We start from the raw sequence: 256757 nt of genomic DNA, 5'->3' as shown, positions 1-256757 counted from the left end.
ATAAGAAGTTGCTATATATTTATCATTAATTATTATCATTAATCATTATTAAAAACAGTTTATAGAACTAACTCAAGATTGACTTTTCAGTTTTCAGATTATTTTTTTTATCACAAGTGTAGGAGTTTGAAGACATGTACCGAAATGAGAATTTTCCTTCATCATGCATACAGCTACTGACACGTTCTACCCAGATGATACTCTTACTCGTAAAAAGTACATTATATGTACTCGAAACTCATTTCATCAGAGTATTTGGCTCAACTCTAGTTAAAGGATTTGAAGCCAATAACAGTGTGCAGGGGAGGTTTGGCTTTTATAAAACAGTAGCAATCAGCACACATCCAAGAAGAAGCTATGAAAGTCAGTGACACAGCGCCAAAACAATGCAACACAGCCAAGCAGAATGTAAAGTGGACAAAGCTTGTTTCAAAATATGAGTGAATCTTTCTCTCACAGGTGAGCACTGAAGGAGAGGACGGGGATGAAGAGTGATGCGGAGCTGGCCTGTTGGACAGGTATGTGCCTGCTTTAGCTTAGTAATCGTGCTTAAGGATAGGCTTTTCTTTTACGACAAATGTAATGTGCATTTCCTGCGATAAATTAGTCATCATTTTGGTCTGGTGGTCTGAAACTTTAATGTTTTTATTCAGCCTGTACGCCTTCATCGACCTGGTCACCCTCTCTCAGCTCTCTAACTTTGCCAGTGCTTAAGAGATATGCCTGATTGCAGCTCGGTACTTTGTAACCTGTGAAGTGATTATGTAGCCTGGTTAGACCATCCTGATAACATGAGCTCAAAATTCTATTTCTGCTCTCTGTATCAGTCTGGACTCTTGCCGCCCCAAACATTTCCAGTGGGCGGGAGTACTCGCTTTGACAGACACACTCCTTCAGTCAGTCCTGTCATTAGCACTAGCCTCTACCACATAAATATGTTGTCAGTAACAGTATAAAGTATATATATATGTATATATATATATATATATATATATATATATATATATATATTTTTTTTTAACCATTTCCCATTTGTTATGTGACAAGATCCTCACTGACAATCAGTGGCGAAACAACAATGAACATGAATTTGTTCTGGGGAACATCTTTTTCATCACAAAGCCAGTTGATAAATCAAGCTTTTGCCAAATCCAGTCAGAAAAACGGTGAAGGATTTTCCTCAAAAAAAAAAAAAAAACCTCAGCAAGTGCATTGTCTTCTTCTTCTTTAACTGATGTTATCAGCCCTTGATGAATAAAATGAATAATTTTTATAGTGTGCTAAGCTGACTGTTGCGATAAATAGTGGCACAGAAATAGAAGTAGGCCTCTTATTCATCATTTTGACAGGTATCATCATTGAAAAAACATGATAAAACATACCCCACCCTGAGGAAGTGATAAAAATTAAACTCAACTATAAAGCAAACGCCATTTCTGGCGACAGACCTATTAAATCATGTGGGGGAAACCGGGGATGGATTCTGACATGGAATATGTATATTTTAACATTTTCAATTTGTCCAACCAGGAACAAGCTACAAATCACCTGATTCACTCTGCACATGCTCAGTTTAGTCTCTGCTCTTTGTGTGAGGAAGTAGCGACCTGTGGAAGACACAGCCAGGTTTATGAGGAAAATACTTATTTTAAGGTAAGAAAGTACTTTCAAAATTTATTTTATTTTATTTTTACTTTTTTACTTTTTAAAAAATTTTTGCAATAGCATTGCCTGCTTTGTAATTAAACTCATCAAACTTAAATCATTTTTTATTAGCTATATGTCTAAGTAGATATTTTCCATGCAAGTTGTTGGTTCTAATGTTGTAGGTACTGGCTGTATGGTAAACTAGTTTGTGGCCACATGAGTCTGAGGGAGCTGTAACAATATGAAAAAAAAGTAAAACAACAACAACAAAAAAACAATTCCAAGCAAACTTTCGATAGACTCCTTAGTGCAAACACACATAAAAACTATGTCAAAAAGTCATTTAAGTGTTAAATAAAACGTTTTTAATGTCTTAAAATTTTTGTCATATACTCTTATTTCATAATGTGATATTCACCGCAGACTACGTTACAATTAATCTGGATTATGGGGTAAATTGCAACATTTCACTCTTTGTGTTTGACACCATGTCATGCATTTTCTGCAACATTATTTAATATCAGATGTAATTAGTTTGTATCACATTTTGAATGCACTGATTTAAAGGAGCTCCAAGATACAAAAAAAGAAATGTCAAAGATGTTACAATCATCTGCAGTCCCTCTATCTAGTGGTATAAAGCATCATATACTGCACTGGGTTGGAAAACATGAACAGTCTGAATGCAATTTACTGACGTCACCTTGAAGGATTTCTGGGTTTTGAAGTTCAGATCTTTTTCAACCATTTGGAGATGCTAGTGTGCAAAGTTTGTTGGTAGAGCTTGAAAGAACGTTCCCTCCTGACAGGCCGGGGTCTGGCAGACGATGTGAGGCTTGATGAATCCTCGCTGCATGAGTCATAGCAACAGTCTGACACTGAAGGCTCGTTGTGCTCGCTGTCATTCAGAAGTAGGTGTTTGTTATCACTTTTTATAGACGAGCAGCAGGCTGGGTGGCAGGCTGCCTGAGAAGACAGCGTCCTTTTTTGTGTACCATTAATAGCAGGTTTACCAAACTCTACACTACACCTCCCAAAACTAGAACTCAGTGAGAAAATACAGGACCTACTGGAACCTTGTGATTACATGCAGGTTTCATAGCATCCATAAGTCTGTAGCCACAAACAGTTACAATGTCCACCCTGACATGCATGGTGCAACAGTTGTAGAGAACACTTCTGAACATTTTCTGTTGCAAAAATGACAATTAATCTTAAGTAATGGGGTTTCTACCGTCACAAATGACCCAGGCTTTGATTTGGCGACTTAGCGAGCATCCACAGAGGACAGACTATAAACTGTTGTGACACATGAGGAACCGCAGCCAACCATGAGTAATGTTAAGGTTCACGAAATGCCTTGGAGGCTACAAATAAAACTGTGCAGTCAAAGGCTTGTCACAACTGTACATCCACAGCTACATTCTCAAATTTTTTGGGGGGGTTTTGGGTTTGGTAATTTAAGGACTGCCTTGGGGTCCTAGAGCACATCAGCTCACTTGTGGCTGGATTATTATTGTAAGAAATTTGAACTTGTGAACATTGACACCAAGATACATTTTTTTAAGACTAAATTTTTGCTGAAAAATATTTTAAAGAAGGTGTGACAGGCTCCCAGAACGCCCCCCTCTTTACCTACCAAGAGCCCCTGTGCACCCATCGGCGGGAGACCACACACAAACACACACCATCTTAGCTTTACCACTGCGGCCTGGCACCCAGGGCAGGGGGAGGAGAGACACAGATGAAGGCTGAAAGCTTGTGGGGGGTTGTTAGCCCGACCCTCCTAGAAACACAGGAGCTAATGATTGCAGCCAGAAGTCAGCAGCTGCACGGCACAGACGACCCCACTGAAGCTGCTCTGAAGGAGCAAATAAAAGGGAAAAAAGAGGCAGGAATGGCTCACCAAGTATAACAAATGAACAGGACTTCGTCTTGGATATTACAAGGAGAACATTAGTCCACATATACAGGCAGGAAAATGTCTCCAAATAGCTACGTGTGTGTTCCTGTGTGTGAGTGATGTAACAGCCTCTCTACCGTGGGCAGGAATGACTCCGGGCTGCTCCGAGCACATTCGCATTAATTAAGTTGATGCATCGTGGCAACTCACATGTGAACAGACATGTATAATCACATAGCTGCTGCAAAGCAAGCTGTTGGCCAGCACACATGATCGCCAGACAGAAGGCGTAATACAGTAGCTTTTGTTGAGGGGTGTATGAAAGCTTGTGTTAATATGAAGGACTCTGCTGCTGCTGTGTTCTGTAGGTCTAACATGATCTGCACTCAAGGCGGTGCTTGACCCTTTTTTGTTTCACTTTGCTTCAGTGGCTTATAATAACTGATGCATTCCTATGTTGAAAACTGTGATAATGTGATCATTAAAAAGGAACTATTTAAAATCATGTTGATCATCACAGCATGCTACCACCTCTGCCTTTGTGTGAGAGGTAGATGTTGCATAATTGTATGATTATGGCTGTTTTCATTACTTTGTGAAATAATAAGCTCGTAGTTAGCATTGGTAATTATCTGTACATCATTTTGAGAATCTTCTATTCACATCCTCCCTTCAAGCAAAAAAAGACCCAAAATAACATGCTGTTACCTATATGCCCACCCTGCTTTGTTTATAGTGCAGATGCTACTCTATTACTTTCTGTTGAGCTGTTTTTACAGCCGTTTCTATTTGTCACAAACGGAAACACATTTAAAGGTAAAGAGTGTGCAAGTTTTAGAGATTTAGTGGCGTCTAGCTGTGAGGAGTGCAGACTGAAACCAGCTGAAACTCTTCACAATTAGAATTAGAATTCAGTGTTTGTTTCTTCTATGCTGTTTGGCATGTTGGAGACAGGCTGATAGGTCCAAACCTGCTAATGTGTGCTCACCTTTTTTCTCTGAAAATTTAAGATCCAGGTAAACCCTGTGATTTAAATCAGTAAAAGCACAGAATAAAGCACTTTCATTCATTCTTCATTCTTTAGAGTTAACACATGGCTTAACAAAACCTCTGATCTGAGAGTGTTCATCAACATTTCTAACTTCAGTCTCTTCTGATTATGTAGGCATGTTTTCAGGGCAGATGGCCTCCGCCCAAGCAGAACTAGAGTACTGATGGACCATTTTTGGTTCAGTCCACAACACCCAGATGACACAGATGATGCACATTGACACACTGCAGTTTCGGTGCCAAGAAGGCAAACCGTCACTACCTCAATGTCAGCATGTTGATAACCAGCTCCTGGATCAGTCTTGTAATTCCTCTCCCCTTCACTCACCCTGACCCAACCCCTTTTGGGACTGACTGATAAAACGCTGGTTAACGCTGGCATTAAATGTGCCCCTGAGACTGACTGTTCCAGCAAGGTCGCTGAAAGATGGCCTCACCAGTCTTCTCCCATGTCCCCTCATAGCGATATCTATAAAAAACGATGTTAAGGAGGTGGATGTGATGTTAATGGATGCCCCAAAACTGCAATGCAACATCTCCAATCATTCAAATCCACAACAGGCCTGGCGTTAACACCGCCCCACCCATTTGACGTCTTTGCCCGCCCAGCTAACGTGCAAGTTTTCAAACAGGTAGAAAATGGAGCAGCTGTGTAAACTAAAAACAAACTTGCAGTTGCAGTATTCAGATTTTTTAATTAAAAATGGATGTACAAAAATGGTTTAAAGCCAAGGACATTATGTCCTTGCATCAGCAAGGAGCATCACTGTCTGGGAGGGTGTGTAGATTGTTTTCATGTTAATCTCATGTCTGCTGTTCATTGCTGTAGATTATATTGTTGTTTCTCTGTATTATGTATGCATTTGTTTGCTTGTGGTCAGCTGGGTGCTGCTTTTTAATTGTGCTACTTCAATTGCACTACATTGTTACTAATCCTGCTGTTCGGTTGTTCATTTGTGGCTATTTCTGCATCTTTACGCAGCGCTGCTGATCATGCTGTTGTGTTTGTTCGTGAGAATTTTCGTGAGGCATGTGTCTTTACTTATTGTTGTTGATCATTGATCATCCTATTGGTATCTGCACCGTGCAATTGTGCACTGGCTTCTAGCAACGAATCCACCTGTTGCTACTGTTGAGTTTAAAATGTGCTTCTGACATGCCCCCACATCTAAATCGCATTCCCTCTCTGCAGATATGCCCTGGTGCCTGGGCTGATCCACACAAAGACAACCTGCCTGGCATCAGTTCAAGCAGCAGAGACCCATCTCTGTTCTTGTTTTGACAAGTAGTTGAATCAACAAGATGCACTCAACTAACTCTCCAAATTTACCGGATTTACTAATCAACCACAGTCTGTCTTCAGCCCTGTCAAAAAAAAAAAAGGCAAAGAATGCTTTTAACAAACTAGATGTAACTTTAATAAATGTCAGGGCTTTGGCAGGGAAATAATTTTTCATTAATGCATTGACCTCCTGTTTTTTACTGAAACCTGACAGATATCAGTGAAGCAGTACTGAGTAAGCCCCTCCCAACAGTTTTATGAGTGAAGCTAGAAAGCATAAGGACGGAGGTGGAGTTGCCATTTTGTTTAATAATTCTAGTTCAGAGCGAGCAGATGTCTTATGGGAAATTTGCTCCTTCTGAATATGTTGCTTCTCAGTTGAATTCCTCATGTCGAGCTGTGTTCTTAAACATCTACAGGCCACCTAAATATAGTGCAAACTTTTTAGATGACTTCATGTAACTTCTGTCTATCCTCTGCATTGACCTTGATGATGTAGTTATTGTTGGTGATTTTAACATCAGCGCTGACGACCCCCAGGACAGCAATAGAGGACTGTGTGTGGTTGACTGGACTGACTCAGCATGTGACAATGCCCACGCACAATAAGGGGCACCATTTGGATTTAATGATCTCCAAGGGTCTTCACATTTCAAAAGGGAACGTGACTAATGTTTTTGTGTGCGCTGCCTCTGTGCACAAATCAATCAGAGGTATTCCTAACACTGTGTATCACTGAAAACACCAGTGAGTTATTCATTCACGCTTTCTTTTCCACACACGCCCCCACTTGGCTCTCAGTCAGTGATCGTGTATATCATTTCAGTTCTAAAATTATGAATGCTATTGACGCCATTGCCCTTACTAAAGTCAAGAAAAAACACCATGGAGAAATGCTACGCTGGTAAAAATTAATAAAAGAGTCGAAAATCTGAACACAGGTGGCGAAAGGCAAATCTTCAGGTGCATTATGACGTCTATAAAGAGAAATGAAAGACAGTCCTTCTCTTACATCACTGAAAAAAACAACAATAATGCACCATGCAATAATAACTGATTTTCTTCTTCTTCTTCCTCTTCTTCTTCTCACGTCTGAGTAGACCCTGAACTTTTATCCACTAAGATGAGCAATTCATTTTCGTCATTCTTTACTGAAAGAATTGACCACAACATATTACAAGACAGACAGACTTTTTTGGCAGAGTGCTAAACTGGTTTAAATTCTCTTTGAAGAATAGAGACTATTTTGTGTCAGTCTGGAATTCCCCAAGGCTCCATTCTTAGTCCTCTTTAGTTCAACATCTACATGCTCCCACTAACACAGCTCATAGAACACAACAAAACACCCGACCATTATTATGCAGACAACACATATTTACCCAAAAATATCACCTGCTGGCTATAATCCCATACACTGTAAGTGCAAAACCAGGACACTGGATGACATGATTTATCAAGCACTGAATGCTATGGGGCTCAAATACATTTCTGATCTGATGCGTTGATATGAAGCAACCTTTCAGATCATTGAGGACAAGTCTGCACGCTCCCCAGAGTCCAACTCTGAATTATTTTAAATCAGAGATTATGAGTTTTATGTTGTGCTGCACTATAGCTGCCTGCAATTTTTATTCTACTATTTAATTCGTCTTATTCTAATTTATCTTATACCTATCTTATGTTTTCTTTTGTTGTGATCTTTAAAATCCTATTTACACTATTGGTTTCTAGCCTAAGTAAAGCACTTTGAATTGTCTTGTTGTTGAAAGGTGCTATACAAATAAACTGGCTTTTCCTTTCCTTGCCTGTATTTTATTACCCTAACCCCCGAAAATATTAATTTTACTTTTATTGCAAACAAAAAAATAGTCATGCCTTTCTGCTTGAAAAATAACTAAATAATTGCAGATCCCTTTTACTGTAAATTCACTTGTCAACTGATTTACTATTTTTTTCAGCTCTACAGTATTCTATTAATCATAATTGTCAAATATAAAAATGTAATAGATGATTGGTGCTTGTTGCTCCTGTTGATTGTCAGCTCCATCTCTGTATTGTTGGCCGATAGGTTAAGTGGTTTGGATTGGTGGTCATTTGACCCCTGGTTCAGCTGAGAGTGACCTCAGTCCTGTGATAGACTTTATGTAAGAATTACATGCAACCCTTGTTGTTCATACAGCCTGAGGCCAGTTTTACATCACTGCTTCCGTGTTTTTGCAGCTGCTCTGCTGCGGATTATTCCTGCCACAACGGTGACGGTCAAAAGTCAGGAGTTCCTTCTTCTTGAGCTGGTTGCATTAATGAACCACTATCCTATCACCACATTGTTTCATTGAGACATTACCACCTTGAATGGGATCAAATCTACATCATACATTTGAATTTTGACCAAGGTGACTAACTCACTCATCTCTGCTGTCACTGGCATTAGATTTGCATTAGTGGTGTGTTTAGCCTGCTCTGTTCTTCAATATTTCCCCACTCTGCCGAGACTTGGCTTCAAAGGCTCGCCTCCTGCCTCAGTCCAAGCTGGATTACTCATCAGCCCCCACACACAGACGTGGGTAGCGACGTTGTGCATGACTCACGTGGCTCCCAAGAATGTTCATATTAACTCTGCACTTGCTAGAAGAGACAGGAGCATTAGTTGTGGCCACAGTGAAAACTTGGGGGAGGATGGAAGATGCCTGGGGCATACATAGGGCTCATGAGGGGCACTTGTGTTTTTATTAAAATTTAAAGGTGATGCATTTTACAGGCACAGTAACATTTACATTGACGTTCAGCAATTTTATAGGGAAATGTTGCTTGCTGTACACATTGGGCCATATTCATCCACATCCAGTGAGAGCTGTTAAACCAGTTTATGTGTCATGGCAGTTAACAACACCACTGGAGCACTCTGGGAAGTCAAGAGACAGGGCTTCGTTATAGAACAGTTCATATGACATCCCATGAATTAGTGCCCCACGAATGACATTACATCTTTAACGTAAAGCTACGTAATTAATGTAAAGTTACAGAGGTTAGGTTTAGGATAAGTTTAAGATAAGTTGCTGTAGTTACATTTAGGAAAAGAAAAATGGCAAGAACGTACCTTGCAATAGGTCTGTGCAGTTAATTGAATTTTAATTTCAATTTCGGCTCCCAACAATTTCAAAAACAATATAATCGAGAAAAGACAATTATTTTTCAACATTCCATTTTGCAAGTGTACCCTTATTTTGTCTTGTTCCCTGAATGCCATACACATGCAAATTTTCACCCAAGTTTAACTGCTTATGGAAGGTTTTTTTTTATGTTCAATAAATGCAACATATTCACAAAGTCAATGAGCAGTCATAGTAAATAATCATGATTTCAGTATTGATATATAATAATAATATATATATATGATATATAATATATATTATATTTCAATATATTGATATTGTGATTACCTTACAATGACTCAAAGTTCACGGTTCTGAACATGCATCTCTGCCATGAAGTCCCAGGGAAAGTCCTGTGTCTTGTGACCCATCCACCTTCCCAGCCCCCTTGTGTATTGCTGTCAGAGCATTAGTCACATGATTGCAACCTTCCAAAATACAGAGGTTATACACAAATTACTGGCCCATGATTATTGAGGATATGTAAGAATTTGGGTGCATTACTTTTCGTACGAAAACATACAAACTGTTCATGAGAACAGCCTGCAAGAGAGACAGGTGAACAATTCAACCTGCGATCCTTTGCTGCATGTCATCCCCTCTCTCTCCCCCTTTCATGTTTAAGCTGTTCCACATGTAATAAAAGCAAAAGGCTAAAAACATTGTCTTTAAAAAGTTTATCATTAGCGAGTCTAGGGATTTAAACTTCAAATTTTCAGAAAATTAAAAAACTTCAAGTCTATGTTTGACTGTCTAGCCATCAAACCAACCATTATTTTTTTCTTTGTTCCAAACAAAGAGTAGCTTTTGTCTTAAAAACCATCACTTCTTCCTTGGCATCCCACAAGGCATTTCTCCGAGCGCCTTTGCTACAAATTTAAAAGCTTATATTCACTTGCTACAGGCTGTATCACTATTGTGTATCCTGAAGGATGATGACAGACGATGGGTCGAATGTTCAGATTCAGAGCCTCAGAAGATTTGAGGAAAAAAATGGCAAGAAAAAGACAGAGAGACTATGTCCATCATCTCAAGATAACACGTGACAAGATAGGCTGTGAAAGCGCTGCTGTCAATCACATTACATGCAGCTGCTCTGTTGCACACAGGCTTCTGTGTCTGTTTCCCTTGAGCACACAAAAGACATACAACATTTATATATCAAACATAACAGTATGACATAAAACAGGTACAGCATAAAATTTCATAAATTAGATTTAACTGAAGCTCACACTCTCAAGATTGTCATATTAACCCTTTGAAACCTGGATCAACATCGGTTTTACCTTTCAGATTCTATTTAAACCTTTGAAACCAGAGAAAATTACCTTGATTTCCTTGAACCCCCCCCCCCCAAAAAAAAAAACAAGTGAAAAAAGATGTGTGAAAAGAAATGTCCCACAAATTTCAAGAAATCAGGTAAAAGTAACAAGAAAATGACCTCAGAATGAATTGAAAAAAAAGGGGTTAGAAAAATATTTTTATAAATTAGGAGAAAATGTTGACAAAAGTATATTTATATGTTGGTAAGTTGCGCATTGCCTTCTCTCCATGTTTTTGAAAGAAATAAAACCAGTTTTCTCAGGTGTCAAATAGGTAACAGAAAATATATGGATACCCATTCCTTGCTAAGATGTCCTGCATCAGCCTTGTCCATTTGAACCCCCACTGATGCAGGAGCAGGCCAGAGACACCACCTTATCAAATTTCCTCATTTGTCTTGTTTATATAACTTCTGCGTTTCCTGTGATGTGTCAGCCAGGTGTCAGGTGCTGGACTGTGACAGGCTGCATCGTTAGCAGGGACAAGCCGTGACGAACACTCTCTCCTGGCTGGGAGGGAAACATCTCCATGCAACCGTCTATGTCACATGGCAAGGAGACCATCGCCTTGCCGAAGTCAAAGGCGCTCAGGAATGCTAACGTATTCAGGCAGCCTGTCACATAAATCCCACATCCTGTCCAGCCCCTGGAAGTTTGATGGCTCCTGCTTTCGGCCCTGACTTCTCAGACGTCAACGGCCTAGTTTGGAAGCTCACCTTACCTTCACCTTCAGCCGTGACGCGTGCAGAGACGCTCTGATTGAGCCAGAGTTAATTGAATCTGGTGAGCAAAGGTCTGACGCAGGGGGGAGAGGGAGGAGAGGAAGGGACGTTAGCGCTCCAGCAGGGATGAAGATGATGAGTTTGCCTTTGGGGTTGAGGGCTCGATTCAGTAGAGCATATGAGCCATTTTCAGTGGGTTTCATCAGAGCCTCATGTTGTCTGGGTAAGGTAGAGGGCACGTGAGGGTGGGCAGAGACATTTACCAATACAGGATATTATGTAACTACTCCGTGTGCTGCACTGGCCGAGTGGCCTGGCTCGAAATGTTAGAAGAGAGAGTTCACTGTTATCAGGTTTTGTTTTCTTTGGCTGACATTTTAAAGGATTACAGGAAATACATACTTTCATAACTTTTTGAAATGGTACCTATCCTGTAACAGTTCTGGTTGAATTTGTTCGGGTTTTACTATATTTTCACTGAGATTTCTCTAACCATACACAATGGAGGTGAATTAAGTTTTATTTCTGGGGCTCAGAGTATTTTTATTGTTATTTTTCTTATTAAAGTTTTTATTTAGAAATGCAAAAGCAACATCTTATAAAAGCCTTATTAACCCCAAAGACAGTATAAAAGAAATGGATGTTGCTTCCAGGCCTGAAAAGTGAAGCCAATGCAGAAACTTGCATTCTTTCTAATGGACGGCAGAGGGCGACTCCAATGATTGCAAAATCTAAAAAAAAAAAAAAAAGAAGAAAAATCTTATTTTATAGAAGTCTATGGGGAGAAGTGACCTTTCTTCTCACTTATCACAGTAAATTTTTTTCTGGGTATCTGTGGTTAGTTTCAAATCTTCTACAACACAGCATGATGTTCATTTTGTAAGTTATGGTTCCTTTTAGAGTAAAATTGACATTAAAGCAGAGTACGCTATAGGGCCTGGCTATCTTGTGATTGACGTTACCATGATGACCTGTAAATTAGGATACAGTCAGATCCATCCCTTGCTCCTCCACAGCTCCACCCACAAGTCTTAATATGGTCACTCCTGGCTTAAAAAAAAAACAAAATGGGGATAGCCAAAATTCCGAACTCAAGGCCTCAAAATGGTGGTCAACAAACCAACAGGTGATGTCTCAGTGATTATGTTCACTTGTTTTATACAGTCCATGATTAACCCCCAAATACAGTCAACTCCCCTATCCATTTTGTCCCAGAAACCAACCAGTATTTCTATGCTGGAATACAACCTGCCCCACGATTACTGTGTCATTTAGCCTGTAATCATTTGTTTAATTTGTTCAGCAACTTGAACCACAAAGAGTGATATCTCAAGTTTGATTTAGATTTTATTTACTATTAGTAACTAGATCTTGAACACAGACTGTAAAAAATAATGGACATAGCTACCCATTGGTTTGTGGACTTCTTTTTTTGTACCAGGCTGTGAACATGTTTATTTCTGCTATAAAATTGGCATGGGGATCTATGGAGATGGATTCTTTTATGGAGCCAGCCTCAAGCAGGGATTGGAAGACTTGCAGTTTTTGGCACTTCCATGTGGGACCATTTTTTCAGCCTAGGAGGGTGCTGCTTAATCTGACCCATCTTGTCCTCTACATGACAGGACCAGTGCAGAAGCCACCTTAAAACCCTTATAATTTCACTTCTTCTCATGCTTTATCTAGCTTATTCAAAGTGTCCCTATAAAAACTGTGAGGTCTGTGGCTTATCCAGAATAAACCTTGACACTTGACAGTTATGACTGGGAAAATCTTTTATTTATTCATTTAGTTTTGATGCTTTCAGCACAATGAGTAAATTCTATTCATGGTCCTTGTTATGGTGTGGCCACAAAAATCTCAAAGTCAAATCTCAGTGCAAATAAAAGCAGAATTCCCAGCTAAATATCACTTGAGATAGCTACAAGTATGTTCTAGTTAAGGTGAACCAACCCTTCAATGAAATACAATACCTGATATATCCAGCCATGCATTTTACTGCACTCTTAGTCATTTCTATTTTTAGTGCTACTGTTGTTAGGGTGGTATAGGTCTCTCCACTGCATTCTGGATGTTTATCATGGTACTAGTCAGAGAAATCAGGCCTGCTCTATTGCTCTGTTCCTTGTCTGTCTGGTGTTTTGACACATCTAATGACCATCCTCTCATGGGCAAAGCAAATACTTTTTGTGATCACCAGTGTGAGATGAAAAGGAAGCCAGTGCATTAGTCAGTTGGTGTGTAACCTGTTCTGTGTCTGTAGTCTGTTCTTTATCTGTACGGTCGTCCCGGAACCTGAGCAGACAGAGGAACAGAGGAAGTGACAGGATGAGGACGATCAGCCCCACCTCCACTCATCCCGCTGCACGTGCACGCAGACACACACTGACTCATACTCCATCCTCACATGGGGAACAACATAGCCTCTCTGTAAATCATCACTCTGTCTGTCTGTGTGTGTGTGTGTGTGTGTGTGTGTGTGTGTGTGTGTGTTAATATTTGGTGTTTACAGATATGAAGCCTCTAAGGATAACTGGGATTCAGATGCAGTGATGTGTGAGGGCCGAGATCAGATGAGGTCATCAGGCAAGGCGAGCTTAGACGAGTTTGCGGCTCTATGAGGAAGTCCGCTGTGTGTGTTTTTGAGGACAGAGGAGGGGACGTTCTTAGTTACACCATATGTCAAAGATTAGTCAAACATTTAGCATATGAAAACCACAAAATAGTTTGAGCGAAAGTATTAAAAATTATCAACTAAATTTGGTAGTTTATGGAGATGGGCATTTAATGTGCTTTTTCCCTTATGAGGTCGTATTAAAGTGCACATGCTTCAGACCATAACAAGTTAGAGTTAAAACACACAATTTGCATGCTGCTGTTAATAAGCTCATAAAGCACCATTTGCATGATTGGAAACAAATGTCGGACACCTATTTATAGCACATAAGATGCCCCCATTCTGATCGCTCCCAACTCCACAGACCTCATGTTTACGGCGGTTCAGCTGCTCTCAGATTGGTTGTGTCCACTGAGACCGTGTAAACATTAGTGCTCTAAACCTTCCAGTGAATGGACAGACAGAGAAGCTGCACGCAAAGTCGAACAAACACACACACACACATGCTTAGTGAGGACATTTTGGCGGGAGTTGGGTCAGTGTGGCAGACAGTTAGGATGGCAGAAGCTGCAGGCGGCACGTCTTTGCCATGAGGTTCTCAGAAATCCAGTAAATTGCTGTCATTCCTGAGGCAGATGCTCTCTTTTCTGCCCTCTTCTTTCTTGTTTGCTTTGAATCCTAGAATTCGCCCATGTTGGGGTGGGGTGGAGGGGGTTTAAAGACAGGCCAGAGTGCAGGTTTTCTGAGGTCAGACTGTGGGAGTTGGTGCTCATAGTGTAAACACACCAAGACTGTGTTTATTTGAATGTAAATACTAGCTGAGCTCTGCTGTGACTCAACTGCATGTGACTGAGCTTGGAAACGTCATCACTCCAGTGACAGCAAAGCCTGCATGTGTGTCTGTGTTTGTGTGTCTGCGTGTGTGTGCAGGAGAATCAGGAGTGAGGAGCGTGTTACGGACTTGGGGTCATAACTTCTGTCATAACTTCACATTGTGTTGGTGGGGGAGGGGAGTTATGTAATGAGGAGAAAGGGATGCATGTTGCTGGCATGGCTGCACATGTGGGGAGATGGGGAAATCTGCGTGTGTGCGTGTGGCAGCAGATGAAGATGTGAGTATCCTCTGAACATCAAAACCCCCATCATAGCTGTCATTCCTAACGTAGGTAGTTGCCAGAAGATGTTTTGAGACTTGTTTGTGTGCATCTGTGAGTGTCTCAGTCTGTTGGTGTTTCTGTGTGTGTGTGTGTGTGTGTGTGTGTGTGTGTGTGAGAGAGAGAGAGAGAGAGAGAGAGACGAAGCTGTAACTCTAACACACAAGAAACAGATGGAGGATGAGGCTTCAGGCAAACCTCAGGGTCACGACAAGATGACAAGATATATAGAAGATGGAGCATCCTGCATCATGGGAAATATGAAGTAGCCTTTATAGTTTGTAGTGTTCTTAATAATAGATCCATGGTAGTGTGTAATGAGTCAATTGAGAATTGCATTCAGCATATTAGTTGTAGACAACATAATTAAAAAAGAGAGAAAAAAAATTCCATTTAAAGTTAATGACACAAATATTTCAGCAAAGTTACGTTATATCGTGTTGGATACTACAGAGGTTGACCTTTTAGATTGTGATCGAAATTGCTGAAAGCCACCGAAATCCATTTAAATAAACCATAATTTTAGTGTGTAGAGAACCAGCATTTTTTCCACATCTAACAGGCTGAGTTAAGGGTTTATTTCAACCAAATCAGAGTTTGTGACTGAAACAGTGGAAAGTCGAACCAAAATGATTTGTTTCTGTAAACTTTGAATGATGATGTAAACATTTTTGTTTGTTTTTTTAAATAGAGTGCGGTCTATTGTTATTGCCGGGTTGTTCTGGTTAAACAAAAAATTATGTAAGGAGCCATTTACATGGCAATGGGTGTTGCATGAAACATTAAGCTTTTGATGTGGTTTAGCTGACGTTCACACGATATCAGTGTTTTAGGGGTCTGAAAATGCAAACTTTTGAAACTCGCTTCCAGAGTGTAATCTTTCCAAAATGCAACCCCTTCTGTCACCGTTTAAACTGGCAATGCTCGGATCCTGTGAGAAGGCTGATGTCGCAGCCACACTTCACACCATGGATCTATTATAAATCGCTTCACACCCGCATGTGGTGTTCTTCTATGGTGTGTCATTACAAAGTTACACCGCCAACTACTGGATTGCCATGCATACTACAGCATTTTCTGTTGTTTCTGCAGATCTGTGTACACTGTACTAACAATTTTGTCAGACACCTAGAAGAATAATCTTTTAGTGGAATTCACAGTACATATTACCTCAACTGGTTACATTGCAACCTGTTTCGCAGCTGCTGGTTGGAGCCTTTTGCTCAAATATGGACTAATTAATGGACAATTGTTTTTCAATGTCCCTTAATTTGCTCTAGGTTGAAGTGGATAGCTTATTTTTAACTGAAACAGGGTGCAGAGAATTTGTACCTCTGAATTTGAAATCTCAAAAGCAGTGTCATTGGGAGTATTTGCAAATTAAGGACCTTTCCACTAAAAACTCCTCATACACAAACGTGGGATTAACTACAGTATATTATCAAGCCGCAAATGTCATGAAACAATTTGTTGTATAATTTTTTTATTTAAAAAGGCTTTTGAAAAACATTCATCATTCTCTGCCACCCGCTGTTGACCTTCTTCACTGACCTTCATCCCATCTCCAGCCCTCTCAGCAGCTATATTTCCTCATCCTTTTCTCCCTCCTCTTACTTCCCAGCCTGCATTATTTCATCCTCCTCTCCTGTGTTCACCCTCACACTGCCGATTGTTTGCATCTATTCATGAAAGAGAATTTTCCGGTTTTCTCATTCCATTTAAGCTCAGCCAGCACTAACCCATTGTGCTCTGATGTTCCTCTCAGGCAAAAGGTCTAAATCAGGCAGGGAAGACACGGGAGGGATGGAAGGATGGAGGGGAGGGAGGATGGTAGGGATTTGAGGGAGGGAGGCGAAGAAGGAGGGGGAGGAAGGGAGGATAAGCAGGAAGGGTTAGAAGAGGGGAAAGGCAGAGGAAAGCAAATGTGTGAGAGCATTGAGGGAGAGGTGTAAAGGAAGTATGAGGGGAAAGAAAAGCTAAATAAGCAGAGACATTAGAGCGCCTGAATGAGCTGGGCAGCCATATGCTCATAATGTGGACTCAAATCTCACCCATGACCTTTCCATCTTCTCTCTCCTGCATCTCTTTCCTGCCTCCTGAAATTTAAATGTCTTGTGTAAAATGATAATTTTTCTTATATAACATACTAATACGGCTCCCATTAATGTAACTGCATTTTATTTTTCCTCCCTACTAGTTGCTTGTAATTCTTTTGCTGGATAACAGCTGCAGCCAAGGGTCATTTTAACCACTTAATCAAATGTGGATAAAAATCCCCTCCTTTTATCATTTGACGCTCAGCACACAGATGATATCACAGACTGTCTCACTGTGCAGCGATTTAGCCCACTTTGTAGCCTACTGGGTACAGCATGGCAATAAAGCTTCAATGCTTATAAGGTTTAAACCCACCAGAGCTACTTACACTAATGCAAGTTCATGCTTTCAGAAATGGAACATGTGAATATTAATACTAGTCTGTGCATACATGAAGATAGGAGCTGCATTTGATGTAGGCTTGTTTCTTTTAAGTGGTTTTAACAGGTTGGCAGCAGTTTTACAGAAAATAAAGAACACTTGAAGCACTGCATGTGGATTAAACAACACTTGTTAAATCATGGGGTGAGGACAGAAATATTACACAGAGACAGATGTGTGTGTAAATGAGAGCATTAGAACAGCAAAACGTCATAAAAAATTTCATTGTATAGCATCTTGAAAAAACTTTATAAAAAATGTCATAGTATATTTGTCATAAAAGCATCTAAAATTGTCACAGGATACTATGCCGAAAAACATCATAAAAATGGCATGCTATGGCATTTTGGAAAAAAGCCTAAAAACATCATGAATTTTTTTTAGTACAGTATGTTGAAAGAAACATAATAAAAAATGTCATAATATAGTCTAACGAGAAAACATGTTTAAAAAGTGTCATAGAGTAGTATGTCCAAAAAATACACATAAAGAATGTAATAGCGTAGTATGTTGTTTGAAAATAGTAAAACCATCAAAATATACTGTATCTAAAAAAATAATAAAAATTTCATATTACAGCATGTTGTTTTAAAAAAATGTTAAAAAAAACCCATTATAGTATATTATGTCATTTATTATTATTATTATTATTTTTATTATTATTATCCTAAAAAAGTATGTTTTCCCCAAAATCATAAAAATGTCATAGTATAATATGTCTTTCGAAAAAATCATAAAAAAGTCATAGTATAGTATGTCATTTATTTTATGTTATTGAAAAGGTCATTAAAACATCATAGTATAGTTGCTAAAAAAAAACACAAATTGGCAAAGTGTAATATATTGTTTAAAGCATTGTGAAAATGTCCTAGTATAGAAGGTCATTCAAAGCATCATAAAAATGTCATACTATGATAGTGAAAAAAAGGGAATATTTTTGTAGTATAGAAGTAAAAAAAAAAACATAATAAAATATGTCATCAAATAACACAATGAAAAAAAGCATTTTTTAAAAAGTGTCATAGGATAGTATGTCGAAAAAAACTCACAAAGAATGTAATGTAATCAATGAATGTAATCATAAACTCATGAAAAAGCCATAGTTAAGAATGTCTTTCCAAAAAATTATAAATCATCAAAGTGTGGTATATCATTCAAATGATAAAAATGTCTTATAGTATAGTATAGTATAGTATAGTATAGTATAGTATGCCATTTAAGATATCATAACAAAGTAATAATATTATATGTTTTTCAAAATTAGCATTAAAAAATAATAGGATGTAGTTCAAGAAAAATGTTATAAAATGGTATTCTGTCCAGTGTGTCATAGTACAGTATTATTTTCAAAAAAATACATACGGTATTAATTAAGCTACAAAGGACACAAGCTCCCCTGAAAGCCTACCTTGAGACATTCAGGGGGAGCTCTAAAAATAATTTACTTTTGTGTTATATGTATTATTTATTTTCTGCACATAAAGGTTCCTGAAATAGTGTTTTGGTTTTTTTTTTAAAAAAAAGAAGAATGTCAATTGTCAATTGTATATGTTTATTTACTCATTACATTCCATTTTCTGTCTCTGCTTTATAACTTATGTGTCTATCCGTGCTGCGGCCATCTGTGCGTGAAGCGGCGCTGCGCTCAAATTCGTACATTTACGTAGTCACCTGAACCCCTCCAACTGACAGAAGGGACAGAGGGAGAGAGGGGGAGCTGACAGCTGTTTTATTTCGCTGTGGTTATAAACACGTTTGCTAAATAATACCCAGCAGTTTTAGTGATGTGCTGTTCTTCAAGGATTGTGTATCAGAAGCAGAGAGACACAGGTAGTGTCTCTCTGCTTTATGATTTTGTTTTTCTCTGATTAGATTTTTTTAAGTTCCTATTTGATTCTAATGATGTTGTTACTTCGCCTCTTTAAAATGTTACTGGCGGTATTAACTACTTGCAGTGGTATTAGTAGAATCTTTTTCACAGTAACTCTGTGATTGACCGAACGCTGCTGCACACCATATGGATGTGCATGTGACATGTTTTTAGTAGTGATGTGCACCAGACATGGGGCTTTACTGAAAGTCACTGTGTAATTTGAACCCTGACGATGACGTTTGCTGTCATTTTTGCTATATTGTGATGTTTTTGGATGTTTTTGAAACTTTCTATGCTATGACATGTCTCGGCACACTATTTTATGTGGTTTACAGCTATTTTTGGAACATGTCATATTTTGACATTTTTCGCCATACTAGTATGGCATTTTCGGTCATTTTTTCAACATGCTATATTAACGTGTTTTTGGCCGTATTTGCAACATTCTGTGCTATGACGTGTCTTGGCATGCTATTTTAGGTGTATTCCAGCTGTCTTTTGGACATGTCAATTTTTTACATGTTTCACCTTACTATAGTATGGCACTTTCAGTTGTTTTATAAACATGCTATATTATGGTGTTTTTGGACATTGTTGCAACGTTCTATGTTTTGACGTGTCCTGGCACGTGATTTTATGTGGTTTTCAGCTGTTGTTTGGGCATGTCATATCTAGAAAATTTTTCGACATACTATAGCGTGACATTTTCTGTCATTTTTTTGACATGCTATTTTATGGTGTTTTGGCCGTATTTGCAACATTATATACTTTGGCGTTTCTCACCATGCCATTGAATGTGGTTTCCAGCTGTTTTTTGGACACATCATATGTTGACATTTTTCACCATATAATAGTACAGCATTTTCTCTTGTTTTTTCGACATCCTATGTTAACATGTTTTTGGTCGTATTTGCAACATTCTATAGAATCACATGTCTCGCCACGCTGTTTTATGTTGTTTTCAGCAGTTTTTTGGACATGTCAAATTTTGACATTTTCGCCATACTATAGCCTTGCTTTTTTTGTCTTTTTTTTCAACATGCTATTTTATGGGTTTCTGGGCTGTTTCTGGATGTTTTTTTTTCAAACACTGTATACTATAACATGCCTCTACATGCTACACTAAACAGTTTTCAGCTGATTTTTGCTTTTAAAGTCATTTTATCAACATGCTATTTTATCAGGTTTTGGGCTGTTTTTGGATGTTTTTTCAACACTGTATACTGTAAAATACCTCAACATGCTTTTATGAGTGGTTTTAAGCTGTTTTTTGGACATGTCAAATTTTGACAATTTCGCCATACTATAGCCTTGTTGTTTGGGTCATTTTTTCAACGTACTTTTTTCTGGATTTCTGGGCTGTTTTTTGAATGTTTTTTCAACAGTGTATACTATAACATACCTCTACATACTGCACTAAGGGGTTTTCAGCTGATTTTTGGACATGTCAAATTTGGACATTTTTACCATATATAGCCTTGCTTTTTTGTTCATTTTTTCAAAATTCTATTTTATGTGTTTCTGAGCTATGTTTGGATGTTGTTTCATATCTGTATACTATAACATACCTCTACATGCTATATTAAGTGGTTTTCAGCTGATTTTTGGACATGTCAAATTTGGACATTTTTGCCATACTATAGCCTTGCTTTTTTGGTCATTTTATCAACATGCTATTTTGTGAGTTTTGGGGCTGTTTTTGGATGGTTTTTCAACACTGTATAGAATCACATGCCTCTACATGCTATTCTAAGTAGTTTTCAATTGTTTTTTGGACATGTCAAATTTTTGAAATTTTTGCCTTGCTTCTTTGGTAATTTTTTCAACATGGTATTTTAAAGGGTTTTGGGCCGTTTTTGGATGTTTTTTCAACATTTTATACTATTAGAAGCATCTACATGCTAAACTAGGTGGTTTTTACCTGTTTGTTGAACATGTCAAACTTTGACATTTTTGCCATACTATAGCCTTGCTTCTTTGGTCATTTTTTCAACATGCTATTTTATGGGGTTTTGGACCTTTTCCTGATGTTTTTTCAACACTGTATACAATAACATGCCTCTACATTCTGTACTAAGTGGGTTTCAGCTGATTTTTGGACATGTGAAATTTTGACATTTTCGCCATACTATACCCTTGCTTTTTTGGTCATTTTTTCAACATGCTATTTTTGTGGTGTTTTGGACCTTTTGATGTTCTTTCAACACTGTATAGTAACAGCCTCTACATGCTAAAATAAGAGGTTTCAGCTGATTTTTGGACATGTGAAATTTTGACATTTTCGCCATACTATACCCTTGCTTTTTTGGTCATTTTTTCAACATGCTATTTTTGTGGTGTTGGGCCGTTTTTGGATGTTCTTTCAACACTGTATAGTATTGGAAGCCTCTACATGCTAAAATAAGAGGTTTTCACCTGATTTTTGGACACGTCAAATTTTGACATTTTTGCCGTACTATAGCCTTGCTTCTTTGGTCATTTTTTCAACATGCTATTTTACGGGGTTTTTGGGCCATTTTTTGATGTTCTTTCAACACTGTATACTGTAACATGCCTCTACATGCTATACTAAGTGGTTTTCAGCTGATTTTTTGACATGTCAGATTTTGGCATTTTTGCCATACAATAGCCTTGCTTCTTTGGTCATTTTTTTCAGCATTCTATTTTTTGGGCTTTGGGGCCGTTTCCTGATGTTTTTTCATCACTGTATACTATAACATGCCTCTGCATGCTGTTCTAAGTGGGTTTCAGCTGATTTTGGACATACTATTTCGCCATACTATAGCCTTGCTTTTTTGGTCATTTTTTTCGACATGGTATTTTATGGGTTTGCGGCCGTTTTTGGATGTTTTTTCAACACTGTATAGTTTTGGAAGCCTCTACATGCTAAAATAAGAGGTTTTCACCTGATTTTTGGACACGTCAAATTTTTGACATTTTCGCCATACTATAGCCTTGCTTATTTGGTCATTTTTTCAACATGCTATTTTACGGGGTTTGGGGTCATTTTTGGATGTTTTTTCAATACTGTATACTATAACATGCATCTACATGCTGTACTAAGTGGTTTTCATCTGATTTTTGGACATGCGAAATTTTGACAATTTCGCCATACTATAGCCTTGCTTCTTTGGTCAATTTTTCAACATGCTATTTTATGGGGTTTTGGGCCATTTTTTGATGTTCTTTCAACACTGTATACTGTAACATGCCTCTACATGCTATACTAAGTGGTTTTCAGCTGATTTTTTGACATATCAAATTTTGACATTTTTGCCATACTATAGCCTTGCTTTTTTGGTCATTTTTTTCGACATGGTATTTTATGGGTTTGCGGCCATTTTTGGATGTTTTTTCAACACTGTATAGTTTTGGAGGCCTCTACATGCTAAAATAAGAGGTTTTCACCTGTTTTTCAGACATGTCAAATTTTGACATTTTCGCCATACTATAGCCTTGCTTCTTTGGTCATTTTTTCAACATGCCATTTTATGGGATTTTAGGCCGTTTTTGCATGTTTTTTCAATACTGTATTTTATAACATGCCTTTACATGATATATGAAGTGGTTTTAAGCTGATTTTTGGACATGTCAAATTTTGACATTTTCGCCATACTATAGCCTTGCTTTTTTGGTCATTTTTTTCAACATGGTATTTTATGGGTTTGCGGCCGTTTTTGGATGTTTTTTCAACACTATATAGTATTAGAAGCCTCTACATGCTAAAATAAGAGGTTTTCACCTGATTTTTGGACACGTCAAATTTTTGACATTTTTGCCATACTATAGCCTTGCTTTTTTGGTCATTTTTTCAACATGCTATTTTTTGGGCTTTGGGGCCATTTTTGGCTGTTTTTTCAGAACTGCATACTATAACATGCCTCTACATGCTACACTTAGTGGATTTCAGCTGGTTTATGGACATGTCAAATTTTGACATTTTGGCCATACTATAGCCTTGCTTCTTTGGTCATTTTTTCCCAACATGCTATTTTATGGGTTTTTGGGCCATTTTTGGCTGTTTTTTCAGCACTGCATACTATAACATGGTCCTACATGCTACACTAAGTGGTTTTCATCTGATTTTTGGACATGCGAAATTTTGACATTTTTGCCATACAATAGCCTTGCTTCTTTGGTCATTTTTTTCAACATTCTATTTTTTGGGCTTTGGGGCTGTTTCCTGATGTTTTTTCATCACTGTATACTATAACATGCCTCTGCATGCTGTTCTAAGTGGGTTTCAGCTGATTTTGGACATGTCAAATTTTGACATTTTTGCCATACTATAGCCTTGCTATTTTGGTTATTTTTCCAACATGCTATTTTATGGGCTTTTGGGCCATTTTGGGCTATTTTTTTCAGCACTGCATACTATAACATGGTCCTACATGCTACACTAAGTGGTTTTCACCTGTTTTTCAGACATGTCAAATTTTGACATTTTCGCCATACTATAGCCTTGCTTCTTTGGTCATTTTTTCAACATGCCATTTTATGGGATTTTGGGCCGTTTTTGCATGTTTTTTCAATACTGTATTTTATAATATGCCTTTACATGATACAGTACATGAAGTGGTTTTAAGCTGATTTTTGGACATGTCAAATTTTGACATTTTCGCCATACTATAGCCTTGCTTTTTTGGTCATTTTTTTCGACATGGTATTTTATGGGTTTGCGGCCGTTTTTGGATGTTTTTTCAACACTGTATAGTTTTGGAAGCCTCTACATGCTAAAATAAGAGGTTTTCACCTGATTTTTGGACACGTCAAATTTTGACATTTTTGCCATACTATAGCCTTGCTTCTTTGGTCATTTTTTCAACATGCTATTTTATGGGGTTTTGGGCCATTTTTTGATGTTCTTTCAACACTGTATACTGTAACATGCCTCTACATGCTATACTAAGTGGTTTTCAGCTGATTTTTTGACATATCAAATTTTGACATTTTTGCCATACTATAGCCTTGCTTTTTTGGTCATTTTTTTCGACATGGTATTTTATGGGTTTGCGGCCATTTTTGGATGTTTTTTCAACACTGTATAGTTTTGGAAGTCTCTACATGCTAAAATAAGAGGTTTTCACCTGATTTTTGGACACGTCAAATTTTTGACATTTTAGCCATACTATAGCCTTGCTTATTTGGTCATTTTTTTCAACATGCTATTTTTGGGGTATTGGCCGTTTTTGGATGTTTTTTCAACACTGTATAGTATCAGAAGCCTCTACATGCTACAGTTAGTGGATTTCAGCTGGTTTATGGACATGTCAAATTTTGACATTTTTGCCATACTATAGCCTTGCTATTTTGGTTATTTTTCAACATGCTATTTTATGGGCTTTTGGTCCATTTTGGGCTATTTTTTTCAGCACTGCATACTATAACATGCCTCTACATGCTACACTTAGTGGATTTCAGCTGGTTTATGGACATGTCAAATTTTGACATTTTCGCAATGCTATAGCCTTGCTTCTTTGGTCATTTTTTCAACATGCCATTTTATGGGATTTTAGGCCGTTTTTGCATGTTTTTTCAATACTGTATTTTATAACATGCCTTTACATGATATATGAAGTGGTTTTAAGCTGATTTTTGGACATGTCAAATTTTGACATTTTCGCCATACTATAGCCTTGCTTTTTTGGTCATTTTTTTCAACATGGTATTTTATGGGTTTATGTCGCTTTTGGATGTTTTTTCAACACTATATAGTATTAGAAGCCTCTACATGCTAAAATAAGAGGTTTTCACCTGATTTTTGGACACGTCAAATTTTTGACATTTTTGCCATACTATAGCCTTGCTTCTTTGGTCATTTTTTCCCAACATGCTATTTTATGGGTTTTTGGGCCATTTTTGGCTGTTTTTTCAGCACTGCATACTATAACATGGTCCTACATGCTACACTAAGTGGTTTTCATCTGATTTTTGGACATGCGAAATTTTGACATTTTTGCCATACAATAGCCTTGCTTCTTTGGTCATTTTTTTCAACATTCTATTTTTTGGGCTTTGGGGCTGTTTCCTGATGTTTTTTCATCACTGTATACTATAACATGCCTCTGCATGCTGTTCTAAGTGGGTTTCAGCTGATTTTGGACATGTCAAATTTTGACATTTTTGCCATACTATAGCCTTGCTATTTTGGTTATTTTTCAACATGCTATTTTATGGGCTTTTGGGCCATTTTGGGCTATTTTTTTCAGCACTGCATACTATAACATGGTCCTACATGCTACACTAAGTGGTTTTCACCTGTTTTTCAGACATGTCAAATTTTGACATTTTCGCCATACTATAGCCTTGCTTCTTTGGTCATTTTTTCAACATGCCATTTTATGGGATTTTGGGCCGTTTTTGCATGTTTTTTCAATACTGTATTTTATAATATGCCTTTACATGATACAGTACATGAAGTGGTTTTCAGCTGATTTTTGGACATGTCAAATTTTGACATTTTCGCCATACTATAGCCTTGCTTTTTTGGTCATTTTTTTCGACATGGTATTTTATGGGTTTGCGGCCATTTTTGGATGTTTTTTCAACACTGTATAGTTTTGGAAGTCTCTACATGCTAAAATAAGAGGTTTTCACCTGATTTTTGGACACGTCAAATTTTTGACATTTTAGCCATACTATAGCCTTGCTTATTTGGTCATTTTTTTCAACATGCTATTTTTGGGGTATTGGCCGTTTTTGGATGTTTTTTCAACACTGTATAGTATCAGAAGCCTCTACATGCTACAGTTAGTGGATTTCAGCTGGTTTATGGACATGTCAAATTTTGACATTTTTGCCATACTATAGCCTTGCTATTTTGGTTATTTTTCAACATGCTATTTTATGGGCTTTTGGTCCATTTTGGGCTATTTTTTTCAGCACTGCATACTATAACATGCCTCTACATGCTACACTTAGTGGATTTCAGCTGGTTTATGGACATGTCAAATTTTGACATTTTCGCAATGCTATAGCCTTGCTTCTTTGGTCATTTTTTCAACATGCCATTTTATGGGATTTTAGGCCGTTTTTGCATGTTTTTTCAATACTGTATTTTATAACATGCCTTTACATGATATATGAAGTGGTTTTAAGCTGATTTTTGGACATGTCAAATTTTGACATTTTCGCCATACTATAGCCTTGCTTTTTTGGTCATTTTTTTCAACATGGTATTTTATGGGTTTGCGGCCGTTTTTGGATGTTTTTTCAACACTATATAGTATTAGAAGCCTCTACATGCTAAAATAAGAGGTTTTCACCTGATTTTTGGACACGTCAAATTTTTGACATTTTTGCCACACTATAGCCTTGCTTCTTTGGTCATTTTTTCCCAACATGCTATTTTATGGGTTTTTGGGCCATTTTTGGCTGTTTTTTCAGCACTGCATACTATAACATGGTCCTACATGCTACACTAAGTGGTTTTCATCTGATTTTTGGTCATGCAAAATTTTGACATTTTTGCCATACAATAGCCTTGCTTCTTTGGTCATTTTTTTCAACATTCTATTTTTTGGGCTTTGGGGCTGTTTCCTGATGTTTTTTCATCACTGTATACTATAACATGCCTCTGCATGCTGTTCTAAGTGGGTTTCAGCTGATTTTGGACATGTCAAATTTTGACATTTTTGCCATACTATAGCCTTGCTATTTTGGTTATTTTTCAACATGCTATTTTATGGGCTTTTGGGCCATTTTGGGCTATTTTTTTCAGCACTGCATACTATAACATGGTCCTACATGCTACACTAAGTGGTTTTCACCTGTTTTTCAGACATGTCAAATTTTGACATTTTCGCCATACTATAGCCTTGCTTCTTTGGTCATTTTTTCAACATGCCATTTTATGGGATTTTGGGCCGTTTTTGCATGTTTTTTCAATACTGTATTTTATAATATGCCTTTACATGATACATGAAGTGGTTTTAAGCTGATTTTTGGACATGTCAAATTTTGACATTTTCGCCATACTATAGCCTTGCTTTTTTGGTCATTTTTTTCAACATGGTATTTTATGGGTTTGCGGCCGTTTTTGGATGTTTTTTCAACACTGTATAGTTTTGGAAGTCTCTACATGCTAAAATAAGAGGTTTTCACCTGATTTTTGGACACGTCAAATTTTTGAAATTTTTGCCATACTATAGCCTTGCTTCTTTGGTCATTTTTTCAACATGCTATTTTATGGGGTTTTGGGCCATTTTTTGATGTTCTTTCAACACTGTATACTGTAACATGCCTCTACATGCTATACTAAGTGGTTTTCAGCTGATTTTTTGACATATCAAATTTTGACATTTTTGCCATACTATAGCCTTGCTTTTTTGGTCATTTTTTTCGACATGGTATTTTATGGGTTTGCGGCCATTTTTGGATGTTTTTTCAACACTGTATAGTTTTGGAAGTCTCTACATGCTAAAATAAGAGGTTTTCACCTGATTTTTGGACACGTCAAATTTTTGACATTTTAGCCATACTATAGCCTTGCTTCTTTGGTCATTTTTTTCAACATGCTATTTTTGAGGTATTGGCCGTTTTTGGATGTTTTTTCAACACTGCATACTATAACATGGTCCTACATGCTACACTAAGTGGATTTCAGCTGGTTTATGGACATGTCAAATTTTGACATTTTTGCCATACTATAGCCTTGCTATTTTGGTTATTTTTCAACATGCCATTTTATGGGCTTTTGGGCCATTTTGGGCTATTTTTTTCAGCACTGCATACTATAACATGCCTCTACATGCTACACTTAGTGGATTTCAGCTGGTTTATGGACATGTCAAATTTTGACATTTTCGCAATGCTATAGCCTTGCTTCTTTGGTCATTTTTTTCAACATGCCATTTTATGGGATTTTGGGCCGTTTTTGCATGTTTTTTCAATACTGTATTTTATAACATGCCTTTACATGATACATGAAGTGGTTTTAAGCTGATTTTTGGACATGTCAAATTTTGACATTTTCGCCATACTATAGCCTTGCTTTTTTGCTCATTTTTTTCGACATGGTATTTTATGGGTTTGCGGCCGTTTTTGGATGTTTTTTCAACACTGTATAGTTTTGGAAGCCTCTACATGCTAAAATAAGAGGTTTTCACCTGATTTTTGGACACGTCAAATTTTTGACATTTTTGCCATACTATAGCCTTGCTTATTTGGTCATTTTTTCAACATGCTATTTTACGGGGTTTTGGGTCATTTTTGGATGTTTTTTCAATACTGTATACTATAACATGCCTCTACATGCTGTACTAAGTGGGTTTCAGCTGATTTTGGACATGTCAAATTTTGACATTTTTGCCATACTATAGCCTTGCTATTTTGGTTATTTTTCAACATGCTATTTTAAAGGCTTTTGGGCCGTTTTGGGCTATTTTTTTCAGCACTGCATACTATAACATGGTCCTACATGCTACACTAAGTGTTTTTCACCTGTTTTTCAGACATGTCAAATTTTGACATTTTCGCCATACTAGAGCCTTGCTTCTTTGGTCATTTTTTCAACATGCCATTTTATGGGATTTTGGGCCATTTTTGCATGTTTTTTCAATACTGTATTTTATAACATGCCTTTACATGATACATGACGTGGTTTTAAGCTGATTTTTGGACATGTCAAATTTTGACATTTTCGCCATACTATAGCCTTGCTTTTTTGGTCATTTTTTTCGACATGGTATTTTATGGGTTTATGGGCCGTTTTGGATGTTTTTCAACACTATATAGTATTAGAAGCCTCTACATGCTAAAATAAGAGGTTTTCACCTGATTTTTGGACACGTCAAATTTTTGACATTTTTGCCATACTATAGCCTTGCTTTTTTGGTCATTTTTTCAACATGCTATTTTTTGGGCTTTGGGGCCATTTTTGGCTGTTTTTTCAGAACTGCATACTATAACATGCCTCTACATGCTACACTTAGTGGATTTCAGCTGGTTTATGGACATGTCAAATTTTGACATTTTGGCCATACTATAGCCTTGCTTCTTTGGTCATTTTTTCCCAACATGCTATTTTATGGGCTTTTGGGCCATTTTGGGCTATTTTTTTCAGCACTGCATACTATAACATGCCTCTACATGCTACACTTAGTGGATTTCAGCTGGTTTATGGACATGTCAAATTTTGAAATTTTCGCAATGCTATAGCCTTGCTTCTTTGGTCATTTTTTTCAACATGCCATTTTATGGGATTTTGGGCCGTTTTTGCATGTTTTTTCAATACTGTATTTTATAACATGCCTTTACATGATACATGACATGGTTTTAAGCTGATTTTTGGACATGTCAAATTTTGACATTTTCGCCATACTATAGCCTTGCTTTTTTGGTCATTTTTTTCGACATGGTATTTTATGGGTTTGCGGCCGTTTTTGGATGTTTTTTCAACACTATATAGTATTAGAAGCCTCTACATGCTAAAATAAGAGGTTTTCACCTGATTTTTGGACACGTCAAATTTTTGACATTTTTGCCATACTATAGCCTTGCTTCTTTTGTCATTTTTTCAACATGCTATTTTTTGGGCTTTGGGGCCATTTTTGGCTGTTTTTTCAGCACTGCATACTATAACATGGTCCTACATGCTACACTAAGTGGTTTTCATCTGATTTTTGGACATGCGAAATTTTGACATTTTTGCCATACAATAGCCTTGCTTTTTTGGTCATTTTTTTCAACATTCTATTTTTTGGGCTTTGGGGCCGTTTCCTGATGTTTTTTCATCACTGTATACTATAACATGCCTCTGCATGCTGTTCTAAGTGGGTTTCAGCTGATTTTGGACATGTCAAATTTTGACATTTATGCCTTTACATGATATATGAAGTGGTTTTAAGCTGATTTTTGGACATGTCAAATTTTGACATTTTCGCCATACTATAGCCTTGCTTTTTTGGTCATTTTTTTCAACATGGTATTTTATGGGTTTGCGGCCGTTTTTGGATGTTTTTTCAACACTGTATAGTTTTGGAAGCCTCTACATGCTAAAATAAGAGGTTTTCACCTGATTTTTGGACACGTCAAATTTTTGACATTTTCGCCATACTATAGCCTTGCTTATTTGGTCATTTTTTCAACATGCTATTTTACGGGGTTTGGGGTCATTTTTGGATGTTTTTTCAATACTGTATACTATAACATGCATCTACATGCTGTACTAAGTGGTTTTCATCTGATTTTTGGACATGCGAAATTTTGACAATTTCGCCATACTATAGCCTTGCTTCTTTGGTCAATTTTTCAACATGCTATTTTATGGGGTTTTGGGCCATTTTTTGATGTTCTTTCAACACTGTATACTGTAACATGCCTCTACATGCTATACTAAGTGGTTTTCAGCTGATTTTTTGACATATCAAATTTTGACATTTTTGCCATACTATAGCCTTGCTTTTTTGGTCATTTTTTTCGACATGGTATTTTATGGGTTTGCGGCCATTTTTGGATGTTTTTTCAACACTGTATAGTTTTGGAAGTCTCTACATGCTAAAATAAGAGGTTTTCACCTGATTTTTGGACACGTCAAATTTTTGACATTTTCGCCATACTATAGCCTTGCTTATTTGGTCATTTTTTCAACATGCTATTTTACGGGGTTTGGGGTCATTTTTGGATGTTTTTTCAATACTGTATACTATAACATGCATCTACATGCTGTAATAAGTGGTTTTCATCTGATTTTTGGACATGCGAAATTTTGACAATTTCGCCATACTATAGCCTTGCTTCTTTGGTCAATTTTTCAACATGCTATTTTATGGGGTTTTGGGCCATTTTTTGATGTTTTTTCAACACTATATAGTATTAGAAGCCTCTACATGCTAAAATAAGAGGTTTTCACCTGATTTTTGGACACGTCAAATTTTTGACATTTTTGCCATACTATAGCCTTGCTTCTTTGGTCATTTTTTCAACATGTTATTTTTTGGGCTTTGGGGCCATTTTTGGCTGTTTTTTTCAGAACTGCATACTATAACATGCCTCTACATGCTACACTTAGTGGATTTCAACTGGTTTATGGACACGTCAAATTTTTGACATTTTTGCCATACTATAGCCTTGCTTCTTTTGTCATTTTTTCAACATGCTATTTTTTGGGCTTTGGGGCCATTTTTGGCTGTTTTTTCAACCCTGTATAGTATCAGAAGCCTCTACATGCTACACTTAGTGGATTTCAGCTGGTTTATGGACATGTCAAATTTTGACATTTTGGCCATACTATAGCCTTGCTTCTTTGGTCATTTTTTCAACATGCTATTTTATGGGTTTTGGGGCCATTTTTGGCTGTTTTTTCAGCACTGCATACTATAACATGGTCCTACATGCTACACTTAGTGGATTTCAGCTGGTTTATGGACATGTCAAATTTTGACATTTTGGCCATACTATAGCCTTGCTTCTTTGGTCATTTTTTCAACATGCTATTTTATGGGTTTTTGGGCCATTTTTGGCTGTTTTTTCAGCACTGCATACTATAACATGCCTCTACATGCTACACTAAGTGGTTTTCAGCAGATTTTTGGAAAATTCCAATTTTGACACTTTTGCTATATCATAGCCTTGCTTCTTTGGTCATTTTTTCAATGTGGGATTTTATGGGTTTTGGGGCCATTTTTGGATGTTTTTTCAACACTGTATAGTATCAGAAGCCTCTACATGCTACACTAAGTGGATTTCAGCTGGTTTATGGACATGTCAAATTTTGACATTTTGGCCATACTATAGCCTTGCTTCTTTGGTCATTTTTTCAACATGCTATTTTTGGGCCATTTTTGGCTGTTTTTTCAGCACTGCATACTATAACATGGTCCTACATGCTACACTAAGTGGTTTTCACCTGTTTTTCAAACATGTCAAATTTTGACAATTTCGCCATACTGTATAGTTTTGGAAGCCTCTACATGCTAAAATAAGAGGTTTTCACCTGATTTTTGGACACGTCAAATTTTTGACATTTTAGCCATACTATAGCCTTGCTTATTTGGTCATTTTTTCACCATGCTATTTTATGGGATTTCTTGGCTGTTTGTTGATGTTTTATCAAAAGTGTATATTATAACATGCCTCTACATGCTACACTTAGTGGTTTTCAGCTGATTTTGGACATGTGAAATTTTGACATTTTTGCCATACTATACCCTTGCTTTTTTGGTCATTTTTTCAACATGCTATTTTATGGTCTTTTGGGACATTTTCAATATTTTATACTATTAGAAGCGTCTACATGCTAAACTACGTGGTTTTTAGCTGATTTTTTGGCATGTCAGATTTTGACATTTTTGCCATCCTATAGCCTTGCTTCTTTGGTCAATTTTTCAACATGCTATTTTTGTGGTGTTGGGCCGTTTTTGGATGTTTTTTCAACACTGTATACTATAACATGGTCCTACATGCTACACTAAGTGGTTTTCACCTGTTTTTCAGACATGTCAAATTTTGACATTTTCGCCATACTATAGCCTTGCTTCTTTGGTCAATTTTTCAACATGCTATTTTTGTGGTGTTGGGCCGTTTTTGGATGTTTTTTCAACACTGTATAGTATTGGAAGCCTCTACATGCTAAAATAGGAGGTTTTCACCTGATTTTTGGACACGTCAAATTTTTGACATTTTTGCCATACTATAGCCTTGCTTCTTTGGTCATTTTTTCAACATGCTATTTTTTGGGGTTTTGGGCCTTTTCCTGATGTTTTTTGAACACTGCATACTATAACATGCCTCTACATGCTGTACTAAGTGGGTTTCAGCTGATTTTTGGACATGTCAAATTTTGACATTTTCGCCATACTATAGCCTTGCTTTTTTGGTCATTTTTTTCAACATGCTATTTTTTTTATTTCTGGGCTGTTTTTTGATGTTTTTTTCCGTAGTGTATACTATGACATGCTTCTACATGCTACACTAAGTGGTTTTCACCTGTTTGTTGAACATGTCAAACTTTGACAATTTCGCCATACTATAGTCTTGCTTCTTTGGTCATTTTTTCAACATGCTACTTTTGGGATATTGGGCCGCTTTTGGATGTTTTTTTCAACACTGTATAGTATTAGAAGCCTCTTCATGCTATCCTAGGTGGTATTCAGCTGATTTTAGGACATGTGAAATTTCGACATTTTTGCCATACTATAGCCTTGCTTCTTTGGTCATTTTTTCAATGTGGGATTTCATGGGTTTGGGGCCATTTTTGGATGTTTTTTCAACGCTGTATAGTATTGGAAGCCTCTACATGCTAAAATAAGAGGTTTTCACCTGATTTGGAATGCCAAATTTCAACATTTTTGCAATACTATAGCCTTGCTTTTTTGGTCATTTTTTCAACGTTTCTGGGCTGGTTTTTGATATTTTTTCCAACACTGTATACGATAACATGCCTCTACATGCTGTACTACGTTGTTTTCAGCTGTTTTTTAGACATGTCAATTTTTGACATTTTCGCCATACTATAGCCTTGCTTTTGTCATTTTTTCAACACGCTATTTTATGGGCTTTTGGGCCATTGTGGGATGTTTCAACACTGCATACTATAACATTCCTCTACATGCTATGCTAAGTTGTTTTCAGCTGATTTGCTAAAGTAACACACACATAATAGTTGGGATTGTGAATTAAGGTGTATTTATTTAAAAAAGGACGTGGATATTAAGTGCAAGACAGATAAGGGCTGCCAGGTGATGTCAAAACAATTAAATAAATATAACAAAAGAGGATTCCTTAAAGCAAAACTGGAGCTGACTATCTAAAGTTAAAGATTACAGTGACAAATAACTCAAATATCTCTAAAACTAAACCTAACTAACTATTCTGGTGACTAAGTGAAAAACAGAAAGACAAATGACCAGCACCCCTAAACCTAGTGAAACTAAACAGTGACAAAACCTATGGTGAGTGCAGTACAAAATCAGTATTTTAGTCTTATCGTGCCCCAAATCTGGGACACGCACAGGAATTGAATTCTCTTACACTTTTCAAAATTCACAAGCAACAACTTAGCAACAAGGAGGTACGGGTGGTGTCTGCCGCCATTGGTAGAGCACAACAGACTTTTATAACCGTCGTCCCTCCTGGATTGGAGGAGCCCCACAGCAACCAGCTACACCAATCAGCACCAACCCGGAAGAACACGCCCTCTTGGGACAGCTGTAACTCAATTGGATGGTTAGACACACACACACATATACATACATCCACATGCGGCAAGACGAAGGGATTAGAGCTCACCGCTCAGGGCCGTGACACTATTTTATGGGGTTTTGGGCAGTATTGGGAAGTTTTTTCTACATTGTATACTATAATGTACCTCCAATGACGTACTAAGAGGTTTGCAGCTGATTTTTGGACATGGACATTTTGGACATTTGGAAATTTCACATTTTTGCCATACTATAGCCTTGCTTCTTTGGTCATTTTTTACACATGCTATGTTATTGGGTTCAAGGCTGTTTTTTGGTGTTTTTTCAGCACTGTTTATTACAACATACCTCTACATGCTACACTAAGTGGATTTCAGCTGGTTTATGGACATGTCAAATTTTGACATTTTGGCCATACTATAGCCTTACTTCTTTACAACATGCTATTTTATGGGGTTTTGGGCAGTTTTGGGATGTCCTTTCAACATTGTATACTATAACATGCCTCTACATGCTATACTAAGTGGTTTTCAGCTGATTTTTGGAAAATTCAAATTTTGACACTTTTGCCATACTATAGCCTTGCTTTTTGGTCATTTTTTCAGCATGGTATTTTATGGGTTTCTGGACTGTTAGTGTAGCATGTAGAGGCAGGTTATAGTTTACAGTGATGAAAGAATGTCCAATAAGTGGATTTCACCTGGTTTATGGACATGTCAAATTTTGACATTTTGGCCATACTATAGCCTTGCTTCTTTGGTCATCTTTACAAAATGCTATTTTATGTGGTTTTGGTCCATTTCTGGATGTTTTTTCAACACTGTGTAGTATTAGAAGCCTGTACATGCTATACTAGGTGTTTTTAACTGATTTTAGGACATGTGAAATCTCGACATTTTTGCCATACTATAGCCTTGCTTCTTTGGTCATTTTTTCAACACATTATGTTATTGGGTTCTAGGCTGTTTTTTGGTGTTTTTTCAGCACTGTTTATCATAACATACCTCTACACACTCCACTAAGTGGATTCCAGGTGGTTTATGGACATGTCAAATTTTGACATTTTGGCCATACTATAGCCTTGCTTCTTCGGTCATCTTTACAACATGTTATTTGATGGGTTTCTGAGCTATGTTGGGATGTTGTTTTCAACACTGTATAGTATACAATTCCTCTACATGCTATACTAAGTCGTTTTCAGCTGGTTTTTTGGACATATCAAATTTCGACATTTTCGCCATGCTATAGCCTTGCTTCTTTGGTCATTTTTTAAACATGCTGTTTTCTGGGTTTCTGGGCTGTTTTTGGATGTTTTTTCAACACTGTATACTATAACATGCCCCTACATGCTACACTAAGTGGTTTTCAGCTGATTTTTGGAAAATTCAAAGTTTGACACTTTTGTCATACTATAGCCTGGCTTCTTTGGTCAGTTTTTCAACATAATATTTTTAGCGGGGTTTTTGGCCGTTTTGGGATGTTTTTTCAACACTGTATACTATAAAAAGCCTCTACATTCTACACCAAGTGGTTTTCAGTTGATTTTTGGACATGTCAAATTTTGACATTGTCGCCATACTATTGCCTTGCTTTTTTGGTCATCTTTACAAAATGCTATTTTATGGGGTTTTGGGCAGTTTTGGGATGTCCTTTCAACATTGTATACTATAACATGCCTCTACATGCTATACTAAGTGGTTTTCAGCTGATTTTTGGACATGTCAAATTTTTACATTTTCGCCATACTATAGCCTTGCTTTTTTGGTCATTTTTTCAACATGCTGTTTTCTGGCTTTCTGGGCTGTTTTTGGATGTTTTTTCAACACTGTATACTTCAACATACCTCTACATGCTATACTAAGTTGTTTTCAGCTGTTTTTTGGACATGTCAAATTTGGACATTTTGACCATACTATAGCCTTGCTTCTTTGGTCATTTTTTCAACATGCCATTTTATGGGATTTTGGGCCATTTTTTGATGTTTTTTCAATACTGTATTTTATAACATGATATATGAAGTGGTTTTCAGCTGATTTTTGGACGTGAAATTTTTACATTTTTGCCATACTATTGCCTTGCTTTTTTGGGTTTTTTTTCAATCTGCTATTTTATTTGTTTTTGGGGCGTTTTGGGATGTTTTTTTAAGACTGTATTGAATAACATGACTCTACATGCTACACTAAGTGGTTTTCAGCTGATTTTTGGACACGTCAAATTTTTGACATTTTTGCCATACTATAGCCTTGCTTTTTTGGTCATTTTTTCAACATGCCATTTTATGGGATTTTGGGCCATTTTTTGATGTTTTTTCAATACTGTATTTTATAACATGATATATGAAGTGGTTTTCAGCTGATTTTTGGACGTGAAATTTTTACATTTTTGCCATACTATTGCCTTGCTTTTTTGGGTTTTTTTTCAATCTGCTATTTTATTTGTTTTTGGGGCGTTTTGGGATGTTTTTTTAAGACTGTATTGAATAACATGACTCTACATGCTACACTAAGTGGTTTTCAGCTGATTTTTGGACATGTCAATTTTTAACATTTTCGCCATACTATAGCCTGGCTTCTTTGGTCAGTTTGTCAACATGATATTTTATGGGGTTTTGGGCCGTTTTGGGATGTTTTCAGGACTACATACTATAACATGCCTCTAAATGCCTCACTAAGTGGTTTTCCACTGTTTTTTGGACATGTGAAATTTTGACATCTTCGCCATACTATAGCCTTGCTTCTTTAGTCATTTTTTCAACATGCTACATTATGGGGTTTTGGGCCGTTTTGGGGTGTTTTTCAGCATTGTATACTTTAACATGCCTCGTCATGCTACACTTAGTTGTTTTCAGCTGATTTTTGGACATGTCAAATTTTGACATTTTTACCATACTATAGCCTTGCTTTTTTCGTTATTTTGTCAAGATGCTATTTTATGGTCTTTTGGGCCCTTTTTTTACTATAACATGCCTCTACATGCTACACTAAGTGGTTTTCCACTGTTTTTTGGACATGTCAAATTCTGACATTTTTGACATACTAAAGCCTTGCTTGTTTTGGTCATTTTTTCAACACTGTATACTATAAGAAGCCTCTACATGCCAGTAAATGGTTTTCAGCATTTTTGGACATGTCATATGTGACACTGCATTTTTCAGTAGTTTTTTCCGACATGCTATATTATGATGTTTTTGGACGTTTGTCGACATTATATTATATGGTTTTTAGCTGTTCTTTGGACATTTTACTCATTTTACTCTATGCTATAGTATAGTGTTTTCGGTTGTTTTTTTTTGACATGCTATATCATGTTTTTTTGGCGTTTTTTCATCATTCTATACTATCCTGTGGCTCAACATGCTATACTATGTGGTTCGCTGTTTTTTCGACATGTCATATTTTGACATTTTTCGGCATACTATAATATGGCGTTTCTGTCATTTTTTCAACATTCTATATTGTGATGTTTTTGGATGTTTGTTCAACATTCTGTACTATGACTTGTGTCAGCATGCCATACTGTGTGTTTTTCAGCTGTTTTTTGGACATGTCATGTTATGACCAATTTCTCCATACTATAGTCTGGCGATTTTGGTTGTGTTTTCGACATGCTATATCATGATGCATTTGGACGTTCCTTAAACATTTTGTACTATGACGTATCTAGACATAATATTTTTATTGGTTGTTGCTGTTGTCCAAAGTCGCATGAAAACGCCATAGTACAGTATGTCATCTAAAATGGCATAAAAGCATCATAATGTAGAATGTTATCCAAAATGGCATAAAAAGTAATCGTATAGTATGTCTTCCAAAATGGCATGAAATAAAAAAAAAACCTCATACTATAGTAGGTTGTCAAAAATGGCATAAAGAAGTCATAGTATAGTATGTTGTCCAACATGACATAAAAAGGTCGTAGTATAGTATGGTGTCCAAAATGGCATAAAATCATCATACTACAGTATGTCATCGAAAATGGAATAAATCATACTAAAGTATGTTTTTATAAATGTCAGAAGAAAGTCATAGCATAGTATGGTGTCCAAAATGGCATAAAAATGTCAAAGTATAGTATGTCGTCCAAAATGGCATAAAAAAGTCACAGCACAGTATGTTGTCCAAATGAGCATGAAAACGTCATGCTATAGAATGTTGTCCAAAATGGCATAAAAACATCATACTAAATTCATAGTACACCATGTCATCCAATATGGTATAAAAATGTCATAGTATACTCTGTTGTCCAAAATGGCATAAAAACCTTGTAGTATAGTCTGGTGTCGAAAATGGCATAAAAACATACTATAGCACGTCATAAAAAAAAGTCATAAGAAAGTCATTGTATGCTGTTTTCAAAAATGTCATAAAAGAGTCATACTATAGTATGTCGTCTGAAGTGACATAAAAAAGTAATTGTATAGTATGTCATTAAAAAATGCCATAAAAACCTCATTCTAGATCATGTTGTCCAAATTGGCTTCAAAATTCAGAGAATAGTATATTTTTAAAAATAATAATAATAAATAAAATAAATGAATAAAAAAATAAATATGTTGTTCGAATAATATAAAAATGTCATAGTATAGTATGTTTTCCAAAATGGCATAAAAACACCATGCTATAGTATATTGTCCACAATGGCATAAAAAGGTCATACTGTAATATTTCATCCAAGATAGCATAAAAAAAAGTCATAGTATATAGTATGTCTTCCAAAATGGCATAAAAATGCCATAATAAAATATGTTGACAAAAAAAAGCATAAAAATGTCTTAATATAGTATGTGTTCTTAAATGGCATGAATACGTCTTACTATAGTGTGTCCTCAGACATAGCATAAAAAAGTCATACTATAGAATGTCGTCCCAAAAAGCCTCATACTGTAGTATGTCATCAAATGCAGCATCATAGTTATACTACAGTATGGCATCCAAAATGGCATAAAAAAATCATTAGTATAGTGTGTCATCCAAAATAGTATAAAAAAGTCAAAGTATATTATGTCTCAAAAATGGCATAAAGATGTCATACTATACTATGACGTCCAAAATGTCATAAAAAAATCATGGTATACTATAACATTTTCTCCAAAATAGCACAAAAAAGTCATACTATAGTGTGTCGTCCAAAATAGCATACACACATCAGACTTTGCTCCTTTGTCCAAAATGTTGTCCAAAACGGCAAAAAAAAAAAACCCAAAAAACTACATAGTATAGAATGTCATCAAAAATAGTACAAAAACAGTCATAGTATGCTAAAATGACTATATAAATAGGGATGCAGAATTTTGGTATTTATGCCGATATCCAATATGCAAATATATACCAAGTCATTTGGACAATAACTGATACAGATATCTATATATACAATATCCTCTCTACCTAATTTCAGCAATGATCAAGTCTCATCATATTATTCATACTCTTACAGTGATGGCCCAGCAGCAGATAGAGACGTGAAATACAATGCTTTTCAGTGTATGTAATATTCATTCATTGTGCAAAATAGGAAAAATACTTCAACTAAGGTTTGACGTTTTGTAAATAGTACAGTTGCCATGCTGTAAACTTTGTAAATTTGAAAAATATATATCCATTTTTTATATCGAAATCGGCACGTTGGCCAATATCTGCCAATACCGATGACGCGCCAATATTATTGTGCATCCCAAGTTTTGCTGTCTCAGCTGTCAGAAACAATACTGTATCATCTTTGTAATCAGCATTGTGGAAAAGTGAATCATTCAGTTTTGCTCTTTTCAGTTCTTTAAATAAAACACTCTGTAGCGAGTGTTCAGAGGACATACTGCAGTTTTATGTGCTTTGACTGAGTTCATAGCAACAATGTCTCCCAACAGTTCCGTTTATTTCAATTATGATTTGTCTTTCCGATTTCTGCATCACAGTCCCAGACCTGTCTACTAGTGATTTTAGAGGAAGCTGTTCTCTGACCATTTTGGGCCTTTTTTCAATTCACACTCAATTTCACAACCATTTCAGCCAATTCTCTGAACATTTGTGTTTCATCTTTCTCACTTTTGATCTGCGCACATCTCTGCTGTGAATTCTTTCACAGTGTGTTTCTTAGCAGCTTCTTTTCACACTTTCAACCATGCCAATGTGTAATCTGAATCCCAGTCTGGGTTCCTGTTTTCAGCTGCCACTTTTTTTTTCCAGTAAATGTATTTTTCTCTGTGTTGAAAGACTCGTTTAGGCACTACTGCCCCTCTGTGAAAGTATGTCTGTGAAAAGGAAAATGCTTTTATACTAAAATACACAAACATTCTTTGCTGAATTTAAAATCCAACATGAGAACAAACCTCAATTGCTCACTCAAAATATTTTCCATATTGTTTATACATTAATTCCAGATTTTTGAGGAATAAGAAAAACTGATAAATAGACTGTTACTTGATCACATGATCCAATAAAAATACATTATTAAAGGAGTGCTTCGCCCACAAAATGTTAATTTGTATTTTAATTGCTCATCTCCTGTCATTTTGAGCAATAACTCCCAAGATCGAGAAGATTCTTGATTAACTGGCATATATGATGGTGGCATTTAACAACAGCAAAACTAGATAAAAACATCTGTCTACAAAAATTCACAGAATTCGTGCAGTATAAACCGAGTCTCATTTTTTCAGTCAAATGCTCAGTAGTTCCCAAACACATGCATATTTGCTAATATCGTACAATTTAAAACAATTCCCTATACAAGTAGTGCGCCTGCGTGTCCGAACTCCACTCATGCGTTTGTCTGAGTCATATTGTTATATGTTATGTTGCTATACAAATGAATAAGTTTATGATATTGTGTATGCGAATGTGTTTTAAAAGAATACTACAGAAATACCCACAAAATGATCATTTGTGTATCAATTACTCACCCTGTGTTATGTTAAATTTGTAAATGAAACTATTGTTCTCACATGCCTCCACAGTGAATGAAAATCCAAAAATGCAGAAAATTCTTTATGAATCAGAGTAAAAGGGCTATGCATTTTAAAAAAACAGCAAAACTATATCAAAACATCCACTTAAAAACTCATCTCAGTCTCATTTTTCCAGTCATAAGCTCAGTAAAATATAAAGGCATCTATACTTACTATTTAATGTAAGCGGCTGAATGCAATAAAAAACAAAAGGTATTACATCTAGGGTGACAGTGACAAATCTCAAGAGCAAAATTTGAATGAAGCAGGTTTAAAACCAGCTTCAATGAAGCATTAAAGGGCCAGTGCACCCAAATACTAAAAACATCTTGTCATCCTGTCTCTGAGGGGAATGGAATTGTGTTCAAAGCATTAAATTAATAACATAACAGCTACTTGTTTTCAGTTACTTTCTACCAATGAAATAGTGAGAATGTCTGACAATGTCCTCTGTGGATTATCCAGACTAAGGGCTCTGATATATGAAGCCGACAGTCGGCTGTTGGTCAATGTTGGGTTGTCACTGAGTGTCTGTCACCCTAGTTTTAGCAGTGAGTCCCACACCATTGGCTCAAGTTGGCCCTTTTTGGCTTTTTGTTGGCTGATTCAGCATGTTGAATCAGTGGTGGACACGTCTGTGAGTTAAATTACTGATGGTCAGTTCAGCTCAGTGCGAGAAGAGAAACAAAAAGTGAAGAAAGAAAACAAACAACTAAAGTCAAGAGGGAGTGAGATAGAGACAAACTTTTTGTGTCAGCTAAGATTATGTTTTTAGCAGGGCTTTCAGTGTTAACGCATTCATCGCGATGCAGTCAAGCACCATAATTAATGTGCTAATATTTTTTTCTCGTGTTCATCGACGGCCCACGCTCTGGTCTTTATGAGGCTGTACTGTGCTGAGTTTTAAAGCTTGAGTGAAACTGAATCCAGTGGTACCAACCATGTCATGCTGGCTTCTCAGTAAGGGAGCAGAATAACATTCCAAAGTTAGGCTAAATTTTGGCAATGGAAAAGGGGTAAGGCCATTTAACAGGAGTCCCTTGGCCTCTGACCTCCAGATATCTGAATGAAAATGATTTCTATGGGTACCCATGAGTCTCCCCTTTACAGACATGCGCACTTTATGGTACTCCCATGTAGTTTTTTGCTGCTATTTGATTCCATATCAAGGCAGTCTGGTAAAAATTGCTTTACCTATTGTGAATATGGATTTCAGAACAATTTTGTAATGCAAAATAATTGAACTGAAAACATGTTTAAAAAAATGTGATTAATTTTGATAAATAGAGAATCTGTGAATAATCACAATATAAAAAATTAATCATTTCACAGTCGTTATATTCTCTCTCTCTTTTGCCATTAAGAACCAAAAAATATCTGCAATGTGGAGCAATTTAAGTGATTTTGACATATTATAGAGACCACAAGAGAGTGTAAAGTCAGTCCTATTTTTAAAGTATATGATATCAAAGGTCCAGTGTGTAGGATTTAGAGGGACATATCAGCAAAAACTGAATATAATACAGGAAGCACCAGCATATTCTTTTGTATAATCACCTCAAATGACAATAATTGTCTTTTCATTACCTCCGAATGAGCCGTTTACATCAGCATAGGCAGCGGGTCCTCCTGCACGGAAATTGCCATGATGCACTGGTTCTGGATAGGTCCATTCACATTTTGCGTCGGCCACCAGCCAGCTCCGTATAGATCAGAAAAAAAGACCCACATTAAGTTATCAGAGAAAATAGGTAGGCACGTATTAGCAAGTGTTGGAGAAACACTGATTTATTATGTGAAACTACTTTATTCATTGTTCTTACCATTTTTTATCACCTAATGCATTTGATTTGGAAGAGAAGAGACCTCTGCGGATAATCTGACTCCTCCTGAGAACCCTCTGAACAATTCAATCTGCAGTCTGCTTGATGACACTAAATCTCCCCTAACTCTTGGCAGAAACACAGGTGACGTAAGGTTATGGAGCAGTCGGCCTTTGTCGCCACTAGTTCTTTGATGTGGGTTTGGTGTGTAATGGAATTATTTCAGTATGGTTGGGGGTTTTGTATTACGATAAACCAAGCGTTTAAGGGCAAACATTTACAGAAACCAGGTTTCAATCCCAGTTTAATGCAACAGTAAATGTCAAGTTCAAAAGTTTAGATGGTCTTTTTTTCGCTCTGTTGCAGGGCCATAATATTCAGTTCATGAAGAGGTTGTTAATGTTAGCTAGGGGAACAGTTGCCATGCTAACATGCGGTGTAGCTCAACACCTCCCAGACAGCCTGCGGGGCATCAAACCACCGCTGCTTGGGCGACTCGCTCGCCACCATATGGTGCCTTGCGGCTGTGACCCAACCTGTCTGTTCGATCTGCGGTCAGGAGCTGACACAGGGAAAAATAAATCTCAGCAAATCACCAGACAATGCAAACAGCCTCAGATACTGTCTTGATACAAAAACTACTTTTATCAAAGAGTACACAGAGCACTTCTCACTTCTAATGGGATTAGTGTGATATTTAGTCATCTCACAGGGGGAGTGGCACTCACACACTGCTCTCCTTAAAGACAGGCATCCCGGTGACTTGCTAATGGCGTCATCGCCGCCTGTGTGAATTTAAACTCTCTCTTATTTGCTGCAGGGCACATTTATTTGATGAGTCTAATCCCTTGACTAAAGAAACAAAGGTGTAACACTCAGCTGCTGAGGATCAGCGAGTGTGTGATGGTGTACATAAACCCATCTTTCCCAATCCTGCACAGGCTCCTAATCCTAGAAGATCAAGTGTAACCAGGCTGGAAGTGTGACTGGGCGGGAGCCAGAAAGATGCTTTCGGTTATGTTGACTCACACCGTGATCCCTAGTACTGCACAACAACCACAGTGTGTCATGATTCTGTAACCCTTGATTCAAACTGCCTTCTTATTTTTATTCAAGTGCCATGTTTTTTATCTTTCAATCTGTATTATTTCTGGTCATTGTTCCTTATCTGCATTGTTTTCTACATTATTCATGGCTTTTTTTTCATGAATGAGATTTTGACAGATAAAGTGGGTGGAAAAAACACTTCTGAAGGCTAAACACAGATGTATATGCAATGAGGGAAACGAACATGTCAGGTTTGCGTGCGACCATGCAGGAAACATCTGTGTGAAGGCTTTGCGTGCAGTTATGTGTCATATATGAATAACACAGACCTTAACTGTTAGTTGTCACAGTAAAATGAACTGAGCACAAGCAGAAGTCAGGAGGCATTAACATGCGTCATTTCTAAATCAGGTACTGTGAGTAATGTTGTTTTGTTCTCCATTTCACTGTAAAGGTATCACTTAAATGTCACACTCTCTTATTTCTCTCACAGATGACTGTGTTCTCTTTTGCCAGTAAGAACAGAAAAATATCTGCAATGTGGGGCAATTTTAGTGATTTTGACATATTCTCTAGAGACCACAAGACATTGTAAAGTCAGCCCTATTTTTAGTATCAGATATCAACAGCCCAGTGTGTAGGATTTAGCGGGATATATTGGCAAAAATTGAATATAATATAATAAGTATCAGTGTGTTCTTTTCTGTTTATGAAAAAAATCAAAAAACAATCACTGTATTTTCGTTACCTCCGAATGAGCAGTTTACATCAGCATAGGTAGCAGGTCCTCCTAAACGGAGATTGCCATGTTGCACTGCCATGTTTCTAAAGGTAGGCCAGAACAGACGAGTCAAACACTGGTTCTGGATAGGTCCATTCACATTTTGAATCAGCCACCAGCCACCTCCATCTAGATCAGAAAAAAGGCATGCATTAAATTATCAGAGAATATACAGTAGGTGAGCATGTATTAGCAGGTTCAGGCAAAACATTGATTTGTAATATGTAATTATTCCAAATTAGTCTGCACTGAGTTTGAAAGAAAGACTGAAAAAGTAAGAGATACATATAAAAAAAGAAGTAATCACCATAACAATTTCACCAGCCTCCATGCTGCTTTCTACCCTTTTCCCCCTTTTTTGACTTTCAAATAAATCAAGTAAGGAAAAAATGACCCAAAGATATAATGCTAAAAGGTCGGTCTGTACACCACCTCTAGTCCATCTAGTGCATCAGTGAGTCATCTTTACAGACCATGCTGGAATATGGAATGGGGTTATTTGGAAAACATTAGGGTACAAGAAAATGAAAAGGCAAACGCCATCCAGGGTGCAGTCCAAAAAAAAGTAAATACATTTTTGTGCAAATTTTATTGTTTGTTATGTATAATTTGTTTTTTATTTATGTTGATTTCTCATTATCTCTTGTTCTTGTTTGTTATAAATACAATAAATAAACAAGATTGGCCTTAATACTGAATGTGTTTGGTGCGGCACTGCTGCCACTGTCAAACATCAGTCTCTGAGCCTCATGCAGCTGAACAGCATGTTGCCATCACAGACCAAAAAAGGCTCCCCAGAACCCCAAGCAGCAAAACTACACGTCTGTTTATACCATCATCCGCTGACAACATGCCAACCAACCACTACCAGCTAACAAGTGCCATGCTGCCAACAAGAATTCTGGGAGTCTGTTATTCAGTAAACTGGACAGTAATAAAATTATTTTCAGGCAACTCTAAAGAGACCACATTAATAAAACAATAAATGTAAAGAATGGGGAGATTTGAGTGTGAGTGAGTTTCTGTGTCACGCATACATCAGCTAATGACAAGTACTACAGTATATTATAACAGGAAGGGGGAGAATGTATTTTTCAGGTTTGGTGCCAATAAACACATCTGTTTGAATCTCTTACAGACAAAGACTCACTTTTAAGGCCAGCGTGATTGTTCTATGAGGCTTAGTTGTCTTGAACATGTCATCATGTGAAGGCTTAAGTCCTCTTTAATGAAATGTGTGAATTTCATCATTAAGCTTGCACGTGTGTGTGTAATTTACATCATCTTGGATTATAGCCTCCTGCTGTGTACCTACTGGAGCACCTGTAGTCAGGGCTCAGTGATAATCCATAGAAAAGTGAGTGAGACCTGGGCTGGGAAAAGATCCCATGGCTGTGAAAATGAAAAGATATAATTTGATGTTGAAACATGCTGGTTAGGCAAATTCTTTCTTTTTATTAAATTTCACAGAGATTACAGTTCTGATCTTATTCACTGCTTTACGTTTCCATCTATTCACCAGTGGCAGCTTTGAAGTTGGAGAGAGATTTAAAAGCAAGGCAGGTATAGGCTAACAGGGCCTCTCTAAGCCTGTGACAAAAAGACACTGAGACACTCTCTGTCTCCCCTGATCCACGGGGACTGGGAAAAGTAGGCCAGACTCTGTGTCAGACTGCTGCGAGGATCAAGTTGTTGACTTGTAATCAAAGTTCCTTTTCACACTTTGAATGTCAAGAATCTCACAGAGAGAGAGATAGATTTAAAATATTCCCTGCTCTCTCTCTCTCTCTCTCTCTCTCTCTCTCACACACACACACACACACACACACACACACACACGCACGTAGGTCATATTTTTAGAAAGTGATGCTTTCCAGCTGAACACTGCGTCACACGGTGTCATCCAGAACCGCCCAGACTTTTAATAAATCATCTTTTCTGGTGATGGAAGTTGAACTGTTCACCCGCCTACCCCATCAAACACACACAAACACAGAAACATGAGAGGAAGTAGCACATGAATCTTATAGGAGGCCTAATAAGCACGAGACACTAATATTATAAATGCACTTGAGGTACTACAGATACATGAGTCACTACAGGAGTATTATGGTGATGCAACTGGAGACAAAAGTTCTAATTTTACGATGTCAGCTCCAGTTCCTTAATGTTAGTGGCAAGGAATAATTACAAGAGCATTAAGTGCACATGGATGGAGAGTGTGCTCAGGTTAACCCTTTTAAATCTGAGCAAATTGGCTTGATGTCTTTCAAAACCCCCAGAAGAAGTTTCAAGTTATAAGTTACAAAAAAAATACTTGACTTTTTTTTTAATGGCAAAGAAAAAGGGATTAAAAAAAGGTTCAAAAAACAACAAAAACAAAAACGACTTTTTAATACAAATTTTTTTTTAAAAAGTTCTTTTTTTACAATATTACTGTTATAAAATAAATATAAAATAAAAATTACATTAATATTAAGTTCTAATACTATCTCGGAATTTGTAGGTCTTGCCAAGTAGCTGACTGCCCTTTTAGCCATGTTTTCAAAAGAAATCAAACCAATCTACATATATTTCCAAGGTTTAAATGTATGTGAAAGGTATCTGAAAGGTCTCTGAGCACAGCACTGATGTCAATCTGATGTCAAAGGGTTAAAGGATGCATTTACTTGCTGTGCGCACAGCTCCATAATTCCATAAGAAATTAGCTTGTTCGTGCAACCAAACAAACCCTGCTCGGAGAGACATCATTTCTAAGTGATTAGGCCAATAAACCGAACTCACGCCGTGGGTTAACAAACAGTCACTTGACTAATTTGCAATTAGGACGCTCTTTGTGTGTTGACAAACTGTCAGGCTCCAGCGCGCAGATGACCCTGAGAGAGACAAGAGGCAGCAAAACAGCCAGGAGAAACTGAGGCTCGTCACGTGTTGTTTGTCTCACGGGAGCAGCCCACGATGCCGGCGCGCGCCATGCAAGCGCACACCCAGTCCGGCGGTGCCTGGGATTGGGTGGAGGGAGTGGTGGCTGCGGACGGAGTCACAGGATTGGTAGAGTTCAGCGCCAAACTTGTTGACTCACAGCTGAGCAGCTCCTTTCCATCCTTCACGGCGCGGAGCTGTCCAGGATCAGTGGTGCTGAAATTGCCAGCTGCCGACGTTGGAGTCATTTATCCCGGTTTGATCGCTCCTACCGAGCCTTTCGAAAGTTACATGCGCTTTGGTTTCACTTGACGGATATTTATCCACCGCTCTATCTAAGAGCGCATCTAAGCCTTCAACTTTTCATCCGATCAAATAGAGAACTCTCGGACGCGCAGCCATGGCTTTCATGGTAAAACACATGGTTGGAGGACAGCTGAAGAACCTGACAGGCGGACTGACGGAGGAGAAAGATGAAGGGGAGAAATCAGAAGCCGCCGCGCAGGGGATGACACAAGAAGAATTTGAACAGTATCAGCAACAGTTAGAGGAGGAAAAGTAAGGCACTGATTTGAAGCTTGTGATTGTGAAGTTGTAAAGAAAAAGCCTACAGTGTGTGCCGTGGCATATTTAAACAGCGTCTATTTGTGTGTGTAAATAGCAGAGCGCTCCCAGTGCGCCGCGCGCTTTTTTACGCATCAATGCAATAACAGGAGCGCTCCACACACAGCTGCTCCTCTCGCCCAGGGAGCTCTCTGTCTCTTCGGAAAATTGTGTAGCGCCGTTTTTTAATTTGGGATTCCTGGAATTGTTCTGCCACTGAAATGTCTACAGGGATTCGTGCCTCGGGCGAAACATGTTCCTATTTCTGTGCGCGTGCGGCTGAATAATGAATCATTGTGGTAAATAAAGTGGGTAAAGTAAAGCCTCTGTTTGGATATGATCAGAGGGAAAACAAATATAATATTAATTAATTTGGACTTTAATCACTTATTTATAAGTTATCAATGAAGATGGCTACTATTTCTGTACATTATACAAATATATTGCAGCCTAAAAAAAGTGGATAGAATACATTTGGAATGGCATGCCCTCTATTTTATCTCCAATTTTGCTTTATTTGTATTTTCATATGTATTTGCATTTGTGATTTCAGCTGTGGACCTTTTAATTTTACTGCTATGTTTGCTTTTTGTGTTTCACCTTCAAAAGTGAATTCTTTACATGTTAATGTTTCCTAATTTCCATATATGTTAAGGTGTTTGTCTCCTGAGAGCACTGGGGGACAACAGAAGGTAACAACAAGGTTGTTTGCCAAACAGAGTTCATCCAGTGCACAGCAACTCACTATTGATTAGTGTGACGCTTCCTATAGAGCAGGACTCCACATCACATATCAGATGTTCACCGCACTGGTCATAGAATAAGTTACCATAAATAAATAATGTGGGATAAAGAATTAATAGAGCAGTTTTACAGAAAACAATGGTAGATTGTGATTATGTATGCTCTTTCAGCTGGTAGTGATTGCAGGCATTGTAATGATATTTAATAACACATTTGATGAACACTTAATGCAAAGTGCCTCATGCCTACCATGTGCAAGCATTTTAAGCATGAGTGGGAAGCGAATTCCTATAAGTGTGGCAGTATTAACACTCTGCTTGGCCCAATGAGACTTACAGGAGGCAGGGTGAGATGCTTAACGCTCTGCCGTCATAATGTGACCTTCAGTGGAAGTGAGTTATTAGTCAGAGGTGCTAAACATGAGCATAGATCACCGAGAGGCCCATACTGCTCAGATTGAAGCAGAATAAGGTTGGGGGGGTTGCTCACACTGGCATGTCACATGTAGACATTTTATCACCCTCAGCACCCCGGCCACAGTGACAACCCTGGTCATCCGATGCCCTTGAGAAGGGACAACACAAAGCTCTGCTCATTGGCTGTAAGTGAACGCCGTATGGGCCCATGTGCCATTCTGCGTTTGGCCCACTCATGTTTATCCAAAGTGAACCCAGGCTCACATGGATGGCACCATGAATGCCGCGTCTCCAGATAAAATGTCCTTCCCCTGACACATTGGGTACAAACACTTTGTAAACCATGCCTGTGGTCCTCCAGTGTCCCCTCGCCTTTAGATGATGCTACTGATTTGATCCTTCTGGGCATGCAGTGCAGCCTCTACCACTTCAGCTCTGAAGAATCCCATTTATAGTGTTTATCTTATTGTAAGCATCTACTGTATTTTACTGACGAATAAATTTTGGTCTTCTGTCACTGTATTCATGCCATATTTGGCTTCAGGCCATACAAGCAAGTTTGTTAAGCATAATGCCATGATTCACTCATGATCTTTCAGCAAATTTAGCAGTTTATGAGGGGCAATTATGAACTACAGTGAAGCCCTAAATATGCCAGCGATGTTGAGTGGAGAGAGCATTGCCAGCAGCCTGTTGTCTGCCCTCTGCTGGAGGCATCACACATTGTAGCCTGGGTTGTTTACGAGAGTGAGTTTTTAAAAGGCACATGACAACAAGTGAACAGATAAATATGGGCCTCCCAACATTTTGTTTCTCCAAGACAGATGTGTTGAAATTAGGAAACACCTAAATACATCCCATGGCAATTATAAAGATGGTTGGAGAGTCATCTTTCATTTCTTAGATGGTTTGGCTTAAACCTAAATTTTTCTTGAACGCTTCATAGCTAAAGCAAGGCAATAAGGAGGCATGGAAACAGTGCCGGACTTAGCACATTTGCCATCCTGGACAAGAGTGCCCCCAGAAAAGGGGGGAAAAGGATTATCTATATGTATGTATTGTGTTCACAACAAGAAAAAACGAGATCGAATGAGAACTGAACATAAATAAACAAGTAAAGCCTAATTTCCACTGCTAAAAAATTGCTAACAAATCTGGCTTTTTAATGCAACATGAAAGTGTGAAAGTGTAACATCACACACGGGTGAAATGACTTAGACTTTATATGGAGAGCAGCCCCGGTTGATCAAGAAAGTAGCATCCAGGAGAATGAGACTGGCCGGTCATTGCCTGAGACATCTCTTCCAGTCAGCAAAAGGGCTAATTTGAGGATAAAAGAATGATGATAAAATGACTGCAGAAGTCACGGGTATTTATCGCCTCCGGCTCAGATTGGCATTGACTGAAACACAACAACAGCTTGAACACACTAATTTCACCTCCTTAACCATCAAGATGCAATGACACAGCATCTCTAATTACTGTCTGTCTCCTCCTAAGAAACGCTCAAACATCGATCCAAATTAGTATTCACCGAGTTTGAAAGAGAGACTGAATAAGTAACAGATACAGTATATGTAAAGAGAAGTAACCACCATAAAGGTTTCACAGACCTCTGTCAATGCTGCTCTCTGTTGTTTACCTGTTCTCCAGCCAGTCCGTAACGTTGGACAGACACAAAAACAACCCCCACACACACATGTTCGTCTGCTGCAGAGCAGCGTACACACCTCTGCTCCTGGCACACGGAAAACAGTCTATAGCCTATTTTTAGCAGGTTTGAAAAAACCCGTGTGCACACACTAATTTTGGTGGGAAAGGGATATGAGCTAACAAATAGTAAATAAAAGTGGCAAATTTTATCTTCTTATTTTTTCCTTCTTGTCACACTGTGGTGCATTACATAATTTTCTCTTTTTTTGTCAAATATAAAGAAGCTATGTGGATCTAAAATTGTATCTGCCATTAAGCATTTTTTTTCTCCTTTCTTACAGACAAGAACGAGAAGCCAGTTTTGCCCAGAAGAAAGCTGAAAGAGCCACGGTCAGAAGTCACTTCCGTGACAAGTACAGACTACCAAAGGTAAACTCATGAAGCCATGCTTGTGAAAAATGAAGTTAAGACAATGCATTTTTGGATTGAAGGGCTGACCATGCCATGACAAACATAAAATGTCCCCGACACAATCACTGCCTCTAAATTCCACACATTTTTGCAGCCAGGCACTATGTGGAGTATAAAACCTTTTGTTCTATACATGCTGTCCCTCTGTCTCCTGACCTGTTGGGTATCCACCTCAGAACGAGATAGATGAGACCCAGATCCAGCAGGCGGGGGAGGATGTGGTGTTGCCCACAGAGCTGGCCAAGATGATCGCTGAGGACAACCAGGAGGAAACACACAAGCAGTCGGTTCTTGGCCAGCTGTCCAATATCCAGAATGTGGACATCGACCAGCTGAAAGACAAAGCCCAGGCCACGCTGGAAGACCTCAAAAAGCAGACGGAGAATTGCAGTCTCATGTGATCTGGCCAGGTTCCGGAAGATTAGAGTTTTACTTGTGCAAATATTTTTCAAAGGCAGAGCTGCTCTGGAGGTAGACATATTGCTTTAGTGGAATGTCAGTTGACAGAGCCACATAATAAAAGTTTTTCTAGCTGTGCAAAGTTAGGCAGAGGCCCTTCAGAAAAGAAAGTAGCTGATGTTATGAAATCTGTGGCTCCTCTTACTAACTGGAATAAAAGAATTCGAGTCATAGCGTCATCAACATGAGTTCGTTTTGGTAGCTCTTCAGATATCCTAAAAGTCATGAATGTCATCTAGATTTTTTATTAAAATTAGCTCATTTACACTCTGAAAAACTTATTTGGCTCCTCCCAAAGATTTAACCGGTAAGATCATTTCTGCCTTTAGAGCAACTTCTCCTCTGAGAAATATTCATCTATTATATCCTTTATTCCCCTCATTTCCTGTAACCTCCCTCTCTCTCTCTGTACCTCACATGACCAGTGGTAACACAATAAGATTAAGCAGCAGATGTTTCAGCTGTGTGTGCAAGTTTTCATTGCTTCCAAACGCATAGTGGATGACTTCACTGATGAACATGTGCACCTTCAACAAGTGAGTATCACTGAGCAGGGGCGTAGTCGAAGGGGAAAAGTGGGACTATAAACCCAGGGCTCCAATAGGAGTGGGACCCCAAGAGGCTTGATTTGTTTGCATTTTTTTTTTTTTTAAGTAATTAGTGCCAAAACTAAATTAAAATTGACTGACTGAACTTCGTATAAAAAATAGTGGAAGCTCACTGAGGCCCACCTCACCCCTTGAAAGCACAAAATGATTTAGTCCACCCCTAAACTGGGATTCGTCTCTAAATGCACTAAAAGCATCCACTGTCATGTCTTTTGCCACAATAGGAAAATCGCAGTTACAAAAAAAGGAAAGGGAAAGAAATCAAAATGACAAAGTGTGTGAGCGAGACATGAGCCCTTTTTACACAAAGCTTGCTCTATAGAGCCTTTACAAAGTCCCTTCCTTATGCCTCCTTTGCATTTTTTACACAGAACCAAACAACAGCGGCATCATCCTGTTCCAGTGTGTCATTTTAGAAAGCATGGCAGCATCACAGAAGCAAAAGATGCATGATGTTTAACACAACAGCGTCAACATCTAGTGTGACGTGACATATGCAGTGGCACCGTTTTAAAAACAATAACAATGGTACTAACATGGCGCGCACAATCATTTACGTCTCTGTTATATGGTGGCTAATATTGCTTTGAGGGTAAGGAGCCTATGAATTTCATTGTTTTCCCAATTTGCAGACATCTACAGCCACTGTTCTTATTCTTTGTGTTAGCGGCTAACTGCTTTTTGAATCTTCCGCAGAGGAAAGTACGCATACTACGTTGCCAAAGCATCACACTCATCCTGCTGGCTTTCGCTGTTGTATGAACAACATTTTGGCACTATTACTACCTCCTGTGGCAGCTCGAAGGCAAGACAACTTTGTCCTCCCATTCCACGATCATACATTTTATACTGAATGTCAAGGTGGCATAATGGTGGCATACATCTCTCCCTGGAACAGGCAGTGTAAAAGTGGCTATGGATTTAGATAGGAAGGGTGGGGGGCCTACGGAGACTGCATAGGCCCGAGAATTTGGTGCTACGCCCCTGTCACTGAGATCCGCTGCTTGGTGGAAATGAAAAAAAAACTTGCACAAGGCTGACACTGGCTTGCGTGAGGAGGCCATATGTGTGTTATACTGAATTTGAACTGGGCAATATTAATTAAAAGCAACAAATGAGGCAGATTTTTGTTATAAGTAGCTTACTAACATTGGCCCCCTGGTGCCCTGATGAAAGCTCCCAGTGAGCTGCATTAATCTTAGTTGAATCTCTGACATATCATTAGAAAGGTTTTCTTTCTTTTAGCTTTTTTCGTACTTCAGCGTGCCTTGGACGTCCGTACAAGGTTGTCTTCTCTCCAACATCTGTAAGCTACTTTTTACGAAGACGGGCCTTTGTCTTTTATTTGTTTGTTTTTTCTGCAGGAGACTACTTACTTCGAGTTTTATTAAAAGCAACAAATACTACGTGAGGAGGCAGAATTTATGTATTAGATTCGCTGCATTTTGTATGTTGTAAGAATTCAGTGTAAAAGTGTGCAAAACAACTCCCTAATTTAACCTAGCATCAACTACAAAGGGAGCAAATCTGTGTTTGTGCTGCATCAAGAGGTTAAAAATTCGCTCAGATGAGAGAAATGTAAATGCTTTAGAAGTCATATGCCAAAGCCTTTGTTGATGACCAACATAAAGGAAATGGCACAAACATGTCAAACTGTGTAACTGTGGTGTGCGTATAGATCTGCATATTTATGTTGTGTAAGACGTAAATGTATCCGCTGTTTGCCTATACTGTCAATGGCGGGTCGCTCTGTTTTCATCAACTCATTGGGTCTCGCGGTATCATCACATGACCTTTGACCTGTCCTACATTTCATTGACCCCAGTGGTGCTGTCTTGTGCTGGTGGATTCGTGTTGTTCAGCTGATGTGATACGTCAAATGGTGTCTTTGTAAAAAAAAATGGAAAAAAAAATTCGTCTTGTGGCTGAGAGTGCTGGTCGTAGACAACACACAGTCACTGTGGGCTTTGCTGCGTAACTCAGTATGTGTGTATGTGTACGTAAGTGAGGGCGTGGGTGGTTAAAGAGGGGATGTTGATGTTTTATTACATCCATATATGCTACATTTTGCCAGTGTTTGATTTTATGTAGCAGTGATTTTGAAGGTGACGTCCGCTTTGATCTCATATCCGTCCCCAATTTTATTTGATTATAAACATTTGCATTTTTAGAGTGCACATTTTATTTTGAAGAAAATATGGGCAGAAAGTTACTGAGTGTATGCTCTAAAATGAATGCTAGTTTCCTTGCTGTAGGTGCCACACTACTGCTGAATGAAAACTGAGGCCGTCGTTGTCATGTGATAGATAAGAAGTATATTTGTAAGATTTCAGTAACACAAAGCAGAGGAAAAGTTGCAATAAGTCCTTTTATAATAGAGTATAATAGAATATGCCATGTTTGGTCATGAGATAATATAAACAGGTGGAACAGAAGCCATAAAGAAAACAGTTTGCTTTGTATGAGTGTGTGTGACTTGAAATAATTATTAATTATCTCAATAATAATGATATACAAATGTATTTTTTTTTTGTGTTGTCATCCTGTGGAACAGATTTTTTTTTAAGGAAATGGCTGCCATGACACGCAGTTTCTTCTTGTTCTTTGGCTGTTACTTTGTCTGACAGTATCTCTATTATTCTGTCTCCTAAAGTAATTAAGTGCTTTTTTTGTTTTAATTGCAATAAATTGATTTTTAGGATAATTACCTTCTTTTCTGTTTTGTTTTGATTTTTGCACAGGGCTGCTGCTGTTTGTATGTCTTACATTTGCAGTAACCAGAACACCAGGTGGACAAACACATATATTCACAACTCATGGATAGATTACTGAACGTGCCTGGTGGGCAGAGGCCCAGGGGTCCAAAATGTCAGGGAGGGACCTGGCCTTCACTTTCAAAATGCCACTTAAATCCACGAGACACAAAGAGATGCAAAGGAAAAACTCAGAAAACTTAACACTTAACATCAGTAAATAAAGTTGGAAAATAAAATAAAAATACATATAGCAAAGGGCTTCAGTCTTTTAAGTCATTATGTGAAAATAATGAAGTAAATTAAAAATATATCAAGGGATTTAGTATTTAAAAATAAATACACTTATATGGAAATGGGCTGGGTTGCTTTGTATGACAGATAAATTTAAAGCAAACTAATTATTGTGTCTGTAGTGTAGTTTATGGGACCTAATGATGTCCGCCAGAGGGAGCAATTACAACAGAAACTAGGTTAAACTGGCTTGAACTATTTTGTTTTGATTTGTTTGAGCAACAAAAGCAGATTTAGTATTTCTTCACCACACTGTCATTCCTGGCAATGTTGAATTGAATCACTTCTAAACAATTAACACGTGACTATATAATATATGTGTATGTGTGTGTGTGTGTGTGTGTGTGTGTGTGTGTGTGTATGTGTGTGTGTGTGTGTGTGTGTGTGTGTGTGACAAATTGTATGTAAAACTCAATATCAATTAATATGACTCTGCGTTGCTATCGCTGTCTGTAGTTCCTAACAATGTCCATCAGATGACGCCATTATAACCATGTAGCATAAAAAAGAAGAATGATTGGGTATTTAAAATAATGCATTGAAATAATCTAATAATAAATTAAAAGACAGGAATTTTGTATAGAAAATTACAAAGGCAGAAAATTAATATAATAAACTCTTAACATGATAAAATGAATAACACAATATTTAAAATATAATATTTTTCAAACTGACTGTGTTTAGGCAACAAAAGTAAAATAAAGGGCTTTAGTATTTCTTCACTTTTATTCCTGGCTATGTGAAACTGAATTAAACAATTATAACAATTAACACATGAGATATTACATTTTTTAAAACTCAATATCAGTGAATATAGCTGGCAAACCCCCCCACAAATAAATATTGTTGAAGGTTTGAGTTTGAGTAGGAGGTTTTTCTGTGTAAGCCCCGACCCTTGCAAAGATTTGATTGATGGGGGCCGTGTTTCTTAGACTAGTCTTGCTTTTTCTATAATAGAGATGTGTATCTCAGTCCCACGAGGCTGTGTTGCAAATTTAGGGTTGATGTCCAGCTGGCATCAGACATCAGTATGATGTCAGAGAGGCGTTGGGCTGAGAGATGTTAATTTTTGGTTGGATTGAAAATTGGGTTGACAATATTTTATTTTTTATTTTTTCTAACGTTAGAATATCACATTGTGTCAACGTTAACATTCTGAAATTTTGCAGACCTAGAGTTTTGTTCTCCAAAAAACATGACTAAATGTTGTTTAGTTGTTTAGACGTTGGTATGAGATGTTTGGAAGACATTGTTTTTTAGACAGCTGATATCACAACATAGATTGAAGCAAATTTCACTTCTAACGTTGCTGGTGGCCAGCTTCGTTGAGTCAAAATCAAAAATTAAAAAAGTAAATTCATTTAACTGTTTTCAAAATAATGCATTCATTCATTGTCCGTAACCGCTTGTCCTCGCAAGGGTCGCGGGGGGGCTGGAGCCAATCCCAGCTGTCATTGGGCGGAAGGCGGGGTACACCCTATCGCAGGGCTGACACATATAGACAGACAACCTTTCACGTTCACAGTCACACCTAAGGGCAATTTAGAGTCACCAATCAACCTGAGCTGCATGTCTTTGGAATGTGGGAGGAAGCCGGAGACCCCGGAGAGAACCCACGCAGGCGAGAACAATCAAACTCAGCACAGAAGGGCCTCCATCCATGGATCAAACCCTGTTCCAACCCGGGTTTGAACCAGGGACCCTCTTGCTGTACGGTAACAGTGCTAACCACGACACCACCGTGCCGCCCCAACATAATGAAATCCACTGCAGCCATTCTAGGTGTTAAATTCTAACACCTGGTAAAATCTGGCTTTTAAATGCAATAAGAATAGAAATTGTACAATCGACATCCACACGCGGGCCAAATCACTCTGCAGTACTCTTCGGCTCTGATCTGCATTGATGTGAACACAACACCCTGGTGAACACGCTAATTTCAGCTCCTTAACCAGTGAGATGCAATGAACCACTAATTACCGTCTGTAAGAAGCGCTAAAACTATCAGTCCAAATTAGTCAGCATAGAGTCTGAAAGGGAGACTGGATAAGTCAGAGATATAAAGAGAAGTTGCACCCTAAAGTTTTTACTGTCAATGCTGCTGTCTACTATTTACCTGTTCTCCAGCCTGTCCGTTACATTGAACGGACTAACTACAACAACCCACTTACACACACACACACACACACACACACACACACACACACACAAATGATTATCTGCTGCAGAGCCATGTGCACAGCTCTGCTCTCCTGGCAATGGGAAAGCAGTCTATGGCCTATTTTAGCGGTTTGCAGTGTTTAGAACATCTGTGTGCACGGGTTAATTTTAGTGGAAAGAGGGTATTTTCTAAGCAGCTAAGTCTTTCCAAAATTGCATTTTGAAAGTTAGTTGCAGCGTCACCATGTGGCCCATTTGAGTCATATTTCTTAAGACTAATAATAATAATAATAATAACAATAATAATAATAATACCAAAACAACACAAACTCCCTTTATTGCATGAACCCTAAAAATCAAGTTAGTTACCATGTGAATGGCAGAAAAGCCTGGGCTGTTGGTAGTTCTCAAGTGTGGTGTGAAAGGGGATAGCTGTAAAATATATTGACGCTGAAACCCTCTCTATTGATAGGCCGCAGTGCGTGGACAATCTTCAGCCTGGAAAGACATTGGGCCACTGCATGGCCAATCTGACACAATTGGGGTGAAACGGTCCAGAAAATACTATTCTCTCCCATTCTCCTCTATCAATCGGGGCTTTAAAACTCTGCAGAATGAGAGGCAGGACGGGGAGTGGGGGGAAAGAGCGACAATTAGCGAGAAGCTTTGAGTGCAAAGTCTCAACAGCGAGCCAGTTATCACAGAGGTTTCCCCCTGCTCTGTTTGCGGCTAAAAAGGAACAGATTTGTTTTTCCGCGCTGAAAATTGGAGCAGTGAAGTTGCAGATGTGAGCTTCTTGCAAAGGAATGCGTTTTGCAAGCCTCCCCCCGGCTCCCCCCTTTAACTTGTGTTTTGCTACAAGGGGAGAAGGGACCACACAGAACCTGGGTTTCATGCAAGGAAAATCATAAACATTTTTATCTCGTCATGTAGTGAAAGGATTTGTGCGCAGAGCTGTGCTGCTGTAGGCCTGGAAATGGGTCCCACGGCTGACTCCTCAATGAAGACCAATCGGTGGCCAGGATTGTAAATGAGAGAGAAGGGGAGAGAGAGAGAGAGAGAGAGAGGCGGGGGGGGGGACTTTTCTTTCTTTTTTTCGACAGAAGGAGGGGTGTTGTGGGGAAATGCTCGGCGGACCGTGAAGCGTAACAGCAAGAAGAGGGACAAAGACGCGCATAGCGGGACAAAATGCGACAGACAGAAACCTCTTCCAACTAAAAAAAAACACAACAACATCGGAATGCGCGGATGGATGTTAAAAGTGGTCGAGCTGGAAAGAGAAGTCGAAACCAAGAATGGCAAGAAAGATGATTTCAAGTGTACAAACTGAGTTGTGGACAATGACTGTGGTTAGAGTGCGCGTTAACTTTGGATAGCCCCGCGGCGCGTTTCACAGAGCTGCACCGGTGGCACGGAGCAGGCACAGGCTCCACTCAGGAGTGTGATTCCCCACTTTTGAACGGACATGCTTCCCGGAATGACTGTTTCTGCGCTGTTTCTCTTTTTTGCAGCCACGCGTGGTGATTTCCCCGAGTCAGATCCTATTGGAGAACTCAGCAGGAGGAGGCAAACTTAACATGTGTACAAGTTTTCGTGGATAATTTATAAAAAGGACTATTTTCTTCGACCACGTTGGTGACAAACTTTATATGGAATACTTCTGAACTCAGATATATTGTCCTGATCCTAATGTGCTGGTTAGGAAAGTGCACGTCACCGAACTAGAACTCCATCCAAGCATGAAATGTTGGTGCAGCGCCCTGGCACTTCTCCCATGGGTGCTGGTGGCCTTAGATGCCCAGCTAATCTGCTGGCAGGCGCTCCTCCGGTGCCACGAGGAGCCCGAGTGCGACCTTGCGTACAGTCAGTACATGGCAGCTTGTGAGGGTAACATTAGGGGGACGAGGAGGCAGTGTCCGAGCCACTGCATCAACGCGCTCATCAGGCTGAATCACACCCGTAGCGGGCCGGACCTGGAGACCTGCGACTGCGCACAGGACTTGGAGTGCCTCAGCGCCAAGCGAGCCATAGAACCGTGCCTCCCCCGCAGACACCCGAGCGATGCCGGGGGGATCGGGTGCATGGAGGCCCGGCAGCGCTGCGAGGAAGACATCAACTGCCACACCTCCCTCACGGCCTACTTGTCATACTGCGGGCAGCTGTTCAATGGCAGGAAGTGCTCCTCCAAGTGTAAAGCCACCATTCAGCAGATGCTGTTCATCCCGAATGGCATGCTGCTGAACCGCTGCGTTTGTGATGGGGTGGAGAGGCCTTTCTGTGAAGTGGTGAAGGAGAACATGAGCAAACTGTGCTCTATAGGAGACCACATTGTTATATCAGACCAGCCTGATGTGGATGACATCTATGAGGATGAAGACTATGATCCTAAAAACGACAGAGAGGAGGTTTATACTGATCATTCCTCTGCTCCACAGAGGCTGTCCAGTTGCATGCTGCTCCTGTGTCTTCCTCTGGCATGGATATTGTGCTGAGACAATGTGTACTTGAAAATTTGTTGGATTAATAGATGACAGTGTGTCCAGCAGGAAATCAGCGGCTTGATCAGTGGGCCGGCTTGCTGGCGCAGGACTCAGACCAGGTCTGCTGGATAAGGGAAGCTATTTTTCACCCCCCCCTCCCTGTCATTCCATTTCAGTTGCAGGGCAACAGTAGTGATTTGTGTTTTCTTTCCACAAACCATGCATTTTGCATAGTAATTCTTCTTTGAGCACATCTCACTCAGGAAAACTGCTTTTTTAAATTTGTGATTGAAATCTTCACATAGATGCCCTATAAGTGAACTACTCACTTATTGCAAAGTTGAAACCTGTTGCCAAAAATGGCAAAAAAATACTTTGAGGTGATAGTGCGAGGAAGTGACCCACACCAGACTTTGTTGCGAAGCATTGCCAAGTTGAGTGCCTTTAAACAGCTCCTGTTTGTTTGGTTTCAATGGTACTTGGAGTGTGGCTTTATTAAGACCTTAGACAAACATTGGACCCATCCAGTCTCTGTTTGCTCTGCTCTCCATTTCAGGGGCCTCTGCATTGTTGCAGCAACCACACTTCAAATATTTGTGGGAATAGTCAAAAGGACAGGCGAGGGTGTGGGATCAAGCACTGAAATTAACTGAAGCGCCTGTCCAGCACTCTGCCTGGAGCCCCTCCCCCCATGCGAGATTGTTTTATTGAACTTTTCCTGAGACACCCCCCTACCCCCTCTTCCTCCTCTCCTCTGCCTCCCCCTTTTCACGCCTATAAAAGACCCCCTGTCTTTATTACTACTTTCACACTGAAGCAACAAGCCAGGAAAAGCTGTGTTGACGGTGTGAATAGGTCAACCTATACCTGGAGTTTATCCTCAACACTGCTTGTAATAAGAGATTTAGCTGGTCTGACATGGCGTGGCTTTGTTATATAAGAGTGAATATGATTTTAAACAAGGTCTGTTTCAAATTGAAGTTGAAATTAGCTCATCAAACAGAGAAAGTACATTTTATGCTTACTAAGGATTGCCTGAGTAACAATAGGTCATACTCGCCCTCACAACACAGTAATGAGTGAACGTCACAATGTCACAACAGTGTGTGAACACTAACAACAATGTATTCACACATGAGCAGTAGTCTGGCATGAATGTTCAAACGTGGATTGAATGTATGTTAATTATTTTGTGTCACTGAGTTTGTTAAAGAGAGTGTTGCTAACTGAACAAGAGGTGTATTAGGCTACATTTAGGGTGCTTTTAACATGTCACTACGTGCTTTCTAAAGAAATGCACAAATACAGAGAAAACTCAGACTATTAAAACAAAGAGACTGAGTTCAGTTAAAAAAATCTTTGCCTGTAAATTTTTAGTATTTCAAAACAATCCATCACATTCCTTTTTACAGTCGCTCTGTACGACTACTGGCCAGCTAACAAGTCTAATGTTAATAGAGTTGTTCCGATACTGATATCAGTGTTAGAAATGCCTCCGATGCAGCCCAAAACGCTGGGTCAGGTATCGTAGAAAATGTAAATCTATGCCCCGATCTGATACCATATTTTCTGAACATAGCAGAATGTTCTAGCCGTTTTATGTTTTTTCTTTACATACTTAGTCATTATATCCACATTACTGATGATTACTTATCACAAATCTCATTGTGTAAATATTTTGTAAAAGCACCAATACTGAACACTATAATATTGTCGCAATATCGATATCGAGGTATTTGGTCAAAAACACTGTGATATTTGATTATCTCCATATCGCCCAGCCCTACACAAAATGTCAAATTAAATAAATCTACATCCATACAAGCTTAGTATTTAGGTTTTATTTTGGGGGTTTTTAACACCATGGTATCTGATTGGTACTCCGTATTGGCCAATAGGGTCAGGTTTTGGGATCGGTATTAAGAAGGAAAAAATAGTATCGGAACTTCTCTAAATGTTACTTGTCCCAAGGTCACCTCAAGCCCATCAATTCAACCCAGCAATATTTCAGTCTCGCTTTTTTCATCCACTGTGCCACATTGAGCTGTTAAGCAAAAAGGGAAGGTAAAATCAATGTTTTTGTTAGTACTGATCACTTGTAACAAAGCTGCCAATTTGTGTCTTTGCCACTTGAAATTGTGTCAAAACTAATCCTTTTTTTGTTATGAAGTCTTGAAAAGTGTCACTAAATGTTAAATTATGAAGCAAGATATGATGAATGTGTATATATTTTACAATTATATGCAGTAAAATAAGCCAGTGTCTGCCCACAGTCACTCACACGCATTCAGTACACTATGAACACAAACGTAGCACAGACACAAAACCTGACGTGATTTAGAGTTTGCAGTTTATCATCTCATCTTGTGGGAACATAGCAGTGAACACTTCAGCATCTTCCATGTGGGAGGGTGAGTTTTATAATAAAATGATTATGAGCTAAAGTTGTGTAATGATGTGATTTGTCCACACAGTTAGAAGAGATGAGTTAAAAGATTAGTTGGTTTTTGAAAACCAGTTTTCCTCTGAGTGCTGTAATACCTACCCATATTAGATTTAATTTTAGATGATTTATACATTGCCTTTTTAAGAAACAGCAGGGTTTAAAAGCCAAAAAAACGCAGAGGTTATTGTTAAAAATGTCAATCTCAAGTCAGCCGAGTTAATCCAAAGTAAGCACTACATGTGGCCATGTTTCACTGTCTAATATTAAAGGGATTAGGTCAGTGTAACTGAAACCTGGGAAGGAATTTTAAGTGTCTAGTTGTTGCACAATCCTACCTCAATGAAGCAAAAAGACAAATCACGATTCTACTCACAATTTAGACTCAAGTTGGATTTGAACCTCAATGATTTTGGACAGAGGGACAGGGACTCAGTATCAAATCACAACCCTTGCTAATGACCAAAAGCTCTAGTCAACCAACTGTTTCGAAGCAAGCAGCCATTTGGGGCTTGTTACACACTTACTTTGGTATTTACAAGTCATAAACAAATAGTGAAGAGCCATTTAGCCTTCAGGTGTGAGGTGTACACCTGCTCTGCAAATCTAACTTCAGTCACATCCAAAAAGTACACGAGTGCAGAGGTTAAGAGTAGGAAAATTAACAAACTGAGAGCAAAATGTAAAATGTTTTCTAAGACAAGAGGGAACAGATTCATCAAAGTGTTTTCTGTTCTTCGCAAAAGAAAGAAACTGTCTCTGTGTGCAATGAATTTAATAGGCAGATAGTGATTGGGTCCAGGGCTGCCAGCTTCCCTTGATGAAAAGACATGTTTCTATGAGCCATATTTGTCAGGATGTCCCCGGGACTATGTGACACATGAGATGGGCAATTAGGCTTTTTGTTATTTGAGCTACAGGTGGCAAATTTCAACATCTACATGCCTGCAGAGAACTTCTGCACAGCTTCTCCTGATTTCGTCAACCACAGGAATCCTCCAGTGCTTCCAACCATCTATTGTGTCATAAAAACACTGAGATAGAGAAACAAAGCGGCCTACAGCTACAGAATGGAATGACTCCCTCCAGTTTAGTTAAGATTGTCTTTGGTCCAATCTGTCTTAACCATTGCCATGCATCCTAAAGGCCTACAACATATACCCCCCCTCCTTTCAAACCCCCACCACCGCCGCCACCCTGATTCTGGGAGCAAAATCAAAACAAACATGAGCAGAGCAGCCTTGGGGAGTTTAGTGTGTGGAGGGAACAGGGGGATACAGAGGCAGCACTGTGCTGGAGCCCATTTTCTAAATTATCTTTATTCAACATTTCTCTGAAACAAACCCCCCCCTCCCTCAAACCCCCGCTCTCTCGTCCCTGATCCAAAGTGGGAGTGACCCGGGGATTTAGGAGGCTCTTGTCTCTCATAGGTACAATGTTCCATTCATGATAGCCATCGAGCCATATTGAATGGCTGACCTGCTCTCTGTTTTCAGTGCAGGGGGTGCTGGAGTCAAGGGCACCCAGTTCCTTCAGGTCGGGAACATAGAGACCCCTCTTTATGGGTGACGTTGATGCCAATATGACGTGACCGCTATCCCATTAACAGTATCAACAGAGCCAGAGCCAGAGCCAGAGCCAGAGAGAGAGAGAGAGAGAGAGAGAGAGAGAGAGAGAGAGAGAGAGAGAGAGAGAGAGAGAGAGAGAGAGAGAGGGAGAGAGAGAGAGAGAGAGAGAGAGGGGGGGAGAGAGAGAGAGAGAGAGAGAGAGAGAGAGACTGGAAGGGGAAAGGGCAATAAGTCGTGTTGTTGGAGCTGCAGCAAAATGGAGGCCAATTAAAGCCACAATGTTGTAGGATGTGGTTAGAAAGAGGGGGCTTGGGGGTCGCTTTGGAGGATGAGGGTGATGGGTTAACAATTTCCATCTCTCCCTTTCTGGGTTGCATTACTGTAAGGATTCTGTGCAATTTTGGGGGGCAATATAAATTGGCAGAACTCCCAGAAAGAAGCAACAAAGCAAGCACAAGGGTCAAAATTGCATCCAAAGTTTTCCTGGCAGCAACATGCTCATGTCATGATTAAAGCAGTGAAGCTGAGCCAACACCACGGGCACCGTCAGCCAATTAGAGACCCCTCTGCAGAAAAGCCACAAATGCAGCGCCCTGTGGTTCTCCGTCCCATTGCTGCAGGACTCGGGGCCCTGCTGCTCTCTGTTCTAACAGTACAGTGTGGGAGTGATTTACACCTGGCATGCCAGGTGAATGTGATTAACCAGCTGGTAGGGCAGAAAACAAACATTACTGTGAGTCCTGGGCAGATTTGAAAACCACTTGTTAAACCTCAGGCAACAGCCACACTCTGTCTTTCACTGCTTTTAGGAGAGCTAGATGCAAAGGGGTAAGAATCAAAATCAGAATCAGCTTTTTTTGACCAGGTATGTGCACAAATAAATGGACTTTGACCCTTCTCATATGTTGCTATCTGTGTGCATACACAGAATGGACATACTGTTAAAAACATGGACAACGGGGCGTCTAGCAGCTAAGTTGGTAGAGCAGGCGCCCCATGTACAGAGTGTGGATTTGAGTCCAACCTCGCCCCTGTGCTGCATGTCATCCTTTCTCTCTCCGCCTTTCACGCTACGTCTATCTATATCTAATAAATGCAAAAATTCCCCTAAAAATTATCGATATATTTTTAATTTTTAAAAAATGAAAAAAACAAGGACAACAAAGCTGAACAAGGTAAACCCAAGCACTTCTCTGCAATAAACATTTGACTTCTACAGATATTTATGTAAAGTATGTATGTAGTACATAAAACAGTCTGAAAAAAGGTGTAAAGGTGTAGAATGCAAATGGTGCTGGAATAAATAAAAAGTGATAAACATAAAAGGCTGCTTTACATACATGAGGTAGGTGGATATGGCAGCATTTACATGGGCGGATAATGAGAGAATTGGCCCCAGGTCACAGATATGCAAAAGCCCCACCACTTCTCCTACATAGGACCAAAAATACAGACCTGGTGGTGGTTTTGTGTCTCTGTGGTAATTTTGTGTTTTTGAGGGCATTGTGCATCTCTTTGTGCTAATTTTGTGTCCTTTTGTAAGTCCTTTTGTGTCTCTTAGAGGATATGCCGTGCCTCTCTGTGGCTGTTCTCATTTTTTGTCTCTTTGTGGTTGATTTATGTCTCTGAGGTAATGTTGTTTCTCTTTGAGGTACTTTTGTTTGTTTTATGGTTCTGTGTCAGTGGTTGTTTTTGGCCATTGTTATTTTGTCTCTTTGCAGTTCGTTGTCATCTTTTTGTGGACTGTTTGTCTCTTTGTAGTTGTTTTTTGTCTCTTTGCTGTTTTTCTATAGCTTGTTGGCTGGTACATTGGGCCCCTGGGCCCTTACATGTTTATGGTGTGTATTTAAACTATAGAAATGTCTTATTTAACTGGTAAGGTGGGTGCTTGGTATTATAGGGTAATTTACTGGGATTGTTCCTGACACTGTGGACGGGTGGTAAGTGTACATTATAGTGAGGTCCTGTGGTGATAAGATAATAGTGTGTCTGATTGTTTTGGCATATACTGTTCTCTAACACCAGTTAGACTGAAGCACTTTGGCTAATTTGTGTGAAGGGTATGAAGTGATGTTACCTGTCTGCATCCCGATTCCGCAGGTGTATACGTCCTAGATGGAGGGCAGGCTGGCACCAATGATTTGTTTTCTGCGGCCCTGACTGTCCATTGTGGTCTGCTCTTGACCTGTTTGGTGGCTGATCCAATCCAGACAGTGATGGACATGCAGAAAACAGTCTTTTATTGTATCATCAGCTTCTGGGGCAGGCTGAACTCCCTGAGCTGGCGCTGGCAGAACATCCTCTGTTGGGCCTTTATGCTGTTGGTGTTTCAGAAACCTAAAGCATTCCATAGCAGACATAGAGCTGTTCAATATGGTGATGGGAAGCAGGGTTAGAGAACTCATCCTGAGGTCTACTATCATCTCCACGGTTTTCTAGCTGTTTCAAGCACACCAGAAGATCAGCTGTCCAGCCTCCCATCTGTGTGCAGACTCATCGCCGTCCCTGATGATGAACGTTGAGATGAACATGTAGTATTGCGCTTCAACAACATTAAGGGACTGAAAAGAGATTTTAAAAAAAACAAAACAAAACAGAATGGTCAAAATTGAAGCAGCAGAGACTGAAATATCCCAAATTTTAGGTCAAGCTCCCAAAACACTGGCTCCTACATTTCCCATGATGCAACTTGAGAGCACATTTAGACCCTCTACTTGGTGATCTGTCAAACTCCACACCTCCAGTGCGCAACACAGGCTTTCTGTTAATTAAATTTGCAGTCTCCAAGCCTAGATAACCCTGATGACATCACCATGACCTCATCAGGGTTATTTTTCAGATTTGAAAAAACTCAAGAGACACAGAAAAACTAATAACTGTTTCCATAGGCTGAGTAAGACTAACAATGACTGTTAAACTGATCATCGTGTCTAAAATTGATGGAGTGCGCCTTTAAATCCAATCATTTGACTTTATATACCCCACTATTCCTAATCTTAGTGGCACTTATCCAGTGTTCTTCCATCTTTCTAAAATGGTTAACTTTCTTGCTTTTCAGTTTTTTGAGAAGCTTAATATCCACTTGAGGCTAAGAGCTAGAAAGACACATAGGCTTTAAAAAGAAGATAGATAATATACTTGTTATGAATTCTTTGTGTAATTCCCATAGTTTCTGAGATCTGGAAATTTTCAAATTTAGTTTCCATAGTTTCTAGACTTCCATATGAATCATATAATTATCAAATGTCCTTACTTTGCCTGCTTTCCTTCCCTTTCTGGACATGAGCCAGCTGTTTCTGCAGAGCAGCCTTCCAGATGATGACGATGGCAAGGGACCAGCAGTGGTGCTCCCACGGTGGCACATAAATCTTTCCATAGGTTCTGAAAGACGAGCATTTGCCTCGAGCTGTTGACAAAACGTCTGAAGAAGTTACAGACTAGAGAGGCTTTAGAGAGATTGCCATTTTATTTTCCGTTGAATTTCTTATTCAATAAATACGTTAAATATAAAAATCACAGCTGTATAAACATTCAAATAAAAAAAAAAATTACACAGCAGAGTGGAGCTCTCGACAGTAGACATATTTATACTTTTCTCCTTTTTCAGGTATTTTCTCCAGTTGCCTTAAGAATTAGATTCACAAAGTAAGGCTCCCTTTTGGATATTCAAGCACTTTACCCTTCTGAAATGAAAACAGTGTGTGAAGACCTACAACAGCGACTGCCACCGACTGTTAAGCTTTTCACAGAGGCCTAGTTATGAAGGCTTTGCTTCAGCGCTACAACTCACTGTATCCCTCAAATACTCTTCCAGTGCCAAACCTAAGAAAATGCAAGTCTAGTGTAAATATGGCAGAGGCCGCACCTCTCCAGTTTTCCCCTCATAGTGGTGGAGAGTGCTCCATCAGCGGAGAGAGCATGGTGAGCCTGTGGTTGACCCACAGTAAAGGCAGTGGCGAAGGGAGGGTGAGGGAGTGTGTGCATGTTTGCAGAGCTTCGATATACTTAATACTACAGGTCAAAACTGATGCGATACTTCTTGACGACATAGTTCTCATCTGATTGTATTTTCACAGTTTTTGGGTGAGCTGCAAATACAGTTGAATGTTTTGTGCTCCTATTAATGAAACAGTCTCTGTTTAACTCACTTACCATGACAGTGCGGCATTGTCATACAAGCTGTTCAGCATTTACATATCAATAGTGTATCAGGGGGAGGGATTTCGGGCAGAGCAAAAACATTGTGTAAGGAGCAGAGAACTTTCACATTCACCAGTTCACAATTCCAAATTTCAACAGCTATCTTCAGTATTTTACCAGCCAAATTTTTTCCCTCAAAAAGTATAAACACAAGTTCTCAACATGCCAGCACATCAACTTTCCCGCAACATCCAAAACATTGACCACACTGGGCTGGCAACTGTAATAATCCACCCGGACAGTGTTCTGAGTTGATTAAGGTTAGGTGTGATGCAGGTTGGATTTGGCCTCGTAAAAAAAACCTGGTCAGGTGAAGGCTCTGTGACTGATGCTCTGTGGGGCGTAGCAGCAGTTCCCACGTGGGCCGTCATGCTCACTGCAAACAGCAAGCTAAGAAAACAAAAATGATTGATGTGTGTTAGGCTTCACTTTTTTAAGATTACAACACACTACCAATTTTAAAAGTTCCCCTCCAGACATGTTTTAAAAGCATGTAAAAATACTCAGCTGTGATTAATATTTTGTTTAACTGGTTTACTCATATGAAACTTTGAAGGAGAAAAAAAAAAACTCTGGAAATGGGCTGGAAGCACATGACACTCTTTCTCCCTTGCTGAGTAAATCTGGATCAGGCTTTGCACCCCGCTCACCACTATTTTTGTGGTAGAAGAACCAGAAGCCCCTTTTACACTTGCTGTTCAAGGCAGGAATATCGTGACATGCTGCCTCACTCTTCTGTATAAAAGGTGAGATCACGGCATGTGGGGACAGAGCGATCTCACCTTTAGGCCGCCGTGGGAGGTAGTAACAGTGCCAAAATGTCTGTAAAAACAGGACAGCCAGCAGGTTGGGATCATGGGCAGGACAGGTGTGACATTTTGACGGCGTGTAATGTGTGCAACGCACCGCGGGAGATTTTAAAAGCAGCTTTAAGCAGTTAACGTCTAACTTAAAGAAAAAAAAAACAGTGTTCCTAAATGTCCACAAATTGGGAAAATAATGAGATTTGGGAGCTCCTTACCCTCCCACCAGAGGACACAATAAGCCACCATATATCAGAGATGGTACATGATTATTATTGTTTATAAACTGCCACTGATACGCATGTTAAATGTTGCACTAGAGAATGATGCTGTAGTGTTATGCGTTACACCTGCCACGCCTCTTGATTCTAGGATGCTGGTATGCTATCTAAAAATCAAAGGATCAGCATTATGCCACAGTTTTTTTGGTTCTGTTCAAAAATGCAAGGGTGGAATAAAGAGCTCTATAGCAGCTTTATAGCTGTGTGCTCTGTGTAAAAAGGGGCTGGACCAAACACTCTTAACAAAGTTAAATACCAGTCATTTATGATAATTTACAGCTTCAGTGTATGTAACCCAATAAAATGGAATGTACTGACATTTTTTCTTTATCCTACTTTCTCTCAATCTACCCTTCAAATTTCTATTTCAATCACCAATTTCCTACATTTCCCTTTAAACAATTTGAACTCATCATCTGAAACAAATTCTATTATTTTATTTTAGGTATGAGTACTGTACTGTACTAGCCATGGAAATACCTCTGGTTGGAGTTTTAATTCCTTGTCCTGTCTGGCCCTTACACTGATCAAGCAGGTGATGTATAATTAAATTATTGAGGGTTTAGTGCTTCAGCTTTCAGTGTGGACATTGTAACTGGGCCACTGAAACAGCGTGTGGACATCTAAATTGTCCGATGGTTACACAGTGTAATGGCTGTCAGCAAAAAAAAAAAAAAACTGCTGCTTGTTTTTGGTTGTAGTCTAAGGTCACAGACAGACAGACAGACGTGGGTGTTGCTGTGAACCTCTCTAGTACAGCTGCTGTTGGATCTGTGCCAGCGAGTACGGCTGGCTGTGGTGTGGTTTTATTAAAATAACAGCAGCAGAATAAGAAGCCACGCTCTATGTGAAACTTGAGTAGCCTCTAGAGTCATTTTTGCCCTTCCCCCATCCCCCTTTTTTTAATTCATAATTCCCCAGGAATTTCTTGCTGAGAACAGGATATTGTCTGGGCTTTAGGTATTCACTCTCCGTCCAGGAACTGAGCCCAGAAAATACTGGGAATTAGGCTGTGTATATAGGTTACAGCTAGAGAAGTTCAAGTATATTAAAATGTAACTTATATAAATACTACATTGCTTTTTATATAGTTTAGAAGTTTGTTTATGTAGCATACACTTAAATACTTCCACACTTCTTTTTATATCGTTAGAGTTTTATAGTTTAGATCTGACAAGCACTGAATTTACACAGTTTTTTAAAAAAAAATATATATATATATGAAGCAACTCAAAATGTATGCGAAAGGAATGAAGTGTACATGTGTGCTGTTGTGTCTGGTGTTTGTGTGTTAGGAGGGTAACTCTTTTCACAAGGTAGGCTTTACAAGAGGGCAGAGAAAAGAGCAGCCCAGGGCTGCACTGAAATGAAATCAAAGAGCCAGACAGTCCTGCGGGGCGGCCAGCACAGAAAGAGAACGGCTCATATTTAACTAGTGGAAAAATCTTTAATGAAAGGACATTTCATTGCAACTTCAGGCAGCCATTCCTGACTTGACCCCCATCATCACCTTCCCGTAACAAACCTTATCAGCAACGTTCTCAAAAACACACTCTCACGAGTAGGAGAGAAGTTTATACAACACAGCGGGAGATACTCACAGCTTCTGACAGAGTCTGCAAGAGGTTCTCGATCCAGAGATACATCCCTCTGAGTTTCCTGCATCTAAAAAAAAAAACAGAAGCTTGTTAGCAAACAGCTATACAGCATGGACATTAAATATAGATATAGGAACTAAAAGGCTTTCTTCACTGACCATCATAATTTTTTTACTAACGATTAGGTAGTATCTAAAAAGAAGTCTCAATTGCATATTCTGCCTTATCAGTGGCGAATTCACTCATAAAGTCTGATGATGTGTGCCTAATCCTTGAGTTGAGTATTTGAAAAAAATGCGGGCTTACCTTGATATGCTTTTTGAGGTATTCAGCTCTGCTCATGAGGCTTTTAATCTGGTGTGAGACAAAAAAAATCCAACATATGTAATTACAAATCAAAGCAAGTGTTCGCTTAAGCTTACATAAGTATTTGTAATACTGATACTGTTCTACAGATGTTTTTTAGCCACGCTTGATCCTAGGAATGGCGATGTCAGTCAGTCAGTCCACCACTTTGGTCCAAGCTGACATATTAACAGCTAATGGATGGATTGTCATCACATACAGACATTCATTACTCCCTAATGACGAATCCTAATGACTTTTACGATCCCCAGACTTTTCCTCTTGCATCACCAGAAAATTCATATTTTTTAGGGATGCATCAACAGAAAGTTAATATTTTTTTAAGGATACACGATATCAGTATTTTTTTTTTGCGGAAATCCAATATGCCAATAAAAACAACCCATTTGGCTAAAAACTGATACAGATATTTATATATCCACTTTTATCCCCACCTAATTTTAGTATCATCAAGTCTCTTCTGCAGGGGAATTAACATTATATTATGCATACTCTACTATTGTGATGTTCCTCCAGCAGATGGAGACATAAAATACAATGCTACTCTCACATATTCAGTATAACAGAAGTTGATTTTCTCCAAATAAACCAAAAAAAATCACAGTTCAACTACTGGATATATTTTCAGGGTTGTGTTTCATACAATCTAAGACAGCCAGAATGTGCAACGGCTTCTTCCAACAGGCCATACAACTTCTGAACTCTCTGTAACCTGCACAATTATTAATTTTACCCTTTTTTAGTAGTTTTTAAATCGAGCTTAATTAACTTTTTAAATCTGGCACTTGATTGCACTTTAAAAGTATTGCAGTTTATTGTCTATTGCACTTGTCTCTTTTTAACTGCTGCTCAGTGTCTTATTCCTGTTTCTGTTTATAATTATTATTTTATTTTGCACACTGGTCCTGAGAAACACTATTTTGTTCCACTGTATGTGTTTCTCGTAGATATGGATGGAACGACAATCAATAAACTTGAGTTGATTTGAGTTGAGTATTTACTATATAAATTACAGTGTCATGCAACAGGAAAGCGGTAACTTTAAGATGCATGGGGACATAAATGCTTCGTCAAAATCAGCTTTAAGTGATCAGCTCTGCTGATATGCTTCCTGCTCTATTATTTAAAAAAAACATTTCGTATGCTACGCATGTGCTAGTAGTAACTGCCGTCATCATATGCTTTGAGGGTGCTATGTGCTGTGGTAATCAGTTCTCTGGTGATCATGAAGGCTCTTGGCTGCCCCTCATACCTAATTATATCACTTCTGTATTACAGTATAAAGCAGGCCCTCTTGGGTATTACTGCAGTAACATCGGAAGGTTATAATCACAGGAGACCTTCACGGATGGCTTCCATAATGTCCCTTTAAAACACCAATCTGTTGCAGCAAATAATCATTCTGACCACAGGTTTTTGGTATTCAGCCCTGACTCCAACCTTATGTAGCCACAACACTTTAATCACAACCCCTTTAATCACCAAGCACAATAAATGTAAAGGAAATCTTCATGGGCGAGGACAGTTCATGCGGCTTACTGATAACTTACAGAGTTTTAAGTACAGAACAACAGAACCACATGTATGTTTTGCTGTAATGACACTATATCAACATACAGCGAACAGATCAAAACTGAGGTTTAGATATGAGAATCTGGGATATTGAATCACAGCTTTAAAAGTCTAAAGTGTGCTCTACAGTAGATATGAACACACACTGAGGCCAGTCCTGGCAGCATGTGTTGGCACTTTTGGGTTCTCACATACACACATGCTTTCTATCGAATCCCCCATCCCCACCTCCCTAATGCTGTGTTAGATTATCACAGCCGCATCTGAATTTACTTAAGACAAGCACCCATAAAACTTCAAATAGGGAGGTCTATGAGGCCCACACAAACCCTCCATCCCCCCTCTGGGCTTTGTTGGAATACTGCTGTCTGTTGTTGGCTCAGTCGCTGGCTAAACAATATACAAAAACACAAGTGTTTTGGGCCATTAATGGCAGACATGCATAAGTCCTTTGCATGTGTTTGTCAAATTAGAATATCAATGCTACTACTCAGGGTCTTGATTTCTGAAATTTATGGCCATTGAATTAAATGGACCATCAAAACATGGGGTTTATTCAAGTATGTTCAGGTTGGTGTCCCAAAGCACGTATGTAGTCTACAGGAAAGGTCTTATAAGTGCAACAAGACAAGAGTAAGACTGTAGCCTGTAAAACCAAACCAGTGAGCTGAATGTAGAGCTGAGGGACACTGCAGATTTGGGAGATAGGTCTGTTTGTCTCTGTAGGTTACTCTCTTCACATACAAGCAGTTTTGTGATCCATAAAAAAAAAGATTATAGCCACATTAGGTATCCAATTATGGCGTGGACAGTGATCTATGTGTATGTTACAGTAGTAAAGATGATGGATTACGTTATCTGGCTTTTATCACAAAAGCATGTGACTGCTGGAAAAAGGCTCATGGGACATGTGATGAAGCATCCACTGTGCTAGGTGATCAGCCAAAGGCTTGTTGGAGGTGACAGATACTCGTTCCTACCGTGTGCACTCAACCAGAAGCTGTTCCTCACCAACTCACCTCGCTGTGGAGCAGCTCTTTCCTGCGGCCCTGGGGTTCGGCTAGCTCAACAAGAGGGAAAAAAAAGAAAAAGAGAGAGAATAATGAGAAAAGGAAAGGAGGAGAGAGTCCACTACCTAATCACCTTGTTTGTTCAAGAAGAGATCAACTACTAGATTGGATTTCGCTAGCGTGTAGACTGAGGGGCTCAAGGGTGGACTCTAATGTAGGCCAGTGTTTTCACAGTCAGTCATCCTGGAGGGGAGGGTGACAGAGAGGGAAGAGAGAGGGGAGGAGAACTCTCTGGTGGCAAAGCATGTTGGGAAGCTGAGCAACAAAGAGCTCTTAGCCAAACAAAGAACCAATGTTTTCTCCCCACAATCCCCCTGCTGGTTTCTGCTGTGCCACACAACAAGGCACTGGAGAGAGAGGGGCTGGTTATGATGGCATGGGATTAGTCGGACCAGTTTATCATATATTAATGACCAACAGACAAAATGAGGTTGTAGCATCTACAATCTGTCAAGTCAAAAAATGTCAGACTTTCAACACCTACTTGACGGCTCTCGTTCATTAGCGAGATAATAGTTTTTATTTGTTTCCAGTGTGTAATAACACAGAGAAATGAAGTGTGCTGTCTGAATGGGAAGCAGATGGCACGGCTCTCATACCACACACAGGGAGCTGGCACAGGGTCTCATCCCGGCTCAAAGCCACATCTGGATCGCTCTATCCCACCTCTTCCATTAGGCCGATCTTCCAGATGAGCTCATGAGCCCAGTCTAATGGACGCCAGGCCACAAAGAGAGTCTCTTCTGCCGTGCCTCTGTCTGTTTGTCTGTCAGTCTGTCGCTTATTAAGTGTCCCCGACTCTCTCCAAGTCTATTGCTTCACTCGGTCTCTGTCTTTCTCTCTGTCAGTCAAGTTGTTTTCCATCTCTCCGAGACTTTTCTGAGTCTGTTTTATATCCATCTGTTAAAGTCTACCTCTTCTCTTCAGAATTTTCTCTGTTTGCCTCACTTTCTCCATTTCTAATAAAGTATTTCTATATGTTTAATTTCTCCAAGTTGTTTCTGTCTCTCTTTTCCAGCCTTTCCTTGAGTATCACTTTCTTTGTTCTGCTATTTCTTGACCCGTCTCAGTTTTCTGGCTGTACCCTTTACTCTAAATGAATCTGTCTCACAGTCTGCTCATTGTGTCCACTCTCAAGATCACTTTATTTGTCCTTCTGACTATGTGCCTTTCAAAGCAACTTTTTCTCCAAGTCTCTATTGTTCTGTTTATCAAAAACAAAAGTGTGCAAACAGACACAGCCATCTGTGGTCTTTGAATAATGTCTTTGAATGCAGAAGTATCAGATTATTACAATAATTACCTGCTGTCAAAAAGTCCTTGAGCAAGGCTCCAGTAAAGTGGCTCAGTAGCCAATAGCAGTAAGGTACAAGTTATATGTGGAAAACCATCCTGTGTGGAAAGGCATGAGTTTATCTACCTGCTAGTGCCAACAATAGTTCTCCTAAGCACTGCTGGTACACATCCAGGGCTTCCTGATGATCCACTCCACTCTCCTCCTGTAATGAAAGGTTGAAAATGAGGCATTGTGGGCCCCCGTGGTTCTTACATAGTTTAGCTATTTCAGTCTTTTAGCATTGCAAAATTAGCTTATTCATTATTTTTCACTTTTCACAAATATGAAAAGGTTTGCAGGACTAACAGTGTCGGATGAGCAACACCGCGAAATAAATGTTTTATGTTCACCAATGTTCTTAAAAGTCTTCAACAGGGGATTGATGTGTACCCTGCTGGTTTGTTTTTAACTCTTGTATTACTTCTGCTTCACCTCACTTTTGTGTGTATCTCTATAGCAGTGCCATCATCCAGTGGCACTCCGCTCTAACCTTAGCAATAGCGGCGGCGGCCACCTCCAGAGCAGCCAGCAGTCGTGGTTGGTCTCGAGACATTTCTGGAGTGAAAAGAAAAAAGAAAACAGTACTTTGAGTCCTATTCTATAGCCGTGTAAACACAACATCAAGAAGAAAATATGCTATACTGTGTTATCAGCATGTCCCTACAGTGTCTTAAGACACCAGTATATTGCAAAGGGTAATGGAGCATAAGTGTTTCTGAGATAACATCCTAAGAGCCAGAACTGACAATCTGTAGCTGACCCTGACCTCTGATCTCTGGGGCAGGGAAAAGAAAATTAAAATTTCCTCACAGAATTCATTAAAAGTGCTGTATCTCTTTCCATCTACTAAACCTTTTTTTTGGGACAATGGGTGACCGGAGTGTAATGCAACTTTAAAACAGAGACCTTCGCCCACTTTCTCATTTGCCTGTAACACCCTGTGGACTGACTTCTATGTAAAGGACTTGTGCCGAATTTTTGGGAAAAATCCAAAGAATGTGATGAACCGCAACCAAGAAATCCCTTTCTGGCAGAGAGACCTAAAGGGAATTTGCGTCTCTCTTCAGCTCTGCCACAACATTAAAGTAAGCAACAGTAGCTAACATTAACTAAAAAATGATGTCCGCTAACATCAAACAAACATCACAACAAAGAGTCCACATATGCTGTGTTTCGGTTATATATGTTGTACAACAACAGCCCAAGGACAGACCCTGAAAAAATCCCAGAGGAAACGCTGACCTGTAAATATGTTGTGGTATTAACTGACTAATTAACTGACTTGCTAGCTAGCAAAATGCTGTATTGAGTGGATCACATCAGTTAATTCATGCAGACTCCTGAGGCTGGTTTGCAACTCCTGATCTATGCAGCATAGTTAAGTTACAGCTAACTGGGCTGCCAGTGAACTAACCGTAACCTTAGCTTAAGTTAGCCAGCAAGCTGTAAAGCTACGCTGCATGCATCTACCACTGGTTGCTTTGTAAGGTCAACTGATAAGTTCATTTTCAAACATCAAGTCATGGAGTCACTGGTCCAAATGAAATATAAGAGCATGCAGATAGTAACATTATTCTAAATATGTCATTTGTCTATTTTGTCAAAATGATTTCAGTCAATCATTCTCAGTCTCTTGTTAGTCAATGTTGTGGCCCGCGCAGGCGCTTGCTCGAAGCTATGGAGGATGCTGACCACAGTTCACTTAACGGCCTCAGAGAAAGGTGTCACTAAAAACAATGATTCTCCTCAAGTTAGAGTACATGGCTACAGAACCTTTAAAAAAAGTTGTAAAAAGTATCAAACATCTTTGATATACAACAATTTAATGCAATTTCCATGATATGTTCGAAGATGTGGTTATAAGAATAATATTTTTTAAAAAACTAAACCCCCATTATTTGATTAAAACCAAGAACAAAAACACACATTTACTCAGGTTGTCCTGTCATACACCCCCTTACCAGACAAAGCAAACACTGACATACAGTGTCCCTGCTTCTGTGCTGAGACGTGTTCATTACCTCGGAGGACATCCCTGGAGGTCTGGGCCTCCTCAAAGCTCAGTCTGTTGTCTGAGGCCACCAGGGCTTTCAGCTCCTCGGCTCTGGATACATACTGGCTGACCTGCGGGAAGTCCTCTTACATTGACTCAACTTAATCATGTCAACCACACCATATGCTCTCCATCCACACCATATGGTATTCATAGAGGAGAATTCATTCCAACTGAAAGCCACTGAAGTGTGAAAAAAAGACCAATTGAAAATAGACAGTAATCCAAATGTGAATGCGGGGAGTGTTTTTCAGGCCTACCTTCTGCCTGAGGGCATCTTTACGTTGTCGGTCTGTCTCGTCTAGGGAGAGCGCAGAGAAGACATGTTTTGGTTTTACATTTAGTGCGTTTACTTTGCCAGTTTATTGTGGTGGAACAAAGACGGTGCATTGTTGAAGGGCTTAAGCTACAGACAGGATATGAGAGTAGCTGTTGCTCTTACAGTGAATGGCAGGGACAAAGTGCTCAAGGGCACTGCAGTAAAGAGAGAGAGCGGCAGATCTCTCCCCCTCCTGGTCCTTCTGAACGGCCTGCAGGACCAGCTCTTTCTGCAAAGAGAAAATAATAACTGGAATCACTGAATGCAAATCGCCACAACTCTTCATTGCTTATGCATGCATGCAGAGTCATGCGTGAAGGCACATGTGGAGCAGGCATAAGTACAAACCTACTAACACATGTGTACAAGTGTTCCGCGAATTACACACACATTATTCATGGTTGTCTAGAGTAGACGCACACATGCCAGCATATACTTTCTTCTTCTTTTCTTACCGCTTTCACCAGGCTCTCTGCACTCGGCATGTGCTCCATATCCACAAAGGGGTGGGTGAAGAACTCTGCAAAGGTGATCCGGGCATCTGGATTTCTCTCCAGCAGCCGCAACAGAAGGTCTCTGCAGTCCTTGGATACCCTGGCCCCAGGAGGGAGCTGATGCACAAAGCATGACCTTATTATGCTGCACTCAATCCACAAGACAGTCCAAGGGAAAAGGACAGCAGATTGTTGCCAGAGACATTCTTGTCTCACACCGCTACTTTTTTTTAAAATCAAAAGATGACCTTAAAACTCTATGTGAATCAATGGTTAATGGGCCATAGGCTAATGCAATCCATTCAATTCAAGCCTCAAGTTTGACACAAGAATTCAAGTGTTTTGAAAGCCCTCCATCATTAAAAGTAAAGTTACCCCTCACTGTCACAATGGAAGCTAACATTTGGCGTATGTATGCAACGGACAAATCAGGATCGAGACACAACTATATTTTTTAATAGTCAGCAGTTATGTTTCATTTCAACATATCAAACTTGAGACAACATTAATCTAAATGTTGTCTAAATGTTAAGCCATATTAATTAAAGGTGTTTTTACACAAAAAAAACATTCATTCAACTTATATAAAAGACATAAGTTGTGTTTCTGAACAGGTCATGATTTTATATATCATAAAGGCCTATTAACAAACCTGGAAAAATATCTTAATTTGAACCCCAGATTGTTCTTTTATTTTTTAGCCTGGTAACTGGAGCTGAGCACCTCCACTGTCAGACTGCCTGAAGTGGGATATGAGTGTAGTGGGAAAGTATGCCATCTAGTGGTTTTAAGGTGACAATTCACTAATACAATTAGGGAAAAAAGCCCTCAATAATCAGCAAAAATGTGTTTTTTAAGAACTTAAAAGAAATACTTCACCAACAAACTGACCATTTGCATATCAGTTATGCCATTTTACCTTGTACTTAAGAAGACTGTTTTTTGTTAGTTTTTTTAACATACCTCCACAGAAAATGGCAAACATAATGATTTATTGATGGATTATTATTTGAAACTTATGTGAAACTTAAATATGCTCTCTTCAAAGCCCGAACAGGATATAGTGAGAACTGAGCATAAACGAATGAGAATAAATGAATGAAATAATAAATGAGGCTTGAATTGTACTGCACAAGTTGTGTGACAACTGATCTTTTGATATAGTTTTGCTGTTGTTAAACGTAACCCCCAGTCAATCAATAAATCAATATGCTTGCCATTTTCCATGGAGGTATGCAGGAAAAGTTTTCTCCGCAAAGTCAAATTAACACAACACAACTAACTGATTTTCAAATGGTAATTTCACTGGTTAAATATTCCTCCAGAGGTAACTTTAGACGTTAACAGACCACTTCATATTTTTAAGTTCACCGCTTCCCCACCGCATATTTGGATGATTTAATTTATTTCAGTTTTTTTGAATGGTTTTGCCCAAAAATGTAACTGTTTCTGAAACAATCACTGAATGAAATACAGAACTTCATATACTGACTTCTATCATCAAAAGAAACTAGTGTGCACGCATCCAGTCAAAATACACACAGGTGGAGGACAAAAAATGCGTAACTGCATCAAAAATAGAAAAAGGTCTACATGTTGAGCTCCCAATGGCTAGTTTTTTATTGTTTTCACAGGGCAATGTTTCAATCGACAAGGGCTTCCTCAGGCAAGTGTGACACAAGACAGACTGTCTTTTTTAGTGTGGGTGACAATCAGCCAAAATCACAATCACCTGTTGATCATTGAACAGGGACAATAAATACAAACACCACAAGAGGGCGCCGGTCAGCCATAGTAAAGGTACCTTGTGTAATCTTGTGTTTGTATTCATTGTCTCTGTTCTTTGTTGTTAAACAGCTGCTAACAATTTTAGTTGCCACCCATACTAGAATAGACTGTCTTCTGCCACATTTGCCTGAGGAAGATCTTGTACATTTGAAACATTGCCTCATCAAAACAAGAAAAATGTCCCATTAAGAGTTCAACAGTGTGCGGGCCTTTTTCAATTTTTTAAACTGTCATCAAGCCATTTTCCTAAAAAGCAGCTCATCTAAAAATAAATAATTCCGCTTTACAGATTTTCAGATATTCTACACATTGACATTTGGAGTATACTCCACATGTGCATTAATCAAATGACAAATATGTAGCACAATGTAACATGATTTTAGGTCAACAGTGCAAGCAATGAGTCATTCATATATATAAGCAGGATTGCTGACTGTCTCGGTCCAGTTATTCACTAATGGCCGAACGCATTTATTGCTCAAAACTTACCTCAATCGGTTGGTTGCTGCGGATCTTCTCCTCCAATTCAGCATATGACCTTGATGCAAACGGTGCTCTCCCAAACAGTGCCTCTGCATACACACAAATTATGTTCAGTAGACAATTCCAAAAACATAATCTGCTTCATCCATGATTCAAATGCTTATATTGTATTCAAAAATGACCTTAATTTAGCTGCCTTAAATATCTTTTGCATGAAACTGTAACTTGACATGAATGCTGATGGTCTGCAGGGATAACATCTTAGCCAACAGTTTGTAGATTACATGCTACTATATTTGACTTAAAACCTCTCTCCTCGGGTATTGAGCATTGTCACTCTATGCAATTATTGTTGTGTTCTATTGCGCCATGATTGTACAATTACTGTACCACACAAAAAGGCGGCAATCCAGGCCACCATTTTATGATAACTTGCACAATTTTGTTTGCGACCTTCTCGGCACGCTTGTTCAAACCTGCAGGGCCCGCTGACTGATTAGACTTTCACAATTAAAAAAGAAGTGATCTTGGAGAAAGTAACTAATTGTGGCCCTGAGGGTCAAAACACAGCATTTCCCAAAACACAACGGCATTGCATAAAACATTTTAAAAAAACAATACAACATTTCACAAAACACAACCAACCACATGTCCCAAAACAACATGGCATTTCACAAAACAACAACATGTCAAAAAACACAACCACATTTCACAAAACACAACAAAATTTTATGAAACAACTACATTTTACCATGTTGTTGTGTTTGGATCAAAGTCATTGCGTTTTTAAAAAATGGCTGTGTTTTCTGAAAAAATGTTGTGTTTCTAAATGTTATGTTTTGTGAAATGTTGCAGTTGTGAATGTCATTGTGTCTTGACCCTGAGGGCCACCATACCCACACTACACAGCACTAGACACATTTACAACAGATCGTGACTCAAGGGAATGCCTTTTGGTCACCTCGAAGCATAATGAAATAGCATTACAATTGACAGTATTTCACATTCAGAGGAGATGGAAAGGCAAAAACAAAGTACTCACCGTAGAGAATGACTCCTACTGACCAGAGATCCACCCTGGAGTCATACTGGCGTCGGCACACCATCTCAGGAGCCATGTAAAGAGGGGAACCTCTCAGGACACTCTGCTCATCCCATGGTGACATGTACTGGGCAAAACCAAAATCTGAGAGCAAATCAGAGTGTAAAAAAACAAGTTCACCATGACAGGTTCTAGGAGATACAATCTCCCTAAAACAGATGTGTTTAAAATGCAAAATGCACAAAGGGATGCTGTTTGAAGCCAAAAGTCTAAGTAGAGTTTAATAAGCAAATTTAGCATATGCAACAACAAAGCTTACTTTCTTGGTCTGCAGATATAACAGCAGAATAACATTAAAGTTATTTAATTCTTCTGGTGTCTGGTATGTTGCTGAAATTATCCCAATCAAATGCAAATCAATATGTGTTTACTTGATTGTTTGACTGTGTGAGCGGGGATGAGATCACCTGCTAGTTTTAGGATAGAGCCGCTGAGCAGAATGTTCTGGGGTTTCAAGTCCAGGTGTGAGATGTTTCGTTCATGAAGAAACTGGAGGGCACAGGCTGGTAGTGCAGGCGCACATATAAAAATACAATGATACAAAACCCACATCATGTGGTCTGGAAGCTTGCACTGAGCATAAACATGTATCAAATAAGAACATCTGTTATTTCTTCTGACACTTGGTACTCAAAGAAGGTGTTGACATGATAGCAATGCTGATTTGATTTCTTGAAGATGTATTACTCACCTATCTGTTGCAGGAATCGCCGAGCCACCCTCTCAGGTAAAATCCTGCGACTGCGAATGAAGCGGGAGAGATCTCCTCCAGAGCACCACTCCAGGATCAGATAAATATTCTCAGCATCCCACTGATGAAAGATAAGAATTCAGACAAACAGTATAAACAAATACTATAAAGATTTATTCTACAATATAAATATATGCTTTTTGGGTGCAAAATTTGTAACTACACTGAGAAAGTGATATTCCCAGCCATGCTTTCTAATAATGTCATGGCCCCATAATCAACATATAGTATTGTTTAAATGCGCAAGGCATAGTTTCTTTAGATATTACGGACTGGATTTTTTTCCCAATACAATCCTTGTGCACACCACAACAAATCTTAAAGCTATGAAAGAGCTCACCTGAAAGTCTTTCAGCTGGACTATATGTGGGTGACGCATCGTCTTGAGGATCTCAATCTCTGTGAGCAGGTTTTCTGTAGATGCCCTGTTTAGAGTCTTTTTCGCAACCACCTTTACTGCCACTACCTCTCGATTGTCCCCCTGCAACATCACAGTCAAACGCTAAATTTCAACATGCACTTTTAACTACAAATCTAGACTGAACTTTTAATACCAGTGCCGTTCGTTGGTAAGTGTGGACTGTCAAATGTGTCAAATGTGTCAAATGTGGGAATGTAGGAAGCACGTTTAATAATGAAATTGAAATATCATAGTTTATATTACGTATGATAAGCAAAGTCAAAAAAAATATAGGGAATCTCCCTTAATCCAAACTTAGGGCATTTATGTTTTTTTTCCCCCTGACTCCTCCACAAACTCACCTTTCTGTAGGCTTTGTAGACTGTAGCATAGGTACCACTGCCCAGCCGCTCTGTAAGGATGAAGTCAGACAGTTTTGGAGGAGCAAAGCTGGATGCTGAAGCCATGCTGGTGACAGCAACATCAAATTTCCAAAGCAGGTCTGGGCTGGAATGAAAGATCAATAATATGCTATTTATACCAAATAAATGGCCTCTTATCCCCCCTCTGTGGAGAGGACAGACGCCAGTGTCAGCAGCTGCAGAATAAATGCTGCTGGCCTTCGACCTGGTAGACCAAAGGTTCCTCTCTTGTACAGGGAGGAGTGTTTTTTTAACAGTACAAACATGGCACCTTTAGTTAAGGAACTATCTATCTACACCTTTAAGCTTTATACCGTTAATAATATAATTTATTATTTCACCACTGTGTTTGTCAATCATTTAGTTAGTTAGTTAGTTAGTTGCAGGATTTTTTTCGACGGGGTGTCTCTTACTGCGTTGTTTGCAACGTTACAAGCAAGCAAGTTAAACCTTTACTGATGTTTATTCTGTTTACTGCCTCTTCTCATATCCCGAGTACATGCCGAATTTAAGCCAGACTCCTTAAATATCTTAAGCTGTATCCCGGTATTCATTTGTCCTCCAAATAAGTAAAGAAGCTGTAAACAGCCCGGTAACTGAACTAACTTGGTGTACAGTTAGCTGCAAGTTCTCGCTAGCTAACGTAGCACTAGCTTTGCTGGCAATACACAGTTAACATGTACGACTAACGTTCCGGTAGTCAACTGTTAACGTAAAATACAAGTCAAACAGTTTAGTTAGACATTTCTGCATTCATTCAAAAGCTGACACTTACCTGTAGGCTCACAAATCCACGTCTATGTTTACATTGCTGACAAGTCTGGTCGCATGTTGTACTGCAGTGATCAGCCGACATTCAAATGTGGAGGAAAACGCTTTACTGCCTGCTAGCGTCGGTACTCCATTACTGTAAGTCCGTGTTTTGACATTGTAATTATCTTATTGTTAGTATATGTTATTGTAATAAAACATAACTTTGCTGAATAATATTCTGTCAGATAGCTTGGATAATATCTCCACTCGATCACAGATATGTAACTTTACATTCGTTTAAATCTCATTTTGAAAATTATAACATGAGCATTTTTTAAATATAATAACCTATATTAATGTTTTAAAGAATATCGAATAGCGTATTAGTGTATTATTTAATGTGGTTTCATTAAAAATAAGAAATAAAAAAAGATTTTTTTTTTTTTTTTTTTTAAAAACCCACCGGAAGTTAACTGTCATTGTGGCTATGAGGGTCATTTAAAGATGGCGGAGTGCTTGGCTGCACGCTTGGCCAGCCAGGAGGAGCAAATTCGGCTCCTCTCCCAGGAAATATCAACTCTCCGGGATGGACTGAGTAGAGGTCTGGATGCCGGCGGGGTGACGGGGGTTTCCCCTGAACTGGAGAACCTGAGGAGCGAGAATGAGAAGCTCCATTATCGGCTGCTGCACCTCCGGCGGGGTCTGCAGGCGGAGCTGGAGCTGGAGGAGGCGCAGGGCAAGAAACAACAAGCGGTGAAGTGTAGCAAAGCTCCGGACAGCAACGCCGTCAAAGGGCAACAGACAAACAGCCAAGCCGATAAAAAGGTAGTAATTAAGACTGGGACAGAACCATATTACCCAGTTTAAATCTGTAATATGATGATGGCAGTGAGTAACGGGCCTCTAATGACAAGCCATACCACCCCCTGTCCAGAAATAGCTGCCCCTCTCAGTGTCAGTGTGTACATGTGTATATTTAACTATTTCTCAGACAGAAATAGTGATAAAAGCGTATCGTAAGTCTAAAGACACACACACACACACACACACACACACACACACGCTCACTCCCCCTTTGTGTTTGCATGCAGGTGGCAACCCCGGATACCAAAGCAGGTGACAGGAACAAGAGGGAGAAGAAGCAGGATAAGGGACAAGGAAGCGGGGGTGTGAAAGAGGTGATTATTTAACCCTTATCGCTCTGCTCACAAAATGCGCTTATCAAAATCAAGCTTTAAAAACACGTTATACCTTAATATTATTTTCCATTGTCATTAAGTTATTTTTTTAAACCAACATCAGTCCTATTCATAAAAATCAAATATTTATACATTTTCAGAATTTTAACATTTAATCGCAAAGTTTTTGTCATGATGCCACTATGTTTTTCAACAAAAAAATAAAATAAGTTTTCAGTATACTACATGTAAAGTAGTTTTTTGTTTTTTGATTATCAAAGTCTGGCATATGTCAGTGATTTGCCATTTTCAAAAGCTTGCACAGTGAAATATAAGTACTTTGGTGGTTTTGTATGACAACATGCAAAGCTCTGGTCATGCTTGAATTTTTCAAAAATGCATTAAGAATATAAGCAATTCACAGATTTTTATTTTTCTATATTTTTTGCTGTAGCAGAGGTCGTTGCCTGGGTTTGTTGCAGAGCGCCTCGGCCTCTATGAGGAGCTGAAGAAGGAGAGTGATGCCCTGCTGGCAAAGAGAGCTGCGGAAAGCAAGCCCATCACTGTGGAGCTGCCCGACGGACGTAATGTGGCGGGCAAAGCTTGGGTCACCACACCATACCAGTTGGCCTGTGATATCAGGTTAATACTCATCAGATCCAATAACGCTCAGACAACTATGGTATCATAAATTAATGGCAATATGATCAGTATAATTAATAATTTACCTTCAAAACACTTAATTGTCTGATTCAAGCAGACACCTTAGACGGAAACTTGACTCTCTGCTTCCCATGTAACTTTTTTTTAATATTGTTTCCTAGTCTTTCTTTAAATTATCACGTTGGAAATCACTGTTACATTGGGACACGGAATTTCTGAAGCAACTATCTTGCACTTGATCTTTTAGCCAGGGCCTGGCCGACAACGCTGTGATTTCTCGGGTTAATGGGGAGCTTTGGGACCTGGACAGACCCCTAGAGCAGGACTGCTCTCTTGAGATTTTGCGCTTTGACAATGAGGATGCTCAGGCTGTGAGTACATAGAACTTTTAAATTAATTTAATTTAAAAAAAAAAACAGACACATTTAAATACATGGCTACAAAGAAAAATCTCTGCAGATGTATTCTGTTGTATATCAGTATATCTAATTTGCAAATCTAATTTTGCACTGGCAATTCTTTTGATTTACTACATTCATAGAAAACTGCAAGAAAAGGTCCAAGTCACAGCACCCAAACATTATTATTGCTTTAATTTGACTGAACAGTTTTTGTTGTTTATTTGTTTGGGGGTTTTTTTGGTCAAAAAGTAATGTAAACATCACATCACATCATGTCCTAGGTGTATTGGCACTCCAGTGCTCACATCCTAGGGGAGGCAATGGAACAATTTTATGGAGGTTGTTTGTGTTATGGACCCCCGATTGAGAACGGTTTCTACTACGACATGTTCCTGGATGGACAGAAGTAAGCAAGTACTTTTTCCCCAGATGTCCTTATCTATTTGAACTTTTCTGGAATAATGTTTCTTTTTTTAGACATGGTTTCAGTCTGACTCGTGTATTTCACTGCTTTTCAAATTCAGTTATTGACTGTTTTGCCAACAAAGTGCTTACAGCAGAATAGAGACTGTCTTCTCCTTTGAAAGGTATTAAGGAGAGACCCAGGATCATTATGTCAAAGATGTTATGCTAGTTACAGAAACGTCATGATGCTTGTCAGAGCAGCACATTTAATGACATGTTTGCTGTTTCCAGGGGAGTATCCAGCACTGAGTTTGGGGACCTGGAGACTTTGTGTAAAGCTGTGGTGAAGGAAAAACAGCCCTTTGAGAGGCTTGAGATCAGCAAGGAGACACTGTTAAAGATGTTTAAGGTGAGCTTTGACACAGACATCCTCTGCTTGTGTGAATTATTATTTAATTATAGTATATATGTTGTCCAGTTTTTGAAATGTCCAAAACTGTAAATATTCCAGGGGCTATTGTCCTGTGCCAATGACTGTTACATAAACACATGAGAATCTCTCTTGCCATAAACTGACTTTCTGATTTTCTACAGTCTTGCCTATTAATCCTATTATTATTATATTCTTCAAGTCGAGACAAAATACTCTGTGGAGAGTATTCTTTTTTCCCAGGATAACCTCTAACTAACCCAAAGTGCTTGTGTCTTTCAGTACAACAAATTCAAGTGCCGTATTCTGAACGAGAAAGTCAACACCCCTACTACTACAGTCTACAGGTACATTGCTGCTGAGAAAGGGAAAAAAAATAGTAATTGAATCTTTTTATTTTAATTAATATTTTATTTCCCTGATGTTTTTGTAAAACTAACGTTGTGTAATTCGTGAATCCTGGCTAGATGTGGGCCCTTGATCGACTTGTGCAGAGGCCCTCATGTCAGGCACACAGGCAAGATCAAGGCCATGAAGATTTACAAGGTATGTGAAAAAAACACAGGGCATCAAATGTTTTGTTTGGTTTGTTTGTTTTCTCAAGCCCCAAACTAATTTATGTTCCCAGATAATGTTTGGGTTTTTTTGTTTTGTTTCATTTCTTAACTTCATTGTAATGAATAATAAATGAAAATGTATTTTTCCTAATTCATAGCCTTCCTATTATATTCATATATATATATGTGTGTGTGTGTCTTCCCCTGTTTTCAGAACTCTTCAACTTACTGGGAGGGCCGCTCCGACATGGAGACTCTTCAGAGGATCTATGGGATTTCCTTCCCAGACTCAAAGATGCTGAAGGAGTGGGAACGTTTTCAGGAGGAGGCCAAGAATAGAGACCATCGCAAGATTGGCAAAGTGAGTCACTGTAGGCAGGTCATGTTCAAGCCCACCCAGAGGCTAAAACCCAGTACAAAGTGAATTTTGATTCCTAATTGTACAGTATAATATGATGGCTGACACATCCCCTTTGAGGTCTTTGTAGGAGTTTTTTCCCTCGTGAGAGTTTAGGTTTGTGGTTTTATGGATGTGGTGTAACCCTCAAACGAACTTGGGTCACAATTTCCAGACAAATATGAACTGTAAAGATACATTCAACAACATAGAAACAAAATGTAACATAACATAGAGGGTAGGACAGGTTGAATCATCCCTCTAGTCTAAATTTGGGCAGACCAGCTCTATATAATTTTACAATGTCAAACACTGATCAGATTTAGTTGCAGTTTTTGACATTTAAAAACATCTTGCGTTAAATTGTTGCTGCTTTATCCCAACAGAGGGCACTGTGTTTCTTCATTTCAGCATATTTGGGACAATTATGAGTCATCTGAGCACCCCAGCTGGTTTCCCAGCATGGGAGACGCAGACGGCAGCACCTCAATCAGCACTGATAACAACACAGATCCATATTAAACCCGAGAGTCGAGATATCGCTGTAAAAGCCAGTTGGAGGGAGGTGACAAAAGTGACATGTTGTTTTAAAGATGGTGCTCTGTGGCATGATCCCAAGATGACTCTTAGCATCTACACAGCACATTTTCAAAGCACAGCATTTTGAAAACCTCTAGATCAAATCTACTTGTGTTAACCAATAGCATGGAAACAACGATAAGAAGAATCCCATCAGCTGCACAAGCAGGGAGCCACCTGTGACTCTGACATATTGATGTTTTAAAGCTGATCAAACAAGTTATACCTCATTACCTTTGACATCAGAGGAAATAAAAGCACTGCCGTGTGAGAATGAAAAAAAGAGAGGGAGGGCTCTAAAAGGGTGTTTTAGAAGTTAAGATTTCAATTAAAACCAGGCTTTGTTCAGTAATTCAGTTTCATGAAGGATGTTTAGATAAGTCAGACCAGAGTTCCAGTGGAAATTCTCCCTCAAAGTAGCCTGGTCAGGTTACGAATCACAAGAACTTTATAGTTCACAAATGCGAAAATGTGCCTTTACCCTAGATATAAAGGTCTATTGTGTAGGATTTCAGGTATATATTGGCAAAAATGTATTATGATAGAGTAAGTATGTTTACTGTTTTATATTATATGTTTTACTGTGTTGCCCTGTTTCTACAGTAACCCAGAATGGACAAAAACACTGACTCTAGATAGGTCCATTCTCATTGTCTCTATTCTGTTGGATTCATGCTGTAAATCTCTGCTGTCAATATGTGATTTGTTTCTTCACATTGGGGCTGCGTTATAAACTCTTGCACAGGGAGACAGCTTGTATCATTGCTGTTGGAATAAATACTGTTACCATTACAAGGTAGTTACAGATATCACAGGACTTGCTGACACAGTTGTATGGTGTATTTTCGTTTTTTAAGGGGAAAAGGATTAAGATAAGGGAGCTTGAGTTTGTACTGCTGTCCAGCTACCAGGGCACACCATCACTCTCGGTTTTTCCTTCACTCTGAGTCTACTGAGCTTATTTCGACGCCAGTCGCTGACTGGTGGTCTGCTGTGGGATGATTGGATTATTCCCTACTTTGTATGGAAGTGTTGCAGTCCTGCTGGTTGCACCTACAGCTAATACTGTCATGTGAAGTCATTAAAAAGTCTTATTTGTGCTTCATAGGATCAGGAGCTGTTCTTCTTCCATGATCTCAGCCCTGGCAGTTGCTTCTTCATGCCACGTGGAGCTTACATCTACAACACACTCACCGAGTTCATCAGGGTAGGATGGCAACTTTTATTTCTAATATATTTGCCAACTTACATTCTAAGCTTCAAAAGCCTTCAGATCATGTCCCCTTCTTCTGAGTCACTATTTTAGTTAAATCTTCACAATAACCTAAAAAAGCTAATTTAATAATCAGTATTATATATTATGATATCATGACTATGTCAAAATTAACAAGACCAGCTCAAAAGATATGAATAGGATTTTGAGGTAAAAATTGGCTCTTTGGGGCTTTTTAATTGCCTATAATTGTATGTCTCCATCCTACAGGATGCTAGAGAGGCAATTTCTTCATTAAGTTTTCAGATTGTTAAAAAATATTTATTTATCTCAACATTGCAAGCTGTTTTGTAATTCTAAAAAAAAGGAAGAGAATAGAAATACTTATTTTAAGATTTCCATTGAGGAAGTTCTGTTAAGATCACTGAGCACCAGTTCATGTCAGAACAAAACCCACACACAGACTGAGCATCAAAAAAAAATGAGGATGCTGAAACAAAAACCACTTTAAACCACTCTTGAACCTAAGTCCACAAGCCTCAGATTGCTTAACTTTTCCAGCATACTTGTGGTGTTTGCCAGCTCCTTGACATGCACACCACTAACCCTGAACTTCTGCAGAACATGCAATCACCAAGGAGCTCAGAGATAAGCTGCAAGTGTGATAGTGACCTGAATATTTTAGTTCAGCTCAGTCAGTTCAAATTCTGCTCAGAACTCAAGAAAGAGCTTGCCAGCAGCACAGCGGTCTTCATATGTCATTTGTATGATTGGCCTCATGGAATGATACTTAAAAAGTTTTCTGTTTTTCAAGACAAGCTACAAATTTAAGTTGAATGGTTAGTGGGCTGAATTTCTCAGTTAAGAGCAGGCCGCAGTGTTGCGATTGAGCAAACTTTAGTGTGACTCGACAGGAACTTGTCTGTGTGACGTCTCTGCAGAGATGTGTTGACATCTTGAAGACGGGACTTTCACAGCACACACCAACACACCGGACCAAGCCAAGGAGACCTCACATACATTGCACAGAAACGGTGCAAGATCGTTATCACGTCACTTCAGTCTGTTATCACTGTGAGGGGAAAAAAACAGCATGCTATGTATTTTCCTCTAAAACGTACCGCTAAAATGTGAAAACATTTCTAGATGCCAGAGAGTGGCTTCTTATGACTGCACTGGATAAGAAGCAGTCAGTTAGCAAATGACATTTAAGTTTCACTTCTTCAGCAGAATTGTATTTATTCAGGTAAAGCACACCGAGCATGCATGATATTTTTAAGCTCCTGCTGCTTTCATATTCAGTTCCACATATTCACAGTTGAAATCTTTCCAGGAACACCAGTCCTCTACTGTTGGCTGCTAAACAGCTCCACTGGACATTAAAATGTTTTTGCTTAAGGAAAACAAACAGATAAATAAAACCCACTGGATCCGATTTCTTTTGCAGCAGCTGGAGTTTGGTGCCAGAAGTCATGATTCAGCTCAGCTCAATGAAGTACCTGGGCAGTCCAGCTGGCGTCTTTGCCTTGTTTATGTGGTTTTGTTGTTTTTCTAGGATGAGTACTGGAGAAGAGGCTTTCAGGAAGTAGCCTCCCCCAACATCTATAACAGCAAACTGTGGGAGACGTCTGGCCACTGGCAGCACTACAGCGAAAATATGTTCTCCTTCCCTGTGGAGGATGACATCTTTGCCCTAAAGCCCATGAACTGCCCTGGGCACTGGTAAATTTAGATTGCTCAGAGAGTAAATATTTGAATTTGTGTTTCCCAAATTTTGTAGATCATACAGTGTTTTGGGCATGTCACGGTCATTTCATTTCCTGCTCTCTGGTTGTCCTGCAGTCTGATGTTCAGCCACAGGCCTCGCTCGTGGAGGGAGCTCCCTCTGAGGCTGGCAGATTTTGGGGTCCTCCACAGGAATGAGCTGTCAGGAACACTTACGGGGCTGACCAGAGTTCGGCGTTTCCAGCAGGATGACGCTCACATTTTCTGCACGATGGATCAGGTGACCACAACAGTATTATTCAGGCTTTGTTATACAAGGTCTTTAAACGTGTTCAAAAAAACAAGTTCCAATTATGAGTCATTTCCTAAATTTTGAATCATTTTTTCTTTTTTTTTTCTACAGATCGAGTCAGAGATGAAGGGCTGTCTGGACTTCCTGCGCTGTGTTTACGATGTGTTTGGATTCTCCTTCCAGCTGCACCTCTCCACCCGTCCAGAGAAGTATCTGGGTGACATTGCTGTGTGGACCCGCGCTGAGAAGGTAAACTGCATAATGTGCCATAGTCATGATTTATGTTGGAAGATAAACTTCAGGTACCAGACGATTTCTGGTAAATACTCAGCAGAGGATCTGACTTTGTCTTCTAGACAGTAGCTTGTTTAGGACCTGGCTATTTTTAACTGCCATAGTATTTAAAGAAGAACACCAGCTAATGTAGTAATTCCAGTATATTATTTATTTGGCTTAGGTAAGTTCAGTCAATATTTTTGAATATGAGCTACTTTCTCTCAAAGCCAGAAACCACAGAAGAAAGTTTGAAACTTTTGATGTCATAGGATACAAAGTCTGGAGCTGCGCCACAGACGGTGAATGAGAGACTGATTTTTTGGACCCACATAATGTTTTTCTGTTTTTAAACCCAAATGAGTTTTACTCCATCGTAGTGTTCTCATTTCTGAAACAGAAAATGTTCCCACATACACAAAACATTCCCCTTGCTGCTCTTGGTGTCATCTAGAACATCATTCAGCATTCACTGTCTATGGAGCAACACCAGACTTTATATCCAAACACATCACAAATGTGAGTTTTAGCACTCTAGTTTGGGATTTAGGAGAGAGTTGTTCATGTTAACTTAATTTCTAATAATTTAACTTTTTAGATTTTTGGGCCATCCTACTCTATAGGAATAACATATATGAATTTTGAAAATGGGTTCCCGACATCAATATGAATTATGAGCTCATATAACCGATGAATATTTTGTTGCAGACATGGGCACCTTACACACACAGACATGCATCCAAACATCCAAAGCAACTAGCAACAAATCTGGCAACTTATTTAGACCATCATGTGGAAAGCAGGAAGTTTAAACATATCTTGTTTATTGTAATTTATTCCCACGCTGCTCAGAGTAATCTTAGTCATCAGCTCTTCTGAAAGAAGCACAGCATCTCTCCCTCTTCTCTTGCCCACACAGGCAGAAGTTACAGTGAGTTACTATGGATACAGGTACACACATGGACAAAATTGTTGGTACCCTTCGGTTAATGAAAGAAAAACTCACAATGGTCACAGAAATAACTTGAATCTGACAAAAGTTATAATAAATAAGAATTCTATGAAATTTAACCAATTAAAGTCAGACATTTGCTTTTCAACCATGCTTCAACAGAATTATTTAAAAAAATAAAATCATGAAACAGGCCTGGACAAAAATGATGGTACCCTTAACTTAATATTTTGTTGCACAACCTTTTGAGGCAATCACTGCAATCAAACGATTCCTGTAACTGTCAATGAGACTTCTGCACCTCTCAGCAGGTGTTTTGGCCCACTCCTCATGAGCAAACTGCTCCAGTTGTCTCAGGTTTGAAGGGTGCCTTTTCCAGACGGCATGTTTCAGCTCCTTCCAAAGATGTTCAATAGGATTTAGGTCAGGGCTCATAGAAGGCCTCTTTAGAATAGTCCAATGTTTTCCTCTTAGCCATTCTTGGGTGTTTTTAGCTGTGTGTTTTGGGTCATTGTCCTGTTGCAAGACCCATGACCTGCGACTGAGACCAAGCTTTCTGACACTGGCCAGCACATTTCTATCTAGAATCCCTTGATAGTCTTGAGATTTCATTGTACCCTGCACAGATTCAAGACACCCTGTGCCAGATGCAGCAAAGCAGCCCCAGAACATAACAGAGCCTCCTCCATGTTTCACAGTAGGGACAGTGTTCTTTTCTTGATAGGCTTCATTTTTGCGTCTGTGAACATAGAGCTGATGTGTCTTGGCAAAAAGTTCCATTTTTGTCTCATCTGTCCATAGGACATTCTCCCAGAAGCTTTGTGGCTTGTCAACATGTAGTTTGGCAAATTCCAGTCTGACTTTTTTATGATTTGTTTTCAACAATGGTGTCCTCCTTGGTCGTCTCCCATTAAGTCCACTTTGGCTCAAACAGCGACGGATGGTGCGATCTGACACTGATGTTCCTTGAGCTTGAAGTTCACCTTTAATCTCTTTAGAAGTTTTTCTGGGCTCTTTTGTTACCATTCTTATTATCTGTCTCTTTGATTTGTCATCAATTTTCCTCCTGCGGCCACGTCCAGGGAGGTTGGCTACAGTCCCATGGATCTTAGATTTCTGAATAATATGTGCAACTGTAGTCACAGGAACATCAAGCTGCTTGGAGATGGTCTTATAGCCTTTACCTTTAACATGCTTGTCTATAATTTTCTTTCTAATCTCCTGAGACAACTCTTTCCTTTGCTTCCTCTGGTCCATGTTGAATGTGGTACACACCATGTCACCAAACAGCACAGTGACTACCTGTAGCCCTATATATAGGCCCACTGACTGATTACAAGATTGTAGACACCTGTGATGCTAATTAGTGGACACACCTTGGATTAACATGTCCCTTTGGTCACATTATTTTCAGTCTTTTCTAGGGGTACCATCATTTTTGTCCAGGCCTTTATTTTTTAAAATAATTCTGTTGAAGCATGGTTGAAAAGCAATGTCTGACTTTCATTGGTTAAATTTCATAGAATTTTTATTTATTATTACTTCTGTCAGATTCAAGTTATTTCTGTGACCATTGTGAGTTTTTCTTTCATTAACCGAAGGGTACCAACAATTTTGTCCACGTGTGTACACAAGATATCTGTCAGTCTGAAATGTTTAAGGTTTTTGGGTCAGTATGCCTGTTTAAAATCATAAGTGTAATTGTACATCAATGCTTGATTGTAGTAAAATAACATGATTTCATATTTCAAAGGCTAGTCAATACACTCTCATGCTGCCAAACAAATCTCAAAGCAAGTAAGAGGAATAAAAATGTGAATAAAAATTCACCAGAATCTGTGCAAGTAAGTGTTTGACATTTAAGATGTATAATGAAAGACACTGCTTTGGTGGCACGCACTAAAATGAAGTCAGTGTCATGTTTGTGCATGAAATCTAAGTGGAAGTTAATCAAGTTGTTAATCCAACTGAATGAGGCTCCAGTCATAGTATCACATCTGTAAGTCTTTGGGAATGTCCTTGCATTTCTGTAGGCGGAGGTGTGTTGTCAGTAAAATCATTGCTCATTTGTTTGACTTGATTTCTGTCATTAATTGCACAGTCGTGAACTGAATAAGGTCATCACTTACAGTGTAAACGTAGAAGTGCATTAGGCAGTTATGTTCTGCACTCAGTTGTATTCTGCAGTATGACTTGGGCTGCTTCACAGCAATTACTTTCCATTGTTTACATTTACGTATATGTTAACATTTGCCTCATGTTTGACAGCAACTGGAGAACAGCCTGAATGAGTTTGGGGAGCCATGGAAACTCAACCCTGGAGACGGTGCTTTTTATGGACCTAAGGTTTAGAAAATTTCTTTATTTCCTGCCAAAAACAACACTATTTTAATAATTTTCTGCGGTCCGTAAATCCTGTGATATTTTCTGTGCTGCTGCAGATTGACATTAAGATCAAAGACGCAATTGGACGTTACCACCAGTGTGCAACCATTCAGCTGGACTTCCAGCTGCCTATTCGCTTTAACCTGACCTTTGTGGGGTGAGTCACCTAATCAAAACATTGACACACTGCTGAGTCTGTGTGTTTTATTGCGCCAAGGGTTGTATGTTAATCCAGTCTTGAATAAGCTGTCTCAGCTTGTGTGCAGTGTTCCACAGAGTCGTGTGTTTAAAAGGTGAAGAGCCGCATGCAGATTTGAACTCAGTGAGAACCTGGCAGGTTGTTTTACCACATTACCAAGAACTTCACTTTGTAAAGATAGATAGATGGACGGATATTAATAGACAAATAATACAATGATAAATCTGAAAGAATGAATCTAGTTTACATCTATAATGACACATTTTACATGAACCCTTAATATTCTCTCTGATGTGATGTTTTACAGGAAGGATGGGGATGACAAATCCCGACCAGTCATCATCCATCGTGCCATCTTGGGCTCAGTGGAGAGAATGATTGCCATTCTCACTGAGAACTATGCAGGGAAATGGTAAGGGGCTTTCTTGTTATTTTTTTGCTTTTGAAAGCTTTTTTTTCAATTTAAAGAATTAACCATGATCCACACTGCTGATAAGGACCACCACTTTGATCTCTCTCATGCGTTCATTGACATTTCAGCAGATAAATCAGATGTAAATATTCTAGACATTTTGTGTTCTAATAAAATGTTTCGGGTGGTAATGAGTCTCGTTGGAGTACCAAACCATCTACTTTTTGTAACATTTTAACCAAAATGTCCTCTCTCCTTTCTGTTATGATTTCAACATCACCATACCATAAAGATTTCTCCCAGAAGTTCCTTTTTGTCAGGGAGAAACATAGGCGATAAAGTTATTACACCAGTATATCACTGTGAAGACTGTTTCATTACAGTCCGTCTCTCGTTCCAACAGGCCTCTGTGGCTCTCTCCACGTCAGGTGATGTTAGTACCTGTCAACCCCTCCTGTGAGGATTACGCCAAGAGGGTAAGGCTTCCACGTCCCCGTCTTTATTGCATTTTAGTACAATCATATGAGTGCAGACAATAATTGTCAGTGGCACTTGGATTTGTCTATTTTTCATTTATTGGTTTAATTAAAAAGACTTTCATCTGTCATCACTGGGCTTAAAATAATAATTCTGCATAACATTTATAAATACATACACCTGTAGGATGACCAGTGTGTATACTCTAGGAGAGACATCATCCAACCCTATTGACAACATGGTTCCCTGTCTCTCAGCTATTTTTTATTTTTTTAGTAAAATGAATGCACTCTCGAATAGTTGTAGGGATACCATTCCATTATTTTGGTGCTGAACTTGAAAAAGCATTTTTAGCAAATCTTGTTGAGCAAAATTAAAACACGTTTGGTCTTTTTTGCTGTATTTCAACAGGAACTATTTGAATAAATTGTTGAAGGGGTGAGGGAGCTAAACCATGCAGTATCTTACAAAGTAAACAGATATTGGCAATTAACAGTATTCTTTTGAAGCTCAATATTTTTTCATTAATGTTGCAATATTTAAGTATTGTATGATGCAAAAACATAAATGTGTTTTTTTCCCCCCACCTGTCAGGTGTGTAAGGAGTTCACAGAAGCTGGTTTCATGGCAGATGCTGACCTGGACTCGAGCTGTCTTCTAAACAAAAAAATCCGTAACGCTCAGTTGGCCCAATATAACTTCATTCTTGGTAAGAAAATCCACCACCATATTCACGTTTAAGTGCACTGACCTACCACTGATTTCAGCACATTTCACTCAATTTGTTTTACTTCTCTCAAGACTGCCTGCAATCACTTAAAAAGTACATTTAATTAGTTACCCCCACAATTTAGTCGGTTTTGAAAGACTTTATTGTTTTTTGGGGTTTTTTTCTTTGTTTTTTTTTTTGTTACTTTTATTTTTTAGCTTGTAATGCTGATTGGGTAGTTTATTTTTAGTTACTAGGAGACACCACGATGCAGAGAAGGAAAGTATACTATATATGGTTCAGTAACTTGTAAATGACCACATCATATGAAAATTTAAGAATTTGTAGAACAAGATCTGTGAAGATTAGGCAACTAAATCAAGTTTAATCAAAGGAGCTTACCCATTGTTTTGCAAGTTCTTAGTCTATGTTATCAATTTTATAATGTACTTTTTAATCATATCTGCTTTTAGTTTGATCAACATGACATTAATGTTGCATCAGAAGCACTGCTGACTTCCATCATCTGCAGCTACTAGTGTAGATTTTTAAAAAGTGTTGAAAAATCAAAACACAGATGAAATGTTTTCAAAAAATGACCAGAAAGAACATGTAATTTGTAGTAAATGGGATAAAATGTGGGAAAAAAAACCCAAATGTTATTGTCTTTTTTAACTGCAAGGTCAGTAAACTCACCAACAGAATGATAATGACTCAAAATAAACATTCCTAATTGGTTGACTATAAAGCAAATGGACCACCAAGCTGGCTAACCACCCACAGTTGTTGAATTCAGCAGCCCGAAGCGGGGCATGTGTTAGGGTAGCTGTGTGTGGTGTGACTTGGCCCGTGTCAAGCTGTTGTGCCTTCTTGTGTCTTGGCAGTGGTCGGAGAGAAAGAGAAGATGACTAACAGCGTCAATGTGCGCACGAGGGACAACAAAGTCCACGGAGAACTGTCAGTTGCCGAGGTGCTGGCCCGCCTGACCCTGCTCAAACAGTGCCGCTGTCCAAACGCAGAGGAGGAGTTCTGATCAAGACAAAGAACAATCCAGACTCTTGAATTGGAATACCTCAACTACAGTCAGACGAGCAGTAAACAGACAAGTGATGGTACAGTGAAAGTGTAGTGCATAGAGCAGAAATCAAACAGAGGAACCAATGAACTGTTTTTCTGTAAGCAGATGTGATGAATGAAAAGCCTACTGATCATGTGTGAAGGACAAGTTTGTGTACGTGGTGTGACTATTGAATTATGTAGCTGAAGTCTGTCTGAAGGGAAGTTACTTGATTAATTGAACGAAACTGTGATCATTGTCATGATGAAGGTTATGTGAATTTGGCACTGATTTTTCACAAAGGCCTGCCTCTGTGGGAAACTCCAGAAATAAAAACAAAATCAATTGATTGGGAGCGTTTTGTTCTTTTACTTTCAAAACAAGAGTGATGAACGCATCATGCCATGGTAGAGCGCGATTGGATTATTTTGTAGAGATGTGCAGTCTTCCAGGAATTTATCCTACCTGATTGGTTTACTCATTCCAAAGAAATGTCTTGAAACTAAGCAGCAGTTGAGTTTGGCAGCAATGTGTGTTGTTGAGCCGCATCCTTCCTCTGTATGAAATGACAGATCAGACGAGGAGTATATGACAGCATCAGAAAGTCAAATATATTTCTCTCATACTTGGTTTCCAAATTAGTGCTCTAATTGCTTATGCAAGGACAGTAGGGGTATTGACTACAGGATTCGCATCCTAAAAATACCAAATTAAATGTGGCATAATTACAGGAAAAACTATCACTTTACAATAAAATCACAGGCTTTTCTGGGTGGAGCGCAGTGGGCGTGGTGAAATGATGACCAGGAAGTTTTGCTGCTTGTTATGCTGCGTTTAAAGTCATTGGAAATATGGGAAAGTAAATGAATGACATACTTTGTAGCATACAAATCTACATTCACAACAACGCAGTAATAAATATCGTGATAAATGATAATTTAACAATAATTTGAGGTTGGTGTTTAATTTTGTTGGAAGGTTTACACTGAAATATCACTTTGCCAAGTATTTAGATCACATCTAAGAGGTATGTGAAAGGCTCAGAGAAGCGTTATAAGCAATTAGCGTCAGCTGAATACGTCTTCTATGTTCGTGGCTTTTGTTAGATGATAAAACAATTAGAGGAAAAACGAGGGCCCAACCTCGCATTGCCTCTGACCAGAGGAGTGTCGCTGACTAACGCCTTTTCCCTACATGACTTGAACGCAGCCTCGGTTCGCTCTGCTGCAACAATGGCCACTATCTGTCAGATATGGAGACCGGACAGAGGACGGTGCTTCAAAACCTACGGAATTGTTTTCGTTTTGTTCATGGACCTGGTTTTACAGTGTGTTAACGGTATGTTAACGGGGGCAGTTATAAGTTCAAACCAGCTTGACACGCGTTTTGTCGTTATTGTACTAACGTTAGCTTCCTTCCACTGAGATAGCAATTGGCTAGCTAGCGAGCTAACGCTAGTACACCTGGCTAGTTAGCAATAAAAGCATGGGATGCAGTGAGTAGCGCTGATTTAACAGTTGTTTGTCAATTACAACAGAGGTTTATCATTAATTACATAGTGTTTAAATTACAATGTGTATGAACTGAGGTAACAGTTGACCGCATTTGCTAATTTGTTAAGTTTTAGCTAGTCGGCGTTTCAGTGAGTTGGTTAGCTTACATGTTTTATTAAATTAAAAACTTGCACTTTCAATCACTAACACATGTCCTAGACTTATAAATAATATCTAACCTTATGATACTGGATACTGTCTGTCTCGTAACACGCTAAACCAAGTGGGTATACATTCAGTTTAGTCAGCACATTATGTTTGTAACGTTAAGTACTATGACCATGGTCATAGCAGATCAGTGTCTTGGACCGTGTTAGACTCAGTATGACTTCTTCATTTTCTGGTTGTTTGTTAGGGTACCTGAGCTCTCCTCATGTTGGCCAGGAGCCTCCCTACACCAGAGATGCTCAGCATGGACCTGTCATCACCAGCCCAGTGGTCCCTGCTGCAGCCTCAGGTACACACATCAGTTAATAATAAACATTAATCATACTGACTGTAACCTGGAGCTAGGGTTTCTTTTACAATGAACACTTAAAGGGACCCACTCTTGCATTGTATTTAGCACATATGAAATACAGTGCTGTCAAGAGTAGCAAGTAATCTCAGTCTCTCATTAACAACATGTTGCTATTTCATGAGATTTGATGATTTGAAGTCATATGTACAGTCCCTCAGAACATTTCCTACATCTGTATTCTGGTGGTGTTACCTCTGTAATGTAAGGCAGTAGTTATCTTCCTTAAATTTGATTGATTTATGTTGTAATATATAAACAAAACCAGAAAAACAACAGTTAATCTATATGGGATTGATCAGTTTTCAAATATATTTTCTGTCATCATAGTTTGAGTTTTCAACTTAAAAAAATACTTAAAATACATTTTCTTTTTTAGATATAAGATATTTTTGAGGCTTTTTGGCTTTACATGGATAGGAGGGAGTCAGTGTGAAAGTGGGAGAGCAGCGAACCTGCGGTGAAGACACGGCCTCTGTACATGGGACGCCCGCTCTACCAACTGAGCTACTGGGCACCCCACATTTTCTTTCTTAACATATATCAAATCAAAGAGAAATAGGGTTAGGGCTAGGGTTGGAATAGCAATTGACTTTTCAACAGAGTAACAATTTTAATGGAGCAATAAGGAGTAAATGAAAATGCTTAAGGACTCCTTGTTGTTCTTTCTGTTGAGAGCAGAGTGTTAGTCATTTACCTTCCAACGCCTTATTTTCCCAACTTGGTAAAGGATTCAGAGCAATGTAGCCACAAGTGTATTACCTCACACACTAAGGATCCCAGACACAAAGTCTTAAGATTAACTTATACTAAAGCTTTGTTACCTTACATTGATTATTCTTACTAAAAATGGAAAAACTCCTAATGTTTTCTGCTTTGCAGTGTCTCCTGCAGATGAAGAGAGCTACGCTTCCAAGTGTCCCAGTGGGGGTTTGTGTAGTCGCCTGCCAGCTGATTGCATGCAATGCAATTACCAACACAACTGCACCTACAGGAAACCAGCAACCTTCACTTGTAAACCCAGAAATGGAGTGCACTGCATAGTGAGTGGCAGTTAATCTTGTGATCAGTCTATTCTAAAGAGATAAAGAGGCTGAGTAAGGGTGAAAGATTTATACTCATAAGTCTATATCTTGTTTAGCTCATTGATAAATTGGGAAGTGAAACTTTGCTTGTGAAGTCATGTTGTGCGTTGTTGATGCTGTGAAACTGGAAGTGATCTAAACATTGCTTAACAAAAGTCCCCAAGATAAAAAGTGTGAGGTGAGAGTATTGGTGATTTTAAGAAACAGCTGTTGTGCTCTAAAGTGGGAATGTCTCTGTTCTGATGTTTATTTGTTCATAGGGAGAGTCTGGACAGCAGCAAACCAACTTCTCCCTCTCCATCATCTGTCAGTTCTGCTGGCAGTTGGACCCGTCCGATTATCGCTGCTCAAACTCCACCAACTGTATGACAGTGTCCTGCCCCCGCAAACGCTACAACGCCACCTGTGACGTGTTAGACCATGTGCATTGTTTAGGTATGATAGAAGCACTGCTGTAAAACCTGCTGCGTTTCTTTGTCTTTAGTAGGATAACTGTATCTCAGAAAGTGTGCGTTTTACAGATTTTCTAAGCCAGTTTAACGGTAAAAATGACCCTTTTGTGTAGAACAAAAATGTGAATTGTTAGCCATTCATGGATGCCCGTAAGTTTCCAATGCAGGGTTTCGCTGTCTGTTAGCTGATGATTAATGTGATCTAAAAATTACACCGTTGAGTAATTATGGCCATGCTGTTTTCAGTCCTATTGCTAATTGTCGTCTTAAGGTCTATCATAGAAATTGTCACCAGCTGTAATTTATTTGCTAAATGAGGCTCTCAGCAGCATAATGACTTGTCTTAAAGGACTACTTCACCCCCAAATGACCATTTGTATGTCAGTTACTGTGTTATGTTAAATTTGTGAAGAAAAAAATAGTTTCTCTCATGTGCCTCCCTTGAACACAGAATTCAAAAGCCAGAAAAAAATCCTTGATGAAATGAAGTCATAGGGAGTATGTGTTTGTCAACAGTAATCATATTATATCATAATCCATTTAAACAGCTGGACACTCAGTAGTTCCCAAACAGACAAACCTTTTGACGGGGAACTGAACTAAAAGTGAAAGTTTTCTATGTTCTCTTGAAAGCCAAACTCCATTGACAAAAACATCAATTTTACCTCGGTTAACACAGGGGCTACAGGTCTACCACTGTCTTGATCAGTAGTTTGTTTGTGTTAGTGTGTAATTTTTGTTAATCTGAACTAACCCTTTAGAACACCTGTCACACAATTTACAACTAATAACACAAACTAAGGCAGCGGTAAACTAACAGTTCCCCTTGTTCAGAGATGTAAAATTACTGCTTTTGTCTATGGGGGATTTCTAAAAAAAATATTCTATATTTTTTTTGGAACATCAGGACTGCAGTCTGTGTCTAAGTGTTTTTTTCGTCTGCAGGTAAAAGGCGTTTTCAGAAACGTTTATTCTGTAACTGGACTGGTGGATACAAATGGTCAACGGCATTAGCACTCAGGTAAACTTGCAAAAGAATTATGACAAGCTTAGATGCCAGAAAAATCTCCCAAATTAATACGAGTCAGGATGTGTGCTCTGATGGCATTCTTTGCTTTGTTCTGTGTTTTCTTTCTGTAGCATTACACTTGGTGGTTTTGGAGCTGATCGCTTTTATCTGGGCCAGTGGAGAGAGGGCCTGGGCAAACTGTTTAGCTTTGGAGGCCTGGGCATTTGGACTTTGATAGATGTCCTTCTGATAGGTGTCGGTTATGTGGGACCAGCTGATGGTTCTCTCTACATCTGAAGCAAAGCTCTGGAGACATAGCTGGATGGTTTGTGCTCTCTTTCCCTTCACACCGCTTCCCTCTCAAAGATTTAAGATCTGAGATACTGTGTTCTTGGCACGTTTGCTTTCCCGGGCTCGCTGCGCAACACGTCCTCATCCCATCTGCTAACAGGCAGGAAGTGTTTTCCTCATTACGCCAACGGTGTCTCTACCCACACAAACCCATCAGATCAATCCCAGTCATTCTGCCTCCATCTCCTGTTGAGATTCTGCACATGAAAGTGTGCACGGGGATAAGGAGCCAGTCATTATGCCTTTCTGGTTGCTCTGACAAAAATGATGTTTAGGCTCCGTCATGCTGATGTATAGATAGGTCTTTTTTTCCTGTGGAGCAGTGCTTTCACAGACATCCTGCCACCTTGGAGGCATGTGTGGCTCCCCCCTTGTTGAAAGGTAAATGCATTAATGGGGGGTCAAATGGTATCCATGGCTACAAAGCTCTTCATGGTGACACCCGACACAAAAGACAAGCTGAGAGGTAATATTTATGTCCTGAGAGAAAGCATGAATATTCAGAAGGGAATTTGTTCAGGTGTTTTTATTGACAGTTGGTACTGTGGATGAGTTAACGTTTATTTTACATGTCCTTTGTTTTTCTCCACATAGTCAAGCCACAACTGTAAAAACATTGCCTTAAGGGATAGACAAACGATAGCACGGCTTTTCATAAGATCAATTCAAATGTTTTAAATTGAGGGTTCATTGATAAAGTTCATATGTTGTAAAATAAATATGATAGAGCAACTGTATCTTCAAACAGAAACTGGAACAGATAGAGAACCAGAAAGAAGTGCAGAGGCAAGAACTTCTGTCATTTTCTGTGATCACTTACTGCAACATGCCATCTGACTTTTGGGAAACTCAGAGATAATCTCTCAGTGTGTGTTTGTACATGATTAATATTGAAACACTTCAAGTGTGTTGCACTAGCAAACTGCAGTTACTTGTGGTTTCTCGAGTTTGAGATTTGGGAGATATCCTGTGTGTTCATCTGGTGTTTTTCCTCACTGGTTATCAGTCTTCACATGGTGAAAAGCGTACTAACACTGTAAGATCTCTGCTTGATACTGTGCGGCACAAACGGTCTCACCTCTCACCCCATGTAAATATGTTTTACTGTTTTCAGTGTCAGGTTGTTTTAATCTGTTGCAAACACTGTAAATGACATTTTTTTAAGTTATGTAAATAAACTTGTGAAATATAATGTAAAGTTTTGTGATTGTGCTCACACTACTAACAGGTTGTCAGTGGATATATGAGAACCACAGCTTTTAATGTTTTCAATCACTTAGTTTATGGTAGCATTTCATTGGGCCATGCTGCTCCAGGTTTTACAAAAATAGAAGAGGGTTTTAAAGACATAAGAAAGGGTGAACACGTCTTCAGTTTACAAGACTAAACACATTTGTAACTGCTGTTTCTGTGTTGAAACAACCTCACACTGAAAGCTAAGATATTGAAATTCTACAGTTCGGAAGAGCAGAAATGAAATGACTGATGTTGCTGACTTCCTCGTGTTCATGTGCAACATGCAAACAGCACCGTTTCCCTGGTTGCAAACTCAGCCTGCTCGTTTTTAATTTCTGATACTCGCAATGCCTTAATTAATAAGAGGTCAGCATCATCTCTATAGAGACAGATGCTTTGTTTCAAGGGGCCATGAGTGTAGGACTTCAGCTTGAATGCCCCTGATTGGAATTCAGAGCTCCAATATTACCTCAGGTCATTTTCACAGATGTCTGTGCTTTTTCTCACATTAAACACAGAGAGTGGTGCCAGGAGCCTGTGTTCCCCACATGCGTGTGACAGAGGGAGGGGTCAGGAGTAGGGCAGAGGAAGGTTACCTTCCCAAACTAGCCATGTTTAACGGAAGAACCCCAGGTGAAAGCATTTTTTAATGCTTTTTTTTTTTTTTTAAAAATGTTTTGCTACCTTAATGTCTTATTTCAGAAGTATTATTTCAGTAAAGATTTCTGAGAAGTTATGCAAAGAGCACATATCATGTAGACAATGCCCTATTTGCATATTCAAATGTAAAATTTAAATATTTTCAGTCTCAAAAAAAATTCAGTCTTAATGTAAGAACTCATTTGGGGAAATTTCATGGTGATATCTATCATGTACATTCTTACTTTAGTGTTTTATTTTTGTAATGCTGGGGACCAAGGACCCAAAAATAGCTGAGGGGGTGATCTGTGTTTCTTTGATTTTCTTCGGCTGGTGGTGTGAACAGGATGGCTGGCCGAGATCACAAAAAAGATCTAAACAAAAAAAATGGAAAGGATCTGAAACAGAGCTGGACTTGTGTCGCAACAAACCGTGTTTGGCAGGTGTGTGTATTGATCCATGAGTGTCAAATGTAGAACAGAATGGTAGAATGAAGGAGTGCAGAAAAGAGGTGGAGAGAGCACAAAGGAGAGACAAAACCAAAACACAACAGGCACACACTAAACACACAAAAGCACCTGGGGAAAAAAAAATCACACGCAGACACACAGGAGTTAGTTAACCATTTTATCCTATTCAGTTTGGGGTGTAAAACCCTAAGGCACAAAAATTGCCAGAAACAGTGTTTAGAAATGAACAGTGACAGAGTTCTACAGTCATTTCAGCATTTCAGCCAGATTTTTACAAGAGCACTATGTCATCCAGAGATTTATGTAGACAGCTGTGCTCATGTTATGTAATGAGGGTAAAAAAAAATGACAGGAGAGAAAATCATTTCCTTTCTAGTAACTTGTTTTTTGTGTCGACCTTTCTGATTGGCTGCTTTGCCGAGACTCTTGTAGGTTTACTCCACCCTAATCCTAGTTCCTCAAACTTGTCTGCACCCACTCACAGCCACCAGAGCTCCATCCCACAGACTGATGCAAGTGTGTGTCATAGACTCTGAGCTGAGGAGGGTTGTGAAATGCTCACCTATATTCTGCAAGAAGACTATTTCTCTCTGTCACCTCTTGGAAACTTGTAATTTAAATATTGACTAAAGACCTCCACAACATACTCCCTATGATTACGGCCTCAGCATGACCTCAGCTTGAATCATACCGAGTGGTTATGTAACTGTCACTGAGTAGAACAAACTGAATGGATGTTTTTGTACATCTACCTGTGTGTATGCATGTAAATATGAGTCAGTTATTATATGCTACGTGCAGTACTGTATATGATTGAAAAAAATTAAATAATATGATGATGGAAGTATACCAGTGTAACGTGAAGCTAGATGCACAATGACATGAAATAAACTTCTACTATAATCAGCTCAAACACAAAGCTGGAAGGTTTCACAATTTAATCTGTCCACATCTTACAAATTATGTCTGGGAAAAATCAAGTCTGGAGAAAATAGCCAAATTGATGCATTAAATAACTTTTTATTCATACATCAATGGCGTCTGCCTAATTACAAATAATGGCCAGAGATTGCTATTATCCGTCTTCATGATATTTCCATTTGCTGTGAGCAAAAAAAACATCCTTATTCTTAAAGGTAATTATATAGAATTTTGTTTTATGAGAATAATAATTTAATTTTTGCAGTACTTATCCAAAACAGTCCTTATTCTCACTGTCAGAATGAACAGTCATCGGGAGATGAGCCAAATATTGTCTGTCAGAGGCAGACAATAGCACAACTTCCTGATTTTGAATTTGCAATCATGCAAAGAGGAGAACAAAAGTTTATTCATCCCTCTATTACACAATCCCACTTAGTCTCATCGCAGCTTTGAATACTGGAGCACGGTTCTGACCCTCTGTATCAAGCACCACCAAACAGATTGTGCGCTGCCATTATGTTCACTCCTACAGGAGATCACATCCCAAACAAAAAAAAGTGGCTAAACAGAAAGCTGCAACCACACGAATTCAAAAGTCTAACAGCTCTGCAAGCATCCAACTGTGAAATGTATTTACCTCCCTCGAACTTTTTATTTTTGTTCGGTAACACAACATTGCATCACAATGAAGCAATTGATTTTTTTTAACACTAACTAATGAAGAGAACCATTTAATGACAACGTGAAAACAGAGCTCTACATTATGTTCTAAATTAGAAGTATGAAACACAAAACAATGGATTGCGTAAGTGCTCGTGTACTTTGCTACAACATGTAAATCATTTTAAAGGCACATTACAGAGGTGTGGGCTCAACATGACTTGGACTCGAGTCAGACTCATGTCACAAATTTGATGACTTTAGACTTGCAGACTCAACTTGGACTTTAACACAGTGACTTGATATTTCCTTGGGACTTGAGCCTTTTGACTTTAAAATATTTGATACCTTCCCCAAAGACCAAAGATTAAAAAATATTTTTTTTAAATAGCATGTCAGGTTGGGATCAGGATTAGGGTTACAGAAACACAACAACTTCCAAATTTGTTTGAGATTTGAAGTAACACAATTAACAATAATCTGCTGCTAATATTAACATAGAAAGTTAATGTTTAGCTATTTTTTTACTGTGTTGTTAAAATGGCATTACATTACTGTAAAGCACATTATGACTTGTTTATGACTTGGGACTTGAGTGCAAAGACCTGAGACATACTTTGGACATTCAAAACAATGACTTGTTGGTCCCACCACTGACAGGTGTTTTTAAGATCAATACACATGTATCTGAAAAGTTCAGTAGTTGATTAGTCATTTTCAGGAGAGTTGCAGGAGAAAAACATAAAGATATGTTTACTAAGCACCAGTTTGAAAAAATAATACCAAAGATCATTTTGTTCATGCACAAAAACTATGTGCTGGTAAAAAAAAACAACAAAAAAACAAAAAACAGGGGAGCTGAAATTTACAAAGACACACCAACTTTGTTTGACATTTGAAGTTGCACAAAGAACACTAAGTCAAGGCTAATTTTTTACATATTTAGTGAGCTAATGCTTAGCTAACATCCTAATAGCTAAGGAAGTTATTAACAAACTTTTAATAAATAAACTTTAATAAAACCTTAAAAAGCATTCATGATTTTTGTCAATTTAATTATAGTATTACTCTGTTGTAAATTGTAGAGGAGCACACTGGCATGTTGAGGGCTCAAAAATCCAAGTTAAGGACTTAAAATAAAATTTTTGAGACTTACTTGGGACTTTTAAAACAATGACTTGGTCTTACCTCTGGCTCATTATGAGTTGAGTGGATATCACCTCTGTGTAATAAAGATATGACAATTGACTGTAAGATCAAAACACCTGTGTCTTAAATGTTCAGCAGCTGGTTAGACATTTTCATTGCAGAAAGACTAAGAACAAACAAAACCAGACAGAACAAACAAAACCAAACGCTATTGATAAGTACAAACCTGTGGAAGGACTGGAAAATTTGCAAGACTTAAATATCCCTCAAAGGCTGTCCTAAAGAGCTAAATGTCTGTGTGAGAAGAGTGGACACTAAGAGGTCTATGGACACTGAAAGAGCCACAGGTATGTAAGTTCTGTACCTAGCTGACATATGAGGGAGTATTTGCGAGAAGGCACATCGGAGACAGACACAAAAAGCAAACAGGTTTTCCAAAACTGAGCTTTTTGTCCACCATACTAAAATCCTTAAGTCAAACACTGCACAAAAGCAGTAACACACTGTGCCCAGCACAAAGCCTCGTGGCAGCATCACGCTGTGGTGATGGTCCTCTGCAGCAGGCGCTCAAAGGCTTATAAAAGAAAAGGTTAACATGATTGCAGTAAAATACAGACAAATCAAAAAAGGAGACTCTTCTGCTGTCTGAGGGAGATGACTTATTTTCCAGCAACACAATACCGCAAAAACAAAACCTAGACAGGAATGTACTGTATTCAAAACAACAATAATGCTGTCCAATTCAGGATCCAAAACCTCGATCAAGAATCTGTGGTGACTTGAAAATTGCTGTTCACTCAAGGTCTCAATGCAACGTGACAGAGCTCGGATGAATGGGGATGTTCGATTATGAAGCCATGACAAATCAATTCACTTAGACTCAAAGCTGCAGTTGTGATCAAAAAGGTTCCTCTGCTACATACTGACTGGCGGAGGTGAGTACTTCATCAAGCGGTTATACTGTCTGTTGTTCAACAATCAGCCTCAATATTAGAAGGACAGATAAAGTGAATAACACTGATCACCTTGTTACAGTGCAAAATTCGTAGGTCTTGGCATTCATGTGGATAGCACTTGATGCACTCCACCCATCCAACACTGTTGCAGACCAAGTACACGCGTCATGGCAACAGCAAAGCCAGAAGGGCGATGCAGCATGCCACACCCCAGATCTCAATCTGATCAAGCATCTGTGGGATGTGCAATTCCCCGCTCCACAGTGGGGTCTCTTTGGATCGAACGTGGCTCAGACCTGTCAAGGAATGGACACATGGCACCAAGGTGTTGGTGGTAGATCCCTGGGTTGTGTTGTGGGGTTCCAGCATATCCCGTGGATGCTTGGTCAGATTGGGATCAGGGGAGTTTTGGGGCCAGGTCGATGTCTTGAGCTTTTTGTCATGTTCTGTGGGCCATTCCTTAAAGGTTTTTGCAGTGGGGCATGCCACATTGTCCTGTTGGGTTTGCCGTTGCCATTACCGGGGGTACTTGGTCAACAATGTTTTTTGGATGGGTGGAGCTTATCAGGTGGCAATCACATAAATGCCAGGAAACTCTGCGCCCTGACTTTTTTATTATTACCACACCATGTGTGACAATAATAAAAAACGCTCTATATTGTCCTGTTTTTGACTGCTTTGATATCCATTTTGAGGATTCAGCACCCATTTTTAACAAGTTATATTGTGAGTGAGCGTATTGTTTGATTTTTACTATATGTATGTGTATATATATACACAAACAGAGTGTTCTTGTTGATCTGCATCACAAAAGCCTAATTATATTCACTGCATTTAACATGAAAAGTCAAAGGTAGTGAATGCCTTTTTTTGGCATTGCCAATACAACTATATAGGCAATCTGAATAAATTAATAGTGCAACTGGTCTTCTCCACAGCTTTGTCAGTTTTATGTTCCTCATGGAGGGTTGATATAGCTTATAATCCATCATCCCTCTATCATCCTCCCATCTGTGCAATCCATGTAAAAAACACACCAGTTTGCCAATTCTGCTCTCCAAGTGTGGAATTGCTTCTACAGTTTTGGCTCATACCAACAATATCTCACTTAAATCTCGCTTACATGTTGAAACAAAAAACAAAATTGGATCATGGCTGTTTCAGACCAGAATGACCATTTCAAGATGTGCCACAAACAAAAGAGAAAGTCAGGCCAAATGCAATTTTAGTGATTTATTTGTACAATATAGGAATCGCACTGTACAAATACCCCAGTTCAGATGTAAAGGCAAGAACATAAGAGCATTTTTTTTTCTTCCCATTTTCTGCCAGAACATCCCTCATACCTCACTGTGAGCTTTTAGACTGATGGAAACAAATAGCAAAATAAAAATAAAGCTAAAAAAAATAAATAAAGCAGCTACCTGCTAAACAAATTAACATTTACAGGGCTAGAAGACCCTTCCCAACTAAGTGCCAAAGCGTACTGAAAATACTGAAATTAAAAAAGGCAAAATAAAAACTAATATCATGTCCAGATTTAACTGTCAAACCTTTATGGCAGTGAAGCGATTATGGCCTCAGTTTAAATAGCATGTAAAAAAAAATGCAACTCACAGTAGACAAATACAGAAAAGGCATATGGTGATATCTCTATCAAGTCCATGTGCCTGTACACCGCTTACACATTTACACACCATCCACAGACAATGTTGTGAGCTTTTACACACAAGACAGAGGACACTTTTCAATTAAAAGAAAAAAATGGAATTCCCTCTCCACTCCATGTAGAACAAGTTTAGACAGCAATGGAGATGATGTTGTTCATTTCAAAGCAATATCAATTTACATTCACTCAAATTTCCATTAGTAAATCACTAATGTTACCATGGTAACTCAAAACGTCGTATAAAAATGTAACAAAGACTGAAAACTGATGCACTCAACAAAAATATATCTACACAGTCTCAAATGTGGGGCGGGGAGGGGGGGGCTGAGCGACATGGCAGAACAGCACGAATTTTCCAATATATAATTTCTGGGGGGGAAGTGAGGATGCTCCACATATCAAGTCTGAGTGGCAGCAGTCTTTCCCCTCTCGCTCATAGAGACACAGTGAAAGCCACGGGTTCCATCGGGACCCCTTGGCAGCCTCATTACGCCAGGCGGCAGGCCATCGGCGTTCTGGATCTTTCTACCCAGCATCGGGCTGCCCACTGGACTGCTCTCCTGAGACGCCACCTGCTTGCGCCGCTGAACCCACGGGCTCCCTGATGGGGTGAGGCTACTGTCTGAGGAGTAGTCTGCCCAGCGGCGCCCAGGCTCGGGGCTCAGTCTGCCCTCGCTTGCTAGGGGAGACTTGTGGGAATGCGTGGTTTTGCGCTGAGGACAGGGGCTTGCACGGGGGCTTGACCAGGGACTGTTGCGTGGGGACATACCAGGACTGAGGTGATTGTTCTGGAAGTTGATGCCTGCAGTGGTGGGGCTGAGCTTGTTACAGGACTGGGACTTTCTGGCCAGCCTTGGGGACGTAGGGGTGCTCTCAGTCTCTGAGGAGCTGCAGGCTGAGTCGTCCCCATGGTACTGGAGCTCCCGTACTCTGCTGTTGAGCGAGCGACTCTTGCGCATCCCTCCTTCCTCACGCGGCCGTTCTTTAGGAACCTTCTTCTTGGGCGGCTTGGTGCCAATCAGGACTACCTTCAACCCCAGCGACCCGGCCCCTCCATCCTCGCTCCCCACAGCTTCATTTGCTTTAACAGCAGCCTCCACCTCCTCAAACTCCACAATGGCGCACTCCTCAGTGCCTAACTGAGTGTAGCGGCCGCTCAGCCTCTTAAGGTCAGCCGGCAGGTCCTTACCGAGCTTCAGCACTCGGACGGAGGCGATCGCGCCGTATGTTCCGAACTCCTTCAGCAGTAACTTCATCAGCTGCTCCTGCAGAGTGGCTCCACCTTCGCTGCCTCCGTTATCCTTAGTGAGAGCTGCCAGCTCTGGCCACCTCTGCAAGTCACTTAACAGCAGCATGCGGCTCGGCAATGATTCGCTGGCAAAGACTGGCACTGCGGATTTACGTCGCACCTTTCGCCCCTCGTCATTCAGCTCGAGTAGCTTTGAGTGTCTCAGAGCATAAGCAGTTGTTCTCCAGTCACGAGTCAAGTGTTTCACCTGCAAAAGAGACAGTGTTTGTGTTACATGGGAGAGATGCTAAGTGGTTAAGGGGGGCTATGTCATATCCACTAGGCCACATATTGATCCCTACAGTTATTAAGCTCCAGCTACAGAAAACTGGCTAAATAACATAGCATCAATCAGTCATGTATACTGCCTTCCTTTCAGTCATACTTCCTGGATCAATATCTGCACCAAACATGCTGGCTTCACTGGGTAACTCAATTTATCGCTGTATAATTTGCACAGCTTTAAAATGCATCGCCTCAGTGTCATCAAACCTATGTGTGAATCCATGTTTATATTCAAAAAGAGCATGTGGGTGGGGACTCACCACTTGTGGCATAAACAGATTTTTTTTTAAACCAACAACCCAATAAATCTGCATGCACAGGCCTAAAGTAACACCAGCTGTTGGAAATCAATGTGAGAATTAAATTGCTCCACCAACAGCTCATCATGTTGACACTAGAAAACAGCCAGTCACTGCTATTCAATTCTCACAAGCCTGGACGTCACTGGGAATTGAAAACAGCAAAAGCTTTAGCCAGGTTCACATTTCAAAGAGAGGTAAATATCCACAGAGACATTTTAGTATTTTACAGATTTTAGTCCGTATGCCCCCAGTTTAAAGAAATAAGAGTCTGACACTGAAGTTGAGCAATATACTGTTGTGGATAGGGTCAGCAGCTAAATGTATTTTAGCCACCTTTAAATAGTCCTACCTTAAAAACAAACTAACAAAACAAACAAACAAACAAAAAAATCAATATTAGTTTAAGTGTAAGCTATATTAAGAATTTTTTCACAGCTTTAACTAAATGTCAGGCAGTGATTTCCAAAGGGAAAATGAAGCTGTTACATTGTTCTCTTCAAAGCCAGACACCATTGAGAAAACAGGAATATAACATTCCTGAACACAGGAGCTGCTGGTCTACCACTGCATTAATCAGTTATTTTGTTTGTGTTATTGTGTGACTTTGGCATTTAGAGGTGTTGGTTCAGATTTACCAAAGTCACACAATAACACAAACAAACCAACTAATAGAAGCAGCGGTAGCCCAGCAGCTTTCATATTTAGCGACTAAAATGATTATTTTTGTCAATGCAGTCTGGTGTCTTTGACGAGAGCATAGAAGAAAATCTGCGCTGTTGAAACAGCTGTCTGACTGAAAGGTGAAGATCTGAAAAAATACTCTTATTGTGGCATGATATTTTATTTTAGGTGGCTAAAAATGTTTTTTTCTGACCCCCACCGACTGCAGTACACTGCTTACCTTACCTGTCAGACTCCTGCCTGTTTCTTCAAAATGGAGGTGTGCCAGTTGACTTCCATTGCATGTGATATACTGTCTAATGATAAGTACCTCATACAGCCCCACTTCAAAAAATCTAAACTATCCTTTTAATTGTTTTCTCAGCTTTGATTTAACTTAAAATTACACTCAGTTGAAAATCAGCTCAGGTATATAAATGCCCAACATTACTAGCACATAATGGGCCATCTTTGGGTGACTACTACATGTTGAGCATTAGGCGTAGGCCTACACAGTAGTATAATTTGACCCATAATAGCAAAGGCTCTCTGTGTAATTCCCAGCCTTATCAGGACAGGGGATTACAATTACTTCCTATTGTGCTTCCAGAATACACCCAGGTCCTTTGCAGCCATGGTTACCTTTTTGAACGAAGTGAGCAACTTGACGCTGACGAACCCCAGTTTGTTGCGTCTGACATGTTTTAACAGGAAGGCATCGTGCTCCAGGTTCTCATCGGATAGATAGTACTCGATCTGAGCAACCAACTTCTGGATGAGCTCTGAATCTGGGGGCTGCCAGCTCTCCTCTTCCAACTCCCCTCCACTGGTCCCAGCACCACTGTGTGTGGGAAGAGAACATGGATCATGGTCAGTGGAGACTGAAAACAGCAGAATGCTTCATGCCCTTCCTACAACTGTTACACATCTCACTTTCATTTATACAATAAGCAAGAGGCTTACAAGTTGTTGGCAGGAATGCACACTCATCCTGCCATTCCCCTATGCATGTTTCCTCACAGCAGTCATCAGGCTGCATCTTCAGCCCTAGTCACCCTGCCTCAGTGCCAGACCTCGACACCACCGCCCCATCAATCCTAAACCTGCCAAGACCTCTCCATCTGAAGGGCGCAGAGTCACAGGCTCTCCCTCCCACACAGAACATGGTGGCTCATCCGATCAGCTTCACACGATTTCCAAAAAAAATGGTACCAACATTGCATAGCTGAGGCTTTTAGGGCACAATTTGATCTCAGTCAGACACATGGCTGAAGCTGTGAAGCAGCAGCACAGTCAGGTAGCCCTGCAGATTAGAGTGAAGGTCTGAATGAAATTTTGTGGATGACTCATCACCTCCTCCAGCCTCCTCCCCTCCTTTTCCCTCCCGCGCACACACCCTCTCAGTCAACAGCTTTCCAGTTGGCTGCCCGCACAGCTGGCACGAGCCCACCGCTTCCCCAGGACATGAGATAAACCACGAGCTGAGCTTTTAGAGTAGAAAATACCATCACTGTCAGCGAGGTCATTTGAATATGTAAATGAAAGAAAATTAGTTTTTAGATAGGCTGTGATGAAGTTCACTCTCAGGTCACTGGGACACTGAGTGGTGAACTGAAAGTCTCTGGAGGAATTAACAGCCACATGTACAGACAGCTGGCATCTGCACTTTCCCTATCAGTTCCAAACATGCTTCCTATATGTTAAATATACATCCTGTGTGAAAAACGTGCCACAAAACACCTGCCTCTGCAGGTGTGACAGAAGTGAGGTTTCAAGGTGTGACCTGCAGTCAAACTGAAAGGCTTGGTATGGACAGGGAGATTTATTTCCCCCCATTGGCCTTTCCATCACTGACTCACTCTTTGCACACGCAGTCCGAGTAGGGAACTTATAGGCCAGAGGATAAAAATAGCAAGCCATGACGCAGGGGAATAAGATTAAAGTGAAGGTTGACATCCTTTATCTCTCAGGTGTCTGGTGCTGCCTACAGGTGGTTAAACACTTTTCCCACCCGGGCAACAATAATATCCATAAACTATGTCTGTGAGGATTTACACTCCCAGTTATGAGCGTCTATTGTCCTCCTGGCACACTGTGATGCCCTCTTTTGTTGTCACTGTGAATACACCTGTCGGTTCTATTTGCACAGCATCTTTATACACAACTGGCATTCTTTCAGTGAGACAAATTGAGCCAGCTGTACCCACGCTGCTCATGTGCTGGCAGCACTGAAGTTACACGGGCCAATACAGTATTTTAAAAAAACATACGCAGAAGTAGATTGGTGAGGTTCCAATAACCTTGAGGAAAACGTGTCATTCACCCTTCAACCTTTCTGACCCCAGTCTGCCAACTAGTAATAGACTTTGCTAACATTTACTGAAAAAAAGAGAATTAACAAATGTTAAAAGTAAGTCTATCAAAGTCAGTCAAACAGTTTTTGCTTAACAAATCCCCAAAAGGCTCATATTTATAGTTTAACAACCTTGTTTTTAGCATACCACAATCATCCATATTACTCGAACACAATTAAAAGTAACAAATAAGTCAAACCTTGATTTGTCATGTCTTCCGATTTCGTCCTCGCTACAGCTGCCTCCGAGGAAGTCAATATTATTGGATGACACTTCCTCCGGCTCCTCGTCCTCCTCCGCCGCTTGAATGGCCACTGTTATCGTCACCGTCCCCATCTCCTGCGTGTGTTGTTCCACGGTGATTACCTCATCGATGCCGTGCTCCGCTGACGCTTCCAAGACGCACTCCGGCGGGCTCGGGTTTGGGCTCCCCTCGGACCCGCTCATGTTCCTGGAACAAGTCAAGGTGCTTCCACCCGCTCCCTTCCCGTCCCCGGTGCTCGTAGCAGCAGCAGCAGTAGCAGCAGCGCCTCCCTGGAAGCTTTTAATCTGACTCGACTCGAAGGCACAGACAGGATACGGGGTGCGTAAAGCTGCTCGACGCTTCTTATTCGGGCACCAGTGATGGCGGAGAAGGACCCAAGGGGCTCCGAAGACGCGCTCCACGGCTCGCCAGAGAGCCCCGATCCAGATCCGACCCGACGGAGGGCCCTGAAGAGCAGCGGGGCTTGTAGCAGCCGGCGAGACGCAGCCTGGACCTGCTGGTGAGACCGACGGGCTGGAGCCTCCTTGGGCTTCTACTGCTGCTGCTGCTGCTAGTGCTGCTACTTCCTCATATGTAAGAGGCTTTCTGCTTTTGAAACGAGCTCTGGGATTGGGCCGCGGCAGCGTCTCCTCGCACTCACTCCCAGCCCACAAGCAAAAACTGACACAAAGCCAAGAGGGAGGCAAGAGGAAGGAGAGGCAGCGCATGAAGGCGTTCACTAAGGCGTGCATATTCCTCTTTCTCTTTATTTCATACACAGATTTTGATACACAGACTGTTGCCTTTTTTCTGTGAGGACGAGAGCGAACCGTTTACATGGCGCTAAGTAGGGGAGCAAATTCACGTGTTCCTCTTTAATTGGGAAATAGCCGTGTCAAGGACGACCCTTTCAGTAACGCCGCTAATTGGATAATAGGCTCTCAGCGTCTAGTTGCACGCATGGGGCAAGTGGCCTATGAGCCTAAAGGAAAGAGGAAACAGACATGAGTAGCAGATGTCAAATCAGAGATTGCAAACCATTTGGTATCAGAGCTCCAGATTAGTTATATTATTTGATATACAAATCTTGCCAGAATTAAAAACTAAAAGAAAAAAAAATAAAGTAATGAATCTAATTCCCCTAGGGAAGCCCCTCTCCCACAAGACAAAGTAAATAAAATTGCATTTATTCTACGTTTTATAATTGACCTTTTCTCGCCCCAAGAGAATTTGATTTGCAACATTGAGCATGAGAGTAGTAAGAGCACAATAAACAGACATATTTTCTGTCAAACTAATCGTCCCACATCATGGTCCAAATGCTGAATCCAAGGCCTTCTCCACACTTAATTTTTGCTGAAAATCCCATATTTATGAATATTTACCATAAACAATTATTAAAATCATGCATTAAAAACTCACTAAGGGAATGTTCATTATTTATGAGAGGGGAGGGGTGGTGCAAAAAGGGGGAGGCATATTTTAAGGACTTGGAAATGGTTGGTTTTTGTATTTATTTTGCTGCAGATTTTTAGAGAAGACATGCCTTCCAAACCAGAGGGCTTGGAAGGCATTTCAAAAAATCGCCAAATCATCATTTCTCATGGCCAGGAACTGTAAGAACAGAAAGTATTGTTGGATTTTCACATTTCTGTTGTTCCTTGAACACGTTATTTTGGAAGAATACATTTATCAGAAAAAAAAACCTTGCCAAATTTAAGCTTAAAATAGTGATATCTCATCAAAATCACTGTTTCTATTTCTCATTTAAAATTTTGCAAGAAATAAACTGCACAAACAAACCAGCATGCATGACAAGAGTAGAACATTTTTAGGTCATGCATTTTCCACAAGTCACTCAGGGAGGCTCAAGGAAAAAGAAACATAGCTTCAGGGAGGGTAAAAAAACAAAACAAAAAAACCCAAAAAAAAACAGACAAACAAAAGTCATAGCCTGGCAACCCTCCTCATCTGACAGGTAAAGAACAGTCCCTAAGTGTATTTTTTTGAAAAACTCACCCTCAAAATATAGATAATATAGAGGATGTGACCTTAGTGTGCTCAAGGACATCAGCTCTTGGCCTATGGGACCAATTAAACCTCACTAAAATAAAATTTAAAAACAACAAGGATTTATTTATTGAATTGTGTATTCATATATTCATTTATTTATTTATTTATTTATCAAAGGTTTTCATATAGTGAGAGCATTATTATTACACTCATCTGAATATGTCTCTGCAGTCATACCTCAAGTCCATTTTTGTTTTTGGCCTCTATCCTAATAGCCCTGTAAATCAAACACACCAGTGTTGTTGGCTGTTGGCTGCCCTGTGTGAAATATCTTTACTCCTCCCCACTGGCAAGCCAGGCTCACAGCTGGTGGGCAGTCTGACTCATTCTCTGCACCACATGCCATACAATGCTCCAGCTTGTGTACAATGCAACACGGGGGGAGAGGGAGTGAGACAATGGGTGAGAGAGAGAGAGGGAGGAGAAGGGGGCTGAGGGAGAAATTGGCAACAAAAAATCTGAGCCTTTTAGTTTGTTGCAGGGGATTTATGCTCTCAGATAAAGTGAAAGAGTCTGCCAGCAGGTTCACTTCAGCTGTTTCCAATGCAAATAAACATGTTTCATAAATTTTCATGCCTCACCTCCTTATTCTGCCTTGTTTAATAACATTCACACCCAATTTCTGGGAAATTCCCAAACTAACAGAATTAAGATGAAAATTCTTGTGAAACTGTGGGTAAAAAAAAAAAAAAAGTCCAGGAAGTGATGTCAGGGCAGTACTGTGCACCTGTACGTGGTGTTGCAGATCATTTCCTCTTTCCAGGCATATTGTCCCAGTTTATGACCTCCTTTAGGCCTTATTCTACCATTACTGCACAATGTGTAAAAAAATAAAATAAAGTAAATAAATCCACGAAAATGTAAAAAAACATGTGTATTGAAAGATGTGTCCTTTTTTAAAATTTTTATTTTTTTCTTGTCCACCCTCATTTATACTGTATATAACTAAGGCTAAACAAAAAAAGACCCTTTCAGTATAATACAATAAAATTCAACAACACAAACAACAGCCTCCAAAATGACCACAGAGATCAGTTTTCACCTTTCTGACGCATTCTTGATAAAAACTAGATAAGACAAACTTAATAAAGACAGGATGTGCTATAGGGCTGTTCTATTGGAACTAATTAAAGTTATCTAGGCGTACTTATAAGCTGCAAACTCAGTGTATAATGTTTAACCGTGCCATTCTAAAATCCCTCTCTGGGCATTTTCTTCTAATTTGCACCTTAACAGAGCTTTTTTGTTCTTCATAATTGCCATTTTCCCACTTCTGGCTCCTATTACATCACCAACCCTCCAAGGAGAGTCTCTTTTTGAATTGTCTCTCTTTAGAGGATTTTCCCTTTCCCTGACTCTCATCCCTTGTCTGCTTTTCAGGATTTTTTAATTTTTTTTTTTTTTTTACCAGTAGGGCTTTAGTTTTTAAATCCTTTTAAACGTTGTAAAGTAGTTTATTAAAACATAATGTTTGACAGTAGATGTGACTCTTATTTTCAGAGTCAAAGGCAGTCACATTCAATCAAGATCTACTGGAAGTATAAAAAGAAAATTCATTTTGATATCTCAATGCTGAGACCACTCATGCTACTGTACATAAATCCTTGTACATCCCTATCCAGCCAGTGTTGGTTGGTTGGTTGGTTGGTCCATCCATCTGGTCCAGACTGAAATATCTACTTGATGCTTTAGCCATAATTTAGATTCCTAGTTCTCAAATGACTAATCCTAATGACTTTGGAGATCCCCTGACTTTTTCTCTGGTGCCACCATGAAGTTGGTATTTAGAATTTTTGGTTGAGTTGAGCATTTTTTTGTATTTGTTGGTTCAAGCCCAAATGACCTGCAAAGCTAATGACATTCCCATCATCCTCAGCTATAATTTGTTTAGTGCATATTAGCAAATGTTAGCATGTCAACATGCCAAACTAAGATGGTGACCAAAATCATGCCTGAACATCAGCATGTTAGCATGCTCCAAGCATTTCACATCCATCTTCAATTTTTGTACACTTATTTGCACATTTTTTTCTTTTGTATTGCTCTTTTTCATCTTTTTTGCTTTTTTGTTTGTTTGTTCTCTGTATATATACATATCTTTATTATTATTATTGTTATTTTATTTCATTTTATTCTATGTTAAGTGCCTTCCCTTGTATATATATTTGCATTATTTAGCCTTTTTAATGAATATTTTACTCAGTTGCTGCTCTCTTATTTGCTGATGTAATAAAACAATTTCCCTCACGGGATTAATAAAGTATTTCTATTCTATTCTATTCTATTCTATTCTATTCTATTCTATAGAGCCACTGGCTGTAGACTCGTAATCTAGTTTCTCACTTCAAAAAGCACTATAGCTTAATGTGAAATCAGTGACATCCACCACTATTAAGCCCTTTAGGTCTTGTTCCCTTTGAGTTCATAGATGTATGATAGAGTTCCATTATTAAAACCTGCCATACCGCTTGAAGAGATGCAGCAGTTGTAAGCAGGAGGTACAGCAGATAACAACACGAGAATCTTCTGACACACCCCTGGTGGGTTAAATAAAGAATTTTTAAATGCTGTATTGATCACATGTGGTTGTTTTTCACTCATGGACATACTCCTCTTTTTTGCCTTTGCACATCTTGATATTATTGATAGGATGTGATATGGCAAATGGATAGGGCCTTGACAACCGATCTGTTTTCCCCTTCCCATCTGTTTCTTACTCCCATGTTTGACAAATACTGCAAAGAAAAAATTAAAAGGGGATGGCTGTAAAGCTGTGAGGAAATGTTTGCAACCCCCATCTTTTGCAGCCTTCACAGCAATCAGAGTGCTGATTGAGCATGTGAATTTGCAGTTACCACAGATGTCATCAGTTTCAATTAAAGAGAGATCTTGCACTAAATTAGTATAGAAAAAAGTAAAACAGCAAAGTCATTTAATTTTCCTTCTTCTGTGCTGCTGATATTGTGTCTTCTGTGAGCGTATGCTACTGTGGATTATGTGTGCGCTACAATAAAACTGTTTGCCGAACCTGTTATTCTCTGGGTGTAAATGTTGCACTTAACCTAGTGTCACAACCATCCTGGTTTCTCCTACACTCCTACCATTACACAAGGTGTTACATAAATAATGAATTAAAGCTTGAATTCATTAACCCAGAGCTGTCAAGTAATCTATTTTTCTCTCTAACTGTGAATGGCATAAGTCTTTTCGGTTGCTATGGATGAACTAAAATAAAAATGCTTAATAAATAGACTGACTGACAGGAAAAACCAGCATGCTCTCTTTCTCTCTCTCCCACACACACAAGCACACACACACTACCAGATGGTAGAAAAACAGATCACCTTTTACAATGATTCTGCTTTTTTTAACCTGGGAATATGTTTACAAATAATGTTCCTTTTTCTACATCTACAAGTCCTCTTTCAGTGAAAGCAGGACCCCAACTGTGATGCTGCCAATAAATCAGCACTGCTGGTACAATCACTCTGTGTTTACTTTTTGCATTTCCTCTGATGAAATAGCTTATGTCTCCATTTTTTCCCCCAACAACTAACAGTATATTAGACTCAGAGTGAATGTGCAAACACTTTAAAAATAAATGATTTGTTTTTACTCAAAAAAATGAGTGTCTGTGCTGCCCTGAAATTTTAAGTTGCCTGAATTTGAGAAGACAAGTTGATGTAATTTTGAAATTATTCAACTTGTATTCTCAAATTCAGCCAACTTAAACATTTAATGCAGTCCATTCACTAACTTTTTAAAGTTAAAAGTTAAAGTTATTTTCACTGTGTAGTTTTCTGGAGTCCCCATGTTCAGTGTTAGGAACAAGTGACTATTTCTCACTGTCTTGCTGCTGACATGTCCTCAACACCACTGGGTCTGACTTTAACAGAAATGTAGGTAACGTGTTGAATTTAAACACCTTGGTCAAGTAAATTTATAAAGGACATTTGTAAGGGCGGTGGGTAGTGACATTATAGCTAAGATAAAAATAAAAATACACACCATAGGGCATGTTATACACATCACATATATTGCACAAAATTGTATTATTATTATGACTTATGTTTATATTGTGTTGCACTGTAGCTTCCACACTATTTTTAAACATTGTATTACATAAGGATCATAAGGCATAAGGAACATAGTTTTATATTTACTTAACACACTTAGCATATTATACATATTATAATTTTAAATTCCTTACATACTGGCGTTAATATTGTTTTTATTATTACTATATATCTATTTTATATTCTTGGCATAGCTCTGCTATGCCAAGAATATAAAATACATATGCTTGGCTCTGTGTCTGCTTCTTCTGGGAGTAACTTTATTTTTTACTAACACATTTTATGCAATAAAGCAGCCTAAAGTGCTTCACGAAACAAGACAATAATGAACAACAACAATAAAAAAGCAGAAAAACAGCAATAAGTGAGAGAAAAAAACAAAAACAATAATGTGGCAACTATACAAAAGAAACGTAGCAAAGCTATGTACATAGATGATTCCTTAAATAGCTAGAATTTACATTGTACTTTTTCCAGTATGGCCTGTCACACATGGTGCTGATGGCCACCTCCCATAATACGTGTCAGCCTGTGCTTCATGAATAGATGGTGACAGGCAGTGTGTGGGATGTCCCTTTGATGAATCTGGACTTGCGTTCTCTGAGCAACCGCTCATTACTGCCAGAGTAAAAAGGCTGAAAATACACAAAGCAATCTATTTTATCACATTTGGTGTTCTGTGGTGCAACTGATTAATGGCCAGTCACCTGAATTATATTGAAAAGAGAACAAAGAAAGAGCATCAGAACTGTGGATAGAGACAAGGTAAAAACATGTTATTGATTCATGACATAACAAAGGACTCATAAGTCTGAAGTAATTCATGCATGTAATTTGCAATTTATATTAATTCTCAGACAGTGGTGTAAGTATAAGCATGTTCTAAAATGTGATGGTCTATATTAACATCTAAAAACGAGATCTTTGGATTAATAACCCACAATCAAATGTGCCAAGAATCTCAGTGTTATGGTAGATTTTGAGAGCAGGAGTCTAATGGCAAGAAGGAATCAGCATAGAATAATTCCAACATCTGACAAATACTAGTGACTCATGCACTCGGTGTACTGACACACCTAACTGGAACAGAGCCATCATTAGCGTTATTTGTTACACCTGTGCTTTTTCCTGCAATGACAAAATGTTCAATGTGCGAAAGATTTGCGTCAGTGCTCTTTAAGTCATTATCATAGCATTCTCTTTACTCACCACCACATCGTTTTATTCAGAATACAACAAAAGAAGCAGAGCACAAATCAAGTGAAATGTTCACAGGTGCAGGTGCAAGTTATTGCAGTTTGAGGTGTTTCGTTTAAATTATGTTGAGAAGTACGATTAAAAAAGTGTGTGCAATACCATTATGTATAATTTAATTCTCTGCATATACTGTATAACACGTTGAGTTGTCATAAAGCTTATATCAATGTTTTGTGGTTTTAAATACCTATGGGTTATAGCGGCCTCAGGTGTTTTGTCTGTGCTTTCATTATTTTCCCAAGATTATGATTTTCTTAGGAGATGTTTGATTAAAATGCATAAAAAAAGCATTTTTCTCATATAGTGTAGGCCTAAAAACAAACTGCACCCACATCTCAAAGGTAAATGTGACTGACCCTAACAGAGGCTACTAGTGTTTACTGAGGCCACTGTGTACATCAGACCATTTGCTTTTCTGCTGCATTTAATCTGAAGTTCTGGGAAGGCATGTACGATTGGCTGATATTTGCCCTTGACCTGTTTGACTGAGAATTATCTTCAGTGTGATGTCAAACGGAAGCACGACTTAAGTCTTAATAAACATGGCCAGTTTAACCCGACAGGGAGCCCTGGTGTTAATTTGAACTCTAGGCCCTCACTGACCCCTGTCTGCCCTCCCTGTAGCTGTATTATGCAAGCACTCTGTCAGTAGCCTATAGTGCATCAGACTACAGCAGCTGAGAGAACCAGAAAACAACCAGCGCTCCAGGATGCTACCTGTGTGTCATATTTTGTGGAAATGATTAAAGACTATTTACACAGTGTAACCCCCCCATGCTTCACCCTAGCTTAAGAGACTTTCATGTTTTGTTCTATTATGTTAAAAACAGCAGTAAATATCCAACTTGTGAACTTTGAATGTGTCTTTTAAAAAGGCAGTTGCTCACAAGTGATTAATTGACACCACAGAACGTCAACCTGCCGAATATGGCTTAATAGCCTTGTTATGGTGGCATTGTTGAAATCATGCAACTGTTGTGTAGTTCGTTTATAGCCTAATGTTTTTATGTTTTTTTTTTTTGTTTGTTTTTGTTTTTTACTTCTGGTAATATAATTTAATTTAGGCTTCAAAAAATCCTAAAAGAGGTGTTCAGTTGTGAAGATTATATTGCTGAACAGAATGTGTAAGTATCATAAACATTTGTTTGCCGCAGGGCTTTTTGTTTTTTGCAATAATCTAAAATTCAATGGAAAATCCCATAGAATTTTTGACAAGGGAACCAGGGTGTCGCTAACTTCCATGTTGACCCACAAAAAAACGTCATGCCTAGAGCACTGTATTTAAAATAAATACGAAAAAAAAATCATTTAACTTGAGATGTACCACCTACTCCCCTCTCTTAAAAAACAATCAAAAACAATGAACAGTCCCTAACAGGTAATACGTAAGCCTGCCTTTATCTTAAGAAACTGACATTCATAACACAAAAAATCTCATCTTTCCCACCTATCTCCAAAGAAAATGTTATATTTGGTACTTTAATAAAAAACAAAAATGATGAACTCTGTACTAATGTGATCCTGTGTCTAGCTAAATTATTCATACAAAAAATAGAGTTATAAAATCATCCCACATTTTTGTTTCTTTCTTGAAAGAATTTAAGTTGTACTTAAAGTCCTTAAGGTTAATGAAAGACAAAATAGCACAAAAACTGTTTGACAGTCTAAAAGAATGTTGTACTGACTCAGAAAACTGATGTAAAATTGTATACTTCCTAGTATATATGGTGATTTATTTTTGTTATGCAATAGTTTATAAAATGATTAATTTTTGGTATGAAACTACACATCCCTCTGTTTATTACATGAATTATTATGATGTAAACTGTGTATCCCCTTGAATATTGGATGATTCATTTTGACTTCTTTTCTATTTTCATATTTATTTATTTTCCTTCCCTGGAAAAAACATTCATTTGAGCATTATTAACTTATGAGATGTCATATCTTGTTTACTACAATTGTTCCCATGTAATTTGCAGTTATGAAAAGAATGCTAATATTGCCATGTTTATGTGCAGGTTTTGTACATTGTACAATTTAAAACAACAACAACAACAAAAAAAAAACATAACAAAACAAAAAACAAAAAAACTTTATCTTAAGAAACTGATTCAGTCACTAGTTTCCCTACGGAGTGCTTTTCAGTGACACGGGAAGTAGGCGTAACCCAGCAACGCCGTCGTTGCCATGGCAGCAGTGTCTGTCTCCGGGGAAGTATGTTGTGCCTAAAGTAGGCTAAAGATGAATATCGGTTTTTGAACTGCAAACCTAAGCTTTGAAAATATATTACTGTAACAACTGAGCTCGTTTTCTTTTAAATATACACGAATGTAGAACCAGCTCTTAAATAGGGTTGTTTTTTGTTTGTTTTACTCCAAGGTTGGTCTGAACTGTTTACTTTTAGCTTCAGCTAAATGTTTTCACAAACATTAGCTAAATGGAGCCGGAGCGAACTGAGGGCAAAACGATGCGAGCTCAAAAACACAACAGTGTCAACGATAGATGGGTGTTTCTCACCCCCATGGTAATTACCACTTTTAACACTTTTTACCATTGCTTCACAGTATAATATAAAGGCTAACAAAGGTTCAGGCCTCAGGCTCAGTGGAGAGAATGATCAGTTGTGATTAGCTAGTTGAAGTTAGCAGCCTTACTAGCTACATACTCATTTTAAAGGGAACTATATATTGTGTAATGCAACACATTTGATCAGTTATTATTGTTAAATATTTTTGCAGGTCAACAGCTGCAAGTTGCACCTTACAACTGTCAAATCATCAGTACTTGAGAGAGCCCAGAGGATGGTAAGTCATGATAAAGGACTAGATAGCCTTGAGTTTTCCATGCGTTCTTCACAATTTATAACTCTTTTACAGACTGAGTCTCAAGATCTTGTAAAAGAAAAAAACATGAATACGATCCAAGCAATGAATCATTCGAACCCAGGTAAGCCTGATCCTGTCCACTGTGATTCAGCATTGTGTAGTATTCATGAATGGCTAAAATCAGTGTTTAAGTGGGGGGTTTATGCAGGTATATGGGGTATACCCACCTCTTTTTTGGGCTATTAACAGTATACCCTCCTATCAGCCAAAAAGTCATTGGAGTGTATACCCACTTCCTCTCTGTTGACCGACCCATCTTCCTAGTGCTACACCCACCTCATCTACTAGCACTACACGACTGGCTAAGATATGTGAAAAATAAATAAATAAAAAAGAACTGTTAACACCATTTGTTTCACTGTACCATGCCATCTTTAGAGAACAGGTTGCACACTTGCAGAAGACTTGTCCAGACACCTCCAGTGCCATCATTTGCCAGTGACTATACAAATTCCCTTGTGCATAACCTAGTACCTCAAGTGTGTGGTGCTCAAAGGGGTTTTGATGCCGTTTCTCATGCTACACAAGACACAAGAGAAGAATCTAGGAGACCAACCCACAATGAAGGGGCCACTTACTACCGCAATGCCTTAAACCTTGCTAAGCCAGCAGGTAAATATGGCAAATATCACTTGGTAGATATTATCGAATTGGAAAAAAAATGGTTTTATAGCTTATTTTTAGATATAGATTTTGTGCCCTTCAAGTATATATTATTAATTTTTATGAAATGTACTTTGATATGTATATTTTGTGTATCCTGAACTCACTGTGTAATGTCCATGTCAGGTGGCTATGGAGGATATAAAAACCATCCAGCCGCTGCTTTTCCCATCACTCGATTGCCCTGTGACGATTTTACATCCAACTTTCAGCGAATTGACTTGGAAAGGTATCTGTGGTCTCTCTTTTTTTCTTCCTTTTCTTTTCTTTTTAATTTTGAAGGATAAGAATTGTGTCTGTGTCGTACATTACAAGTTCTTTTAAATGTCAATGTAAACTGGACATATGATTGACATGTCATGTGCCACGGCAGTTCTATGTATCTGTACATGCATGTTAATCATATTCTTGTGTCATTCCTGTGCCATTAAGTTTTTGTTGGTTTTATTCACTCAATTCGGTCACAGTATTTGTAGCAGAAATAATAAGACTTTCACCCAAAATGATGAGTGATCTAGATTTCCACTAGGGAGCAGCAAAGTCCCTTAAAATACCTGCCCCTTGTGTTTGCTGATGAGGAAATGTGTCACTAGAGACAGAGCAGAAATAAGGCAATACGTATAGTGAAATATTAAATCATTAATTTGCATCACTTAATTGCATGGGAAAAAATGGTCAAATAATGGTAAAATACAGCTGTTATGTTCTGAAGTTAAGGCCTGAACTGTTGTCACCTATGTCAAACCTTAATTGTGCAAAATGCTCTTTCAATTTTCCAGGCGCTGTCTTGAGGAATGCCCTCAGCTGGGCATTATGGATGAACTACAGCTTTTGAACCTCCAGCACAATTTAATCACAATGATCCAGCATCTGTCACATCTGCAGCAGCTTGTTTTCCTCAACCTGTATGACAATCACATCTGTGATATGACTGGCATTGAATCTCTTCACTCTCTCAGGATCCTTATGTTGGGGAAGAACAGGTTAGTTGTGGTTCTGGAGTTGTGGATATTCTTTGCTTACGATCCACCGATCACAAGCAAAGAATATGTCAGATTATTCTGAAATTTCACTTCTTACATAGAGAGTATTGTTCAGTTCATATTTGTGTTAGTAACACAAAAGTTGCAGAGTTGATTGTGGTGTAAAGACGTTGAATGACGTATTGTTCTTTAAACTTACATGTTGAGATCTGTGGTTTAATGTGAAATGAGTAATTGTTGCTTGAAGGTTATAAAATACATCCTGCTGTTTGCCAGTAAGGTTTTTCAATTTATATACTACCTGCTACTATGTCATAAGCTTCAGAGATGAGTGTTTTCCAGCAGGTGCCTGGTTTGATTCGAAAACCATTCATTGTGGTATCAGTAATTTTATTCAAAAGGTCGAGAGGAAGACGATTAAAGTCGTAAATCACGGAAAATGACATCAGGATTTCAAAGATGAACTCTGGCATTTGATTCACCTTCTGTGAAATGTGACATTTATCTTCTTAGACCTGCTTACAGGGCCATATGTGGTGAAGAATACTGATTTAGGTTACCATTAGTCAAGAGAGTGCAACCATTAGTTTCAGTTATAGTTTAATTTAAATCCATATGGTCAGTCCTGAACATTAAGTCGCAGTACACTTTGTATGTTCGGTTTCCTCTGGGAATATAACCCCTAAATATGCTTTGTGGCCAGCTGGCTGTCCTCTTTTTGGTGCCTGTTCAATAGACTGCCCTCCCACACACACTCACACATACACATTACAATTTTCCTATGATTCCCTACAATACATATAGTTGTCTGTACCTGACACATTTAATAATGGGCAAAACTTTGTCATAGATTGTTCACATACATTATGACGATTTGTATTTTAAGTACATCATATGTCATAATTTCCATTTTATGTCACTTTTTAGAATCCGTAAAATATGCTGCCTGGAGGGCCTGTCCAAACTGAACATCCTGGATTTACATGACAATCAGGTACTGTCCCTTCACCATCCTCCCTCCTTACAGCATGAGTATGTTTAGTCTTGGTCATTTAGCTGCAGATACCGTCACCGGAGATCATGAATTTCAGCTGCGAAGTTCAGCTGAAGTGGATTGTCTCTTCCACCTCCTCCACACTGTTGCTAACTAGTGGTTTGCTCTGTGAGATGCAGCTCTCTAAATGGTACAGTCAAACAGACATGACAGCAAGAGCCCAGACATGAGAATTCATGTATTCATCATCCACAGGCCTGTTAAATGATGACTATTCGGGGTGCAGAATATAGCCAAATTATCCTCTTGTTTCTGTCTAATGTCTTTTAAAACAGTGCAGCTTAGCTAGGAACAAATAGGTCATGTCTAGCATTCCTTCCCCATTTGATATTATAATGTCTTTTTTAAGTGAGAAATCTGATGGCCGCTATGATCAGCCTTTTATCTACCTCAGTTTTATTGGTACTTAACTTAAGGATTTACTTTAGTTTCCAGCACAGTTCCCAGCACTGTTAGAGAACAAAGGACTAGAAACCATCAGAACCTACGTGCTCTTGTCAAGGATCTACTCCCACATCCATTTCCTCAGTTACTCTAGCATAATTTATTCAACAGACACAACTTTTTCCATGTTTTCGGCATTGGGAATGGTTATGAGCTGAAGCAGATTTTGTCGTTTTTTCAATTAATTTGAGTTGAATGCTATTATTGGTGGCCATTTGTCCAGCCTCCACAATAGAACCTGGCTGACTGATATTAAAAGCCTGGGAAATAAAATAATGATAGTAACGCAGATGTTAGATGAGGATTACAGCAGCTCTTGGAAAGGAGGATAGAATAGAAAGGCTTTCCTTGGTCAAATTAGTGTTTTGCCAGCATGCCGCCTACACCCCTCCTCAGAGAGCTACTCCAGGGACCTGGTGAGACTCCCTCTCTGATGTTGGCTGCTCTTTGCATACGCAGGCGTCCCAATTATTATTCAATGACTGCTATTGTGTTGTATTATTCTTCCTGATGGAGGATGGTTTGTTGCTTTAGGCTTTTTCCACTTGTTGTGCTTCCTGACTGCATCTCTGCAGTTAATTTAAACAGTTCTGATAATGGGATAATTGAATGAGTGACATAGTAAATAGAATTTTTTGTACTTTCCTTGTTGGTGATGAGAGAACATTACATTCAGAGGTAGCCATTTGTTGGCGTGCGCTTATTGAGGAGCAGATGATAAATCCATTATTCTGACAAGGACAGGTCGCTTTTCACTCACTGACTTCAAAACCTCCTGTTTTGTGCATTCAAATTAAATCACCTTTTATTCGATGTTTTCCAAACTCACCGGAGACCTGACCACCCAAATGTAATGTGAATTTCCGAACCATGGTAATACGAGATGATGAAGTGACTCAGCGAGGGAGTTAACGGATTCATGAGTTAATATAACTTTTAAAACTATGTTTATTCTACCCAGTCAGGTTGTTGTTTTGTAGTCACTAAAGGTCATAGAGCCCCAGCTGCATGTCTTTCCTATTTCTGTGCATGCTTTAACCACAAGCAGTACATCACTGTCATCTTCTCTTCCTCCCATCATCTAGCAGGGAGGCTCACATCATTCCCCACCTTTTTTTACACTTTATTCCTGTGACAGAATTTCATTAAATTTCCAGTTTGCTGGAAGTATTCAGAAGGAGATATTCTTTCTGGGAGTGCATCCAACCCACACTTGGCCTCAGTGACCAAGTGTTGGGGTTACGATGCGACCCGACAATGTTGGATAACCAGTCTTTGGTTAGGCGGTGATGTTTTCCACTTGAGCAGTTTGACTTAACAGAAACAGTGGAGAATGCCCTACAGGGTCTGTAAAATAGAGAGAAAATATCACAGAGTTAGAGGGGTTTGTTAAACTCATGTGCATGGTAAAAGTTATATCCCTCCCGTAAATCATGATTATGATTTTGATTTAGTTTGACTGTCTGTCATGTGTGGTCAGCATAGCACTTTGGGTTAATGAAGCTGGAACAGGAACTCCCCACTAGGATGCTCTAGGCTCTTCTGTCATTAATGAAAACCAGTCACTCAAGGTTGTCTGTGTTTGCGTCCTCGTCTTTGACATTAATGGCCATTTTATGCAATACACTTTTTCCAAAATCCATGTTGCAAAGTGCTTTACAACAAAACAAAACAGAACATATACAACAAACCAGTTTACAATCTACATTTCCAAGGGGTCAAACCAGCTACTTTCCTTTCCACCATGTAGAAAAGGAAGGTAGACACAAGACACATCAGAGAAATATCGAATTACATTTTTTAAAAAATCAGGAAAAGCTCTCCAAAAAAAAAAAAATGTTTTGAGAAGAGACTTAAAGGAGAGCACTGAATCAGCTGACCTGATTTCAGCAGACAGCCCACAATACTTGTTCCTGTATTGTTTACAAGGAACAAGCCAAGAGTTGATGTTACTACCCCTGCTACCCCTTTTTGGCATGTCCCATTGCTTTCAACTCTCCCGGCAATAACAGGCCTCTGCCCTGTTTGTGAAGCAACATTATTTTATTCACATTTTCAAGAGTTTTCTACTAATGTTTAATAAATATTATTGGTACTTCAGAAATCGTCTACGCTCTCACATCAATGTCTTTCCATATCTCAAGTGTTCAATAACATAAAATCTGACTCGAGTATCAGACAGACATTTAAAGTGTCAGAACCATCTCAACATTCTGGATGTCTGACCTGCACCACTGAGAAATACCTAGTTCCTGGTGTCTTAACACTAGAGACCTATGAGGCTGCTGGCAATCCCAACTGACATTCCAGGACAACATTCCTGTCTTTAGGACTGGCTGAGTTTTAAAGCTAGAGTGACGATATGTTTTCATATAAAACTAGAAGACCTAATCCTGCGGTACCAACCATGTCATGTGAGCTTATCAGGAAAAAAGCTAAATGATGATCCAAATTTAGGCACAGATTTGGTGAGGGAAAATTGCATGGCAATTTGTCAGGGGTCCCTTGACCTCTCTCCTCAAGAAAATAGGTTCTCCGGGTACCCATTAGTCTCTCTTTTATGGATGGACTGGCATAAAATGTACCCATTTTATGCCAGTCCAATGTCTTTTGGGGAAAAATCCATGCAGTTTTTCCGCATAAATGTGTAATTTTACCTATTGTATTTGAATATTTCTGCAATTTGGATTCCTAAACAGTCTTAAAAATGCATAAAGTGGCTATGACAAACTCGGCATTCAGAGGATGTGTAGCTTTCACAGGTAAATTGACAATAAGAGGGTTTCTCAGCAGTTTCTAGATAAAAAGTGCTTGTCATTCAATTGCCAAAAAATACAGTTTTTAAAGAAATCTCCAAATGTCAAAAGCTTTTGATATCAGAATGATTTTTCTGTGGTATTACTCAGGGTCTAGTTGGCTGTATGCTGTATTTTGGAGGGACTTTTGGCTATTTTTTGTCAATTCTTGATGATGCTGAACAAAAGCACAATGTTTGTTACATATCTATGACCAGAACAACTTGATAAACTGTGCTGAAATCAATCTTCAGGTTTCCAGCTTTCAGATGATGTATATTACTTCTATGTGGCATATACTGTTGACCTACTTTCTTCCCCTAAAGACCCCCACTTAAAAACATGGGTCTATTTGGATAGATAGTAAAAGGCAAAAAGTAAATTACCTGAAAATAAAAAAAGAGAAGAAAAAACAATGAGAAAATAAACACAAAAAGAGCTAAAAATAAATAAAATGGAATAATGTGTTTTTTTGTAACATTCTTTTAAATATAAAATAATCTATATAGTTTTGTCAACTTTCCCTCCTTCTTTTAAGTGAAATTTCAGGTAATTTTCCTTTCATGATTTACTTATTTCTTGCAATTTGTGGGATATATTTTGCCAAGTTGCTCAATGCCTTTTTTCTCCCATCTTCTCTTAACAAATCAAGCTGTTTTTCTCAGGTTCAAAGGTTTAAATGCTCATGAAAGACATCTGAATGCAGGAAAAGAAAACTGATGTTGAACCAAGGTTCAAATGGTTAAATTTTTAGAAAGGAGGCCATCCAAACTCTGCTTCAGTGTGTGCAGAGATTCTGTGTCTGTGTGTTGACAGAAGTCTGATATGTACCGACGCCTGTTTTGCTTAGGTTAGGGATGCCCAAGTCTGGGCCTGAGATAATGTTAACCTTGTGAAGGTGTTTGTTTTTCTCACCTCACTTTATTCAGGAAGAGTTCACTGAGCGTGCAGCTGTTTATCCTCCACTGACTGCTTTGCACTCATGAATCTTCTTGATATCTAAGCCAAAAAACGTGGCACAGGCCTGCCTCGCTAACCTTTTAGGTGCCATTGTCCTTTCAGTGTGCTATGACTGTGTGTTGACTGAAAGTATTCATGTCAGCTGTGACACCACAATACAACAGTTGTAAAGGCTTTTCAGTGTTAAGTGCAGCGTGATGATCTCACTTAACGGTGGTGTTTGGGGTTGAGTTGTTGCGATTAGTTAATTGTCTTTTTCTTTTAACTATGCTGCCACCTGTGCATGCACACAAACTTAGTTTAAGGTTAAAAATCAGAGCCAGCGAACAAGAACACACTTTTTTTTGCATGCATTTAAAACTTGGAAAAGTTGCCGCCTACCCTCCCTGGTTTTTATTCTGTTCATTTGATCATGATAAACATTTTTATAATGTATAATTTCTCTCTGTGGTTAATTCAGAAACTCTTTTACATGTTTATCTCTATTGAAATGAATTTCTGTCTAAACTCCCTAGAACAAGAAGTAAATCAGTTAATCTAAAACTCTGCTGACTAGGGCCAAAAGGAAAGCAAATATTACTCTCTATGTACTGTGGTTCCCTGTAGGTTTGTGTACTGATTTGAAAATCTTCTAATTTTTTCTGCATATGAACCTGTGAGATCTCTTAGACCAACCAGGGTGTGCTGTTGTAGTTAGTTCAAAGCCCCAAAACTTTTCAGAACCTACTTTCTAAAATAGTTCTCTTTTTTTAACCTTGAAAAAACTAAAAAGAGTTGATATTTTTTCCAGACAGAAGCCCAAAACCCGTCTTGGTTCTTGTGTTCATCTATATTTCTAAATTTGCCAACTTTAAAAACTTTCTTTTATTTCTTAATCCTGAAACCCCTAATGCCATTTCAACTTTATCCTCACATGTACAGTGTGCACTATAGGCAACAAACACATCAATCTCTCTGTGAGAACCGTCAGGAATTTTTCTGAAGTATTTTAAGTTTCATCATGACGTGGACCTCGAAGTATGCTCTCTCAGAGAGAGACGCGGGGGGAGAAGCAGGCATCATTTCACTACTGACTGACCCTCAACTACATGTTTGTTATTGATGATGATTTGGGAGGTCAAACGGGAGTCATGGCTTAATGTGACTGACTGCATATTAGTAGTTCAAGATGTTCACAAGTGATACAGATTGTTGCTATGAAGTGGTTCACTCTGAGGTAAATAGGGGAGTGGAAATGCCATCCCTGTTTTTAGTGTCATTTAGCAGAAGGTGCAGCCTCAGGCATTGTAAAGAAAATGAAACACACTGTGTTTTGGCTTTCTGCGAACCCTCTGACAAAATTTAAATATGTGATTTGAATGTGAGAGTGAGCACTGAATGAATACAATACTACTGTGTTCTGCTCTGCTAGCCCTGCCTCCCACTGTGTTTCTCTTTACATAGAATATCATTATCCAAATTGCCACTTCATATGGTTTTATGTTAAAATTGTCTTTGTCTCACTGTGCTTTCATTTAGATCTGCAGGATGGAAAACATGTCTCACCTGAGCGAGCTGCGAGTGTTGAACCTGGCAGGAAACAGCATATGCAGAGTGGAAAACCTGCAGGGCCTGGACTGCTTGACTGAACTCAACCTACGACACAACTGCATCTCTGTTGTGGTGAGGGGCCTCTTTCCCAATTAGCAACAGCTTAAAGCATTTTATTCACTGCATGCTCACTATTCTTCTCCTTTATATAAAGAAAAAGGCACCAACTGTTCACACACTCAATTTCAACCATGACTGTAGTTTCTGCTGCCCTTTGTCAGGCTAGTTGCAGGGTGCATGCAGACTTGAGAACTTTTGATTTGGCTTCCACAGAAGGATTAAACTAGCTCTTTGACTATGTGCATTAAGGCAGCTGTGCTGCATCTAATCTGTGCACCTCATCCCAGTGCATCATGGGTTTGCTCAATAATTCAGACCTAGTCCCAGATTGTAAACAGTGCGGCTACCTTATGATTTGTAAGAACTAAGGATGTTGTATTTCATATCCTGAGCAGGTGAAATTCCTTCAGCTACCAGTAAGATATTCGCAGTATTTCTCTCTGCATTTTAATCAACAGACAAGAACATGTTCTTGCATTCTGACAACTGTTCCTTTGAAAAATGTTCTTCATAAGGTAAACACACTAGTAGCTTGCCTCATCTTTCATCTACATGTCATTTTTTTGGACCTTGTCCCTTGGATGATTACCGTTTCCTCCGTTATGGGATTGCATGTAGCAGTTTTTCCTGTCACAAAATAACAAACACAGAAATCACATCAATAGAATCTTTGTAAGAAAGTCTGTGGTGAAATGTATCTCGATGGTGTTACCCAGGGAGACGCAGCTCATTACCCACAACCTCCCTCCGACATTCTGGCGCACTGAAAGAGAAACTGGATATTCTTAACACGGAAATTCACTCCTCTCGGTTTCTATAGTTTTAATCTGATAAACAGAACAGTGCATGCCAAAACAGGCCCCTTCATTTGTATGCAAATCCCCTAAGCCCTTTTCTGCTTTTTGGGGTAGAAAATAGGAATGGAATCCAACATTGTGTTGTATGAAACCTCTCCCCATCACTCACTCTGTCCTCTGCCTGCAAGTTCTCATCAAGAACCACTTCCAGTCCTAATTATCGGGTGTAATGTTTTATTTGATGCACAGGAGAGGAAAAAATGCTGCCCCTCAGCAGATTCTACAGTCTCTGTCATTAGTGGTGTTTGCTGCCAAGTGCTTGTGTCAGGCATAAAATAAATAACCATTCTCCAGGTGTCCAGGTTTTCCCTTTATTCAAGGTAGGTGAAAAGTGGAATACTGGACTAGAAAAACATGCTGTGAGAGGCTCACAGTAAGTTAGTTGAAGATGTGTTTACACACAAAGATTTTAACACAACACTTTTGTTTTGCTAATAGATCATAGACTTTGCCATGCACTCTGTAGATATATTTCTCTCAAATTTTAGTCACAAGTTTGTTGAAATGTGTGTTAGTAAGCACTTCTCCTTTTCCAAGATTATCTGTTCACCTGACAGGTGCGGCAGATCAAGGTGCTGATTTAAAAGCATCGTTACTACACAGGTGTGCCGTGATTATGAAAGGCAACTCAAAAATGTTCAGTTTGATCACACAACACAACACCACAGATGCTCTGAGTCTTGAGGGAGTTGAGGTTTGAGGGAGTTGTTGGTTGTGCAACCAATTATTACATCAGCTGTCCGAGTTGCTGGTCTCAGACGAACTTGCAGGGCAGGATGCTGGATGTGGAGGTCCTGAGCTGGTGTGGCTAGATGTGGCCTGTGGTTGTGGGGCTGGTTTGATGTACTACCAAATTCAGGGAAACAATCCCGAAGATGGTTTATGGTTGTGAAATGGACATTTCAGTTAAAGGTCAACAGCTCTGGTGGACATTCCTACAGTCAGCATGCCAATAGCAAGCTCCCTTGAAACCTCGTGGTTTCTGTGGCGTTATCTTATGTGATCAAATAGCATATTTTAGAGAGGCCTTTTATTGTGACTATCCCAAGGCTCACCTGTGTAGTAATGATGCTGTTTAATCAGCATCTTGATATGCTGAACCTGTCTGGTAGGTGAATTATTTGGAAAGGAAAAGTGCTCACTAACATGAATTTTAACAAATTTGTGTAGAAATTTGTAAGTATAGGAGAAATATATGTATTGAGTGCATGAAAAAAAATCTTAGATCTTTAACTTAAACCTGTGAAAAAATTAAAGCAAAAAGAAGTGTTACATTTAAAGTTTTATTTAGTATATGTTAGGCTTAGCCATCCTATACATATCTAATTGGCATGATGTTACATGAATACTTAGTTAGGTGAATATTTTTACATTTTGAAACAGTGATGCAATCAATATTTATGTAATGCTGTAATGCATCTGAACACATTTTTTTAGTAACCTATTTCATTTCATGCCTTGTTGCAGTAACTTGTGTTGCCATTGGTTTGCACAGCACTTTTTCCAAAGTTATAACCATGAGATTTTCGCTACATCTTTATATAAATGAGTTTTCTACATTCATTTACTCACAACGCAATAACTGATTACATAACGGTGGTTTAGCGTTCAACAATTTAACGTTCTTTTGTTCACACTTGATCTCAGGTGGGTCTCTCCATTGAGAAATCCCGTAGCAGTCAGTAAGTGATGCATTTGACTTTTTTGGCAGCATGAACCGTGATTTACTTGGAAGAGCTGGGTAGTCAGCACAAGCATTGATAGAACAGATAAAGCAAAGAAGCATCACCCAGATGCAGACTGGCTTAATGGATTAGAAGGAGTTTTTATTTCCCAAAGGCTTGTCTTCTTGTGGGGCCAGTAGTGAGTCAAGCATCATTTCTATTGAAAATGTAAAAAAAGAAATGTCCAATGCTTTTTGATGTTGCTCTGCTGCAGATTAATCAAATCTAATCTGTGTGTGTACATGTAGGAAATGAGGTCTAAATTCATCACATCATCTCCTTAATACATAATGTCTCCTCTGCAAACATTACATAGGTCTGTTCTTCCTGTTATACTTTTAAAGTTTGCAACTAAGGGGATCTAATAAATCAACATGCTGCAGCAGAGCACTGTGGAAAATAATAATAGTAAAACTGAAACTGAATTATCAAAGACAGGGACAACACAACAGTAATAATGAGGATTTTTTTATGCTCAAATCCTCAAATTATGGAGTTCAAGGGCAAAGAGCATAGAAAACTATAATAATAAATATACACTTTATATGTATATATATATATATATATATATATTCTTAAACTATTTAATAAAATAATGATTCATGAAAGAAAACCAATGGCAAAACAACACAGCAATGAGCACTTAACAGTAGACTGTGCATCTGCAATTCTAGTGACCTACCTGAGGCCAGATGTGTGCCGGCTAAGCTCACATCTAAAGTTTGTGCTTTTCAAAAAGCAGCCACAAAACCCAAAAGCTTTGTAATCTTTGAAACCCTCTTGGCATCTTCACTTACCGTCGTGTTTATCTGAGCAGCTTTCATGCTTTTTTGTGTTGTGTTTTTGCATGCTACAGAGATAGCGGCGATGAGAGATAGTTTTGTGTTTGTGGAGAAATGCCTCTGCCAGAGCTCAGTACGAGTGTGAAAAATGAAGACACGCAAACTGTCAGTGAGAGGAGGGTGGAGCAGAGGTGAAGACACGGCCACATAAATACACACCTGCAGGCGCACACACACACACAGCAACACAGCTGTACCCAACCTCACTTCACATCCTGTCAGCTGATTGGCTCTGATCAATTGGGTTTTTTGAAAAAGAGACCACATTGGTTGGCGATTGTTGTGCAGCACATCAGCTCAGTTATGACATCATTCTGTCTGAGACAGGGGTGCTATATTTAGTCTCAGACAGTGTGCAGTGGCTGCTGCTTCACCAGCATCCATACAGGGACTGGCACAGACAGAGACTCGGGGAATATTGGTGGAGGGTCAGATTAAGCTAGCACTGGATAGCATGACTTGCAGTTTCTTTAAAGACGGAAATAGAAGACGCCCCTGTACTGCTGAAGTGCACAGTAAAGCAATTTGACACAATCTAACATTACAACAATCCCTACACATTCTTAGTTCCTATGCAAGTAATGTAGTAATTTAATATGTTGAATATGCTTTTGCCATAAAAATCATAATTTGTCTCTCTATGCATCAAAAATGAATGCCAAAGTGATTTGTTTTATCACTAGGAAGCAAAAAGCCTGGATTATTAGGTGGCTAGTATATTTGCATAAAGCAAATTTAATATTAACACAGAACAATACAATCATCCCATTTTTGTTTTGTTTAAAGCCACCTGACAGATATTCACTTGCCTTAAACCTATACATTTAGAGAGGAGAAAACTGTCTGGGTTGCTTTGTCACTCACACCCACACCATATACCTACTAAATTGCTAGTTTTTCAATGCTGGAAAAACAACTCATTTCTTACAGCATATTGTAACTCTTTCAGCTTTTCCAGTTATGTGCAAATAGAACTTTTCTTAGCTTCTTTTCATTCCAATTTTCAAGTAAGTCTTTTCAATTCAATCAAATATGCATATTTGATTGAATCACCAGGTATCGTTATCCAGACATCTATACATACACATTCCAGATGAGCAATATCGGGCCAGTATGTTGGGCACAGTTGTATTAAGAGACCCAGATACAGCACTGGAGGCAGGGTCCTGTTTATGCCTATGAAAAACCAAAAACGCTCTGTTTCCATGGTATGATAGTACCTGGATCCTCTCATTATAGGGCCCATAGAGTGTGCGCACTATAGGCTTACGCAACCTGAGTGTGGCTGAGTGTGCCCCAGTGGCTAACCTCTGCCAGCCAAACAACCAAGTCCTGCTTCGCTAACTTGAATGGGAATCAAATTATTTAATCTTGCGGCTTTTTTAGACTTTCTAAATGTTTTTCACGCCAAATGGTTTAAATCCTTATAGTGAAATGAGTCATTTTGTGGGGGTTTTGACACTCAAAACAGTTTATCCACTGATTTACAGACGCGTCTTTACTAATGTTAGTCAATGGGAAGAAGTCTCTCTGGGCCCCATGGCATCATATGATGCACCTAGATGGTGTAGTTCCACTTTTAGTCACTATTTAATATTGGATTTAAAGCCTGACACTAGTCCTGGGGGCTTTGTGTTGGGTCTTTGATCTACTTGGATGAGGAAAGTCTGAAGGGACATGACAGCAATCAACCTTAATTTATGACATTATCTTGAATGCTCAAGTTCAGACAGAGTCACAAAATGATTATTAGACAAAAAAATAGTTTGTTTAACAGGAAATGAATGCATACAGATGGGTTCAAGTTCTAATCCCATTACACAACAATCTGCATTGACATCTACAGGATTCCCCAAAAGGGGTGTGGCCTTGGTGTTTTTGTAATGTTGCTGTATGTGCCAGTCACAAGCAAGTAAAGTTAGCAACTGCTACCAGTTTTCTTATATGCAAATACCTGGAAAGTGTACGTTTAATAATGTATGGCTGCATCACTATATAGGTCCTCCCATTTTAAATTACTCACATAAAGTCATGGAAATGGGTTAAATATTATGAGAAAGTTATGGAAAGTTTTAAAAATGTATCAGCAGAAATGTGTTGGAACTATATGCTCATTCTCATTGTATACTAGCTTGTTGACTCAGATATAAAAAGATGACATACTCAATATATTGTTTACAAAATTCATTAAAGATCCACTTATTATATTAATTCCATAGAATAGCAATGTATCACAACAACCTCACACAAAAACTCTTACAAACAGGCTCTCTCTATAGCATTGCTTCTGATGCTAACTGTACTCTACTGAGCATTTTGGCTGCTGGAATGGATGAAACAAGGATGAGTAACTGTGTACTATATTTATGCGATTGTGTGGACGTGGGTGGTAGGAATTTTCTAAATGATGAGACTCAGTGCTGCAGTGTTGTTCTCTGCAGAGGAGTTAGCATAGCCTAGATGCTAAGCTGCTCTCTCATTTGAATGAACTGGCAACAGTTCTGGAGGAGGCTGTAAGGCGGTGGCTGCAATATGGGCGGATGCTGACGCAGCTCATTCACACTGCTGCTGGGAGTGTCCTCTTTGCTTCCAGCATGTGCAACACTGACCATCCACACACACCCACACCCACACCATCTGATTAGCTGAAGTCGTGGTTGTGACATTGCCTACATCCCTGTGTATCTCTTCATCTTGCCATCTGGCCAGCTGCTGCTCCTTACCCCACCCCCTCACTGAATTCTGATTTAGAAGCTGAGCCTGCTCAATGCAGACACAACCCCCATCCCAGACAGCTTTTATTGAATTTACAGAAAGCTATTGTCTTCGCGTGATGAGATACAGTAGCTCAGTGTGTGTGAGTAGATGTATATGTGTCCTAGTGGCATTTCGAGTTTTGCCTCCTGCAGCAGGGGATCTCTGCATTAGCGCACACTCCACTCTCTCTCCCCTCCCCCTTTTCTCCTCATGCTCTCTCTCTCTCCGTCTCTCCTGCCCCTCCTCTCCATGTGCAGACAAGGCAGCGTGTGTGTGTGTGCATGCGCAGGGGTGGATGGGGATGCTGTACGCTGGAGCTGAGAGCTGCAAGGTGACTGAGGGAATGGAGAGGGATACAGAGCTCTGACGACAGTGACGATGCAGTGCCCTCTTCCCGAGCACCTTCTTCTCTTCACATCCCTCCATCTCTCTCTCTTCCCTCTCCCTCTTTCTCTTTCTAGACCGAGGTGGACCGCCTTCCCTGCTTGCAGCGCCTCTTTCTCAGCTGCAACCACATCACCAGGTAAGAGCTCGTATCGCTTAACTCCCTCCTCCCCACAGGGCAGGGACAGAGATGGTGGCCGGACAGTTCCACGTCCACTCCCTTTGCTCTTGGCAGGGCCTGGCCAACGAGCTGTAGGCAGAATACACATAAACACACACACACATACACAGGTTTGCTGTGGTGTGCACTGTCTGTAACCTAGAAAACGACAACCTGGATGTTCTTTTTTGTTCATAATTAGCTTGTTGTTATCCAAGAAAGGGGTGTGCCAATACTTTAAAGTTATTCACACAGCAGAGAAGCAAGTAGCTCATTTCCATGGAAAATAAATGACAGATTTGAAGGTTGAGTGCATTCAAGAGCAGCATTGCTAGGTGTGAATGTACAGGATGAATGAGAGGTGCCTTTTGTTGCTCAGTGCACACGTCAGCCTGCTTTACACACTTTTTCAAAAATGTGTTTTTCTTTTGTTTGCGTCTCCCTCTCTGCTGGGCTCAGCAGTAAAGCCGTCACAGAGTTAACTTGTTAAAGCAGCAGAGTCCTCCCACTGAATAAGGCTGCTGTAAGGATGGGCCTGCATGTGGGATTCAGGGTGGGACAGTGTTCATTAGCCTGCTTGACCACAGTCACCTTGTGCTGTGATAGATCTGACCTGACATCTCAAGCCAGCCCTGCTGATCTAGTGTCTGTATGATTCTGTATCCAGCACAGTGTTGCAGAGAGAATCATGACAAAAAAATTGAAAACAAATAATCAATTTGTGTTCTTAAACTTGGAGTCCTCCATAGCGTGACACTGTATTCTAAATACAGCATGATTATTCAACTAATTTTGATAATATGTACCATTTTAACACATTTTTGTCCTTCACATTCTTATTATCACTACTATGATGAATCGGTAATGGCATTTTCAGTCAAACTACACGTTTGAATTAATGCTCACAATGGCACTGTAGAAACCTGGTGTTTTGAAACTGTTCAGTGCTGATAGGAGAGCAGTTTTGCTCTGTTGCTAGGTAGAAGCACAGGACACACTTGTCTGCTTGGTGCAGTCAGTTTGCCCAGTAGAGGATGTTGGAGCAAAACAAACTATTTCATTAATCCTAATTGTAAATTTTTTGACTTTATCTGCCTTATTTAAACTAGACACCTCGTGAATCCAAAGTAAAGCATAATTAATGATAAAGGACGTAAAGAAATGGGTGCAGGGATTGTAGTGCTGGACGGACATCTTTTAACCACACCCCACTCTGCAAATGCAGTAAACACAGATTTTAGAAATTCACTTCTTATTGGACCTTTGATAGCATCCAGGTACAGGTGTATGTGGACTGTTCATTACTGCAACTGTTATTGAGCAGGTTTATCATAGTAATAATACCCAAGAGGGCACTGGTCACTGTGATAATGAAAGCACACATTATACAAAATGCATGAGGGCTCTCAAAGGGCCTCATATCACTGTCAAAAACGCCCTCCTCATTATGACTACTGTAACTGTTATTTAAGTTATTTTATGTAATGTCACAGAATATTGCACATGTATGGCCATTAAAACAATTAAAAATGCCATAGTTTATTGGTTTCTGCATGTATTAGGCTGAAACTAACTTCTTTTAAAAACAGAGGGAAAAAAATAATGAACTACTTGGCAAGAAATGCCATTTCATTTTCGTGCTCATTTTCAGGTAATTTTCTTGTGACTTTTTGCTAATTTGTTGCTAATTTTTGGGCCATCACTTGTTAAGTTACCTGTCGCCCTCCTTCCATATTTTTGAAAGAAATCAAGTGAATTTACTCAGATTTTGAAGGGTTAATTGTTGATCAGAGGTTTCTTGTCTGACTTTCTTTTGCATCCAAAGAGACCTCCAGCTAAGATCAGACTCAGAGCAGTGTAGCAGGTTCCTAAGTAGTTCCAGGCAAATGATTCATCAAGGTTATTATCACAAATTAGCAGCGATAGAATCTGCACTGCCTTACTTAGCATGACTGTGGTTGTTTGCCACAGGGCGATATCAACAGTGGAGCGGATATTTCTCCCTCTGTTGCCCCCTGAGTCATGTCAGGCTGTGAGTGTGCCTGCTAAATTACTAGTTTTTCATGTCTTGTTTTAGCCTGGCTTCATTCTGTCAATACAAGTCTGGATGAAAGGTTCAAGAGTCAAAACATAGATGGGGGATTTTTTTTGACTTGAAAGACGGATGACTAAGATTTCCCATAACTTAGGTCATTTTGCCTCTGTATCATAATAAAGTATTCAGTGTACAGTATCTTGTTTTTGTGTTTTAAACATTTGTGTGTTTTTGTTTGTTTGTGTCTAGTTTTGATCGGCTAGCCTGCCTTGGAGAGTCACGCTCCCTTTCTGAGCTCACCCTGGATGGGAATCCTGTAGCCCTGGAGACATGGTACAAGCAGGCCGTCCTGCGCTGTGTGCTTCATCTGAGACAGCTGGACATGAAGCGCATCACAGTAAGGCTGAACTGTTAAACTGTGATTGTATGTTTAGCAGAGAAAAACTGTCCACTGGCCAAACGCTGCTACTTATAGCTGTGTCTGTTTTTATCAAATCGAATCAAGTTTATTTATATAGCGCATTAAAAAACCAACCAGAATGGACCAAAGTTCTGCACAAATTCAAGTGAATAGCACATAAATAGTCCTTAAAATTTTAACCGGCACATTAACAGCAATAAATAGCAGCAAAATTTACATGTACACAAATGTAAAACAGCAAAACACTTGAATAATTACAAACATAAAAGATTATGAAATACTAACATATATGCCCATATATGATATAATAATCAATGTCTCCTATAGCCCTGGCTGGAGGCATTATGTTTTTGGGTTGTCCGTTCATCCCATTCTTGTGAATGTTATATCTCAAGGTATAGGGAATTGGGAAATATAGGGAATTTCTTCAACTCTTGTACAATGTCCACTTGGACTCAACAATGAAGGGATTACATTTTGGCGGTCATAGGTCAAAGGTCAAGGTCACTGTGACCTCGTCTGTCACTTTCTCATGAAAAGCAATATCTCCAGAACACATTTAGTGAATTTCTTCAAATTTGGCACAAACATCCACTTGGACTCAACAATGATCAGATCTTAGTCATCATAGGTCAAAGGTCACAGTCACTGTGACTTCCTCTTTCTCATTTTTGTGAACACAGTATTCCAAGAACACCTTGAGGGAATTTCTTAAGATTTGGCCCTGTTGTTCACTTGGACTCCAGGGTGAACTGATGAGATTCTGGTTGTCAAAGTCCATGCTCACTATGTCCTCACAAAACACGTTTTTGACTGTAAACTCTTGGTTGTGCTGTATTGTGTTTGTTTACGAAAGCCTAGGTTGCACATCAAATTTCACCAGTCATGTTTAGCTAATGGCCCAAACCTTTACATCACTGTCTGAGCACGTGTTCCTGACTGAACTGTACATGTGCATTCCTGAGCGTGACCTGTCTTGACATAAACTTTATTATGATTTTATAGTTCAAAACAAACTTACGATGAACCCTCATAGGCAGTTTCCTGTTCACTGTCTGTGGGGCATCTCCAAGCTCCTGTACATCTTGACGATGCTGTACCTTTAAGTCTTTGTTTTCTGACATTTGCACAGCATTTATCATGTTGATACTTGCGTATTACAGGAAAAAATGCATCAGTGGCTGAACTATGACCATAAGCTAAGCATTTACTGTACACATAATGTACATCCAGTTTAACCAAACAGTGATTGTTCTCAAGCATACACATGAAGTAATTGTATTTATATAGCATGCCAGCAAAGTGCTACAGTGAAATATCAGCATGCTTTTAGAGGCTGTCATGCAAGGAGGACCCAGGTCTGAGCTTGTACTATAAAAAGGAATCTGTACGTACCACACACCTTGCCCTCAGAACATATTGCTGATACATATAAAAAACCTCATAACTCCTATTTCAACAATTTTCATGTTTTTACTTGAATTTTAACGTTCATGTGGCCCTTAACAGGTTTAGCAAGTTTCATGATCTCCAGGGCCGATTAAACCCCTTTAAAAAACGACTGTCAATCCTGGAAACAGGGATGGTGCTTCACTTCTAGACATTTTATTTTTGGGAGACGCAAAATTTTGATTTGACATCAACATCGTGAGCGTAGGACTGGAGTTTCTATCTTTTCAAACTGTGTCATCATATCGCTGCGGGCAAACTTTGTCGTAGCCACTGAAGATCTAGATTTTTCCCTCTAACCGATTTGGAAAAACTTGCCCCCAGTGCACTATGCTGTCAGCAGTTGAAGTCAGATCAGATTATCTGAGATAAAATCTATGCCTGACTGCTGGCAGATTGGCTATTATTTATGAATGAAATAAGAGTTATTACGACAAATGAGGAGATACAGAACTATTTTTCACCTTTGGGCTAAATTAATAAATACTGTTCCTCTGTATCCTGGGGACAAATATGGGCCAGAACTGTTTGGATTATTTCAAAAGCTGTATAAAGGAAGATCAGGGAACACACATACAGTACACCGAGTCTGTCCTTGACTAAATGCAATGTCGTTTGGCTTGCCGTCATTATACCTGCAAATGCATTTCAGATTGTAGGACCACCTATAGTATTCAGGAAATAATATCACTTTGAATTTAGTTTTAAACTTGAGATATTGCAGTTGACTCACTGAAGCCTGAACAGCCAAATAATCAACCTAATGGAGTATGTGGAGCCAGCCCCAACAAAGATATTGTTATTGCTGAAAAATATCACCCTTTGCAGTCAATAAGATATTGATCAGTTTTACAGAATAGCATTTGCAGGACTTTGGTAATTTTTTTTCCCCATAGGCACTGTTCTTCCCACAAAATTAGTTCAAAGTAGTCCCATACAGGCTGAGCATCTTAATCTGTCTCCACTAGCTGACATCAGTGCCTTGACTCTAGTAAGACGAGCATTTTGCCACTATTGATCAGACTGGAGCGTCGTCTCTGCTCTCGTCACAGACTGCTGAATACCCCCCGGCTCTCAGCTGGCACACTCAGATTGTGTTGGCAGCAATGCATTCTGGGAGTTTTGGCTTTCCCCAACAGCTGGGCTCAGTTTGATCCGAGACTGAAAATCAGACAGATAATCCCGTGATGCAGCCGGCTGGTGTGAGAATCCCTCCCATCCTCCACAGTGGTCCAGTTCTGCTGTAGAGAGCAGCCTTCCTGGCGGCGTCTTTTGTGGTTCCCCTCGCTTCTGAATAATTCAGAACTCATGAATGGAGCGACACTCTGATTGCACAAGCTATCTTTTTCAGGACGAGGATCGGCGCATGGCTGGTGTACAGGCTCGGAAAGAGGAGGAGAAGAAGAAGGAGAGTCACAAGCAGACCATTCATAAGGTACCACTCTGATGTGATTTTCTCCTGTTGTCATCATCTGCCTTGATTTAGAGTGTGAACATGTAGCAAATACATATGGTGGCCTACATCTCAGAAAGACGATTAACACGTGTCTGTGAAGCCACTGGTGCCCTTTTTGATACATTGGGTGTTGTATGGTTAGTCATTCTTAGTAGGAAAAAGATAAATGGTTATGTAATACAAAGTATTTTATAGAGCTACACACTGTAGTATTCTCAAACTAACACACACTGTATTGCTGATTAGATGTGATCTCAATACTGTAGTTTGAATACAGTATATTTCACAATATAAGCCAGCTTCAGGCTATTACAAGAATGTGACTCAGGTTAAAGTGTTAAGTGTGGATTTGGACAATACTGATCTCTTTAGCCTCTTAATGGTGCTTTCTACCCATCAAATCATACTTGAATAGAAATCTCTAAAATATTGTGGTCATGTTCAGGATTTGTTGTCAGATTTTTTCCACTTGTTTTCTTCTTTTCCCACTTTTTGGATGCTGACATGGACTTTCAACTTTTTAAACGTGTCCATATAAGTACTCTGCTGAAAAAGTACCCTTTGGAAATATTGTTAATGTATACGGAGGGGTACAGTTTCCAAAGGGGCACTATATCTGTGAATTATACTTTTTTTCATTAAATGGTCTAAGACTGCCTGTCTTCAACAGGCATCTGTTAACATTAAGTGTGTCATTATGTGTGTGTAAAAGTGCATATTAATGGTGCTCCTCCCACTGTGTTTGTTCTGCAGTGGTGTCTTCTGCAGAGAGATTTCTGTCTGTGTGGAACACATCGTCTCCCAGTAACCTAACTCCTGCTAATCCCTGGTGTTGAGGAAATGTTATATTTAATGCTGCAGCCAAGAGTTTGTAAGGGTGAAGGATTCACTATGATTGATACTGACTCACCACTACATTTGGGAGTGGCACATTCCATAAGTGAGCATATTGAAACTACAGCTTGGCCAGGAAAGAACAATTCAAAGATGGAAAAAGGAGCAGGGTGGGATGTCACTTTTACTGCTGTAATTGCTGTTAAATCAAAATGCTGTGGTAACCAGAGCAAATAAGTCAAAAATAAAAGCAACACATGTATGTGCAATTTCAGATCTAACTTTAGTGAGGTTTGGTAAGTGCCAGTAAGGCCAGTGAGTAGTTTTCCTTTTTTACTCTTTGCAACAACATACCTCAGAGACAAGCAAGAAAAGAGGTATACGTTTACAGTCAAGATAGACAGAGTGGTTGCATTATCTTAGTATATACCCTCTGTGTTCTGCTCAAGGGAACTGTCACTTGAAACCCTCTCTGTCCTCTGTGTGTTTGTGTGTGTGTGTGTGTGTGTGTATGTATGGGTGTGTTGCATTCATCAAGGAGAAGCGGCGTCTGGCGATCCGTAATGCAGCTCAGCAGTGGGAGGGTGTCAGGGCCTGCCTGGAGCTGCCACCAACAAATGGTGCTAAAGAAGAAGTTAGTCCAGAGAACAGCCCTGCCCACAGCCAGACCAATGGCCTCGCACAGGAACCCTCTCCAGATGAACCCAGGTACATGCTGCAGCATCAGAAGATTGTCACTTAAAGATGTTCTATGTTTGTTACTGTTTCTAAACAGTTACACCAGTGAAAGTGAAAGCGATAGCCCACCCAAGATCCACTATATTTGTTTTTTTTTCTCACATCTTTACACTGCCTTTTTATGAAGTCTCGACCTCTCCTTCATGCTTTGCCCAGGAATGACCCGAGCACAGCATTACAAGGAGAAATATGAAAACACAGGCAGAAGGCAGCATCTCTGCAGAAAAATACACTGCTACATACTTCTAGTAGGTCATACATGATGATTAAGAAGGATCACTTTGGTATGAGTTTATGCTTTTTTTAAAAAAATATATATAAAATTTCTTTAGAATTCAACTAAAACACAAGAAACTTGTGCTTCAGAAAAGGATAGGCACTCAATGAAGATCCTAGGGTCACTGATCACCAATTATGACTTAAATATAAAGGCCAGAGAGCAGTAATAGAAAAGAAAGAAAGAGGAGGCAGAGCCAGGGTGGCAGGTCTGAACGGACTAAAAACCACAACCGCTGGATTGGGCTGAAAGCTCTGCCTCCTCCCCCTCCTCCCCATCACACGGACGGGAATTTCAACTGAACACAAGAAACTTGTGCTCCAGAAAAGAATAAGCACTCACTATAGAAACTATGGTCACCAATCAGCTATTATGGCTTAAATATATAGGTCAGAGAGCAGTGAAGACTAACACATCTTTGGGGTTATCAGGTGGGAGCCTCCTTTCATCAGTGTTTCACCTAGTTGGTCCCACAACACCTCCAGGAGGCTAGGCAGTGAACTCTGGTGTCCCAAAGCCGCTCCCCTAGTGCCAGCTCCCACTGCTCATATGCAGCCTAAACAGCCCTGCCACCTTCAACAGACCCAGGCTCCGTTTATGCGAGCTCCCGGTAGTGACTGTGCCGATGCTAACTTCCCTAGCACAATACATAATATATCATAGTATGTCATTAAGTCACATTTCTAGAACAAAAAGACTTACAATTTACAGTGGCTTGTGTTTGTTCCAAAGCAAATTGTGAGAGAATCAGAATATTTTTGTCATATTATTGGATATTTTACAATCTATATATACATATACCGCCCATACTACATGTATACGTTAAGTCAACATGGCTTACACTGTGACGGTTGAATTATTTAGACTTGGTTAAACTGGACATAATGTAGCTCATATGGGAACCAGAAAACATAAGGAATTTATGCACGCTGGGTTCAGTTTCAGGCAGGTTTGATTGCATATACAGGACTCTTTAGTCTCCACTCCTGACGGTTGGAGGGGAAATCTGATCCAAGATCTTGGTAGTGATGTTGGACATGGAATGCCTGTTGAAGAGGAGCAGCTTTCAGATAAAACTGTAACACTTCAGAGCTGTTGGCATACTCATTGAGGGTACCCTGATCATTTTAAACCAGTGTCATGTTTGCTAAGACCTGGACAATTGTGTCTGTGCTGCCTGAATGGGAGATCATCAAGGTGTTGGGGGGGGGTAACATTTAAAATGGCATAAATAGACATCAAGATGGTGTAGCCCTTTAGTTTGATTGGCGGCTAAGATTAAGTGAAGGAGATGTGTCTTTCAATGAAAGATTTTGGTAGAGAGAGAAGCATGCGTAAGGGAGAGACTAGTACAGTTTATGCATTTTTCCTTAATGCTGGAAGTCAGTCAATTTTCGCTGAACTCTCTAATCTGAGCGTCTGCTGTTCTGCTTTTCCTTCAAGATTCTAAAAAGAATTGTTTGTTTGTTATGTTTGTTTCATCAGGCGGGTAAGCCCAGGTTCAGGACCTGAGCGACCATCAGGGGGAACAGAGAGCAGACTTCGCACCAACAGTCGTCCAAACAGCCCACGAGATCCAAAGTAAGACAAAAACGCATGTGTTTGTACACCCACCTTGCCATATACTGTACATCTACAAAAAGTCCAAAATAAGCCCTCGCCTGGGCTCTTAAATGGTCTTTGTCACTAGATTAGCAAAGTTGTCTGTATTGGCCAGTAATTAGAAACAAAGTGATTGCATTTTTATGAGTTGTGTTGGCTAATTTTTAGAGATCAACAGATGTATTGCAAAATGGAGCAAAGGCTCAGTTCATTTAGATTGCTGTGCACACATCTTCCCATGTGGTATCTTAGTCCTGCAGAAAGTTCTGGTTTTATTTGTCAAGGTTATAATAATAATGATAATCATAATAAAAATAATGGATAGGACGCGTTTCTAAATACTCAAAGATGCTTTACATGAAATGCAAAAAATAAAATAATTACAAATACAAAATATGTAATACTGAAAGATGCTTAAATGAAACAGAAGAACAAATACAAATACAAAGAACAGAATACAAATACAAAACATAGAGGATATAACAGTTCAGATATGAGAAGGCAATGGGAGTCAAGTGTTGTAGGCTAATTTGAAAAGGTGGGTTTTGAGTTGGTTTTAAATGAATGCAGTGAGTGAGTTCCTGATGTTTGGAGGGAGGGAGTTCCAGAGGGTTTGGACAGCAATGGCAAAGGCTTTGTCCCCCAAGGTGCGATGCTTGGTTATGGTGATGGGGGGTCAGAATGTTGGGATCTGATGATCTGAGGTGGAGAGTAGGGGAGTGGCGTCAGAGAAGGTCTGTAAGGTGTCAGGGGGCAAGGTTACTGAGGGATATGTAGGTGATGAGGAGGATCTTGAATTGAATTCTCTGCTGTATTGGGAGCCAGTGAAGGTGTTGAAGAAGGGGTGTGATTTTCACTTCATGCAATGGGCTTCATGCAAGAAACTACATACGAGAGTACAAACATACAATTTTTTTTCTTATGTTTGCCCTATTTTGTTTTTAATGTCATGCCACTTTCCACTTCAACCCCACTACACTTCAGACGGAAGTATTGTACTTTTTACTCCACTACTTTACTAGTTAAGATTTTTTTCAGATCAGAGCTTCTTGCTGCACCTGGTAGAAGACCCTGAAAGTCATTTTATTGAATGTTGTTATCTTCAGTTCATATATATTTCTAATACAGTACAGTATTAGAAGTGCAACCACATTGTATCTGCTTGAAAAAACATTCATCCAGACTTTTAGTCGTCTGTTCCTGCCTACCTGACCTCCTTGTCATTGATATTTTCTACGTGTGTTTCTAGCAGCTGCACCATCCGTTTTTCTTTTCTCATGGGTTGTCAGAATAGTCTAAACATACAGAGAGATCATCCTGGTTACAGATTTGATCCCTGCAACAGCTGGTGCATCAGACCCATCTTGAAATATTCTTGAACAGCAAAGTGACTCCTTCACTTATTCCATGGGTGAGGGTCTTGGCTGCCCCTGAGCCCTCTGGTAAAATCAGTACATGCATGTCTAAGATGTTTGAAGGCAGTTTTCTTCCTCCACTGTTTATAACATGATGCTGTAAGCGCTATAAATCACCAGTCTGTGCTACGTTGAGCGTAGAGCTCTGATATACTCTCCTGCAGAGAGTGATCCAGGTCTGAATGAGTTATGAGAGGCAGGGCTGAGATGAAAGTGGGGGCTGTGTCAGGGACTATTATTACATGTTTCAAAGACGGCTTTTCCTTCCTGCACCAGGATACCAAAATGGCCCCGAAGCACAATCCCTCAATGGCAATGGCTTTCATTTACAGGGTCGATTATAACTTATAACTTACAGTTATGTGGCTTAAAAGTTCCTGGTGACGAACAGGACTCATGTGATCCAGACTACCACTTTCTTTTAACATGGGAATTGTATCACTCACTAATCATAAAATACCTGGGAATAGGTGCAGTAGGTTGGAAATTTAGAGGTTTATTTCACCAGTGTGTGGGTTTACTGAAGGGTTATAATGCCTACACAGTGTAGCTCCAGTCACCTCAGATAGCTGTTGAAGTACTAGATGCTGGTGAAAATTACATCATCCTCCCCACTGTCAAACATGAAGGGGGCAGATGATGGAAGAACTTGTCCCTATTTTTTGAGGCCTGTGAATCAACACTCTTGTGCCACTTGTGCATGACGTCATGGATCAGGTCCGTAGGGGTGTGAATTCCCAGAAATTCCAACAGCATGGGAAGGTTTACTCTTTTGCAAACAGACAGTGTACGGTTTGTTGCAGCTCATCTATAATCCTGAGACTCCATAATCTTAACAGATTCTTGGTTTCCCATTTAGGTCAGGGGTTGGACATGGCACATCCACACATCTGGATCTGCTCAGTGACAGCCTGGGGAGCAGAGCAACCTCTGGTGCATGTGTGTTTCTTCCTGAGTATCAGACTGGGGACTGCCCTCTATTTCTTTAACTCCAAGGTGGCTTTTGAGAACTAGAATCATTGCATTTTGAGTAAAAACACGACCTTAATTTAATTTAAAAAAAAAAAAAAGTCCCAACAAGTTTTGAAAAGAAATTTGTGAGAATGCTGATATAAACAGCTAATTGCATTTGATACAAAGTGACTTATTTTTGTATGATTAGATTTATGCAGTGTAATCTCATTATTCATGTATTCAGTCAAGAATTTTTAAATATTTCTAGTCTTCACAATTGCTTCATGTGCAATGTTTGCATCATTGGTGTTCTGAAAACTATGCTTTCCAAATTTGCAACCAAATCAATTGTATCACAAATAATTGAAAACTGTTCAATATAAAGAAGACATCTACACTGCCTCAGAATGTAGTTAATCATGGTGACAAATGGAGAAAAAGATGATGATATGATGTCATCTCTGGTTTGCATCAGCTCCATAATGGTGACAAATTAGAATGATGACAGCGCATGTAGCATGATAGTGTCAATGGGTTCCTCTAATAAGTTATGGGACAATGACTTATGTCACTGCCAAGATGTGACTGTAATGCAAGTATTAACCATTTTAGATTTATTTGACCTGCATTGCAGTGGAAGAGTTATCACTTAGTAATTTAATAGTGATGTTGGCCACCATTTGGGGAGATGGGAATGCCTTTGTACTGTTCATACATTTATTTAATTCATAGTTGCGAGACACAGGTGGTTTTACAGGCACATACATACATGAATTATTTTCACAATGGTGAAAATGAAGTTTGGCAGGCTCCTTAAATGAAACCTTAAATCCAAAATCACCACACACTGTACAGTAACAGTCTGCAGGACTCAGCGATAAGTCCAATAAGCCCAACATCTGCACTGCACCAGTAACTGCCACTTGAACAACTTTTTTCACTTTGTTACTGTGAAATGATGATATACATTTTTCAGATGACTGCATAAGGACATAGAAATACTGTGTGGTAGTGACGGGTAGGAAACATTACACTCAGAGCAGGCAATTGGAGACATGTGTATGTTACAAGCCATTTCTTAGGGAGGATTAAGTTGTTGAGAGATGACAGATGTCCTTTTAAAAACTCTTGTAGGATTAAGTGAGATAGCCCTAATTGAATTAGATTCAGAGTCTAATGGGCTAGAGCAGGATCCATGTAATTGTGACAGACTCTCAGACAGTCAACCTTCCCTGCCTTGTTCGCTTCTTCTCTCAGCGTTAGTTGCTGGGTTCATGTCACCAGGGGATTCAGGGCCACCTGGCAGCCTTTCAGTTGTTATTAAGGTGGAACAATACATGACACAGTGCAGAGTATGTTGGTGGCACACTTCCAGGCACACAGAAGTTACTCTCTTTCTTTACATGACTTATCTACATGTTACGCTCCATCTCCTGCACCACTCTCCAATCCTACTGATTTTCTGCCTTTGGCAATCTTACATCTTGGAGGCGTGGCGTATCCTTATGATTGAACTGCTTTTCAATGGCCGTTGCCTCCCCGTCGATTGCTGGCCAAGCCACTTGGACTTTGCAACTTTAAAGAGAAGCTTTGGTATGTTTCAACCTGGACCCTATTTTCACATGTTTTTGTGTCTAAGTGACTGGGAACAACATTTTTTGAAATTGGTCCAGTATGAAGAGAGAGTGCTGCAGCTGGCAACTGCTAAATGGGCCTCAGTGTAACCACTTAGGGCTTGTTTTTGCCATTGACAGGCTCATATTGTTATTCTAAGTGTCTGGTAACATTATGGAAATGACCCATACAGAGAAATAAAATGTTTTTATTTACCTTTTGTTTGATGTGGTTTGCTTGTTTTGGTCTCCTGCAGTACATCAACTCACAAGACGCTAGAACAAGACTTCTTATTGTGTGCAACTTGGTTAAATAAAAAAGAACAGCTCAAATGAAAGGTTAAGATAAATGTTTTATCAGACACTTAAAACAATCTGAGCCTGTCAGTAGCAAAAACCAACACTTTTAGTGGGCGTTGATTGGTGGTTACATTGCACCCTGTTTCTCAGCTGCCGGCTGCAGCACTCTTTAAAATTGTTGGTCCCATTAGTCATTTGGACACAAAAACAAGGGAAAATAGGGTTCAGGTGGGAAAATACGACAAATACGACATTTGCTTACAACTTGGTTTTAATGCTTTAAGTATTACACCTGCTTCCAGTCAAAGCTCTTGTTGTTGTACAATGTACATTTCATTATATGGAAACTTGCACTCATCTTAAAACATTTATGTACTTATTCCTGATTTTGTAGCTGCACTCAAAAATCCACTCTATTTAGGCCTTGTCACATCTGTCAGCGCCCTTTTCTTTAATTCTAGCGGTTAGTAGTGTAACAAGGAACGAGAGTGATATTGACCTTATGTGTTGTTCAAAGTGTACTGTCATCTATTTTATAGATGTGTGTTTTGTAATCTTGGTCATTGGGGGGAAAAAGCTGTCTGTGCCATCAGGGGACTTTTTAGTTAGAGTTTGGCTGTTGGCCACCAGGAAAAATTAACCATAAGAATGACTTTGCCACACCATATCCTCTTCTCAGTGCCCATGGCAATCCCCCCATATTCTCCATGACCGTCCCTTGACATTTGATTAGGAATGGCATTCATGCAGTGTGCATGAAGGATCTCATTATGTATCATCTAAGAGTAATGTGTCTGGATACAGATATGATGACCGAGTGGGATATTCCCCGTCTGTCACTGGTTTAATGACTCAGGCTGTAGTACACGATTAATCTGAGTTTTTTTTAAGGGCAGGTGTATTTTGTGGCTTCATGTTAGGTTGTTGTTGCTCTCCTAAAGGCTATTTAAAACTAACTAAACTTATATAAACCCACCGAACTCCAAGGCAGACTACAGCCTCAAAGAATACTTTAAATCACAATTTAAACTTCTATGGACACTTACAAGCAGACCACACATACTCAGAAAGTTTCCTAAAGGCCTTACAGCCATAGTCTGAACTGGTCCTGCACTTTGCTGTCTCCTGAGGCACCTGACCATTCACCTGTATTTACACAAGAATGATTCAGTCATAGTGACTTGAGGCCAAAGTATCACCCACCAAGAGCTGGATGTCAGTGTAGAGTCACGTTCCGCCTCCAGCAGTTTACAAATGTGAAGCTGTGTGGTAGAATATTCCACTATGATAACTGGTTAGTAAACATACATAAACCATCCTAACTGTCTCAGCTGTTACAGACTAAAGACAAGTATCTCACTCTCTTGTTTCTCAGTTGTGAGGATTTTCCGCTTTTCTCATGTCAGGGGACAATCTTGACTTTATATGTCCTTTGGCTTGTTCAAAATAGACTATATGTGGCCCATCACACAGTATTGGTTAATCAAGCAGATCACTTTGCATTTTTTCAATTTACCCCACATTGGCAAGACTATCATATATCTTGTAGATATGCAGCAAGTAGGAACTACGCAGGCGGAACTAATATGTTTTCAGAAAGGGCTGCAGCTTTCAGGTGCAGTTGAAAGTTAAATACTTTTTCAGTGAAAGATGAAGCAGTAGAGTCATTTGTATGTTTTCTTTTTAAATAACCCATATAATGCGAGAAGCAGCTGGCCCCCATGGTATTTTCACATTATCTTATCTGGCCCCCATTCAAAAAAGTTTGGACAATCCTGTCTTTTGTGTAAGTGAATCGAATATCAGGTGATTTTGGATAGGAAATAAAGCAATCTGGAGACTTCTCATTGGTATATATTTTTTTTTAGCTCAACAGCTCACAGATTTATTATAAGAGGATTAAGCCATGGGAAAAAATCCCTAGTTGCAGCTCTGATCAATTCTCCAAATGTTTGATCCCCCTTTTGCTTCTCAGTTATGAGAGGGAACTGGTACAGAGAGGAGTCATCTCTGGGGGATCAGTCTTACTGTGCACGCAACAAAGGTGGCCTTTTCAAAGAAGCTTCAGTTACAGTACAGCTTCCTTGTCTTTCCTGATGTATGTACCTCTCTGTCTACAGTATGTCTGCTGTCCTTTTCCTGTCCCTGACTCACTCTCTCTTTTCTCAAACACACACTTTCTAAAAATCGGTCTCAACAAGAATCTTGGATAAGAGTTCTGTAATCAAAGGATTAGTCTTCTAACCACTATGGCTTTCTGTTGCGGCGAGATTGGAAGGGTGTGAAATATGAATAGGGGTGATTAGTGTGTTGGCGGGCTAAACTCAAAATAATCAGTGTTGAGTAGTGTGCAGCCAGTAGCCATCCGATGCCCTGCTATGCAGAAAAGTCCCCTGAGTGTCAGCAGACCCAGAGGGCTGAGCACATGGGCTCGGGCAGGGAGATTATGTCTCCTTGAGACGCGCCTAGATTCTCCACTCTCACGACTCTCTTATCAGGGAAGGGCACTTCAACTGTCGTATAGGAGAATAGAGAACAATTAGGAGAGACAAATAGGACATTGACTAGACTGCTGGGTGTTCTGCAGCGATGCTGCCTTTACCTTCTTTTAGCACAATGCTTCCTTTTTTAAAACAAATGTAAGCAAAGCACTTTTGGCCCAAAGATGTGCTTAAAGGCAATAAATGTTGCACATTCAGCAAATCAAGTGTTTGTGTGTGTGTGTGTGTGTGTGTGTGTGTGTGTGTGTGTGTGTGTGTGTTTTTTGCAGGCTTGTGGAGGCAGGGAGCGGCAGTGTTCAGAGCTTGTCCCTCTCTGACAGTCACCTGGCAGAGCTGGATGGAGACACCCTGCGTTTATTCGGACCCGGGGCCTTGGAGGCCCTGGAGAGGGGCTGGGGAGTTCAGACCGCTGGTGCTGTCACTGTAATAACCTTCCGCTACATCAACTTTGACGCCATTGTACCAACACTGCCGCGAATAAGGGTCAAGTTTCCAAATCTGTCGGTGAGAAAAGCAGCCACATACCAGAATAAGGCATGGGATAATGTTCACAGCAAGAGGGAAACCATATACACGTTACCTTAAATGTTTGACTCTCTGTGTAAGGTTTTTCCCAGTCCACTTTTCGTTGTCTAAGCTAGGTTAATTTTGCCTGTACAAGAGCTGACTGTCACACAGTCGACTAATGATATTCTTTATAATAAATGTTATAATGGAAATACATGTTTCATGTACAATATATTAAGTAGGACATTTTTTCCAATCTTTGCTATGATCAACTAATTGAGCTGAAGCAGGCATGGACAAACATACTGTAGCTACATAGCTCTACCTGTCTGAACTGATTACTTTTCCTGCAGCACCTGATCTTCTTAGAAACCAACATCAGCCGTCTGCCTCAGCTGGCGGCCCTGACTCAGGTGAGGCGTCTGGACCAGCTGACCATCCACCCAGCGGGCAACCCGGTGGTCAGTCTGGCTCTGTGGCGCTCCTTTGTCATCTACCGCCTCAATCACTTTAATCTGCAGAGGATCAATGGCCAAGAGGTGAGGGCCTTTATGCATTCCTCCTGCAGCCTTTTTCAGCTTACTTATCCCAACCACTACTGTTAAATGTTCTTCAGTAAAACACAGTACAGAGTTGTAGTTTTGTGCCGGGACTGGATGGTTTAAGATGGTATAACCCCTGACAAAGCTGTAAGTCCTTCTTTTGTGTTGTCAGAGTTTGGAGATACACATGATAAAGTATCTCCTGCTGTGTGTGTAAATTCTACCTGTATCCCTAGGTGACCATGAATGATGTGATCGCTGCGGAGCGTGTGTTTGGGACACTGGGTCATATAGCAGCTACCGAAACTCCACGTTGCCGGCTCCTCCTGCTGTTAGAGGAATCCAGGTAAGAACTTGATCTTAGAAAATTAACCACAACATAACATTGAGTGCATTTTAATAACAGTTGTGTACTGTGCCCTGGACTCTGTACGTCATTTGTTTGAGTGTGTTAAGAATAGGTGGATTCTTATATGTGTATGTGTGAGTTAAAGCTTGTGAGTGTGTAGGCTACTGTACATGTACGTGCATGCCTGTGCACGTATACATTTGAGTGTGTGTGCGTGAGTGTGTTTGTGTTAGTCAGCGAGACAGAGCCTGGCACCAAGGAGCCAGGGGAATTAGACTATGTGTCTCAGGGTAAGGGTGGGTACTTGGCACTTCCACACAAACATTCTTCTCTCTCCCCAGCCAAAAGCTCTAGAGGTCTGTCACTCTTGGTTAATAAGAAACATCCTCACAAAGCAAAATTCTGCTTTTGTCACGCACAAGAACTTTTTACAATGGTCTGCATTGGTTGTTTAAGTGCAGCTTAAATTGTAAAAGGTCAAAAGCAAAACTGCACCACACTATTATTATTATTATTATTATTATTATTATTATTATTAATTGTTCTAAAGATTGGAAAATTGCCAGTTTGAATCATCTGACTGGTTAAGAAACGGTATTATATTAATCAGTATCTTTCCAATTAACCTCAATTTTGATGACTGAATTAAGGAAATGAAAGCCTTTATGTTATATGGTTCAAGGTCGAAGACAATGACATTATGTTAAATAAAATGTAAACAAAAAAATAAAACCAACTTGTCACTTACTTTTACGCAGCATGTCATTATGTGAGCCCAGTATTGAGTTTGAGCTGCCTCAGTGTCCTCGATTGTCCTTTCAGAATGATGTCGAAAATGAACCGGTAAACTTTAAGACAACTTGCTCTAGGCTTCATCTCATCCCGCTTCATACACTTTTATGGATAGATAATACACAGCAGCCCAAGGCCGAAGATTTTTTTCCCATCAGTACTGACATGTTAATCACTGCATGCAAAATTATTACCCTTTTAGTGAACACATCTATTTATTACACAAACTGCTGTTTAATTTGTCCTCTTATTTATCAGAACTTTCCTCCCTTAGACTGTGTGCTATATAAAGTTTTGTGGATAAAAAATACTGGAAAAGGGAAATTAGATAACCATTAAAACATCTGCAGAAAACACAATGTAAGGAGTTTATGTTTCATGTTCCCACAAAGCTCTTGTGTTGCTTAGTGGGTTTAGCTTGAAACATTGTTGAGTTGTCATGGCTCCTGCATAACAGAGTGTGTAGAGGTAGGCCCAGACATTCCCACGGATTCCCACGAGGATCCAACTACTGTAAGATGCCTTGGATGTTATTTTACGTGCAGCTGCAATTAAAACCTTTGCTCGTGTAAACGTGCATGACAGACATTCTTCGCAAGGATCATAATAAAGGAACCCTCAACCCCACAAATTACCACATGTATGTGGTACTTACTTGCCATGTGTTATGTTGAATTTGTGAAGAAAACATTTTTCTTGCTTGCTTTCGGTGAAAGAAGAATCCAAAAACAGAGGTAAATCTTGACGAATTTCATAGGTGAGCTGTTTAATAACAGCAAAACTATCAAAACATCCATTTGCAAACTCTAACACGATTCATGCAGTATAATCCAAGTCTCATTTATCCATTTGTACTCAGCACTTCCAAATAAGACAGCTCTTTCTGACGGTGAACTTAATTGGAAGTGAAACTTAACTATGTTCTCTTTAAAGCCGGGCCTAACTGACGAAAACAGTATAACTTGCTGAAGAAGGGAGCTGCTTGTCTACTGCTGCCTTTATCAGTTAGTTTGTGTTATTGTGTGATTTTGGTGTTTTAAAGTGTTAGTTTGAGTTCGGCAAAGTCACACAATTACACAGACAACCAATTAAAGCAGCGGTAGACCAGCAGCTCCTGTGTTTAGCAAGGTAAAATTAACATTTTTGTCAATTGGCTCAAAGGGCTGTCTGTTTGACAAGTACTGAGTATGTGACTGGATAAATGAGACTTGGATTATCCCGCATGAGTTGTGTGAGACTAGGAAGTCAATTCATTAACTCAAGATATTTTTATTCACAAATTCAATGTAAAAGAGTGTGTAACTGATATATAATGGGTGAAGTTTTCCTTTAACGTACACATCCTTATGGATTCTCGTTTAACTTAAGTCTTTAATCAGTCAATATAACGGACTAGACCAGAGTGTGATGTGCAGCATAAGGAGCATTTACTCAATTACGTTGTAATGTTTCTAAAAAAAATTATTTGACCAAGCTGCAACACTGTTTATGATGTGTGTAATCCTTCACTGTTAGATTTTGGTTACAGTTTGTTGTGGACACATGCTCCTGTAAAATTGATCAGTTAGCCAGGTTTTACAGGACAAATTGTTTGAAAGGCATACAGTTATGGCACCTCTCTGTTTTCTGCTGAACAAAGCTATTTTCAGTCATTACTTGGAAGTGTATACAATACTTGCTACCAGCATAAAGCATTTACTACAAATAATTGCAACATGAGGTCCCACTTCTGTTATTTGTGATTTTCCTGCTTTCATCAGCTGTTTGCTTATAATGCCACATTGTGCACGTGTTGTACTGATGTATAAGAAAGGCCCTAAACATTTTTGTACTAGAAAAACCTAAAATCACTACGGGTCTCAGTGAAGGGAAATATCAAGGGAAAACTGTTTTAAGGAATGCACCCACTGTAATCCTTAATACTTTTGTTGTATCTTGCAAAACCCCAAAAATTGCACAAGACCTTTAAATAGATTTTACTGGCTGTGTTTGTTAAAGTCAGATAGCAACTTAAGTATCATGTTAACTTGTGGCTCAAACCCAAAATGAAAAAATGTACTCTAGAAGTAGTGTTTCAGGGTTTCCCACATTGACTTTTCCTTGCAAAAGAGCCAATTGACTGAGTTGATCTTTGCTGTAATCTGATCATAACTGCTGTTCTCCCAAGTGATGTTTACACTCAATTACCCTCTATTAACAAATTTATTTGATCGACACACAACACTTTCTTAACTGATGCCCACATGATTCTCTCCGACAGTAATACACACACACTCGCAAACACATGTGTCTACCTTCCTTAAGCTTGTTTTACCTTGTTAGTCAGTGTAATGTGTGACTGACACACACTAATGCGTTTTGGCACACACACACACACACACACACACACACACACACACACACACACACACAGAGACACTTAACTAACTTATCTTATTGTATATGGAATTTTTGCCTCTAGCCTCCTCTGAACAGACTATTTCAGGATCCTGGCACTGGCCTGTGGAACATGTTTGTGCAGTAGTGTAACACAGGAGATTTCATACTGATAGACAGCAACATTTGCGATGTAGTTTACATCACTTTCAAAGGACTCTACTGTTTTTTCCTTGGCATCACTCACTTTCTGCCACTGTTTCTCCTCAGGTGTGTTGTGTGTCCAACTTACCTTTTTCTCTCCACCCTAAAGGAAACGCCAGCTGCAATTCCTGTTGGAGGGGCGCGGCCGGCGGGCAGGACTGAGTCCGGAGGAGCTGCGAGATAATGGGAAGCTCCTGGGAGAGGGCCTGAGCAGAGCGCTGTTCAACTACCCAAGTAGAGACTGCAGTGCAGAGAGCCCTGAGGTCAGCTCTGTTAATTTTTTTATTCTTGTTTTTTTTTTTTTTTTTGTTTAAAAAACATATATCTTTTAACAATGGCCTAGTGGTTAACTTCATCAACTCTTGAAGGTGATAGAAAAGTTTGTAAAAGCTATTTTGAGTCCCACATCTATCCACTTGTCTACTATTTGCCAACAGGGCCTTGTTGAGTTGTAGAGTGTCAAACTTAACTGTCATTGTTGCAGTACATCTATTGTAGCTGAGCTTTCACAAAAGTTAGAAGGCAACAAATCAGGTGGCAAGAGAATGATTTACCAAACACAAGTATTTCCATGTAAAATAAATATAATAAGTCTAGTGCACCATCAGACAGGAATCAACATTTGCCACCCACCCTGTATAATTGGTGTGTGAGCATGTGCATGCCACAGAAGTAAACATGCAGGCAGCTGTCATCACAGATGTTTTGCTGAATGCATTATTCCAATAGGACATCTGATTTCACTTTCTGTGCTATTGTGCTGTGGTTTAAAAACAATGCTGAGCTCCAAGTCCCAAACATAACTCAATGTTCATTTTCACCACAACAAATAAATAAGTCAGATTTGGGATAACTGCCCACTCAGCAGTTGAGAGGGTTAGTTCCATCGACAAACAATAATAAGAATTTTAGGCAGTATATCACAGCATATGGCCAGCTCCAGAAATGCACTCATAATACAATTTCTATTTTCCTTCCACCAAGATGTTTTGGAGTGGTGTGTTTGAGCTTGTGTTGTCAAGATCAGGAACTATAGTACAATATCGCTTCTTGTATCGGCGTCACATCTCTCTTACTTTGCTGCCTGCTGTTCAGATTAGCCTTTTTACTTAAGGATACACTGCATCCACCAATGAGTGGATTTTCATTTTATTATCTGGTACATAGTTAAAATGTCTTTATAGTACAACTTTTCATTCAATCAGTGGGTTGGGCTGGCATTGCAAGGCTCAAAATATGAAGAAATAAGCTGTTACGTGTAATGATCAAAGTTGTAATAGTTGCATTGTCAGTATGTTAAGTCTGTTTTAAGGGAGAATAGCTGCAGCAATGCTGTATCTAATAAGAATCCTAATAAACTAAAGTAAACATGCATTTGTGCATGTACCTGTAAATTACCTGCTCCCAAATATTTTTACCTGAACCCAAATTGATTTTTATGGCACCATTTGGTATATTTATATATACTGTATGCACTTCTGCCACATCCCGGATATGACCAAAAGAAATCAGATACTGACTGCTGCAACATTTTCTTTTTTCAATGCAGTTCAAATATGTGGAAATTCAGTGTCAGTGGGTTATTATGTCATTTTGAGCTGATTTTCCCTTTCATTTTCACAAAAAATACACAGCAAAATTTACATGGTCACATGTTGTCCTGAACAGGAATTTATTGAAAATCTCAGCAAACCTCTGAAGGACAACATGCATTCGTGTACTTTATGAGAATTTCACCCGACACTAATGTGCAGTGGAACTGTTTGTGGTTACAGTCATTATCATTTTAAGCATAAATCCATTGAACTCCTCAGCAAACCAGCAATCATTTTATTAAACCTTTTTATCATTTTAGGACGTATTTGGAGACATCACATATTCATCCAGACTTATTTTATATATGATATGTAATAAACTACTGTTGTGATGTGAGTCTTTCTCCATTCTTTTTGGCCACTCCAAGTACAAGTAAAGATGCATCAAAACCCAAATGGCGGCTGGCTTTGCCAGTGTTTTATGGTGCTGTCTTGGCTGTCCTTACACTGTATCCTGTTTTTGTGTCATGACCTCATAAAGTAATCATTTATTTTTATTGGCTTAGGAAATGAACGTGTGGTGTGAGAGGGTGTGAAAAGTGTCTATTGCGTTAGAGTTTGCTGCCATGCAAAACATATTTTCCGAACCAGGTTACGGGCCCTACATTATTTTATTTTATCTTTTATTTATGCAATCCCCAAACCAGCACCAGCAATGAATTAATGCTCCTAACAAGCAGTCTGCAAGGCCAAAGCCTGGTGTAGCTTGTACCTCTGTATTTATCTCAAGTCATCAAGATTAAGGCATTTCAACAGTGTTAACTTATTCCATATTCTCATTTCTCTAAGACGTAACTTCATGACAGGAATTTCAAAAGTTAAATCTGACATTTAAAGTATATTTGGGTGCTGTACTGTATTGTAATTTGTGCTTACTGTATCATTCATTTTGGCTACAAAATAGTATGCTTTTTTGACTGTACTGACACCCGTTTTAATGACATTCTAAAGAATAAATATCTTGCTTCAGCAGTTATAATAAACATGTGCATGTGATAGCCTCATTTAGATCTACATTGTTGTGTTCAACTACTGCACCTAGTGTACGAGCTTTACATTTTCGTGCTATGAATTCCTGCCACTTCACCTCACCTTAATGTACTTATGACAATGGAATCACCATGAATGATATTCTCTTGTTTTCCTCACAGGAGGGCACTGTGGAGTCATCGGAGCGTGCTGCCATGATAGAGCAGTACCTCCAGGAGTTGGTCCAAAGGGCATCAGACACCAATCTGAAGGGTGAGGCCCTGCACAAACTCTGGCCCTCCATGTTTGCAGAGATGGTGAGAGACTGTGTGTTGGAGATGAGGGACCGAGCGGCCTTCCGCCAAGCCAGCCTTGCGAAGCTCTCTGAGACCAAGTGAAGAGGACCAAAGGTTCACTCTTACACTGTACACTAACAATGCACACATATGGACCTAGCTTTCCCGGGCGCCTGCGGGGCTTCATCTCAAACTCCATTTATAGCACATCATCACTTAGTGACTTACCACTGACAGTTAATAAAATCTTTGGAAACTGAAGGGTATATTTCCCTAGAGGCTCTTTAAGATGGATGTAGACTGTTTTAAAGATGTCTGAGGAAATAATCACCATAAAGGCGTCTTGATTGAATGTAGATTTTCACTGAAAACACATCGTTTGATTCTTCAATGCTTGGAGCTGTAACATACTTGAAGGAAGTGAAAGGGACGTATTGACTCATAGTGCATTGTGGTCCCTACGGAGCATCCTCTGCACTTTAAAAGCTTTCTGAATGAACCCTCCCCACCATTAGTCATCAGCTGAAAATGACCCGTGTCTCTTTTGTCGAGACTAGAATGATTTTTCTGTGTCTTAAATAATGTTTCATGCATCGCTCTCACTTTTTCCTGCCTGACATAAAAGGAAGGGCACAGACGAGGACAAGGACTTTTCTTTGTTTACCACTGATTTTCTGTATTGTACTTAGTATTAAAAATTCTGTATTAACACTCAGTTTGTGTACATAGTTTACATGATCGCCTTCTCCTGGAAATCTGTCCACAGGAGTGAAGAAGCCTCAACTTTCTTTAATCAGTTCAAACCAGTTGTTTTTTAAGTTGCAAGTTTCCCCTGGTTCTGTGAGTCTGAGTCAAATTCTAAAATATGTTAATGCTCAACTTCATGTCTTAGGCTTCATCCACACTAATGCGTTTTCATTTCATTTGCGCCTCGTGTCTACACTACTCTGACGTATTGGAACCTCTTAAACTGAGACCTTTGACAACCCTGCTGGCCCTATTTTACAATGAAAACTCCATGGTTGCCTCTTTATCTTGACAGATGAGAGCGAAAGTTTTTTAAAAAATGATGACACAGACTCCCATGTTCGCTCCCTGATTGGGTCTTATCAGCCACATCTTGTCAAGGCTAAAAATTATAGCTAGGTCTTCCCATCTTTTGTCATTTCATCCTTCTTGTGTAGGTACACCTTTCCCATCTCTATGGCTTTCCCCACCAACAGATTTCTCCTGGTGCTGCTCTAATATGTCGTGGAATTTGCAACTTCCATTCTGATTTGCGCTGCCTTGACAGCCACACTCATGTTGCTTTCATTAAAGATTATACCCTTAGACTATATAAAACAATGGATGTGGCCACCGTGATGTCACCCATTGGCTTGTGGACTCTCGTTTTGAAGCCTCATTTTTGGCATTTCAGCCGTCGCTATCTTGGGTTTTTGAACCAGAAGTGATGAACAAGAGCGTGGAACTGTGAAGGAGCGGGGGCTGGATCTGATTCAAGGACTGTAGCAATGCCTCACAGAGCGCCTGTCACGCAAGCAGCCCTGCCCTTAATCATCGGTGACTTTAGGCCCAAATAAAAGTTTAACGGCTGAGTTATATTAAAATCCAGCACCTGTTTTGTACCAACATGTTGCTGTAAAGTTGGGCATTTTAACATGGTGGTCTATGCGATTGACTCACCTCTGGAGCCAGCCTTAAGAGGCCATTCAAGGAATTACAGTTTGTAGCTCTTCTGCATTGGCTTCATTTTTCGGCCATGAAGGTTGCTGCCTGGTTCCCACTTTGGCATTGGTCCAAGCAAAGACATCTTTAACCCTACTTTTTTCCCATCTCTAGTATTTTCTCTAACTAACACTCAACCACAGAGTTGACAGTCTGCTTCCTGTTTACACTGCCATGCACATTCTCAGTGTACCTGAATAGGCATGTGATATGTGTCTTCAGGCATGTTAAATTGCTAATGTTAATATTTTCATTTTAAAATGCTGTTTCAAAATAAAAACAGAGTGGATATGGCCTTAAACTTGAAGGACAGCATTAAGAGCACCTCATGGACCATCAGCCTCCTGTCAGGCAGACACTCTCAGTGTGTTTTTGTCTGTATGTGTGTGTATGTGTGTGATAGCAGGTCCAGTACCCATGAAGGTTCCTCTGGGTAGTGTGAACTTAGACTGGAATGTCCCTGAAGGCGAGAGGCTGCACCAGTTTCTCACCACCTGTTCCTGCTCCCCTCACTCAAACCATCCCACAAAGAATTTTTAACCCTTATTTAATCAGGTATGTCGGCAAGTATACCCCACCAACCTGGAGGAGCAACTGCAGGGGTATGGAGTGTCAAACAACATCACACACACCGTGGGGCTGCTGTCTAATGTCATCCACTCCACTGGACATCAGTGCGTTGCTTACGGCTGTTTGACTTGAAGAAGACAAGAACATCAGGTTGTATGTTGCGTGAGTTTTTCTCTTCTCGGTGCTAAGTTGTTTCCTGGTTTTCAATGGCTCTTAAAGATATTTTCTTTTTCTATCTGGGAATGTTCATAGGAATCATTCAGGTGGTACACTGTCTCAAGAAAGCTGAATCCACACGTGACTGTCAGGCGAGTGTGTAAAAGGCTTCTTTAGTTGAGTACCCTCAGAAATTTACAGTAAGCACATATACCTTTTCATTTTTTGCTCCTGCTGAATAACAGTTTTTGACACGTTGTGATTGCATAACCAAAATGACTGCGGGATGTGTTGTTTTTTAAGTTACCTGTCCCATTAAGTTCTCATATGAACATGAAAAATAAATGCAACATTTTATTTTTTCTTCTATGACATGCGGTGCAAATGTCAGCTATCAAAAAGCTACAGCAAGTTTATTTTGAGCAACTTTGATAAACCACATTGCTTTGTGCTGACACATTGTATCATTTTATGGGCCTAAGACTGTCGACACTGTGAGTAGTCTTGTCCCAAAGGACTGACTGAACTCCATGACTTGTGACAACATACAGATGCACAGATAGAGAGAGAGAACGATGTCTCATCGCTGGAAAGCACTTAAGAAATTCAGACAGTGTAGTAACTCCTGAGGCCCACACAGTTCAGAAGCCCCCAACGCATGAAGCATCTATATCTTGGTAAGTAATAACCCAACAGTTGTTGCTCATATTACAAGTAATATTTGTTCTTAACAGACCCTTACATTAGCATTCATGTCAAACATTGATTATTCGATACCCATGCTGGGGGGAAAATACTTAGGATGTGAATGAACAGAAGGTCTCACTCATTTGACTGTAAATTGGCAGTGTATTTTTTGTTCTTTCAACTTTTTGTGGGTTGTTATGAACATTTAAGCTTCTAGTAGCTGAAATACAGTGATATACTGTGTATCCAATAAGGTGTCCTAATACTATGGTGGACTCATTATGATTGAATGACAGTTAGATTATAAAATACAATGGACTAATATGTGCACCAACGGATGTCAACTTTACTTTTGACAATTTTTCTTTATTTATTTATGAATTTATTTATACATTTTTTACGAGTTTCAGATTTTGGTTTTCTCTGCTGTTGTAAACTAAGTAGCTCATAACTTTTTTACATCCCTTGCATTAAATGTCAGTCCCTACTACTTCCTAAAATCAAGCCATTTTAGTATGGATGCTGGCATACACCTATAGAATATACTTATAGCAGATATATGGCAACTCTTTTGATAATTCTCTCAATTTTTCACAGTTTTAAGTTAAAGATCTTAAGACTTAAGACTTTTTTATGCACTCAATAGATATATAGCACTCAGATTGATTTGGTCACAAATTTATTGAAATCCATGTTGGTTAGCACTTCTTTTCCAAGATAGTTCATCCACATAACAGCTGTGGCATATCAAGATGCTGTTTAAACAGCATCATTACTACACAGGTATGCCTTAGGATGGTCACAACAAGATGCCACAGATGAACCAAGTTTGGAGGGAACGTGCCATTGGCATGCTGACTACATGAATGTCCCACAGAGCTGTTGCCTGTGAACTGTATATTCATTTACTACCATAAAATGTCCACAATGTCATTTTCATGAAGTTGGCAGCACATCCAGCTGGCCTCACAACCACACAAGTCTCCTGCGATGACAAACCACTGTCAGGTCAAGACCCTGATGAGAACGACAAACATGCAGATGAGCTTTCCTGAAATGGTTGTACAACAATTGTTGCATCAGCTGTCTGGGTGAGGATCTTGCAGGTGAAAATGCTGGATGTGGAGGTCTTGAGCTGGTGTGGTTAAACATGGTCTGCGGTTGTGAAGCTGGTTGGACTGACTGCCAAATTCTCAGAAATGGCACTGGAGATGTTATATGGTATAAAATAAACATTCAGTTCAAGGGTAGCAGCTCAGTATATATTTATATATGCAATATGCTACACAACAGGGACACAGGAGGGACATAATATGAACACTTAGAGAAACTGACATTTAGTGAGGAGGCAGGTATGAATGTCTTCTGGCTGTTGCAGTAATTGAACTGGCAACGTCTGGTTACAACATCCCAGCTGTGATATATTTTAATAGTATTTTTCCTTGTGAATTTTGTGGGTAAAGGTGATGGTTCAGTCAGTCGATCAATTTTATTTGCTGATTATTTAATATTGTTTAATATTAATTTAGCATTTGTAAAGTTAATAAGTGAACCCCTTGGCCACAGATGAAAGCAACTTGGCTCTGTTCATATTGGAGATTAGCCAAGAAGGGCACAGGTATAGAAAAGTAATATACTCTATATGTAATTTCATATTTGTTGGATCCACCGTCTATCAGCCTGACTGGCGTACCTCTATTTTAGTCAAATTTCCCAGAATACCTTTTGATAACCCCTAGAGAATACGCCTTAACTTGTTTCATTTAACCATAAGGTTTATAGTTGTACCTTTTATGTTATGTAATCATTTTGTACACATAGAGGAGATTAGAGTAATAGCAAAAGACAAAAAAAAAAAGTGGAGTGACAGCAGCATTATTGCACCATTAATGACTTACCAAAAGACTACAGTCATGCAATATTATTTTCACAATTTGTGTTTGGGTGAATGAGGAGCAATAAACCTAAGCACTGGTTTGGAGGCTGCAGTGTTGATGTGCTCAACTCTCTGATAGACTTTTGTCTAGTCTGGAGACACGGCTGCCAATTCGTTCCACCTCACAGGACCAACTATTAGTTTCTCCTGGAATGAACCAAGTACATTGTTTATTGTTAGTCATGCACTGCAAAAAAGAACCATCTGAAAGTGTAATTTCAATTTGTTTGGAGGTTTTACGTCACCTTTTTACTTGGGGCAACATAAAATCCTCTAAATTAGAAGAGCAGCATATTTTGCTCATGTCTAAATTTAATAATATTGTCAATCAGATTATATTATTTTCATAACCAGGGCAGTTATCTGGCTGGCAGTTATATTGTTCAAATATTTAAAAATATATATTTTTTTAAATAAATAAACCATCAAGTCAAACAAGTTCAGTAGTATTAACCAATTCATTTATTTTTGCAAATCCTAAAACCTTGAACAAAATATTAAATTTGTTCAATGGATTCTTTTTTTCAGTGTAGCATGGCAAGTCAATGCATATTTTGTCCAGTGTCAGACAACAGTGACTCCCTTCTCAAAATCTTGTCTGGAGAGGCCTTCAATGGGTCATCCGGAACGGTAGTTCATTAGCAATGCTTTAATTGGCGGCTTGTTTTCTTGTCAGGGGTTTGGAAACATTGGGGTTAAAGGCAAAATTCCTGAGCAGCATCGACATCTACACACTAGTGGGGCACCAACGGGACCAGCTCCCCTGCAGATACCTACACAGACATATGCTTACATACGGTGCAGGAGCACAGGGGTGAGTGGATGAATTTGTAAGTACAGACTTACATTTGTAGACATTACAGACAATGGCTGCAATAAGATGCATATTGTACAGTATGTCATCCAGTGTGGTGTCAACCACTGAACCATGAAGAACTCTGTTTTGTTCCGTCAAATGAAACAACAACTTTTCAGGTTGTGAAGGTAAAGTGTTTCATCAGTGATTTTGTCATATATTTATTTGGAGACAGTTTATGTAGATAGTCCCCCTACATTTTGTATTTTTTATACTTCTGTGTTGGCCAGAGGCATTATGTTTTTGGGTTGTCCGTCCGGCTGTCCAATTTGTGTGAATCTGATATCTCAAGAACGCCTGGAGGGAATTTCTTCAAATTTGGCACAAATGTTAACTTGGACTCAACGATGAACAGATCAGATTTTGGTGGTCAATGATCAAGGTCACTGTGACCTCGTCTGTCTCATTCCTGTGTGTCTCATTCTCTTGAACACTTTGATGGAATTTCTTCAAATTTGACATGTTATGTTTTTGGGTTGTCTGTCCGGCTGTCCAATTTGTGTGATTCTGATATCTCAAGAACGCCTGGAGGGAATTTCTTCAAATTTGACACAAACGTCCACTTGTACTTGAATTAATTAGAATTTTATGGTCAAAGGTCAAGGTTACTGTGACCTCACAAAATATGTTGTTGGCCCTAACTCAAGAATTCATACACTAATTATGACAAAATTTCATGTTTGAAGATGTATGCAGATTATATAGTGTATGTAACAATTCTTGAACATACATAGATATTCTCTGAATAATTTAGCTCGACTTTAACTATTCACTCAATTTATGCAGCGTAGGTTGAGTGAATGGCTGGAATTGAATCTCAGCTAATAAGCTGTTGATTTATTAAAAATCTCTTTAAACTATCTGTAGGTGGACTATCATAATAAAGTGTTATCATTTAGTTGTGACCATTTAATCCTTCTGTATTTTAACTGTGTGTAATGCACCATACAGTTTTTTGTGTGACAGCTGAAATTCTACTTCTTGCTAACAACGTTAACAGCGTTGTAGAGCTTACTCATTAACTTTCACATTTACATGGCATTACCTTGTAAATATGAAAGTTAGGGCTTAACATAAGGGAAATAAATTCCTTGGCCTAATTTCTCTGGTGTTCAATAATCACAGAACAGCCAGATTGATAAACATGGTCACACTGAAGACGGTTGACTATTTTGGGGTTGAAAAAGTCACCAAAAGAGGAAGCAGGTTTAGCTTTGAGCTTTGGCTTTTCTTCAGTTGATAAACGAGATGACTGACTCCACTAGTGGCACCAATAGTCTTCGGATATTTCAGCGTCAGAGACGCGCTGTGTGGAGGAATAATGTGTGTGGAAGAATTACGCGCTGCCTTTCTCGCACACACAAACACATCCGAGCGCGCCACTCAAGGAGAGGGAAAAGGAGGAGGCATACACACTTTCATACTTACATGACACACACATACACACACACGGTGGTTGCTGCGGCAGAGGGCGCAGCAGAGGTTGTTTTCTGTCTGCCGTGACGGTTTCCAGCTTTCTGTCTGTCATTCTGTCTTTGTGCGTAAAAACAGAACCACCGGAATCACCATGATGACCGAGGTCCGGAGTTTCTGCCGCGCCGGGATTTGATTCACAACTCTGGATACGGATTTGCTGATTTAAATGGCTTAGCACAAAGTCCCTGGAGGGAAACCCTGAATTTCCACCTGGATTAATGTTCCGAACATGAGGATTACCTGCGCTTTGAAATGAATCTGTGAACGCTGCTGTATAAGGTTAGAAAGTACAGTGAAGTAGTAAATACTTCACCATACCATCAGTAACCTACAGGTACGTCAACGTGATGATATTTGGACTGTTAATATTTACCTATAATTATTGTATCAATAATTTGAACCTCCTGAGGAGTTTCCTCACTTTCTAAATCATTGCATATGTGTATTCTGTGTTTTTTCCCTCTGGTTTGGAGGCTTATAAAGTGTGCAGAACTTTTCTTTTACTATCTTGTCCATTTCAATGAACTTTATTTAGACAAGGTGCTTAACAGGGCTGAGTTATATGGTCTGGGGTGAGGGGTGAAAGTCCTTCCCTAACTGGACCTCAGACCTTCTGTCTAATGGGGTGGCAGCCTTTCAGCAGGGGGTGCTCCCTCATTAGGAGCCAAAGGGTCAGAGGGGTCAACTAACATGGTCAAGTGGGTAGAAGTCGTTTATTTTTTCCCTGAGTCAGTTTCTTGAGGGGGCTGTCAGGCACAGTGATGCAGTGGCAGATGAGAAAAAGAAGTGGCGAGATGTTGACATTCGTGCCAAGAACAGCTATCAGTTAAGACATGTAATTTATATTTAAATACTCGTCACAGTTTGTTGCTCCAGGAATTAACAGATTAAAAAGATGATATTCAGTAGGTGGAAAGTGATTAGGCAGAATTCCTTTGGGTTTTGACCCTCCAGTGCTGCTGCACTGCAGCCGCACAGGCAGCACTTGTGTTGTAAATGTCAGTACCACTCAGGTGTGTGTTAATGTAAACCTCTCTATTTTCACTTAAGGGCCAACTTAAAGAATCAAGGAGCTATGCAGACAGCCTGTGTCTGGATTGCCAGGTAATGTCAGTTTGATTGTTTCAAAGTTTTTGTATTCATTTGTATTTATCTGCAGAGGAATGTCTCCATTTCTGTTTTTATTTCTCATTCTGTGATTATAATTTATATCTCAATTTAGCGTTATGTTATTAGCATCACAATGCTATTTATATTATTGATTTTAATCCAAGTAATGTAAGTAAAACTACCAGTTAACCCCAGCAATAACTTTTGTTTTCTGTAGAGCTTCTGTCCTCCAGCTGTTGCTTTGGTCAGACCTCCTGCACTGCCAACACACAACAGACCACAGGAAGGTGAGCAGCAGTTACAAGGGTTGCTACGGGAATGACATTAATTTAGCATATATAATCTCTTCAATACCCTCATGCACATGATGGCAGACCTCCCATGAATATTTCCAGGAATTTTTCTTTCCGTTGTTTTATCTATCATTCTAATCGCATGGCTGGCACAAGCTAGTAGAGCGCTCTGCTCGTGTAAGATGGCATGCATGATCGTGTCTTGTTGGCATAGCGAAATGCCACCCAAAGTTACAGACTTTCATTTGTGCTTCTTCTGTCCCACCATGTGTTAAGAATGAGAGTGTTCCCAAGGGGAACCTGACCGGGGTGCTAATCTGTTAACTTGTAATGAGAGCAGAGTGAAAAGTTCTGTTGATTGCGGTGAAACAGAGAGGGCTTATGTCAGCTGTCAGCAGACCACCTCTTGAACTCCCAAGCCACAGGAACCACATAGAGTTGGATGCACCTTGTAGATGAAGCTGACTGACAGATCAACTATCAGGTCAGATCAGAGGGGGTCAGTTCCAGCCGGCTCCATGTGTTTTCACCGGGAGTCCAGCTGCGTGACCTATGGCCGACTCGGGAGATGACAGTGGCGTTGAGTTACAAAGGCTGAAGCAGGGTGAAGGAGGAGGGGGATGGGGGGGGGGGGGGGTGGTGGTGGTGAGGTCTCTCTGAATAGCTGCACAGGCTGATTGACAGGAGAGGAACTTCCTGCCAACTCTCTCCGGTGCTTCTGTATTCTCTTTCCATTCGCCAAAAGTCAAAGGCAGCTGAGCTTTTACTATGGCCATGTGTTTGCCCAGAGAGGTTGCTGTGAATGGAGACAAAGTGCTCCTTAAAGAGCAGGATTTCCACGCGGCTCCACGGATAAAGCCGACTTGGCAAAGGGCTTCTCCTGGCAGGCTACTCAAACAGAGAGTGCAGTGATCACTGCTAATACATCGCTGGCAAAGTTGCACAGAGGGATAGAGTCAACAGTGAGAAATGCAGGTAGCCAATAGGGGATAGGCCACTAACAGACACCCACTAATCATCCAAATCAGGGCTTTATAACCGTGAACAGAGGTCTTTTTCATGGACAGTGGTGGGAGGCAGAGGGGCAGGATAGTCATGTTGATGAGATGAGGTCACTGACTTGAGCATTTATACAAGGCCATGATCTGGGGAGATTAAAGTCTCGTTGATAGAGGCTCAATCCTTGGCATTCAGCTTTTTTGCGCTCTCTGGTGTCGCTAATCTTAGTTGTTTCATCTCCATACAGGTTACTGAGAGGGCAGAGCCCCAACAGGAGTTCAGGGCAGAGCATGGAGAAATTACGGGCTCCTGGGGTGCCTGGGGGCCTTGGTCAGCCTGTTCCCGGACTTGTGGAAAAGGGGTACAAGAGCAAAGCAGACCCTGTTTGCCTGCTTACACTCCATCCCAATACCCCTCCAGAAGAGCTGGTGTTCATCCCCAGCAACCAGGCCACGTCATTTCAGCCCTGCGACCAACAGTTCCACTGCACCGCAATGCAGAAAGGTTGTCCAACAGCAGCAGTCGTGGATATCTGAGGGAAGAGAAGGAGGCCCGGCCTGGTGCACGGAGGTACTGTATCATCCTGCACAAGGAGATGAAATTGATTTTGAGCTACAAAACAAGTGGAAGTGTTAAGATCACTGTGCTTACAACTGGAATTGTCCAATGCTGTGTTTTTAAGGTATTTAGAGGAAGTAGTAGATATAGAAGTAAACATTCACTAAAATGAATAAAGAAAGAGAATGATTGCAGATACTTCTATACAGCATGCAAGGGGTCAAAACATGGTTTCATGAGTATAAAAATAAGGTTCATGATTCTCTTTACCCTCACTTGATCCAAAACTAGTTGACCCCCAATAGGAGATTTGGAGCTGTGTTTTGACAACACGCTCCACCACCATCATCAATAAATGAGGGAAAATCGTTAAGAAGCATGGTGTTTATCCTTCCAGCTGAGTTCATTCAGAAATATATGACTTGGATGGTAGCTCAATACCATAGACTGTCTAAATAATGGACCCAGCCACAGTGACTTTACCTATTGGTTTGTGGACTGCTGTTTTGAAACCTCTAGTTTTGCATTTTGGCCATTGCCATCTTGATATTTTGGAGTATTTCGCACTTCTGCATTCTGCTTCATTTTCCAGCCTCGGAGGTTGCTGCTTTTTTAATAGTCACTTTATGTTGGTTCTTCTTTTCATTGTCACTTATCGTTAGCTGTTAACACAAGCTGCTCTGCAAATAGGCCCAAAAGAGTTAATTATTATCTATTACTTTATATATTTGATTGTAATTCATATTACTTTATTTAACCTGAGCTCTAAAGAAGTACGGTGAAAAAAACTTCTCAAACATGTCAACATCTATTTGAAGTATTTTTACTATCATGACGGTCAATTAAAAACATTTTTCAGTTATGCGGCTCTTGTCTTTGTTGAGATCTGCCAGTCCTCAGACAGTCCATACGGCTGTGGTGCATGCTGAGCAGCCTGGTCTGAAAGTGACTCTTTGGAGCCATCACTGTGGGTCATCTGACTGTCCTTCAGTGGGAAGTTACTCTTTTATGGATGTAGTCAAAGGCTCGGCTTGTGCTTGGCAGCTTTGTGACCTCCTTCCTGTTGTGCTTGCCTTTAAACAAATAGCACTGACAGCTGAGTAATGGGGGGTTGTTTGAGTTGGAATCTAAATAGCCAAATAACGACAAAAGCTCCCAGAATTCTGCTACTGGGATCTGGACACCTCTCAAAGGTCCTGGTTTGGATGAAGAACCATGACAGTTTCCAAAGAAATTTAGCTAAAAGATCAGATAAAAGAAAGTGTGGATCCAAATATGTTGGATACCCTCTGTTGTACATTATTTAATTGGTTTTAGGAGCGTGAGTAGATTATATTTTCTGTAGTTTGAGAGGTGATAGGTAACTTGATTTAATTCTGAGCTTGTCAGTAGGGATGTACGTAGGTCTAGAGATGGTGGTGACAAGCAGTACACAGTCATCAGCTCAGTTGTTGATCCACTCATTTTTGTGTCTTCAGGAGGGGCAGTCACATCATCCCTGGGAGGTATGGCTACGGTAGAGCTCCGTATGTTACCCCATTGCAGACGGACACAGGCCAGGCCTCTAGGACAGCCCGACCACACAGACAGAGACGCTCTCCTGCAGCTGATGCCCGCCACTATACAACAAGAGGCCATGGTGGCCACAGGTCAAACAACTTGGACCCCTCTAGCAACCTCCATCCCTACAGCAGACCCTACGTGCAGCCCAGGCTACAGCAGCCCAGAAATAACCAGGTCTGGGCCCCCCTCTATCAGCCTGGCTCAACCACCAATCAGGCTCAGGTCCAGCAGGAGCCACAGTCAAGCAGCCAGACGTCTGGACCCCAGCACCACCAAGAACGACCCTACAACCCCCTGCCTAGTTCCTTCTGCACAGGAGAGCATGCTCACTACAGGATCTGCAACAGTAATGTACGCAAATCTTCACCTTCTTAATTCTTAGCATGTTGGCTACTGTAGGCATGGAAATTTAATGGGTAAAACACATTATGATTTTGCTTATTCTGATCTTTCATTAATTTCTTTACTATTTTATGTCAGCAATAGCAATGGCCAGAGCAATTATGTTTTAAGGTTAGCCATCTGTCTGTAGGTGCATCCGTCTGTCCATCCCATTCTTGTGAATGCAATATCTTAAGAATACGTTGAGGGAGTTTCTTCAAATGTGGCACAAACATCCACTTGGACTCAAGGATGAACTGATTAGATTTTGGTGGTCAAAGGTCAAGATCACCTTGCGTCCGTCTCATTCTTGGGAAAACAATATCTCAAGAACATCAAGAGGAATTTTTTTTTCATGTTTGGCACAAACATCCACTTTGACTCAAAAATGAATTGGTTCGATTTTGGTGGTCATAGATCAAAGGTCAAGGCCACGGTGACTTTGCATCCGTATCATTTTTGTGAATGCGATATCTCAAAAACACCATGAGGAATTTTTAAAAAATTTCACACAAACATCCACTTGGACTCAGGATGAACTGATTGAATATTGTTGATGAAATGTCAAGGTCACTGGGACCTTGCATGCATCTCATTCTCATGAATGTGATATCTCAAGAATAACTAGAGGGAATTTCTTCAAATTTGGCTCAAGCGTCCACTTGGACTCACTGATGAACTGAGTAGATTTTGGTAGTCAAAGGTGCAACAGTGAATAGGCCAGGTGAAGCTTACAGTAAAGACCCCCTGCAAGTGGCATGACAGCGCTTTGTAAGGCATTGTGGGGTCCCAGGTGATGCAGAACTGACTAGCAATCCAAAAAAAGGGATGGGACAAAGTTTCAAAATTTTCCTCTTTGTGCTGATTAGTGTGAAAGCAGTATTTTGCAGAAAAACTGACAGCAAAAAGCAGTGTTGGTTCAGGAAATGAATGTTACTTGTTGTGAAGACATGGCTGTCGGGGGAGAAGATCACTATTGTACTCTCTGGGATCCCCTTTGTCCCCAGAAACAATACAAAAATAAAAGTACTGCTTTGCACATTATGTATATTATGGAAGAATATGCAGGTTGTGTATTTACACATTGCCAATGAGCAAGCCAGTTGCCAGCTTGCAAGTGTTCACACGCCCACCATGACAAGCAGGGAGGTGGCAAAGGTGACTTTTTAGCCTCCAGTCGATCTTCGCTATTATTACTTTGCAGCATAGAACTCAATTTTTGTCCAAAACAAAACATTTGTTTATATTTAATGCTATTCAATGCTTACACAACACATTTTCTAGGGGTATACAAATATTGGTAAAGTTACTGGCTTAGCAAACCTTATCAGTTAAACCCTGGCTGTAAAGTGAGTGGATGGGCTTTGCTTATTTGATCCGAGGTTATGGAATTCATCCTGTGCATTAAAATAAATTCAGTGTCAGGATCTGTATATTGTCTCTGGTGTGCGATGACACAGATATTCAAGCAAAGTGAAGCAGACCAGGAGCTTTGTTTAAACAAAGGAGATATGGGGGGATGTCAGTGAGGTTGAGTTACACTGGCGAGTCTTTATAAATACTGGAATCTAAACTAGCCTACTTCTGGTAAGAAAGACCGGCACAGGGTTAAACTGTTAAAACAGAGGTCATCTTAGCAGTCAATCAATGGATACCAAGCGTGACAATGAGAAATATGAGCTTGCTGAAGTTACAAAAGAATTTACCTGTTGGCTCTGAGTCTTTGTTGAAAATAAATCTGTGTGTGTGTGTGTTAATGTGTGTGTATGTCTGGTCCATCCACAGGCCTGTCCTCAATCCAGCAGACACATCAGGGCTGTTCAGTGTTCTTCATACAACAACCAACCTTTCATGGGCAGATTGTACGAGTGGGAACCTTTCAATGAAGGTAAATTGTATGCATATATCTATGTTTGTACAGTATGTGCATGTGTATATTTTTGTTACATTATTTTGGCTTTTGTTCCCAACCCAAGTCCTATAATTACATACTATTGCTTTAGTAGTTCTTTTTCTTTGTAGGAGTTTCAGATAATAGGAATTCAAACGATTTAAGGTGTTTATGACAGTGTTTAACAGTGTTTAAGATTGAGGGGGATTCAGTGGCATCTACTGGTGAGAATTGCAGATTACAACCAGCTGAAACTTCTGCTGGTTAGAATTCCTTCAATGTTAGTTGTCTGGGAGGTTTTTACCAAGAGCAGACTTATCTGAAGAGGTCTCCTCCTCTCCAAAGCAAACCGACCACATGATTAAAACAATGAAAAAATAATAATGTGTGCTCACCAGTTTTCTCTGAGGAATGTAAAATCCAGGAGATTTTTACTGAAAGCTGAATTTTTACAGAATTCCCAGTCTCTCAAGAACAAATGGATGACGTGATTTAAACTGGTATAAACGTTACATAAAGTAGTTGCATGAGACCACGAAAACAGCGCGAGAGTGAGTGCTCGAAGGTCAGACATGGAAGCGAAGACAATCTGGAAAAGAGTGAGCGGCTTGATTGGAGATGAAGAGCAGCTGGGAGCACCAGGTGGAGGTGATGAGGCTGATGAGGGGGAATGGCCAGGTGGAGAGAGAGGTAGAGGTGGAGTAAGTGGAAAAAATCCCACAGCAGCAGGAGAGAGGCAAAGCAGGCTGTGACAGCAAAAAGTAGGGCTGGGTATCATGCTGGTGTTCTAACCCCGGACCATCACATCTCCCCGCTGTATTCAGATGACTTTTATTTCAGTCATCTCCAGAGCCCCTATACTCCTGGGAAAAAAGTCTGTTTAACGTCTGCTCGGTAGGCATGAGCTACACAGCTCATCCAACACCATGCTGTTAAACGGTCCTAACAAACTCACATCAAAAAACAAAATATAGTCTGTCTATGAAAATTTGCAGCGACATGACTCCTACTTAGTTCTCTGAGATTTTCCAGCCCTCTCTTAAAAGGCAACATACTCTTGAGGTCACACACATTTTACAATTAATCACGCTTTGCCTGTCAGTTACATCTTCAGCTGCCTGACCTGTGACCTATATGAGCTAAGGTGTGTTGTGATGTAAGCACTGCAGTATGTCACCTGTCTGTAGGCTCACTGATGAATGTTCACCCATTCAAACTCTCTAACCTTACTCACCTGAAGTATCCAGGCAACAGTCAAAACACGTCCTGAAATGTAATTTCTCTGACAACACTAATGGAAACAACAGGCTCCAGATTAATATCCTGTCAAATATGTGTATTTTGTGATCTTGTCTTTGTGCTGCAGCCTTGACTGGCAGCTAATGCAGATGTAAAGATTAAATAACCTCAGGTAAATGTATGAGGTTGAATCTGGATTATTTGACACCCATCTTGAACAGTGCTTAAACAAACTCTTGTCCATCTGTTTAACAAATCCCTTGCTTGTAGGCTTATAGGATATCTGATTGAGAAAGCACCTGAAAATGCAAAGAAGAGGGATCAGGATCCTTTGTAGTCACTCACTGCTGTTTTTGTATCATCAAATGAAACAGAATCAATCAATGATATCTGTTGATTTCAAATAGTTTTGAGCATTTTAGAAATACATTTTTTGTTCTATTTAACTTTAATGACAGAGTTTGACGCTCAGTCAAATAGAATATTATAAATTAGAACTTTAAAGTAATTCAGACACTTTCCTATCTGCTACTTTAGAATACATAAACACATTATTTATAAACTCTTGTTATGTTCACTGCAGTTTTAAGCAGTAAAATGTTGTTCATTTTGGACTAAAATGTTGTTTTAGTGCTTTGAGTGAATAATATGAATGTTAATTAAAGCCCCATTATAAGGTAGCAGACCTGTGTATTGGTTATATTAGTAACATGTTGACATAATGTTGCTCTATGCCCTGCATTGTGTGATTTTTCACTGACCTCGAATCTGATTCAGAATAAAATATTTTAGAGTCTGGGAGTCTTTCCTTTAACTTTGCTCTTCAAATCCATATTTTCTTATTATTTAATTTAATGTTCATGCATGAAGTTGTATTTATTGAGACACATGAAGAAAGTATTCTGTTTACACACAAGATGTAACTGTGTAGATCAATCTGTATTATGTGCTGTTTATTATGTGTTTCAGTTGTCCTTTATCCACTTTTATCTTAAATATTATGATATCAAAATTTATGGATTTGTCACAATCTCCTAAATCTCCTTTCAGTTCCTGGAGATCAGCATTGTGAACTCAACTGCCGGGCCATAGGCTTCAGGTTTTATGTGCGACAGTCAGAGAGGGTGATTGATGGGACACCATGTGGACAGAACGATACATCTCTCTGCGTGGCTGGAAAATGTGCGGTAGGCCGTTTCTTCTTTTATTTTTAGTTAAAAAAATATATTTGGCTGAGAAATAAGTAACCTTTTAGTTACAAGCCAGGGTCTTTGCTTCCTTTATCCCACAACTGTGCCTTCTTCTATCAGATTCATGGTGTTTGTGAAGATGCATGATGGGAAATAACAGTCATGTGTTTTGCAGAAAACACAAACATGAGCTTCCTCAAGCTTGGTTATCCCAACATTCTTTATGTTTTAACATCTGCCAATCTTGAAAGGAATCTTGAAAAGGCAAAAAAAAGGCAGAATGTTTGAGTTTGAGTCATGGCAGCAACAGAAAAAATTACTGATCTGGCAGAGATTGGGAATAAAGTTTGTGCTGGCTTTGGATGCTGGTTGTTGCGGCTGCTGACTGGGAGTCAGTCTCAAGAGTTATTGCCCACTCGCTAGTGTTAGCTACATGTGAACATGAAGCTGTAGCTGTGAGCCTTCGCCCAGTTACCAGGAGGCTAGACTATCAGCAACATTTTCTGTCCATCTCCGGAATGCTGAGCTGATATTGATATATTAAATGTGTTTTGTTTATCAGACTCACTTTTAAAACTCTTTTTGATAAGTTCATCTTGATTATTTGGGTCACTTTGCAGTGCAGGAGGTTGTTGCTAATGCTAGAATTGCAACTTTCTCTGCAGGATTCTCTCCCATTGAATTGGGCTTTCAGCAAAGGGACATGCACAGGCATCTTAATTTGTAGAACAGCCATTAGGAATGCCCTCTCTCTGGGGCTAGATATTCCCAGCTTTACCACAGCTTTAATAAGAGGATATGAAGGATTAATGAAAAAAAACCTCTGCTTTACTTACCAGCCAAGGTTATATTGGATGGACATAACTAAAATGTCAAAAGTCATAGTGGATCATTTACAGTATATCACCCAAATTGGCATATGAATAAGCAGCTGGTACAAATATTAGGTCAATACTTTATTTGGATATTCCGTTCTGCAATCTTGGAATTTTGTTTATGTTTGACAATAAGTAATTTGTCTGCAAGATAAGATATATATTTGTTGACTACTAGCATGCCATGACCATACCCCAACAATAAACCAACTTAATCCTAACTCAACCATTGCAAGTAAACTCAGAACACATTCAAGTAACAAGTTATTGTCACTTCATGATAAAAGTTGTAGAAGAACTGGACAATTAATCTGTAGGATGATGAAAATGTGTGACACAGCAGGCAGTAGTTTTGTAGTATTGGCTGTGACCAGCAGAGGACAGCATGGCATCATCTTGATGAGGAGGAGTGAAGCGGAGGCCAAAGGGAGGTTTCTACCCCCTTGGGCCAAAGCGGGAGACCTGGGATCTCAGTGTTGGACATATTTGTAGCTCTGACCCTGCACTTAATACACACCATGCAAACATACCTGTGAGCACAGAGTTGGAGAGACATAAGTTGCTTTGTGGGCCTGCTTATAGCGGGCTATGTATTCAGTGTGCTGGACTTACTTTATTGGTTTGTAGATCACAGTTTAACTACAAGAAATATGTTGGAGAAAGAGCTCATTTCCAGTTGGTTATGCTGACCCAGCTCTGTTAACCCTGCGAATTTCCCATGCATGGTAATCCAGTGACAATCTTTGCAACATTAAGATTTAATCAAGATAGAAAGCCCTTTGATCTCTCATTTTGGCCTTGATCACATTTCCACTGTTAACACACACGATATGGTGAACCTTGCGTGGGAAAGGTTGTGGAATTGTTATTAACGGAAACAAAATTGTGATTATCAGTGTAAATCAAGTAATTGCACAAAAAGTATTGATCTGCAAGGGTTAATCATCTAATTTCCTGCCTCAGACTGACGGCTGATTATTTATGGGCAGAGATTTTTTTTCCTCACTTTGCCTACTGGGGTTTTCTCAGCTGCTAAAGCCGTTTAAACAGGAGCTCCCCCTCAGCTACAAGCCAAGGGATAATGTAATAACATCTAGATAATTTAATTTAAATCAGAACTGCTCTCATCATTGAAATTACATATTATATTGGGAGTTGATAAAGTTTTGTAGTTGCCGCTACAAGCTATGCTCCCCCCTACAGGGTTAAGACCACCCAACACATACGTATCATGCCATGTGGAATGTGCACAGTACATGAAGCTCATAGTAAGAGATGTCATTGCCAGCTATATTGACTGAAAAACACCTTAAGCTGCACATCTATTCATCAGCAACAGCAGCATGAAGCAGGAAAGAACCACGGGGAAGAAAGAGGAGTTGGCCACTCGAGCAGATTGTTTGAAGTGTCAGTCTTCATTGGTGCTTGTTTGGATCAGCTGACGGTCAGCTGGTTTGGTGCACTCTGGTTGACCTAACATGATACCCCACAACTTGTCAAAATACCGTATTAGGTGCTACATCAAAATGTAACAAATCCTTTATATGTAATAAACTCTAAATAAATGTCAGTAACATGGGAATTTTCACATTACAGCTACATAAGAAGTGTCACAGATTTTTAGCCATGCTAAAATCATGGCTCTTTGGACGGCGTTATCTGTCAGTCCACCACTTAAGCTCCAACTGAAATACCTTAGCGACTATAGGGATTGCTGTGCAGATATTCTTTATGCCCAGAGGATGAATCCTACTAACATCTGTGATCCCGAGTTTACCTCTAGCATCAATACGAAGTTGATCTTTGTGTTTAAAGAGAGATATGTCTTGACACCTTTTCGATTGAATGTTATAAAATTTGCTTAAGATATTTAAGGTCCCTGGACGATGAATTCTGAAACTTAAATTTTCCCCTCACACCACCAATAGGTCAAAATACCAAGTTCTCAAATTCTTTGGTTTATGACCAGATATCTGTGAGATGAGCCATTCCCATCAGCCTCAGCTGTATGTGGTGGCTGAGTGGGTTGTCCTCCAATCAGAAGGTTGGTGGTTTGATCCTCTGCTCCTTAAGTCAAAATATCGAAGTATCCTCAGGCAAGACACTAAACCCAAAATTGCTCCTGATGGCATTTCCATCAGTGTGTGTGAATGTCCAAAAAAACTGAGTAGCAGGTTGCACCTTGTACTGTAGCCTCAGCCACCAGTGTATGAATGTGTGTGTGAATGGGTGAGTGTTTATGTAAATGTGTCTGGTAGTGTGATGAGGCTGGCGGACAGCAGTCCTGTATGTGTGTTAGCTGCTTGATGGTGTTTTGTGATAAAATAGCCGGAATATCATGTCAGCAGTATTTTGAAATGTGTATTTAATGCAGCACATTTGCTGAATTATCTGGCTTTGTCAAGCTGCATGGGTGAATTTTAAAAGTGGGCCACTTTGCAAATGAAAGGTTGCATTTACAAAAATGTTTCACACATTCACATCCTAAGACTGTTGTTTTCAGTTGTTTCTCTATTCTAAGCCCAGTTGTAGTGGAAACTAGACTATTTAATGCTTTTCTGACCTGAGGAGCATCAAAGACAGGCCAAGATGGATATTATATTTAAGTTCATATGGGAAAGTGGTCATGGAAATGTCATAAAGTTTGATTCCTGTTTGTCTGGTTGTTATGGCAATACCCCCCCTGTACAGCTCTGGTTTTTAGTAGTCCAGTTTTCACTGGTCTCATGCTACAAAAACTGTATGTGTTCTTTTGCTTTAAACTACTTTTATTGGCTGTCATCCAAACCAGTAACAGCTACAAGGTTAAAACTACAGTGGTGTTAAACTAAAGTGCAACCATCACTTGTCTATTTAAGTCCAAACTAACCAAATTAAAACATTTCTACACTATATAGTTCAGCAGGTATCTCACACACACCTATAGTACAAGCTGGTGCACTGTCCCCAAGGCACTGAGTTGTGCCTCTGATTCAGATCAGAGCCAAGCCATATAATCATTTCTGTTTAATTATTCAAACCAAGAGGATCCAGCAGGTCGGAGCCTGTCCTTGCATAGCATAGTGATACTGAATTACATATTTCATTACAATATCAAGAAACAGCCGTCCGACTGTAAGCATTTTCTTGGAAGAAAAAAATCATTATGTTGAAAGTTTGACATTTGTACAAACAGGTAGGAGACTGCATACATTTTATTCAAATCAATTTTGGAAAGGAGCCAGTTCTCTTCTTGGGAGCTGTTGAACAAACTCCTCAGGATGCTGCATGATGTGGCAGTCCCATCATTGTGATATCATGTCTGCGGTGGAGCAAAAACGGGGGGAAAATAACGTCTTATTGTTATTACCCTTAATGTAGACAGGATCTAGTGTACCTAAAAAGATACTGACATTAAGTTTTACATTTCAATTGCCACATAGTTTCACATGTTGTATATTTTAGGTCCTCAATTTGTGGAATATTACAGTGCAGAAGAGAGATTAGATGATTACTTGAACATGGTGTGACAGTGTTCCTGCACTTTTATACAGATGCATGCATGCTCACGCATTATATCTGCAACTTCTTTTTATTGGTGACTGTTGGAAAATTAGAGAAAGAAAGATGTCAAATAGTGCCATGAGCAGAGGTTGAAGCTATACAGCAACTCACTGTTTCCTTTGTTAGTTTTGTTACTTTGCAGGAGTGTCTGGAGGTAATTTCAGTTTTGGCTTTCATATTGGTCCCATTGCGGTTTGCTGCTGCAGATTGTGGCAATGAACTGGTTTTTAGATACTTAATCATGATAATGAAAAATTAATTCAAAACATTTGGACTGTACTCTTGTTGTAGAGGGAAATGTAGCACTATTATGTTGTTATTTTAACTTTCCATACAAACCAAACCACAGGGTTTGTGTGCTTGTTGTGGTGACGCACTGCTGCTGATTACAGAGAAAACACTCTCCTACCACACAGCACACAGTTTGTGTGGTCCCTGATTTTTCTCCCTGACACCTCTCATGCTGCATGAATAACAACCAGGCTCTGTCCATTTGACCTTTGGCTCCTGGTTCCACTGCAGGTGTCCATCTCAGATTTCTGAATCTGACACAGTGGCACCCTCAAATTGGCCTCTTAGCGAGACTCATGTCTCTCTCACTAATAAGGCAAGTCTTCAGTGTTCGTTCTCTGGTTTTGGACCATAGCACTGCTACAGCTTTTGTTCAATAGACTGATGGTATTTCAGCTTCGTCTCACTGCCTGGGTTGTTGCCCAGCCTAAATTGTTCACTGTATTGGCCCCTCAATACTAGCTCTGTATTGCCTGAAGTCGAAAAGACTGTTTGATGACGTGGTTGCTAGCAGTTTGACCAGCCTATGACAAAGGTTTCAGTGCTCTTTCCCATAAAAAGTTCTGAAAAGTTCAGCAAAAAGCAGATACAAGGTTTTTCTGTCAGCGCACAGAATGCACACACAGTTTTCAATGACCTTCCAAGGGTTTTCACCCATTTTAGTGCCTGTGCTTACTCACAGACAGTCTACATCCTGAATGTAGACAAGCCAAACAGTTGCTCACTGTTAAGGACACTCAGCTCTTTTTGTGTGTGCTGCCGGGGCCTTCATGATTTGTCCTGCATCAGATGGCTCCAAGGAGCTCCTTCAAAACTGCTGAGTAGCAATGCACTCTTGATTAGATGGCTCAGTCAGCACACAGCTGATAGAATAAATGGGTTTGGACAGTCTGTACACTGCCTTTACCTCAAAAGTTGAAGTTCGAAAAAAAAAAAAACTTAAAAAGTATCTGATGTGCAGCCAGGATTAACAGAAAACACAAAAACGCTTAACTCTGATAAACAACAACAAACAAAAGGACATATTTTACAGAGTTGTTCAGGTGAGGTTCAAAGCTGATTGAGGTCAAAGTACAAATGAACAAGCCAAGAAATCTGTGCAAATGAACATTCTGCAGACAGCAGTTAAATATTATTAACCGTTTAATATGTTAATGGCAGCAGGTTTACTTTGCCTCCTTGAGTGACATTGTGCACACAACCAGCATTAGCGATATGTGCATACTAATGACCGTTATCTCTAATGAATAGCCAGAATAATATCAGTAACTTTGCACAGGGACCATTATGAGATTTTGCAAACTTAGCATACCATATGGGACTCACTATTGTCATGCATGTGTCCAGTGGCTGTTAAGGTGGGGTGTAAGGTCCAATAAGGTCAAAGAAGGAGTGAGAGATACCAATTTAAGTGAGTCCCATCACTATACATGTACAACTCGTATAAAAAAAAACAGAAGCGCTCCCCAGTGCTTAAAAAAAATTTGACGTCATCACCCATTTCCTAATAACCAACAGTCCCTTAGGCATAATATTGCTTAAATCTAAACACTGAAATGCTCACAATGATATTGCTAACATGCTGAAGTTATGCCAGTATAATGTTAGCTATATTAAGCATCTTAGTTTAGCACATTAGCATGCAAACATTTGCTTATTATCACAACACACAAAGTGGAGGGTGATAGGTCATGAAGCATTGGTTAGGTATAAGACAATTGAAATTTTACACCAAAGTGATGACATATCATCCTGATAGGGATATTAATATTATGTTATGCCAATGCCTAACTATAATATGACATATCAGTGAACTGTAAATATTATTATAATGTTATTATGTATTTGTATGTGCAATATCCTGTGACGTACAATGTTGACTATGTGCAATTCATTATGTTTGTTTTATCACACTGTGGAGGCATGTTGTGCGCAGCATACAAGTCCAAAACAAATTTCCCCATGGGGACAATAAAGTATATCGTATCGTATCGTATATATAATATGATTTGCAATGTTATTTTTTGCTAAACTGTATTATGTGTTACATATGAACTAAGAAGGAAAACGCTACATCATTATAGAGAAACCATGACTTTTGAGAGTTTTATTGAGTATATTATGTTGATATCTGCATATCCTTTGATCAACTTCTGTAGGATCACTGTTTGTCTTTTAAAGGTGAAAACACTGACACTGATTCACCCCCCTGAATGTGGTAACTCATTTCAGATGAACACTAAAAGAAAGATCCCTTTATGGTGGGAATGCCATTAAGCTCAGACTTGTCTCTCTTTATTCCAAGGAAGGGCATTTGAGAAGGGTGTGTGTATTTTTAAAGGCCAATTACCGACCACACTTCTCTGCTGGCGATGGTGGGCTCAGCTGAGGGTTGAAATCCAAGTAGCTTGCAATAGACTCCAGTAGTGGGTTTGCACCACTTTTTTTCTGCTCCTCACTGTTAGGTAATGATGAAAGAGCAGAAAAAACAGAACAGTAATGATAGGATACGTTATGATACAATATGATGTGATGCGATAGGATGCGATGCAATACGATACGACACGATACGACACGATACGACACGATACGATGCAATACGATGCAATACGATGCAATACGATGCAATACGATGCAATACAATGCAATCAGATACAATATGTTACATATGATGCGAAACAATACAATATGATAAGATAAGATATGATACGATATGCTTTAATGTCTCCTTTATTACTTAGTATTGTTATACTTTATTATGAAAGGTGAAGTGGAATTCTGGTTGATACATGTGGATGATAAAGCATGAGCCCAAATGTTTTAATTCAAGTTTTGTTCGTATCTGTGCTTACTGGTAAGCAGTGCAACATTTAACAGACAGATATTTGCATTGACTTTGACGTGTTGTTCTTAATAAAGATGACAGATAAAATCAAGTCCACGTCTGACCCAGTGCAGTGTCGAGGTCTCAGCCACAGTCCTCCTCTCTGACTGGCATGTTTCCCAGCACCCAGAGCACGGCTCAGGCCCAAACTCATCAAACAACATCCTAGGCCACTCCTCACTTCTCTGCTCTGACAGCTCCATCTGTTTTATGCATTCCCACTGTGGTGGATGGACAGACTTGTTAAAAGGGGGATGAGTGCTCTGATATACAGCCTGCCTGGTGAAGACTGGTGGAGATACCTCAATCCCATCTCTGTCACGACAAGCCCCAGCTGCACGCTCACAGGGCGTTCCCCACCATTACTCTCTGCAGATGGTTAGGGATTCATGTCAGCAGAGCCTCTCGTCAGTTATTGGACAGCAACAGTTGTGATGGGTATTTGCTGGAGAAAGATGCTGTCTTTACAATGACTTGTGATATTATTCAAGTTAGTTTAACTCACACTGCATTCATTTCAAATATATCACTTGTTTTAGCCATGCTAGCATTGTGATTCTAGGGATGGGATGGCAGTGTAGGCTGGGGTTCCCCTGAATTTTCCCATACCCAAATGTTCTCCTGGACTTAAGCATAAATTTACTAGATTTGGATAATCATAGGTTCAAGGTCAAGGTCACTGTTACCTCGTACATCTTATTCTTGTGAGCACAATATCTCAATAACACCTTAAAGGAATTACTTGAAATTTGGCACAGACAACGGCTTAAAATCAAGGATAAACATATTAGATTTTGGTGATCAAAGGTCACTGTGGCCTCACTGTGCATGTTTTTTTTGGCTATAACACAGGAATTCACAACATTTTACACAAATGCCTAAAAGGATAAGATAATGAACTGATGACATTTTATATCCAAAAATATAGCCATCAATGATAGATGGTAAGAAAACAAGACATAAAATGAACAAAATATAGATTTGTGATGCATATTTAATCCCTCAAGCAGAGATACTGTTTGTTCTAGCTCCACTCCACAGGGAGTCAAAGTTAAGGTTCAGCTACAGGGCAGCAGCCCTGGAGCTAGTAGTTGAGACACAGTATCCTGCTTAAGAATACTTGTTATAGCACTTGTCGCTGTCAAGAGGGCTTGAATATGAGAATTCCAGTTGGTTGACAGATACGACAAATGGTGTTTGAGAAGTTAAGATATGACAGAGATGACAGATTGATGTCTTACTTTGGCTTAAACTTCCTGGATCTTCATGGGCCCTGCCGTCCCCCCCATTGGCTCTCACTGGCCCATGTCGGCCCTCGCCAGCTCTGCGTGACCTGTGGAACTCCAGTAGGCTTGAGCGCTCTGGGTTCGGGGGTCAGACACTTGTTCTGCACCGACACACCTCTGCTGGGCTCTGCTACAGCTCATAAAGTCTTTCTCCAGGAGACAGGGGAGTGTTTAACCTTGTGAGTGGGGCCTCTTTTCAAGCTGTGAAAAAGCAAAGTGTCTGCATTGGATGGGATCTCAATTTGATGTGTTTCCAACACACAGGTGGCTCCACTGTTTATATCCTGTCGTTTGCATTTGGTCCGATAATTTCCTCTGAGTCCTTTTCTTCTCAGTCCTGCCTTAATTCACTCTAAGCCCTGTTGGCCAATACACAAAAAAATAAACTAGTTTAAGTGAATTTTTGTATGAGGGTATATCATCACTTTCAGTTTTTTTCGGTACATTTGCTGGATTATATTTTCATGGTATCACATGGGACTGTGTGGGACTACAGGAAGAGTAAAAGACAGCCAGTTCTCTTAGCTCTGTGTTGAACTTCCATTTCCTGGTTGCATTCTGACAGTTCAGCACAACAACAGCTGGCCTTCAAATATTGGTGTCAGCAGAAATAAAGAAAGTATCATCAGAAACACACACTTCTCCTATTGTTCTTAGTCTAAATGACCATTAAAATACCTTTACTAAATTATTTGCAGATGTAAAAAGTTAAGTTGGCGCAAAAAATGGAAACATTGCAAAGTGGTTTCAGTGTTGAGGATAAAATAGAGACAATAAGATGTATGGGTGATTTGGAGACAGTTCATGTATTGTGAGCTACCTACGTTACTAACACTCAACAGGTTGAAGTCTGGAGTGTTTTTCAAGGGCAGAGAGCAGCAAGTCCCAGTGTCTGCTCTCTGAGACAGATTTATGGGGGTATACTATACGACACAAGGTTGTATTTTTAGCACTCAGTGGTCAAACAGGTCTTCCTCAGACAGACGGCTGTTGACAGTGATTGGCTGCTATCTGGGTGGCTGTCAATTGGGGGGACAGTTTAGCAGGTTGTATGCCTCATCGGTTTGTTTGGAATGTCAGAGATCTGGAGCGCTCAATGTGTGGTCAGCGCATGGGATTTAGGGTCGTTTGAGAGTAAGATAAGAAACATAGGTGAGAGTTTGTGTCAGCGGATGTGTCATTTATAGCACAAGTGTGTTTGAGAATATTTTTGGACGCTCTATCTGTGTTTGTCTGCACAGTCTGAAATTAATCACAAATGCCTATTTATAAATGCATGTATTTGTGTGCTTGTGGATGTGTAAATCTGTTACTGAGAGAGTGTTCCTGTGCTGTAGGTTCTTTGCTGCCCAGGGTCAAACCCCATTGTAAATAAATCTCTTATCTAATGGTGTCTGACGGCTTTATTAACAAAAGGCGCTCCAGCAGGTGTATAAAGACATAAAACACTGGAACAATTGAGTTAACTCTGAACTTATCTGGTCTATTTGTTCATTGTCTGGTCAGTCATTCAAGAGTTTTGTGCTTTGCCATAGCATGTTGTTAAAGGGCAAGATTTTAACTATTTTAACAAAAAGGAAAAAACTAAGCTGTCACTGAATTTTCAAGCATTTATTCCATTATGATGAAAGCATAATAAAGTCTGTTTGGGAAGTACTGTTGTTAAAAGTAATTGCTTTTAACCTCATTTCATCAAAAAAAAATTCCATGTTTGTATTCTTTGTTCACTCGTTGCATGTAAGAAAAAATATTTTCTTAATCTCTTAATCTCATTCATCATAAAACGGGTGAGGTGTTGATTGAATCTTCAGACTGACCAACATGATCAACAGATTGCCTTAACTTCCAGTCACTTACCATAAAGCTACAGCGTAAGACTTTGTCAGAGATCTGTAAATGGTCCACAAGTTTGCCATTGGCTTTGAGTAGCAATTTATGATCTTACATCACACACATTTATGACTTTGTGTTGTAATTCATAAAATGACCTGGCAAGTGCAAAATTAACAAGTGGTTCACCTCTGCTGGAAAGTTCCAGGAACTATTTCATATCTCCTGAAGACTGTGACATTCACTGTTGGATGTTTTTTTTTTTTTTTTTCTGATAGAAGCAGGAGAGAAATAGAAACAGCGGCTTCCCTCAACCACACCTTGCCCTTCCCAGCCCAAATCCCCTCTCAACCTGCTTTATTCATTAACCCGCCTCCCTTCACTGTGCTCCTGCCTTTTTCAGTCAAATATCACTCAAAGGAAACAATCATGGGACCTACATGCCTGGCTTTGCTGACTAATTTGTATCCCAGATCCACAAAATTCATGTGTTTTCTCTTCCTGCTTTCTGCCTTTTCTTAACTTTTACTGTCAACTGTTTAGAAGAAGTGGATAAAAAGATAGGAGATTATGAAATATTATTGAAAAGCTATAGATTTTTTTCTGAATATAGCTTTTGGCAAGCGAGGGTATGTTTGAATTTCTGTGAACAACTCACAGGCTTTGCATCCTCTTTTTTCATCCTCAGGGTAACCATTTATGAAGCATGATATAAGCTAGATTAATGACAGAGGCTTTATAGCTGCCAGGTAAAGGGTTTCCCTCTGAGGCCACACCTGCTAAAAATGTTTGCAGTCCTGGTTCTACTAATGAGCTTTGGATTGAATCATCCTCCGAAAAGCTAATGCCAGGAAAACCTGGAAACGTGACAAACAATAAGAACAGGAGCTGAGTAAAGCTATTGTATGAGCGCATGTCTGCCGTACACTGACAGTGTACTGTGATGTTGAGCCCACCTGCTGTAGAGCATGACTCTGACGTGTGTGGGTTGGAGACTGGAGGAATCAGGCGCCTGGAGCCAAGGTTGCTTCAGGGCTGACCCTCTTGTTGAAGGAAACAAAGACCCCAGGGTGTACTGGGGAGTCAGTCTGGCCCCGCCCGACCTCTGGGCGCTATGCCGCCATAATGAGATCTGTCCAGATCAGAGGCAGATGAGGGGAGCAGGAGACGATGTTTGTTGGGTCATCCTGACGGAAGGGCTGCTGAAAAGAGCCGTTCCACTTCTACATGTCTGCAGCTGCGTTGTTTTGACAGCTTAGTGCATACTGTACATACTGCTACATGGTGTGTGTGTGTGTGTGTGTGTGAGAGACAGAGAGAGAGAGGTGATGGGGCTGAAAGGATATAACTATGAAAACAAATCTGATTTAGTGAGCCCCTCACAATGTCAGTGTAGCACTGTATTGTTTTGAGAAAGACATGCTACTGGCAGGATAAACTCAGCCAGAGAAGACGGTGTGTGTGTGTGTGTGTGTGTGTGTGTGTGTGTGTGTGTGTGTGTGTGTGTGTGTGTGTGTGTGTGTGTGTGTGTTTTAGTGCGTTTCTCAGTTGAGACTGTGGAGATTTTTATTTCTTGCTATGCTGTCTTTCACTCAGTGCCTCTGCTTGCACTGTGAAACAGCTTAACAGAATATTAAGAAAGATGAGAGGGTGTGATTTATTAAGCATAGTGCCAACATGACTATCATAACCAAGCAAATATTTGGTAATCTTTTCAGCTGACTTGATACACATGTGAGTGCACACATACATCTATAAGGCTACATAGAAGCTGTTCATTATAATGGGGGCAGATTACTGTAAGCTAAACACTACACATTTGGGGGCTCCTGGTGGCTCAGTGGATAGAGCAGCACCACATGTGCAGAGACAGTGTCCTCACCGCAGCGGCCGTGGGTTTGAGTCCAGCCTTCGTCCTTTGCTGCATGTCTCCCCCTCTCTCTCTACCCCTTTCACGCTCACATTGTCCTGTCATTTAAAGGCAAATAAAACGCCCCAAAAAATAATCTTAAAAGAAAACACTACACATTTGCATCCTCGCCCTGCGATGGTCTGGCGAACTGTCCAGGGTGTACCCTGCCTTCCGCCCAATGACAGCTGGGATTGGCTCCATGCTTTTGCATATTTGAATAAGAATATTTATTTTACTAGCATATGCACATATGCACTAGTATGACTAGAATTATGCATAAAATGAAGATACGGGTTTTTTTTGCTAATTTTTTATGCACAGTTACTACACAGTTAATTGCAATTTATACTGTATGTGAATGAAAGATACCTTACAGGACTTGGACAAAAAGCAACTGCATTACTGTATGTAATGTTGAAACAGGGTACATTTGTGATTATGCTACGATAACAACATCTTTCTCAACCAAGTAAGCCACAAACACATTCATTGAGATTAATTTCAAATAATCCCAATCAATATTGTGATATTAGATAGAAAATGTCAAAATATTCAGCCCTGTTAACATCCTTGTTGAAAACTTGGTATGTCAGTAACTCATAAAATCTTATTTATAATCCACTGGATATCAAATGCATTCCACTGTTTACAGTTGCAATAACTGCATCAGTTTTGCCAAAGTGTCAGATGATGTACAGATGAGTAAAGAAATTATCTTCCAAACCTGAAGAGATTTGATATCAGTGTGTACATTTAAATGTGCTCTGGTAGAGTAACATCCATTTTAAGAAAAGAAAATAGCCATCATCTTGTCAGTCCATCAGTCTTTTCTCTCCTCTCCTTGTACTCCCACCATGTGCGCCCTGATGCTCGGCCATCTGATGCACAGCCTTTCAGAGCATACAATAGACTCTGCAGCAGCCTGTTGTGGTTTCCGTGTGCCACTTCAAAACAGGAACATTTTCAATTATCTCATTCCAGAAGTCTTTTTGTGTAGAAACAGGTCCAGCCACAAGATCCCTGATGTGCTCGGTTTGCCCAAATGATTTATAAAAAGAAAAAGACTAGAAAAACTAGAGAGATAGAAGGATGAAGTACCCCTTACCTCAATATGTCCTGGTCAATTAGGGTTTAATGTCGTGGAAACAATGGTGCCGCAATAGGAAAACCATATGATGAGTCGGGTCTTTTGGGCCGGGAGCAGTTGTGCTTCCAGCGTTGCAACGTGGCTTGTAATTAAGTATTTGTTGGGGGTGTCACTCAAAGAGGACAAAAGGATGTTGTCGTTTTGTTGTTTCTGTGTCTTGACAGTGAGCAGAGACCACGAAAATATGTTTTTTATTTGGTGTTATTTCCCTCTTAGGATGTTTATGGGACCTTGGAACTTTATTATTATTTTTCCCATTGTTCTGTTTTAGTAGTTGTAGTATTAAAAATGAGCATGAATTTGATGTCTTACTTAAATGTGTTCTTCTGTAATTCCTATTTGTTGGCATCCCTTGTAGATGGCATGCTGACCTGCCAATTATTTCCACACAATTTCAACCACAGTGGTTTTGCTTACACATTAAATTCAGCCCCGCAAGAATTTCCTTCCTCTCTTACTTTTCTGTCACTTTGAAAATATTCCCAAAAGCTTCCTCTCTGGGTTCCAATTTACTGTCAGCAGGAGCTGCCACACTCTCCTCTCTGCCTCCTTTCTCTCCCGCCTCTCTCGCTCCCTCCTATTCATTTTCTACCTCCTCTAAAAAGCCCCTGCCTCCCCCAGCTGCACCTCCCCCAGCTCAGTTTACAAGGGGAGCTCGGAGAGATCAGCCCTGTAGTGAGAGGGTTTTTTTGGCATTCTCTGAGCTACAGAGGCGAGGAAGAGGCTGACGGGAGCAGCAGCCACTGGATTCGTGTGGAAGCCTGTGTGACTGGTCGGACGTGTCTGTGGCCACATGACAGAATGCTGTCAGGACTGGCTCTTCTGCTGCTTGTCTGCCTCCACATGCGTGTGCAGGGGAAGCCGCAGTCACAGGTAGGACCCGCTTCACCTATGTTGGGTCCTGGAGAAACCTGGGGATTGAGGAGTGGGGATTCCCATTGATGCTAACACTGGTTATAAGAGTTGCATTGCACAATAAATTGCACAGTGAGTTTCTTTTGGACTTTTTTCAGATTCAGTTTTGGAAGCAGTTGATATGCTGCTGCATGCATGTCATAGAGAGAAAATCTGTGAAATTACTGGATTTAGCGATTAAATTGTTAACCACTTTTTCATACTTGTAAGCAGCGCTGGACAGTGTCACTCCATAACTTGGACAGTCAGTGCGGCCCCATGATCCTGTGGTCCATCTACTGACTCGAAGTATTTACAGTATGGCTGTTTTCACTGTGGCTCTGCTTGCTCTCTGAGCGATTTATTTTTCCACAGCACATTCACAGGCTACTTGTGGGATTAGATTTCCCTCCTAGTGGAAGACTTGGTGAGTCAGGCCTGTCTTGGGACTATAAAGATGTACTTGGAACTCTATTAGGGATAGACAGCAAGCCTGAATTAGCCTGTCGCTGCCTGTGGCTCAGCTCAGCTGGTTTTAGCTCACTTGTGTTTGCTGATGATTAATGAGGCTGGTGTGAGGTGCCTGAGGTCTTTAATGCAACCTTGTGTGAAGTGCCAAGGTCTTGATGATGATGTCTGTGCCAGCTTTGTATGACCCTAAACTATATAGCTATCAGTTTCGGTGTTGGAATCTGCCAGTGCGTAAAATGTGTGTTGAGTTAATCTTGTGGTATTTTATGTGAACTTGGATGTTAGAAAAAAATGCAGATTAAATAAGAATGGTTGGAGATATTAAGTTGACAGAAGTCAGACTGAAAGTTTGATTGATTGTCCAAGTTAATGTTAGCATCAGAGGTGACATTCACCCTCTGCTAAGAACAACATAATAATGTAATGTCTCTCATCTTACCCGTGTCTTATCTCACCATCAGTCTCAACAACTACAGACTAAAGACAGCAGATGTCACCTTGTGTTACATCATATTTTATGTCATTTATGAAGATGTTGGACCTGTCCTTCTTTAGAGATCAAGCAGGTGTTGTTGTTTTGATATTGGCTGTATCTTCATTAAATGAGGTTACACAGACCCTACTGCTGTATAAGGAGAAATGATAACAATGCTTTCAAAATCAATTTACCTTAAATATATAGTCTTTTGTTATCTTATAAAATCCCAGTATGGAGACTGGTACTGAAGTGAAAACCCTTTCCTCGCTACAATGGGTTTGCAGATTTGATGCCGATGACAAAATGCAGAAATCAGCAAAAACTATTTTTACCCTGCATAAGGACATATATTATGTTTTTTTTAATCTTATGCATGAAGACATACTGTACGTTCATTTTATTTGCCAGAGTCTTTAAAAGACTTCTGTTTGGGGCCAATTAGACCTCACTGTTCAACCTGTTTTAAGCAAGCTGCTATAAAACTCCAAAAACAGACATTAGGGCCGGGCAATATATTGATATTATATCAATTTCGCTATATGAGATGAAATATCATCTTAGATTAAGTAAATTTTGGTTTTCACTGGTTTTAAAGGCTACATTACAGTAAAGTGATGTCATTTTTTGAACTTACAAGACAGTTCTAGCTTTTCTTTTATTCACCTTTACCCACTCTGACATTATAGTCACATTACTGATCTAACAAATATCTCATTGTGTAAATATTTTGTGACGGCACCAGCAGTCAACCCAGTGTTGTTGCAATATCAATGTCGAGGTGTTTTGTCAAAAATATTGTGATATTTGATTGTCTTGGTATTATAAGGTATCATCAACACCAGTCACAGATATCGAGCATGTAAAAATCCACGCAGCTGTTTTACAGCTTGGGTCTAACAAACCCTATATAGAAGTAATTACTCATTTGCTGTAGTGGACATGTCACCAGCTCATGTTTGTAAGCAAATTCATATTAAAGTAGAAAAACTCGATACTTGATACAATCAGCCTAAATTCAATGTGATTTTTGATCTCTTTAATAATGGCCTGAGATAACTCATGTGAGAACATTGCATAACATTGTATCACTTGCACATTCAAAAATATACAAAAATTCTGTCAGGACCACAATTAGCGCTTGTGAAAAAAAAATCATAGGTATAATTTGACACTTATATAAATTACATATGGTGAAAGTCCTGCTTTCACCATTTCATCAGTCTGTGTCTTGTTGAGGATGTTCCCAGCAGGGATCAAGCTAATTACCCAGCAGCGTTAATTCCCAGCAGAGACCATTCAGTCTTTCTGTTCCTAAAACAGTGCATCCATATCAGAGGAGTGATGTCAGGAGAAACCCCATGTGTTTTTATGGCCATAGATTCAACATGCCCAATGCTATTTCTGAGTGTTTTACAAGCATGGGTGCCTTTAACGAAGGCGCTCTCCCCTTCTCCCCATGCTGTGAAAGGCAGTTTGCGATGTGGATGAGGCCTCTTTTTACTGTTGGGATCAAAGGTCTTGCCACTCATGCCTACATCTCTTTTCACCACTTGGTGACAAATGCTCATGCCTGCAGTTTGTAGTACAACCTGCAGATATGATTACCTGATAGGAATTTTAAGACGTTTAGTGCTAAAAAATGATTTGTGTTGCTTGAACTTGGCCTATTCACATGTTTTTTCTAAACAGCTATAATGCAATTTGTTAATTTGTTGGAACAACAACCCTCACTTGTTTTGTCCCCAGCCCATCTTGTCCTCTGTCACAGTAAATTGTCCTAGCTTGTCTGTGTTCCCATTTTGGTTTGACACATGTTGCTCTTGGTTTCATAAAATGCTACGTTGTGGAGAGTGAAAAGCTGAGTGATTACTATCCAAAACACCAGAACTTGTGTTTCTATTTGCGGTTACAAACCACAGTTAGTCTTCTAGTTAGTGTTCCCATTATAGCAGAGCCAGAAGTAAAATCTGAGGGAGAGGATCAAATTAAATAAATCTGCAGGATTTTAGCTATCGATGAAGTCACATCTTCCATGTGGTACATGCATAACCCGGCTAGAGTCTGAGCTTGATTCCTCCCATTTTCAGCTCATTTGTTTGTTGTGAAGGGGCTTTGATGCACTTGATGGATACATACATGATATTGTGGTAGAAGACTGCAACCAGATGCTGCATGTTGCAGGCAAAAATCTGCATCCTCACCAGTTCATAAAGAACCAGCAGTGTTCTTGTATAGCAGCATAGAGCTATGGTGTTCATAGTATTGTTATATAAAAGATCAGACTGTTTGCCTAATTGTCTTTAGCTCAGGTAATGTGGCTGGGGTTAAATCTTCCAGCAGCTTCCGCACAGAGGGGACATACTCAAGAGTGTGTGTGGTAGTCATGAGTGGGCTTTTTTTAACGTAACCTGTAGCCCCATAAATGAATGCAGTAAATGAGGTGCTCCTCGAGGGTGGAGCCTGATGCACTAAACATTTGGGGCTCAGTCCAAACCTAAAATGGTCTGGGGACATACTCCACAGAGGAGATTTTCTTTCCCATTTACAGCAGCTTTATGTACAATATTCAAACTATTTGAAATACAAATTGCCCCTTGGGGAGGAATAAAGTGTTTTTAAATTGAATTGGATAATATAATGCTTAAAAAATAGTTTAATGTAATTGTTCTCCAGTTGTCTTCATCATTCTGAAACCAACAAATGTTTACTCTTATCCTTAAACCTTTTTTAATTTTTTTTTTTTTATGCCTCACCTCCAGAGGCTGGAAGCATAATATTTTCACATTGTCCATCTTTCCCATTCTCCTGAAAACAGTATCTTAAGTACGCCTTGAAGGAAGAACGCCTTGAGGAATTTTCTTCAAATTTGGCACAAACATCCACTTAGACTCAATAATAAACTTATGAGATTTTGTTGGTCATAGGTCAAAGGTCGCCGTGACCTGGTCCATTTCATTCTCATGAACCTAACATCCCAAGAGCACCTTATAGGAATGTCTTTAGACTCTAGATTTAGCACAAATGAAGGATGAACCAATTAGAATTTGGTGGTCAGAGGTCAAGGTTGCTGTGACCTAATTCGTATGAGAACAATATCTCAAGAAGGCCTTAAAGAAAATTTCCTAGAATTTGGCACAAACCTGAACGAACTGATGAGAATATAGTGGTCAGAGGTCAAGGTCACTGTGACCTCACGAAATGTTTTTTTCTGCCATAACTCTTACACTAATAACAACAGCTTTTCACATAAATGTCTGATAGGATAGAATGAAGTGATGACATTTTCTATCCAAAAGATCAAAGGCCATGCCATAATAATCTTGGTGGCTCTAAAATTGGTCTTTAATTCTTTGAAATGAAAACAAGGCCCACAGAATAACATTTTCTCCCTTATATTATTTCTTTAGGGAATAGTATAGACTCAGAGCTTTTGAGAAAACATTTGGCTTCTTGAGCCCCAGAAATAACCCCTGCCTGCCATGCCCAGATGCTCCTTGCCATTTGAATTAACACTCGGTTATTACTGAAGGTAGTAAGCTAACAATTGCTGCTTGCAGCAAAGCAGATAAACTCTTTAACCCATTCCTTACATGTTTGCTTGTGTAAATTTTTTTTTCGAATGACTAAAAAATACAACTGCCCAGTCTCTTTTAAAGCTTAGTGTCTCTCTTACTGCAGCCCCATGCTTACTACTTTGGCATGTGGAAAAATCCAAGCTTGAAAGATCTTAGCAACCATTACAGTTGCTAAGCTGTGGCAGACAGAGACTTTGTGGGAGGGGTTTAGCGAATTGACAGTCACAAATCATAATAACCATGATACCCATAGTAATCATTACCCTAACCCAAATCAAACCCCAAACCCCAAATTTAAATTGTATTACAGCTAGGAAATCCCCGCAAATTTTTTGGGTCATATGATACATTTTTTTCTTTAATATTGGCATTCTACATTTTAAAAAAATCAGTACAATGGATGTGCTCTAAATAACATCCATTGTAATCCTCCAAAAGATGACAGTTGTCTAATATTTTGTACTAAACGGTGTACTGTATATCTCACACAGGATGTATCAGTAAATCAGGTAAGATGTTCAGTCAGTTTATTAGTGAGAATGTCACATGTGAACCTGATGACAGTGTGGCTTCCACAGATACAGATGTGTTTGAAGTGCTGACTGAAGTAAAAGCAGTGTTGCCTTCACCCGCTCGTTAAAACCAGTTAAAGATCCACAGCATCCCAGCATGTGGGAGGCAGATGTCAGTAGCCGTGGCAACCACAATGTGCACTTCATATGAAAGAGAGGCGGTGTATTATCATACCATAACCTTATTTCATCCCACCCTAAACTTAATTTTAAAACCATATTTCAGTCTAATCTTATTTTGATTTTGATGTTTATAAGATGTGTGTTAGATCTCAGTAATGTCATTTCCAGACTCAGCATTGAGTCTTGAGGTCACTTCCACTATAAATTCTTTGTCGTTCGTTGGGATGATGTTGCGTCTGTATTCTCAACCTGGAAGCCAAGTTAAGGCTGTATTGCATTTCCAGATGAACTTGTGTGTCACAGCTGACCAAGTCATGATAACTTTATTGGCCGTTTGCCAAAGAAAATTATGACTGTCCTACGTGTGAAGAGCTGCAGAAATCCCCAACATGTTTGCCAAACAGCCTATGCTCATAAATATGTTTTAAGGTACTGCACTGCCTGCATCGTGGGATGCATTTTTACAGTAGGAGTACAGATTATAGCATGCCTTTATTCCCCGAGGTTTACCACGAGGAGCTGAGCAAATATCCCACTACCTTTGCCAGGCAGGAAGTACACTGTCTGTTGACATGAATTTGATAAAATACTTCATACTTGTAATGGAACGCAATTCATTTTCTTTACAGATGTGCAATTGGTATGGTACATTTCAAGGTAGTGAAAATATTAGTGAAAATTATTATATGATTTCAAGTTTGATGTGATTATATGCTATTAATTGCCATTTTTCTCCGTAAGACTGAAGCTTGCTATAATAGATTTTAAAAATTAAAATCATGGAATGAATGTAGAATCAACACAAAGGCAGTATTTTGAAATTCAAATTATTTTGTTTAATAGCATCTCATTCGGTTTGTAGTGGCTAGAATCAGAGTCAGTACCTCCAAATCTGATACCATGGTTCTCTGCCATAAAAAATGATGGATTTGGTATGGAGAGAGTTACTGCCCCAAGCAAATAAGTCCAAGTATCTCTGAGTATAATTCATGAGTGAGGGTAAGATGGAGCATGAGATGGTCAGATGGCTTGGTGTAATGTCATCAAAGATGTGGGTGTTGTGCTGGACTGTTGTAATTGGTAAAGAGGGAGCTGTGCGGCAAGGAAAAGCTCTGATTTACCGGTCCATATGTTCCAAACCTCACCTATGGTCATAAGCTTTGGGTATTGACCAAAAGAATAAAACTGCAGATTACATCCTTTTTCAGTGAAGTGTGCTGTGATGTGATGCTCAAGAAGCTGGCATTTCTTTACAGAAGTCAAATGATCATTTGTGAGACTGCTGTCCTTTGCTTGCTCAAGCATGTTCATCCTTTGCTCCCTCAAACAAAGTCTGTATTCTTGACAAAATGGTTCTCCTCGAGGGTAGATTATAAGAGGTGCAATTCAAGGTATTTTTATCAGTTCATCATCTCTTTACTGTATTGATTGGATGGCAGTTTTTAGCTATCCATACAGACAAAGTGTTACTGACCTTTTCACTTATTGGTTTCAATTTTCGCCTCATGAGTGCCTCATTGCTGTATTGTAGATTGGTGAAATCTTGTAGTTTCTGTAGGGAATTTTACTTTGTGGTGATATGTCAAAGACGAATAACTGTTGTAAATAATTTGGATTTGCAAACTGAGTACATTACTTGTGTTTTTTCCAAGGATCCATTAAGCAACATTTCAAAGAGAAACTTTATGCCTAAAACTTTGTTTTAGTCATCTTTCACCAGAATGTTTAAGTTTTGCAGCACACATCATAACAAAGGTGAGATGGCTGTGGCTCAGAGAAGAAGTGGGTCTCTTTATCGGAAGATCACTGGTTTGATCCCTTACTGTAGACCGCATGTTGAAGTATCCTTGGGCAAGATACTGAACCCCAAATTGATCTGCCATTGGTGCATGAATGTGTATAATGTTTAACTGAGTAGCAGGTGACACCTTGTGTGGTAGGCTCACCCATCATTGTGTGAATGGGTGAATGTGGTGAAAGTGCTTTGAGTGGTTTGGTAAGAGGTGCTATACAAGAAAGAAAGTTGCTACACAAGTACCATTTACCATTTAGGTCAGTTGCCACAAGTAGTAAACAAATGCAGCTGCACTATGATGTTATCTTTTTAAAAGAAGACAGCAGTTGATGCCTCACAGTATTGTTTTTTCTGCTTTCTGTTTTGCTTTTTGTGGTCAGTAAGAGAGCTGAGAGGGAAACTGCTAAGGCACAGGTCAGAGGGTTCTGGTGGGATCTGAGCCTCAGCCAACATGGATTTATGTGCATTCATACTTGGGGGGAGCTTAACCACTGCACCATCTCCTGACTAAGAAAACATCCTTTTATTCATAACCTCCTCTGTTTCATTGCCTTTTTGCACAGTTGTTCTGGGCAAGTCTGTCAGGCCTGAGAATCATCTTTTTTGTAACTGAAACTACTAAAGGGGAAATATCCAAGTAATGTTTCAGTGCTTGAGACTCCTTACATGTGTGTGATGTTAAAATCCTTTAATGCCCAGTGTGTCCCTGGTAATCTACAGTAACCTATTGTGAAAGGACAGAGTAAAGCCTCACACACTGACATGGGAAAGAGGCAGCAAGTTACATAAACTTTGTATTTACGCTGAGCTGTCTTTCAGAGCCCCTATAAACAACCTGACATTGTATGTTGACTTACTGCCTCACTCATGCTGATTTACCATGAATTACTGCCTTGGGACTATTACTACTAAACCAGAAATAATTTAGTGTTTTATATTTTGAGACTGAAAAAATCAAATGTTTGAAATGTTTGTTTTGCATATTTATCACATAGTCAATTTAAGTTATGTTGAGCCTTAACACACAGACATTTTTAAGGTAGAGGACAAAGGTGACAGAGATATACATGTTTAGCCTTGTCAGTGTTTCCCCTAGTTTTTTTCAGGCCCAGTGGTACACACCGAAAAAAGCCTTAACATATGTGAAGCCTGGGATGACTTATTGGCATGGTTGGCTTCAGTCTGATGGCAGAGGGGATCAGTAATTTTATTATTTGCATTCAAATTTTTGTTCGCTCTGTATATTGAAAACTTAAAACAAAGTGATCATAACAAGGAGAGGGTGTCTGATCAAGCTGTATATATTTACAAAATAGTAGTTCATCATTAGCAAAGTATGCATAATTCATTGCTGCACTTCATCTTTCTTGACACTGAGAAAAATTTCACCACAGCATAATTCTCCTTTCCCATTTGTTCCTTGGCTCAGTTGAGAAAAAAGGTGATTGCATTAAGTTGCATGTTACACTTTCTTTTTCTTGTGGATGGTGGTACTATGGTCATTTAGCTAACCTATGACCTTGTTTGCCTTTTCCCCGCTGGAATAATTGAAACCTGCAATCCCTTACTCTTGCAGCAAGAATTAAAATCAACAACACTGTCGATATGCGCACACATCCATACATAATAGCTCGCCGTAGTTGATTTAGTAAAGCAAAATGATGTGCATGGAATGTTTTATTTTGAAAATTTACAGGATTCACTGCAGTTGTGTTTTTGACTTCCTTCATGACTTGCTTTGCAGTTACAGCCTCTCTCCCTGCACCTTCAGTCAATGATTACTGAAACAAAAAACGGTGTACCAAGCCATGACATTGTAGGGGAAACACTGGTTAAATGCAGAGTAGGAAATTTTGTCAAATATCTATGAGCATAGACTACTACCTGTATGAATGTAGTTAAATGAAAAGCAGGTAATTTTATCAGGTTAATATATCTATCAGAGTGGACTACTACCTGTGTAAATATGGTTAAATGTTGAGTAGTTCATTTTGTCAGGTACAAATGGACTAACACCTTTTTAAATGAGGAAATATTGACCACAATGGACTACTACCTGTAAAAATGTAAAGTAGGTCATTCTTTCAGGTACAAATATCTATCAGAATGCACTACTACCTGTTTGAATGTAGTTTAATGTGGAGTATGTCTTTTTGACAGGTACAGATATCTATCAAAATGGACTACTACCTTTATAAATGTAGAATAGGTAATTCTGTCAGGGACAAATAACTATCAGAATGGAATACTGTCTGTATAAACTTAGTTTAATGTGGAGTAAGTCATTCTTTCAGGTACACATATCAGAATCTATTGCTGCCTGTATTAAATCATAGACTGTAGATAAAGATGGACGATGTGTCCCCACTAACCCCTAAGATACATAAGTGAAGGTAAAATATCCTTGATACAGCTGCTGCCGTCTTGCGTTGTTGATATCATTCAGAAGGGGAGTCTGCATTGCAGCGATCTCTGCAATCACGAGCAGCTCTATTGAATACGAGGGCACAGATTGGCTGAAACGACTTTCAGTCATGGCGGACAATCACCTTTTTGTAGGACAGAGTAACTTCTTAAAACCAAACTTATTATAAACACAATCACTTGAACAAACATAAGCGTGAACTACCTACAATGACTGAAACCATCTTTTCAGTTTGGCCCATGCCTCAATTACTAATATGGAGGGGGGGGCTTTTTGCCCTATGCTGCAGCCAGACACGAGGGAGACGGAAAAGTTACACTTTAGGGGAACGTTGTCCATCTTTATATACAGTCCATGGTATAAATGCTCACTGTAGATGATTTAGTATAGCATTAGTAATGCTCCGTATACTATGATGCATTCACTCTTATCGCCTGCTTGCACGCTTTAGTTCAACCACTTCCGCCACTTTTGTAGCACAATCTAACCAATGAAGGCACAAAGTACTAGCCAATCCGAAGCAGAATAGGGCGGGTCTTGACTTCTACCTCCTAAGGGGAAAAAGTACAGTATATTTCACTGTCCTACGCAAACCTTGCAAACACCAGGCCTGTAATATTACGGGGGCAACACTGAGCCTTGTGATCATTTAATGTTCATTGGTTCTTGTGGCTGTAGTTTCTGTGTATGGCCCAAAACAACTGCCAACATTTGGATGCTGCTGAAGCAATGGATGTAGTGCAACTCTGTGGTCCGGTGTGAGTATCTGCTGGTGTCAGTCTGTCAGCCTTTGACTTGAAGTGTCTGTCAGTCACAGATTATTCTGTCTGAGCAACCTAAACACTGGCTGACAACCCTCACCTGTTAGACACAGAAACTGGTGCCTTCACTTTCCAAACTCTACTCCATGCTTTGTCATTTTAAAATATATTTTTCATCAAATCCTGTAACTCAGTTCTCAGATACAGTCTCCTCAGCAGCCGTGTTTTAGGAATATGTAAGCCCACTGCTGTTTAATTTTAGTCTGTTACCAAAGAGCCCTAATGCAACTTGAGCAGACAAAATCATGTTAATAAGGCTGTAAGAATAACTTGTATCATTTTGGTCACAGTTTATACTTAGTCAAATATCTTGACTGACACTTCAGGCCAGTGAGACAAAACTGTGATGATATCGCACCTTAGCCGGTTAAGAGACAAATAACTTCCTAAATAGTCGCTAAATAGTTTTAAAAGAAAACTAAAAACGTGTCTTTTAATTTAGCCTTTAACTAGCTCTAACTTAGCTGCTTTGCACTCTTCTTTGCACTTGCGGACTGCTGCACATCTTTAAGATGTTATATTTTCCTTAATTGTATGCATTTTATATACTCTATTTTTATGCTTATTTTTGTTAATAATATCTGTGGGTTTTATTTTTTTTATTTTCCATCGTATGTTATGCATTCTGTGCATTCAGTTTTAATCCTTATTTTATCTTACTTTTACTAGTATTATCAAGTGGGTTTTATCCATTTAAAGTTGCATTCTATGTATTCTATTCTGATCTTATTTTATTTTTACAAGCAGGTTTTATTTGGCCTTTTGTCCTCTATGTGTTTTAATGTGAAGCACTTGGTGCATGTAATTTCTTTCTTGTAAAGCACATTGGACTACATTTCTTGTATAAAAGATGTTATACAAATAAAGTTTTTTATTATTATTATTATTATTATTAAATAACTTTGTCAGAGAAAACCTCACAAAATATTTGACCTGATGCAAAATCAGCAGAATTAATCTAAGGTACACAAACAATCTCTTCTGCTTGACATTCCAGCACCAAGCCTGTTATCCTCCACATCTCAAACTTAATTTACCATGGCAGAGAGGAGTCAGAAGCCTGCATGTTGTGTCTACCACTGCTGTTAATTTAAACATGATATCATTCTAAGCATTAGTGCTTTATTCAGATTTGCACTCCTAGTTTAGAGCCACAAACCAGGCCTCCTACATGGATAAAAGCACTAGTATTGCAAGGCAACTGTAACATTATGCCAGAGCTGTCAGGAAGAGATTTAGTGACTGTTCCAGCGTATTTCTTGACTTTGTGCATGTTTAGTGTTGAGGAATGATACAAATGTCTGATATTTGCCCCAACTCTCTGATAGTGGTTGAAACAGTTATTCTCTGCCTCTAAATCCTGATTTCGGAAAAGACACTCCTCTGCACTCATGCAAGTGAAACAGCAAATTTTGAATCATTTTTACAATTATGATCTAACAGACAGATTAATGGGCCTGTGGAACTCAATACTGTGGCCTATACAAGAAACTAATTGCTAGAAATAAATAAATAAAGATTTTTTTAAATGCTTAAACGCAACACATTTATTGTGCTTGTCAGTTTACCCCCTTAAAAGCTGCACCAATCAATATTTTTAGGCCTTGATGCCGATGACAGTAATGGCCAAAGACATTATGTTTTCTGGTTGTCTCTGTTTGTCTATCTGTCTATCCAACCATCTGTCCATCCCATTCTCATGAAAATTATATCTTAGGAACACCTTGAACCCATTATGCAATGTCATAGATCTTCTGTGTTGCTTGGGTTAAGATGTATGTGAAGCACCCATGTATTCCCCTCAGGAGTAGATGGAGACAAAAACAGAGCTAAAAGAAGAGCAAGCATTGCATTTATATTCCGTACTCCAAATGAATCCTGATGTTGCTCAGTATCTACTGAATATGAGAATAGGCAACTGTTTGCAGGTGTTGATATTGTGTTTATAGTTTGTTTCCTAAGTGGCTTAAAACTATTTGATATGTTTTAAAATACTATCTTTATTTTATCATGAGTAGCCTAACCTGGCCTGAAAATTCCCAGAGACATGTAGTAGCTAAGCCATAAGCCTTAAAATACAGGAAGTGAAAGAGAGCCTTGAGTTTAAGAGGTTAAATGAAACATAAGTGAAAGCCTCATCCTTCTATTTTAAAGGTCCCCAAATTCACATGACCCCATAAATTAGTTGAAATCTCGTTTTATTAATTTCAGGACTCAGCACACTTAAAGCATGTGTTAATATTTATCCTACAGCTCACAGTTCACTTTTTGGCTAATATCCATACTGCTGACCACTGTAAGCCCACAGTTTAGAGTCCCTGCCCTAGTTTATGTCCAGTATTCAAACATTAAAGCTGCAAAGTGAGTGGAGATGCTGCTATAACTGACGTATAGGCCCGTGAGGGTTAACTTTTAGTTCAGTTAGAAAGAGACTAAAACTCACCTCTCAAGGCGTGTGTTTCCAATTGTGAAAAATGGTGTTTTTTGTTTTCTGGGAGAAGAAGAAATCTCTGTTGACATGTGCCCTTGGCTGTGTGTGAGCTCACTTTGTTATAAAAACTCTGCAGTGTGATGAGTTTAACCCAGCTGCATCTTGTGGGACAATACCATCAGGATTTACTTTAACATGTTGTTTTCAGAGTTGTGAGTTGACTGGGAGTCAACTCTCCCAACCTGACACATGTAACCATTTCCAGATGAAGGTGGGCTTAAGCGACGTTTAAAAATCCTTTAATAATTCCACTGAAAAACATGGCAATTTCCCTCAGCAGCAGATGGCACAAGCCACCCACAGAGAGAAGGTGAGAGAAGCATTAATGTGGTCCGTGAGTGAAGAAACTAGACCGAGCCTCTAAAGCTGCCTCCTCGTTCATCAACCGCAACGAGAATTCTGTTTCAGTTCTTCTAGGAAGAGTTGGCGAGGCTTTGTGCCGAGCCGTGACTGCGTTCATTTGTCCTGACAACCACCGACACCTCATTTTGATGGGTTCACTGTCAAGGTTACATTTATCATAGGCAGCCTGCAGGGCAGATGTTACAATTTGTGGGATTATTTAGGGACAGATTAGGATGTTAGTGTTGTGTGCACAGTTTGTCTTGACAGTTTATTGATTTTCATGGTGCAACTATCCAAATCACTAAATATCAAATAGTCTGTTTACTCTCTCACGTGTTGTCGGCTCTTCTCTTAAAAAACGTAAACTCTGTGTATGATATGTATGTGTATGATATTACATTGACAAATAAGATTTGGGGTCAATAAAATTCACTGCTTATCCTCCACTCCTACGTTACTATGTTTTAATTCAGACATGTTCTCATCCAAATGGCCACAGATAACCTCTCACCATGTCAGCGTCTTTTTTTATGAGAGGAACATTTTTCCCTTTCTCAGGCAAAGGCTGCCTAGCTGCTATAATTGTGTTGTTGTAGTTTGAAGGGATTTATGGTGAAAATCGAGACGCGGAGGAGATATTCATTGGTAGTCATGTCACTAACAGTCCTCCTTGTCTGCATTTTTATTTGTTTTTCCACGATGGACTTATTGTAGCTTGTCAAAATGTCCCAAAATGTGTTTTACCGTGCATAATGCACTCTTTTATTGCTGTTCTGTAGTATTCTTAGTTGCTTTATATTCACTGATCTGTAAAGTGAGATTATGAAAACGCAGCACTTTTTCTCTGGATGTTAACATGTTATGTTTAGTGATTTTTATCCCGGCTTTATTCAGCCCCATGCTGCACTGCAACATCATTCCACACTGACCACAGAGGCGCTTGGCAGTTTTATTTCATTTTTTTCCTCCCTGTGAGCTCTCTCTCTTAGTTTGCTGTTCTTTTCTCTCATCACTTATTTCCTGTGTGGAAGGAGGCACTTCATGTTTGTTTTGGCCCAGGTGGTGTTTTGGCCCAGGACACAGTAAGCTGCTACGGGTGGGAGAGTGCCAGACTCTCAACTTGAGTTCACCTCAACTGCCACAGTCCACCTCCATCCCTCCTGTTCTACCTCTCTTTACCCCGATCCATCTCTTTACTCCATCCTTTTACGTTAACTTTTTCTGCCTCTTTACCCTCTCCTTGCTCTCTGTCCTTCCTTCTGCAGACTTGTAATACGACTGCTCTTGTGCAGCTAAACCCGCAAGGAGATGACCGCAATTTTTATGACTTATTTTATATTTCCTGTAAATTTGTTCATGTCATTCATCTTAAGTTACCTCATCGTCACTGGATGTATAGCTCAGCAGCTCTGCGATGGTCTTCTTGCTGAGAAAATGCCATATTTAAAATGTTTTAAAACATTGAAAGCTCTGAGGAAAATATGTTGCATGACAAAACAGAGCAAGAAGAATATGTCAGCTTCAATCAGGGAATACACATGGAAGCCATACGAGAGATGCAAAATGACTCGAAGGCCCCCGGAATTGGGTGCTGTCCAATCCCAGAAAGTCTTTGTGTGATTACGCTACAATGGCCACTCCGTTGGTTTCCGTACTGGCAACTATGGTCTGTTTGGGACTTGCCGTAGCCCCAGCCGAGTGTTTTTAAGTATATGGTAGCTTACAGGGGCCAGTTTTGGCTGCTCCACCACCTGTTTGCACAGCATAGTTGCTTTTACTGCTGGTTTGAGCGAATTTATGGACTGCTGATGTTAAGCAGTCTATTTTTACTATGCCCAGGTTTCCTTTTTTTTTTTTCTTGCTACCACCAATGTGGCATAGTGAACTCACACCACAGAGATTTAGGAAGAGAATTCTGGAATCAGTTCAAAGACAGTCACGCCAAAATGATGCCTTCTGGGAAGTAACAAGATCCCTAATAAGTTTGTCTGTTATTGGTGTGAGTTTATGGTGTTCATTTTGCAGGTGCAGCTTTGTAAATGTAATCTTTTATCCCTAATTAGCTCTTTTTATTTGACCAAGAATATCTCATGTATGTGACCACATCCCGTTAAGGGCAACACCACCTAGCTGAAAAAGCTAGAAACCACAGAAGTAAGTCTCAAACTTGTGATGTCATCAGGTAAAGTCTGGAGCTGCCCCATAGACGATGAATGGGGGTCATTCTTCACTTCATTCATCTAGAACATCTTTCCCAATTCAATGTCTATGGAGCAGCTCCAGACCCAATACTCTATGACATCACAAATTTGAGTTTTAGCACTCTAGTTTTTGGATTTGGGAGAGAGTTGTTAATGTTTACTGATAATTTTGGACTGTCTTAGACCATAGGAATAACATGTATGAATTTTGGAAATGGGCATTGTTCCCTTTTAAACAGCTGTTTAATGAAACACTTTAATGCATCAGCTGTTCACTCAATAATGCTCGTCACTCAACATTTCTTCATTTAAACTGCTTTTCCTCTTTGTCTCACAGAGTCTAGGCTGTGATGATTATCTCGGATCAGGAAAGGTGATGGACAAGTGTGGCGTGTGTGGAGGCGACAACACAACCTGCAGGCTTGTCTCTGGAGTGTTTAAACACAGTTTATCCAAGATTGGCTACCACAAGATAGTAGAGATCCCAGAGGGAGCCACCAAGATCAATGTCACAGAAATGGTGAAGAGCAGAAACTACCTAGGTAGGAAAAAAAACACTTGTAACATTGATACTGCAACATGTATCTAACACAACTGTTCTCATCATTTTGATAGAGTTGAGATGTCATTGCTTAACTTACTCTTCCACATCACTCACCTGAATGCTATGTCAGCTCCATTCATGTAGTATTTCAAAAGCCCCACCTCCACCCCAGCGCCCACCTTAAGACTAGCAATCACCCCCCACTCTTGACTGTGCCAACATAATAATAATAATAATAATAATGATAATAATAATAATAATGACCAATTATACGTGATTTGATTAAGTGAAATTCATTTGGGCAGAAAACCAACAGAGATAGATTCTTAGCAGCATTTCAGGGAGTTAAAATCAGCCTATAACAATACTGTTTTGGCATGTAATATTTTGTCTGAAAACAATGTTTTTAGGCCTCTGATGTGAAATGGTCTGAGCAGTAAGTTGTGCATCAGAATGGAAGGAGAGTCGTAATCATTGAAGTGTTAGTATTGACTTATATCCGACTTCTGTTTTCTGCTCTGAACTGATAAATCATAAAATATTTTTATACCAGCAACAGCTGTGGCCAGAGGTATTATGTTTTTTCAGGAAGGCCGTCCATTCATAACATTATTGTTAACACGACATTTCAAGAAAGCCTTATGGAAATTCTTCAAATTTGGCAGAAACATCTACATATACTCAACAAAGAACTGATTAGATTTTAGTCTTCAGAGGTCAAGGTTACTGTGACCTTTCTATCACTCTTGTGAACATGTTATCTCAAGAAACGCTGAAGGGAGTTTTTTCAAACTTGGCATGACATCCACTTGAACGCAAGGATGAACCAATTAGAATCTGGTGAGCAAAGGTCAAGGTCACTCGGCCATCACCCAAGAACTCATATCCTAATTATGACAACATTTCATGAATAAAATGTCTTAGAGGATATGATGATGAAGTTCTGAAAATTTATATCCAAAAGGTCAAAGGTCAAATTCACTGTGACATCATTATGTTCTGCAGAAACACTTTTCTGGTCATCACTCAGTGTCGTAGCTAAAGAACAGAAAGGGAGACATTTGGTCAGATACTGAATAGGTGAAACTTACTTTAGGTGCCCACCTTGGAAATGCACTGATTGTACAGATCATCTGTGCTACCAGAGGAAAGAAATGTGTGAAGAATTAATGTTTTCACAGAAATGGATGTAAAGTATAACTGTAATTTGACTGAGTCGCAGAGGCATATGACCGCAAGGCTGTAATTCTACTTTAAATATGAGGCCTTGCAGTGTTTTCTGCAGTGCTTGTGCTCTGTCGCAGCTGCCTCTCTGCAAATAGAGTTCCAGTTGCCCATTCAGATTTACAGTTTTATCAGTTGCAGAGCTCTGTCCTAATTCCACCTTAAAACACATGTAAAAGGAATGGAAATCATCCACCCACCACATGAAGTATTATGTTTATGATCATCATTATGGCGCCATTGAATAAACAGTCAACGGAAGGCCATGGTAGAAATACTCAGATAATAAATATATGTGAGAAATTGACATTTTGAGAATTCTATTAGTTCCAGCTGTGAAAGCAGCAGCAGGCAGTGGCAGCAGCTTGTAAAATTAATTACACTTGTCTGATTAAAAGGCAGATCAAACAGGGGGCGGTGTCACTTTTTCGGGATATCTCCAGCATGCTGCAGCCTACCACCTACGACTGTGGTATAAGCCTTTTACTGGAGCCCCTGAGTGAAACACACTACGCAGATAATTGCCGTCTTTATAGAGGTGCGACAGTGGGACATGCTAGAAGTGAGTTATTTTCAGAAGTGACTGTTGGAATGTCAGACATTGTTTAATGAGAGCCATGCCCCAACTCAGCAGGAGGTTTGCAGGAAGCGGGGAATGGCCCCTCCAAGGCCACTTCGCTCAAGGAAAATGCATAAACACGCTTTCATTAGAGGATCTTACCCCTCAAGCATCGGCATCCTTTTTAATTAATGTGTGGAATTTCACCACTCAAAAAAAAAGGAGGAGAAACATTCCAAGGATGGATTCAGTGGCCATGTTTCAAATCCAAACTGCTTGGATGCCAGGTGCGCTGTGCTTTATTTAATTTGAGCACACAATTTATACAAGTACACAGAGTTATGTTCCTTTCACTTTTACAATTTAGAGAAGGACTTCATCCCCCAAATGAGTGTGTCAATTACTCACCCTGTTAAAATTCTAAATAAAACTTAAAAAAAATGATTATTTGTCTTACATGCCTCCACAGTGAATGAGGAATCCAAAACCTGAGAAAATCCTTGTTTTATCAAAATAAAAGGGTCTGCATTTGACAAAAATGACACCAAAACATCTGTTTACAAACTCTCACACAACTCATGCAGATAATCCAAGTCTCATTTATCCAGTCGAAACTTATTCATACTCTTTTCAGAGCTAGACTCCATTAACAAAAAACAGTCATTTTACCTCACTGAACATGTGAGCTGCTGATCTACTGCGGCCAAGATGAATTTATTTGTTATTTGTTTGGTGAATCCAAACAAACCCTTTAACACACTTAAGTCACATAACAATGCAAACTAACTAACTGATCGAGTCAGAACAGCAGCTCCCGTGTTCAGTGAGGTCAAATTTCTGTTTTTGTCAATGGACTCTTGCTTTTAAGAGTATAAATAAGTTTAATTTTTAAGAATAGTTCTCCACTGGAAAGGGTTGTCTTTGAGAAGTACTGAGTATATGACTGGATAAATGAGACTTAAATTCTGCTGCATAAGTTGTATGAAAGTTTGTAAATAAATGTTTTAATATAGGTTTGTTCAATCCCTATGACTGCTATTGTCTCAGTTTTTGGATTCTTTGTTCACTGGAGATGCAAGAAAAAATGTTTTCTTTAAAAATTCAACATCACACAGGTGACTAATTGGTATACAAGTGTTCATTTGGGGGATGAAGTATTACGTGTAGAAAGTGGGAAAAGTCCTTGTGGATAAAATTCACAGGAACCACCTTAAAATGTTTATTTAATCGATGACCACGGTACAAAATTCGAGCCAGCAGCATTTTCCCAACCTGTATATGTGGGTTTTAAAATGCAAACAAGAATATGAGACAAGGGCAGGAATCTAGTAGGAGCCACCCACTGTAACCTCACCACGTCCCCGATTTTCCCTCAATAGGCCTCTGTTCTACACCGTGCATCTCCAATGTGCTTTTAGTTGTCCAAACACTCTTTTACAAGCCTGTCTACTGTTACACCTCTAATGCTTTTCTAATGGCCTCTTGTGCTTAATCCATGAAATCAGTGGAAAACATTTTGGGAGATCCTGTTTCAGGATTTGCATGAAAGATTTGCCAGCACAAACAGATTGTCACGTTTATCAAGGATTTTTCTTAAAAAGTGCACGTGAGAGCATTTATTCCATTGGCTATAATTACTTTTTTGGGTGGAGAAAGTCAGTGTTACAGCTTTTTTTAACTATAGTTCACATAATGCCTAAATGGTTTTACATTAAACAATAATTATGTGGAAGTGGTTGTGGCAATATTTTCCTTTTCATTTGCGCTCAGGGCTGTCAGTGGTGATTGTGTGGCTTTTCCCTCTGTCTCGTCCAGCTCTCCGAAGCCGATCGGGGCGATCTATCATTAATGGAAACTGGGCTATTGACCGACCAGGGAAGTATGAGGGAGGGGGGACCATGTTCACCTACCGCCGACCCAACGAAATCAGAAGCACAGCTGGGGAGTCTTTTCTCGCTGAAGGACCCACCAATGAGATCTTGGACGTTTATGTAAGTAATAAATCATCGCAGACCTCCAGGTACTTTCAGTGGTGCCTCTCTCCTCTTTCATTCATACTGACAAGCTGAAGTTTGACCTGAGAAAATGAAGTTTGTCATTGTATGATCACTTTTCAGAGCAGATATTACTTCAGGAGGACAACTCTTCTGATATTTGAAGGTAAAGAGTATTATTTCATGGTTATTAAAGAGTCTCATCTATTTTACCTCAGATGATCTTCCAGCAGCCAAACCCCGGTGTCCATTATGAGTACATCATCCCCTCTGAGAAACCAGCGGGCCCTCAGCAACCAGACCACAGACCAGGGGGTAAATTATTCCTTCACATACCCATCTACTTAACCACCTACCCATCTAACCAAGCATTTATTCATCCTCGTATATCTAATGTTACTTTAACCACCCATTAACCATGGTGAATTTATTTCTCTTAATAGAGTGAAATCCTAATGATACTATTTCTCTCAGCAAGGAGAAATAACTGCATTCCTCTCAACCTTTCTAGCAAGTAATAGGAAAAGAAAAGAAAATCTTTTCGCACTTCAGCCTGTAGATGTCCTCACGTCGTCTCAGTTTCACTCGAGCAAATCAATTAAAAACGTTTTTTAAAAAACACCCAGAATTCCGAATTAATTCAGAAAAATCACCTCCCTGATTGCTCTTTCTTAGTGTGTCATAACTCTTGTGACTTTGTCTTAGGGAACACTGTGAATGGACAGGGTGGATACGACCACAGCAACACTCACCAAGAAAACCTCAATCCAGCAGGTGGAGGGTGGCACCCTCCTCGTCGCCCCGACAACCAAGTTCCTGTTGTACAGCCACCCAGACGCGAGAGAGAGTACAACTGGAAACTGGCTGGTACTACAGAGTGTAGCGCCTCCTGTGGTAAAGGTCAGTCCAACTATTTATATCTTAGGTTTTTAATTGTACACATTTATTTATCATTTAAGAATATTTTCTTCTAATTCACATGTAGAATTTAGAGCTATAATTAAATATCTGCTTTGTATGCATTTTAGGATTCCGATACTCCGTCTTTCACTGTGTCTCCCGGCTGAACCATGTTCAGGCATCAGATGCTTTGTGTGACAGCAGCAGCAGACCAACTCCGCAGGAGGAGGCCTGTAACACGCAGCCCTGCCCAGCCTTGTGAGAGACCACACTTTTCTTTTCTCACACTTGTGCACACTGCTGAATTGCAAAGACTCTCCACTCAGAAAGCAAGCTCAATACATAAAATACACACTACTGCTGTTTAATGATACCTAAACATTTTTGAAAGTGGTTAAAATTGTCTGTGATTGGCTGAGAGGACTAAGTTGCTGCTGCTAAGTCCAAGAAGTTGCTGTCATAGTGTACATAGTTAGAATACCTTACAGAGCCAGTGTAACATGTCCTTAGAGGTTTTGTAAAAAAAAAAAAAGTTTTTCAGATGGATCCTTTTATAGCCTTGTCTTCAAATCTCAGTATGAACAATACATTTGCTTTGTATGTATCTATAAATGTACATGACATACAATACTGAGAATACCCTCCTAACACCAAGCTCTTGTATGATTTTTACCTGAGCAGCTGGGACATTGGAGAGTGGTCAGAGTGCAGTAAGACCTGCGGCCTGGGCATGCAACACCGGCAGGTCCTGTGTCGCCAGATTTACGCCAACCGCACCCTAAATGTCCACACCAGCCGCTGTCGACACTTGGAGCGGCCCGAAATCGCCAGTACCTGCCAGCTGAAGATCTGCAGTGAGTGGCAGATCCGCTCTGAGTGGACCGCTGTGAGTGGCAGCTGTCAGTCAATATGTGACGGCAGTGCATTTTTTACTTTTACTCTCTGTTTTATACCTCATTATATCACTATATTTATGTAGTATTTCTCTTTGTACTTCCTCATTTACTAAATCCTGTTTACATTGCAGTTTATTCATGTTGCAATTACTGTCTACCAAAATATTTATTATTTAATTCAATATTTAATATATGTTGTGTTCTTTACAATTTTACTTTTGCACTGTTGTCCTTATGTACGTCCTCTTCTCCTGAACATGATATCTCAGGACTGCCTCAATAGAATTTCATCAAATTTGGCACAAACATCCACTTGGACTCAATGAACTGATTAGAATTCAGTGATCAAAGGTGTTTTTGGCCATAATTCAAGAATCAATATGCTAATTATGACACCATTTCACAAACATGTTAATAGAATAAAATGATGAAGAGATGACATTATATATCCAAAAGGTCAAAGGTCAGCATCTTGAATCCCACTCACCTGACATGTCTCTACAGTGGACTTATGGCATCATGTTTAATGACATACAGCTTTAAAAACAAAACAAAAAAAAACAGATTAGCTTTAACAGAAAGTTCTTTCATGTTCAAGTTCTTTTCAAGCATGTTTGAGATTTTAATCCTGACATCAGAACCGTTTTTAAAACTGTTTTTCTTCAGTTTGTTTTACTTTGACACTTGTATCAAATTTGTATTTCAACATTTTGGAAAATACGCTTATTTCACACTGTATCTGACAATAATTATGTAGCTGGAGCCAGGACACGGTCAACTTAGAGTCTAAGTGTAAAATTGACCTGATGTAGTTTTAAGGGGGAGGTTACATGTTGAACTATTTCTTGGCCTTGCGTGGGGACTGTGGGAGTCTTAGCTGGTTTCCTGAAAACCTACACCATGACAACTCAAGGGAACCACTGTGCTTAGTCAGGAAATATTCTCGCACATAACCCCCTTAAAACCACAACTTGTCATTTTTACACTTTGGTGTTTGTGTAGATTAACATGGCTAAGACTTATATTTTTATAATAACAATGTATTAAATGACAAGGTGAACAATGTGGCCACTTATAGTGATGAACCGACTGAAGATTATCACCTGATTATCATCTGCAGCTCACCTTGGTTTAAGAGAGCTCTATGGTGAGTTTCAGCTCTTTGTTCAGCTGTCTGGCACAAAACTTAACTGTTGCTGTTCACTCTCACAGCTCATAAGTATATCTCCCAAAATACAAACCTACTCATTTAACCCTTTAAAACCTGGGCAAATTGGCCTGATTTCTTTCAAAAACAAAATCCCTGAACAAACAAAAAACAAAACAAAACAAAGGGGAAAGAGTAAAAAATCAAATAAAAGGAATAAAACAAGTAAATGACCTGAGAAACTGCTTAAAAACCATAATAATTCTGTAAAATAATTCAAAATATGTGAATGTGATAATTATAAATATAAAGTTTCCAGGACCTTCTCCATAGCTTTTTATTGAAATAATTTTCTAAATCTACATTTGTTTTTAGAAATATGCAGGACATTTCTTTCCAAGTTGCTCTTTGCCTTTTTCCCCCTTTTTTGAGAAATTGCACAAATTTGGAGCTCAAAGGTTTAAATACATGTGAAAGGCATCTGAAAGCAGCACAAGAAAAGTGATGACACTCTAGGTTTCAAAGGGTTAAAGTTATTTGAGTATATTCACAATGCGAGCATTCAGGCATTGAGTACACTGTTAAAAGAAAGTATTTGTTTTCACTTATAAAATTAGTGACCCCGCTGCCTTAACATTTTAAGTTGAATGAATCTGACAAGACAAGTTGAGGTAATTTTCTTTTCTTCTGTCTTCTCAAATACAGTCAAAGTAAATTTCTAAGGCACGCCGAACACTAACTTTTTCAGTTAAAACAAATACTTTCTTCATACAATGTCCATGGGTATGTAGGAGTGCACACTATATTGCCTGTGTAGACTCTGCAGGACATAAAAAAGTGTGTACAGTAATCCTTCAAAACAATGTCCACTGGAAAAGAGCAGCCCACCTGAAAACCACAAACAGACGTACATTGTTGCACTCACTAAAGCTGAAGAGTAATCTAGTCTTTCCTGCAGTACTTACCTTCACAGTACAGTGTAAACCATGCCTTCTGTGTCTCCACAGTGTTCAGTGCCATGTGGGCTGGGTCAAAGGTCACGAGAGGTCCGCTGTGTCAGCAACGTGGGCGACTTTGTTCCTGACGAGGAGTGCAACATGAATCTGCGGCCCATCGATGTAGAGAACTGTGACATGGGACCCTGTGCCAAGAGCTGGTTCTATACTGAATGGGGCAACAGGGTAGGTGTTAGAGTCAATGGGAGACAGATTAACTGTTATTCATTTTAACAACAGTGGTAGTTATTGTATGCATCTGTTTCTATGCATCCATCAGCTGTTTGGAAATGCAGATGATATATTGATGTTTTAATATAGATTCTGATGGTGACAAAAGGAAGCAACAGAAGATTAACCTTCACTGAGTAGAGTGATTTATGAGTAGGAGTTCAAGAGTCAGAGCCATAGTTGAGAACATGATTGTAAAACTAGTGTTTACTTCACAGTGCTCAGCTGAATGTGGGATGGGTGTACGAACCCGAGGAGTCCTCTGCCTGACCAACCAAATCAGCAGCCTTCCTCTGGAGGGGTGCGGCAACGAACGTCCCGCAGACTCTCAGGTCTGCAACAATGGCCTCTGTGAGAATCGCATCGAGTGGTTCACAGGCCCCTGGAGCCAGGTATGATGATGACAGAGGGACACCCTGGACTCAAGGGGAAGTTATCTGGAGTAGCTCAATAAATAGGATATTACAATGATCTTGACATGTTTCCTGTCTCAGGTTTTTCAGCATGTAATTGAATCCATATGATCTTTGCTGTTGTATGTGACCCAGTGCACTGCAGAGTGTGGTCCAGGCAGCCAGCAGAGGTCAGTAGTGTGTCTGATAAGGTCAGATGAAGGATTCTCCGTCATGCCGCCCTATGAGTGTTCCTCTCTGGATCGACCCCTCAGTCAGCAGAGCTGCAACCTTAAGACCTGTGGAGCAAAGTGGTACCACACTGACTGGAGTGCTGTGAGTAAGATATGAACTCCCTCTCTCCTTCTACTACTTTGATTCCCGAAGGCAAGACATTTATTCCCTACTACTCTTATTAATTGATTTACAGCCAAGGCTGATAATCGGGGTAATTCCCATCAAAGAAATCACTCAAATTTATCCAAATTGGATATATTTTAGAATAAATTGAGCTTAGATACACCAAAGGTGAGTTAATCACAGTTAATCTGATTCATACTGTGAATCTTTGTTCTGTCAGAGCAGGATATAGCAAAGGGTAGTAGTTTTAGGGTCTCCTTGACATCTGTTGTCCATTATTTTCATAGCCATCATACTCTGGTGAATGGTAATACAACCTTTTTATTCATTTAAACTCTCTAAAAATAAAAAAAGTATTTTTTCTTTAACATCAAATATTTTTCATTAAGTCAGCATCATTTAGACCTAATAAATAATACGGAACTATTAACCTGCATCACCAGGACTGTGTTGGTTGAATAGATTTGATCGATGGTGGCCAAACACCTCACCAGCTCTCATCAGGTTGTGATTCAGATGTTTCTAAACTATGATTGGTGCAACAAAGCATATAACCATTTCCTTTTTTCAACTGAGCCCTGCCCAGTTTAAACCACTGAGAAGAGCAAAGAAAATTAAGAACATCTCTTGTGAAATATCTAAAACCAACTTTATAATACTGTGTTTGAGTCTGATCTCCTCACTTTGTTTTTCTCTCATGCCCCTGTGGTGAATGAAAATACTCCAATCCATCTCTGATCCATCTTGAAAAGTTCTTTACGAACTGAAGTCATTGGGGGCCAATTATCCATGCGAGAGTCCATTGATGTATACAGTAATTTTCTTGCTGAACACGAGAGCTGTTGGTGTACTGCTGCCTCAGTCAGCTACGTTTTTGATGTTATTGTGTAACTTTGGTAAATCTGAGCGAATCCTTTAAAATAGACAAGCAGCTCCAGTGTTCAGCAAAGTAAAATTACAGTTCTTGTCAAGGAACTTTGGCTTTGAAGGGAACATAGAGTTGGGTATATGTTTGGAGAGTACTGAGCATAAGTATGGATAAATGAGAAATGGACTGTACTACACGAGTTGCATGAGAGTTTGTAAACGATTTTTTGATATAGTTTTGCTGTTGTTACACAGACCCCTATGACTTCAGTACATCAATAATTTTCTTAGGTGTTTGATTATTTGTTCACTGATAAGGCAAATGAAAAAAAAAAAGGAATTCTATGTAACAGGGTGACTAATACCAATACAAATGGTCTTTTTGGGTTGGGGTGAAGTGCTCCTTTAAGCTGATATGATGGAATGTTACAGACATTCAGCAGCGTCTGAAATTAACCTTTTGGCTGAAGATTAATTTAAAAAATGTACCTGCCATAAAATATACAGCTAGTTGAAATATTTAAGAAACACTGGGCCTCGTGCAGGAACATTTTCAGATTCTTGCGTTAAACCAGGAACGGTTCATTCAGGAAAATGTTAGCAAAGAGTAAAAACTTTCACACTCGTTGGAAATGAGCTAACACATTTATCTGTCAGTAAGGTGTATTTAGTAGATCAGTAGTAGATCAAATGTAGGGTAGAGTTTCTTTAACCTGGCTCTTACCCCTGCCTTTTCAGTGTTCAAAAACATGTGAGGGAGGTTATCGTGTGCGGGAAGTGCGCTGCCTGTCTGACGACATGCTGTCCAGCGAGGGCTGCGACGAGCAGCTAAGACCAGCAGAGAGGGAGGACTGCAACCCAGAGCCCTGCATACCTACTATAGGTCAGTCATCCTCTAACATGGTATCTGGAATATGACTGAGTTCTCCTAATGGTTTTAGCATCCAGGAACACATGGGTCATTATTATGACAGTAATGTCCAGCTGGTATTAGAAGTAGATGAGTAACTTTCTGTTCCATCTCTGAATGCTTAAAATGGAAACTGCACTTTGAGTAAGGCATTGAACGCAGCATTTGGGAGCTGTTAATGTTGGTAACTCTCCCATCCTCCTGCTAAACTGTACCCAGGATCAATTTTCATGTGTTCTTAATCAGCTCTTAAATACAGATCGTATATAAGCTCAACTCTTCTTTTTGTTTCAGATGAGAACTGCAGAGACAAATACTTTAACTGCAACGTGGTGGTCCAGGCTCGCCTCTGCGTGTATGATTACTACAAAATGACGTGTTGTGCCTCGTGTTCACGAGTGGCCCACAGACATTCGATTCATCAGGGCCATAGTTAGCACTCTCTTCCAGGGTCCCTCAACTCCAATGTTGGGCCAGACTCATTACCTGCTGCAGGCACTCTGTTCCTGGGGCCAGCAAGGGGAGTGAACCAGCTGGACCTTGGCTTAAATGGACACTTGTTTTGACTGCCAAGGATGGAAACTGTAGAAAAAGCATTTCTGTTGGTTCACGTGGAGGCAGCTGGTGGGAAAGAGGAATACCTAAGAATAGTGGAGGACAGGGATCCACTCACTGGACAAACAGAGCCCTGGAGGGGTGACAGAGATCAGTAGCAAACTGAGGAAGCTACAAAACACTTTATGGATTTAAACCACCAAGTCTGATGTAACGAATCCATCTATTTTTGTTTCAAGCCAAGCAGCTGTCTTTTATCATCATCTGGCTGTTGTGGATTACATGATATGAAGAGGAGAGCACAGGTAAACTGTTTAAGGCAGACTCTATATAGAAAGTATATGTGCTCATATGGTTTATTACACTTCAATGCTCAGATTTATGGCATTATGTCATATGAAGTCCAGTCTCTCACCTATTATCAACTATTTACCACCCACTTTGTTGACCAAAGACATGTAACCTCAATTCTCTGGCACAGATGAGGTTTTTCTGATTGCCTAAGCAGTGGCAAACCACCTTTCTTCCTTTCTGCACAACCATGAGGTGTAAATGCAGCCTGTGTAATACATGTGTATATATTTATGTATGACAAAATGAATGATAACAGTCATTTTTAATGGTTCTCAGACAGTCCTCCCAGCAACTGAAGAGAAAAGGGCCCTCTCTTTATTTATTCGAGTGGCTCCCCAAGGAGGTTCCTGGTTTATCGGCCACCGGTGGCCCCTTTTTGGCTGTGGGGTTGCCTCTCCACCAATCACAGCCTCTGAACTGAATGTAGGCATTCCACAGCCTGCTGGATGGTAGAAGCAGATGGTCAAAAAAAAGCCCAACATATTTTTTGGAGAGGTGAAACAAACTGCATATATGTTTTTTTTTTCTGTGGGAGATGATCATTCCACATTTGTGCAATTCCTGATAATTCGCTGATCATTAAATTATCCTTGCATTATTATTATCATTATTTGATTGTAAAAATAAATCATGACAGTATTAACTATCAATCTGGCATATATGCAGTTTAAACTAATAGTACATCCTTATTTATGAGCTAACCTTTCCTGCCAAATCCACTTTTTTCAGTTTCATATACAATCTGCACACAGTGCCTCTCAAGTTTTCAATTATTTTTGTATTATATGTTATCCTTTCCCTCCATGCATCTTACCTCTGATCTATAAGTACTGTATCTGTGTAAGGTTTTTAAGTATGCGATTAATTTGATCTATAAGGGTGAAAACACATCCTGAATGCCAGCATGATGGTATGATTCAATCAAACAATCAAACAGAGTGGAACTAAAATACAGCAATTTTTCAGTATTCAACTAATGAAACACCTGTTTTTGCCATATTTTACATTTCTAATGTTCAGGAGTACAAGAACTGTTGTTGAGATTTTCTGAAATAAATGAAATTACTAATTATTTGTACACTTTACAGCAGACTTCACTGTGTGATTTCTGAGTTGATTGATTTTTGTATCAGAGGACCAGAATAAAGTCTCTGATTTAAGTCATCCATCTAGAGGAAAAAGGTCCTATTACAGCAAAAAGATGTACAGAGATACACCTCTCGTAATAATATGCACTGCTCTATCCTGAGCACAGTCTGTTTGAAAATTGTCTTCTGTCAAAGGACATGATCTTTTGTGGGCCAATGTACTGATTTGGAATTGGGTCATTTTTATTTCATAGCATAGTATGTCATCCAAAACATGCCAAAAAAGTCATAGTAAAGTCATTATTTAAATATATGCCAAAAAAGAAGTCAGAGTATAGCATGGTGTCCACAATCATGGAAAAAAGACATACAATAGCACGGCATCCAAAATCATCAAAAACCAACATACAATAGCATTGCGTCCAAAATCATGAAAAATACAACATTGTGGTGGAGCCGCAGGTCTCTTCTTTAAGAGTCTGCGTCTCCCCTTTACTCAGATACTAAATAATCAAACGCCACTTCAGTCCTGCGAGAGTGTGGCTTATTAGAGAGCTAAGGTGTCTTTTCTTTTTTGAGTGATGCATACTCAACAGTGTTTACTTTTCAGTTGACCAGACCAGGAGAAAAACCCTCTACCACTCGGTCCGTTCCCTCTGGGGGGTCCAGGGCACCTCTGGTACTACCTCTGGTACTACCTCTGGTACTGCCTCTGGTACTACCCTCCCTTTTATATTTGTGAGTTTATTTACTTTTGGTCAAAACCAGGCAGCGAACAGAAAGTTCACTTTGTCCAGAAACCTGTTTCCTTTCTGTCTTGTTTTATCCTTAAGCCACTAATCAATATTTTAGAAGAATGAAAAGCAAACACCAAAGGATGGTAAAAAAGTTCAAAACTGCTCGAAGCAGGCTTTATTCAAGGATAAAAATGTCAAAGCATTAAGCAAAGACAACAGTTACCTCACTCCCTTTTACAGGAGCTACATATACTGTCTAACACAATGTCTAGGCAAGAGAAGGCAAAAAGCACACAGTGATTTGTTGTTCCTCTTCTATCTGGAGATCCGTTACGTCATCCCTCCACTCTCTGCACTCTCCTCTCCTCAATGGCTAGGCCTGGGTTGGCATGTTCAAGTAGAAACCTCCTCCTCCTGCTTGGGGTGGCGTGTTCGAGTAGAAACTTCCTCCTCGTGCTAGGGAATTTCCAATCCTCTGCATGTGGTTTCCTGTTAATGGTTGCTAAAACGGCTGCTGCTGCTGATTCATGAACATGTCAAACATGCTAATGAGCCAGGGTGCGGCCTTGCATCTTTATGAAGGGGTTCATCTCCCTCATGGGGAATGAGCTGCTGGGTTATGATCTGTGTGCTTGTTTCCATACCTGGCTGATCTCCCAACACTCATACAATAGTATGGGGTCCATGTTCATGCAAAAACGATATTCTGTACCATGTGGTTTGCAGCAGTTTATTGTTCATGACATATTTTGATATTTTTCGCTGTATGGCATTTTCAGTCATTTTTTCATGGTGTTTTTGGCCACTTTGCAACATTCTATGTTATGACGTGTCAGCACGCTATTTTATGTGGTTTCCAGCTGGTTTTTGGACACATCATATTTTGACATTTTTCCGACATACTGTATTATGACATTTTGGGACCGTTTTTCAGCATGCTGAATTCTGATGTTTTTTGCTGTTTTTTGCAACATCTTATGCTATGGTGTGTCTCTGTACGCTATTTTAGGCGGTTTTCAGCTGTTTTTCGGTCATGTCATTTGATGATATTTTTCTATACTATGGCATTGCATTTTCTGTCATTTTTTGGACATCATAATTTATGGTGTTTTTGGCCATTTTTGCAACATTCTATGCTATGGTGTGTCTTGGCATGCTATTTTATGCTGTTTACAGCTGTTTTTTGGACATGTCATATTTTGACATTTTTAGCTATACGGTAGCCTTGCCTTTTCGGTTATTTTTTCAGCATGCTATATCATGGTGATTTTGCCAGTTTTTTAAAACATACTATGCTATGGCGTGTCTGGGCACGCTATTTTATGCTTTCTTCAGCTGTTTTGAGGACATATTATGATTTGACATTTTTTGCCATACTATAGCCTTGACTTTTTGGTCATTTTTTGAAATGCGTTAGTATGGTGTTTTTGGCTGTTTCTGCAACATTCTATGACATGGTGTGTCTTGGAACACTATTTTATGCTGTTTTGAGGTGTTTTCAGCTGTTTTTTGGGACATGTTCTATTTTGACATTTTTAGCCATACTAGAGCCTTGCTTTTTCGGTCATTTTTTTTAGACATGCATTATTATGGTATTTTTGGCTGTTTTTGCAACATTCTATGCTATGCCATGTCTTGGCACACTATTTTATACTGTTTTGGGGTGTTTTCAGCTGTTTTTGAGACATGCCATATTTTGAATATTTTAACCACACTATAGCCTTGCCTTGTGGGTCATGTTTTCGACATGCATTATCATGTTGTTTATGGCTGTTTTTGCAACATACATCGATATGGCGTGTCTCGGCACGCTATTTTATGCTGTTTTGAGGTGTTTTCAGCTGTTTTTGGGACATGTCATATGTTACGGCCACACACACACACACAACAAGGCTCAGAGAGTACACACATAAAAGAAAGCCACACAGATTCAAGGAACAAAACGACCAGTGGTTGTCAAAAATGTTATATTTTGACATTTTTAGCCATACTAAAGCCTTGCCTTTTTGATCATTTCTCCACATGCAAAATTACTGTGTTTTGGGCCGTTTTTGTAGCATTCTATGCTATGGCGTTTCTCGGCATGCTATGTAATGCATTTTTGAAGTGTGTTTAACTGTTTTGGGGACATGTCGTATATTGATAATTTTAGCCATACTATAGCCTTGCCTTTTCGGTCATTTGACATGAATTTTTGTGGTGTTTTCGACTGCTTTTGCAACATTCTATGCTATGGCATGCCTTGGCATGCTATTTATGTTATTTAGGTGTTTTTAGCTGTTTATCGGAGGTGTCATATTTTGACATTTTTAGCCTTTTTAGCCATTTCTAGCCTTTAGCCTTTTGGGTCATTTTTTCGACATGTATTATTATGATGTTTTTGGCTTTTTTTTGCAACATACTATTCTATGGTGTGTCTTGGTACGCTAATTTGTGCTGTTTTGAGGTGTTTTCAGCTGTTTTTGGGACATGCCATATTTTGACAACTTTAGCCATACTATAGCTTTGCCTTTTTGGTCATGTTTTCGCCATGCATTATTATGGAATTTCTGACCAGTCTCGCAACACTCTATGCTATAGCGTGTTTCGGCATGCTATTTAATGCTGTTTTCAGCTAAATTGGGGACATGTCATATTTTGACATCTTTAGCCATACTATATCCTTGCCTTTTTGTTATTTTATGTATTATTGTGTTACTTTTGGCTGTTTTTGCAATATTCTGTGCAATGGCATGTCTCAGCTCTCTATTTAATGTTGTTTTGAGTAGCTTTTAGCTGTTTTGGGACATATCATATTTTGACATTTTGAGCCATGCTGTAGCCTTGCCTTTTGGGTCATTTTCTCGACCTGCATTATTATTATTTTATACCATTTGTGCAACAATCTATGCTATGGCATGTTTTGGCACACTATTTTATGTGTTTTTGAGGTGTTTTCAGCTGTTTCAGGGACATGTCATATATTGACATCTTTAGCCATACTTGCCTTTTCTTTCATTTTTTCGACATGCATTATTATGGTATTTTTCTCTTTTCTAGGCTATGGCATGTCTCTGCATGCTATTTTATGTTGTTTTGAGGTGTTTTTAGCTGTTCTTAGGAGGTGTGATTTTTTGACATTTTAAACCATACTATAGCCTCGCCTTTTCGGTCATTATGCATTAATGCATTATTTTTTTGCATTTTGACCATTTTTGCAACATTCTATGCTATGGTGTGTTTCGGCACGCTATTTTGTGTGTTTTTATAGGTGTTTTCAGCTATTTTAGGGACATGTCATATTTTGAAATCCGTAGCCATACTATAGCCTTGCCTTTTCGGTCATGTTTTCGACATGCATTATCATGTTGTTTTTGGCCGTTTTTCAACATTCTATGCTATGGCATGTCCAGGCACACTATTTTATGTTGTTTTGAGGTGTTTTTAGCTGTTTTCGGGACATGTCATATTTTGACATTTTTTAATCCGACTATAACCTTGCCTTTTGGGTCATTTTCTCAGCGTACATTATAATGGCATTTTCTACCATTTTTGGAACATTCTATGCTATGGCGTGTTTCGGCACGCGATTTTATGCATTTTTGAGGTGTTTTTAGCTGTTTTTGGGACATGTCATATTTTGACATTTTTAGCCATACTATAGCCTTGCCTTTTCGGTCATTTGTTCGACATGCGTTATTATGGTAATTTTGGCCGTTTTTGCAACATTCTTTGCTATGGTGTGTCTCTGCACAATAGTTTTTGCTGTTTTGGGGTGTTTTTAGCTGTTTTTTCAGAGGTGTCATATTTTGACATTTTTAGCCATACTATAGTCTTGCCTTTTGGGTCATTTTTTCGACATGCATTTGTTTTTGTTGTTTTTGGCCGTTTTTTCAAAATTCTGTGCTATGGCATGTCTCTGCATTCTATTTTCTTTTGTTTTAGGTGTTTTCATCTGTTTTTGGAACATGTCATATTTTGACATTTTTTAATCCGACTATAGCCTTGCCTTTTGGGTCCTTTTTCGACATGCATTTGTTTTTGTTGTTTTTGGCCGTTTTTTCAAAATTCTATGCTATGGCATGTCTCTGCATACTATTTTCTTTTGTTTTAGGTGTTTTCATCTGTTTTTGGAGCATGTCATATTTTGACATTTTTTAATCCGACTATAGCCTTGCCTTTTGGGTCCTTTTTCGACATGCATTATTATGGTAATTTTGACCATTTTTGCAACATTCTATGCTATGACGTGTTTCGGAACACTATTTTATGCAGTTTTGAGGTGATTTCAGCTGCTTTTGCGACAGGTCATATTTTGACATCTTTAGCCATACTATAGCCTTACCTTTTGGGTCATTTTCTCAGTGTACATTATAATGGTATTTTCTACCAATTTTGGAACATTCTATGCTATGGCATGTCTCGGTATGCTATTCTATGTTATGTTGAGGTGTTTTTAGCTGTTTTTTCAGAGGTGTCATATTTTGACATTTTTAGCCTTACTATAGCCTTGGCTTTTTGGTCATGTTTTCAACATGCCTTATCATGTTGTTTTTGGCCGTTTTTCAACATTCTATACTATGGCGTGTTTCGGCACGCTATTTTATGCATTTTTTGAGGTGTTTTCAGCTGTTTTTGGGACATTTCATGTTTTCACATCTTTAGACATACTATAGCCTTGCCTTTTCGGTCATTTTTTCGACATGCATTATTATGGTAATTTTGGCTGTTTTTGCAATATTCTTTGCTATGGTGTGTCTCTGCACAATAGTTTTTGCTGTTTTGGGGTGTTTTTTTTCTAAATTCTATGCTATGGCATGTCTGGGCGCAGTTTTCATGCTGTTTTCAGCTTTTTTTGGACATGTGATATTTTGACATTTTTTGCCTTACCTTTTGGGTCATTTTTTCGACATGTGTTATTATGGATTTTTTTTTACCATTTTTGCAACATTCTATTCTATGGCGTGTTTCGGCATGCTATTTTATGCATTTTTGAGGTGCTATCAGCTGTTTTTGGGACATGTCATATTTTGACATCTTAAGCCATACTATTGCCTTGCCTTTTTGGTCATTTCTCAACGTACATTATTTTGTTGTTTTTGGCTGTTTCTGCAACATTCTATGCTATGGCATGTCTCGGTACGCTATTCTATGTTGTGTTGAGGTGTTTTTAGCTGTTTTTGGGACATGTCATATTTGACATTTTAAGTCATACTATGGCCTTGCCTTTTGGGTCATGTTTTCGACATGCATTTTTTGTTGTTGTTTTTGGTCGTTTTTGCAAAATTCTATGCTATGGCATGTCTCTGCATGCTGTTGTATTTTGTTTTTAGGTGTTTTCAGCTGCTTTTGGGACATGTCATATTTTTCCTTTTTTCACCATACTACAGTATTGCATGTTTGGTTATTTTTTTGACAAGCTATATTATGATGTTTATGGAGGTTTTTTGTTTTTTTTTTAAATTTTTGACATGCCACGCTATGACGTGTCTCAACTTGCAATAGTATATGGTTTTCGGCATTTATTTGGACATGCCATATTTTGTCATTTTTCGACAAACTATGATATTTTCAGTCATGTTCTTTTTATCTCTTGTGCAGCTGAATATCAGTGGGTTGGGTTATTGATCTGTTGGTCAATTTGTCGTCGTTGGGTCTAGGTGGAGGGCAGGTTGAGCCACTAGGAGGTAAATTGTAATTATGTTAAAGTAAAACTGGACATTTTTACCTCATATACTCCTATATCAAAGCAAGCCAAATTCAAGACCTATTTAAGGTTTTATTTAAAGATAAAGATTGCAATGTTGAGCACCAAGTATCCTAGCAAGTCCCATTTCCAAACCAGAGCCAAATCAATCCTGTTCAATGTTGCATGGGGTTCGGGTATGGTTCCTGTGGAGTGGCACAACAGGGGTGGTTCCCATTTTCAAAAAAGGGGACCAGAGGGTGTGCCCTAATTATTGTGGTATCACACTACTCAGCTTCCCAGGGAAGGTCTACTCCAGGGTGCTAGAAAGGAGGTTCTGATAGATTGTCAAACTTCAGATTCAGGATGAACTGTGCGGGTTCCGTCCTGGTCGTCTTCATGTACTTTGTGGATTTGGAGAAGGCTTATGACCGCATTCCTCCAGGAGTCCTGTGGGGGATACTGTGGGAATGCAGGGTGCAGGGGTCGCTTCTGCGAGCCATTCTGTCCCTGTATAACCAAAGTGAGAGCTGTGTCCGCATACATGTTATATCTAAATAATCACAATATTAATATTTTTTATCATTATCGTAAAAACATCATACCATTATGTGTCGTCCAAAGTAACATAAAAAAGTCATATGACAGTATGTTGTCAAACGTAGCATGAAAAGAGTCATAGTATAGTATGTCTTCCAAAATAGCATAAAAAAGTCATACTATATTATGTCGTCCAAAATAGCAAAAAAAGTCAATATCATCCAAGGTATGAAATAATGTCATACTGTAGTATGTCATCCAAAATATGCCAAAAATGTCATGCTACACTATGCTGTCCAAAATATGACAAAAAAGTCGTAGTGTAGTGTCATGTCAAGGAAATTATGTTAAGTTGTTTTTTGTCTTGTGCCTATGTTGTCTTGTGATTTCCTGTTTTATTTTGAAATCCTAACTCTCCTCTCGTTTCAGGTCACCTACTTCCTCCCTTTGTGTGTTTTCCAGCCAGTGTAATTGTCGCCCCGCCCTGATTGTCTCCACCTGTTTCCCTTTACCTTGTGTCTATATAGTCTGCGTCTCCCTTTGTCCTGTGCCAGTTAGTTTTGTCTTGTCTGCCAGTCAACCAGTGCCTTATTTATGCCCAAGTCAAGTTTTTGGTCTTCCTCACCTTTTTGCATTGTTCAGGTTTGAAAACCTATTTTCATTTGATACTTTGCTGAACTCTAGTTTTTTCATGCACCTCATTTGAGTGATTTTTTGTTGATACTTTGTTTCCTCTTCTGAGAGATTTTTGTTGTTACTTTTCCACTTCAGAGTGATTTTGATTTTTTTGTTTCTGCCTTTGTAAAGACTTTACTGCTGCCTTTATAAATAAAGTGTTTTTTGACTTTTGATACCTGGTGTCGTGCATTTGGGTTCAATTCCAGTTCCGTCTTGTCAGTGTAGTATGTCGTCCACTACAGTGGGTATGGAAAGTATTCAGACCCCCTTAAATTTTTCACTCTTTGTTATATTGCAGCCATTTGCTAAAATCATTTAAGTTCATTTTTTCCTCATTAATGTACACACAGCACTCCATATTGACAGAAAAACACAGAGTTGTTGCCTCCTTGCAGATCCTCTCCAGTTCTGTCAGGTTGGATGGTGAACGTTGGTGGACAGCCATTTTCAGGTTTCTCCAGAGATGCTCAATTGGGTTTAAGTCAGGACTCTGGCTGATTCATTCAAGAACAGTCACGGAGTTGTTGTGAAGCCAATCCTTTGTTATTTTAGCTGTGTGCTTAGGGTCATTGTCCTGTTGGAAGGTGAACCTTCGGCCCAGTCTGAGGTCCTGAGCACTCTGGAGAAGGTTTTCGTCCAGGATATCCCTGTACTTGGCCACATTCATCTTTCCTTCGATTGCAACCAGTCGTCCTGTCCCTGCAGCTGAAAAACACCCCCACACAAGTTCATTTCTTTTCCTCATGAATGTACACACAGCACTCCATATTGACAGAAAAACACAGAATTGTTGACATTTTTGCAGATTTATTAAAAAAGAAACACTGAAATATCACATGGTCATAAGTATCCAGACCCTTTGCTGTGACACTCATATATTTAACTCAGGTGCTGAACATTTCCTCTGATCATCCTTGAGATGGTTCTACACCTTCACTGGAGTCCAGCTGTGTTTTATTATACTGATTGGACTTGATTAGGAAAGCCACACACCTGTCTATATAAGACCTTACAGCTCACAGTGCATGTCAGAGCAAATGAGAAGACAGAATTGTGGCAAGGCACAGATCTGGCCAAGGTCACAAAAAAATTTCTGCTGCATTTAAGGTTCCTAAGAGCACAGTGGCCTCCATAATCCTTAAATGGAAGACGTTTGGGTGGCTCGACAGAAGCCTCTCCTCAGTGCAAGACACACAAAAGCCCGCATGGAGTTTGCTAAAAAACACCTGAAGGACTCCAAGATAGTGAGAAAAAAGATTCTCTGGTCTGATGAGACCAAGATAGAACTTTTTGGCCGTAATTCTAAGCGGTATGTGTGGAGAACACCAGGCGCTGCTCATCACCTGTCCAACACAGTCCCAACAGTGAAGCATGGTGGTGGCAGCATCATGCTGTGGGGGTGTTTTTCAGCTGCAGGGACAGGACGACTGGTTGCAATCGAAGGAAAGATGAATGCGGCCAAGTACAGGGATATCCTGGACAAAAACCTTCTCGAGAGTGCTCAGGACCTCAGACTGGGCCGAAGGTTCACCTTCCAACAAAACAATGACCCTAAGCACACAGCTAAAATAACAAAGGATTGGCTTCACAACAACTCTGTGACTGTTCTTGAATGACTCAGCCAGAGCCCTGACTTAAACCCAATTGAGCATCTCTGGAGAGACCTGAAAATGGCTGTCCACCAACGTTCACCATCCAACCTGACAGAACTGGAGAGGATTTGCAAGGAGGCAACAATTCTGTGTTTTTCTGTCAATATGGGGTGCTGTGTGTACATTAATGAGGAAAAAAATGAACTTAAATGATTTTAGCAAATGGCTGCAATATAACAAAGAGTGAAAAATTTAAGGGGGTCTGAATACTTTCCGTACCCACTGTATATGCCAAAAAGGTCATTTTATAGTATGTTGTCTAAAATAGCCAAAAAAGTCAATATCATCCAAGGTATGAAATAATGTCATACTGTAGTATGTCATCCAAAATATGCAAAAATGTCATGCTACACTATGCTGTCCAAAATATGACAAAAAAGTCGTAGTGTAGTGTCATGTCAAGGAAATTATGTTAAGTTGTGAAAAAAAAAGTTATAGTATGTCGTCCAAAACATGACAAAAAAGTCTTTGTGTAGTGTATCGTCCAAATTATGAAAAATAAGTCAAAGAACAGTGGGTAGTCCAAATATGACAAAGAATGTCATAGTATAGAATGTTGGTCCAAATATGATCCAAAAGTAATTGTCATAAAAAATATGGCAAAAAAATCATACTATAATATGTTGTCTGTGTTGTACTATGATATATAGTCTATATGGCTTACTATACAATGACATTTTTACGGCTCTTTTTATTACATACTATACGGCATAATACTGCTCATTGTGTAGATGGGTGTGTATATATATTTCTGTATTTATAAGGGTACTTGCCAAATTTTATATATTTTTATTACGTTTTAGGTATGCTATTGTGTATAATTTACATATTTTATATGTATTATGTGTGTATTATATTCTTATTATAATGTTAGAGAAGCCACCTTGCACACTGTATTAAATTACCTTTTATATTAAATATGGTTATCATTTGTAAATTATGAATGTGTATTGACATTGTTTTCATCATAGCTTTATACAACTTCAAAAGTACTCCACTTTTTCAAAGTTTTATGTATTTTTCTTAACTTTATCTTTTGAATAGTAACCCATTTATAGTGACTCTATTTTGACCAGTAGTAATCAGATAAAACACCAATTAGCTGAGGTACTTTCATTGCCCTTTTCCTAACTTCATGCCTTTTTAAGAATTCATTTAGGACTCATTCTTTAATCATCACACATTCAAGTACAGCAAACATTTAGCATGTTTCCTAGTTCCTCTCACACAGTTAACAGAATATGTGTGTATACACTTTGTTAATGAAGAGACAACTATTATTGGGAGCGTCATTTAAGTACTTCTACTACAACTGGGCCAAATAGTTACTGACTCAATAAGCACTAAACTCTTGAAATCTTTTGTCACCTTTGTAAGAATATGTATATAATTATAATATCTTTCAAATTCTAGTCTTTGTTTGTAGAAATTTTTTTTTAAAAAATCAGCGAGAATTGGTGTACTCTGTTGCTTAGCAGCATACTTTTTGTTTCCTGCCACCTGCCCTTTTTTTGTACTACCACATGATGGTGCTGTAGTAATAACATAAAAATCCTATATGCTTAAAATGCATATGACATATTGAAATGCAACAAGCATTTCTGTGGTTGAGTGAGTCCCATATCTCATGTAGTTAAATTCATTTCCAGCATTTTAGATGATAAAACATTTTGAGAGAAACAATGAGACTACATACATAACAGTTGCTATGCAATCTTTTGACATATCCTTCCTGCTGTTTTTCCTTTCTTATTAGCTTTCATCCTCTTGGTTTCCCATATCACAATCTTAACATCAAAACAGGAGGGACATGGTGTTCATAAAGGCTTGAAAAAGTCAGTCAGAGAGCCCTCAAGCACTTGCTGATTTTCTGTTTAGATTGGACACTTCTAAAAAATTGTCATAATAGAAAAACTGTGTGACGATAAAATATTGCTTTGAAGTTAGAGCTTATTGGTCAAAGGCTATCTGTGGTAACTGCTGGCCTCAGAGCTACTGGGAGAAGTTAAAATCAATAGCATTTAAACAAGTTTACAGCCATAGAGGGTCCTGACATCTTGAATCCTTTGGGCAAGTTTTAAACTCAATAAACTGTGTGATACTTCCATAATCTTGGTGTTTAATTTCATGCTATCTACGATTCTTTTGTTTCTTTTTTTTCATATTTACTATGATGAAAATTTGAAACATATCAAAGTGAGCAAGCAATTTAAAACCTGAAAACAGTGTCTGGAGAGTGTAACAAGCATAGGGACTTTCTTACTGAAGTTAAAACCATCAGTAAGACGAGGAAGACAATGCCTTTTGTTTGCAGTAAGTCTCTGTAGCTGGCAGAAGTGATAATCATTTCTCATTGAAGAATGACAGTGGCCTCTGGTGGCCAATACTTGTAAATGTGTCTTTTATATTTAAGTCCTCTTACTCATTTTTTTGTAGCCTTTGTTTTTTACTTTACCACCCCTGTTTTGTTACAACTCAAGATATCTGTAAAATTTTAACAATGTAGACATAGTTGTACAAACACAAAGCACAATGCCAACCTTGGCTGCTGCAACTGCCATAAAGGCGAGGGGAAATTATAGATTTTGCCATTTCAGCTTTTGCAATATCATCATTCCCTGTAACTGTTAAACAGGGCAGTGTTCAAGAAAAGTGCTTAGCACAGTTTAATTCAATGCCCCATTTAAACCAAAATTGTTACTCATTCCCGTACCTCTTCTCCTTCACGCACATATTTTTTCAGGTAAAGGTATCCACCTCTTAAATGTTCAGCTGTTCTTGTATTGCATTATCAGTTCTTACAAAACCAGTGCTGAGTTTATCAATATTTAAGTTCACTACAGCTCAACTGTGCTATTGATTCAATTTGAGAATACCAGACAAATACCAAAATGCAGCACTTTAACAATACATTTTGAATTAACGTGTTCAAAGACTTTGAAATACAACACATTACTAATTTCTACATTGTCCAGAAAACATTCTGAGTGGAATTCCTGAATGGATTCAGTTTTATTTCACACATATGATGAAAAAATTATGTTTCTGAATTTAGTCTTCCTCTGAGAGGCCGATGGGGTCTTTACATCAAAGATTTTGATGTTCTACCTCTTTTAATAATATACTGTACAAGTTGATTTAAAGCTCCTTCATTTTTAGTCAGGAATTTTTCTCCTTCTATTAGAGGACAAGAAGACGCCTCTGGTTACTGTGTGGTCCCTATACTGATTTGTATGAAAGAACTCTTTCAGTACTGAAAGAATACTAATGCAAAGTACCGACTAAATAAACAAAACTCCTCTGAACATAGTTGCAAATTAAAAATGTTTATTTATATAATAACTTCACAGTATTTTGTGAATCATTGTTTACAAAAAGGGAACATAGAAGAATAGGTTTTTCTTAAAAAAATGAATTTCTTTGTCCAAGAGGCACAAAAATGAACACTTTTGATGTTTTAAGGTGGAGTTTGTTCCCTCAAGTGAGTGCAAACATCATCATTTTTAAAATAATTTGAAAGCTTTATAAGCTTCAAAATTCTGTATGAAACTGGTTGTGTTTTTCTGGTTTATCATGTGTTAATTCTACAGCTTAATAATAATCTTGATTGTGTATCTGTTCTGTTAGTGAGATATGAGAGTGAAAGTGATAACTTGAGTTTCACGGCAGAATATTATTTGTTGTTTAACTGCAGTAATTAATGACATTGCAGCATACAGCTTTTTACCGTAAGACATTATTCAGAATTTCTCACTGTTGACAACAGGGCTGAAGGATTTCGCAGAGTCGGTCATGAAAGCCTCGATCTCCTCCACAGTGCGAGGGACGCAGGTAAGCAGCTCGATGCCGTCAGCTGTCACTGCGATGTCATCTTCAATGCGAACCTGCAACAAGTGTTGACACAGTAGTAACATTTTCCTTGAATACCATATGGTTAAGTTTGAATGTATCATAGACCTTGGAGAATATTCAGCTTTGTCCTATACAATTTCAGAATATTGTTTCTTATTTTTTATAATATTTTGCCAACTTAGTGGCTGAGATCAGACACAGTCACTCCAACAAGGGAAGATATATGAGCGATTAGACAAACATACAGACAAATCCCTACTTTTACCATTTTATCTAAACTACTTATTTAAAATTGTCAAAGTGGACATTAAAGTTATGACCCAAACTATACATGTTAAATGTCTAATATAGATCTCAGGTATTGATACCTATTCATTTTCCTAATATTTGAAATGGTTTCAATACTCATCTTCTGCAGTATCAATGCACTGGTGCCAACTGCTTTCTTTTGTACTGTTAATGTTTACTACAGTCATTCTGTTGTTCTCTAATGCTAACCAAGAAAGAGTAACAATTGTTGCTGCCATTTTTTAACCTTGTTATATATTTGTCTTTTAATTAAAGATTTAAATTGTATGCCCTCACAGTCAAATTTTCCTTACTGTATCAAAAATGGTACTAAATATTGATTTTTTTTAAGGTACTTTATCAAAGTTAGGAGTTACAGTATTGTGACTACACTATCCTGTAGACAACTTAATTCATTTCACTGTGATTTCAATCCTACAAACACCAAACAAAACTGTGCAAGCAGACTGACCCCTCCAGAGCCGCGGAAGCGAGCCAGCACTTGGTTGTTGATGAAGCAGCTCTGGGCCGGGTTGGCCAGGGCTTGGTCCAGCAGGTGGTTGATGAAGTATATGCCAGGCTCCACGGTGAGAACCATCCTCTCCTGCACCAGGCGGCCCATCCGGAGACTCCTCAGTCCAGGCTCGTTGACACGCTCCACCCCCTTGACAACAGTACAGTTCGTGAAACCGCAGCTGCACTGTTAAAAAGACTCTGAAGCGGCATCCTTTAATTATAGTATTGAGCTAGGATTTATATTTTGGATGAAATATATGGTAGGATGTCTGCAGCCCAGACCAAACAGAGGTTGCTCCTGTCGCACAGACACACTGCCACAGGAAACAGTTTTTCCAAGTGTTGAATATTTTTTGTGAATCAGTTCTTCAAGCCATAAAATATGCCAGAGTTTCTCTGGCAGCTCACATTAAAGAATTTCATTTGATGGTGTTTCAGCTGAGTCTTCAGGTTCACTGCTCAAAACTTTTCTACCCAGATAGGAAGAAAAAAAATTCTGTCATTAAAGATGAACGATGTCCGTTCATTAAGTCGTCTCCAACAAGTCTGACTGTAATTGAAAGTAGCCCACAGTATTGTTTGTCTTGTACCCACAGACTGACTGAGCACTGCATTCACATTTGGTGAGCCCTGCCTCAGAAGTGTACTTCTCTCACTGACACTTTATGCTGCTGAACACTCAGTGGTTCAACCAGGGCTTCTGTGGGTTAACCGTCTTCTCTATTTAGTTGTCAGAAGTGCATAACTGTGCAAAATCATCCAGCGCAACCTGGAACCGTCTGTGTTCAGAGTTCAGACAACATTTTACCTTCCCTCCTCTCCTGTCCTCATCCTGAACTTGTTCCTGCAGCTTGGCCTCTTTTTGTTTCGCTCTCACTCCTGCACCGAGCGTCTCTCTATTATTGATGACACATCAGTTTTGGAGGAACAGGAATGCATTTTCTTCTCCTGTCTAAAGACTTTGACTGTTACAGCACTAACCAATGGCTGGTTGTGATGGGAGCAATCTCAGAGTTTAAGTCCTATTCTCTTACCTCAGGGTATCCTCCCACGTCGTGTACGTCGATGCCCAGCAGGTGTCCCAGGCCGTGGGGCATGAAGACGGAGCCCAGGTGGACCTTCATCATGTCCTCCACATTACCATTCAGGATGCCAGTCTTCACAAGCTCCTCCAGGTGAACCTTGTCAGCCATGCGGTGCATGTCGGTCCACTTCACACCTTCAACAGAAGCAGTTGATATTAAAGAGCTCAAGTTTCTTTGACCTTAACTTTACATTTAAGTTTACATGTATATATATGTGTGTATATATATATATATATATAAATATATATATATATATATATATATATATATATATATATATATATATATATATATATATATATATATATGTATATATATATATGTATATATATATATAAATATATATATATATTACCTGACAGCCTCTCAAAATGCAGGCATTAAACTAAAGACCATGTTTACATTTTGCTTAGAAGTGCAGTTTAAGATATATTATTTGTAAGACCCCAGGGACTGCAATTAAAATGTTTAACTACAGAAAACCACAACAACAAAGGTGCCTATAAAATGCAACGAAAGAATCAGAAGAAGAATTTGAAGTTCAAGGACAGGAGATTACATTTTCAGTGCTCTTCTTCACTTTACTTTTTGTAGGTCAACAGCTAAACCGACTTAAAGATAATAACCTGGTTTGATGGCTGCCATGACAGCTCGGGAGGATTTGAGGACAGCCTCGTAGATGGCCCTTTGGTCTGGGGTGAACTTGCCGTTGGCTGGGAAGGAGCAGGTGATGTCTGAGGAGTAGCAGTAGTACTCTCCACCCATGTCGAACAGACTGCAGGGGAAAAAACGTTTTCACTTTGCAATGAGGATATTGGATTGCTGAACACTGAACTGATTTATAGGTCCAGATCAGTGTATCATTACACCTACAAGACACGAGATCTGATTAAAATGCATTCCCAAAGAGTTTTTGAGTTATTTACAGTGTAACAAACACAGATGGCAAAACACCAGAGCAGTAATATTTCCTCTTGGATGCACTTTAGCAAAGAGCATTACAACAGGGGTGCACCAGCTGCCCCCTTAAAATAATCTGTAGAGTTTCTGAGTGAGTTATCAGACAGTTTCAGGAGTTGACTGAATCCAGAAAATAGCTGAATGTTAAAACTACTGCAAGCTACTCACCACATGTCTCCATCCAGGATTGTCTTTTCATTTGGAGCACCAGCATGGCCGTAGTGGAGAACCGAAGCATTATTGCCCCTGTTGATAAAAAATAACACAATATGGGACTGAAAACAGGTCTACATAATATAGCTATGATTAAGTACTTAAGTACTCAAGTAGATTTTATTTACATAGCTCTAAATCATAGCAAAAGTTCTCCCAGGACACTTTTCATATAAAGCAGGTTTGGACCATACCTTACTATGGTACAAGGTGGTAACTGCACTGAATGTGACGTATAAAAAGCTACCATGAAAACAATTTGGAATTGAATAATGCACCCCACTACAGCATCAAAGGCATGTTTCATCAGTTTCATCATTTCACTGTAACCCCAGTGCCTCTTCTAAGCACATTGGATAATTTTTTTTTGGCTTACAAACATTGGAAGGCAGCAAATGAGCAACAGAAGAAGAAATAACCCCAAAATTTGACTAACAAAACAAACAAATGTACTTATGATAAATATATAGTTTTTCCCTTGCTTCATTTCTTTATTCCTTTGACGATTTTCCTTAGCTTTTTAAAAAATAATTTAGTAAATCTATTCATTTCTTGCAATTTGTGAAGTTGCTCATTGCCTTGTTTCCCATGTTTTTGAAAGAAATCGCACCAATTTGCTCATGATTCAAAGATTTAAATACTTGTGAAAGGCATCTGAAAGCAGCATCAGAAAAGTTACATCGCTCCAGGTTTCAAAGGGTTTTAGGAATCACTGTGAGGATCAGTACTCATTTTTCAAGCACTTAATTTGAACAGGAAAACAGCTTTCATCCTCTAACCACTAATCCCCAGGAAGAACTCATTACACATGGCCTTTAATACAAAGGCCAAAGCATGATCAGCCACAGTGTCTCAAAATAATTCATCCATAATGACGCTGCTAGCTGACAGTAACCCTACAAAAAAGAGGAAGTTGATGTACTGTTTCAGCAGGCATGGTATGGTTAAGCTAATAAGACTCAATGATAACACGTGGTCACAGAGTTCAACTTCCTCGACATCCTAATCTCTGCATTGTTAACATGTATCTAAGGGGAAATATAATATCAGCTTCATTTTAAAACAAAACAGAAAATAAATCATTAACAAAGCCTTACGTTCCACAGATGCAGGTGTATGAGGTGTGACGCATTCCTCCCTTAGTGTAGCAGTAGTGCTGGAACAGGCTGCAAAGAAGAAAATGTAAAAAAAAAAAAAAAAAACAGTCCTTCAGAGAAAAAACCCAGTGAGTAAAAGGAAACTAAAACATTTCAGCACAGCAGAGATCACAGAAAACAGCAATTAACTGAAGGACTTTCGCTGCCCTCTTCCCGACTCCACGTCTTTTTAGTATTCATTCAGCACTCCTTCTTTAATCATCACACGTTCGAGCACATCAAACACGTCTATGGATCTGGACAGATTTGCAAAGCTTTGTATAATGATGACTCCATGTCTAATGGTGCTTCTTACACAACTGACAGCTGACATATACGAAGAAAAAAATGTATTAAATTGCAATTCAAATTATTATTTTTTCCTGTTTTGCTTGCAGCTTGACTTTAAAAGCTACAAGCAGCCAATTATGGGTTAGTTGTGTTTCTCTAAAGAAGTGTGTTTTTGGTAAATCAGAAACTCTCGTTTCACTTTGACACAATGTCCCACATAACGAAAACTAAATCTGAATAGATCTTCCATTTCATTATAACACTGCTCCTGTAATAATCTGCCTAATGTTTCATCCTATATTTCATAGAGCATGTTTCACAGGACAAAGCCATGTAAACCTCACAGTGACAGGTTTAACGGTGTAAAGCAGAACTGGGACCAAGTCGCTGTTTTGCAAATCAAATCAAAGTCTCAAGTCTTTGCACTTAAGTCCCCAGTCAAGACAGGCTAGTCCCAACTTAAGTCCTAAACTTGGAGTTTAGAGTCCTAAACAAGTAATATTGTGCTCTTCACTAAATTTCATGCAATTTTAGCATCTCAGGAATAGCAAATGAAATTTACAAAAAATCATGAATGCTTTTTGAAATGTGTACTTATTTGCTGAAACAGATCTGTTGGAAGTTGTTGGAAGTTGTTGTTGCTCCATCTCAAATATCTGATCCACATACTTAGTTTATGTACGCAAACAAAATCAACTTTGATAAAAAAAAAAAATTTCCATCTGGTGCTCAGAAATGCTAATGTTTAATTCTTAATGGTTCTGTCCTGCAACTTGATTGGATGCTGTCATGTGACAGCTTTAATGTTAGATGATTCAGGAAATTAAGATAAATGAATCGATCCTTGACACACATTTTATATGACACTTTTTAATCTTGGTCTTGGGGGAAGGTATGAAGTATTTTCAAGTCAAAAGACTCAACTACAGTTGAAGTCATGAGTCATTGGCTTTTTGAATCTAAGTCATGTGACTTAAGTCCACACCTCTGGCATTAAGTACGAGACATAATGTAGAAAAATTCAAAACAGGCAAAAACCCCAAAGTACTCGCTTCATTGCACCTATACTAACGGTCATACAGTTAATGGAGTGTCAACATGCATTCTGATGTATCTTTTGATTCTTCCCCCTGACTCAGACATGTAGTGTAGATGTAAACATAGCTATAATAAAGTAGACCTACATGGGCATGAAAATAAAGGATTATTAAAAAAATGCACCACTTACCTCTCCATTTCATATTCTTTCTGTCCAGGTTTCACATGCTTCATGACCTACAGAGAATAAGTGGGATTACATGTGATTTAGTCTGACCTGTTATTGACTCTTTCATCTGATTGTTCACCCAAAGCACAAAGCCTCATAATCATTTTCTGCGTGTAATTTGGGTTGACCCCCTGTGCAAATCACACTCGAAGCTCCTCTCTGACATAACATATAACACTTTATAATGTAGATTCACTCATTATTTGCGGTTCACTTAAAGTTTATATGCAAAATGGCAATCGTAAGTAGGTAAAAACATTTCTGCTGAGCTACTGTATTACTTTCTGGAGCTTGGAGTTTCTTTTTTTTCCCTTTTTGTTTATGTGATGCTTGTGGGCGTCCCCACTTTTAACACAACACCACAATGAACAGAATGAATTGTGTATTATTCCCACAGTCTGCAGGATTTATGCAAAGTAGGCATACAGAGTTCAAAAGTCAGCGAGTGTGAGCGCCCTCAAGCACTAACTAATTTGGGAAAACATTTTCTGTTCACACCTTCAGGAAGGTTATACCTGAATATCTACCAGAAAGGGGAGGGGGGGGGGGGTTGAGACACCTGGGTCTGAAAACGTCTTATGATCACACTCGTAACAATGCAGGAACAACAGGAAGAAAACAATACGGAGCGCTCACGATGAGTGACTTCAGACAAGAGATAACACTGAGAGGTTAAACTGCTCCTCAACCCCTGAAGAGGTTATTCATGGTATTAAAAGTAAAATCCCGTTCAGAAGTAAAATATTGCTTTAATGTTACAGCTTATTGGTCAAAGGCTATCTCCGTTAACTGCTGGCCTCCGAGCTACCGGGAGAAGTTTAAATCGATAGCATTTAAACTGTTTAGAGCCTTAGAGGGTCCTGACATCTTGAATCCTTTGGGCAAGTTTTAAACTCAATAAGCTGCTTGATACTTCCCTACTTTAGGCGTTTAATTTCATGCTCTGAATGATTCTTTTCTTTCGGTTTCTTTCTTTTATTGTTTGAAAATTTAAAAAATACCACTGTGAGCACCCTCTTATCTATCCAAGAGAGATCTTACCATTTTATGGGCTTCACTGGAAATCCTGTTGGTGTAGCGGAGGACCTCCAGCTCCATATCGGTCTTAAGCAGACGGCTGCAAATGCAGACAGAAACAAGACGTGAGAGAGCAGCTCTTTCCTTCAGATTGCTACACTGTCAGTTTATCAAATGTTCGGCCACAGAGTATAGAGAATTCATAATACTCTCACATAGAGCTAAAGAAATAAAGTTTATCTTTCTAATATGATAATACTGTAGCTGACACAGAAAACAAATGTCTAGCAGATGGTCCTCCATCTTTTCCAAGATCATTGTATATAAGTCCTGTAGTTTCTTAAAATTCTAGTGGGAAACTCATAATGTAGTGTTGCAGGGCTGTGTGTTTTAAATCTAAGCTTTAAGGCCATATTAAAACTTTGCTTTCTGTTGCCTGGTGATCTCACCATTTCACATTCATTTGTTAGAAAAGCTACACCTTGGGTAGCTTGATAGAGGAGTGTATTAATAATTTCCACAATAACAGAGCCAAATAACACAAAGCATTGGTAACCAATAGTAACGCTAATGAAAGTCCAGCCCATTATAAAGAGAGCCATGTGAGCTCCATAGAGAAGAGGGGGCAGAGGGGTTCAATCAAGTCTTTCTCCCCAGGAGGTGTGCCTGAAAAGCATTCCTCCTTATTTCAGAAAATGTCAATTCATCTGGAGGGTGCAAACTCTAATGCCAAGGACAACCAGGCAAGCACGAAGTCCATTACATCTTTGCGGACTGGCTTCTCACTCTGCAAGGGAAAATAACAAGCCAAAGAAAAGCTCCTGTTTCTGATTGCAGACACACAATTACCTAACTGGGTAGCTGTAATTGTTAAGGGTTTGTGAGTTAAAAATGGCAACATTTTTCTGAAGAACTTTTAGGGTAATTAAGAGAGAGACTACAGTACAGTCTTTGCTTACCATTCCACAATGACCGGGTGTAAAAGAGTGTTGTTCACTTGGAAGCTGATTAAAAAAAAGGAACAGGAAACGGTCAAATTAAAAACAGAAATGAGGCTTTGGTAAAAGTTCAATAAGGAAGATGTCTTCCCCCACATTCTGGCGTTATTCCCCCATAACTTGATGTCTGCTGTTTCCTGCAGTTCTGTTTTTCTCTGTAACTTCCTTTTTCCCATACTGTTAGAATCCCTGCATTAACAGTTTCAACATCACTATACTTTACCACTGATCTTCAGTCCCCACTGGAGACTTGGAATGGTTTGTTTTATAGTAATAACATTATTGTTTATCTAAATGCAGTCAGGTCGGTTGTTCTCATTAGTCACTTGGACACAAAATTGTGGGAAAATAGGGTTCAAATTGAAGAATTCTGAGGCTAACCTTGAAATATTATTGTCTTTTAGACCTTACCTATCTTATCTTACTCACCTTACCCATTTCCTCTCAATCACCACTATTACCACTAAGACATCCATGGAGACTAAATTGAAAGGTGCCTTCAACCACATGTTGGTTATACTACACTAACATCAGTGGCGAAGCATTGCATCCTGTTCTATGTGCCATCTTTATATGGGCTTCTGGTTAATGAAGGTGCTTTAAACTGATGGAGTTTCATGGGAACAACATCAATGATTATTTTTTAGTTCAAATTGATCCAAATGGATAGTTTAGCTTTGAAATACGAATACAAGACTTCTTCTTCAAAGCAACTGGGGTCAGAGTCTTGAACAGATAAAATGGTGTCACATAAAAAAAGAACAAGGTGTCATAAAAAAAGAACAAGGACCAGTGATAAGAACAACAGAAACACTGCCATTAATTGATAATTAACAAGCAAAAGCAAGATTGCTTGCTTTAATAAATTATATTTTAGAATTAGAATTAGGTTAATCAGCCACATTCAGTATGCATGAGAGTCTGTTGTATCCTTGGTTATAGAACAAAAAAACAATAACCTCCCCAAACAAAATATAATTATGTAAATGCAAAGTGGCGCCAATTAAATATACCGACTAATTCCTTCAAAGGAGGCTTCACGGCAGATGCTCCCGCTATCTGTATTCTGACCTCGCTGCATAGAGAAAAACACACACAGAAACAACAGAAATCACCACCAAGTGCATTCAAATGTCAATACAGTTCATTAAAGTGGTTTATATCCAGACTGATGATCTATTCCATAATGACAGATGGACAAGCTGTTGAATGTTGTAGAACTGGTACAAGGAGTGTAAATTTAATTTCAAAGCATTGTTTTTAGAGGTTGAATATAATAATCTGGTATTTGAGAGCTGACAATTTTGAGGATTCAGGTATTCAACAGCTGATATTTTGTGTCAATAATTAACAGTGTACACACAAACACAATGAGAAGAACTCTGTTTTCATTCTTAAAATGATGAGGGCGCTGCCACAGCTAACGTAAGACAAGGTGAAGAAGGGCGAGGCAGATCTGATCGGACATTTTACAGACTACCAGCTTTAAAGTTGATCCAGTTAAATACTCCCACACCACAAGAACTGGTCCTTTGATCAGTCATCTGATATCAAATAAATCTCTCACTGTGACCAGTTAGAAATGAGCACTGTTGTAACTACACTCTACGCAAAGAAACCATCAGCATACCAGTGTTAGCAGCTGATATTTTGTGTCAATAATTAACAGTGTACACACAAACACAATGAGAAGAACTCTGTTTTCATTCTTAAAATGATGAGGGCGCTGCCACAGCTAACTTAAGACAAGTTGAAGAAGAGCGAGGCAGATCTGATTGGACATTTTATAGACTATCATCTTTAAGGTTGATCCTCCCACACCACAAAAATTGGTCCTTTGATCAGTCATCTGATATCAAATAACACTGTAAATCTCTCACTGTGACCAGTTAGAAATGAGCACTGTTGTAACTACACTCTACGCAACGAAACCATCAGCATACCAGTGTTAGCAGCACTGCTGGTCTCAGGTTGGACAGGACATCAACAATCTGTGAGGAAGCAGACAGGGATTAATTAGAAGACTGAGACAGGCAGTAGAGCAGCAGACACAACACACACCAGTTTCCTTCTGCTCTCAGTCGGAAGAGTAAAGGTCACTCTGGCAGACGCCGTTGTGACTACGTGGTCTCTCTGGTATTCAGCAGCACAGTGAACGACAAACCTCAAGCGACTTTATTACTCCTCTGCCAACAGCCTAAATGCCAGATAACAGATCCTGACTCAGTGCTCACAGACACGGCTGATATTTGTGAAGTTATTATTAATAATACCTCTAAAATTGACTTCCTAAAACATTTACTGCAGACAAAGCCCTTGCTAACACCTAAAATTTTAATCGTAGTTTTATCTTGAGAAGTAATTGTTCTTCTGCTTAAACGTTTTAAATGCTGTTGTGAGGATATCATTCTCAGCTTAATAGTGATTCAGTGATCCAATGATTACCTGCTACAATAAGTTCAACCTGAAAAAATAAGAGGCTGTCTCAAACATTTCATCATAAATCTGACTTTTTTTTTTTAATCTCTCATAAGAAGACATCTGAGTTTTAAAAATATTTCATGCATGAATAAGATTTGTTCTGGTGCGCTGCAGTTGCAAACCACTTGAGTAAAACCTGGCTGCCAGTAAAATAAGGCCGGACAGAGGGACTCAAACCGCAAACCCATCAAGTTGCATTTACAGTTTACACCCATGGCTGTTAAAACATGGATGCTTCACACACATCTACAACCTGGCAGCACAGAGGATCTATACAATCAGCACAGTTTCAAGGTGGGCACCCAAGACTAGTGTCACAAATTCAGTATCTGACCGAATGTCACCACTTCTGTTCCTGATTTATGACTTTGGGTAATTGCCAAAAACAGAATTTTGCAGAGCATTATGATGCTCTGTTAAGTTAAACTTTGACCTTTAGGATATAAAATGTCGTCACTTCATCACTTTATCCTATTGGACATTTGTGTGAAATTTGTGTGAGAACTTGCATATAAATTCCTAGGTTACTGCCAAAAATATGTTTTGTGAAATCACAGTGACCTTGACCTTTGACAACCAAATTCTTATCGGTTCATCCTTGAGTCCAAGTGGACATTTGTGCAAACCTCTAGAGAGTCCCTCTAGAGGTTTCTGAGATATCGCAAAATGACACAGATGCAAGATCACCGTGACCTTGTACAAACAAAATAGAATCAATTCATTGTTAAGTCCTAGTGGACATTTGTGCCAAATTTGAATAAATGCCCTCAAGGCGTTCTTGAGATATTGTGTTCACAAGAATGGGATGGACAGACAGATGTAGATACGAATGGACTTACACATCACCTGCCCAGAGGCATAACAATGTGAACACTAATGTGGTTTTCTAAAATAAAGAGCATACTTGCAGCAGAACAAGATAGGTTTGAAGAGGTTAATGTGACTCACTGCACATACTTAAAAAACATCACAAAATATGGATATTAAAAAACTCATGAATGCAAACACCTGCCTGATACTTAAAAAGGATGAAAAACACATTATTCACATTTTTCTCCATAACCTGCTGAATTCAACAATCGGAAAGGGAACTGTTTGCATGTTAAGCAGGGCAGCACTGATAAAACAGTGTGTCTGCAACAACACCTTCCATGTCTGAATGTTTGAAAAATAGAAAACTGTTCAAATATTCATGCACTGGTTCTGATGATAAAAACAAAACACAAAAAAATCTTATCTTTGACTTTTTTTCTGTAGGCAGCACTGCCAACTGAATGCTGAGCACCAGCAACTGATTTCTTTAACTAGCTGACAGTATTAGTTAAACAAATGCAGGGGCCATTATTATTTGATTCAGTTTTTTTTTTAATAATATACGTCTGTGTTGCTATTGCTTCATGAAAGAATTGCCTGTTGATTGAGGTGATGATTTCTATCTTACCCTGTGACTAATAAGGAATCTAACACCTCAGGCAGGTGCAGAGGTTTAAAAATACTGGAAATATCAGCAGGATGAGTCATCAAACAGTCACAGCATAAATATAGAAATGAATGTACAATTCTATGTGATCATTTCAAACACAAACTTCTAAGTGATTTGTTGGCAAGTGAAAGCTGTTATATTATAGTCTGATTGTTTTGATTTGTCAACATGCACACCTCCGAAATAGCTCTGGAGCTGTCAACTCTCCAATACAGCTCCGCTGGGAATCTGCTGTCAACACTGATATACATGACCGTTTTCCCAAACTCTCAAAATAAGCAAATACAGACTGTCTGAACTGAAGGTATTTTTTATACCAGACTAAAATGAAAAGAATGTATTTGCATGTAACACATTTAAAATGAAATTCAAATTAAAAATCCCTAAAGAATACTGGTGGTTGATATCTTTCAGAAGTAAACACACTGATGAAATAATCTGCCAAATTAATTCTCAGTGTGATGCTCCGTATGCTCTGTTTGAAACCAACTTCTGTCCACTTTTTCTCAGTCAATAGGCATGGGCGGCATGATCAGTACTAAAAAACGCTGGCGAGGACATGTTTTCCCCGTAAAAGGTCCTCGTACAAAATGACTAATGGTGCTACTATCTACTAAGGCACTCGTGTCCTTTGCTGTAACTTCATGAAGGTGACTGAACATCAAGGTTCGGTTACTGCACAGAAAAAGGTCACGCTCTCTCTCTCTCTCTCTCTCTCTCTCTCACACACACACACACACACACACACACACACACACACACACACACACACACACACACACACACACACACAGTTAAGACAAGCAGCAGCACGGGCAGACTTACATCACAGGTGTATTGCACCTCATCCACAGCATACTTCTCCTTGAAGTGTTCTTTCGAATAGATCCTGTCAACAGATGGAAAAATCCGACTGGTAAAGAAACAACAAAGACTCACTCAGCATTTTAACCCTCATCCTATCTAATGGGGTACCTGCAGACCCCAAAGGAACAGTTTTTGTTATATCTCACATGAGTTTTATTCTGTCTTTCCAAATTTTCAGGACTTCCTCAATCAATTTGTTAATTAAAAAAACAACCATTAATAATGAAAAGAATAAAAAGAAGATGAAGAATGCTTTTATTTTATCATGTTTCATTAAAATCACTGAGAACAAAATGATATTAGAATAAAAAAAACAATAAATAAACTTTTAGGAACTACTGTGAACAGTACTTGGGATAAAAGCTGCACTTTGTATTTAAATATATATTTTTGTTTTACACAAGTGCTGTATAATCCTTCTGTTTTTGTTATTGCCAGTTGACATTTATTACATAACTAATAATGTTTTGAAAAGAAACAAGTTAACATTTTGCTATGATGGTTTTTTCTTCAAGTAGTTTATTCTTGGGGGTTGGCAGTCTTTGTATGTTAAATACGTTGGAAGTATGATGGTCAGTCTCTGAAAACATAAGCGCTGGGTTATGCTACAGTTCAGGTAGACACCAGCAGAACTGAAGTATTCAGGACAGAGATCAAAAGGGAGTAGCAAAACTAATAAAGGAGGCAGTATTTTTAAGTGCTGATCAAGTAACTCTTGATCGGAAAGGACCTTGTATACGTGTCAGATAGCAAAATTCTTTGGAGGTTTATAGCAAACATGTGACATGGTCAAGAGTCTGCAGATTATTTCCAGATCATTATGTCCAGTGAATGTATCACTGTATGCACCACTCCTTTAAAGCCACAACCTGTCATCATGAAATAAGCCTAGTGTAGCAATTAGCACACTGTCAGGCTTTTAAAAAAAACTGCAAAATATGTAGAATAGTTTGTTTAATTCGTAAGTTCATGTCATTTTAAAGTTGTATTTTTGACCATTTGCAAGAGTATTACGATTTTTTTTTTTTTTAAATACAATTTTAAAAAGTAATAAATACAACTTATTTGGGTAATTTACTCTTTTTACAGATATGTAGCATGGGGACTGTGAATAGTGCAGCAAGCTTTGGTGTCAGTATAGTCTAACGTGCCTGAGGTGGTTTTGGTGATGAAAAAAATCTTTTAAAGTCTTAAACGGTTCTCGGTGGCATTTACACTAAATTCTTAAAAAGAGACATAAACAGTTTGTATTGAGAAAATATAGTTCATACTGGGTGTAAAAGATGTAACTGTATCACACATGACTTTGTCAACCCTTTCTTCAAGTTACAGCCCACGGCTATAACGACTGTTGGCCATGCACACAGCTCTTTGAAGATTAGTGTGACTCACTCTCCCATCCAAGTAGCATAGCTTTCAGGCAGTTTGGGAACAAAAAGGATGGATTTCCCAGAGTCCACATCAATGGCTCCATAACAGTCAGGCTCGGTTACTCCAAAAGCCCAGTGGAAGAAAGACTCCTGCAGAATTGAAAGAATCAGCCAAAGCATTAGTGAGGGAGATTATAACAGTTGGCCAGAGAAAAAAGTGACGTCGGGTCAGACTATTACATAAGAAAAAACCAAGATGTCCTTGCTTGGGCCAGTTCACAGAGGTGAACACAGAGCTCAACAACCAAATAAACTTTCAATGTGCTCTTTGATTTTTGTTCAAAAACAATCATAGTCACAAGCTTAGACGAGAGTCTTAAAAGAAGTTATATTATGGACACAAGTGATTTCTCTGTAAAGTGGCTAGCCTCCATATTTTTGACAGAGCTTGAAGATTAGCATTGACAGAGAAGCCAAGAACTGAATTTTACTTTCACAGAAGCCAGGTGAGGTTTTGGTGGCACCTGGGTAGAATGGCTTTAGCAACTGAGCACAACATACTGAGAGGCAACTGAAACAGACAGGCTGCCTGGATTTAAACTCACTGGACTGATAAATAAATGCAAGACTCTGCCCCTACCTTAGCCTCAGTTTTGCACTAATTCCAAAGTCAACTAAGGACTACCCACCTGTCTGAAAAGGAGGTCTGTGTCCGTGCAGTACCTCTGCTTCTGCTCTCCACCCTGCAGCACCACCACTGACTGCGGCACCACTCCGTCTTTGTCTTTTAGCCCTCTGCAAAGTCGTTGACGATTCTCTGCAAACAGAGCAGCAGACACCCTCAGGGTCTCGTTACCCAGCCAGTAGGTAGGTCTGAAAGGACAGGGAGACAGAAGAAGACAGGGTGGCTTATTGGTTGGAGAGACAGACTTTCAACTGAAGGACTCTAAGTCAAAATTGGGATTACCCTGTAATTAACTCCACATGCCTAAAATAAATTCTTTTTTTTTTCACCTGATCCCTTCTATCATTCAACTATTCTCTGATATTGTAGTGCTGATATCAAATCCATTTCAATAATTTGACATTTTGACCCCTCTCTCTGAAATCTGATAATCAAAGCTTTGGTAGCAAATTCTGTAAGCAAATTCAGGAAAACTGTCCGTCTTCTGAGCAAAGACAGAGGACCCATATGTTTTCAGTACTCTCTGGAGGTAGTCCTAAGGATTTGGTCAGTACATTTCGGCCTAAAGAGGTAGGTGAACCGCCACTCAGCCTGCCCTCAGAAAGAGTCTAGATAGAGATATAGACAGAAGGACCTCCTTGTAACTGATAGGTCTTGGTTATAAATCTCTGCTCTCTGGCCATGGCTTTGCTGATAAGATAACACAAATGACATATCTGATTCAGCCTGGACTGTACCAAAGGTTAATCCATAACCTCATAGTATTTTATGGCTCAAGGATTTCGGGATCATTCACTGCTGGCTGAGTATACAGGTGTAAGTGGGTATCTGTGAGGACGGATCAGCCCCAGTGAGGTGGTAAATTATGTCTTTTATTGAAGGAGGTAGACACAATCATGTACTGCAATCCAAACACACCACAGGATAATAGCCCAGGGATAAAAAAAAGAAGAAAAAGCTTGGTAAATGTATCATGTTTCACAGTTTCTCATCACAGTTTCTGGTGTTGTAACAGATTACATAATGTCATAAGATGTGCCCGATGTTTGTGCCAACCTCTGGCAGAGATCACCTTATATCTGCTGACTGCTGACAACTTAATGATTACCACAGCAGATTCTTGTAAGGTTTTATCAAATGATCATAAGCAGTCTGTCTGGATTGCGTCGTTATCACAAGAGAATTAATCTTGTTCTATTGCAATAAGATAATTATTTTCATGACTTTAATGCACATTTACCCCTTGGTCTGGCAGATACTCCATGCATATAAACTGCTACATTACCATTTACCTACAATACTGCAATTTTAGTTTTTTGTGGGTCCCCTTATTGTAGTTACATCTTCAATTAGTTGTCTAACCTCTGAATTATTTACCTTATTGGATACTGCACTTACAAAAAACAACCTCATCACATAAAAGTAACCACATGGGAATGAATCAACTACAGTGAAGCTGCATTGTTAATGCTGTCAGACACCTACCAACTTTAAATACATAAAAACACAACACAAGGATGGTGGTGCAGTTTTTGAGGATAAGTTTTGTAAGTTAGTAATTAACCCATAGTTAAGACCAGTGAATCCCAAACTGGGGTTAGAATCCAAAGATAAATTGAGAAGCAATACTGCATACTTTCACTTCTTGAAATAAAAAAATAGACACCTATGTTGCGAGAGGTCACAAGCCAAAAATGGTAAGGAACTCACTGTGTTTACTATAGGATATTATAAGGTTTTCAAAGCAGCTACGCATGCTTAATTCAGTTTTAAACATTAACAGTCTGAAAGTTAGCTTAATTTCAGAGCAGTTAAACTTTTTACTGAGTGCAGCTGAAATTGACTAGCTCCAGCTTTTGATGTAGCCTGTTTTGAGGAAGTCCTGACTGGATAAAGTGTTATAACATATCTCCTCAGAAATCAATAGTGTAAAAACTTCACTCCATCCATACGATATTGAACTCCAAAACATTGGTTGACAGTGAAACAGTCAGTGACAGCTGATCTGCCTGGCAACAGCTACATTATCACAGGAGCTCGCGAGCTTAGTGAAGTAACATTAACGCGTCTGTGTTTAGTAACACTTTCAGGAAATGCAAAAAGCGAAAAACGACTCTGACTCTGTCAACCTGTAATAAAAACATTTCTAGTCAGTCGTGGCAGTGTCATAAATTAGGAAACTCAACTCACTGTGGTGCTGCAGCCATGTTGATGTACTGGTCCAGAGTGTCACGTGCTGTCAGTCACGTGAGTTTTGTTCGACTCAGGCGCCAATCAGCTGACGTGGCGATGTGCTGCATTCAGGGTTATAGGAAATACTACTTTCAAGCAAAGAGTTACGTTGAGGGGCTCTTATAATGTTATTTTTTCAACTTCGACTGTCGTTCACAAGGTGCTGCAGTCAATAAGATAAAAACGCCATCAAATACGTTAAAAAAACAATTTCAAATGAAAATCAATAAAAAGAAGTGGGTCCAAACCATGACCCCCGTGCTGCTAACGAATATGTCGGTGAAAGTTATTCACCCCCTAAATGTCACATCATTGCAGTACCCTAGTAAGTTGCAAATAATGCCCACAGTAATGCAGCTGCGGTGGTATCTCCCACAACAACAATATACAATACAATACATTGCACTACAATACAAAAGGCGACAAAACAACACAATACAATACAAAAGGTTACAATACAATGCAATAGAAAGCAGCAAGTAGGCCCACACAAACAGGTGCAGGGAATAGTCTTATACAGGACACATGATTTATTTTATGGCCACCCTATAATTTATTTTATTTATTTTTGTTATATATTTTATTCATGGAGTAAATAGCTGTGCTTGTGTAAAGTATGAAATCCAGTGAGGACTATATTAATGCCTATATAATGCCTTTATGAGGCCTATAAACATTGTTGCTTTGAGATGTTATTAATATAGATGCAGCTGAAAAAAAAAAAAAAACTTTCAAAGGTTAATCTTTTATGTAGGCCGGGCTTTTAAAAGGCCTATAATATACAGAGTAGTCTCATAGGCCTACAGACATCATCCAGCTGTCGGATCCTTGTTTATTTCTTTATTATTTTAAGCTACATCAGCAGTTATAGCCTACATTTTTTTCTAATTTGAAAGAGAAATAGCACATAAAATAATTAAAGACATGTGACCTTGTAGAGTCACACAGGAGATCTGTTTTTTTTTTTTTTTGTTTTTTTTTAGTCATGTGCTGAAGAAGTGAAATTATCCATGGTCATGAATATAAATGAGTCCACACTAACACAATTAGAACATATTATATAATCTACAGGGAACACCCAAATACTTACACATGCATGTGCACCAGATGCTATAAATTAATTATTTATACAAATAAATTGTTTCTGGTGCTTAGTAAGGCTTTTTTTCTTCTTTTTTTAAGCTGTGCCCTCAAAACTACTGTTAAATACTCTCATTTATCTCTGCTGAATTTCCATTTCACCACAAGGCAAAGGTATTCAGTTACCATGCTGAAGCTCTTGTACATATTAAACCCTCAATATTCTGAAAACAAAGTATTTTAAGAGACCTTCAGAGAAGTGCATCAAAAAATAACAGTGGACAGTGTACTGTCTCTCTTGGTTTGATTCTTCAGTGGTGATTTTACAGTAAAAACAGTAGGGGGAGATGCAACTCTCTTTTGTCACAATGGAGGGAGACTTTGAGAAATAATTAATTATTTTGTGTGACTGCAGATACATGATGCAGGTAACTTTACACAATGTGTCATAAAAGACAGCATCCAAGCTGAGATGACAGACTGTCAAGAGGCTCGGCATACTTACAATGAAACATGAGCAGCGTTCACTGTGATGACAGGGAGATATGGTTATAAGACATTTTGACGCCTACTTGTTTTTCTGCAGAAATAAAGTTTTTAATAGTTTCATAAACACTAATCGTTGGAGATGCAAGTTATCTTTGATGTTTTTTTTTTTTTTAAATCTCATTGGAGGAAGATGGGGGATTTACCATAGGCTAAACTGTTGGAATTTATGGACTAAAGGATAGTTAAGTGCTCTATAACGATAAGATTCAAGTTTTTGCAAACGCCATTTGTCCCTATATAAACCCCTTTAAAGTTTGTACTCTTTATTTGGACTTAATGTTTTGCTGAAAAATGAACAGTGCAGACTTATTT

General features: G+C 39.2%; 9 protein-coding genes across 10 annotated transcripts; 6 read left to right on the top strand and 3 right to left on the bottom strand.

Moving 5' to 3' along the window:
• Positions 1-47935: 47935 nt before the first annotated feature.
• On the top strand, positions 47936-55519 carry cplx3b (complexin 3b). The gene is made up of 3 exons (XM_042483743.2): positions 47936-48411; positions 51611-51698; positions 51917-55519. The coding sequence occupies exons 1-3, from the start codon at positions 48254-48256 to the stop codon at positions 52139-52141; spliced, it is 471 nt and encodes a 156-aa protein (XP_042339677.1). The 5' UTR covers positions 47936-48253; the 3' UTR covers positions 52142-55519.
• Positions 55520-58563: 3044 nt separating this feature from the next.
• On the top strand, positions 58564-62938 carry LOC121941027 (growth arrest-specific protein 1). Its single transcript, XM_042483731.2, has one exon. It carries the CDS (start codon positions 59754-59756, stop codon positions 60504-60506), a length of 753 nt encoding a protein of 250 aa, XP_042339665.1. The 5' UTR covers positions 58564-59753; the 3' UTR covers positions 60507-62938.
• A 5014-nt stretch (positions 62939-67952) lies between these two features.
• ulk3 (unc-51 like kinase 3) lies at positions 67953-84476 on the bottom strand. Its single transcript, XM_042486200.2, has 17 exons — positions 84319-84476; positions 83484-83628; positions 83062-83202; positions 82662-82782; positions 82378-82473; positions 81911-82054; positions 80875-80957; positions 78559-78714; positions 78227-78332; positions 78045-78085; positions 77753-77855; positions 76222-76286; positions 75816-75894; positions 74345-74385; positions 71694-71741; positions 71391-71454; positions 67953-69095 (listed from the first exon to the last, which is right to left on the bottom strand). The coding sequence occupies exons 2-17, from the start codon at positions 83586-83588 to the stop codon at positions 69079-69081; spliced, it is 1410 nt and encodes a 469-aa protein (XP_042342134.1). The 5' UTR covers positions 83589-83628; positions 84319-84476; the 3' UTR covers positions 67953-69078.
• Positions 84477-84768: 292 nt separating this feature from the next.
• On the top strand, positions 84769-98950 carry tars3 (threonyl-tRNA synthetase 3). Of its 2 annotated transcripts, none has more exons than XM_042483718.2 (19): positions 84769-85121; positions 85388-85474; positions 85932-86116; positions 86385-86508; positions 86820-86944; positions 87235-87352; positions 87656-87720; positions 87841-87919; positions 88145-88291; positions 90015-90113; positions 91675-91841; positions 91962-92124; positions 92248-92385; positions 95630-95707; positions 95803-95903; positions 96253-96357; positions 96761-96833; positions 97429-97543; positions 98428-98950. In XM_042483718.2, exons 1-19 carry the CDS (start codon positions 84801-84803, stop codon positions 98574-98576), a joined length of 2439 nt encoding a protein of 812 aa, XP_042339652.2. In that variant the 5' UTR covers positions 84769-84800; the 3' UTR covers positions 98577-98950. The 2 variants fall into 2 exon arrangements, with proteins under 2 accessions (XP_042339652.2, XP_042339645.2); XM_042483711.2 differs by having other exon boundaries at positions 85929-86116.
• An 810-nt stretch (positions 98951-99760) lies between these two features.
• Positions 99761-104759, top strand: tm2d3 (TM2 domain containing 3). Its single transcript, XM_042483699.2, has 6 exons — positions 99761-99938; positions 100509-100610; positions 101553-101713; positions 102016-102190; positions 103153-103228; positions 103348-104759. The coding sequence occupies exons 1-6, from the start codon at positions 99833-99835 to the stop codon at positions 103511-103513; spliced, it is 786 nt and encodes a 261-aa protein (XP_042339633.1). The 5' UTR covers positions 99761-99832; the 3' UTR covers positions 103514-104759.
• A 6060-nt stretch (positions 104760-110819) lies between these two features.
• larp6a (La ribonucleoprotein 6, translational regulator a) lies at positions 110820-117371 on the bottom strand. Its single transcript, XM_042483687.2, has 3 exons — positions 116359-117371; positions 114448-114646; positions 110820-112766 (listed from the first exon to the last, which is right to left on the bottom strand). The coding sequence occupies exons 1-3, from the start codon at positions 117153-117155 to the stop codon at positions 111669-111671; spliced, it is 2094 nt and encodes a 697-aa protein (XP_042339621.1). The 5' UTR covers positions 117156-117371; the 3' UTR covers positions 110820-111668.
• An 8633-nt stretch (positions 117372-126004) lies between these two features.
• On the top strand, positions 126005-165910 carry lrrc49 (leucine rich repeat containing 49). Its single transcript, XM_042488684.2, has 18 exons — positions 126005-126336; positions 126551-126616; positions 126689-126758; positions 127076-127309; positions 127487-127589; positions 128140-128343; positions 129271-129337; positions 135115-135258; positions 141888-141949; positions 144255-144402; positions 147227-147310; positions 148704-148873; positions 150666-150761; positions 157835-158069; positions 158426-158611; positions 158851-158960; positions 162445-162598; positions 165082-165910. Exons 1-18 carry the CDS (start codon positions 126250-126252, stop codon positions 165295-165297), a joined length of 2436 nt encoding a protein of 811 aa, XP_042344618.2. The 5' UTR covers positions 126005-126249; the 3' UTR covers positions 165298-165910.
• Positions 165911-172601: 6691 nt separating this feature from the next.
• Positions 172602-224800, top strand: thsd4 (thrombospondin type 1 domain containing 4). The gene is made up of 18 exons (XM_088080571.1): positions 172602-172938; positions 173655-173708; positions 173932-174001; positions 175254-175576; positions 177043-177478; positions 179294-179396; positions 181689-181825; positions 212125-212329; positions 215930-216105; positions 216327-216423; positions 216814-217008; positions 217137-217266; positions 217690-217894; positions 220059-220232; positions 220496-220669; positions 220826-221005; positions 222635-222779; positions 223101-224800. Exons 2-18 carry the CDS (start codon positions 173680-173682, stop codon positions 223241-223243), a joined length of 2922 nt encoding a protein of 973 aa, XP_087936697.1. The 5' UTR covers positions 172602-172938; positions 173655-173679; the 3' UTR covers positions 223244-224800.
• Positions 224801-237385: 12585 nt separating this feature from the next.
• pepd (peptidase D) lies at positions 237386-254907 on the bottom strand. The gene is made up of 15 exons (XM_042483676.2): positions 254775-254907; positions 252589-252772; positions 251922-252049; positions 250488-250551; positions 247642-247689; positions 246712-246773; positions 245660-245704; positions 244725-244800; positions 243645-243691; positions 242087-242155; positions 240945-241022; positions 240443-240591; positions 239766-239950; positions 238688-238879; positions 237386-237959 (listed from the first exon to the last, which is right to left on the bottom strand). The coding sequence occupies exons 1-15, from the start codon at positions 254789-254791 to the stop codon at positions 237816-237818; spliced, it is 1488 nt and encodes a 495-aa protein (XP_042339610.2). The 5' UTR covers positions 254792-254907; the 3' UTR covers positions 237386-237815.
• Between the last annotated feature and the right edge of the window lie 1850 nt (positions 254908-256757).

The sequence above is a fragment of the Plectropomus leopardus genome, chromosome 1 (genome assembly GCF_026936395.1).
Source record: "Plectropomus leopardus strain MGB_pleo_1.0 chromosome 1, ASM2693639v1, whole genome shotgun sequence".
NCBI classification, from domain to species: domain Eukaryota; kingdom Metazoa; phylum Chordata; class Actinopteri; order Perciformes; family Serranidae; genus Plectropomus; species Plectropomus leopardus.
This window is presented reverse-complemented; position numbering and strand designations above follow the sequence as displayed.

Bases quoted from the DNA above. Each gene is read 5' to 3' on its own strand.
- LOC121941027 (XM_042483731.2), top strand. From the start codon at position 59,754: ATGAAATGTTGGTGCAGCGCCCTGGCACTTCTCCCATGGGTGCTGGTG.
- lrrc49 (XM_042488684.2), top strand. From the start codon at position 126,250: ATGGAGCCGGAGCGAACTGAGGGCAAAACGATGCGAGCTCAAAAACAC. The intron at 128,344-129,270 runs GTTAGTTGTGGT...GTCACTTTTTAG, and splicing joins CTTATGTTGGGGAAGAACAG to AATCCGTAAAATATGCTGCC. The intron at 144,403-147,226 runs GTAAGGCTGAAC...TATCTTTTTCAG, and splicing joins TGGACATGAAGCGCATCACA to GACGAGGATCGGCGCATGGC.
- pepd (XM_042483676.2), bottom strand. The intron at 246,774-247,641 runs GTATGCTGATGG...TTCTCTATGCAG, and splicing joins CAGCAGTGCTGCTAACACTG to CGAGGTCAGAATACAGATAG. The intron at 245,705-246,711 runs GTATATTTAATT...TTTTTTAATCAG, and splicing joins TCCTTTGAAGGAATTAGTCG to CTTCCAAGTGAACAACACTC.
- tars3 (XM_042483711.2), top strand. From the start codon at position 84,801: ATGGCGGAGTGCTTGGCTGCACGCTTGGCCAGCCAGGAGGAGCAAATT. The intron at 90,114-91,674 runs GTAGGATGGCAA...TTGTTTTTCTAG, and splicing joins CACTCACCGAGTTCATCAGG to GATGAGTACTGGAGAAGAGG. The intron at 95,904-96,252 runs GTGAGTCACCTA...GATGTTTTACAG, and splicing joins TTTAACCTGACCTTTGTGGG to GAAGGATGGGGATGACAAAT.
- cplx3b (XM_042483743.2), top strand. From the start codon at position 48,254: ATGGCTTTCATGGTAAAACACATGGTTGGAGGACAGCTGAAGAACCTG. The intron at 48,412-51,610 runs GTAAGGCACTGA...CCTTTCTTACAG, and splicing joins CAACAGTTAGAGGAGGAAAA to ACAAGAACGAGAAGCCAGTT. The intron at 51,699-51,916 runs GTAAACTCATGA...TATCCACCTCAG, and splicing joins ACAAGTACAGACTACCAAAG to AACGAGATAGATGAGACCCA.
- thsd4 (XM_088080571.1), top strand. From the start codon at position 173,680: ATGCAGACAGCCTGTGTCTGGATTGCCAG. The intron at 217,895-220,058 runs GTGAGTGGCAGC...GTGTCTCCACAG, and splicing joins TCCGCTCTGAGTGGACCGCT to TGTTCAGTGCCATGTGGGCT. The intron at 221,006-222,634 runs GTGAGTAAGATA...CTGCCTTTTCAG, and splicing joins ACCACACTGACTGGAGTGCT to TGTTCAAAAACATGTGAGGG.
- larp6a (XM_042483687.2), bottom strand. From the start codon at position 117,155: ATGCACGCCTTAGTGAACGCCTTCATGCGCTGCCTCTCCTTCCTCTTG. The intron at 114,647-116,358 runs GTTTGACTTATT...TCCCACACACAG, and splicing joins GGAAGACATGACAAATCAAG to TGGTGCTGGGACCAGTGGAG. The intron at 112,767-114,447 runs GTAACCATGGCT...TCTCTTTTGCAG, and splicing joins TGCTCACTTCGTTCAAAAAG to GTGAAACACTTGACTCGTGA.
- tm2d3 (XM_042483699.2), top strand. From the start codon at position 99,833: ATGGCCACTATCTGTCAGATATGGAGACCGGACAGAGGACGGTGCTTC. The intron at 99,939-100,508 runs GTATGTTAACGG...GTTGTTTGTTAG, and splicing joins GGTTTTACAGTGTGTTAACG to GGTACCTGAGCTCTCCTCAT. The intron at 103,229-103,347 runs GTAAACTTGCAA...TTCTTTCTGTAG, and splicing joins TCAACGGCATTAGCACTCAG to CATTACACTTGGTGGTTTTG.
- ulk3 (XM_042486200.2), bottom strand. From the start codon at position 83,588: ATGGCTTCAGCATCCAGCTTTGCTCCTCCAAAACTGTCTGACTTCATC. The intron at 78,333-78,558 runs GTAAGAAAAGAA...TTCTCTTTGCAG, and splicing joins CAGAGAGCCTGGTGAAAGCG to AAAGAGCTGGTCCTGCAGGC. The intron at 75,895-76,221 runs GTTAGAGCGGAG...CTTTCATTACAG, and splicing joins CCGCCGCCGCTATTGCTAAG to GAGGAGAGTGGAGTGGATCA.